The 244,194-nt window shown below is 38.4% G+C and overlaps 2 protein-coding genes and 1 non-coding gene across 10 annotated transcripts; all 3 read left to right on the top strand.

The window, feature by feature from the left end:
* Positions 1–6,346: 6,346 nt before the first annotated feature.
* On the top strand, positions 6,347–235,496 carry LOC105499461 (importin 11). 8 transcript variants are annotated; one of them, XM_011772017.3, is made up of 31 exons: positions 6,350–6,515; positions 16,554–16,616; positions 34,399–34,542; positions 37,822–37,922; positions 45,350–45,422; positions 47,471–47,674; positions 62,973–63,105; positions 66,094–66,152; positions 70,267–70,315; positions 72,522–72,592; positions 78,579–78,771; positions 79,490–79,642; positions 80,904–80,947; positions 82,947–83,037; positions 84,457–84,504; positions 85,249–85,354; positions 88,887–89,013; positions 98,232–98,265; positions 98,421–98,461; positions 99,785–99,901; positions 106,033–106,146; positions 123,083–123,198; positions 127,693–127,769; positions 133,924–134,003; positions 134,441–134,521; positions 144,202–144,297; positions 145,067–145,180; positions 156,713–156,834; positions 191,701–191,796; positions 202,324–202,408; positions 234,066–235,496. In XM_011772017.3, the coding sequence occupies exons 2-31, from the start codon at positions 16,575–16,577 to the stop codon at positions 234,228–234,230; spliced, it is 2,976 nt and encodes a 991-aa protein (XP_011770319.2). In that variant the 5' UTR covers positions 6,350–6,515; positions 16,554–16,574; the 3' UTR covers positions 234,231–235,496. The 8 variants fall into 8 exon arrangements, with proteins under 8 accessions (XP_011770323.2, XP_070954983.1, XP_011770322.2 ...); XM_011772019.3 differs by lacking the exon at positions 16,554–16,616 and having other exon boundaries at positions 6,349–6,515; XM_011772016.3 differs by lacking the exon at positions 98,232–98,265 and having other exon boundaries at positions 98,363–98,461; positions 234,066–235,343.
* LOC112423204 (U6 spliceosomal RNA) lies at positions 38,011–38,118 on the top strand. Its single transcript, XR_003013678.1, has one exon. It is a non-coding gene; the product is annotated as a U6 spliceosomal RNA (small nuclear RNA).
* LOC105499460 (leucine rich repeat containing 70) lies at positions 170,720–188,326 on the top strand. The gene is made up of 2 exons (XM_071098883.1): positions 170,720–175,845; positions 176,312–188,326. The coding sequence occupies exon 2, from the start codon at positions 176,350–176,352 to the stop codon at positions 178,216–178,218; it is 1,869 nt and encodes a 622-aa protein (XP_070954984.1). The 5' UTR covers positions 170,720–175,845; positions 176,312–176,349; the 3' UTR covers positions 178,219–188,326.
* Positions 235,497–244,194: the final 8,698 nt, after the last annotated feature.

Raw genomic sequence — 244,194 nt, 5'->3', positions numbered from 1 at the left:
TGCTTGAGCCTGGGAGGCAGAGATTGTGATAAGCTGAGGTTGTGCCACTGCACTCCAGTCTGGGCAACATAGTGAGACCCTGTCTCAAAAACAAAAACAAGGCCGGGCGCGGTGGCTCAAGCCTGTAATCCCAGCACTTTGGGAGGCCGAGGCGGGCGGATCACAAGGTCAGGAGATCGAGACCACAGTGAAACCCCGTCTCTACTAAAAATACAAAAAATTAGCCAGGCGCGGTGGCGGGCGCCTGTAGTCCCAGCTACTCAGGAGGCTGAGGCAGGAGAATGGCGGGAACCCGGGAGGCGGAGCTTGCAGTGAGCAGAGATCGGGCCACTGCACTCCAGCCTGGGCGACAGCGTGAGACTCCGTCTCAAAAAAAAAAAAAAAAAAAGCAAAAAAGAATGATCTAAATATTTTTAGATCATCATAAAGACTATGTTAGATTAATAAAATTAATTAAAGAAGATGATTATGGTCTCTGTTTAATACCAGCATAAGTGTAAACCTTGTCAGTGAATATTACATAATCTCAAAAACATTTGTCAGATAAGCGTTTCCATATCATTACCATTGTTAAAAGAGAAACTAAGGCACAGTAAAATCTTAAAGTGTTTATTTGAACAGGCAGTGATTCATGAATCGGTTTGGGACTCTGCTAAAGGGGCACCAAAGACAGGCTTTTATAGGGTGAATGTGGAAGTGTGGCAAATAAAATACACTGAGTTGGGTTTTGGTTTGCTTCTGTAGGAACCCAGGGTGCTGGAGCAGCCTCAGTCTAATGGCCTATTAATTATTTTAACACCATAAAATAATGTATATCATGTTGCAAAATAAAACTTTTAGAGGGATTCCAAATACAACAAAAACCAAATTATTAGGGTACATAGAATTCTATTTGTGGGTTAGAGTCTATTTTTATTTTTACTATTTGTTTATTTTTGAGACAGGGTCCTGCTCTGTCTCCCAGGCCGGAGTGCAGTGGCACAATCATGGCTGACTGCAACCTCCCTGTCCAGGACTCAAGCAATCCTCCCACCTCAGCCTCTAGAGTAGCTGAGACCACAGGTTCGCGCTACCATGCCCGGCTAATCTTAGTATTTTTTGTGGAGATGGCGTTTGCCTAGGCTGATCTTGAACTCTTGAGCTTAAGTGATCCTCCCACCTCAGCCTATGAAAGTGCTGAGATCAGAGGTGTGAGTCACCACACCTGGCTAGAGTCTATTTTCATATTGTATATTTATATTTAGGTACTTTTTATTTTAAACAATAGTATAAATAAAAATATTTTATTCTATGAAGTGGTGCATGCTCATAATCCCAGCTTCATTAAGGAGACTGAGATGGAAGGAACACTTGAGCCCAGGAATTTGAGACGAGCCAGAGCAGAGCAACATAGCCAGAGACCCTGTCTCTAAAAGCAAAAAAAAGAAAAAAGGCCCTTTTCCAAGTTATTACACACTCTTAATAATTAATATTGAAAACTGCTGCAGAAACTTTCACCTTATGAATGCATAAGCGTTTACTAAATCATTCCTATACCATTGTTCTTATAAAAATAGAGCCATACACGTTTTAGTTTTTACCTGAAAAATACTTTCAGTACTTTGAAGTGGTTCTCTAGTATAGATTTCCAAGCATGGAATTATTTACTCAAACTGCGTGAACATTTTAGTCTTTGAATATAAATTAACAAATTATTTTCTTTTTTATTTTTTGAGATAGAATCTTGCTCTGTTGCCCAGGCTGGAGTGCAGTGGCACGATCTCTGCTCACTGCAACCTCTGCCTCCCAGGTTCAAGCAATCCTCCTGCCTCAGACCCCTAGTAGCTGGGATTACAGGCACTGCCACCATGCCCGGCTAATTTTTGTATTTTTAGTAGAGGCAGGGTTTCCCCATATTGGCTAGGCTGGTCTCGAACTCCTGACCTCAAGTGATCCACCCACTCATCTTGAACTCCTGACCTCAGGTGTTAATGTTAATGAATTAATGTTAATGAACATAAACATTAATGAATGTTAATAAACATTAATGAATATAAACCTTAATGTTAATAAATATAAAGCTACATCAACATTTTTACCAGCTACCATATTCCATTGTATAAACATACCATAATTTATATAATCAGTCCTTATGGAAAGATATATTGTTTCACGTTTACTATAAACAAAAATGAATCTAGGAATTCTGTTAATTTATAAACATCCAATGAGCTGTATTATAATGTAGAGTTATCCAAGACTCAATTTTATGCAAGTTAAAATAATAAATGAAGGGTAGCAAATTAGAGAGCCTATAACTTTTGAGCATGTATTCTATTGCTGCTTCAGCGAAGTACCACAAACCTAATTAGTGCCTTACAACAAGATACTTTTATTAAATTTAGGGTTCTGGAGGTTAGAAGTCTAAAATTGTTTGCATGTCTGAGTTTCTTCTGGTGGCTGTAGAAGAGAATCAGTTTCCAAAACTTTCCCAGCTTCTATAGGCTTTCTGCATTCCTTGGCTCCTGGCCCTGGCATCCCTCTGACATCTATTATACCGGCGTATTTTCTTTGTCTTGGACACTCCAGCCTCCCACTTATAAAGACCCATCTGATTACATTGGACCTAGAGGATAATCCAGGATAATCTTCCCATAGTAAAATTATCCTGGATGATTTAATCACATTGGCAAAATCCCTTTTGCTCTGTAAAGTAACATATTCACAGGTTTTGGGGATTAGGACGTGGACATCTTTTATTCTACCTACCACAAAACAGAGATCTAAATTTGTTTAGAAATGGAGAACCTCGAGCCTCACCTCAGACCAAGATCCCCATGTGATGTGATTCTATGCACACTTAAAATTTGAGAAGTACTATCTTTTTTTTTTTTTCTGAGACAGAGTTTTGCTCTGTCGCCCCCAGGCTAGAGTGCAATGGCGTAATCTCGGCTCACTGCAACCTCCTTCTCCCGGGTTCAAACAATTCTCCTGCCTCAGCCTCCCGAGTAGCTGGGATTACAGGCATGCACCACCACGCCCAGCTAATTTTTGTATTTTTGGTAGAGATGAGGTTTCTCCATGTTGATCAGGCTGGCCTTGAACTCCTGACCTCAGGTGATCCGCCTGCCTCAGCCTTCCAAAGTGCTGGGATTACAGGTGTGAGCCACGTTTCCAGGCCTGAGAAGTACTATCTTTCAATAAAATCAGAAGATACAGTTAAGCAAAAAGAAAATAAAGCATGGTCACAATACCCATCCAACTAATGATAAACCCTCTTAGCATTTTGGCATTTATTTATTTCCAAAAGTGGGACATTCTGAACATAATGTTTTGCAATCCCCTTTTTTCACAATGCATTGTGAATGTGTAAACATGTCAACAAATACACTTCAAGATAATTTTATTTTAATTAATTAATTAATATATATATTTTTGAGAGAGAGTCTCCCTCTGCCGCCCAGGCTGGAGTGCAGTGGCATGATCTCAGCTCACTGCAACCTCTGTCTCCTGGGTTCAAGCAATTCTCCTGCCTCAGCCTCCCTAATAGTTGGGATTACAGGTGCCCGCCACCAAGCCTGGCTAATTTCTGTATTTTTAGTAGAGAGGAGGTTTCATTATGTTGGCCAGGCTGGTCTGGATCTCCTGACCTCCAGCAATCCACACGCCTCTGCCTCCCAAAGTGCTGGAATTACAGGCTTGAGACACTGCACCCGGCCTGTTTATTTATTCTTGAAGTGGAGTCTCGCTCTGTCGCTTAGGCTGGAGTGCAGTGGTGCGAACTCCGCTCACTGCAACCTCTGCTTCCCGGCCTCAAGCGATTCTTCTGTCTCAGCCTCCTGAGTAGCTGGAATTACAAGCACATGCCACCACTCCAGGCTAATTTTTTTTTTTTTTTTTTTTTTTTTGAGACGGAGTCTCGCTCTGTCGCCCAGGCTGGAGTGCAGTGGCCGCATCTCAGCTCACTGCAAGCTCCGCCTCCCGGGTCTATGCCATTCTCCTGCCTCAGCCTCCCGAGTAGCTGGGACTACAGGTGCCCGCCACCTCACCCGGCTAGTTTTTTGTATTTTTTAGTAGAGACGGGGTTTCACCGTATTTAGCCAGGCTGGTCTCGATCTCCTGACCTTGTGATCCGCCCGTCTCGGCCTCCCAAAGTGCTGGGATTACAGGCTTGAGCCACCGCGCCCGGCAATTTTTGTATTTTTAGTAGAGACGGGGTTTCACCATGTTGGCCAAGCTGGTCTCGAACTCCTGACCTTAGGTGACCCATCCGTCTTGATCTCCCAAAGTGCTGGGATTACAGGTGTGAGCCACTGTGCTCGACCTCAACATAATTTTAAATGGCCAATTTGTATTTTATTATATATGGATGTATTGTGATTTAATCATTCGTCTCATTGGTGATTGTTTAGGTAATTTTATCTTTTTACTTTAAAAAACAGCCCTTGTGTGATTGACATTCTCGGAATGCGGAGCTTGGTTCAAATCCTAACATGGCCTTTTACTAGCTGTTTAACGTTAGGTGGGCTAACGTTTGATTTCTCTGTGCTTCAGTTTCTTCATCTGTAAAGTGGACATAAAGAAAATACCTACCTCGTAAGGATCGTTCTGAGGATTAAAATAAATAATTCCCATAAAGATCTTAAAACTGTACCTGGGCCGGGCGCGGTGGCTCAAGCCTGTAATCCCAGCACTTTGGGAGGCCGAGGCGGGCGGATCACAAGGTCAGGAGATCGAGACCACAGTGAAACCCCGTCTCTACTAAAAATACAAAAAATTAGCCGGGCGCGGTGGCGGGCGCCTGTAGTCCCAGGTACTCAGGAGGCTGAGGCAGGAGAATGGCGGGAACCCGGGAGGCGGAGCTTGCAGTGAGCCGAGATCGAGCCATTGCACTCCAGCCTGGGCAACAGCGTGAGACTCCGTCTCAAAAAAAAAAAAAAAAAAAAAAAAAAAAAAAAAAACTGTACCTGGAATATTCTAAATGAGCAATAAAGGTTTTCTATTATTAATCTTTATGAACACTCTACTATTTCCTTACAACTTCTCTTATTATTATTATTGAGATGGAGTTTCATTCCTGTTGCCCAGGCTGAAGTGCGATGGCATGATCTCGCCTCACTGCAGCGTTTGCCCCCAGGATTCAAGTGATTCTCCTACCTCAGCCTCCCGAGTAGCTGGGATTACAGGCCTGCACCACCATGCCCAGCTAATTTTTTATATTTTTAGTAGAGACAGGGTTTCTCCATGTTGGTGAGGCTGGTCTTGAACTCCTGACCTAAGGTGATCTGCCTGCCTCGGCCTCCCAAAGTGCTGGGATTACAGGCGTGAGCCACTGCGCCTGGCCTTATTATTATTATTTTTAAGAAATTTGTAGTTGGTGTGTATTTTTAATTAATTTGTTTATTTTGAGATGGAGTCTCTTATTTATTTATTTATTTTGAGACAGATTCTTGCTCTGTTGCCCAGGCTGGAGTGCAGTGGAGCAATCTTGGCTCACTGCAACCTCTGCCTCCCGGGTTCAAGCGATTCCCCTGCCTCAGCCTCCCGAGTAGCTGGGATTACAGGCGTCCAGGCTAATTACTGTATTTTTCATAGAGATAAGGTTTCACCATGTTGGCCAGACTGGTCTCGAACTCCTGACTTCGTGATCCGCCCGCCTCGGCCTCCCAAAGGGCTGGGATTACAGGTGTGACCTACTGCGCCCACCCCATATTATTTTTGAAATGGGTGTGTGTGTGAACTCTCTATATGTCCCAGGCTTCGAACTCCTGGGCTCAAGTGATCCTCCTGCCTCAATATCTGGAGTAGCTGGGACTACAGGCACGCACCACTGCGCCTGAGTAAGTTCTCTTTTTGAGGATAAGAACATTTAGGTGACTATGCTAGCTTTTAGCAGAGGCAAGCAAAACTGGATTTATGTCCTTTTATATTTTTCCACTCTTTCTATTACTCAGGAGTAAACAGCAAGCAATTTGGGTAACTTAAAAAATAAACATTTGCGGGAGGGAGGGTGGACTGATGGGAGTAAGATTCTTTAAATAACTCTTCTCTGCTGTGACGGATCCGCAATTGATATCTAGAATAGAAAGCGTGAAATGGTTCTGATTGAAGCTTCAATCAACCCGGGAAACAATTGAGCTCCCTGGGAGTGGGGCATACCAGACCTATGGTTTCCATGGTGACAGAGCCGGCTAGTCCGGACTCCTGGCTCTTTATACTGCGCAAGCGCTCACACCTGATTTGGCTACCCCGCGCCTTTTGGTTCGAAGAGAAAGTCCCTCCTTCCCCTTCCCACCGTTCGCCTATCGCTCTCGCTCTTTGCTGGTCGCATGCGCGCTGGGCTCCTGTGACGTAGTTTTCGCGCGTCCGCGTCGTTTGGAACCGCGACGCTAAACATGGCGTGTTCCTAGAAGCCGCTTTCGGCATCAGTAGGCGGCGGCGTGGGGACTGGCAGCGTGGGCGCGGGATCAACCGACGCCACTTCGTGTTGGGAAGTGGGAGCGGGAGGGCCGGGCAATTCCCGACCGAACCAAACGGTGAGGCCCCGGCCCGAGAGCCACAGAGCGCGCGGGAGTGGAAGGGAGTGGGTTGGGCACCCGAGACCCGAGAGGCGAGGGAGGAAAGTGGGGCTACCGGGAGGTGAGGGATAACGGTAGCGAGGCAAGGGCGGCCTGCAGACTTGGCTGTTTGCGTAACCTTAGGAACCCCGGGAACTGGGGGCTGGCCGAGGAAGCCCGGGAGTGGGCAGCATGGTAGCGGAGCAATCAGGGTGCGAGCTGGGAGGGACAGTATGCTAGGCTAAGCAGAGCCGAGTGTACCCATCGTGGCCGCGGTTGCGGACCTGGGTGATGTATTTGCCCTTGGGGGATAGGTGGTGCAAAATTTGAGATAAAGTGGTTATCTCGATTATAAGACCGTTGTGCATTGTTACTGCGCACACGACCTTGTTGCTAATAGCAATAGTGTGATAGCTTTAAACGTTTGACCCTTACGTGCTTTTAATGAAAGAGGGAAGGTAGTTGTCCATTTGTAGAGAGGAGCTTCATGGAGAGGTATGGCCGCCAATTCTCAAGCTCAGCGACTCCTGCAGATTTGTATTTGGGGGTATTTGTGATTCAGCAAAACTACTTTTGCTCATTGCTTGTGTCATTGTTTCTTTATTATTTTGTGACATAGTGGTTAATGAGAGAAGTACTCCTATCTGAAAGTGATTTGACTAAATAGCAAGGACTGGTAAATAAACTACTAGTGCCAAGGTTGCAGTTGACATACCTCCTCCCCTCCGTAATTTAAACGAGCTCAGTTATAGTGCGGTAGTGCCCTTCAGATTTCGGTTATTCTTCAGAAGGAAGTAAGGAAGAGCAGTTTGCAGCCATAATGCTTTCCCCCCCTCGGATAGGAATTTTCCTCCTCCATTTTCACGTTATTTCAAACTTCTCTGTTCAGTAGAGAAGCATCAGATTAAGGGCAGGGTGACTCTTCTATAGGAGACATCCATTGCATGACACATTTTACATCTTTCATTACTGAGAAAAATTTCGGTGAAATTAGAAAAATTTTCATTTTCCCTTTTGGTTATGATAGGACTGGTATTTTCTCTGTTTCTGCAGTAACCTAGCACAGGGTATAGTAGAAACAATTATAGTAATGGTTTGTGGCCATATGTTATAGCCCCAGGGTAGGAGGGTGGTCTCTGCCCTAGTCGCACTTCCTAAGGCCAAAGAGAATTTTCACCACAAACACATTTGGCTGTGGTAATATGTTAGATGTTTTAAACAGATGTGTAAAGATTATCTGATCATTAATAGAAAAATCATCAGATTTTGTGATGTTTGAATATATTTACATATGGAATCAAACCAGAATGCAGCATGATCCTTGTAGGCATGTGGCTATTAAAATACACTGAAGATTTTTCCAGAAACAAAATTTTTTTTCCCAGCAATAAAAATATTCAAATTTTGAATAAAGTAATGTTTGATAATTTGGATTTTGACCTTTGTGTTATATATTTGTACCTATGTGTGTGTATGTATTTAACCTCACTTCTAATTTAGTGTTATTGATGGTAATATTTTTTCCTTTCTTTATCAGCTTCAAATAGGGACTTAATTTCAGAGCATTTAAGGAATGGCAAAACACATTTAGTGCAAGTGTGAGTCTGTAGTGTCTTTGGTTTGCCGACTGTCAGGCTGATTACAGATAAGTACAGTTATAAGCTTTGTAGAGCTTAAGTTGCATCAATGTTCTTTACCCTTGCTACTCAAATTGTGGTATATAGCATCACCTGGGAGTTTATTAGAAATGCATGATCTCAGGCTCAATCCAGAGCTGCTGAATCAAAATCTGCAATTTTAACAAGATCTCTAGATTAAAGGAATGTTCAATAAATCTTGAGATGCACTACTTTGGTTGGTAACAGTTGAAGAACACTGAAGTAATGCACAAACCTGTATAAAAATTTATGGCATCATTTATTTTAATCTGAGGTGATCTTACACTGATTATCCAGTCTGATGAAACTGAGGCCCAGAAAGGTAAACGCCTTGCAAAAGGTCACACATACCTAGATTTATAACCCAGATTCCAACTCATCCAGTGCTTTTCTTTTGCTGATTACTATCAGAGCTTGTTATATTAAAAATGAACTAAAATTCATGAATGACAGTTAGGTGTTCATTCAATAACTAACGTTTACTGGGTACTGGACAGGCAGCCCAACAATACTGTGTGTCCCTGCTACGTGCTCCTGTTTATCATGGTGGCTAATAACCCACCACCTTTCCTCTTTATTTTCTTTGAGATGGGGGTCTCACTGTTGCCTAGGCTGGAGTGCAGTGGTGTGATCTCTGCTCACTGCAACTTCTGCCTCTGGGGTTCAAACGGTTCTCCTGCTTCAGCCTCCAGAGTAGCTGGGATTACAGATGCTTGCCACCAAGCCTGGGTAATTTTTGTATTTTTGGTAGAGACAGGGTTTCACCATTTTGGCCAGACTGGTCTTGAACTCCTGACCTCCTTAAACTCCACCCACCTCGGCCTCCCAAAGTGCTGGGATTACAGGAGTGAGCCCGGCCTGCTCTTTACTCTTTTTTTTTTTTTTTTGAGTTGGAGTTTTGCTCTTTTTGCCTAGGCCGCAGTGCAGTGGTGCGATCTTAACTCACCGCAACCTCTGCCTCCCGGGTTCAAGTGATTCTCCTGCCTCAGCCTCCCGAGTAGCTGGGATTACTGGCATGTGCTACCGCGCCCAGCTAATTTTGTATTTTTTGTAGAGATAGGGTTTCTCCATGTTGGTCAGACTGGTCTTGAACTCTCGACCTCAGGTGATCACCCACCTTGGCCTCCCAAAGTGCTGGGATTACAGGCGTGAGCCAACACGCCTGGCCCCCTCTTTACTCTTTACTGGTTAAAGTTCCCTTCTGCTTCATAGAGGAAGTGAAATACATTGAGTGGAAACTTCATTGCTCTCTGTTCTGTTTCACTTGTGAACATGAAGACCTCTATCTGTCCATCTCTAATTATATTCTAATTTTTTTCTCTTTATGGGCAATATTTCCTTCATGTGTTTGCTAGGGCGGCCACAACAAAATACCTTATATTGGGTAGCCGAAACAAGAGAGTTTTTTTTTTCTCACAGTTCTGGAGGGTGGAAGTCCAAGATCAAGGTGCAGATAAGATTGGTTTCCTGTAAGACCTCCATCCTTGGCTTGCAGATGGCCACCTTCTTGCTGCCTTTTCTCATGGTCATCTTGTATGTACATGCACCTCTGCTGTCTCTTTTTCTTTTCTTTTCTGTTTTTTTTTTTTTTTTTTCAGATGGAGCCTCGCTGTTGTCTCCCAGGCTGGAGTGCAGTGGCCTGCTCTTAGCTCACTGCAGCATCTGCCTTCCTGGTTCAAGTGATTCTCCCGCCTCAGCCTCCTGAGTAGTTGGGATTATAGGCGCCCCCCATCACACCTGGCTAATTTTTATGTTTTTAGCAGAGACGGGTTTCACCATGTTGTCCAGGCTGGTCTCAAAGTCCTGACCTCAGGTGATCTGCCCGCCACAGCCTCCCAAAGTGCTGGGATTACAGACATGAACCCCTACACTGGCCTGTTGTGTCTTTTTCTTTCTTACTTTTTTTTTTGAGACGGAGTCTTGCTCTCTCGCCCAGGCTAGAGTGCAGTGGCCCGATCTCGGCTCGCTGCAAGCTGATCTCGGCTCACTGCAAGTTCCGCCTCCTGAGTTCATGCCATTCTCCTGCCTCAGCCTACCGAGTAGTTGGGACTACAGGTGCCCGCCACCTCGCCTGGCTAGTTTTTTGTATTTTTAGTAGTGACAGGGTTTCACTGTGTTAGCCAGGACGGTCTCAATCTCCTGACCTCGTGATCCGCCCGCCTCGGCCTCCCAAAGTGCTGGGATTACAGGCATGAGCCACCGCGCCCAGCCCCTGTCTCTTTTTCTTATAATGGCATCAGTTATATTGGTTTAGGGCTTTACCCTAACAACCTCATCTTATCTTAATCATCTCCTTAAAAACCTTATCTCCAAATACGGAGGGTTCAGGGGTTAGGGCTTCAACATGAATTTTTGAGGAACACAATTCAATTCATAACATTCAGTTATTCCTTTTTCAATTAGTACTGACTTAACAAGGATGTAAGCATAACCAAGTCTCTTACCTTTTTTTTTTTTGAGACAGAGTCTCACTCTGTTCCTCAGGCTTGAGTGCAGTGGTGCTATCTTGGCTCACTGCAATTTCTGCCTCCCAGGCTCAAGCAATCCTCCCACCTTATCCTCCCTGGTAGCTGGGACCATAGGTGAGGCACAGGCCACAATGTTTGGCTAATTTTTGAAATTTTTTTTTGTAGAGATGGGGTTTTGCCACATGGCCTAGGCTAGTCTCAAACTCCTGGGTTCAAGCGATCTGCTGGCCTTGGCCTTCTGAAGTATATTGAAATTATAGGGGTGAGCCACCATGCCTGGCCTCAAATCAAGCCTTATCTTCAATATACTTTCCTTACCTTAGATCCTTAGATTACTCTTCAGCTTTGTCTGTAATTATTTTTCTTAGTTTTTTTTTTTTTCCTTTTTTAAGAGAAGAGGTCTGTGTTACCTAGGCTAGCCTCAAACTTCAGGGCTCAAGTGATCCTGCCACTTTAATCTCATGAGTGGCTGGTACTACTTGTGTGTGCCTCCATGCCCAGCTTATTTCCTTTAAGTTTCTTGAAATAATTCTCTATATTCATTTTCTTCACCTCCTTATTACTTATTTTATTCTATTTTTTTTCAGTATTTTGAAGGCTGACAGTCCATAGCAGTCACTGAATTTGATGTAGTGGTGATCACCATTGATATTTTTGTTGCTAAATCTAATGGAATCTGTTTAATCATTTGCCATTTTAACTACTTGTTCATTCTTGAAATTTTCTTCTTATACTTCTGGGACACCATATTTTCCTTATTTCTGTCTTATGTTTTAGCCAGTGTTTCCTTGGTTATTTTTCTTTTTTCTCTGACCACTTTAGATGTTTCACTCTGAGACACTACCCTGCTCTCTTCTGAAAACCTTCAGATTAAAATCCAAACTACGTAGTGTAGGAAATAAGGACCTTAATGCACACTCTTCTTGAATGGTCTCATCCGTCGTGGCTTCAACTACTGCCTCTATTTTGATGACTCCCAAATCTCTGGCTTTTTAGCACCAGGTCTCTCTTCAACGCTGACATATGTAGTTGTCTTAAAATACTTGACATTCGTGTCAAAAAGTGTATTTCAACCTTCCTGAAGTTGTTTTCCTCCTATGAGCCATGCAGGCACCAATGAGTTGGAGAAGCCCCAAATCTTCATTCTTTCCCCTTATTAACTTATGTGTAACCCCCACCTCCAACTCTCCAACTATCTAATTATTTTATTTCCAACTCTCCAACTATCTATTTTTTTTTTTGAGATGGAGTTTCACTCTTGTTGACCAAGCTGGAGTGCAGTGGTGCGATCTCGGATCACTGCGACCTCCACCTTCCGGGTTCAAGTGATTCTTCTGCCTCAGCCTCCTGAGTAGCTGGGATTACAGGCATGCGCCACCACGCCTGGCTAATTTTGTATTTTTAGTAGAGACGGGGTTTCTCCAGGTTGGTCAGGCTGGTCTGAAACTCCTGGCCTCAGGTGATCCACCCGCCTCAGCCTCCTAAAGTATTGGGATTATAGGCATGAGCCACTGTACCCAACCAACACATATATAGTTTAAAATGTAAGTGTTTACAGTACAGTAAACTATTAACAATATAGTACTACAAACAGTATTCATATTGTTGATAGTATTATGCAGAAAAGTTAAGGATGTCGGGAACATAGAGATTCTGGGTTTAGGAGTGAGCCATTTTAGATTGGCACTTAGTGGACACCTCTTTAAATAGAGGACAACTTGAACAGAATGGAATGCTGTCAAAGAGCAAGGCATGCTTTTATCTAGAGACCAGAGCTTTCCAGCCAGAGGGAACAAATTGTACAAGGGAAGGATAAGCTACATTTTATACATCTTTCACTAAAGATGTTTGCATATTGTCTCCAAGTCTCTGTTACTGTAGATAACTAGGTTGTGCAGACAACCTAGTCCTTTGTCTCCTTATTCTTGTATGCCCATGCAGGAGTATCTGTGATTAGAGCACCAGGTGTGAAACTGCTGGGTCATAGAAGATACAGTCAGGAGTTGCTTAAGGCTGGGATACATCCTGAGAAATGGGTCATGAGGCAATTTTGTTGTTCGTTCTATGAACATCGTATGAACAAACCTAGATGGTACAGCCTATTATATACCTGGGCTATGTGGTATATAGCTTATTGCATCTAGGCTACAAGCCTGTACGGCATGTTACTGCACTGAATACTGTAAGCAGTTGCAGCAAAATGGTATTTGTGTGTTTAAACATATCTAAACTTAGAAAGGTACTGTAAAAATACAGTGTAGAAGATTTAAAAAAAAAATGGTGCATCTGTATAGGGCACTTACCTTGAATGGAGCTTGGAGGACTGGAAGTTGCTTTGGATGAATCAGTGAGTAAGTAGTGAGTGGAAGTGAAGGCCTAGGGCATTAGGGTACACTTAGGCTACACTAAATTTATTAATAAATTTTTTTCTTCAATAATCTTAGCTTATTGTAACTTAGTTTATAAACTAACTTTTTGTCTCTGTTGCAGTAACACTTAGCTTAAAACGCAAACACGTTGTGTAGCTCTGCATTGTTTAAAACAAAGACACAAACACACACATTAACGCAGGTACACACAAGTTCAGGATCATCAATATCTCTGTCTTCCACCTCCACATCTTGTCTCACTGGAAGGTCTTCAGGGGCAATAACATTCATGGAGCTGTCATCTATAATAGCAATGCCGCCTTCTGAATTATCTCCTGAAGGACCCGTCTGAGGCTGTTTTACAGTTAACTTTTTTTTTTTTTTAATAGGAGTAGTACATTGTAAAATTATGATAAGAAGTATAGTAGCAGGGCTTGGTGGCTCATGTCTATAATCCCAGGGTTTAGGGAAGCTGAGGTGGGAGGATTGCTTGAGGTCTGGGGTTTGAGACCAGCCTGGGCAACATAGCCAGACTCCATCTCTACAAAAAGTAAAAAAATTAGCATGGCATGATGGCTTATGCCTGTAGTCCCAAGTCTCCACTATTCAGGAGGCTGAGGTGGAACGACCACTTGAGCCCAAGAGTTCAAGATTGTAGTGAATTATAATGCCGGCATTGCTATCTACCTTGGGTGACAGAGATCCTAACTCTTAAAAAAAAAAAAAAAAGTAGGCCGGGTGTGGTGGCTCACACCTGTAATCTTAGCACTTTGGGAGGCCGAGGTGGGTGGATCACGAGGTCAGGAGTTTGAGACCAGGCTGGCCAACATGGTGAAACCCTGTTTCTACTAAAAAAATACAAAAATTAGCTGGGCGTGGTAGCATGCACCTATAATCCCAGCTACTTGGGAGTCTGAGGCAGGAGAATTGCTTGAACTCGGGCGGCGGAGGTTGCAGTGAACCAAGATTGCACCACTGCACTCCAGCGTGGGCAACAAGAGTGAAACTCCATCTCAAAAAAAAAAAAAAAAAAAGTGTAATGTGGTAAATGCATAAACCAGTAACATAGTTGTTTATTATCACTTTCAAGTATTATGTACTGTACCTAACTGCATGTGCTAGTGCAGTAGGTTAGTTTACACCAGCATCACCATTAATGTGTGAGTATTGTGATTTGCTATGACTTAGGATGGCTATAATGTCACTATGTGATAGGAACTTTTCAGCTCCGTTAAAATCTTATGGGATCACTGTCATATATATATGGTCCATATCTGACTGAAATTTTTTTTTTTTTTTTGAATCTCACTCCGTCTCCCAGGCTGGAGTGCAGTGGCACGATCTTGGCTCACTGCAGCCTTGACCTCCTGGGCTTAGGTGATTCTCCCATCTCAGCCTCCTGAGTAGCTGGGACTACAGGTGTGCCCCACCACGCCCAGCTAACTTTTTGTTTTTTTAGTAGTGATGGGGTTTCTCCATGTTGCCCAGGCTGGTCTCTAACTCCTGCACTCTAAGTGATCCGCCTGCCTCAGCCTTCCAAAATGTTGGATTACAGGCGTGAGCCACCTTTTTTTTTTTTTTTTTTTTTGAGACGGAGTCTCGCTCTGTCACCCAGGCTGGAGTGCAGTGGCCAGATCTCAGCTCACTGCAAGCTCCGCCTCCCGGGTTCCCGCCATTCTCCTGCCTCAGCCTCCCGAGTAGCTGGGACCACAGGCGCCGCCACCTCGCCCGGCTAATTTTTTTGTGTTTTTAGTAGAGACGGGGTTTCGCCGTGTTAGCCAGATGGTCTCAATCTCCTGACCTAGTGATCCGCCCGTCTCGGCCTCCCAAAGTGCTGGGATTACAGGCTTGAGCCACCGCGCCCGGCCAAGCCACCTTTTTTATGTGGTGTGTGACCCTCTGTGTGTCCTGGTCATAGAATACACAAAATATATACTCACACTTAATTTCTTTTAGAGACTGCTAGATAGCTCTCCAAAGTTGTATTAATGGATATTCCCAGTAGCAATGTGTAAGAGTTTCTGTTTCCATGCATTCTTGCCAGCATTGAATATTTTTGGACTTTGTAATTTTTGCTAGTCTGATGATCATAAAGTAGTTTTTCACTGTTTGGATTTTAAATCCCTGATAACCAGTGAGATAGCATCTCTTCTGATATTAATTAAACATTTAGCTCTTCCTTTCTATGTATTTTCTGCTTACACCCTTTGTTCACTTTTCTTGTATATTTGTCTTGTTGATTCATAAGGGTTCCTAGTATATTCTGTGTAATAAACCTTTGTTTGAGTTATGTATTAATAAAATTCTTCTCTTAATCTTCACCTTGTTAACCTTGTGTAGAGTATCTTCAATGACTCCATCAATTTCAGTCTTCATTTCTGATGTATAATTTATTAGGCAGATAGGTTATGAACTTGATGCATTTTTGTTCTTTCTCAAGTCTAAAGCTAAAAATTCCCAGTTAATTTAAGTTGACATATCAATGGACAGCACTGAACAGAAGTAAAAGTGTATAATCTTTAGGGAGTACTGGGTGGAGACAGGAAACTTGCATTTAAAGTTCTAGAAATGTCACTAATGAGCCTGCGACCTTAGAGAAGTCAGTTTATCTCCTTAACATCTTTTGGCCACAGTGTCTTGATCAATAAAACAAAATACTTAAACTATAGAACATTGATATGAGTGTCTCCAAGGTGATAGGAAAATTATGTTTATTTACTTGTTAACTTATATGGACTCACAACTGAGAGAAAACTTATTTTAATGATAAAATGTAGAATAGTGATTAACTGTGGGAGCATTACTTGGCATACAGCACATGCATATTTGAACAAACGGATTTTTATAAATACAATGACGCACTGAGCTCTTTATGGCAAGAATGAGATTCTTTTAAGATATAGCTTTATAGACAATGATGTCCTCAACCAGTAAATGGAAACTACCAATCAAAGATGTCTATATTTGGAGAGAGGACTGATGATCTCTTAACTCAGCAAAAAGTTTGCCTAACCGCTCGTTATAAATTATAGTCTGTTAAATTTAATCTAAGCTGTGTTCTCTCACTTCAGTGCCTTGCTCAAAATCAGTTTGATAGCTTTTCCTTCCTGTTTTTTCTTTTTGTATCAAAGAAGGAACTTTATTTATTTGTTTGTTTTTGAGATGGAATCTTGCTGTGTCACCCAGTCTGGAGTGCGGTGACACCATCTTGGCTCATTGCAACCTCCACCTCCTGGGTTCAAGCAATTCTCCTGCCTCAGCCTCCCTCGTAGCTGGGATTACAGGTGCCCGCCACCAAGCCCAGCTAATTTTTGTGTTTTTAGTAGAAATGGGGTTTCACCATGTTGGCCAGACTGGTCTCAAACTCCTGACCTCAGGTGATCCGCCTGCCTCGGCCTCCAAAAGTGCTGGGATTACAGGTGTAAGCCACCGCCCAGCCAGAGAAGGACCTTTAAAAGCAATAAGCGTAATTTATGCTGTTCCTTAGTGGGTTTTGTACAGACATGTATTTTTGTTTTTCAGCTAAGGAGACGTCAGAGGGTGATGGTGGCAGTAGTTGGTACCTCACAGCTGGGCACTGATCAGGTAGGGGTTGTCAATATTGTTTACGATAATGTATAACTTTTCCTATTAGTGGGAGATTAGTCATGGGGGACTCTTGTATATACCAAACAGGCAAGAGACTTACTGCAGTTTATCAGTGCCATTTTACTAAAAACTCCCAGTAAGACAAAAATACTCAAGTTTTTTAGACTAGTCTTCCTCTCACAGGTCTGCCTCCCCTGTGTATTGTCTTGTTACATACTTTGTACTTCACCCATTTATTATTTGTTTACCATTTATTTCTCTCCCCACTATAAGATATGCTTCACAAGGCTTGGGTTTTTTTTTGTCTTTTTAGTTAATCGATGTATCTCAAGTGCCTAGAATAGTATCTGGCATTTGTAGGTGTTCAGTATGTATTTATTGAATGAATAAATATAGAAAAGCCTAATGATAAATCAAGTAAATATCAGAAAGGGGATTAGAGAGCACAGGATTAGAAAAAAGGGTGTTAGATATTCCCAGTGAAAAGTATTATTAAATTTTGTTGGCTTGATATGCTCCATTTCAGTATAGGAATATACTGAATAGACTGTTCATACATTCATTCATTCATTTTTTTTTCCAGCCATTCAGCACACTATTTACTCTAGCAGTGTTTTTTATAGATATTTTTGTCTTTACTCTGATAAAATTTGTATTGAACCTCTTTCTCTCACCTTTTCTGTCTTCTTCTGAGAAATCATAATTTCTGTTACTGCTTTGTTTAGTTCATCATCCATTTACTGAACATCCTTCACACTGTGCTAGGTAATGGCATTTATAGATGAGTAAGACATCATTCTTTCCTTTAAACAGTTCATGATTTGGAGATGAGACAGAAGTAAACAAGCAAGTAAGTACAGTAATAGGAGTGTGTACTATGCAGAACAGTAGCATGGAGGAAGCAGTGCTTTCCTGTCTACAGCAGGTAAAGATTTCCAGAGGAGCTGATGTCTACCATGAACAGCAACTTTAGTGACATGTGCCCATTTGCGGCCATTTTAAAAAGCATACATAAAAGTAGACAGAATTGTATGATGAACCCCCATGTAGCCATCATCCAGCTTTAACAATGATCAATTTCATTTCATCTTACCTCCCATATACTTCTCTAGTTACATTGATAGAAGATCTAGAAGCTTGGTCAGATACAGATTTTTTTTTTTTTTGGCAAGCAGCCTTTCTTTTAAGATTTTGGTTTCTCAAAATAATAAACTGTTCATTTCTTTAAGTTTTCTAATATGCTCAGTTTCCTATTTTGATTATCGTAGAACTCTTCCCTGGTCTTCACAGAAATTAATTTTTTTCTTGTCTTTGGCATATTGTCTTTCTCTAATTTGCTTTTGATTCTGGGCAGTTTAACAATTTGCTTGTATTTCCTATCCATGATTCCCCAGTGATATATTTTCTGCCTCTTATTCTTCTCTTTGTAGACTTGGGCTGTATAGATCATGATTCTTTTTTTGAGACATGGTCTCACTCTGTTTGCCCAGACTGGTGTGCAGTGGTGTGAACATGGCTCATTGCAGCCTCAACCTCCTGGGCTCAAGTCATCCTCCTACCTCAGCTTCTTTTTGAGAAGTCTCGCTCTGTTTCCCAGGCTGGAGTGCAATGGCATGACCTTGGCTCACTGCAACCTCTGCCTCCTGCCACCTCAGCTTCTTGAGTAGCTGGGACCATAGGTGCATGCCACCACACCTGACTAAGGTATTTATTTTTATTTATTTTTTATTTTTTGTAGAGATGGGGTCTTGCCATGTTGCCCAGACTGCCAGGCTGGTCTTGAACTCCTAGGCTCAAGTAATTCTCCTGCCTCTGCCTCCCAAAGTGGTGGGATTACAGACGTGAGCCACTACACCCAATCTGAATATTTGTTCTTATCTGAAATGTGGAATGATGCAGTGAATCAGTAGGTGATTTTATTCCTCTCTTCCTGTCACTCTTGTCTGTTCTTGCTCTATGGTTTCTCAGTCTCCTTTATACTAGACATTGCCTTTATTATTATATTTTAAAAAATTGCTTCATATTTACCTTGACTAGAACTCAAAAACAAATTCATGTCTTTACCTCAAATTTTCTTTTGGTAGAGTGGTGCAATATTTATAGAAGTAGAAGCAGTGCTGTAAGGAAGTTCTTAGGTGTCCTATTTTGCCTCAAGGTGAGGTTTTCATTTTTATGTTTTGAATTTCATCTTCATTGCATTGCATTACTCTCTGGGCTCCTATTCATTTCTTTCCCTCAAGAGCTCAGCATTCTTTGCCCTATCCTCCTGAACCCTGTAATCCCTGTTACATTTCCAGATGGTTGTCTTGCTCAAATGGTCATTGAGAATTCTAAAGTTCCTCACTTCCCCCAACCCTCCTTGAGGGAAAAGGAACATACTCTTTGGAATGTGGTACTTCTTACCATCAGGTGGCAGGCACTGCACACTATTCAATTTATTTCATTTTGTTTTATTTTTTCGATATGGAGTTTCACTGTTGTTACCCAGGCTGAAGTACAATGGTGTGATCTCAGCTCACTGCAACCTCCGCCTCCTGGGTTCAGGCGATTCTCCTGCCTCAGCCTCTCGAGTAGCTGGGATTACAGGCGAGCGCCACCACGCCTGGCTAATTTTTGCATTTTCAGTAGAGACAGGGTTTCACCACGTTTGTCAGGCTGGTCTCGAACTCCTGACCTCGGTGATCTACCCGCCCCAGCCTCCTAAAGTGGTGGGATTACAGGTGTGAGCCACCATGCCTGGCCAGTTCAAATTATTTTTACAGCTTTAGGAATGATAGAAACAATAGTACATTATCTGGTAAAGAAACAAGTTGATGTGGGAACTGGTAAGGAGAAGACTTAGAAGTGAAAGTGAAGATAAAATTGCTAACAAATACAAATGTATTTTCCTTTTATGTGATGCAAGTGTACACAATATATAGAAGTGTATATAATAGGTGAAGCTTAATGGAAAGTAAATAATACATTAGACTGTTTTGGTTAGTTAGATTTTTCCAAGACTGTTTAAGCATTTTAAACTATCGTCTTTATAAACACCAAATAGTAAGAACATTAAGTACCTAATAGATACATGACTATTTGGAGCTATACTGCTATTTGAGAATAAACAAAACATAAAACCCCTGCTGTTTGATTGTAAAACGCAGAGTCCCCTGGGTGAGGAAAATTGACTCTTGGTAAATGCTGCCTTCACAAATCCAGATAATATGACAAAACTATTGCTTACCGGCTGGTCGTGGTGGCTCATGCCTGTAATCCCAGCACTTTGGGAGGCCAAGGCGGGTGGATCACCAGAATTCAGGAGTTTAAGACCAGCCTGGTCAACGTGATGAAACCCGATCTCTACTGAAAACACAAAAATTAGCTGGGTGGTGGGTACTTGTAATCCCAGCTACTTGGGAGGCTGAGGCAGGAGAATTGCTTGACCCCGGGAGGTGGAGCTCGCAATGAGCTCAGATCGTGCCATAGTATTCCAGCCTGTGCGACAAGAACGAGACTCTGTCTCAAAAAAAACAAGCAAACAAAAAAACTGTTGCTTACCTACTTGTGCTACTGAAGACTAGGTTTGTAAACTTTCTCTCCTGAACTTTCGTGAGAGTGCAGTTATTAACTATATTACCTACTTCTTGATATGTGCTTAACAAGAGAAATACATAATGATTTTCAGCTCTTCAGAAGTTGGGATGAATTTGGAGAAAGGAAGAGAAATAAAGCAAATATCTAATTCCTGTGGAAATTTAAGCAGATGTAAAATGAAAACTCTTGGCCTTAAAAAATGTATTTTTTCATTATTAAAGTGTGTCGACTATAAGAATGATAACCCCTGGAGCTTTCTTAACACAACTATTGTTTATGATTTGATGTATTTACTGCTTGTCTATTTGTAGGTGTTTGTATTTTGTATAGTGTTAAATATATATATTTTATATTGTAATTTTTATTTTATATATATATATTCCTCTAGTTACAAAACAGACTAAATTAAGAGTATTTTTAAGTTGTGATTGGCTTAAGCAGGTTTAAACTTGTAGTTCCAAATGCACTTCTTTTTTCTTTCTGTTTTTTTTTTTTTTTTTTTTTTTTTTGATACAGAGTTTTGCTCTTGTTGCCCAGGCTAGAACGCAATGGCGCGATCTCGGCTCACTGCAACTTCTGCCTCCCGGGTTCAAGCGATTCTCCTGCCTTAGCCTCCCTAGTAGCTGGGATTACAGGTGCCCACCACACCTGGCTCATTTTTTGTATTTTTAGTAGAGACAGAGTTTCGCCACATTGATCAGACAGGTCTCGAGCTCCTTGCCTCAGGTGATCCACATGCCTCGGCATGCCAAAGTGCTAGGATTACAGGTGTGAGCCACCACGCCCTCCAGATGCGTTTCTAACAAGCAGGAGTTTGCACGTTTTTTGAAAACTCCAAGCAGAAGTTTGTAGGTCTTTTGAAACTCTTGAGTAGGTTGCGCGTTTTTTCCTCCCAAACAAACCAGTTTTTGACAGTCTGCATGAAGTGTCATTGGGCAGGTGTTCCCAGCCCTCAGACCATGGACCAGTATCAGTCAGTCCATGGCCTGCTCCGGGCCACACTGGAGGAGGTGAGCAGTGGGTGGCGAGTGAGCATTACCTGAGGTCCACCTCCTGTCAGATCAGCAGCAGCATTAGATCCTCACAAAAGCGCAAACCCTGTTGTGAACTGCACATGCATAGGATCTAGGTTGCATACTACTTACGATAATCTCACTAATGCCTGATGATCTGCGGTGGAACAGTTTCCTCAAGAAATCTTCCTCCCCTGCCCTTTACCCCTCCCCCACTGCCCCACCCCTTCTATGGAAAAATTGTCTTCCATGAAACCAGTCCCTGGTACCAAAAATGTTGGGGACTGTTGTCATAGGGAATGCATCAGTAGCCCTGGTGGTTCTTTTAGCTGAAGGTATTTGGGAAATACATGGAAGCATCTTTAGTCAGTCTGTGTGAAGTGTTAATAACGTATAGTGCGCGGGGACAGAGAGGCTAAACAACCTGTAATGCATGCACAGAAAAGAATTTCTTGTCCAAACTGCCAAAGACTTCTGCTGAGAAACTGAAATGAATCCAGATGTTGTAATACACAGTAGCATCTTTGGAACCTCCTTGTCTTATGCCAAAAGTCTTAACATTCTTTCATCTTGCTTTAATTTCTTGATCTTTTTGGCCCTGAGTTAACATCAATTGTTGTTGAAACTATAGACACTTTTTTTTTTTTTTTTTAAAGAGACAGGGTCTCATTATGTTACCCAGGCTGATCTCGAACTCCTGAGCTCAAGTGATCCTCCCACCTTGGCCTCCTAAAGTGCGAGATTACAGGCATGAGCCACCACTCCTGGCCTATATAAGTCACATTTTATTTATTTATTTTTTCGAGATGGAGTCTCCCTCTGTCACCCAGGCTGGAGTGCCATGGCGCGATCTCAGCTCACTGCAACCTCCACCTCCCAGGTTCAAGGGATTCTACTGTCTCAGCCTCCTGAGTAGCTCGGATTGCAGATGCATGCCACCACGCCTGGCTCATTTTTGTATTGTTAGTGGAGACGGAGTTTCACCGTGTTGGTCAGACTGGTCTTGAACTCATGACCTCGTGATCCACCCGCCTCAATCTCCCAAAGTGCTGGGATTACAAGCGTGAGCCCCCGCCCCTGGCTATAAGTCACATTTTTAAAAAATTAAAAAAATTTTTTTTTTAGAGACAGAGTCTCACTTTGTCGCCTGGGCTAGAGTGCAGTGGCACAATTGTAGCTCACTGCAGGTCAGACTCCTGGGCTCCTCCACACTCAGCCTCCTGAGTAGCTAGCTGGGACTACAGGTTTGTGCCACTACTGCTGGCTGAATTTTTTGTTTTTTCTTTTTTGTAGAGTTGAGGTCTCACTATTTTACCCAGGCTGGCCTTGAACTCCTGGGCTGAAGCTGTCTTCCCACCTAAACTCCCAAAGTGCCGAGATTACGCTTGAGCCACTGCACATGGCAATCTCTTGTGGATTTTGACGTTTACATAGTCAAAGCACTTAAAAAAACCAGCTTATTGAGCTGTAATTTACAGTCCGTGTAATTCGCCCAGTGAAAAAAGTACAATTCAGTGGTTTTTAGTATATTCACAGAGTTGTGCAACCATCATTACAGTCAGTTTTAGAACATTTTCATCATCCCAAATAGCAGTTGCTCCACATTTTCCCCCAATCCCCTAGCCTAGGGAACGACTTACCTACTTTTTTTGTGTTATAAATTTGCCTGTTCTTCATATTTCATATAAATGGGAATCATGCAACTTGTGGTTTTATGTGACTGGCTTCTTCCACTTAGGGTGATATTTTCAAGGCTCATTCATGTTTTACTGTGTTACAGGATTTCATTCCTTTTTAACTGAAATAATACTTCATTGTATGGAAATACCACATTTTATTTTATTTATTTTAATTTAATTTTAGTTTTTGAGACAGAGTCTCACTGTGTGGCCCAGGCTGGAGTACAGTGGCATGATCTTGGCTCACTGCAACCTCCGCCTCCTGGGTTCCAGTGATTCTCATGCCTTAGCCTCCCGAGTAGCTGGAATTACAGGCACACATCACCACGCCTGGCTGATTTTCGTGTGTGGGTGTGGCTGTGTGTGTATATATATTTGTGTGTGTGTGTGTGTGTGTGTGTGTGTGTGTATATGTATGTATTTTTTTTTTTTTTTTTGAGACAGAGTCTCACTTTGTCGTCCAGGCTGCAGTGCAGTGGTGTGATCTCGGCTCACTGCAGTCTCTGCCTCCCGGGTTCAAGTGATTCTTCTGCCTCAGCCTTCTGAGTAGCTGGGAGTACAGGCACATGCCATCATGCCCAGCTAATTTTTTGTATTTTTAGTAGAGTTGGGGTTTCACCGTGTTAGCCAGGCTGGTCTCGATCTCCTGACCTCGTGATCCGCCTGCCTCAGCCTCCTGAAGTGCTAGGATTACAGGCATGAGCCACTGCACCTGGCCTGATTTTTATATTTTTAGTAGAGATGGGATTTCACCATGTTGGCCAAGCTGGTCTTGAACTCTGGACCTTAGGGGATCTGCCCACCTTGATCTCCCAAAGTGCTGGGATTATAGGTGTGAGTCACTGCACCTGGCTGAAATACGCATTTTATTTACCCATTCATCACATGATGGATATTTGAGTTGTCAGTTTTTGGCTACTATGAATAATGTTGCAGTGAATATCTGTGTACGAGTTTTTGTATGGACATACTCATTTCTCTTGAGTTTATGTCCAAAGGTAGAATTGTTATGTTATATGTTAGTCTGTGTTTAACATTTTAAGGACCTGCCGGACTTCCAAAGTGGCCACTTTACATTCGCACCAGCAATGCCTGAGGGTTGCAGTTTCTCCTTACTGATACCTCATTATCTTTTTTAAAAAAGCTGGACACCATTGATTGGATCATTATCTTTTTGATTATTGCAGTAGTAGTGCGTGTGATACCGTGTTTTTTTTTTTTAATTTAAAATTAAATGTTTTTTAATATAGATGGAGTTTTGTCATGTTGCCCAGGTTGGTCTTGAACTCCTGAGGCTCAAGCAGTCCGTCAGCGTAGGCCTCCAAAAGTGCTGGGATTATAGGCGTGAGCCACCTTGCCCAGCCTCATTGTGGTTTTGATTTGTGTTGCCATAATTGCTAATGATGTTGAGCATCTTTTCATATACTTATTGACCATTTTTGCATCTTCTTTAACCACCTTTTAAAATCCTTTGCCTATTTTTAAATTGGGTTATTTATCTTTTTATTATTGGGTTGTATAAAAGTTCTTTATGTATTCTGGATTCAATTCCCTTATCAGGTATATGGTTGGCAAGTATTTTCTCTCCTTCTGTGGGTTGTCTTCACTTTCGTGATAGCGTCATTTGGTGAAGTTTTAATTTTTATTTTTTTGAGATCTTGCTCTGTCACCCAGGCTGGAGTGCAGTGACACAATCATGGCTCACTGTAGCCTCAACCTCCTGGGCTCAAGTGATCCTCCTGCCTCAGCTTCCTGAGTAACTGGGACATTAAGTATGTGCCATCATGCCTGGCTAATTTAAAATTTTTGTAGCGACAGGTTCTTGCTGTGTTCACTAAACTGGTCATAAACACCTAGGCTCAAGTGATCCTCCTCTCTTCGCCTCCCAAAGTGTTGGGATTACAGGTGTGAGCCACTGCATCTGGCCAAAATCTTTTATTTAAAAAAAGAAGGCCGGGCGCGGTGGCTTACACCTGTAATTCCAGCACTTGGGGAGGCCAAGGTGGGTGGATCACGAGGTCGGGAGTTCGAAACCAGCCTGGCCAACATAGTGAAACCCCATCTCTATTAAAAATACAAAAATTAGCTAGACGTGGTGGTGCACCCCGTAGTCCCATCTACTCAGGAGGCTGAGGCAGGAGAATCACTTGAACCTGGGCGGCAGAGGTTGCAAGTGAGCTGAGATTGCGCCACTGTACTCCAGCCTGGGCAACAGAGTGAGACCCTGTCTCAAAAAAAAAAAAAAAAAAGTACAGTCAGCTCTCCATGCTTTTTTTTTTTCTTTTTTTTTTTTTTATACTTTAAGTTCTAGGGTACATGTGGATAACGTGCAGGTTTGTTACATATGTATACTCGTGCCATGTTGGCGTGCTGCACCCATCAACTCGTCATCACCCATCAACTCGTCATTTACATCAGGTATAACTCCCAATGCAATCCTTCCCCCCTCCCCCCTCCCCATGATAGGCCCCTGTGTATGATGTTCCCCTTCCCGAGTCCAAGTGATCTCATTGTTCAGTTCCCACCTATGAGTGAGAACATGTGTTGTTTGGTTTTCTGTTCTTGTGATAGTTTGCTGAGAATGATGGTTTCCAGCTGCATCCATGTCCCTTCAAAGGACACAAACTCATCCTTTTTTATGGCTGCATAGTATTCCATGGTGTATATGTGCTACATTTTCTTAATCCAGTCTGTCACTGATGGACATTTGGGTTGATTCCAAGTCTTTGCTATTGTGAATAGTGCCACAGTAAACATACGTGTGCATGTGTCTTTATAGCAGCATGATTTATAATCCTTTGGGTATATACCCAGTAATGGGATGGCTGGGTCATATGGTACTTCTAGTTCTAGATCCTTGAAGAATCGCCATACTGTTTTCCATAATGGTTGAACTAGTTTACAATCCCACCAGCAGTGTAAAAGTGTTTCTATTTCTCCACATCCTCTCCAGCACCTGTTGTTTCCTGACTTTTTAATGATTGCCATTCTAACTGGTGTGAGATGGTATCTCATTGTGGTTTTGATTTGCATTTCTCTGATGGCCAGTGATGAGCATTTTTTCATGTGTCTGTTGGCTGTATGAATGTCTTCTTTTGAGAACTATCTGTTTATATCCTTTGCCCACTTTTTGATGGGGTTGTTTGTTTTTTTCTTGTAAATTTGTTTGAGTTCTTTGTAGGTTCTGGATATTAGCCCTTTGTCAGATGAGTAGATTGCAAAAATTTTCTCCCATTCTGTAGGTTGCCTGTTCACTCTGATGGTAGTTTCTTTGCTGTGCAGAAGCTCTTTAGTTTAGTGAGATCCCATTTGTCAATTTTGGCTTTTGCTGCCGTTGCTTTTGGTGTTTTAGACATGAAGTCCTTGCCCATGCCTGTATCCTGAATGGTATTACCTAGGTTTTCTTCTAGGGTTTTTATGGTATTAGGTCTAACATTTAAGTCTCTAATTTGCAGGTTCTGCATATGCAGGTTTAACCAATGTCATGTTGAAAATATTCAAAAAGATTAACATAAATAGTAGAACAACAACAAAATACAGTATAGCAACTATTTACATAGCATTTATATTAGGTATTATAAGTAATCTAGAGGTGAGTTAAAGTATATGGAAGGATATGCATGTATTATATGAAAATACTACTATGTCATTTAATACAGGGGACCTGGGCATCCTTGGATTTTTGTATCTGCAGGTAGTCCTGGAACCAGTACCCCCTCATATACTGTGGGAGAACTGTATAGGCATTTACACACAGCTATAAAAGTCCGTCTAATCTACATCTCAGAAGTAGTAATCTACATCTCATTCTGACTACATCTCAGAAGTTTTGGTATACTGTGTCTCCATTTTCATTCATTTCAAAATATTTTCTCATTTCCCTGTGATTTATTTGAGTTGTTGGTTATATAGGAGCGACTTTTTTCATTTCCACATATTTGTGAAGTTTTTGTATATCTCTGTTATTGATTATGATCAGAGAACATATTTGTATGATTTCAGTTCTTTTAAATTTACTGAGGCTTGTTTTGTGGCCTAGCATATGGTCTGTCCTGGAGAATGTTCCATGTGTACTTGAGAAAAATATGTGTATTTTTCTTTTGTTGAGTGGAATATTCTGTAAATGTCTTTTGGGTCTTGTTTGTGAGTAATGTGGTTCTAGGTTTGTATTTCCTTGTTGATCTTCTTTTTAGTGTTCTGTTATTGGAAATGGAGTATTAAAGTCTCCAAATGTTATTGTAACTCAGAATCCCAGCTTTAAAATGCATTTAAAATTTTTTCCCTTCTTAATCTTTTTATTTTATTTTTTATTTTTTATTTTTATTTTTGAGACAGAATCTTCCTCTGTCACCCATGCTGGAGTGCAGTGGCACAATCTTATATCACTGCAGCCTTGACCTCCAGGGCTCAAGCAGTCCTCTCACCTCAGCCTCCCAAGTAGCTGGGACCACAGGCATGTGCCAGACACCACATCTGACTAATCTTTTGTATTTTTAGTAGAGGTGGGTTTTTGCCATATTACCGAGGCTGGTCTTGAACTCCTGAGCTCAGGCGAACTGCTCACCTCAGCCTCCCAACATGCTGGGATTACAGGTATGAGCCACCATGCCAGGCCCCTTAATCTCAGAAAGTAGTCTAGCAATGTATTTAATTTAATTTAATTTAATTATTTATTTTTATTTTTATTTTTGAGAGAGAGCCTTGCTTTGTCGCCAGGCTGGAGTGCAGTAGTGCATTCTTGGCTCACTGCAACCTCTGCCTCCCCGGTTCAAGCAATTCCCCTGCCTCAGCCTCCCAAGTAGCTGGGATTACAGGCATGCACCACCACGTCCAGCTAATTTTTTGAATTTTAGGAGAAATGGGGTTTCACCATGTTAGCCAGGCTGTTCTTGAACTCCTGACCTCAGGTGATTCTCCCACCTCAGCCTCCAAAAGTGCTGGGATTACAGGTGTGAGCCACGGGAGCCACTGTGCCTGACCTTATTTTGTATTTTGAGACAGTCTCCTCTGTCACCCAGGCTGCAATGCGGTGGTGCGCTTTCCCCACTGCAACTTCCACCACCTGGGTTCAAGTGATTCTTTTGCCTCAACCTCCTGAGGAGCTGGGACTACAGGCACATGGCACGGTATGCCTGGCTAATTTTTTCCATTTGTAGTAGAGATGGGGTTTGCTATGTTGGCTAGGCTGGTCTTGAACTCCTAGCCCCAAGTAATCCTCCCACCTCGACCTCCCAAAGTGCTGGCATTACAGGTGTGAGCTACCACATCTGGGCCTTACAGTATATTTTAAAACTCTTCATTTTCCTTCCTTTCCCACCAGGCATTCCTGTGTACAGTACTCATCTAACTGTGCACTTGCTTAGAAATTCCAGGAGTTTTTTTTTTGGAGACGAAGTCTTGCTCTGTCACCCAGGTGGGAGTGCAGTGGTGTGATCTCGGCTCACTGCAGTCTCCACCTCCTGAGTTCAAGCGATTTTTCCAGGGGCTAACTTTAAAACAAATCAGACATAGGGACTCAGCTGTGGAATTCTCCTGCTTAGGAAGAGTTACAGATGGTCTACCACCACCAGGCTGAAGTCAAGATGATGCCAGCTATACCACCAGCTTACTCAAGATAGCCATTAGCAAGGTGTGCAGAGCAGACGCAGTGGCTCACACCTGTATTCCCAGCACTTTGGGAGGCTGAGGTAGGTGAATTACTTGAGGCCAGGAGTTTGAAACCAGCCTGGCCATCATGCGAAACCCCAGCTCTATTAAAAATACAAAAGTTAGCCAGGCTTGGTGGCGCACACGTGTAATCGCAGCTACTTGGGTGGCTGAGGCACAAGAATCGCTTGAGCCCAGGAGGCAGAGGTTGCAGTGAGCTCAGATTGCGCCACTGCACTCCAGCCTGGGTTACAGAGCAAGACAGGGTGACATGTATGTGAGTCTTCTCACATACATATATGCATACATACATACATACATACGGCATGTGGACCTGTACCCTCCTGCACCTCTCCCGTGTGTTTCTTATACCAAGTTTTTCTTCTTAAACCCCTTCGCTCAGTGCAAAAAAACCAAAATGATTCCTCTGAGGCTTGAGCTGGGCTCTTTTCCCATTTACTAACATTTAAGTAAAAGCTGCTTTCCTTTTACCACACCATACTTTGACTTACCACACCATACTTTGACGGCCAAATTTGTGTTGGGTACTTTATTTATCCTGGTGTGGTACCTCTGCTCTTTGAGCAAGCTGTTGTGGGCATGATAGAGGCTCACTATTCTTTGCCTGCTGCCCTGTGGTGGAGCTTCTGACCCAGGAGTAGTACCTGGATGGAAGAAGAGAGCCCTGGACCTCTAGCTGTGTTTGCCTGGTATAGAACTTCTACAGCATATAGCTGGGGGTGTGTGAGAAATGCTGGCTGGCTGGCTGCCCATCCGGGGGAGAGACCATAGCCCTTGGCTGGGAGTTAGGGTGAGAGAAAGCCCCGTGTTCTTGGCTGTATGTCCCTGGAGTAGAGCTTCCTCACATTGTGGGGCAGGGCTGGGTTTGTGGCTAAAAAACCACAGATTCTTAACTGTTCCTATCAAGATTTAGTAGTATTTGTCACATAGATGTTTCTGTATTTGCTGTATGAGCTTAAGACATTTTCCAGAGACTTTGAGCCTTTTATAATTTTCACCAGTTAGGGTTGTATCCCTGAGGAGAGGGTCTGTGGAGCTACTCATGCCATCATTCCAAAAATATTCTTTCTCTTCTGATTCTTTTAAACTGGAAGTTAGTCCCAATCTTGATTAGATGAATGTTGACCACTTTTGATGTTTCAGAGGTGAGGCTGTGGGCTGCATATTTCATCATATCAGGAGGCACTTAAGGTCAAGTTGTGTTGCTCTTTTTGATAACTGAATTTATTCTCTTGGTTAAGCTGGTGACTGATGATGGATTTCTTTATTTTAAAGGTTTGTTTCTTCATTACAATTAGCAAGTAATCTGTGGAGTGATACTTGGACACACTGGGAACACATTCTGTTCCCCAACAACTGTTCTTTCATTTAATGGTTTTAACATGGGTTATTTACCCATGCCTGAATAAATTATTTCACTGTGGGAACCCTTTTTATTTTGAAACACTCTTCAGTTTTTACTCTAATTTTGAAACCTTTTTGTTTTTTTTTTTAGAGTCAGTCTACTTAATGTGTTGGCATTTAGTAGACTTGCTGAGGTTATTGTATGTGTGAAATGCCCTGAAACTAATGACAAACACAGATAATACAAATATTCTAAAGAAAATTGTTATGTATGGCTGAAATTAAAGTCACTGCAGGTCTGAGAAATCTGTTAGTGGCAGGCAAAGGTGCTGAGTTTTCTTTTGTTTGCTTGCTTCTTTTAATGAGCATTTTTATGTTTCCAACTACAGGCACATTTGTATACCTTTGGGCTTTGGGTTTTTACCCATTTAGATGAACCACTCATATTGGTTCTGTGTGGGAGATATACTCTGGATGCCAACTGGTATGGCAGAAACGTACCTTTCACAATTTGTTTTAACAATAAGAATAACTTGCGGCTGGGCGCGGTGGCTCACGCCTGTAATCCCAGCACTTTGGGAGGCTGAGGTGGGTGGATCATGAGGTCAGGAGATCGAGACCATCCTGGCTACCACGGTGAAACCCCTCTACTAAAAATATAAAAAAATTAGCTGGGCGTGGTGGCAGGCGCCTGTAGTCCCAGCTACTCGGTAGGCTGAGGCAGGAGAATGGTGTGAACCCGGGAGGCGGAGCTTGCAGTGAGCTGAGATCCGGCCACTGCACCCCAGCCTGGGCGACCCAGCGAGACTCCGTCTCAAAACAAACAAACAAACAAAAACAAAAACAAAAAAAGCATAGCTTCCTCTGCCTCTCTCCCCAGTAGCCCATAGATTTTGGGTAGACAACAGAGAGTGTTCTGATTCTTATCCTAACAACTACTGCAGTGTCTGGCACAAAATAGATGCCCCAAAACTGTATGAACTGAGCTCTTCCCCCTGAGACTGGATGGACTTCTTAGGAGCAAGCGCCAAAGCAAGGGGATAACCTGGATGGGGCAGGTACTGGAAGGAGGCAGGGATGGGAAACTCTAGCAGATTCCACTAGAACAGGAAAAATGATGAGGATAAGGATTGCTTTGCTGTGTGCGTTTATGTTCTTCACACAGTCTTTGCTCTAGGGAAAAATTGCTTTGAGGGTTGGTAGTAGTCAGTGATTTTTTTAGTAGTAGCCCAAAGCAAGGCCGTGACTTTTATTTTTATTTCTTTGGTGGAGGGGTGAGATGAGTATGAGTTCTGGTAGAGCTTTTCTCCATTCATATGTTGACATCAATATATTTATATTGTTCCTATCCTGTGTCTATTTTTATACCTATATGAAAAGTCTAGACATCTTATTTTGCCCCATTTGTTCCTGCCTTTTTCTCCAACTTCATTTTCTGCCACTTTCCCTGTTTCCCACTAAGTGTCAGTCATATTGGCCTTCTTAAGTTTGTTTCTGATCCCAAGGCCTTTTTTCTAGTTGTTTTCCCTATCTGAACTCTGCCTTCTGATCTTTGCATGGGTTTCTCTTGTCGTTCATGTCTGTCATAAATGTCACTTCTCAGAAGCTTTCCCTGAGTACCCAATCTAAAGTGACACACTCAGTTGCAGTCGATCTTTTTTTTGTTTGTGTTTTTGAGACAGGGTTTCACTGTTTCCCAGGCTGGAGTGCAGTGGCATGATCACAGCTCACTGTATCCAGGACCTCCCTGGGCTCAGGTGATCCTCCCACCTTAGCCTCCTTAGTAGCTGGGACTACAAGTGCACACTACCACACCTGGGTAATTTTTGTACTTTCTGTAGAGACGGGATTTTACTCTGTTGCCCAGGTGGGTCTTGACATCCTGGGCTCAGACGATCTGTCCGCCTCAGCCTCCCAAAGTACTGGGATTAACAGGTGTGAGCCACCACACCTGGCCATGAGATGTGCTTTAAGTGTAAAAGATACACAGGATTTTGAAGATTTAGTATTAAAAGTAAAATATCTCAATATATTTTAAAAATATTGGTTACATGTTGCAGTGAAAACATTTTGGATATATTGAGTCAAATACACTATTAGGCCTGGTGCAGTGGCTTACGCCTGTAATCCCAGAACTTCAGGAGGCCGAGGTGGGCAGATCATTTGAGGTCAGGAGTTTGAGACCACCCTGGCCAGTATGGCGAAACCCAGTTTCTACTAAAAATAAAAAAATTAGCTGGACGTGGTGGCTCACGCCTGTAATCGCAGCTACTTGGGAGGCTAAGGCAGGATAATTGCTTGAACCCGGGAGGCAGAGGTTGCAGTGAGCTGAGATTGCATCACTGCACTCTAGCCTAGGCAACAGAGTGAGACTCCGTCTCAAAAAAAAAAAAAATATATATATATGTGTGTGTGTGTGTGTGTGTGTGTGTGTGTGTATATAAATCAGAGTGGCTGTAGTAAAATACATATATAATATATTAAGATTAATTTTACATATTTCTTTTTACTACTTAACGTGGCTGCTAGAAAATATAAAATTAGGCCAGATGCTATGGCTCATGCCTGTAATCACAACACTTTGGGAGGGATTGCTTGAGCCTAGAAGTTCGAGACCAGCCGGAGCAACAAAGTGAGACCTTGTCTCTACAAAAAATATAAAAATAAAAAAAAATTAGCTGGGCCTGGTGGTACATGCCTGTGTTCCCAGTTACTTAGGAGGCTGAGGTGGAGGGATCACTTGAGGTCGAGGCTGCCGTGAGCAGTGATCACGTCACTGTATTACAGCCTGGGTGACAGAAATTTAAAATCTTAATCTGGGCTAGGCATGGTGGCTCACTCCTTTAATCCCAGCACTTTGGGAGGCCAAGGACCTGGCAGGCGGAGGTTGTAGTGAGCCGAGATCGTGCCAGTGCACTCCAGCCTGGGCAACAAAGCAAGACTCTATCTCAAAAAAAAAAAAAAAAAAATCTTAATCTGGCTAGGCATGGTGGCTCACGCCTGTAAGCCAGCACTTTGGGAGGCTGAGGCAGTTGGATCACCTCAGGTCAGGAGTTTGAGACCAACCTGGCCAACATGGTGAAACCCTGTCTCTACTAAAAATACAAAAATTAGCTGGGCTTGTTGGTGTGCACCTGTAATCCCAAATACCGGGGAGGCTGAGACCAGAGAATCACTTGAACCTGGGAGTTGGAGTGAGTTTGAGGTTGTGTGCTATTGCACTCCAGTTTGGGTGATAGAGTGAGACTCCGTCTCAAAAACTAAATCAAAATCAAATCAAATCTTAATGCAACTCTATTACTAACTATTGGTATTTTTCAGATTCTAGTTATTGGGCCCTTCTTAAGATGGTACAGTGAAATTTTTGTGGTTTTGATTAGCCCTGCTTTACTTACATAGGTTTTGAAATGGTTAATTTTCCCTAAAAGATAATCTAGGTCAGATTTCTTGTTGAATCAGCATTTGGGATCTTGCCATTTCACTGCAATTTAATTATAATTATTTTAACAAAGAAATCCATTTGCTTTGGCTATATTCTTTATAGGCTAATAACTTTCAGACTTTTACTGTTTGGAAAATTCTTCAGTCATAGAGTTAGCCATTATCACTAAGCTATATCATACAGTACAAAGCTATTCCCTGTCACCCCTGCACTGAGAACGATTTATTTTCTGTCAGCATTTTCAGCTTTCAGTTTTAATCCTTATGTTTTGTACGTGTATATTGTGAATAACTATACATACTTGCTAAGTATAGAAATGTGTATACAGTTTTGGGGGTGATTAGAAACAGAAGCCTGGAGAATTCAACAAATTCAAGAAATTGTGTGTTTGTTGAATGGCTTCAGCTACGTGGTATAGGATTAGATGACCCAGCCCTTAAGATCCTTTCTGACTTAGGTTTTAGATTTTTGTTTAATAGGTCAGTTTGGCTTTTTTCTCCATAGCATTTCATTTTGCGTGTTTCTTAAAATGATTTGGACGTGTACCACTGGTGGCATGTAAGATGATGTTGGAGAGTACTTTACAAATGAGTCAAAGCAACTCTTTCGGTTTTCTTTTGTTCCTTCTGATTTTATCAAGGATAAAGTTAGGTGCTACTTGCTACATGGTTTAATACTTTTATAACACTTATTAGTCTCCTTTTTAAAACGAAGACAGAAGGCATTATGCTTAGTCTTGGGCACATAATGGTACTTACTTAGAATTTAGAAACTTTGAAGTTTGTGTGTGTGTCCCCCCTCCCTCAATTTATTATCTTCCATTTATAGAACAATGAAAGAGAGTTTCCTTTAAGAATAAATTGATTTAAGCAAAAATAATTTGATTATGAATTTTAAGGAAGAGTGTGGATATACTTAGAAAAGATAGAAAGGCAGAACATGAAGGAGTAGATGAATAGGAGTAATTCAGTACATGAAAGCTTTTTGTCTCCATTTATTTTACTGTTAATTTTTTATTGTAATATACACATTCAAGTATGTTAACTTATCATTGCCAGGTTTCCATGGATCTCAATAGTGCCAGCACTGTTGTTCTTCAGGTCTTAACACAGGCCACCAGTCAGGATACTGCTGTGTTAAAACCAGCCGAGGAGCAGCTGAAGCAGTGGGAGACACAGCCAGGTTTCTATTCAGTGTTGCTGGTAAGTTGTTCTAAAATTGTTTGCTTTTCTTTTTAATAAAATGAGACAACATTAATTTGTTTTAAAAACCTAGTTTTATTGGTAGTTTAGTGAAATAGATTCAAATGTTTGGCTGCTGATGCCTTTGCCATTATTTTATTACTTTATGGCTTCTTAAGGGTGTTAAAGAAATATTTATTGATAAATATAAAAATAAGCAAGGTATGTGTAGCATCTGCTCAGAAGGCAAAACCGTGATGATTTTCAGTTTTAGTATGTTGAAAGTATCTACCATCAGGACTGGAGGTGGCACTCTTTCATGTTTTGTCTTTATCCCTACCCCAGGTAATTTATGTTGTCATAGTTGTTCAGGTCTCCACATTGCAGCATCAGTGTCAGGTGTACTGTGTATTTCACTTTAAAATGTTTTCTTTTCTCATCTAAAAATTTCCTTCTCTTGACACATCTGATGCTTTCTTGGGTGTAATAGGAAGTAGTATAATTAATTAACAATATGCGCTTTAAACAAACCTTTGTTGGAGTTTAAAGTTTTTGACTAATTAATCAAAATTATTTTCTCAATGCCAGAATGAAAGAAGTATTTTTGTGTTGAAGACCTTCCTTATACTTTTTTTCTAAGAAATTGAGAATTCTGATTAGTGTTTGAGGCTTAGCTTCTGGTCAGGGCAACAAAGCTCCCACTTGGGTTAAAAATTGACTCATTATTTGTGACCGGGTCATAGAATCAGAGCAAAATTGTTTATTATATCTTGCAAAATAAAATAAGTGGTAGTAGTTGTCATATATATTTTAACTTGTTGGCTAAAAAAGTTTGAGTTGTTTGTTAAATTGAAGAAGATATTGGTCGTGACTGTAAGGGAAATTGTTTAAAGTCAGACTTGTTATTCTGAATATAACAAAAAAGTTGGCTGTTTGGCTCAGTAACAGAATGGTAAAAAAAAAAAAATACTGATTTTAAAAGATAGTAAAGAAAACATCTTATTCTTTATGTAATCCTAGCACTTTGGGAGGCCAAGGCGGGTGGATCACCTGAGATCAGGCGTTCAAGATCAGCCTGGCCAACATGGCAAAACCCGTCTTGGCTAAAAATACAAAAATTAGCCGGACGTGGTGGCGCATCCCTGTAATCCCAGCTATTTGGGAGGTTGAGGAAGGAGAATTGATTGAACCTGGGAGGTGGAGGTTGCAGTGAGCCAAGATTGCGCCACTGCACTCCAGTCTGTGCAACGGGAGCGAGACTCCATCTCAAAAAAAACACAAAAACTTATAAATGTTTTTCTATAGCAAAGGACATACTTCCATGTCATTTTTGGCTTTGAGATTTTCCTATACAAGGTTTGAGAGGTCACCTCTGGGAATTTGAGTTATTTTTGGTCTGAGACATAGTATAATTATAACATTATTATTATTTGGATTAACATAATGAATACTTTTTTGGAGTAATGGTTAATTTTGAGTTGAGATTATTCACATCACATGTAGTTTTATCTGTCTTTTTTTTTTTTTTTTTTTGAGACAGAGTTTCACTCTTGTTGCCCAGGATGGAGTGCAATGGTGTGATCTCAGCTCGCTGCATCCTCTCCCTCCCGGGTTCAAGCGATTCTCCTGCCTCAGCCTCCCAAGTAGCTGGGATTACAGGCATGTGCCACCATGCCTGGCTAATTTTTGTATTTTTATAGAAACAGGGTTTCTCCATGTTGGTCAGGCTGGTCTCAAACTCTTGACCTCAGGTGATCTGCCCTTCTCGGCCTCCCAAAGTGTTGCTATTACAGGCGTGAGCCACTGTGCCCAGCTCCTTTTTTTTTTTTTTTTTGAGACAGAGTTTTGCTCTTGTTGCCCAGGCTGAGTGCAGTGGCGTGATCTCAGCTCACTGCAACCTCCGCCTCCTGGATTCAAACAACTCTCCTGCCTCAGTCTACTGAGTAGCTGGGATTACAGGTGTGCACCACCACGCCCAGCTAATTTTTTTGTATTTTTAGTAGAGACGGGGTTTCATCATGTTGGCCAGGCTGGTCTCGAACTCCTGACCTCAAGGTGATTCACCTGTCTCAGCCTCCCAAAGTGTATGGATTACAAGTGTGAACCACCACGCCCGGCCGCTTTGTGTCTCTTAAAAGTGTTCTGCTATCAAACTTTTTTTTTTTTTTTTTTGAGACAGGGTCTCGCTGTCACCAGGATGTTGTTGCGTAGTGGTGTGATCTCAGCTCACTGCAACGTCCACTTCCCTGGTTCAAGTGATTCTCCTGCCTTGGCCTCCTGAGTAGCTGGGATTAGAGGCATGCACCACCATGCCCAGCTAATTTTTGTATTTTTAGTAGAATTGGGGTTTCACCATGTTGGCCAGGATGGTCTCGATCTCGTGACCTCGTGATTCGCCTGCCTCAACCTCCCAAAGTGCTGGAATTACAGGCGTGAGCCACCATGCACAGCTTTATCAAGCTTATTTACAAGCATAGTTGTTTTGATAAGGAGGATACTATGAAATAGTTTTATTTCATAGCATGTATTAACAACCCTGGGGCCTTGATTGCTTAGAATCTTTGAATCTGTGCTGTAGTGGGCCTACTTTTTCTAATTTGGAAGTTATATATTTTATTGAATATGTGTGGGGCTATGGTTTTCATTTGAAAAATAATTAGGTTTGCTTTTTCTGAATTTAATTTTTTTACTAGCGGAATTTTCAAACACACCTAAAAGCAGAATAGTACAATTACTCTCTGCATGTCTGTTACTCAGCTTAAACAGTTAACATACAACTGAGCAGGTATACTTTCTTACATTAATTGTAGAACTGTATATACTTCATAAATGTGGATATGATATATGTAGTGATAGAATGTAAACAAATTTAATTAAAAGATCTGTCCAGGCCAGGCGTGGTGGTTCATGCCTATAATCCCAGCACTTTGGGAGGCCCAGGCGAGTGGATAACCTGAGGTCAGGAGGTTGAGACTAGCCTGGCCAACATGGTGAAACTCTGTCTTTACAAAAAAAAAAAAAAAAAAAAAAAAAACAAAGTATCAGCTGGGCTTGGTGGCAGGCACCTGTAACCCCAGCTACTTGGGAGGCGGAGGCAGGAGAATCGCTTGAACCTGGGAGGCGGAGGTTGCAGTGAGCCAAGATCGTGTCATTGCACTCCAGCCTGGGAGACAAGAGCCAAACTCTGTCTCAAAAAAAAAAAAAAAAAAAAAAAGACCTGTTCATACTTTATTATGGGTACATTAATTATAGTTTTTACTTATTCCATGCTAATTCTAATATTATGTTTTTTATTTATAGAATATTTTCACAAACCACACTTTGGATATAAATGTAAGGTGGCTTGCTGTACTGTATTTTAAACATGGAATTGATCGCTACTGGAGACGTGTAGCACCTCAGTAAGTTCCATCACTTCCTCTATTCCTTGGGTGTAATCCTTCCCAAATTCAGGAAGGTGTAAGAATGTACTTGTTTATGTAAAAAAATGTGTTAGCACTTCTGCAGCACATATAACTAAAATTGGAGCAATATAGAGATTAGCATGGTCTCTGTGCAAGGATGATTTGTGAAGTGTTTGATATTTAAAAAAATGCCAAAAAAGTGTTTACTGAATAAATGTTCTATTTAGTTAATGACAAATCAACAGCTATATTATTGTTTTCTTCATGGTTTTGGGTGTGTGTGTGTGAGTGTGTCATGTTGGCCCTCTGCTTGCAAGGATCATGCTGAGTGAGTCATGTTGAACAAAAGCCCTTATTTTTAGTCCTACGCATGTTAAAAGGCTGAGGCAGGAGGATTGCTTGAGCCCAGGAGTTTGAGACCAGCCTGGGCAACATGGAGAGATCCCATCTCAAGAAAAAAGAAACAGAAATGTAAGGTTAGGATTTGGGGAAAAAAGCCATTCAGAAGGAAATCCCGGGTCAACTCTGAACCAGCTGGGTGTAATTTCTGAGTCTTATGCATTCTTTCTCTGTGGTGGGCATGGATTAGTATACATTTGTAATCACATTAGTATTCAGTTATAACTGTTTTATGTACCTTGTTAACAGATTTCTCTTAGTAGTTAATTTTACATGTTATATAATCAGTGGAAAATCATTGTAGACATGACCCTGGGATTAGTTTGATACAAAATACGGTACTGAATTTTGCCTAAGAAGCATCATAATCTGTGTTTTCCAGTAGATGGCACTATAGCTCTGTAAATTCTTAAAGCCATAAGGCTTTTCTCAGTCTGAATACTTCAAAATGCATATAAAACATGTCCTTGAATAATATTGGGAACAAGAAGAATATTTTCAGGCTGCGCTTAGGATACTATATTAAGATTTAAAGCAAACATGTCTTCTTTTTTTTTTTTTTGAGACAGAGTCTTGCTCTGTCGCCCAGGTTAGAGTGCAATGGTGCGATCTCGGCTCACTGCAAGCTCCGCCTCCCGGGTTCACACCATTCTCCTGCCTCAGCCTTCCGAGTAGCTGGGGCTATAGGTGCCTGCCACAGCACCTGGCTAATTTTTTATATTTTTAGTAGCGCCGAGGTTTCACCATGTTAGCCAGGATGGTCTCGATCTCCTGACCTTGTGATCCGCCTGCCTCGACCTCCCAAAGTGCTGGGATTATAGGCGTGTGCCACTGTGCCTGGCCGGATTAATTCTTTAGATAGGATTAATTCATAATTTCGGGGAGAAATTTGGTAGGAGGTGATGAGAAAGTGTGCATTATTGGTTTATAGGCAGTGGCCCAGCAGCACTTTTCTACTGCTTTGTCCAATTAAATTTTGCATGTCTCTTAAGATTCATTTTGTTTTACTGGTTATATAAAGGATATAGTTATAAATGATTGTCTTGGCTGGTCACAGTGGCTCACTCCTGTAATCCCAGCACTTTAGGAGGTCGAGGTGGGCAGATCACTTGAGGTCACGAGTTTGAGACTAGCCTGGCCAACATGGTGAAACCCCACCCCTACTAAAAATACAAAAATTAGCCAGGTGTGGTGGTGGATGCCTGTAATCCCAGTTGCTGGGGAGGGTGACACAGGAGAATCACTTGAACCCAGGAGGTAGAGGTTGCAGTGAGCCGAGAACGTGCCACTGCACTCCAGCCTGGGCGACAGAGTGAGACTATATCTCAAAAGACAGACAGACGGAAAGAGAGAGAGAGAGACAGAGAGAGAGAGAGAGAGAGGTGTGTGTGTGTGTGTGTGTATATATATATATATATGAACATACTTAGAAATATATATATATAAAAAAATGATTATTTTGAAGGTAAAGTAAATTATTAAATATTTCAGGCTTCACTTTTACATAATGAATTAGAACCTGGACTTTTGCTTAAATTTAAAAAGTTATGAGAGAATTTATGCAGTATTTGATAGTTAAATCCCAAGCTGTCTCTTTTAGTATATATTGAGATAAAAGCTGAAAAGGAGATGAATGTATTTAGAAAGGGGGAGCATGGGTGGCAGATTAGTAATTGAACTTATAAACTTGAGACTTTTTAAAAATATGCTTGTTTCTGTACTTACCTGTTTCATTTTGTATAGATCCTACTCTTAACCGTTTTCACAGAATGAGAATTAACTAACAAGCTTGTTACCATTACCATATACATTGGAATTTATCTGGGTCCTAATTAATTAAATACTATCCAATTTCTGCTTGGAACATAGTTTGGATTCATCTAATGATAACATGCATAAAATTAAAGGTGGAATGTAAATTATTATTAGAGAATTGTTAAAGATGTGAATTTTCTTCAGGTTAATGGCTTATTTCTTTAATATATATACAATCCCTGACTTACGGTGGTTTGATTTAATGATTTTTTTTTTTTTTACTTCACTATGATGCAAAAGCAGTATGTATGTATTCAGTAGAAACTGTACTTCAAGTGCCCATACAACCATTCTGTTTTTCACTTTCAGTACAGTATTTTTCATTTTCAGTACAGTGTTCAATAAATTAACATGAGATATTTACTACTTTATTATAAAATAGGCTTTGTGTTGGATGCTTTTGCCCGGCCGTAGGCTAATGTAAGTGTTCTGAGCATGTTTGAGGTAGGTTAGGCTAAGATACGATGTTCAGTAGGTTAGATATAAAATAAATCTTTGACTTACAATATTTTTTATTTACTGTGGGTTTATCAGGAGGTAATCCCATCGTAAGTCAGGAGCATCTGTGTATTTTTTTGCATGATCTATTTTGATAGCTAGTCATTATTCACTTTTTGTTGTTGTTGTTGTTGTTGTTGAGATGGAGTCTCACTCTGTCGCCCAGGCTGGAGTGCAGTGGCACAATCTTGGCTCACTGCAAGCTCCGCCTCCTGGGTTCACGCCATTCTCCTGCCTCAGCCTCCTGAGTAGCTGGGACTACAGGCGCCCGCCACCACACCTGGCTAATTTTTTGTATTTTTAGTAGAGATGGCGTTTCACTGTGTTAGCCAGTATGGTCTCGATCTCCTGACCTCGTGATCCACCCGCCTCAGCCTCCGAAAGTGCTGGGATTACAGGCGTGAGCCACCACGCCTGGCCCATTATACACTTTTATTGTAGTTAGAGTTATGCAAACTGATGAACCTGGCTCCTTGGCATAGAAGAAAAGTTCAATTACAAGTGTAAAGCAAAATATTGTAGGAGAAAACATTATGTCGGGTTTGATAGTAGAAGGGAACTATTAAAGTTGGAAAGTATAGCACAATCATAAAAGGATTAGAGAGATATTTTTAATGACCTGAATGTTTATGTTAATCTTGTTTTCTCATTTATTAACTTTGAGTAAGTCATTAAGATTTTAAAATACTTTCTTTGAAGTGTAATATATAATATACTTTAAACAGTGCACAAGTAAAGGGTGTAGTTTGAATGTTTATAATGCAAAGACACCTGTGTAACTGCCACTTGGAGCTAGATAGAACACTTATAGCATTCTAGAAACTTTTACAGACATGTGCATTTTATTACCATTTATAGTCAGATGTGTGTTCAACTTTAGTAGATATTGTTAATTTTCTAGGCTGGTTGTATCAGATTGCACTGCCACAGCAACATACGAGTGTTAGTATTTGCTCTGCATTCTTATCTGCACTTGGTCTGATCTTTCATTTTAGTCTTTCTGGTGGGCTTGGTCATTTTAGTTTGCATTGTCTTTAATGATCAGTACTTTTTAAATGTACTTGTTGGTCATTGGGATATCCTCTATTGTGAAGGGTCTGTTATTTGAACGTTTAAAAAATTGGATTATCTTATTGATTTATGGGACTTTTATTTTGGATACAAGTCCTTTGTCAAATGTATGTATTACAAATATCTTCTAGGCTAGGTGCAGCTGCTCACGCCTGTAATCCCAGCACTTTGAGAGGCCTAGGCGGGCAGGTCACCTGAGGTCAGGAGTTCGAGACCAGCCTGGCCGACATGATGAAACTCCATGTCTACTAAAAATACAAAAACTAGCTGGACATAGTGGCGCACATCTGTAGTCCCAGCTACTGAACAGGCTGAGGCAGCAGAATCTCTCGAACCTGGGAGGCGGAGGTTGCAGTGAGCTGAGATCATGCCACTGTTTTCCAGCCTGGTCAACAGAGCGAGACTCTGTCTGCAAAAAAAAAAAAAAAAAATCAACTTTGTGACTTGCCTTTTCACTTTCTTCAGAAGCCCTTAATTTTAATGAAGTTTAATTTAATTACCTTTCTATGATTATTTCTTTTGGGTTGTAGTTTTTTTAATAATTTTTTTTTTTAAGAAGACAGGGTCTTATTCTGTTGCCCAGGCTAGAGTGCAGTGATGCAATCATAGCTCAGTGTAACCTCTAACTCCTGGGCTCAAGCCGTCCTGCTGCCTCAGCCTCCTGAGTAGCTGTGACTACAGGTGTGTGCCACCAGTGCCTAATTTTAAAACAGTTTTTGTAGAGATGGGGTCTTGCCGGGTTGCCCAGGCTAGTCTTGAACTCCTGACTGAAGTGACCCTCCCACCTTGGCCTTCCGAAATGCTGGAATTTACAGGTGTGAGCCAGTGCTCCCAGCCTATTTATGAATTTTTTGCTCAGCCGGTGGTCATGAAAATACTGTTTTCTACTGAAAGCTTTGTTTTCCCTTTCAATTTTAGTTGTATGATCTATCTGGAGTTTATTTTTGTACAAGGTGCTCATGTGAAGTAGGGACATGTGTTCTTTCTCCATTGCATCGTGATTGTACCCTTTCTTTTTTCTCTCTCTCTTTTTTTTTTTTTTTTTGAGACAGGGTCTTGCTCTGTCACCTAGACTGGAGTGCAGTGGTGCCATCATGGCTCACTGCAACCTTGACTTCACAGGCTCCAGTGATCCTCCCACTTCAGCCTCTGGAGTAGCTGGGACCACAGGTGCGTGCCACCATGCCTGGCTAATTTTTGTATTTTTGGTAGAGACAGGGTTTCACCAAGTTGATCAGGCTGGTCTCGAACTCCTGAGCTCAAGCAGTCCCAGTCTCTTGGCCTCCCAAAGTGTTGGGATTATAGGCATGAGCCACCATGCTCGGCTTTGGATTTGTTTTTTCATCCAATTTTATCATAAATGTCTTTTAATTTTAGTATTATGCCCATTTATACTTAATGTAATTACTAATATATTGGGATTAAATCTGCCCACACTTTGTTCTTTTTCTTTTTCTTTTCTTTTTTTGAGACAGAGTCTTGTTCTGTTGTCCAGGCTGGATGGAATACAGCGACACCATCTCAGCTCACTGCAGCCTCTGCCTCCCAGGTTCAAGCAGTTCTCATGCCTCAGCTTCCCGAGTAGCTGAGATTACAAGCATGCGCCACCATGCCCAGCTAAATTTTGTGTTTTTAGTAGAGACAGGGTTTCACTGTGTTGTCCAGGCTGGTCTTGAACTCCTGGCCTCAAGTGATCTTCCTGCCTCGGCCTTCCAGAGTGCAGGGCTTACAGGTGTAAGCTACTGTGTCCAGCCTCACACTTTGTTTTCTGTATGTCTTGATATCTGTTCCCTTTTTTTCTTTCTTGCTTTCCTTTGGATTACAGTAGTTCCTCCTTATCTGTAGGTGATAGGTTCCAAGACTCCCAGTGGATGCCTGAAACTGCAGATAGTCCTAAGTCCTGTATTTAGTAGGGTTTTTTTTTTTCAGTCTGATAACAAAGTAGCTACTAAATGTCTAGTGGGCAGGTAGCATGTACAGCATGGGTGTGCTTGACAAAGGAATAATTTACATCCCAGGCCAGACAGGGCAGGACAGCATGAGATTTCATCATGCTATTCAGGATGCTACGCTATTCAAAAATCTATGAATTTTCCATTCCATTCATTGAATCTACTTCATTGATGGTAGATTACTGGAACCATGGAAAGTAAAACTATGAATAAAGGAGGACAACTGTATTCAAGACAGTTTTTATTACTCAGTTTTACTCTAAAACATTTAGTATGTTTTCATTATTTAAGTGATTGTAACATGGACCCTTGATATCCTTGTATTAGTACCTTATCTTTTTTTTTGAGAGACAGGGTCTTGCTCTGTTGCCCAGGCTGGAATGCAGTGGCACAATCATAACTCACTGCAGCCTCCACCTCCTGGGCTCAAGAAAGCCTCCTATCTCAGCCTCCTAAGTACCTCAGACTACAGGTGTATACCGCCATGTTCTGCTAATCTTTTTTAGTTTTAATATTTTGTAGAAATGAGATCTTGCTATGTTGCCCAGGCTTATTTTGAACTCCTGGCCCCAAACAATTCTTCTATCTCAGCTTCCCATAGGATTGGGATTACAGGCATGAGCCACCATGGCTGGCGCTTTACTTTTTCTAGTTAATGCCAGAACCTTGTAGTAATATGTTAATTCTGTCTAATCCCTCCTGTTTTTAATGCTATTGTTGTTGTGTGCTTTAATTTAATTTAATTAATTTAATTCTGATACCCAGAATGGAAAACCTTAAAATGAGGCATTAAAATCTAATGTACATTTACTATTCAAAAAAATATTTAAGAGACAGGGTCTTGTTCTGTTGCCCAGGCTGGAGTGCAGTGGTGCAATCATCTCTCACTGCAGCCTTGACCTCTTGGGCTCGAGCCATCCTTCTGCATTGGCCTCCCCAAAGTGCTGGTATTACAGGCCTGAGCCACTGTGCCTGGCCTTCATTTTAAAATTAACAACACATTCATACGTATGTATTCAGTCTTACATAGTAGTGTTCTCCGTTTCCTGTCCAATACCTTTCTGTTTTCCTTTCTCATATGCAGTCGAAATTATTAGTATTGTGTTTATTCTTTTTGGAGATGTTTAAAATGAAAGGTTTAAGCTAGTTGATTTCTCATAAGTCGCCCATCCCAAATATTCTCTGATTCTGAATCTCTTGCCCCATAGAATAATCTCACACAGATTTTATGAAAGAACCCGATGAAATGGCAATATTTACTTGTATAGATTTTTTGTAGCCATCTTTTTGTTTTGTAGGCTATTTTTACATCAATAAAAGTGAACATCAAATATATTAATTACCTGGATTTGTCTTATTTACTCTTGCTTACTGTGTGGTGCTTCCCATTTATTCAATCGGGAAGGAATTTTATGCTTCCAACTTATCTGATGTGCCATTGTATGAGTAACAGAAGTAATCTTGTTCATTTCCCAGAACCAATCAGGGACAGTTGTTTAGAAGACTTTTTATTGTTAAAGTTCATAGTAGTGCTGATGTACAAGTAATGGAAATAATCCTTTTTATTTACAAAAACCAATCAGAGACACATGTTTGAAAGACTTTTTATTATTAAAATTTACAGTAGTGCTTACCTACATTTTTTATTAGGTGGCATTCTTTTGCATAATCAATTTTTTTTTTTTACAGTGCTCTGTCAGAGGAGGAGAAAACTACTCTGCGTGCAGGGCTTATCACCAACTTCAATGAACCAGTAAACCAGGTTAGTGAGAAAAATGAATGCTAATTTTTCTTTTAATTTCTTCTGCTTTTCCAAACTAATTTTATATTCTGGCATTAAAATGAAAAATAAATAAAAATATCACTATTACACTATTTTCATTTGTGATGTTTTTACTTTTTTTTACATTTTGAGATCTATTTGTAGCTTTGAGTAGTTTTGATTAGATTTGGTTATTAATTATTTAAAGCCCAGAAGTCATTTTAAGGTATATTTGTATACTTTCCAGCTTTCTCATTTTATGAGCCTGTATTTAAAGCAAATCTCTCTATATAGTCATGTGATGCCTACTGTTGTTTTGGGCAACAGTGGACTGCATATATAATCGTGGTCCCATAGGATTATAATGGAACTGAAAAGTTCTTCTCACCCATTGACATCATAGCTGTCCTAATACTGTAGTGCAATGTATTACTCATTAATTGGTGGTGATGTTGGTGTAAACAAACCTATTGCGCTGCTGCTAGTCTTACAATTACTATACATTCTGTGATATTCACACAACCACAGAATTGCCTAATGACACATTTCTCAGAATATATCTCTGTTGTTTAGTGATACATGGCTATATTTGTAGTCTTACTGCACAAGAATTAATTTTAATGATTGTAATTTTTAGATTATCTTCCCCCCCCGCCTTATTTTTTTATTTTTTTAGACAGAGTCTCGCTCTGTTGCCCAGGCTGGAGTGCAGTGGCGCAATCTCAGGTCACTGCAAGCTCCGCCTCCCAGGTTCACGCCTTTGTCCTGCCTGAGCCTCTGGAGTAGCTGGGACTACAGGTGCTTACCACCATGCCTGGCTAATTTTTTGTATTTTTAGTGGAGATGGGGTTTCATCGTGTTAGCCAGGATGGTCTCGATCTGACCTCGTGATCCGTCCGCCTCGACCACCCAAAGTGCTGGGAATATAGGCGTGAACCACTGTGCCTGGCCGGCCCCCACCACTTTTTTTAAAAAAAACTACAGAATGGCTTTAGGTTTTTTTCTATTGGTTGCATCCATCACATTTTCAATTCCTACTATTCTGTGGCAGCTAGATAGTAAATTATGTACAGTTTTATCTTTTTTTTATATATTGAGGTTTGTCTTCTAAGAATAAAATAAGTTTTGCTTATAGGTACAATAATTCTTAAGTTTTTTCGAGATAATACTTGGTTATGCTTGCTTTTTTAAATTGAGCTCTTAAAGCACAATTGTATTTGGCAATATTTCCAATACAATTTTATTTTGACCTGTTTAAATCATCTCAGTTCTTTGCTCTTTCTTTACAAAGGAGCTAAAGGATAATGGAGAAAAACAGAGTTACCTTTAATGGGGCAGGAGGTGATTAGGGAGGGGTTTGTGTTACTGATCGATGAACAACTGCCTAATTGTTCTTTCAGCTAGCATTTGGGAAACAATGGTGTGTAGAAATATCATTATTTAAATGCCCAATATTTGATGTTTCTTTCTACTTTTAGGTCAGGATTCTTAAACTTTGTGGTCACAGGATCTCATTATACTGCTAAAATGGAAGACCTAAAGGAGTTATATCTGTTGATATTTACTGTGTTATAAATTAAAACTGAGAAACTTAAAAATATTAGTGTAAAAAATTATATCATACTTGTCAACATAGCAGTTTTGGAAATGAGCAATAGTAGCTGTTTCCCAAACAATAAAAATTTAGTGAGAAAGGTGGCATTGGCATGCATTTTTAGGGTCTGGCTATTTAAAGGAAGACATCTAGGTTTTCATATCTGCTTCTTCATTTACTCTGTTGTGATACATGGTAGACGTTATATGAAGAAAACTTTGTTTCACACTGACAGGTAATTGGGTAAAGGAGGACCTCATAGGTCCCAGAAAGTGTCCTAGCTCTACCAGGGGTCCATGGGCCACACTTTGAGAACCACTGTTTAAGCAGTCATTCAGTGAAATTGTGTTCATTTTTGTCAAATGTATAATTAACAAGGTGATTTTTCACCAAGAATGCATTCCTTATCTATTGCCTTGATTCCATTTGTTTATTTCTCATTTTTTCCTTTTAGATTGCAACTCAGATTGCAGTGCTGATTGCAAAGGTTGCTAGATTGGATTGTCCCAGACAGTGGCCTGAACTAATTCCCACTCTTATAGAGTCTGTTAAAGTCCAGGATGATCTTCGACAGCACAGAGCATTACTTACCTTCTATCATGTTACCAAGACACTGGCATCTAAACGACTTGCTGCTGATAGAAAACTATTTTATGATGTAAGTGATTTCACATAGTTAAATTTGATTATGAAAATTGTGCGGCCGGGTGTGGTGGCTCACGCCTGTAATCCCAGCACTTTGGGAGGCCAAGGCGGGTGGATCTGGAGGTCAGGAGTTCAAGATCAGCCTGGCCAACATGGTGAAACCCTGTCTCTACTAAAAACTACAAAGATTAGCCAGGCGTGGTGGCACGTGCCTGTGGTTCCAGCTACTCGGGAGGCTGAGGCAGAAGGATCGCTTGAACCCGGGAGGTGGAGGTTGCAATGAGCTGCAACTGTGTCACTGCACTCCAGCCTGGGCGACAGGGTGAGACTTCTCATTTCACTCATTTCTCGTATCACTGCTGGGCAGTGATATGAATAAAAAGATCACTTAGTTGCCAGTGAGGAGGATTGGTTGTTGGATACAGTCTTAAGGTAAGGAGATCAGTTTGAGGTAAAGGAAGTACTTCAGATGAGATGATACATCTCTTAAATGAAGCTGTGGTAAAGAGAACAATTAGGTGGGCATAGAGTTGACATTTAGGAGTAGAATTGTTACGTCTGGGTAATTGAAGGATGTAGGGCAGATATAGGAAGGAGTTTGACATGAGTATGGGGTGACAGCCATTTATCAGGTTTTTTGCACCTTTTGTTTTTGGTTTTGGGTTCGTATGTGTGTGTGTTTTGAGACAGGGTTTTGTTCTGTTTTTGGTTTTGTGTGTGTGTGTGTGTGTGTTGAGACAGGGTTTTGTTCTGTCACCCAGGGTGTAGCACAGTGGCATGATCATGGCTCACTACAGGCTTGACCTCCTTGGCTCAAACCATCCTCCTACCTCAGCCTCACGAGTAGCTAGGACTACAGGTACACGCCAGATGGTTTTTTTATTTTGTAGAGATGAGGTCTCACTGTGTTACCCATGCTTTGAAATATTTTTAACAGTGTTCTTTGTTACCTTTTGTAATTGTAGAGAAATTAAAGGTATATAATTTTAAGTCTTATTATATGGTCACATGATAGGGCTCAAGAAACTATTTCAGGTGGGTTCTGAATCATGCTGCCCTCCAAAAAAGAAGAGGGTGACATGGTGTTTTGTAGAAAGATTTTTCTTTTGTCTTTCTTTTTCTCCTCTAAATGTACTTTAAATATTGCTCATGCTTTTCCCTAAATTAGCAGGCTTTTCCTTGGGAGCTTCCAGAGTTCCTTTTACTTCTGAATTTAGCATGTGGTCTTAAGCAGCTTTTCCCAGACCTCCTTCTGACTTCTGCGCTGGTCTGTATTTCACCGTCCATGATTAGAGATGCTTCATTCTTAAAAAAGGAGATAGCCTAGTCCTATTATGTGGAAAGGAATCAATGAAGAGTATGCAGCATGTAGAAGGGAAGGGATCTAATGGAAGGAGCCAAGTAAAGAGAGAGTTCTAGAAGAAAATACTGTCCTAGTCTTTTTATGTTGCCTTTATTCCTTCACAAAAAAATTGGCCAACTTTTTGTTCCTGAGGACTCTTATTTTGTCTTGGACTCACAGTGTAGAGCCTCTTCTTTGAGAATGGACTAGGGAAGAGGGTGGGAAGAGCAGTGTATAACCTTGAGCTGTCTTCCATGCCAAAAACATTCGTTTTCAGTCTGTTACACACAGACTGAGAGGTTTCTGAACCACACCTTTGGAATCCTCACTTTGAGGATACGGCTTGGCGATTTGCATTTTTAACAAGCTCCCCATAGGATTTTTATATACACCAAAGTTTATGTCAGACCACATTGTGTCCTTTTCATTTTTAACTCATTGGGTTTAATTAAATAGCCAGTCTCATGTTCGTCCGAGGATATTGTGTGTAAGAGAAATTATTTTTGATAGTTTAAGGTTGCTTTTCAAATCCTTTTCACTTTTCTTGATTTCTAACGAGGACTAAGTAAATGGACAGTTTACTTACTCAAGTCTTTCTATGAAATTGTTTTTCCTTTTCCTCTGTTCTATCCTCACCTCAAACCCTGCACTTCTAGGACTTACTTTTTTGTTGGGGAGAGTCTCAAAAATCAATTGTCTAGAAGATTCTTGGTTACAGTTACCTGTTATTAAAGGCTACCAGTCTATAGAAGTTTTAATTCCTATTTCAACTTTATCAAATTTTACTCTCCTAATATGTTGCCTTACAGGTACAGTTTATATTTAGTTGAGGCAATCTCCACAGATTGTAACTGTAGAGATAACCAGGGCCTTAAGCTGGATAGCTTGTGTGAGTTAGCTTCTTGCTTGTTTGTTTGTTTTTTTTTTTTTGTAGTATGAGGCTAGTTCTTCTCCATATAGAAAGAAGTATATGCTTAATTAGCATCTTGTAGTTGCTTTCAATATAGTAGTTATCACATTGTACTGAATTGTAATTGTTGACTTATTTTTCTCAGATTCACTACATTGTAGCTTTTATTCCTGTCATCCTACTGCATGGTCTGAAAGAGTACACATAATGATTGATGCTCAATAACTGTTAAGTGAATGAACAATAGAATAGGAGACTTCTTAGATGCCTCCTGGATTTCGGAGTGATATAGTGCCAAACTTCAAAAAGCAGGGTTTTTGAGAGATTAGTCAAAGCTAAAAATACCTGGAAAAAATTAAGATTAGCACTTTTTATTTTGGAATGGAGCAGCTGAACCTGGAGATAGGGACTATAGTAGGGACTTGTCTAACGCAGTTGAGGTACAAGATGTGTAGTTAATTGAAGATAGCATGTATGGGAAGACATTACTATAAAAAGCAATTTTGCTAGTTAATATAGCTGTGCCTATTATTTTGGTAATCCGAAGTATGGAAAATCTTCCTTTTAATAATAAAGGAAGATGCCAAGATGGTCCTCAAGTACCAAATTAGTTTCCTACATAAAAAAATGTAAGGGTCAGGCTCATGCCTGTAATCCCAGCACTTTGGGAGGCTGTGGCGGGCACATCACCTGAGATTGGGAGCTCGAGACCAGCCTGGGCAACATGGTGAAACCCCTGTCTCTACTAAAAATAAAAAAACTTAGCCGGGCATGGTGGTGCACGCCTGTAATCCCAGCTACTCAGGAGGCTGAGGCAGGAGAATCACTTGAACCCAGGTGGTGGATGCTGCAGTGAGCCGAGATTGCACCACTACACTCCAGCCTAGACGACAGAGAGAGACTGTCTCAAAAGGAAAAAAAAAAAATATAGTAAGCTCATGGTTGAGCTGGTTGCTATAGCAAAGTGTAGTGCACAGGGTACACTTAAAATGGCTACCTGCAGCTCAGTGTGTCTCAACAATTGTTATACCCTTTCCTCCTCTTTGTTAAAATAAGCTCTTTTGAGGGGTGGCAAATTACAAAATCAGCAGTTGAGAGCAAATTGTTTTGCAGTAACAAAATTGAGCTTGATTTGACACAAAAAGGAATCTTTTTTTTTGAGAGAGAGGGTCTCTGTCTTGGCTCACTACAACCTTTGCCTCCTAGCTTCAAGCAGTTCTTGTTCCTTAGCCTCCTGAGTAGCTAGGATTACAGACATACACCACCATGTCCAGCTAATTTTTGTATTTTTAGTAGAGACAGGGTTTTGTCATGTTGCCCAGGTTGGCCTCAAACTCCTAGCGTCAAGCGATCCATCTGTCTCAGCCTCCCAAAGTGCTGGGATTACAGGCATGAGCCACTGTGCCCGGCCAGGAATTCGTTTTCTGTTTTTTTGAGACAGTGTCTCGCTCTGTTGCCCAGACTGGAGTGCAGTGGCACGATCTTGGCTCACTGCAACCTCCACCTCCCAGGTTCAGCCCCACTAGTAGCTGGGTTTACAGGTACATGCCACCATGCCCAGCTAATTTTTGTATTTTTAGTAGAGATGGGGTTTTGCCATGTTGGCCAGGTCTCCAACTCCTGACCTCAGATGATCCACCTGCCTCCGCCTCCCAAAATGCTGGGATTACAGGCATGAGCCACTATGCCTGGCCAGGAATTCATTTTCTATAAAACAGTATGCCTTTACGTATAAACCTAAATATAGTAAAATGGACATTAACCACAGTTAAAATCCAAAGTCTCTAAAAATAAGGAAATTTAAGGTACAGGTAGCAATTGTAATTAAGTTGTGAGTATGTTAATAATGTCCCCAAATCACGATGTGTAACCCACAAAAGTATATGCTGCATAGCGAGTGGCACAAACATAGGTGTCTACAACCTTGACCTCCTAGGCTCAAGCAATCCTCCCACCTCAGCCTCTGAACTAGCTGGGACCACAGGTGCATATGACCATGCTCGGCCTGGATATTAGGGGTTAATCTTAAGTTTTTACTTCTGTCTAGCAGTCACTCAACAGTTATTGAATGCCTACTGTGTACAAGAGATATGTACAATATTGTGGGAGACAGAAGACAGAATTAGTAGTCTCTTGACAGTTCATGTGGAAGAACACAACCCCCCATTTAGTAAGCTATTAAAATCTCACATGGGGCCAGGTGCAGTGGCTCACGCCTGTAATCCTGGAACTTTAGGAGGCTGAGGCGGGCGGATCATGAGGTCAGGAGTGCAAGACCAGCCTGGCCAACATGGTGAAACCCCGTCTGTACTAAAAATACAAAAATTAGCCAGGTGCCTGTAATTCCAGCTACTCGGGAGCCTGAGGCAGGAGAATCGCTTCAACCTAGGAGGTGGAGGGAGGTTGCAGTGAGCCGAGATCACGCCACTGCACTCTAGCCTGGGCAACAGAGCAAGACTCTGTCTCAGGAAAAAAAAAATCTGCGTGGAAGAAAACAAAACTATATTGCATTGTTATTATGGTCATGTCTAAAACTTAGCCGAATTTTAAAAACTGAAAGGTTTATGATGAATAATGTTCTCATTAGGCTGGGCATGGTGACTAATCCCAGCACTTTGGAAAGCTGAGGTGGGAGGATCCTTGGGGCCAGGAGTTTGAGACCAGTCTAGGCAACATAGTGAGATCCTACCTCTAAAAAAAATAAAAAATTAGGCATGGTGGTGTATGTACGTCATCCTGGTTGCTTGGGAGGCTGAGGCGGGAGGATTACTTAAGCCTAGGAGTTTGAGGCTGTAGTGAGATATGATTGTGCTAGCCTATAAGACAGAGTTGGACCACGTGTCTAAAACATAATAATAACAGTGTTCCTGCTCAACAACACATGAAGTATTTGGATGATAAGGGTAAAAGAATGCTGTGTGGCAAGGCGAAGTCAAGTTACAATACTTCAGAAGGTCATCATGATGAATTATTATATTTTCTAAACAAAGGAGAACTGCATAGCTGCTTTGAGATGGGTTGGTTAGTGTAAGATAGATCACTCACCCTCATAGCAGAGACTTGCAGACGTACTCCTTGTAAACTTAAGACTTCGTGATGTGGTTCTTAGGGGAAATTTCCAAATAATTGAAATTATGAATGCTAAATTTGAGAATGCCAAGGCGCCACTTACATGATGTAGCTCCAGCCTTTAAGATATTTACAGTGCAGTAAAATTTATTTAAAAGATAAATGCCTTTGTGAGCAAGTCATCAAATAGGTTTAATAGATCTTATTTTCACTTTTGTTTTGTTGATTTTAATTGTACATTAATTGCCATGTTGATTCTGTTTCTTATCTCTTGCTCCGTGTAATTTTATAGTGGCTTTGTTTTCCCCCTGAGGATTGAGTCTTGCTCTTTCGCCCAGGTTGGAGTGCAGTGGTGCGATCTCAGCTCACTGCAACTTCTGCCCCCCATGTTTAAATGATTATCCTGCCTCAGCCTCCTGAATAGCTGGGATTACAGGCGCATGCTGCTATGCCTGGCTAATTTTTGTACTTTTAGTAGAGACAGGGTTTTGCCGTGTTGGCCAGGCTGGTCTCAAACTTCTGACCTCAAATGATCTGCCCACCTTGACCTCCTGAAGTGTTGGGATTATAAGCGTGAGCCCCTGCGCCCGGCCTATATTGGCTTAAGTACATTATTTAAAAAGTGACTCTCTTAAAGGGTCATTTGTGCTGTGAACCTGTGTGGGGATTTGAGCCTGTGCATGTGTGTGTCTCGGCTTACATTAATACCAAGGTTAAAAAGAACTTTTTGGTGGAAAGTTACTTTAGTGGAGGAGAGACTCAAGGTGACAGACTTGGTTCAAAAGAACAGAGCTGTGCACTGAACAGAAGAGATTTTGAATATAGCATGGTGCGTATTCTTCCTGTGTTGATTCATAAAGCCTCTTGTCTGAGCCCTAGTTAAGGGCCTGGAATAAGAATGAAAATTCCAAAACTATCCCCCAAATATCTCTAAGTTGCTTTTGAAACAGTACTGATTTATACCTTACCCATCCGTCTATTTATCTGACAAATATTTGGATTCTTACTGTATGTAATCACTTTATGGGATGCCTGAGATACAGCTGTGGAAAGATAGGGGCCCACCCAGGGAGGAGAGTAGTTTTACTTTTTTTTGTTCCTCCTGCTGACTGAGTTGATATTTTGGATACATGACAACAGTGTGTAGGCATTAAGTGGCTGAAGAGAGGCTTAAGGCTGTTGCCAGGATAAGAGACTTAGGGAACTGAAAGATGGGCCACAGCATCCCTCCTGGGCCTGAGCTATATCACTGGAAGGTTTGAAAACAAAATGAAAAGTAGATTTTACTTTAAAAAGCATGTAAGTAACAAATACTATAGGTCTTTAGGAATGTCCTTCATTGACAGTAAATAAATAAATATTAGTTGAGGCTGGGTGCGGTGACTCACGCCTGTAATCCCAGCACTTTGGGAGGCCGAGGCAGGCGGATCACAAGGTCAGGAGTTCGAGACCAGCCTGGCCAACATGGTGAAACCCCATCTCTACTAAAAGTACAAAAAACAGCTGGGTGTGGTGACGGGTGCCTGTAAGCCCAGCTACTTGGGAGGTTGAGGCAGGAGAATTGTTTGAACCTGGGAAGCGGAGGTTGCAGTGAGCCGAGATTGTGCCATTCGTCTTAATAAATAAATCCGTCTAAATAAATAAATAAATGAATATTAGTTGAGAGACATCAGCAGTTTGGCTGGAAATTGTTTTAGAGATAGATGTTGTACCTACCAAAGCTTCTGGCTTGATACGTTTTGGTAATATAATATACATTTATGTCATAGTTAAGTGGAAGCAAATTTATACTTAAGCCTCTTTTTTTTTTTCTTTTTTGAGGCTGAGTCTTGCTCCGTTGCCCAGGCTGGAGTGCAGTGGTGCAATCTCGGCTCACTGCAACCTCTGCCACTCGGATTCAGGCAATTCTTCTGCCTCAGCCTCCCAAGTAGCTGGGACTACTAGGGGCGCACCACCATGCCCAGCTGATTTTTGTATTTTTAGTAGAGACAGGGTTTTCACCATATTAGCCAGGCTGGTCACGAACTCCTGACCTTGTGATCTGCCGTCCTCGGCCTCCCAAAGTGCTGGGATTACAGGTGTGAACCACTGTGCCTGGCCTACTTAAGCCTTATTAACAAAAAAAACAATTATTACTAAAATAACCTTTTTAGTTATTAAGAATACAGGTGTTTTTAAAATTGAAAATAAATTTTAAAAACATGGAAAAGTAAAGAAAAATATTAACTGCCATATAACCATTACCTAGTCAACATTTTCCTGTTCTTGCTTTCTCACTTTTTTTGAGCTGTTTTAAAGGAATTTAAATATTTCATTTTTTTTACTAAATTCTTTAATATTTATCTGTGAAAAGATAGATTTATTTTTTAAGTATTTAACTTTTATCATCCTGAGGAAGTAAAAAGTGATTTAATATCATTTAATACTTTTATCCGGTTTTCTAGATTGTTCTCAAACACATTTTTACAAGTGGCTTGAGCCAGAAAAATGAATGAGGTGCATTTGACATGTCTTTTACAAATCTTTTAATTTTGAATACTATTGATTTCCTCCCTCTCCCCCATAAAAAATGCCACTGACTTGTTAAAAAAAAAACTAGATCAGTTGTCTTATAGGATGTCCCACCTTCTACATTTATTGATTATATACGTTCCTGATTAGGTTCAGGCTAAGCAGAGTTTGGCATCTGTAGCTCATGGGTAATATTTTTTGTCCCAGTATTAGTGATGAATTATTTAATACATGAACTTTGATGTAAAACTTTTTTGCTGCTAATATTTCTTAAGGGAAAATTATGAAGACAATTCGGAGGCTAAAAAAGTTTAAGAGTATTTGAAATGCTGAAATACTTAGTGTGTAATGGTTAGCTTTTGATACTTTGGAGTCAAGGCTTTGGGCTTCTCAGTTACAGCCACTAAGCAGTCAGTAGGTGGCACTGTTTCTTCTGGTTTAGAAATAGAAAATGTTAAGTATTTCATGAACTAGTACCTAACATGTTTCATTAAATAGTTTATTTGCATATTGTCTCACTGAATATTCCTTTCCCCCTCCACAGTTTTTAGAATCGCATGTAGAAAAAGTATTTTTATTTCTCCTACTTGTTTGCTTTATTACTTACTCTTTTCTAGCTGAGCCTTCTGTAAGCATGTATCAGTTGGTGTTTTCTGGAGCAGATAGGAGGTTATACAGGGCTTGTGAATATATTAGTTGGCAATGGTTACTTCCTGTGGTTTCTTCTTCATTCCTGATGTTTCTTCTTTCTTTAGCTCTCCCTGCTTTTACTGAAGGTAAAGGGCTGAAAAGTGTTAAAGAAAAACTTGTTTCAAACCCTTGTAAAGGATGATAAAACAGACTTTATTCAGATGGTGCTACTGTAGTGGGGTTTTGCGGTAGGGGAGAGAAATTGTGCTCAACTCTGAATACAAGGAAAAGTGGGAATTTATTGCCAAGGAGCAGGGGTGGAAAGGGTGGGCGATTGCAGGGGGGTTGTGGGGGTCGAGAGGATGGAAAATTACTAAAAAGAACCATCAGGGATGAGAGGGGGTTCTTGGCCAAACTGACCTAATAGGATTCTTGCTGAAAGCAACCTGATTAGATATTGATAATATCAGATGTCAAGGATAGGGGATTTTGGCTAAACCAACATAGCAAGATTTCTTGCTAAAATTGGGTGACGCAAAGAAACAGACGTTTTGGAAGTCTGAAAGTAGAAGCCTAGTTAGGACAAAGGTTCAGAAAAGCCTGACTAAAATTTGGTCAAGGGGAGGCTCTTTGTCGACAGATAGTGCTATTGCTTCTTCATTCCAGCCATTTGTGTATAGACCTTTAGTAGGCTACCTAGAAAGTCTTGAATTGGAACTTTAAGAGATGCCTAATGTCCTTAATTATCAGGTTTTTGTTTTTAAATTTCCATACTATTGTTTTTTGTTTTTTTTTTTTTTAAATTTCTGTCTCAAATACTACATGCCTTCATTTAGCAATACCTGCTGTGTGGCAGGCATCTTATGTGCTTTTCATATCTGTAGTCCTTAAAGTACGGGTTAAGTACTTCTTATCTGCAATGCTTGGGAACATAAATGTTTCGGATTTTTTTCAGATTTTGTAATATTTGCATTATACTTACGTTGAACATCTCAAATGTGAAAATCTGAAAATTGAAATACTTCAGTGATCATTTCCCTTGAGCATCGTGCTGACACTCAGAGTTAAGGATTTTGAAGCAAATACTTCAGGTTTTCAGATTTGAGATGTTTTAGCCTGTAGTTCTCTCATATTAAGTATTACTTTCTAGGAACAGAAAGAGGGAAGAATTAATAGATCAAGATCTAACTTTGCCACTAATACCTATAAATCTTATTTATTTTTGTGAGAAGTAGGAATGAAAATTTCAACATTGAAAGTTGCTTAAGGTCAAATAGGGTGGAATCTTTGACTACCTGAATTACTGAACTTTCTAACACATATTTTTAGAGTCGAATGATAAATAGAAAAGGAGATGATTTTATGGAACAGAATAGAATTTTATTTTAATGACTTTGATTCCACCATGATTAAATGCTTTCTTTTATTCAATCTTGTGACAGTAAGAACCTGTAGTATAGTATTCAGAGATGTTCTTTGGTATTTTTTGTTCTTTGTTTTGTAGGTGAGTGGGGAAGATTTTATGTGTAATATGTCTACTGTGATTTGCATTGTCTGTATGCAAGTGGTAGAATTCTGCAAAGAGATAATCTTCTGGTAACAGAAGTAATGCCTGAAAAAAATAAAACAGTTTTGCTCCTTTGCTACCATTATTAAAAAATACTGTTTTTATTTTTTACAGACAGGGTTTTGTCTCCCAAGCTAGAGTTCAATGGTACACTCATAGCTCACTGCAACCTTGAACTCCTGGGCTCAAGCAATCCTCCTGTCTCGGCCTCCTGAGTAGCTGGGATTACAGGCATGAGCCACTGTGCCCGGCCAATACAAAATACTTTTAAAAAATCTGACACAATTTCAAAATATGCTGGTTATGTAGGGTGGCAAATTCTCCCTTAATGTTTTCCTTCTTGAGTCTGTGCCATGTTTTATTTGGCTGACTTTTTTTTTTTTTTTTTTTCCAAGCTTAATCTTACTTTTAATTGAGGAACTAGGGAATAATTACTGTCACCATCTTTTTTTTTTTTTTTTTCCCAGCAAGTCTGGCATGTAGTGGTAGTGGAGGGTATTGAGAATTAGATAAAAGGTCTATGGGCCCGGTGCGGTGGCTCAAGCCTGTAATCCCAGCACTTTGGGAGGCCGAGACGGGCGGATCACGAGGTCAGGAGATCGAGACCATCCTGGCTAACACGGTGAAACCCCGTCTCTACTAAAAAATACAAAAAACTAGCCGGGCGCGGTGGCGGGTGCCTGTAGTCCCAACTACTCGGGAGGCTGAGGCAGGAGAATGGCGTGAACCCGGGAGGCGGAGCTTGCAGTGAGCTGAGATCTGGCCACTGCACACTGCACTCCAGCCTGGGCGGCAGAGCGAGACTCCGTCTCAAAAAAAAAAAAAAAAAAAAAAAGGTCTATGGATGTTATGACTAGTGAATGGGACTAGTTCTAATTTACACACGTATGTTGCTTATATGTATATGAATATATGTGTATATACAAGAAAAACATTCAATTTATTTTTAGAGACAGTGCCTCACTTTTGTCCTGACTGGAGTGCTGTGGTGTGATCATGGCTCACTGCAGCCCCGAACTCCTGGGTTCAAATGATCCTCCCACCTCAGTCTTGCAAGTAGCTGAGATTACAGTCATGCGCCACCATGTCTAGCTAATTTGTTAAGAAACATTTTGTAGAAACAGGGTCTCACTTTGTTGCCTAGGTGGTTCTTCAACTCCTGACCTCAAGTGATCCTTTTGCCTTTGCCTCCCAAAGTGCTGGGATTACAGTTGTCAGATACCATGCCCAGGGTGTACTTTATATTTTGATATCAAAAGGTTTAAACAGGGCCAAGCATGGTGGCTTATGCCTGTAATCCCAACACTTTGGGAGGCTGAGGCAGGAGGATCGTTTGAGCCCGGGAGTTTGAGACCAGGCGGGGCAATATAGTGAGACCCCATCTCTACAAAAAATAAAAATAAATATATAAATTAACCTGGTGTGGTGCACCCCTGTAGTCCCAGCTACTCGGGAGGCTGAGGTGAGGGGATTGCTTGAGCCCAGGAGATTGAGGCTGCAGCGAGCCGTGCTCACGCCACTGCACTCTAGCCTGGGCAACAGAGTGAGACTCTTTGTCTCAAAAAAAAAAAAAAGTTTAAACAGAACTTAATTATACCAAAAATGCTTATCTCTTTTATACAGTGCAGTTAATTGTTAGTTATTGTATTAGGAGACATTAGAGCATAGAAGATAATAATGCAGGTTTTGAGCACCTTCCTTGGATTCAAATCCCGTCTCTTCCTCTTACTGTGTTCTTTATTCTTGGGCAAGTTACTTAACTTTTCTATGCCTCACTTAATTTTCTTATTGTAAAAGGAGAGTAAATAATATCTACTTTTAGATTGTGATGATTAAATAAGTTAACACAGATAAAGTGCTGAGAGTACTGCCTAGTGCGTGCATAGTAAGGTTTAATAAATGTCTTATTCTGTAAATGCTGTAAATGTTATTTACCATTTATGTCATCATTATCTACATAATTACTTGTATACTGATAAACTGATATCCTGAACATACCTTTTATTTGTGTATGTGGTTTTATTTATTTATTTATTTATTTTATGATGGAGTCTCTGTTACGCAGACTGAGTGGTGTGATCTCAGCTCGCTGCAGCCTCCAACTCCTGGGTTCAAGCATTTCTCCTGCCTCAGCTTCCTGAGTAGCTGGGATTACAGGCAGGTGCCACCATGCCCAGCTAATTTTTGTATTTGTAATAGAGATGGGGTTTCACTATGTTGGCCAGGCTGGTCTCAAACTTCTGACCTCAGGTGATCCACCCGCCTCGGCTCCCCGAAGTGCTGGAATTTCAGGCATGAGCGACCGCACCTGGCCTATATGGGGTTTTTTTTTTGAAATGGAGTCTTGCCCTGTTGCCAGGCTGGAGTGCAGTGGCGATATCTCTGCTCACTGCAACTTCTGCCTTCCGGATTCTCCTGCCTCAGCCTCCCAAGTAGCTGGGACTACAGGTGTGCACCACCACGCCCAACTAATTTTTGTATTCTTAGTAGAGACGGGTTTCACCATGTTGGCCAGGGTGGTCTCAATCTTTTGACCTCGTGATCCACCTGCCTTAGCCTCCTAAAGTGCTGGGATTACAGGTATGAGCCACCGTGCCCAGCTGGTTATTTTTTGTTGTTTTTTTGAGACAGGGTCTCAGTTTGTCACCCAGATTGGAGAGCAGTGGTGCGGTCTCGGCTCACTGCAGCCTCCCTTCCTGGACTCAAGGCATCCTGGCATCCTCCCACCACAGCCCCTGAAGTAGCTGGAAGTACAGGTGCACCCCACCACGCCAGGTTAATTTTTTTGTATTTTTTGTAGAGACCGTGTTTCGCTGTGTTGCACAGGCTGGTCTTCTGACACCAAGTGATCACCTGCCTCAGCCTCCCAAAGCACTGAGATTACAGGCGTGAGCCGTCGCGCCTGCTCTGAGCATACCTTTTAAATGAGTTCAAGTGACTTCAGATAATACTGACACAAAAAATTTCAATATAAAGTCCTTTTAAACAATTTTAATATAATCTACAGAAGTTAATGTTAACAGGTAGTTTTAAGGAGATGCAAAGAAAGGCTATAAAATTATTCAAAATGTCATTTTGTAGTAAGCAAGATATCGGTTTAAAGCTTAATAGTTTTTTGGTCTTACTTGAAATTTGGGTATGGCACCCTTTGAGTTTTTGTTTTATTTGTTACAAAAAGACACAGTACAAAACAGATCTACAAATTATAGCCAAGGCTATAGATTTCATTTTTGGGGAGTTGAAATATTTGCTACAGTAAGAAATTTTACATTAGTTTAAAATTTAATTTTAGGTGTTTTGTAGAATTCTTAACCCTTTCTGCCTCTAAATCCTTCTGTTTGTATTCTTTCACTTTCTTCTGGCTGACAAAATATTTTAATGATGTATATGTTGGGAAAGTTTAGGATGTTGTATATTACACAGTAAGTATAATAAAATTTAGGACGATAGATGTTTTTTCAATTCTGGATATATATTTCAGTTTTTTATTTTCTGAAAGGACTTACTAAGAAAAATACGAATTCGTTTTATGGTTTACTGAAGTTATAAGTAAAGCATGCAAGTTTGTTGAAATAAATCTTTCTTCCCAGTTTTTAAATATTATTTCCCTTCTATCAGAGTGAATGTTTGCTTCTCTGCTACATTATTACTTCATGGGAAAATGTCACTTTCAAACTCTTTTTATGATACAGCAGTTTGTGTTGTAACACTATTGAGAGAACGATCACTAAAATATTTTGGCTATGATGAAACATTAGGATTCAGCAGTTTGATTTTACTCTTTGGAATACTGCATACATACTTGAGAATATGCTAAAGTAGCTTAATAAGTAGTCATTGTACCTGTTGTGAAGTATACACACAAGACAAGGAAGGGCTAAGGCATCCCTGACTGATATAGTTTGTAAAAATACAGTGAACCACTTTTAGATTCAGGCAGTTCATTGTTTAATTTGGATAGAGAAGGGAAGCACCTACAGGTGCAAGCTTCCTGTGGGCCTTGTCTCATACACCAGAAAGAATGACACAGAAACAATAGGAGATGGATGACTCTAATGTGACTTGTGGGATGCCTAATTGCTGAGAAGCCAATTCTAGACTATATAGCTCGGTAGTTTTATATTCTGCAGTATATTTTAAGGGGAGTAGGACAGAAAGCCTTATACCTCTTCAGAACCTGAGAGGTGATGAGAAACTGTCTCATGATAGCCTAAAGGACGAGATAAAGAGGCGAGTAGTAGATGGTCTTGTAAGTTTCTTACAAGCCTTCTATCCTCTTGTGTTCTGGGAGGATCACAGGATGTTTTTCCAAGACTCAGATTAGCTGAGGTTCAAGCCTTTGCTAAGCTTGTGTGTTCTGTGTGGATACATGCACAGTTGCCCCGGGGGATATTGGGAAGCTGTTTTAATGGCCCAGACCATTAAAAATACTTAATTAAACTAACATAAATGGAATTCGATTTTTTCATAAAAACATGATTTTAACAGGATTGCAGCTCTGGTTTCTGATGCCTGTTCTATAAATAGCATTTAATTAGTGAACAGGAGATGCTTATATCTTGAGTAAGAAAAAGTATTCCGAAGTATGCTGATGGTAACTAGTCATAAATACCTTTATCTAGTTTTAATTTAAAGTAAATAGCCATGTAGACTCAGCTGGATTGCTCTGAGAACTCCTGGAAAAAATTGAAGATATCACTGGAAGATGTTCTGCCTCAAAGTGTGAGGCAGAGATTAACTACATTCTTAATATGAGGGTCAGATTTTTAAATATCAGTACACTTTAGTAAAGCAACGGAGAAACCATGTGGTTGGTATGTTCCTGGCATTAAATGTGCAAAAGCCATATGGGTAGAACTGGCAGAACACGGAAGGCTTTCTCCTTTGTATATCTTCATATATTGATTTATCTGACATACTCAGTGACAGTCCATAAATCATTGTTTTAAACTGAGGTTGCAACCTATTAGTGGGGATAAAAAGAATAAAATTAGAATATATAAGGCTGCAATGCAGGATTTGATGAGGTATTAATATTGTTTTAAGAAACTAGTCTTTTAGGGGTGTGTCTGTGTGTGTTTAGCAGCCAGTGTAAGCTCTATGTGTTACTGTGCTTTGTGGCTAAAAAAGTATGAAACATTGCCACAAATACTCTTTGACTATTTCAGATCTCTCAGAAAATGTGTGCTTAGTTGTAAAACTAAAATATATTACTTTGTAGTTCTAATGTATTACTGAAATCTATAATACACTATGAATAAATTTGTTGCCTTTTTTTGCAGTTAGCTTCTGGAATTTATAATTTTGCCTGCTCTCTGTGGAATCACCACACAGACACATTCCTGCAACAAGTTTCTTCTGGCAATGAAGCTGTAATTCTGAGTTCACTAGAACGAACTCTGCTATCATTGAAAGGTACTGTTAAACTTGATATGTTCATTTTTGAAATGAGATACCTCAGAACAGTCACCAAATAGTTTCTTTATATGGGTTTTCTGTTCCCAATTTCACTGGAAAAATAAGAGATTAATTTCTCCCTGAAAGATAAGGGCTTATTTATGGTTTTGTGACAGTAGCTCTTCTTCTACGCCCTCTAATTTTTGAAAGCACATATGGTAAGTTGAAGTGGATAGTTAGATTCACATTATTCACATTATTGTGGCCTCATGGCTCTGAATATATTTTTTTCAAATGCTTCTAGTTTTTGTTTCTACTTTATTTTTCTCATTCTGGACCCCTACACTTATCATTGTCATGCCAACTTTCCTAAAATTTTTTCTCCAGGCTGGAATGAGCACCGTCTTTCATCCCTCCTTTCCCTGGCAAGGCAAGGCTCCATCTTTCATCTTAGTGCCTCACACTCACTTGGATTTCAGAAGGTGCTTGATGGGATGCCATCTTGACCTGCATCTTGGTATATGTTGCTTGCAGGCATTCCCTTAGCATAAATCTCCATCTCACTTTTCTTGAGCTGTTTATCTTGATGAATATATTCCCAGGTTCCTTTTCTTCTGAAACATACTCATTTGTCTCATTCTCTTACTGTTCTAGTCCCTCCTCTCTTTCTTCTTTCTGTTCTGGTTGCTAGTTGCTAAGACTGTGTTAGTTCTTTTTTTTTTTTTTTTTGGACAGACAGGGTCTTGCTCCCAGGTTGAAGTGCAGTGGCATAATCATAGCTCACTGCAACCTTGAACTCCTGGGCTCAAGTGATCCTCCCACTGCAGCTTCCTGAGTAACTGGGACTACAGGCACATGCCACTGCACCAGGCTGATTTTTACGTCTTTCTGGTCTTGAACTCCTAGCTTCAAGTGATCCTTCTGCCTTGACCTCCCAAAGTGATGGGATTACAGGGATGAGCACTGTGCCTGACCGAGTTTGTTTTTCTTAGTTTGATCTCAGACAGCATCAGTTTCTCTCTTACTCTAACTCAGTTTGCATTCTTTTTAGTTTTCCTTATAAGTTCTTTTATCATACTCATTCTGGTACCTTGGAATCCCATCGGTCTTGGCATTGCCTTAATGCATCACTTACTTTCACCAGACAATGGATGCACAAATCCCAAACTGTCAGCACATTTTGTGAAACCTGTGAAGAAATGTTTGAATGATTTTAAAGGACTGTTGAAAAATAAAATCCATTGTAGAAGTAGTTACAAAAGTGAGTGGAGATGGTTTTGTCAACATCCTTGAGGAGGAAATTACATACATTGGAGAGAAATGTTTACTCAGAAAGAATTAGAGAAACTGATATAAGGCTGTGTATACAAAACTGTGTGTATAGTAGTATATTTAATGATTAAGAAATTTTCAAGATTTCTTGTGATTATAGGGTTTTCTTGCCTTACTGATTTCAAATCCTAACTCCTGACGAAAAATATGTAGCTTTACTATATCTTTGCCTGCCTTAAGCTTTTTAATACCTCATCATCTAAAGGTCTTAGATTCACATTAACTTTCTAGAGACATCCTGCCCTGGAAAATTTTGTTGTGTAACTATATGTTTCTGTCCTGAAATGAAGAAATACTCCAGACTAGAATTTTTGTTTTGTGTAATCCCTATCTGAATTTACACTTAATGCATTTAGTATCTTTTAGACATGGATGCATTCATTATTTCATTTGACAAATCTGTAGGTGCTTGGCACTGGGGAGATAGACTTAATAAAATGATCCCACAAATATATTTAAAGTGACACCTGTGACAGAGGCCTTATGATATTATGATAACTGATAATATGATCAGAAACAATTTCCCTGAGAAAGTGATCTTTGAGCCGTAATCTTAAAGGATCAGTGGAAGTTAACTAGGTGATGAAGGGAGAAGGAAAGGATCCTCTTAGGTATTATGGCTCAAGGTCTTATGTTGAGAAAGCATATCCAGAATAAGGGACTCAATTTGAATTCTGTTTTCTCCTTATGAAAACGAGGAAAAGTTACTGCATCATTACTGAGTTGGATATAATTGATGATTTCAAACTGAAGTTCTTATAAACAGCTACATTCTAAACCTAATTTTAATACATTGCTTTCGACTTACAAACTGAAGGTCTAGTAGACAGCTACATTCTAAACCTAAATTTAATCCATTGCTTATAGACCTCATAAACACTATTTAAGGTGTAATTTTTTAGTATTGTAATAGCAGTGCTTATTTACTGAACTTTTAATTTTGTCTCTTACACTGTCACCATCCTTATTGTTGCTAAATAATTGCTATATTTTACATATACCATGGAATCCATCAATAACCCTATGAAGTAGGATTTGTTAACCACATTTTACAGATGAGGAAACTGAGATCTAGAAATGTTGCCCAAAGTAATATTATAGCTGTAGACAATGGAGCAAGGATTTAAATCTAGCTCTGCCTTCAAATCTATTATCCTGCTTATCTCTCTGTGTATATTAGTTTGTCAGTGTTACTCATGAAATGTCACAGTTGAGCAGTGTAGTTGATCCCAAATTTGGAAATAGGGTTTAATTTTTATATCCTTTTTAGGAGATAACTGTATTTCCATTAATATAGCCTAAAACTGAATGAAGTTTTTTGGTTACTGTTGAGTCATAGCTTAAAGTTTGTGAAACAGAAATAACTTTTCCAATTTCAGTTATTGCAGGTAAGAAGTACTAACAATTATATAAATTACACTAAATTTCTGAATCCAGTTTTAGAAACATGAGAAGTAACAATAAGTCAGAAGAACACTGCATTTGTGAGTCAGAAGAACTAGACTTTAGTTCCATTTTTCCCACTAATTTCCCAGCCAGATGACCAGGAGGTTAACTTTCTAACTCAGATTAACCTCCAAGCTTGATTACATTTTGTGATTCTGAATCTTTCTTGTGATTGTACTTTTCGTAGGATAAAATACGATTCAAGTAAAGCTTGCTTTTGCTTTTCAGTGCTGCGTAAGTTAACTGTTAATGGATTTGTGGAACCTCATAAGAATATGGAGGTGATGGTAAGTGATCAAAGAAATTTGCCGTGACTTTGGGAAAGTGGTATTTTCCTGAATGTTTGGAAGAGTGCTCTTTTTATTTGGCATTCAATTAGAAGAGTTTTTATTGAGTGACCATCTAGTTTTTTACCATTCTGACTTTTAGACTTCTGGTCTGTTTTCACTACATCAAAGTGGCTGTTGTGTGAAGGAGAGGAAATAGGCCCAGGATATTTCTCAAGGATACCATGGTACATTGAGAGTGTTAATTTGAATTTAAATTAAAATGAACTCCTGTGAATTTGAATGCCATTATAACATTACCAGGCACATTGTAGATAGTTATTTATATACTTAATATTTTCCTTTGTTTTTGTGTATTTAAAATAAATTTGTTTTTTTCTGCCTGCTCATAACATTAATACATGCTCTTTGCAATCAATTAAAAAATATATGAGAGAAAAACCTTGTCAATAAATTGATCATAAGTTGTGATGTATATTCATTGTCTGTAGATCCATCTTCTTTTTTCTATGCAAAAATATAGTTACCTTTTTTTTTTTTTTTTTTTGAGACAGAATTTCGCTCTGTCACCTAGGCTGGAGTGCGGTGATGCAGTCTTGGGTCTCTGCAGCCTCTGCCTCCTGGGTTTAAGCAGTTCTCCTGTCTCAGCCTCCCAAGTTGCTGGGATTACAGGCATGTGCCACCACGCCCAGCTAATTTTTGTATTTTTAGTAGAGACAGGGTTTCACCATTTCTGCCAGGCTGGTCTCGATCTCCTGGCCTCAAGTGGTCCGCCCTCTTTGGCCTCCCAAAGTGCTAGGATTACAGGCGTGGCTGTGCTTGGCCTAGTTGCATTTTTTTTTTTTTTAAATAGATGAAGTGGCCTTTTATTATATTTAGATCTGTGTTAGTATTCACAGTAAGTTTAGCTCAGGTAAAACATTGCTTTTTGTAAGTTGCTTTGGGGGTTGCTCAGGAGTTGAGAAAAAAACAAATCTAATTAGGTCTTTAGGTCTCCCCTACTAGATTTGACCAGAGCCATTAAAAAAATAGAATTTTTTGTATATTGATGAGATTTGATTGAAGTAATTGTTCTATTGTTAAAAGAGTTTAAAACCGATTAATATACATCATCGTAATATGATGGTTATTTCATTTTATGAAAATTGACATACTTTTTATTTAAGTTAAAAATTTCAGAAAAAGAAACTAAAAAATCGCTTATAATCGTACTCTTCAGAGATACTGCTGAAGTTTATAAATATCCTTGAAGACATTTTATGCATATTATTCTGGATAGACCTTCTCGCTCAATTTGATACAAATGGGATAATATTTACTTGTTGTTTCCTTACTTGCATTTTAAAAACAAACTAAGCATATTATAGATATTTTTCCCTTGTCAGTTGTATTGTTACATGTTATTTTTAAAATGATTGTATGGTACATTCATATGATTAGTGTCAGTAGACTAATTTTTTACAAAAAAGATATTAATATAGGATTCTTATAATGTACTTACACAGTTATCTGTTGATGGACATATAGGTTCTCAGTTTCTCATTTTCGATAAAAGATATGAAGTGAACATTTAGGTAACTGTTATGTGGTTTTCTAATCTCTTTAGGATAAATTCCTAGAATTGAAAATGTTGGGTTAAGCATATGCACCTCCACAGTATTGATACGTATTACCAAATTGCTGAAAGATATCAAGCCTCAATTTAAATCCAGATACACTTTAATTGCCATACTGCCAAAAAAGATGATCAAGAAACCAACTTGACAACTCCCTTTCAGTTCCCTCACTAGAATGTATAAATTCCATGAAGGCAGGGGCTTTGTTTTATTGACTGTGACTCGGAGCTTGGAACAGTCTTTTTTATATAGTAAATTCTCAATAGTTATTTGTTTAATGAATAAATCCTTTATGTTAGAAGCAATATGTCAAAAGCCTCAGGAATTATATGCAATATTACTCTCATTAACTAGAATATTATGTTTATCTTTTTTTAAATGAAAATGAGTTGATTTGATTTATATTCCTGTGAGGTGAAATAGTGGTTTACTTGGGCTATCATTGATACTTTGTGAGCGTTAGCTTTGCCTTAAGAGTCTTCTGTTTGCATAAATCATATGTCAACCTTTACTCAGTTATAAATGCCTCATTTTAGCAATTAAGGTATATCAATCAATTAGAGGATAAAATCTTAACAAATTAAAGACAACGTTTCAAATAATATAAAGATCTTTTTTTTTTTTTTTGAGACAGTCTCACTCTGTCACCCAGGCTGGAGTGCAATGGCGTGATCTTGGCTCGCTTCAACCTCTGCCTCCCAAGGTCAAGGAATTCTCCTGCCTCAGCCTCCTGAGTAGCTGGGATTACAGGCGCCTGTCACCACGCCCAGCTAAGTTTTTGTATTTTTAGTAGAGACAGGGTTTCTCCATGTTGGCCAGACTGGCCTCGAACTCCTGACCTCAGGTGATCCACCCGCCTCGGCCTCCCAAAGTGCTGGGATTAAAGGCGTGAGCCACTGCACCTGGCCTAAAAATCTTAAAAACAACAGAGAGCTTAAAAGATGCTAAAGAAACGATACATGACAGTGGTGAGATTCTGGGCTCTGAAGGCAGGCACCTTGATATGATGGCTTTTAAAATCGGTGGCATTTATAATTTTTTACTTTCTTTGGAGAATAGGACTATTGGACCCTTTTATAAATTTAAGAGACATGGGATCTCTTAGTGATCTTATTCTTTTATATTGAAACCTTTTGCTGTTTCATTGTTCTGTTGTTACTTTTTCATTATAAATTACTGTCAGCTATGCTTTAAAAAGACAGAAATTGTATGAAAATGGAAGATGATGCAGTAGTGAAGTTGTCATCCTGAAGTTTTCTTCTTTTTTTAATTGTGTTGCCAATTAAATTAATATAACACAATTAAATTGTATTAATTGTATTGCGTCCCGTTTCTGGAAAAGTATAAAGGAAGACTGGAAACATTCATTTTACTCTGCTTTTAGCTTTTATTTAATATAGTTGAGAATTCAGAATTTTACATTTTCTACCTGAAATGACAGAGAGGGAAGGAAATTGATAGAGGAAAAGGTTTACTAGTTTTTTGATGAGTCAGTGGACGGGTATTTAGAGTCTGAGAGCAGTACTCTTGACTCTCATGTTAACAATGAAATTGATTGTCTAAGTAAAATCTCAGACACTAAGTCTTCAGATAATAGTATCCTAGTTGAATTTTCTCAAACTCAAGAATTGATGAATGAACAATATATTTCTGAGGATAGAGAGGAATTGTGGCATTCTAGAGTTAATTATTTTCTAGGAAAGCCACCATCATCCAGTATTTCATGACAAAACGAGACCACCTCATTTGCTAATAGAGTGTATGACATCTTTTATGATGTTTGTATGCCAACATTTATTGATACAAAGATGTCTTCTATGTTTAAATTCTTATTAAAAATTTTAATTTTTTTCACTATTTTTATTTATTCCTGTTAATTATTCAAAACATATCTTAGAATATGTTTTCAAAAATAATGGTCCATTAGACCTAGCTGGTATATGTTGATGCCTATCTAATACTAGTATCTGAGGACCAATGTGTCATATACTTGGAGTTAGGAACTGTGGTGTAAATAATTGGTACCATGCATTCATTTTTTGAATACCTAATTATTGCCAAACAAAGTTCCAGGATTCTGGGATAAAGCAGTAAACAGAGCACAGTTCTGGCTCTCAAGGAGCTTATATTCTAATGTAAGGAGCCACATAATAAATGGACAAATGCAGTATTTCAAGGGATTTAAAGCCTGTGAAGAAAAATTAAAGCAAAGTAAGGAGAATAGAGAGTGTTTAGTGAAACAGGATGCTTAGAAAGTAATTTTTTATTTATTGCAAAGTGATTTATGTAACTAAATGAGGTATTGAAGAGGTGAAATACTATAGTTGTTTCCTTGTTTATAATAGTGAATTGTTTTTTGCTTAGCTAATTTTAACTTATTTTTCTTCAGCTAACTTTTTAAAGTGAGGTAATAGATTTGTTTTAGTATCCCTGAAAAAGGTACAAGGTAAATTTTTATAACAGTAAATTGAGATATTTCAAATAATATTCTTTTCTAGGGTTTTTTACATGGAATATTTGAACGTCTAAAACAGTTTCTGGAATGCAGTAAGTACTTTCATTGCAGTCCTTTTTACTGTAGAATTTTTATTCATTAATAGCTAGGATTCATGAGGGATTAATAGATACTTATTCTTTAATAGTTTCTGTTGCGCACTTGTAAATCTGGAGAAAGTGTCTCTTGTCAAATTGCCCCCCGAGTGAGCACTTGATAGCTGCAGAGATCCTATATGTAGCTAAAATGAGTATTTTGTATCAACTTTCTGAAGTTAAGTTAGAAGCTTAGCCTTTGTCTCATATACAGAAGTCCCTCCTTGGACTACAAACCAAGACCTACAGCGGATGCTTGAAACCACAGATAGTACCAAACCCTATGTGTACTATGCTTTTTCGAGCTAATATCCAAAGTGACTACTAAGTGATTAACAGGCAGGTAGTGTATATAGCTGGGGTTTGCTGGACAAAGGGAGGATTCTCGTCTGGGGCAGGACAGACTGGGCCAACTGGAGATTTATCACCATACTCAGAATGCTGCACAATTGAAAACTTAAGAATGGTTTATTTCTGGAATTTTCTATTTAATATTTTTGGATTGTGATTGACTGCAGGCACCTGATACTGGGGAAGGCAAAACTAAGAGGAGACTACTGCACTGGTAATGAGTGTAGAGGAATTTCCCTTGTTGCCAGGCTGGTCTCAAACTTCTGGGCTAAAGCGATTCGCCCACCTTCATCTCCCAAAGTGTTGGAATTACAGGTGTGAGCCACCTTGCCTGACCAAAACAGATTTTTAAAAAAAGATTTCCCTGAGGCCAGGCATGGTGACTCACGCCTGTAACACCAGCACTTTGGGATGCTGAGGCGAATGGATCGCTTGAGCCCAGGAGTTGGAGACCAGCCTGGGCAGCATGACAAAACCCTGTCTCTACAAAAAACATTAAAAAGTTAATCAGGCATGGTGGTGTGTGCCTGAAGTCCCAGCTACTCAAGAAGGATTGATTGAGCCTGGGAGGTCGAGGCTGTAGTGAGCAGTGATCTCACCACTACACTTCAACCTGGGTGACAGAACAAATGCCGTCTCAAGAAAAAAAAAAAAATCTATTTTGTGTTCGTTCCCCTTTCTATATTTCTTCTGTGGCTACCCCTTTCCAGGCAGATGTTCACAACAGTCATATGTATAACAAATATGACCTATAGACTATATGCCAAATCCTGTTTAGACTTCTTGTAGACTCTTTCACTTTTAGTATTTGCTGCATATCACTGTGATATAAATTTCCTTAACTGACAGTTTCATTTTGTAAATCCCTTGTTCATTAACCTCCACTGGCTTATCTTTAGCATCCTTTATTATTTACTATCCCATGTGAGAGACTATAGCATTTATATTTGTGTTGTATTTTACTGGTGGTCTGTTTGTTATCTTCTTCTTCCATGTGATTGTAAGCACCTTTATTTGGACATACACATGTGTGCACGCACAAATTGTGTGTATGTGTGTGTATGGGGATTTGCTATCCTGAGAAGATATCTTAGTCTACTCTCTTTTAAGGAGCTACTGATTGTTTTATGTTAGTTTCAATTTAGTAAAACATTGTTGAGCCTTTTGGCAGACACTGTTCTGGGTACTATGCATGCAAAGATGAATAGGAATGTTCATATTGTGTAAGTTACGTTTTCTAAAAATAGTCATTTTTCTCTGGCCATCCTTGTGGGCGTGGCAGAAGGAAGAATACAAACCCTTCCAGGAGAGAGTAAGACAAATGAACAAACAGAATATGAGGAGTATTATTAGAGAGCAGAGTAGCTGATGAGCTGGTGGACATTGTTCTGAATGTACAAAAAAAAATCACCCCAGGGAAATTATCAGAATCAATTTGTCAGAAGATACAGGAAAAATGATAATGAGTATGTTACTCCTTGAGTGCTTTATTTTACACATGTGTGTTGTACTTCAGCTGTGACATTTAGTTTTTAAATGTTATCCATGATTCGTTGCTAAAACGACTATTCTTTTACTATAAAAGTGAGTTCAGTTCATATATTAGGATTAATTTTGTATAATGTGGCACAGAGGGCTACTGTGTCATTCGGTGTAAATCTTGGTATTGCTTTTTAAATAATGAATTCATAATGCATAATATGCAAAAATAAAACCAGCAATATTATTTTTGTAAAAGTTTTGATGTTGTCTTGGTTGTGAACTTACAGAATATTATTAACTTCTACTAATATTTGAAATGTATTTTTAACAGGTAGAAGTATGGGTACAGATAATGTGTGTAGAGATAGACTGGAAAAGACCATCATTCTTTTTACTAAAGTGGTAAGTTTTTAAAAAACTTGTTTTCTCAAATACAATGCACATTCAAATTTAGAATGGAAAATGATATTTTTATAACTATTTTCCCTTTAGTGTAAGGAAACCTATGTTCTGACTCCTTATAGGAAAGCTAAAAATTGCTTTTATATGTACTTTAGAACACATATAATAATTAAATTTATATAACATGTCATAGTGTAAGTCACCTTGATACATAAAAAATCAATTCTAATATTAGAGTATTTGATTCTTCCAAAGCTCGTTATTCTTTGACCCACCGGAGAAAGTGGAGATGAAGATAGCAGTGCAGTTCAGCTAGAAGCAGATCAAATGTAGCAGACAGGAAGTCAGTATGTTCAGAATGACCATCAGACTATCTTCGTCCATACTAAGTATCTTTTGAGTGGAATTATAGGGGGTGCACTGTGGTAGGCAGTGTGTATAATTACATTTTTTAAAACATTAATTTTTATGAAATTTTGGGCTTGAAGGATTGGGAGAAGTGCAAAAATTGGGTTACAGCAGTTAGAAAGACCTAGCTTGGGGACTACTTGCAGTAAAATAGGTACTTGAAGATAGGTGGGAATACCTAAATCTGTAATCTGTTTCCCTTTTTAATTAAAGATTCGATAATAGGGGAGGGGTTGCTTATTCCCTGGGAGGGGAGAAAAGGAGCAGAAATGAGCTATTTTTTATCTTTGTGTTTTAGGTAGTAATTACCTTTAGTTTCAGTTGTCTTCATTTTTCTTGTTCCAAGTAGCCTCAACAACAGAAGTTCACCTAATCTTCCAAGATACAGTATCAAATTGACTCAGATTCTCTGTTAAAAAAACACAAAGCAAAGTAAAACAGGATGATGTGCTTAGTCAAAGAGGACTGTACAGTATGTATCACTGACACTTGCCTGCAGCTCTGCTACCTCACAGTCCCTACTCAGTATATCAATTACATAAGTAAATGTTAAAGAGCATTATGTGGATGATCTCTTTTAGAAAACACATTTATTTAGCTGTGGGATTTTTCAGTTCTTTCAGCTCTTTCTTAAGGTAATGACATGGATAGACGGTATCTGTAATTCTACTTTACATAACATGTTGGAAGCAATTTCATTTATGAGATTCATATATATGATCTCTAAGAATTTATTAAAGCTTTTTAAGTTAGAATATTTCAAAATAGGATGAAGTTACTATAAATAGAATTGAGTAACTTTGAGTCTTCATAACATCATCACTCAGCAACTATTACCAACATATGGCCACAGTCAGTCTTACTTTGTCTGTGTGCTTCTTTCCCCTCCCACCCTTGCTGGTTATTTTAAATAAAATCCCAGATGTTATCTAGCATTATCTGTAAATATTTGAGTGTGTGTCTTTAAGTGGTAGGGTTTTGTTTTGTTTTGTTTTGTGCGTGGGTGTGTTTTGAGATAGAGTCTTACTCTGTCACCCAGGCTGGAGTGCAGTGGTGTGATCTTGTCTCACTGCAACCTCTGCCTTGTGGGCCTAAGTGATCCTTCCACTTCAGCCTCCTAAGTAGCTGGGACTAGAGGCACCTGCCACCACGCCCAGCTAAATTTTTGTATTTTTGGTAAAGATAGGGTTTTGCCATGTTGCCCAGGCTGATTTCGAACTTCTGGGCCCAAGTGATCCACCCACCTCCACCTCCCAAAGTGCTGGGATTACAGGCGTGAGCACTACACCTGGCCTGTTTTATTTTTTTTAAATAGGATCTTAACACAATTATTATATTTAAAAAATAGTGAGAGCTTCTTAATGTCATTTAAATCTCTAGTCAGATTTTAGATATCTCTGATTGTCTCATGAATTCTTTATAGTTTGTTTGAATCAGTATTCAAGTTGCATTAGCTCCCTTTCCATCTGTTCCAAAGTTATTTCCTTGCTATTATTTCTTGAGGTAACAGGTAATTTTCTGTACTTTTTCATGTTTTGAATTTGATTGTTTCTATCTCCATATGCGTTTTTAAACATGTTCTTTAGTCTCCACAGTTCTCCTCCCATATTTCTTGTAAGTTGGTAGTTAGATGTAGAGGCTTAGTCACTTGCAGGCTTTTTTTGTGGGGATAGGGCAGGGATGGCAAGAATATGTTATAAGTATTGCTGTGTATTGTATGACATGCACACATGCAATATGGCACACAATGTCTGGTTGTCTCTTTTTTCTTTTTTTTTTTTAATTGTACTTTAAATTCTAGGGTACATGTGCACAATGTGCAGGTTTATTACATATGTATAATTGTGCCATGTTGATTGGCTGTACCCATTAACTCGTCATTTACATTAGGTGTTTCTCCTAATGCTATCCCTCCCCCATTCCCCCACCCCACGACAGGCCCGGGTGTGTGATGTTCACCACCCTGTGTCCAAGTTTTCTCATTGTTCGATTCCCACCTATGAGTGAGAATATGCGGTGTTTGGTTTTCTGTCCTTGCAATAGTTTGCTCAGAATGATGGTTTCCAGCTTCATCCATGTCCCTACAAAAGGACATGAACTCATCCTTTTTTGTGGTTGCATAGTATTCCATGGTGTATATGTGCCACATTTTCTTAATCCAGTCTATCACTGATGGACGTTTGGGTTGATTCCAAGTCTTTGCTATTGTGAATAGTGCCACAATAAACTTACGTATGCCTGTGTCTTTATAGTAGCATGATTTTATAATCCTTTGGGTATATCCCCAGTAATGGGATGGCTGGGTCAAATGGTATTTCTAGTTCTAGATCCTTGAGGAATTGCCACACTGTCTTCCACAATGGTTGAACTAGTTTATACTCGCACCAACAGTGTAAAAGTGTTCCTATTTCTCCACATCCTCTCCAGCACCTGTTGTTTCCTGACTTTTTAATGATTGCCATTCTAACTGGTGTGAGATGGTATCTCATTGTGGTTTTGATTTGCATTTCTCTAATGGTGAGTGATGATGAGCATTTTTTCATGTGTCTGTTGGCTGCATAAATGTCTTCTTTTGATAAGTGTCTGTTCATATCCTTTGCCCACTTTTTGATAGGGTTGGTTGATTTTTCCTTGTGAATTTCTTTAGGTTTTTTGTAGATTCTGGATATTAGCCTTTTGTCAGATGCATAGATTGTGAAAATTTTCTCCCATTCTGTAGGTTGCCCGTTCACTCTGATGGTAGTTTCTTTTGCTGTGCAGAAGCTCTTTAGTTTAATTAGATCTCATTTGTCAATTTTGGCTTTTGTTGCCATTGCTTTTGGTGTTTTAGTCATGAAGTCTTTGCCCATACCTGTGTCCTGAATGGTATTGCCTAGGTTTTCTTCTAGGGTTTTTATGGTTTTAGGTCTAACATTTAAGTCTTTAATCCATCTTGAATTAATTTTTGTGTAAGGTGTAAGGAAGGGATCCAATTTCAGCTTTCTACATATGGCTAGCCAGTTTTCCCAGCACCATTTGTTCAATAGGAATTCTTTCCCCATTTCTTGTTTTTGTCAGGTTTGTCAAAGATCAGATGGTTGTAGATGTGTGGTGTTATTTCTGAGGACTGTGTTCTGTTCCATTGGTCTATATCTCTGTTTTGGTACCAGTACCATGCTGTTTTGGTTACCGTAGCCTTGTAGTATAGTTTGAAGTCAGGTAGCGTGATGCCTCCAACTTTGTTCTTTTTGCTTAGGACTGTCTTGGCAATGCGAGCTCTTTTTGGGTTCCTTATGAACGTTGAAGTATTTTTTCCCAATTCTGTGATAAAGTCCTTGGTAGCTTGATGGGGATGGCATTGAATCTATAAATTACTTTGGGCAATATGGCCATTTTCATGATATTAATTCTTCCTATCCATGAGCATGGAATATTCTTCCATTTGTGTGTGTCCCCTTTGATTTCATTGAGCAGTGGTTTGTAGTTCTTGAAGAGGTCCTTCACATCCCTTGTAAGTTGGATTCCTAGGTATTTCATTCTCTTTGAAGCAATTGTGAATGAGAGTTCACTTATGATTTGGCTCTCTGTTTGTCAGTTATTGATATATAGGAATGCCTGTGATTTTTGCACTTATTTTTGTATCCTGAGATGTTGTTGAAGTTGCTAATCAGCTTAAGGAGATTTTGGGCTGAGATGATGGGGTTTTCTAAATATACAATCATGTCATCTGCAAACAGGGACAATTTGACTTCCTCTTTTCCTAGTTGAATACCATTTTTTTCTTTCTCCTGCCTGATTGTCATGGCCAGAACTTCCAACATTGTGTTGAATAGGAGTGGTGAGAGAGGACATCCCTGTCGTGTGCCAGTTTTCAAAGGGAATGCTTCCAGTTTTTGTCCGTTCAGTATGATATTGGCTGTGGGTTTGTCATAAATAGATTTTATTATTTTGAGATGTGTTCCATCAATACCTAGTTTATTGAGAGTTTTTAGCATGAGAGGCTGTTGAATTTTGTCGAAGGCCTTTTCTGCATCTTTTGAGATAATCATGTGGTTTTCATCTTTGGTTCAGTTTATGTGATGCACACGTTTATTGATTTGCGTATGTTGAACCAGCCTTGCATCCCAGGGATGAAGCCCACTTGATCATGGTGGATAAGCTTTTTGATGTGCTGCTGGATTCGGTTTGCTAGTATTTTATTGAGGATTTTCACATCGATATTCATCAGGGATATTGGTCTAAAATTCTTTTTTTTTGTTGTATCTCTGTGAGGCTTTGGTAACAGGATGATGCTGGCTTCATAAAAAGAGTTAGGGAGGATTCCCTCTTTTTCTATTGATTGGAATAGTTTCAGAAGGAATGGTACTAGCTCCTCTTTGTACCTATGATAGAATTCGACTGTGAATCTGTCAGGTTCGGGATTTTTTTTGGTTGGTAGGCTATTGATTATCACCTCAATTTCGGAGCCTGTTATTGGTCTATTCAGTGATTCAGCTTCTTACTGGTTTAGTCTTGGGAGGGTGTATGTGTCCAGGAATTTATGCATTTCTTCTAGATTTTCTAGTTTATATGCGTAGAGGTGTTTACAGTGTTCCCTGATGTTTGTATTTCTGTGGGATTGGTGGTGATATCCCCTTTATCATTTTTTATTTCATCTATTTGATTCTTCTGTCTTTCTTGTTTGTTAGTCTTGCTAGTGGTCTATCACTTTTGTTGATCTTTTCAAAAAAACCAGCTCCTGTATTCATTGATTTTTTTGAAAGGTTTTTTGTGTCCCTATCTCCTTCAGTTCTGCTCTGATCTTAGTTATTTCTTGCCTTCTTCTAGCTTTTGAATGTGTTTGCTCTTCTCTAGTTCTTTTAATTGTGATGTTAGGGTGTCGATTTTAGATCTTTCCTGCTTTCTCTTGTGTTCATTTAGTGCTGTAAATTTCCCTCGACACACTGCTTTAAATGTGTCCCAGAGATTCTGGTATGTTGTGTCTTTGTTTTCATTGGTTTCTTTTTCTATGGCTAAGATTGATGAGTGATCTATCAACTTTCCTTAGCAGCTTTTCTCCTATTTTAACAGCGTTGATCATCATTTGCCTAGATTCATTATTTGATCAGGAGTTACAAAATGATGGCATTCTAAGTCTGTTACTCCTTTTGCATTTATTAGCTGAAATTCTATAAGGAAGACGTCTGCCTCGTCAGCTATATGATACATTAAAATATAGTTCATATGGGAAAGGGAAGATAATATTTAAATTCTTTGTCTTAGTCTATTACTTTTAAAGGTCTATCTGTTGCATATTTAAGCATTTTGTATCATATTTACCCATTGTTATAAAATTAAGTATGAATTGGGTCTGTTTTGGTTTTTGTACTGAAAATAATAGAAAGTTCTTATTATGAGATATAATCTAACATAATCCACATTATATGATGTGCCTCAAGAAGGGTTATGATACATGTGAAAACTGAGTGAACGTGGACTCCACACTAAGGTTCAGACTGCTAAATGATTGTTAGTAAAGTTATAATTGAAGTGATTATATTTCAATATGAATTTGGGGAAAATACATTTTAGTTTTTATTTATTTTTATTTTTTTTACAGCTTTTAGACTTCTTGGATCAGCATCCCTTTTCATTTACTCCTCTAATCCAGAGATCACTGGAATTTTCTGTAAGCTATGTTTTTACAGAAGTTGGTGAAGGCGTTACATTTGAACGATTCATTGTCCAATGTATGAATCTTATTAAGATGATTGTCAAAAATTATGCTTATAAGCCATCCAAAAATTTTGAAGGTAATTGCTTTACTGACAGTTTAAAAGAATTATTTTAATCTTAAGTGTGAAATAATTGCTATATTTATATAATTAAAAAATTTTTATTTTAGTGTGAAAAATAAATTGTTGCTAGGACATGAAATAGAGGTGAGGATTATAGATTTTAATATGTTTATACTAGCTTTTAAAAACAATGTAGTACATTTAATAAGCCATTTTTTGTAGCACAAGTTGGTTGAAGCTTAGGGACTTTTAAGAATTAGGTACTATAGTCATCACTGCTGCTCATATTGCTGGGTGTATTCATTTGAACAAATAAGAGCTTTCTCTGACTTTATATAAAGGGTGGTTGTTTCTAGACATGTTAAATTGTTGTATTATTTGAAATTCATTCATATGTGTGTGTACCAAAGTGAATGAAGAAGTCTTGTTGGTAGGGAGAGAGAGAAACACACGCACACCCCCCATATCCTCTATATATGAGGAAGTCATTTCAATGTGGCGTGATAGTATTGCATGGTAATATACAAGCTGTAATGGTAAGACAGAAGCAGGATTGATGTGGGTATGTTGTAAGGAAAGAGTATCTTTGAGATTTGTTTATAATAAAAATGAAAATTTATGCACAAGTATAACTTTTTCCCTGAGAGTGTATTTTTTGTTTATTTAAATTACATAATCCAGTGTGGCTACAATGTTTGGCTATACAATTAACTTGGAAATTTCATTTTTCCAGATAGCAGCCCTGAAACTCTTGAAGCCCATAAGATTAAGATGGCATTCTTCACATATCCTACTTTGACAGAGATATGTAGAAGATTAGTCTCTCATTATTTTCTGTTAACTGAAGAAGAACTGACAATGTGGGAAGAAGACCCAGAAGGCTTTAGTAAGAATTAATTTCTTAGTGTTAGCATGACTTTTCTCCCCTTTCTATAAATATCTGTTTGAGTGATAGGTGTAATATTGTATTTTCATACAGCACTTTTGATCTGGAAATCTTGGTTTTTTAAAATTAACTTACTCTTTCTTTGTTATCCTTTAGAACAAATTGAGAAACAGAAAATGAATGACTTACACAAATATGATGTAGAATTTTTGTCCAGGAAAAGATGTTTTTAGTTTTTAGATTCCTTTACAAATATGTAGTTTCAAACAAAAATATAAAATTAACTCTCTCTTATCAGGTCAGTTTCTGTTTTGTGATTAATTCCATATTATTTTTTATTTGTAGAAATTCTTGCAAAGAAATTTGGAGGTTTTTGAATTGGTTTTTTTTTTTTTTTTGGACAGGACATCTTTGTCTCTGTTTGAATTTTAGTACTGGATAGATAAGTGGAATAAGTCCACTGGGACCCTTGCTGTAGAAAATCAAGGAATCATGTGTCTAATAAAGTACTTGTGTGTGAATTACTTATGCTATGGTGGGACATAGGCTAGATTTTAGCCTCCCTTTTCTCTTTGGTTGGATGCCCTTGCGTAGTTACACATGTTTCCTAATATTTTAAGAGTGCCCAAAATTTTTTGTAATACTTATTTTCACCATCCTTTTGGTTTTTAAAAATAATTTTAATACAGGATTGTACTGTACAACATGTCTTTTCTTGTTTTGTTTTTTTTTTTTGCTTTTTTCTGAAACATCTTGTTTCGATTTGCTCTCTTTATATAGTACATACAATATTGTAACATGAAGCATTGAGTCCCTAAATTTTTAAGAACCCTGAAGTATTTTACTTTAAATTTAAATATAAATACAAGAAATTTATGGAGAATGTGAGTAATCATTGTACCTAGTGAAACATGATTACTGTATTGAAATGAAATGATTCTCAGAATTGTAATGGTATTGGATCAGCTGATAGCAGATGCCCTGGAAATGACAAGTACTTTGAGCTTTTTTCCATAAAGCATTGTTGTCGAAAATGAGAATGCTTATGGATATAGTAAGCACTTAATAGACGACTGTGAGATTCACAGCTGTGATCTGTAGCATATAGTAACAAAACCTGTGTAAGGCCTGTGTTCCCAAGGATTTGCTCTTAATGTTATGTTTAGAACAGTTCACAGAAATATTATACTGATGTTATTCAGATCTTTGTTTTCCAAACCAAGATGTTGAAAATGTCATTATTACATATTTTTAATTGCAGCAGTGGAAGAAACAGGAGGAGATTCTTGGAAATATAGTTTGAGGGTAAGTATTAATTGCAAGAAAAATTGATAGGGGAAAGCTTAATCCTTCTAAAGCTCTTAGTAGAGAATGACACTCTATTAAAGATTCCAAACACTTGCTGGGCATGGTGGCTCACACTTTAATCCTAGCAGTTTGGGAAGCCAAGGTGGGAGGATTGCTTGAGCCCCGAAGTTCAAGACCAGCCTGGTAAACATAGTGAGACCCTGTCTCTGCGAAAAGTAAAAAAAGAAAAAAAAAATTAGACCAGAGTGGTGGCGCACACCTCTGGTCCCAACTATTCAGGAGTCTGAGGCAGGAGGATTGTTTGAGCCCAGGAGGTTGAGGCTGCAGTGTGCCATGGTCATGCCACTGCATTCCAGCCTGGATTACAAAGCAAAACCCTGTCTCTTTAAAAAAAAAGAAATTAAAGATTCCCAACATTAAGTCAGACAGATGAGAAACTGTTTATAAGAAACTAAGAACTATATTAATATTAAATTATGACACTTAATCTGAATTTTTTTCTTTTTGTTAACTTGGAGTTTGAAAATGAATTTTTTCTTCATCTTTCCCATTGCTTGGGAAATAATTGTCATTGCACAAACAGAAAATGTTTGTCAAAGTAAAAGCTGCCACTCTTAAGCTAGAATTTTTTCCTTCTATGTATTTCATTAGTAAAGTTTCTTTTGGTATGTTATTTCTCTTACCACTTAGTGTGATTCTCAGAGACCAACCCATTGCTTTCAGTTAGAGGATACTTTTACAGCACATTTATTAATATGACAAATGTTTTGCCATTACAGATGTGATGTTTGAGCTGTTATTTTTAAGATTTGTGCTTACATAATTTACAGAATTTGCTATTTGTTTTCTAAAAATATTATCTTTAATGTTTTTAGACTCGTAAACTTACAGTTTGTTAACCAGAGAGATTACTGATGATTTTAAAACTTTAAACAATTCCATTCCTTTAATTTTTAAAAGTTTCTCTTATGGAGAAGTTTAAACATACTAAAAAATAGAATAATATAATGAGCCCTTCATGATAACCTAGTTTATTAGTTATCAACTCATGGCTGCTTTAGCTTCCTGTAAACATCTTCCAATGTTGATGGTTTTGAAGTAGATATCTGAGATGACACATCCTCTGACCCTATTTCAGTGTGTATGTCTATAATGTTCCTTTTGAAACAGCACACTAAACCTTAAAAATTTAATTAAAAAATGTAAATATTGTGAACCATCTAGTGATTCCTTTTTTTTAATTTAAATAAAATAATTGTTAAAAAATTTTTTTGTGGGTACATAGTAGGTGTACATATTTATGGGGTACATGAGATGTTTTGATACCAGCATGCAATGTGAAGTGATTCAGTACTTTTTAGAACCAAATGAATCTTTGTTTTTAAATGTAGCTAACACTAATTTCTATTACTGCTTGTGTTTGTTAAGAGAAAGACTACTCTATTTGGCAAATTGGAGTTCCTGTTTTTGCTTATTATATCATTGCTAAGAAAATATGTAATAGCTGCTTGGGAGGCTGAAGCAGGGGAATCGCTTGAACTCAGGAGGTGGAGGTTGCAGTGAGCTGAGATCGTGCCACTGCACTCCAGCCTGGTGACAGAGTGAGACTCTGTCTCCAAAAAAAAAAAAAAATTCTTGGATAGTCAGCTATTTATAGTACTGAACTATAAACGAGTGGCTACAGAATGCTTTTTAAATTTAAGATATGATTAATTTAAAATGTACACTTTGCTTGCCATAGTTTTAGGTTTTTGAATGCGTAATGACAAATAATTGAAATAAGGAAATCAAGTTTCTCTTATTAATTATAATTCGATTTTGTTTTCCTTTGTGTTGGTTACAAAAAATGGTAATCTTACTTTTTTTTTAACAAATCAAAAGTTGGAAACATTTTCAGAGTTTTAGGATTTTAAGATTGAGTATTTGCTTTGTTATAGAATTAGTCAATATAGTATGCAACTGTTTTGATGGGAAATTTGTCTTTTTCCCTCTCCAGCCATGCACTGAAGTATTATTTATAGATATATTCCATGAATATAATCAGACTCTTACTCCTGTACTTCTAGAAATGATGCAAACACTTCAAGGTAAGTCATATTTTGTGAGTAACTTTGAGTTAATCTGTTTAACATTTAGTTAAGAAATAGTCTGAGTGCCTACAATGCATACGGTACTGTTTCCTGTGTCATACAATGAATATGAATTTGAGAAAAACAATTTTGAAACTTACTATCTTCCAAAGGGGTGGCACTTGAGATAGACCTTGAATTATAGTTTGGAAGATGATAAATTTTCCTGTAATAAATGCAGTAGAAGCAAAAGCAAAACAGTAGTCGTATTGCTTGCAGAAAGTCTATCTGGAGCATGTTCTTGAGAAATAGTGAGAAAAGGTTAAAATAGTAAGTGTTAGCCTCTCAGAATGGTAGCAATGGGAATGGAAAGAATTGATGATGGATTTGAGAGAAAATATTGATGTAAATTTTTGACACTTGATCCATTACACTTTATACACAAGTAATGAATTATCTGTCTCTTAACTAACATCGATTTATGATTTTTGTCTTTTCTGCTAGACTGTAAGTCCTAGGGGCATTGATCACGTCTGTTTTGTTTATACTTTATTCCCAGTGCTGGGCATATTCATTAACTATTGTTACTTGATTGACTTTTGGTAACTGATTGAATGTGCTAGGGAAGGAAAAGTGATCAAAGATGATCCTAAACTTTTGAGCTTTCATGACAAGGAAACGGTTACCTCATTAGAAGTGGTAGGAGATAGAGATGTACTTTTGAAGTGCATGTATATAAGGAACCTTGGGAAAACAAAAGAGGATCTTAAGGACAGAACCTGAGATTTTCACCTATAGGGATATGAGGAAGTAAAAGCCTTGTAAAAATGCCAGGTGTGGTGGTGTATCCTAGAGAAGAGCATGTTGTCAGAAGTGAGTGTTGGCCAGGCATGGTGATTCACGCCTGTAATTCCAGCACTTTGGGAGGCTGAGGTGGGCAGATCACTTGAGCCCAGGAGTTCCAGACCAGCCTGGACAACGTGGCAAAAACCTGTCTTTACAAAATTAGGAAAATTAGCTGGGCCTGGTGGTGAGTACCTGTAGTCCCAGCTATTCAGGAGGCTGAGGTGAGAGGATCATTTGAGCCCAGGAGTTGAGGCTGCAGTGAGCTGAGATCACTCCACTGTACTCCAGCCTGGGTGACAAAGCAAGACCTTGTCTCAAAAAAAAAAAAATTTTGTGGTATATAGCACATTAGCATTTTGTAGTGTATATTTTCTAGAATGTTGTTTGTCATAACATTTGGTTTTTGATCCTGTGTTCTCTAATGATAATCATAAAACTTAGACTTTCCCTTTGTACCTGTATCCATGTTTGATACCATGAAATGTGCTGTACTTAATTGAATTGGGAAACTAACAAATTGTGTTTAAATATAAATTTTTAAAAATCCAGTTTTATTTGCTTCTACTGATACCTGTTTTTTTTTTTTTTAAGGACCCACAAATGTGGAAGATATGAATGCACTGTTAATCAAAGATGCTGGTATGTTAAACTTAAGTGATTTAGAAGCATTTATTTATTCAGTAGATGGAGAGTCTGTTTTGTGGTAGATTTTATGCTGAGGGTGTTGAGATATAAGAGTAACTGAAATATGGGAACAATCTGATTGGGGAGATAACCAAGTAAAAAGATAATGCATAATGCATTATAATAATGCTATACAGGATAGTTAATGCTAAAGTAGGTGATGATCACCAGGTAGTTTGGTGTGTCTAAGGAAAGACTCCCAAAGAAGTGTAATGGGAGAACACAAGGATAAATAGGAGTTACATGTGCACGGAGGTGGTGGTGGAAAGAGGGTGGTGCATTCCAGGGAGAAGGAGCAAAAGATACAAAGACTTGAGGGAAAGAGGAGGAAGCACAGTTAGAATTTGAATTGTGACTATTTTGGTTTAACTGAAGCATTGGGGTTAAGGGTTGAGTTGAGACTGGAGAGAGTTAAGTAGGGACCAGGTCATAAAATATTACATCCATTTTAGAAGCAGCCATTATTTTATCATTTTTATAGTTGGACTTAAATATTTTAGAATGAATTGAATTTTCTGTTTGAAAGTAGTAAGGAATATTTAGGAAAAACGAAGTAAAATAATGTTTCTAAAATGTCTACTTAAATAATTACCCTAATTAACATATTGTGTGTTTCCCTGAATTAACATATGTTTCATACACTCATTTGCAGATCTGATATCTGAAACCTTTAATTTTTTTCTTAAATTTTCTTCTCAGTGTATAATGCTGTTGGATTAGCTGCTTATGAGCTCTTTGACAGTGTTGATTTTGATCAGTGGTTTAAAAACCAGCTTCTTCCAGAATTACAAGTCATTCACAATAGGCAAGTATAAAATTTTGTATTAATTATCCACTTACTTTTCCTTATTTATTCTATTAATGAAGACAGGAAGGTATTAAAATGGCTTACAATTTAAAAAATGTAATCGTATGAGTTAAGTAATGTCTTATGTGGAAAGGAATAAGAATTTTGACGTCTAGGAAGTATTTGACATATCAGGTAGTTTGTGAGAGAAAAGGAGGACTTTATGCAAAGATGAGGGAGGATTGAGGTCTCTGAGTTCAAGAAACTATGCCTAAGAAAAAGACAATTGGAAACTTAGCAAGAGGTATGCCTAATGTCAGAAGTAGCCTAATCAAAGTAACATCTGTGAAAGGTGCGTGTCTTGGGATCACATAATGCATACTGCAAGTCTCTGGGAAGACAGTAGAGTAGAATGTAGAGACATCATGGCAAAAGTATTCAAGTACACTTTAAGTTCTAGTTGAGGTACCTAATTAAATAGTACAGATTCATATTACATTTAGTACTATGAATGACGAAATAAATGAATTTAGTACATTTAATAGCACATTTGCCCAATGCTTTTTTTTTTGGAACAGTCTCATTCTGTCGCCCAGCCTAGAGTGCAGTGGTGCAGTCTCAGCTTACTGCAACCTCTACCTCCATGGTCCACGAGATTCTTATGCCTCAGTCTCCTGAGTGGCAGGAATTACAGGTGCACGCCACCACACCTGGCCAGCCCAATTCTTACATTTTAGATACATTTAAGCACTTGCCTACTTACTTAAATTTTAGGTGTAGAATACATAAAATGAAAGGAAAAACCTCTTTCATAGTTTATAAAATTATTTCTTAGTTTAAAATTGGATAATTTAAAAAAATTCTAAGGGGCGTTTTTCTTAGTTTGAAGGGTACACTTCTACTGATTCACTTCAGTATACCTGCGGCCTATCAGAATACCTAGCATGTAGTCATAGACAGACAGTTAATATTTGTTGACTAAACTAACGAACGTACAGAAGGTCACATTTAGAGCCACAGAATTTGTAGAGTTGGAGATACTCCAATTCTTGCCAGTAAGTAGCTGTTTATCTCTTCAGTTATTCAATCATTTATTCAGTTAACATATATTTTTAACACTTGGAATTTGCCATGTCCCATAGGCAGTGTTGAATAAAATAGACTCTGACTTAGTCTCAGGGAGCTAGTGAGCCTTTGATGGAGAGAGAACTTTCATTGGCGAGACAAATGTGCAGTTTAGTTGTCCTTGAACCCTAGAGGCTATTTAGTGTAAGATCCTCACTGTCCAGTACAGAAGCTCCCTACGTGTGGCTATTGAACACTTGAAATGTGCTTAGTACAACTGAGGAAACAACTTTCCAATTTTAATTAATTTAAATTTAAAAATTAAAGCCATGTAAAATATTTATTGATTACATGTTGAAATGATAATATTTTGGATATATTGGGATATGTAAAAATATTAATAAGGTTTTATTCATTTTTTTCCTCTTATAATGTGGATACTAAAAAGTTAAAATAACATACATGGCCTGCATTGTATTTCTAATGGACAAAGCTGATGTGGACCAGTGTTCTCAAACTTTAATGTACATAGGAGTCACCTGTTAATCTTGTTAAAGTTTAGGTTTTGACTTAGTAGGTCTGGGGCAGATCAGGCAATGCACACATTGAATAGCAAAGTGATCTATAATTTTACCTCTGTTTGGATGTGTCTGTGACTTTGGAATTTTACCTTTCTGAGTTTCATTCTGTTTATCTGGAACAGAGAGTCTAATATGGTCTTACTCCCAAAATCGATGGTTCTTTGGTGCTTTTACTTCACTCTACACAAGTTGTTACTTCTGCCTGTGTCACTTGGTTCAAACAGTTTCTGTCCCTTGAAATGACATTTTTTTACCCTTCAGCTCCAATACTGTTTATCTCAAAGACCTGCCCAGATTCCGTCTGTCTCTGCCCATTTCTTCTCTTCCTTTTCTAAAGTCCTAGTACACTACTTTGTGTTTTTTAATTTCTTTAGGTATGTTACACACTTCTTGGGGTCGGGAATACTTACATACATATTTTTGTGACTTTTATTTATTTATGTATTTAGTTTTTGAGATGGGATCTCACTTTGTCACCCAGGCTAGAGTGCAGTGGCATGAGGTTCACCCACTGCAATCTCTACTTCCCGGGCTCAAGTGATCCTCCCACCTCTGCCTCCTGAGCAGCTGGGACCATGGCGTGTGCCACCATGCCCAGCTGTTTTTTTGTAGTTTTGGTAGAGACAGAGTTTTATCATATTGGCCAGGCTGGTCTCAAACTCCTGCCTGAGCTCAAGCGATCTTCCCGCCTCAGCCTCCCAAAAGCTGGGATTACAGGTGTAAGCCACTGCGCCCGGCCCAGTTTTTGCAACTTTAATGAGCATTTTTTTCCCTATATGTTTGATCATCTTTTAGAATTGTGGTTTTTTTGGGGGTTGAAAAAAAGTGTTTCATTTATACCCAGAAATATTTATCATCTTGCCACTAAAATTTACATAATAAGGTACTTCATGAGTGAAATTCTTGGACACAAATGTTTTGAACTGCATGATTTTTCTCCTTACCCGAGCTTTCATTTCTTTTAGCAAAGATGATGAGAGAAAGAAGTGTATATGCATGCTACTGCAAATGTTTTGCAAATGTTAATATATGTTATTTTGGTAATCTGAGTCACATTCTGTTATTGTGTACCTCTTACAAAATTAGCTTAGTTGAAACCACAAAATTTATATGAATGTTTTATATAAGCCTAGAAGTTTCTTACATTGTTCTGAAAATAATCTTCATAGTATTAACAGAATTGGAGTAGAAAATTAAATACAGGAGCTTCTTTATTATTATTTTTGGGAAGCTTTCCAGTTTTAGAGTTTGGGGCATTGCCACTGTTTTTGGTTACTTGAGCTAAAAACAAATGGATTTGGTTTTTATGAAACATAGCTACATTGCGGTTCTTTAAGATAAAAGAATCAGGATTGCAACATATATGCCTAGGAAAAAATTTTTAAGTACTAAAAATTTTAATGATATTAATTTATTTAGATCAGGACTTCATTGTTAATATTTTGTACTGTGGTACATTTAGAAGTAGCTTTTAAGCTTTATTTTTTTTTGACAGAGCCTTGATCTGTCGCCTAGGCTGGAGTGCAGTGGCAGAATCTTGGCTTATTGCCAACCTCTGTCTCCTGGGTTTCAAGGGATTCTTGTATCTCAGCCTCCCAAGAAGCTGGGACCACAGGAGCATGCCACCATGCCCTGCTAATTTTTGTATTTTTAGTAGAAATGGGGTTTCACCATGTTGCCCAGACTGGTCTTCAGCTCCTGGCCTCAAGTGATTTGTCCTCCTGGGTGGCATACCAAAGTGCTGGGATTATAAGCGTGAGCCAGCACACCCGCTTTTAAGCTTTTATGTTAAAAATGCAGATTGCATTCTTACTACATTTTAGATTTAAATGATAAATTATACTAAATGAAATAGACCTCTTAAAATATTTAACATTTTAATTTGATGATTTTTTCCTGTTTAGGTATAAGCCATTGCGGCGCAGGGTGATTTGGCTCATCGGTCAGTGGATTTCTGTGAAATTCAAGTCTGACTTAAGACCCATGCTTTATGAAGCAATCTGTAACTTGCTTCAAGATCAAGATTTAGTGGTATGTTTCTTAAGTGCCTTAAAAGAGTTAGTTTTTAAAGTTTCACCTGTGCACATCATCAAGTTCACAACAGTTTATGTCTTTCTTTATAATGTTTATGACCTTTTACTGCACTAGCTATTCGTTGGTGAGCAGTTTGATTTGAGGGTAGAAAATCCTTTGATTATCGTTTGCCCTTCCCATTACTAGTCATTGAAAAAAAAAATTAAGCTCTACTGTTATAATTTATAATTTCTTAGTAAGAAAAAAAAAGGCAGTTTAAAAAATCCCTTTATAGCTTATATATTCTTTTTAAAATTCAGGATAGATGTTGGCATTGAAATAGCATCATAATTTATTTTATCTTTACTGTTGATTCTTTGTCCCTCATTTGTGAGAATTTTTTTTTAAGCCTTTGGAATTATTGGGCTCTTTTAAGGGATTTTTCTTTCTTTATGGTATTCATATATTATTGTTGATTTTGTGTGACTGAAAACTTTATAGTAAGCTCTTTGTTGCTTTTTTCCCCTTCAAAGCAGTAGGCTTGCTGCTTTATTATAAAATTACTGAAATAGTAGTAGTAATTTTACAGGCCTATGATTTTAAGAAGTTTAAATTGTAAAGAATAGTTTTCTTTCTTTTTTCCTACTGGTGCTTTACTATATGCCTGGGTGACTATATTAGTGACTTAATATATGTGTTCATTGTCTTTTCCTGATTTTCAATTTGTTTTAGGTAAAATTAAGTGATTTTTTTTTTCTCCCCTGAGTTGTGCTAAGATCTTTTTAAATCATTTCTTAGTCTCCCTCCCTTTACCCTGCCGAATCTTATTTTTAGTTTGAACCCACCTAGTTTTTGCCTTTCAGCACAGGCTTGGACTATACTTCTTTTTTTTTACATATGCTGACATAAAGAAAACTACATGTAGTGTTCACTAAAGGAAAACATAAATAGGTGAATTTGTTACAGAAACACAATACATTCCAAAGGCAAATAGAACTGATCTTTGGATTTTCTACCTAAGTATTATCTGCTTTGTGTAAATGATTTGAGAATTTAAGTACCATTCTGTAATTATTAAATACTAATTAAGTATGGGAAGTTACAAGAGAGCCTTGTGGTGTTTTACTGGGTTTACATTCTTAGAAATGTATTAGTATAACTTAGCTGCTTCTAAAATTTCTATTTGCTAAAATTAATTTTCTTTTGTAATAGCTTTAGAATAAACCATAAGATTTAAATTTTTGCTTTCCTAGTTGGAAATATTATTTGCTCTTCTGTCAGAGAGAAGATATTAAATGATTTATAGATGTGTTACAAAAGGGTTAAATTTCAATTAAGTTTTCTTTGGGAAATAGAGAAATTGCTGGGAGTTTTTCTTTTTTCTTTGTTTTGTTTTGTTTTGTTTTGTTTTAGGAGACTGAGTCTTTCTCTGTTGCCTAGGTTGCAGTGCAGTGGTACGATCACGGCTCATTATAGCCTCAATGTCCTGGGCTCAGCTGATCCTCCCACCTCAGCCTCCCAGGTATCTGGGACTATATGTGCAGCAACGCCTGGCTGATTTTTCTGTTTTTTGTAGAGATGGTGTTTCGCCACATTGCCCAGGCTGGTCTTGAACACCTGGACTGAAACAATCCACCCACCTCAGCCTCCCAAAGTGTTAGGATTATAGGCGTGAGCCACTGCACTGGGCCCAGAAATTGCTTGGGTCTTAGACTTGTTTTATAATGAGTCTATTAAAAAAGGAAAGAGAAAAATGAATTATTTCAGCCAGCGCCTTAAAAACAGAACATTAATTCTACCAGATACCAACAAGTGTAACTGGAGAGAAAGGGATTCATGGCCAGATAAGTTTGGAAAACTTTGAGATAAATATTCAAATGGGCCTCTTAGTAACACAACTGGTCAAAGCCTTTAAAAATGTACATTTGCGGTGTGCGTAGTGGCTCACGCCTGTAATCCCAGGACTTTGGGAGGCCGAAGCGGGCCAATCACGAGGTCAGGAGTTCAAGACCAGCCTGGCAAGCATGGTGAAACCCTGTCTCTACTAAAAATACAAAAATTAGCTGGGCCTGGTGGCACGCGCCTGTAGTCCCAGTTACTTGGGAGGCTGAGGCAGGAGAATCGCTTGAATCTGGGAGGCAAAGGTTGCAGTGAGCTGAGATCGCCCCACTACACTCCAGCCTGAGCGACAGAGAAAGACTGCGTCTCAAAAAAAAAAAAAAAAAAAAAAAAGTACATTTGCATTATGACTAGCCCACATGACTAATACATTAGTATTCACAGAATATACTTTGAGGAAATGTTGCTTTAGATTCAGCCTTTGCCCTTTATATCTTCTGGTGGCTACATCTCATGTTTACATGTTTTGCATTTGCTTTATACTGTCACTATTATTTTGCAAGGAATTGTTAAGAAGATTGTTTAGTAAGGCACCAAGTTAATGTTGTAAACCTTGGCCTTTTTTTAAAGTACATTTAAAGAATGTATAAGTCATACTGCTTTAATTTTCAGCCTTTGAGAAATGCTAGCTAATATAATGTGGGGAGATACCTTATACATGCATACATATACACAATAGTGTACAACCATATAGAGATATGTATGTGTATATATATGCAAACACACATTTATATATGTAAATGTATACACAAACATTGTGTATGTGTATACATATGTGTCACATGATTAAGTCAAATTGCTACACTGAGGAAAAGTTATAAATGAAAAAATATGTCACTCTATTTGCATTATATTTTCCTAGATCAGACAGTAATTTTATATTGTCACACAGCTATCAGAGGTAAGAGACGTTCTCTGCCCAGTGGCCTCTGATGTTATAAAATTTGTGAAGTCCTATGCTAACTGGAAAAGTTGCTTCCTCCAGTTGCTACACTGCTTCTGCTGTGTTACAAGTAGGTAGATCCTGATGAATCGAATTCCTCTCTGGCTTTCAGAATCTGCATTCTTTTTCCTAAGGGCTGCTTTTAAGGAGTCGGGATACATTTGATGCTGATTAACTACTGTTGTCCATGTGCTATTCTTTTGTTATTAGAAGGAGACTGACAGAGTAGAAGTAGCTGTTAATTTTCTTTTCTTTTTTTGGCTGCTCCATAGAAAGAGCAGGACTACCCCATAGGCAAGAATTTTGTAAATAAAAAATTCAGCAACTAACAGAAGAAGCACTTGTGTGGTCTTCACTCAGTTACCCATATTTTCATTTGTAATATTTCCCACATATATTTCAAATGTCTTTTTTAAGAAATAAAATATTACAAATGTAATCGAATTCTTCTGTCCCTTTCCGGTCTCTTTCTATTGTCTTTGTTAAGCAGAGGTTTTACATGTTAATAGATTTATTGATTGCTTTTTTTCTTTCTTGAGACAAGGTCTCACACTGTTGCCCAAGCTAGACTGCAGTGGCGAGATCACGACTCACTGCAGCCTCGACACCCCCATGGCTCAAGCATTTGTCCCACGTCAGCCTCTCGAGTTGCTAGGACTATAGGAGTGTACCACCATGCCTGGCTAATGTTTTGATTTTTTGTAGAGACGAGGTCTCACTGTGTTGTCTAGGCTGGTCTAGAATTCTGGGCTCAAGTTATCTTCCCACCTTGGCCTCCCAATGTGTTGAGATTACAGGCATTAGCCGCTGGGCCTGGAAATAAATCCTTTTTCTTCACTCTTGGTTTTTTATTCTGCCTCAAATTTATTTTTGAGTGTGATGTAAGGAAGTTTCCATCTTTCTCTTTTAAAAAATAAGAATAGCAACACTACAGTAATTCCTTGAATAATACATAGTTTTCTTAGTGGTCCATAGGGCTGTCTCTGTCATATCCCATGTTTACATGTGGACCTGTTTCTGGAATTTGTTCCGTTTCATTGGCCTACTTGTGTAAGTCTATTTGAATATTGGTTTTTTTTTTGTTTTTTTTCAAACAACAGCTTTTGTAGTAAGGCTTCACACCTGGTAGGAAATGCATTCTTGTAGCTTTCAATACCCACACATTTTTCATAGTTTATGAAAGATTAAATACTGTTTTCATTAGCCACGTTTTTTTGCATGTGATCCAGTGTTTGTACTTACTGTTAATTGACCACCGTTTTATACTTATTGTTTTGTTTTTTTTGTTTGTTTTTTTTTGTTTTTTTTTTTTTTTGAGACGGAGTCTCGCTCTGTCGCCCAGCCCAGGCTGGAGTGCAGTGGCGCGATCTCGGCTCACTGCAAGCTCCGCCTCCCGGGTTCACGCCATTCTCCTGCCTCAGCCTCCCGAGTAGCTGGGACTACAGGCGCCCACAACCGCGCCCGGCTAATTTTTTGTATTTTTAGTAGAGACGGGGTTTCACCGTGGTCTCGATCTCCTGACCTTGTGATCCGCCCGCCTCGGCCTCCCAAAGTGCTGGGATTACAGGCGTGAGCCACCGCGCCCGGCCTATACTTATTGTTAATAGACTATCTCTTTTGGAGCATATCAGTAGTTCCCAGTGCCATAATTTGAGAACTACTGACCTGGATTCTATACAATAGACCAAAACACCTTGTAAAAAAATATCTTTTACACTCTCCCTTCCTTTCCCTTTTATAACATATTAGTTAGTAGATGGAGTGCTTATGACAACTTTTAGGTTTTAGAACATTATTTCCATACTATAAACTAGCATTACTAAATTTTAGGTTAGAGGAACCTTCTTTTCCCAGGACTACAGATGATTCTTTAAACTGGGCTTCTTTAGGCTGTAGGGTTTCTGAATTAATTACATTTTTAAGTTTCAGAAATTCAAAAGAAGTTTTTAGGACATTTTGGCTGGTCACAGTGGCTCACGCCTGTAATCCCAGCACTTTGGGAGGTCAAAGTGGGTGGATCACCTGAGCCTGACCAACATGGAGAAACCCCATCTCCATTAAAGGTACAAAAATTAGCTGGGCGTGATGGTGGGTGATTGTAGTCCCAGCTACTCAGGAGGCTGAGGCAGGAGAATTGCTTGAATCTGGCAGGGGGAGGTTGCAGTGAGCCGAGATCAAACCACCACACTCCAGCCTGAGCAACAGAGCAAGATTCCATCTCAAAAGAAAAAAAAAAAAAAGAAAAAAATTTTTTAGAAAGTTTTTACTTTACCTTCAGTAAAATAAGCAGTAAATTACTAGAAAATAAGCATTAGGATAATCTTTCACTTTTGTGAAAGCCTATGTAAGATATAAACTGTGGTATAATCAGAAAGCCTGTAGTTTGAGGGTGTGGTGTGGTTACTTGTGAAGCAAAGAAATGGCCATCTTCATGGGCACGTTGACCACCAGCCAGCATAGACATATGGTCATGTGCTGTTGCATGACAGGGGTCTATTCCGAGAAATGTGTCCTTAGGCGATTTCCTCATTGTGGGGACATGACGAAGTGTGCTTTTACACAATCTGAGATAGTAGAGGCTATCTAGGCTGTGGGTACAAACCAGTGTAGCATGTTACTGTACTAAATACTTCAGGCAGTTGTAACATGATGGTAAGTATTGGTGTGTCTATACAGAAAAGGTACAGTAAGAACGTAGTATAAAAGATTAAAAAATACTACACCTCTATAGGGCGCTTAACTTGAATAGAGCTTGCAGGCTTGGAAGTTGCTCTGGGCGAGGCAGTGAATGAGTGATTAGTGAATGTGAAAGCCTAGAAAATCACTGCATACCACTGCAGACTGCATAAACATTGTACAGTTAGGCTACACTAAATATATTGGAAAATATTCTTTCTTCATCAATAAACTAACCACATCTTACTCTAACTTCTGTTTGTTTGTTTTTTTGAGACGAGTCTCACTCTGTCGTCCAGGCTGGAGTGCAGAGGCGCGATCTCGGCTCACTGCAAGCTCTGCCTCCTGTAACTTCTTTACTTTAAAAATTTTTTAAAGGTCTTGACTCCTTTGTAATAGCACTTAGCTTAAAATACACATACATTGTATATCTATGCAAAAATATTTTCTTTTTTTACATCCTCATTCTGTAAGCTTTTTTTATTTTACAATTTTTTCCACTTCTAATGATTTTTCTTAAAATCTAAATCAAAGACACAAACACATTAGCCTAGGCCTATGCAGGGTTAGGATCATCAATATCATTGTCTTCCACGTCCATATCTTGTCCCACTAGAAGGTCTTCTGGGGCATTAACATACATGCAGCTGTCATATCCTGTGTTAACAATACCTTCTTCTGAGCTGGGTGTGGTAGCTCACGCCTATAATCCAAGCACTTTGGAAGGCCAAGGCAGGCAAATTGCTTGAGCTCAGGAATTCAAGACCAGTTTGGGCAACATGGTGAAACCCTGTCTCTACAAAAAATACAAAAATTAGCCAGAGATGGTGGCATGTGCCTGTAGTCCCAGCTACTTGGGAGGCTGAGGTGGGAGGATTGCTTGAACCTAAGAGGTCAAGGCTGCTGTGAGCCATGATCATGGTTTGATTTTGTTCTACCCATTGCTTGAGAGTTGCTGCCAAATGCACAGAAGTTTCTGGCTCTGTTTACCTTTGTAGCAGTATTTGGAAGTACTGTTGACTGCATTTTCTTCTCATTCATTTCCCTGTTTCTCTCATGCTTTGGGGGATCTTTCCAATGTTTCTTATGTCTTGACGGCACTTGCTCTCCCAATTTGGAATTGCCTGTTATCTTTTCGTGAATTTTCTGAGGTTTCAGCTGGGGTAGGGTAGACTCACAGTAGAAATGTGTTAAGACTTTTCTACCAGTCTTCTAGCACACTCCCCAAGTCTTCATTCTGTAAATTCAAGTTTTGATTTTGTCCCCCCATTACTTGAGTTGCTGCCAAATTCATTCCATTTCTTTGTGGTAAGCACCTCTTATTTCTTTTAAAGCTCAGGAAGAGCTGACTTTTTTTCTTATGTTTATTTGTCATCATTTAAAATGCTCTTAACTTTCCTTAAAAGTCTGTGTTTTTTTATTTTCCCTTGTGATCTGGCTTTCTGTTCTTGCAATCAAACTGGAATGCAGGCAGGTCTTCTTAATTCATTTCACCTTTTTCTCTGCACATAATACTACACTGACTTCCCATCGTTAGGAAGGAAAACACATTGTTTTATTCAGGTGTCTTGTTTCATATACTTATTTGCATTAATGTTATGGCTTGGAGAGTGCATCTCTAGAATAAATGGTCCTTTTGTGGAGGAAAGTCGAGAGAATTAAGGGTTAGCGTGCTGGCAGTTTGATTTCCTTTCCTTTTTCCTTTTTCCGAATTGGAGTCTTGCTCTGTTGCCCAGGCTGGAGTGCAGTGGCACAATCAGCTTACGGCAGCCCTTGCCTCCCAGGTTCAAGCGATCCTTGTGCCTCAGCCTCCTGAGTAGCTGAGATTATAGGTGCATGCCACTATGCCCCGCTGATTTTTGTATTTTTTTAGTAGAGATGGGATTTCACCATGTCTACCAGTCTGGTCTCGAACTCCTGACCTCAAGTGATCCTCCCACCTCGGCCTCCCAAAGTGCTGGGATTATAGGTGTGAACCACCATGCTTAGCCTTGATTTCTTGTTTCTTTTTTGAGGGACTTTCATGTCTTGGTCTCTGTGAATTGTTAATATTGTATATTCACTCAATACTAAATACCAAAGATGTTTACACATAGTCCATGTCCTCAAGAGGATTGTCCTGTGCTTAATGTTTTCAAGTTAGCCATTTTTATCAGTAATTGTTTAATATCTAGTCTCCTCCTCCCCACATTGTAAGATCTATATGGGCATGGCTTACTCAGCTTTTTCTACAGCACCTAACACAGTGCCTGATGATAGTTCCTCGTTAAATAGTTTCTGATGCAATACCTGACCTGTCTTTTCATGGGGTCATTTTGTGATAGATCAAGTGGCAGCAAATTTGTTAAATCTGTTAAAAATCTGGAAATGTTCACATTGCCTTTGGAGACAGTGAATAAAAGGAAAAAGCAGGTGAAAAAACATCTGCACTGTAGGCTCTTGGAATCTGCGGATTTGGCAGTGTTTAACGTTTGGTGAAGGTGCCTAATTGCATCTCAAGACCTCAGAAGCTCCTGTAAAATGTTTTAAATGATTACTTTCTGAAAAATGACTGGAAAGAAAAAAACAGTTGCTATTAACAAGTAAGGAAAGTGTAACATCTAAGAAAGTAATGGTTCTCAGCTGGGAAATAAAAGTTTTAGATATGTTATCTCACAGATTAACATACAGAATTTAGTCTTGTCTTGAGCTCATGTTACTTTATGTGGAAACTAGGAATATCTTAGCCCATGCCAATTTTAGCTGATTTAAGTCCAAGATAACACTTGAAAGAGAACGAGATTATGTTGTAATATGATTTGCCCAGGTAACATGCTGGTACACATGGAAAATTTGTGAGGTCGGGAGCATATTGTAAACCTTTCTATATTTGTGAACTGTGGGATGTAGAAAATCTCAGAATAAGCCGGGCGCAGTGGCTCATGCCTGTAATCCCAGCACTTTGGGAGGCCAAGATGGGCGGATCCACGAGGTCAGGAGATCTAGACCATCCTGGCTAACATGGTGAAACCCTGTCTCTACTGAAAATACAAAAAAATTAGCCGGGCATGGTGGCGGGCGCCTGTAGTCCCAGCTACTTCGGAGGCTGAGGCAGGAGAATGGTGTGAACCCGGGAGGCGGAGCTTGCAGTGAGCCGAGATCGCGCCACTGCACTCCAGCCTGGGCGACAGAGCGAGACTCCGTCTCAAAACAACAACAACAACAACAACAAAAAACAACAACAACAACAGAAAATCTCAGAATATTTTGGGGATATTTCAAAGATTTACTGTGGTTGAGGTTACAGGTGGAAATTTGCTTGTGTTCTTTCTCCTCCCCGACTCCTTCCTTCCTTGTCTCCTTTTGCACCTTTCACTTACACATCCTCCAGTTTGCCCAACCCCGCCCTGGTTTCCTGCTTCCTTCTTCCTCGATCCCATGCCCTCCACATACTTTACGGCAAATTATTTTCCTTCCTGGAGGGACCCACTGCGTTAAAGGCTTGTTAAGTAAATTATGAGAAACTGAGAAGAATAGGAATAAATATTACTTTACCTTTTCTTTTTATTCCTTGCTTTGGATAAGGAGAGTATCCTTGTATTTCTGAATATTTACATAGTCTGTGTCTCTAATAATAAGAAGAGTACAGAAAGTGATTTGGAATAAAATTTTTTATTTGATATTAATGATGTTTAGTCATTCTAAAATAATTAAAAACTCATGATATACTTTCTTTTAGGTCCGTATTGAAACAGCTACAACTTTGAAGTTAAATATCCTTCTGAAAATGTAAAAATACTTGATTGCAAAGAACTTTAACACTTTTAAGTTATTTATTTTGTGAAATTAATTTATGTATCCTTGTTTTAGATACAGATTTATTTTGATAGAACTTATGTATTCTCAATATTCCTTAACTGCGCTTCACCTGTTGATGATTTTGAATTTAGAACAGATCAGTTTCTACCGGTAAGAATATACATTTCTAGGTATTTTTTTAAAAAACCATTTCTGCTTATGTCTTTGAATACTATTTTATACATGAAATTATCTGTGTGTTACTTATTAAAGTTGAATTTAAAAGTATGCTGTATTGGATTATTTTGGAGGACATAATTTTTATTTGTAAACTGTTTTGGTAACTTTTATTGGTAACAGTTCACTTATATTCTGCTTACTTTTGTTTAGCAATTTTATCATCTATGTTGAAGTTGGTTGCCAGACTTTTTTTTTCCAAAATGGAAAATCATTTAGTATCTTCATTTTATGTGTGTCTGTTAATTTTACTCCTTAGATTATTTGTCTGTGTTATTTGCGTGTGTATATCTGTATCCTATCCTACACACTAGACTGTAAATTACTTGATGAGCAGAATACCAAGTTCTATTCATCTTTTTAGTCTTTACCCAACCCCCAGGACCTAGCATGGTGTTTTCCCATAACTGGTACTCAGTAAGCACTTGTTAAACGTATCAGTAACATTGGGGTGTTAGTGTTTGTTCTTAAGAGGACTGGCTGAGAAGAAAGTTACGTGATAAAATGTACTACTTTTGGTGAGGGGGATAGATAGGGAAGCTTGTAAAGCAGTGATCTTGCTTTAATAAAGTAATCACTATAGACATTTTTGGATGAAAGAAATGTGTTGCAGAAGTGAGCCATATATCTGAAAGAACAAATTCTTGCTTTATGTAAGTGTGATTTGTTAGTTTATAACGTAATTTTCATAATATAGGAGTTCACAACCAGACATAGGGTATTTGTTTTTGATTTCCCAATAAGAACTATTCTGCCATTTTTAGAATAACAAGTTATATCTATAAAATACATATCTTCATACAATGTATGTTAAGGGCCTCATCAGCTGGCATGTGAGTGCAATAATGTCTTTTTGCTGTAATGAGTAGGTCTTGCAAAACAAAATATTCTGTGATTGGCAGCAGGCATATATGGAAGAACAGTGACAAGGCACTATTAATAGTTTAGTTAACAGTATAAAATTTAAACAGACATAGCTTAGACAATATTCCTCTAAACGTTATTCGGTTTGTGGATGAGTTAAATTCTGAAATGGACACATTCAGCAGCAAGGAAGAAAGAAAACACTTTGTAAAACAATATGTAAAATACTGGCAGCTTAAACAATTTCAGGTTGTTTAGGTAATGCCAAGCTTTTGGCTTTCTGTTTATTTGACTTACTGCTTTGATATTATGATTTATTTCTTTCTTCTGTTCATATGAATGTCTTTCATTTCTGTTCTAAACCTTTTTTATTTTATTTCTTTTTGCCTGCAGTATTTGGAAACCATGTTCACACTACTTTTTCAGTTACTGCAACAAGTTACAGAATGTGACACAAAGATGCACGTTTTGCATGTCCTTTCTTGTGTGATCGAAAGAGTCAACATGCAGGTAATTATATTGTAAAACATGAAAATAAATGAGAGGTGGGTAGAATATATGTAGAATTCATTAATATCCTTGACTACATTGTTTAAGAGTTAAAACATTAATTGAAATGCTTCTAACTTATAGACTGTGGTTTCAGTTATGTATTATTCAAAATTGACATTTATATTCAATTTAAAAAAATACCCTAAGAAAATTAAAATACGAAAAAAAATTGGATCAGCAGTGTAGTGGTGTTCATAAAGCAGAATTTTACATATTTTAGAAGATCCAACCAGTGTAAAATTCCGTGTTTGAGGGCATAGCCTCAAGTGTCCATCAGCAAGAGTTCTGGGAAGTCTGTTATTTTTACCTTAAAAATTAAGTATTTTTTGTAGTCTGGTCTGCATTATATTTACATTTGGCTTAATGTAAAAATGAGGTGTAACGCTCTTAACGGTTTAGTTATTCAGCTTCCCCTGTCACTCTGAATCTTTGTGGAAATTGTTAATCCGGATAACCACACTATAATTATCCTTGTGACTTCCTATATTCTAGTTCACCATTGCATATCCTTGTTTGGAAAGCACTGAAGCAAATCTGTGATTTGCATTGTATTAGGAAAGATAATTGATTTGGATTTCACAGACTTAGAGTTTATTCTTGGATCTGCTGTTAGTGAATTGTGACACCATGAGCAGATTTATTAATTCTAAAGCAATTGATGAGAATAGCTCTTAATTATTGAGTCATGACAACATACTGACGTATGTGCTACATGCTTTGCATATATTTCTCATTTAGTTCTCACAAAAAACTTGAGGTAGGCGTTAGAATTTATTGTCTCAAACAATATGAGACTTGAAGGAACTTCTCAAAGTTCACATATTTTAATGGCACTGCCAGTACTTTAAGCATAATGCGACTCCTGTGGTAGGGTTGAGTCACTGTTAATCATTTGAAACAGATCTGGGTACTGGCGTCTAAAAGTAGTAGTATCTTGCATGATTCTTAGTACTTGGTGTTCTTAATACATTAATCACATTAATTCATTTGATAGTGTTTTTTAAACAACATTGATCACCCAGAGTTTCTTGCAATTGTTTTAAGAAATCATTTTAAGTCCTTGTGTCTGCTATTTAGTTTGGGCAAAGTCTTTAACCTTGTGTCCTCATGTATAAAATGGTAAAGATAATTCTGAACTCACTTAACTTAGGATTTCATGAGCATGAAATTATTATACATCTCCAATATGCTTCAGAGTACTATAAATTGCAATAAATTGTTTAAAAAGTTGATTATAAAAACAAGATTTGGCCATTTCCTGTAATTTTATTTAGAAATATATGGCGGATGGAAATTTCTTAAATAAAACTTTTTTTTTTAAATAGAAATGAATCTTCTTTCCTTTGTCTCCCCAAACTTCGAATTAAAACTTTTTCTCCAAAAGTTTGTTATTCTTTTGGCTTATAAATTAATGCTTTTGTGTTTCTGTCTATACTCATCTTTTGGAACACAAATAGCCTAAGCAGCTTACGTGCCTATATCATGAGAAAGTAATAATAAGATATAGTTATTCAATAGAGTTTTTGTTTTTCAAAACTCATTCATACTAAATAGGAAATGGTTAAAAAATATTTTCAGTTGTCTGATTCTTTAACTTTTTTTCTACCTTAACCTTTGATCAACCCTATCATTTTTATCTTTGTTACATATATCCCTTAACTCTCTTTCATATGCCAAATTTGATGTTTGTCCATGAGGCAGCAAATTTTTTAAAAATGTTAACAAATTTTATCTTTTTTGAGATGAAGTCTCGCTCTGTCATGTCAGGCTGGAGTGCAGTGGCGCATCTCAGCTGACTGCACCCTCCGCCCTGATCCTCTGGGTTCAAGTGATTGTTGTCCTCAGCCTCCTGAGTAGTAGCTTGGATTACAGGCGTGCCATGATGCCTGGCTAATTTTTTTTTGTATTTTTAGTAGAGGTGGGGTTTTGCCAATTTGGGCTGGTCTCAAACTCCTGGGCTCAAGGGATGCACCGCCTTGGCCTTCCAAAGTCCTGGGATTACAGATGAGAGCCACTGCAGCCAGCCAGAATTATGTTTTTGATATTAGGCAGCAAACATTTTGAGCCATCTTACAATAGTGCTTTCTTCTTTTTCTTCCTTCTTCCTTCTTTCTTCTTTCTTCTTTCTTCTTTCTTCCTTCTTCTTTCTTTCTTCTTCCTACTTCTTCTTCTTCTTTTTTTTTTTTTAATTATACTTTAAGTTCCAGGGTACATGTGCACAAAGTGCAGGTTTGTTACATAAGTATACATGTGCCATGTTGGTTTGCTGCACCCATCATGTCGACAGTTACATAGGTATTTCTCCTAATGCTATCCCTCCCCCAGGCTCCCACCCCCCCATCCCCACAGGCCCTAGCGTGTGATGTTCCCCACCCTGTGTCCGTGTATTCTCATTGTTCCACTCCCACCTATGAGTGAGAACATGTGGTGTTTGGTTTTCTGTCCTTGTGATAGTTTGCTGAGAATGATGGTAATGATAGACTGGATTAAGAAAACGTGGCATATATACACCATGGAACACTATGCAGCCATAGAAAAGGTTGAGCTCATGTCCTTTGCAGGGACATGGATGAAGCTGGATACAATAGTGCTTTGTGACGCATACAGTTTAATTTTGAAGTTTCAGTAAAGTCACCGTCTTTGTACCATAATGTACAATTAGTTGAATGTTGTCTTTACTTTTTGATAAAGTAGTTGAAAACTTACAAGTCACTTTTCTAGTGCAGAGATCTTATAAATATGTAGTCAAAATAAATATGTAATCATCAGGGGTGGTATCAGGTGGTCTTTGGGCCTGTGCATTTCTGAAGTGAAAGAACAAAATTAAAGGAACTCTGTGAAATATAAAATACTCTGTTGAAAATTTTATCTAAAAGATGAGGTGTCTTTAGGAACTTAGGGTAATTTTTTTAACCCCAATGATAGAGCCCTCATTAAAGCATTTATTAGATTGTCACCTATTTGATTTTCATGTTTTCAGTGATATTAATTTAAGTGGAGCTTTACCTATATATGAATTAACTCATAAGGCTATAATACTCAAAGTGCTTCCCCCACACCCCGAATTCTTTGGTAAGAACACTTAACATGAGATCCATCCTCTTAACAAAATTATAAGTGTAGAATATATTATTGTTGACTTTTGGTACAACATTCTATAACAACCCTAAAGCTTATTCATCTTTTTTACCTGAAACTTTATGCCTTCCCCTTAGTCCCTGGCGATCACCATTCCACTCTTTGATTCTATTAATTCGACTATTTTAGATACCTCATACAAGTAGACTGGCAGTGTTTTTCATTCTGTAGTTTGTTGGATTTAGCATATTGTTTGCAAGGTTTATTGTCCCATATTGCAGAATTTCCTTTTAAGTCTGCATAGTTTGTATATGCAATTGCATATATAATATGATATATTCTTTATCCATTCATCTGTTGGTGGATGTTTAGGCTCCTTCCACATGTTAGCTACTGTGCATAGTGCTACAATAAACATGGTAGTGCTAATAATTTCTTTGGGATCCTGATTTCAGTTCTTTTGAATAAATGCCCAGAAATGGGATTGCTGGATAAAATGGTAGTTATAGTTTTCATTTTTTTTGGAAGCTCCATGCTACTTTCCACAGTGGCTGTAACATTTTGCATTCCTAGCACCAGTGTACAAAGGTACCAGTTTCTCCACACCGTTGCCAACACTTGTGTTATCTTTTATTTTTGTTTTATAGTAGCCACCCTGACAGGCATGAAGTGATAGCTCATTGTGGTTTTGACTTGCATTTCCCTAATGACTGCAATAACTTTCGTAGTTCTATGTGATTTTTAAAATGTTATGCAAATAATTGAAATTGTCCTTCCCTTAAAATCCTTGTATTATAATCTTATTCAGAATTTTATATGGACAGTATTTTTTCTTTCACCTCTTTTCATTGAAAAATCTCAAACCTACAAAAAAGTTATAAAAATAGATCAACACTCATATACCCTTCACTTCATTAGTAAGTTTCATCACTTACTAATATTTTACCACATTTGCTTTCTTTTTATCTATCCACATGTACAGATTGTTGTTGTAAAACTGTTTCAGTTTTAGTTGCAGACATCATGGTACTCTCCAGAATATTAGACCTCTCCTTCTTAAGAGATGTATGCTCCATTTCCTACATTATCATAACCGTGATTAGACTCAGGAAACTTAACACTGATGCAATATTATTATCTAATATCAAATTTATATAAATGAATATCAGTATTCAAATTTCCTTAGTTGCCCTATATAGCTAGCCTACCACCCCACTGGAATATGTTTGGCTCTCATGTCCTTGCTCTGTTATTTTTAATGCCCAGTCTTTTTCTCTTTCCTTTTATATCTTTCGCAGCACTCTGTGATTGATTTTTTTTGTTTGTTTTTGTTTTCTGAGATGGAGTCTTGCTTTGTCACCCAAGCTAGAATGCAGTGGGCCTCTCTTGGCTCACTGCAGCCTCCGCCTCCCAGATTCAAGTGATTCTCCTGCCTCAGCAGGAATAGCTGGGATTACAGGTGCACACCACTGTGCCTGGCTAATTTTTGTATTTTTAGTTGAGACGAGGTTTCACCATGTTGGCCAGGCTGATCTTGAACTCCTGACCTCAAGCGATCTGTCCTCCTTGGCCTCCCAAAATGCTGAGCATGAACCTCTCTGCCTAGCCTCTATGATTGATATTTGAAATTCTAATTTTGTAGCATTAATTTTAATTTAGAACATTGTATATTCTGATGACAGCCAAGATTGGAATATAAATATTTTATGGCTTTTAAATGTAACTGGGTACTTTGGTTTTATTATCCCATTTGTAATTTATAGTATGTATTTCTTTTCTGCAATTTCTGGGAAAGTATACTCCCTATTTAAAACCAACACTGCCTCATTTTCCTTACCATTAGATTGTGTTGTCATATGCTTATTTTTAGTTGAGTATGAATGAGTTAGATACTTTGAAATCTGTTTTTACTCATTAATTGGCCTGCTTTTATGAGCTCATTGGAGTGATCTTTGAGATAGAACACTTAGCAATGTTGAGTACATGTTCCAGAAATATTATTATAGTCAAATTTTGAAAATAAGGTATTACATGATAAATATGTTCCAATAAGGTAATACCTATCTTAATATTTATTCACTTATATCTTACTGAGATGTTTGGGCAAATATTTAACTTCTTGTTTTTCTGCATTCCCCACCAACGCTTCCACCACCAGCAAATTCTGTAGTTGTTTGGCTACCCTTTTAGAGTATTTTACTAGCATAATAAAGAAACTCATGCTTTCTGGGAACATTTTAAATTTTAATGCGTGATATTCAAGTAGATAGTAGTGAAGCTATGAAGGTCTAGTGTTTTTATTTCATCCCCAAGGATACTCTTATAGCAATTTCAAATACTGGAGCTGAAACGCTGTCCAGCATCATTGTAGATCCATTTTATTTTTCAAGAAACTACTGTTAGACTGAGCTGTGCTTCAGGGTAAAATTTAAAATCTGATTAACTTAATCCATGGCGAGCTTATCAGTTTTATCCTTTGAAAATGTTTTTTTCCTCTTGTGTTTCCACTGTACCTTGTATACACCTTCATCATTACACTTCTCCTTTTTCATTTTAAGGGTTTGTCTGGCTCTCTTTGTATCCTTTTCTTTCCAGAGCCTTGTGTTCAGGGCCTGAAACTTGGAAGATATTTGTAGAATGAATGAATAAATGCTGACTTTTTAAAAAACAATAGTGTAATTTCCAATTTGTTAAGCTGTTTTATTAAAAAGAAGCAAGATATAACGGCATTTTCTGTTAACCTCTAAATAATTTTTTTTATATTCATAAGCGTTGTTTCATTCAGTACACTTGATAGTTGTTTAAAATTATTTTAAAATATTTACTATGGAGCCCTGGGCCTTTATGTAATGTCTAATTTTATTTCTTAAGGATGTAAGCTTAATACATTACATCTAATAAATATTAAATATGTGTTGCCTGGGACTTAATAGTGCTCTCAGTGTTTTTCAAAGTAAATTGCCTTCTTTACTAATAAAATTTTGTTGTTTCCTCTACTTATATTGTAATAGATACGACCATATGTGGGATGTTTGGTACAATATTTGCCCCTCCTTTGGAAGCAGAGTGAAGAACACAATATGTTGAGATGTGCTATTTTGACAACACTTATTCATCTTGTTCAGGTAAGTCACTTCTCCACAGAGTTTTTTTAGTTTAGTGGTTTTTTAAAAAAATTCTTTTAAACATTTAAAAATTGTTTTTATGTGATTTATGTTAATAGTAGTGAAAAACCTCACATACCATTTACTTTTTCCATGTGTGATCTAAACAGATTTAAAAACAACTTTTGCATGCTTATTTTGGACTTTTTTTTGAGGATGTGAAAAATATTACTCACTTTTAAAGAAGATGTCGTCTCCAGTAATGATAGACTCATGGTTCATGCAGTCCATGGCACCATGCATGCAGTTTCCTTGGTGGTCAGGGCTTTTCTGCTTAAACATACTTTATGTTTTCACTCTTTTTCCTTGATTTAAAATAAAAAATTTCCCTATTATAACTTGGGAAGGCAGGAAACCAGGTGAGTTGCTTTTGAGGGGAGACAAGTGAATTGGATTTCAGAGATTTTGACTTTTGAAGTGTTGGGATGTGGTAGCAGATAGAGAGGAACCTGAAACTTAGAGCTGGACTATAGTTCTCATTCGAACTGTTACAGTGAATCGTAGTCTCGTGAGAGTATGGAGAGGGAAGAGCTCAAGGCCATGAGTTAGAATATATATGTGGGGATGCTCAAGTGATTTTACTGACTTCACCCACAAGTTTGAGAAATTTTCCAGTGGGGGAGAAATCAGAAGTACCCCTAAATTCAGAAGTACTACTCTAAAGCTTTCTAAAATTAGTTTAGAAAAAAACAAACTTTTCTCAGAAGCTTTGATACTTTTTTGAGTTTGAGCTCATTCTTTCCATAAATGCTTTCTTTTTTATTTTCTTTTTCTTTTTGAGACGGAGTCTCGCGCTGTCTCCCAGGCTGGAGCACAGTGGCGTGATCTTGGCTCACTGCAACCTCCGCCTCCTGGGTTCAAGCAAGTCTCCTGTCTCAGCCTCCCAAGTAGCTGGGATTACAGGCGCACGCCACCGTGCCTGGTTAATTTTTGTATTTTTAGTAGAGATGGTGTTTCACCATGTTGGCCAGGCTGATCTCAAACTCCTGACCTCAAGTGATCCGCCCACCTCAGGCTCCCAAAGTGCTAGGATTATAGTCGTGAGCCACCATGCCCGACCCCTCCATAAATGTTTATGGATGACTTTTAGTTACAGATTCCTGTCTAAGGCAGTTTCAGATAAATAGTAATGCAAAATATTTTTAATGCACATTTCCCTATTTGTTTTTTCTGTGGTAAAATACACATAACATAAAATTTACCGTTTTAACCACTTTTAAGTGTGCGGTGAAGTGGTGTTAAATACATTCATAATGTTCAATTATCACTACCATCCATCTCTGTAACTCTTTTTATGTTGTGAAACTGAAGCTGTGCCATTAAACAATAACTCCACAGCTCCATCACTAAAGCACTTTAAAAAAATAAGTGGCCTATGATTACCTTATAAAGATTATGTCCATTTTATAGAAGAGGATACAGACTAAGAGAAGGTTACTGACTAGCTTGTGAATGCATTTATAAGTAATAGAAAAATGAGTGACCCCAGACATTTTGTATTATAACAGCCATCTCTGCCATTTTTTTGTTTTTGTTTTTGTTTTTTTTTTGAGACAGAGTTTCGCTCTTGTTGCCCAGGCTGGCGTGCAATGGCATGATCTTGGCTCACCGCAACCTCTACCTCCTGGGTTCAGGCAATTCTCCTGCCTCAACCTCCTGAGTAGCTGAGATTATAGGCATGCGCCACCACGCCTGGCTAATTTTTGTATTTTTAGTAGAAATGGGGTTTCTCCATGTTGGTCAGGGTGGTCTCGAACTAATGACCTCAGGTGATCTGCCTGCCCTGGCCTCCCAAGGTGCTGGGATTACAGGCGTGACCCACCTCTCCTGGCCTCCAAAATGTATTTTTTTTTTTTTTTTGAGACGGAGTCTCGCTCTGTCGCCCAGGCTGGAGTGCAGTGGCCGGATCTCAGCTCACTGCAAGCTCCACTTCCCAGGTTTATAGCATTCTCCTGCCTCAGCCTCCCAAGTAGCTGGGACCACAGGCGCCTGCCACCACACCCGGCTAGTTTTTTTGTATTTTTTAGTGGAGACGGGTTTCACCGGGTTAGCCAGGGTGGTCTCGATCTCCTGACCTCGTGATCCGCCCATCTCGGCCTCCCAAAGTGCTGGGATTACAGGCTTGAGCCACCGCACCCGGCCTCCAAAATGTATTTTTAAGCTCAACTTGGGAGTTTTGTGAGGGACATGTGACAAAACACCAGATTTTATGTCTCCTCAGGCAGTGTTACTTCAAGTTGTCTCAGGAAGTCAGTAACTCTTGTGGAATGTTAGGCCTATTTTCATTAATCATAACATTTAAGTACCCTGTATATTTATAGAGGCCAAGAGTGCAAGGTTCAACCAAGTAGTATTCTATCCTTCTTGGAGAAAGCATGTAACATTTAATACCAAAATTGAGACTGTAGCTTAAAATATATTTTTCAGCCATTTGGGAAGATTATACTAAAGTTTATCGGTTGGCCAGGCACTGTGGCTTACACCTGTAATCCCAGCATTTTTGGGAGGCCGAAGTGGGCAATTAGCTGAGGTCAGGAGTTCAAGACCAGCCTGGCCAACATAGTTAAACCCTGTGCCTACTACAAATACAAAAATTAGGCTGGGCACAGTGGCTCACGCCTGTAATCCCAGCATTTTAGGAGGCCAAGGCGAGTGGATCATGAGGTCAGGAGATTGATACAATCCTGGCCAACGTGGTGAAACCCCGTCTCTACCAAAAATATAAAACTTAGCCAGGTGTGGTGGCACATGCCTGTAGTCCCAACTACTCGGGAGGTTGAGGCAGGAGAATCGCTTGAACCCGAGAGGCGGAGGCTGCAGTGAGCTGAGATCGCGCCACTGTACTCCAGCCTGGGTGACGGAGCAAGACTCCGTCCCCCCCCCCCCCCAAAAAAAAACCCAAAAATTAACTGGGTGTGGTGGCACACACTTGTAGTCCCAGCTGTTTGGGAGAGCCAGGTGGGAGAATTGCTTGAACCCGGGAGGAGGAGGTTGCAGTGAGCCGAGATTGTGCCACTGCACTCTAGCCTGGGTGACAGAGTGAGACCCTGTCTCAAAAATAAAAAAAAATTTACTGGTAAATTTCCTTTCTTGCAAAATACTGCTATCTTTTGGCTTTTGACACATAACAGACATTAGTGTGAGTTTCTGTATGTTTTTGTTTTAGTTTTTTTAAACCTGGAAATCCAGATTCTAGTAGTCTTTGAAGAGAGTGGTCACTGGGTGAAAATAAACTTTCTAGTCTGCATAGTTGAACTTAGAGGAAGTAGGTATTCGTTCATACACTAAACATTTATTGAGAACCTGCAATGTGCAATACAGGGTAATAGGCACTGGGCTACAGAACAGAAATGAATAGAATGGGATCTCTGTGTGGGTGACTGTCTAGGGAAATACTGAATAAGTGTGTTAATTGCCCTTTTAGCAATTAAGAACATTTTGCTATTGGGGGTACATGGCCAATTCCCTGTGTCACACGGAGGGTGAGGTGGGGCACATTAGGGAAGGCCTCCTGACAGAGGTGTTACTCAAATTGTGGTGTTGTTAAATAGTGTTAAACAAGAAGTGTTATTTAGATGGTGGTTTAGCAATGAGAGTGATAAAGGTATTTTAGACATATGAACCGGCATGTGTAAAACTCCGTTAGCATTAGAGAATGTAGTGCAATTAATTTTTTTAAGGTTCATATACTGATCAGTTTTAATGTTGATAGATAAAGGAGTTAGTTCTTAAAGATTTTTCAAATGATAACTATCAGTACCCTGCTCCGCCTCCTCATTTCCTTTTTGGTGGAAGAGTCCACTGTCAACTCTTAAAGCCAGATCGTAGGTTTCTCAGTCTTTCTCACTGTAACATATTGTTTATTACTGATTTAAGCATTGTAGCCATTATTTCTTGACTTCCCTGCATAGAAGATGAAAATGTAATTCTTTTGTACCCCTGTGTCCTTCCTATTCTACCATCCTCCCAGTATACTTGATGGTATAAAGACTGTTGAAGGCATGTATCATGTCATGATTAATTTTATTTCTTATACATAGTGTTTCCAACCTCCACCCTTGTATTAATAATTTTGTTTGCTTAGTGTTCTGAGAAAGTACCGTAAACTTGGTGGCTTAAAACAATATGTATTTATTAGTTCATAGTTCTGTAAGTTAGAAACCTGGGCATGCCATGTCTGAATTCTCTGATTAGAGTTTAGTGGACTGAAATTGAGGTGACTGCCAGAATAAGTTCTTAGCTGGAGGCTTTGGGGAAGAATCTGTTTCCATACTCATTCAGCTTGTTGGCAGAATTTAGTTTGTTGATTTGTAGGACTAAGGTCCCAGTTTACTTGCCAGCTGTCATCTAGAGTCCCCTCTCGTTCCCAAGTCCAGCCACATTCTTTGACACATAGCCACTTTCATGTTCAAAGTCAGTGGAGACATTCTCAAATGTCAAATCCCCTGAGGGTTTTAATCTGTGACCTCCCTTTATGCCACTAGCTAGAGAATACTCTCTTTTAAAGGGCTCTTGTGAGTAGGTCAGGCACACCTGGATAATTTTCCTATGTAAGGTCAGTTGATTTGGGACTTTAATTACAACTGTAAATTATTTCTTCACAGTAGTACCTAGATTAGTGTTTGAATAACTAGGAAATGATGTGTGTACAGTAGTGGCCAAGAACCTAAGTGATCATCTTAGATTTCTGCTTAGTACACTTAGTTGTCTATGCAGTTGAACCTACTCTTTTCACTTGTTATCTGCACATTTCCTCAGTGATGTTTTGTTACTTTCATCATCTTGAAGGGACATGACTTTTTTTTTTTTTTTTACACTTTAAATTCTAGGGTACATGTGCACAACGTGCAGGATTGTTACATATGTATACGTGTGCCATGTTGTTGTGCTGCACCCATTAACTCATCATTTACATGAGGTATTTCTCCTAATGTTATCCCTCCCCGCTTCCCCCACCCCATGACAGGCCCCAGTATGTGATGTTCCCCACCCTGTGTCCAAGTTTTCTCATTGTTCAGTTCCCACCTATGAGTGAGAACATGCAGTGTTTGGTTTTCTGTCCTTGTGATAGTTTGCTCAGAATAATGGTTTCCAGTTTCATCCTTGTCCCTACAAAAGGACATGAACTCATCCTTTTTAATGGCCGCATAGTATTCCATGGTGTATATGTGCCACATTTTCTTAATCCAGTCTATCATTGATGGACATTTGGGTTGGTTCCAAGTCTTTGCTATTGTGAATAGTGCCGCCATAAACATACGTGTGCATGTGTCTTTATAGCAGCATGATTTATAATCCTTTGGGTATATCCCCAGTAATGGGATGGCTGGGTCAAATGGTATTTCTAGTTCTAGATCCTTGAGGAATTGCCACACTGTCTTCCACAATGGTTGAACTAGTTTATACTCCACCAACAGTGTAAAAGCGTTCCTATTTCTCCACATCCTCTCCAGCACCTGTTGTTTCCTGACTTTTTAATGATCTCCATTCTAACTGGTTTGAGATGGGAGATGCGACAGATTCTTCTATGCTCTAGTTTGAACTGGTTTTTCTTAGGCTTTTGCACAGCTGTTGTAACTGGATTTTCTTTTACTGCCTGTCCTTTCTGTGGGATGTCTGTTTTCTGTGCATCATATCTTTTCTCGTTTTACGTTCTTTTTCTGATGGCAGCCATGAATGGCAGTGGCATTTCACAAAAATACATAGAAGGTAAATTTGTTTTTTGAGATACTGCATGTGTGAAAATACCTTCATTCTACTTTCAAACTGATTCGTAGTTTGGCTGATATAAAAGTCTAGGTTTCCTCCTCAAAATTTTGGGGAGTTTTTTTTTCTTTGTCTTAAGACTTCCAAAATCGCTCTGGGGACCCTGGAGCCATTCTAATTCTTGATTCTTGAATGTATCACCCCTCCTTCACTTTTCTGGCAACTTGTATGATCATCTCTGTGTTCCTGTTTTCAGTTTCATCATGTGTCTTTTCATCTCATTGTTCTGGATACTTGGTGTACATTTCAAGCTGGAAACTCATCTTCTTGAATTATAGATGACTCCATTGTATCTTATTTCTTCCTCTTCGTGTTTTTCTTCTCTTACTTTCTGAACTTTTTGTTACTTACATGATCGATATTCTGAACAAGTCGTCTGATTTTCTTTTTTTCCTGCTTTTTCTTCTCTTTGTCCTTCTGTTCTACTTTCTAGGGAATTTTCTCAATTTTATCTTTCAGCCTTTTTATTGAGTTTTTCTTTTCTGCTGACATTTTTTAATGCCTGTGGGTTCTTTTGTGTTTTGCTGAATAATTCTTTTGTACAACATTTTGTTTTTGTTTTATGAATGCAGTGTTTTCTTTTGTTTTTTTAAAGAGATAAAAATGTTTTAATTTCAACTGTAAAAGACAAAGATCATTAGATTGCATTTTCTCTACAAGTTTCAAACCTGTTTGTAAAACCACAGGAATTTTAACCCCTAAAGGGTAAGAGAAAGACCAAAAAATAACAACCACAGGACAATTTTTGTATCAGTACTAATATAAAGCAACAAATTATTCTTTAAATAAAAATCCGTGTGTATTTTGTTTCTTTTTCTTTTTTTTTTTAAATTATACTTTAAATTCTAGGATACATGTGCATAACGTACAGGTTTGTTACATATGTATACTTGTGTCATGTTGGTGTGCTGTACCCATCAACTCATCCTTTACATCAGGTATAACTCCCAATGCAATACCTCCCCCCTCCCCCCTCCCCATAATAGGCCCTGGTGTGTGATGTTCTCCTTCCCGAGTCTAGGTGATCTCATTGTTCAGTTCCCATTTATGAATGAGAACATGCGGTGTTTGGTTTTCTGTTCTTGCGATAGTTTGCTGAGAATGATGGGTACCAGCTGCATCCATGTCCCTACAAAGGACACAAACTCATCCTTTTTTTTGGCTGCAAATCTATGGTGTATATGTGCAACATTTTCTTAATCCAGTCTGTCACTGATGGACATTTGGGTTGCTTCCAAGTCTTTGCTATTGTGAATAGTGCCACAATGAACATACATGTGCATGTGTCTTTATAGCAGCATGATTTATAATCCTTTGGGTATATCCCCAGTAATGGGATGGCTGGGCCATATGGTACTTCTAGTTCTAGATCCTTGAAGAATCGCCATACTGTTTTCCAGAATGGTTGAACTCGTTTGCAATCCCACCAACAGTGTAAAAGCGTTCCTATTTCTCCACATCCTCTCCAGCACCTGTTGTTTCCTGACTTTTTAAGGATTGCCATTCTAACTGGTGTGAGATGGTATCTCATTGTGGTTTTGATTTGCATTTCTCTGATGGCCAGTGATGCTGAGCATTTTTTCATGTGTCTGTTGGCTGTATGAATGTCTTCTTTTGAGAAATGTCTGTTCATATCCCTTGCCCACTTTTTGATGGGGTTGTTTGTTTTTTTCTTGTAAATTTGTTTGAGTTCTTTGTAGGTTCTGGATATTAGCCCTTTGTCAGATGAGTAGATTGCAAAAATTTTCTCCAATGCTGTAGGTTGCCTGTTCACTCTAGTGGTAGTTTCTTTTGCTGTGCAAAAGCTCTTTAGTTTAATTAGATCCCATTTGTCAATTTTGGCTTTTGTTGCCATTGCTTTTGGTGTTTTAGACATGAAGTCTTGCCCATGCCTATGTCCTGAATGGTATTACCTAGGTTTTCTTCTAGGGCTTTTATGGTATTAGGTCTAACATTTAAGTCTCTAATCCATCTTGAATTAATTTTCGTATAAGGAGTAAGGAAAGGATCCAGTTTCAGCTTTCTACTTATGGCCAGCCAGTTTTCCCAGTACCATTTATTAAATAGGGAATCCTTTCCCATTTCTTGTTTTTCTCAGGTTTGTCAAAGATCCGATGGCTGTAGATGTGTGGTATTATTTCTGAGGACTCTGTTCTGTTCCATTGGTCTACATCTCTGTTTTGGTACCAGTACCATGCTGTTTTGGTTACTGTAGCCTTGTAGTATAGTTTGAAGTCAGGTAGCGTGATGCCTCCAGCTTTGTTCTTTTGACTTAGGATTGTCTTGGCAGTGCGGGCTCTTTTTTTGGTTCCATATAAACTTTAAAGCAGTTTTTCCCAATTCTGTGAAGACAGTCATTGGCAGCTTAATGGGGATGGCATTGAATCTATAAATTACCTTGGGCAGTGTGTCCATTTTCACAATATTGATTCTTCCTATCCATGAGCATGGTATGTTCTTCCATTTGTTTGTGTCCTCTTTTATTTCACTGAGCAGTGGTTTGTAGTTCTCCTTGAAGAGGTGCTTTACATCCCTTGTAAGTTGGATTCCTAGGTATTTTATTCTCTTTGAAGCAATTGTGAATGGAAGTTCATTCCTGATTTGGCTCTCTGTTTGTCTGTTACTGGTGTGTAAGAATGCTTGTGATTTTTGCATGTTGATTTTGTATCCTGAGACTTCGCTGAAGTTGCTTATCAGCTTAAGGAGATTTGGGGCTGAGACAGTGGGGTTTTCTATATGTATACAATCACGTCGTCTGCAAACAGGGACAATTTGACTTCTTCTTTTCCTAACTGAATACCCTTGATTTCTTTCTCTTTCCTGATTGCCCTAGCCAGAACTTCCAACACTATGTTGAATAGGAGTGGTGAGAGGGCATCCCTGTCTTAGGCCAGTTTTCAAAGGGAATGCTTCCAGTTTTTGTCCATTCAGTATGATATTGGCTGTGGGTTTGTCATAAATAGCTCTTATTATTTTGAGATACATTCCATCAATACCGAATTTATTGAGAATTTTTAGCATGAAGGGCTGTTGAATTTTGTCAAAGACCTTTTCTGCATCTATTGCATGTGATTTTTGTCTTTGGTTCTGTTTATATGCTGGATTACGTTTATTGATTTGCGTGTGTTGAACCAGCCTTGCATCCCAGGGATGAAGCCCACTTGATCATGGTGGATAAGCTTTTTGATGTGCTGCTGGATTCGGTTTGCCAGTATTTTATTGAGGATTTTTACATCGATGTTCATCAGGGATATTGGTCTAAAATTCTCTTTTTTTTGTTGTGTCTCTGCCAGGCTTTGGTATCAGCATGATGTTGGCATCATAAAAAGAGTTAGGGAGGATTCCCTCTTTTACTATTGATTGGAATAGTTTCAGAAGGAATGGTACCAGCTCCTGCTTGTACCTCTGGTAGAATTCAGCTGTGAATCCATCTGGTCCTGGACTTTTTTTGGTTGGTAGGCTATTAATTATTGCCTCAATTTCAGAGCCTGCTATTGGTCTATTCAGGGATTCAACTTCTTCCTGGTTTAGTCTTGGGAGAGAGTAGGTGTCCAGGAAATTATCCATTTCTTCTAGATTTTCTAGTTTATTTGAGTAGAGGTGTTTATAGTATTCTCTGATGGTAGTTTGTATTTCTGTGGGGTCGGTGGTGATATCCCCTTTATCATTTTTTATTGAGTCTATTTGATTCTCCTATCTTCTTTATTAGTCTTGCTAGCGGTCTATCAATTTTGTTGGTCCTTTCAAAAAACCAGCTCCTGGATTCATTGATTTTTTTTGGAGGATTTTTTGTCTCTATCTCCTTCAGTTCTGCTCTGATCTTAGTTATTTCTTGCCTTCTGCTAGCTTTTGAATGTGTTTGCTCTTGCTTCTCTAGTTCTTTTAATTGTGATGTTAAAGTGTCAATTTTAGATCTTTCCAGCTTTCTCTTGTGGGCATTTAGTGCTATAAATTTCCCTCTACACACTGCTTTAAATGTGTCCCAGAGATTCTGGTATGTTGTATCTTTGTTCTCATTGGTTTCAAAGAACATCTTTATTTCTGCCTTCATTTCGTTATGTACCCAGTAGTCATTCAGGAGCAGGGTGTTCAGTTTCCATGTAGTTGAGCGGTTTTGATTGAGTTTCTTCGTCCTGAGTTCTAGTTTGATTGCACTGTGGTCTGAGAGACAATTTGTTATAATTTCTGTGCTTTTACATTTGCTGAGGAGTGCTTTACTTCCAATTATGTGGTCAATTTTGGAATAAGTGTGATGTGGTGCTGAGAAGAATGTATATTCTGTTGATTTGGGGTGGAGAGTTCTGTCGATGTCTATTAGGTCCACTTGGTGCAGAGTTGAGTTCAATTCCTGGATATCCTTGTTAACTTTCTGTCTTGTTGATCTGTCTAATGTTGACAGTGGAGTGTTGAAGTCTCCCATTATTATTGTATGGGAGTCTAAGTCTCTTTGTAAGTCTCTAAGGACTTGTTTTGTGAATCTGGGTGCTTCTGTATTGGGTTCATATATATTTAGGATAGTTAGCTCTTCCCGATGAATTGATCCCTTTACCATTATGTAATGGCCTTCTTTGTCTCTTTTGATCTTTGATGGTTTAAAGTCTGTTTTATCAGAGACTAGGATTGCAACCCCTGCTTTTTTATGTTCTCCATTTGCTTGGTAGATCTTCTTCCATCCCTTTATTTTGAGCCTGTGTGTGTCTCTGCTGTGAGGTGGGTCTCCTGAATACAGCAAACTAATGGGTCTTGACTCTTTATCCAGTTTGCCAGTGTGTGTCTTTTAATTGGGCCATTTAGTCCATTTACATTTAAGGTTAATATTGTTATGTGTGAACTTGATCCTGTCATTATGATATTAACTGGTTATTTTGCTCGTTAGTTGATGAAGTTTCTTCCTAGCATCGATGGTCTTTACATTTTGGCATGTTTTTGCAATGGCTGGTACCGGTTGTTCCTTCCATGTTTAGTGCTTCCTTCAGGGTCTCTTGTAAGGCAGGCCTGGTGGTGACAAAATGTCTAAGCATTTGCTTATCTGTAAAGGATTTTATTTCTTCTTCACTTATGAAATTTATTTTGGCTGGATATGAAATTCTGGGTTGAAAATTCTTTTCTTTAAGAATGTTGAATATTGACCCTCACTCTCTTCTGGCTTGTAGAGTTTCTGCCGAGGGATCTGTTGTTAGTCTGATGGGCTTCCCTTTGTGGTTAACCCAGCCTTTCTCTCTGGCTGCCCTTAACAGTTTTTCCTTGATTTCAACTTTGGTGAATCTGACAGTTATGTGTCTTGGAGTTGTTCTTCTCAAGGAGTATCTTTGTGGCATTTTCTGTATTTCCTGAATTTGAATGTTGGCCTGCCTTACAGGGTTGGGGAAGTTCTCCTGGATGATATCCTGAAGAGTGTTTTCCAACTTGGTTCCATTTTCCCCCTCACTTTCAGGCACCCCAATCAGACATAGATTTGGTCTTTTCACATAATCCCATACTTCTTGAAGGCTTTGTTCATTTCTTTTTCCTCTTTTTTTTTTTTTTTTTAAGACTTCTCTTCTCACTTCGTTTCATTCATTTGATCCTCAGTCGCTGATACTCTTTCTTCCAGTTGATTGAGTCGGTTACTGAAGCTTTGCGTTTGTCACGTATTTCTCATGTCATGGTTTTTATCTCTGTCAGTTTGTTTATGGCCTTCTCTGCATTGATTATTCTAGTTATCCATTCTTCCATTCTTTTTTCAAGATTTTTAGTTTCTTTGCATTGGGTACGTAATTCCTCTTTTAGCTCTGAGAAGTTTGATGGACTGAAGCCTTCTTCTCTCAACTTGTCAAAGTCATTCTCCGTCCAGCTTTGATCCGTTGCTGGCGATGAGCTGCATTCCTTTGGAGGGGGAGATGTGCTCTTATTTTTTGAATTTCCAGCTTTTCTTCCCTGCTTTTTCCCCATCTTTGTGGTTTTATCTGCCTTTGGTCTTTGATAATGGTGACGTACTGATGGGGTTTTGGTGTGGGTGTCCTTCCTGTTTGTTAGTATTCCTTCTAACAGTCAGGACTCTCAGCTGTAGATCTGTTGGAGATTGCTTGAGGTCCACTCCAGACCCTGTTTGCCTGTGTATCAGCAGCAGAGGCTGCAGAAGATAGAATATTGCTGAACAGCGAGTGTACCTGTCTGATTCTTGCTTTGGAAGCTTCGTCTCAGGGGTATACCCCACTGTGTGAGGTGTGGGGTGTCGGTCTGCCCCTAGTGGGGGATGTCTCCCAGTTAAGCTACTGAGGGGTCAGGGACCCACTTGAGCAGGCAGTCTGTTCGTTCTCAGATCTCAGCCTCCGTGTTGGGAGATCCACTGCTCTCTTCAAAGCTGTCAGACAGGGTCGTTTGCATCTGCAGAGGTTTCTGCTGCTTTTTTGTTTGTTTAGCTGTGCCCTGACCCCAGAGGTGGAGTCTACAGAGACAGGCAGGCCTCCTTGAGCTGCTGTGGGCTCCACCCAGTTTGAGCTCCCCAGTGGCTTTGTTTACCTACTTAAGCCTCAGCAATGGTGGGCGCCCCTCCCCCAGCCTGGCTGCTGCCTTGCCCTTAGATCGCAGACTGCTGTGCTAGCAATGAGGGAGGCTTTGCGGGCGTGGGACCCTCCCGGCCAGGTGTGGGATATAATCTCCAGGTGTGCCATTTACTAAGACCCTTGGTAAAGCGCAGTATTGGGGTGGGAGTTACCCGATTTTCCAGGTGTTGTATGTGTCAGTTCCCCTGGCTAGGAAAAGGGATTCCCTTCCCCCTTGCGCTTCCCAGGTGAGGCGATGCCTCGCCCTGCTTCAGCTCTGGCTGGTCAGGCTGCAGCAGCTGACCATCCCCGATTGTCCAGCACTCCCTAGTGAGATGAACCTGGTACCTCAGTTGAAAATGCGGAAATCACCCGTCTTCTGTGTCGTTGGCGCTGGGAGCTGGAGACTGGAGCTGTGCCTATTTGGCCATCTTGCTCCGCCCCATCACAGTGTTTTCTTTAATGCAGTGTTTTAATTACCAAAGATATTAATGATACATTTTTCTAAGCTTTCATCTCTGCCTGGTCTCTGTTTCTTTTAAGGTGCTGTTTTCGTATTTAGTTAGTTTTTTTGTTTTCCCTTTTTCATATCAAACATTTTAATCATATCTCTTGATCCTTGGTTGCCTTCTCTTATTTACTTACTTTCTATTATGAGAAGTTTGAAGCATATACAAAAAAGGAAGAAAAGTGTAATGAATCCTGAAGCATCACCCAACTTCAAGATCAGCATTTTGTCTGTATGAATTTAGGAATGGACACTAAAAAGCTGAGTAGAAGGATTGTGTGTGTGGTGTGCTGGGGAGGCTTGCTGATTATGGTGGTTTTTTTTCTTGAGACAGGATCTCACTCTGTTGCCCAGGCTGGAGTGCAGTGGTGTGATCTCTGCTCACCGCAATCTCTGCCTCCAGAGTTCAAGTGATCCTCCTGCCTCAGCCTCCCTAGTAGCTGGGGCTATAGGCGTGCACCACCATGCCTGGCTAATTTTTGTTTATTTAGTGGAGACAGTGTTTCATACTGTTGGCCAGTCTAGTCTCAAACACCTGACCTCAGCTGGTCTGCCCGCCTTGACCTCCCAAAGTGCTGGGATCACAGGCATGAGCCACTGCTCCCGGCCATAATTGTGTGTTTTTCTTTTAGAATGATCTCGTTAGGTTTTGTAGGAGAATGTTTTTGGGTTAATTTTTTAAGGTCTTTCCTCAGTGAAAGACCCCTCAGTCTCCTGCCTGTTACATGCTGATATAATCTTCCTGTTTTATGTCATATCCCTGTTCTTGATTACGTGGTATCTCCTTGTCTTGAAACCATCTGTTTTATCTTAGCAGAAAATAAATAGCTAGTTTTATGCTGGTTCAGAGGAGGGTCAGTTAGTTTTCTGCTTATGTATCTGGATGAGGTCTTGGCATCAAACTGCTTTCTAAACATTTTCTAGAAGTCCTCTTATTATTAATAGTTCCTTTTCACTGTCCTCCAATCCTCTGTCCCCCAGATGCATGCATGCATGTGCACATGCACTTGTGCACACACACCCCTCAAAATACCTGGTGCCATTAGTTCCTCAGTCTTTTTTCTGTAGTGTAAATCAGGTAGTTTGTCTTTTCCTGCCGCCCCTGCTAGATTTTAGTTTTGGTTTCTTCGTTAGCTAAATCAGTTAGCACTTGTCTTTTTTCCCAGCTTCCAAAGTGAATTACTTTTATCTTTTCTTATGCTGTCTTTGTATTTCTGTTTTTAGTTCTTTAAAAAAAGGGAAAATCCTTCTATATCCTTTTAGTTGGCTTTGGGAAAGAACAGTAGTAAATGCATGTGTTGAAACTGTTCATCCGTTAGCTGTTAACGTAGTGATTTCTAACACTGCTTTATTTGGTGTAGCAGGAACATAGAGTATAGAGCTTGTGTAGGGGGAACTGGTCAGGAAGGCTAAGTGAACATCTCTTGAAGGTCAGAGGAAGAAATGTTATTTTTATTTTAGAAAAGTAGTCAGGGCACCACTGAGGTCACTAGTTCGGAAGAGGGTAAAACTAAGGTCAAATAGACTAATTAGGAGACTGTTAATCAGAAAAAAGATGATAAGAACCTGAATTATGGAGAGAAGGGGAAAGATTTGAAAAATATTTAGGAGATATTTCTTCTTTGAAGAAGAAGAAGAACCAGGAGGTAGTTATGATATAATTTATCACTAGGTAATTAGTGATTCATGTCACTTGAGTTAGGAAATACAGGAAGAAGAACTGTATTTTAGGAAGACAATGAGTTGGTTCAGTATTAGAGGTTGAGATGACGTTCTAGCTGATAATGTGCTGTAGTTAGTTGATTATCTGGAGTTCAGAGAGTTGTTTCAGAGATGATAGATTTGTGTATCATCAATGTGTTCATGGGACATGAGAAGAGAGCCAAGGATACTACCCTGAGAATGGTCAGTATTTGGAGGGTGCTGTTTTTTGTTTTTTTGGTTTTTTTTTAAATGTTTCTTTTGTGGAAGTAATTATAGATTCACGGGACGTTTCAAGGATTGTATAGAGAAATCCCATGTATCCTTCACCGAATTTCTCCTTACATCTTATGTAATTATAGTAGAATATTAATTCTCCTCTCCTTAATTATTCCTGGTAGTTCTCTTATTTTAATAACTGATGAATTTATTTTTGAACTTTCAGAGTATTGTAGGCAATGTCTTGTAGTTACTGTGGACCCAAAGGGTGCTTACATTTACTTAAAGCTGCATATCAGGGATTGGACACATTCTTTAGCCACTAGAATTATAAGGTACTGAATCTCTTCAGGTGTTGATTAAGACAGTGTGTGTGTTTAGCAGTTGCTTACTTTAGTTTTGCTAATGATAGCATATTTTGAATATTGGAATACAGACTTAAGTAAGTAGATAAATTTTCCAAGGAAATTTTAAGTCAACTTTATAATCAAAATGAACTTGACTTTTTTTTTTTTTCTTAATATTCTTTCTTTTTTGTTTCATGAAAGATTGAGCTATGTAGAGTGACATTGAAGTGAGTTTTAAGGCCCACTGTGTACTACTCTGTTAAATAATGGTATTTTCATAATTCTCTTCCTTTGGAAAACTCTTTAATAAAGTCTTCCAAGTGGTTTTTCATGATAAAAAGGGCCAAAATTGTATTTAACATAAGTTCTGGAGATTTAATATACAGTGCAGTGACTATAGTTAAAAAATAATGTATTGTACACTGGAGATTTGCAGGTAAAATCCCAACAATTGAACTTAGTAGTGTATGTCATCAAAAGGGGCATACATGTATGCTATGTGGCCTTATAATTTGCTTTGAATTATATTGACATTTGAATTACTTCTTAGGTGAGGAGGTATTTGGTAATTTATTTGGTTTCCTGTTTGTGTTCATCAAATTATAGATATTATGTTTTACAGATTGACGTTTTACCCCTTTGTTTTCTTCCAAAATACTTACTGTGTAATACATTGAATCAACCTCCCTAAGACAGTAATTCAGCAAACTAGAATTTTATATCAAAACTTACCTTCTTCTTCCATCTTTGTGTTCTTGATTCATTAAAAATATTATCAAAAATTCTTTAATACGTTGAAAAGATAACAGAAAACTCCTTTGCCATCATCCCAACATCATCCTTTTTCCTTTCCTGTATCTAAGAAGCAGTAAGTTTTTTTCTGTTTGCGTCCAGAAACATTTTTGTGTATACCATATACAGATACCTAGATATTTTAAAAAATTCTTTGACACGTGGAATTGTTATACACACTTCTGCACCTTTTAAATTTGTTTGAAAATTTAAAATTCTGTGTCAAATCCTCCCATCCTTTTGTGTGTGTGTGTGTGTGTGTGTGTGTGTGTGTGTGTGTGTGTGTGTGAGGTGAGGGGATGGACAGATTGTCGCTCTGTCGTGTAGTTTGGAGTGCAGTGATGGGATCATAGCTCACTGACTGCAGCCTTGAACTCTAGGGCTCAAGTGATCCTCCTGCCTCAGTCTCCTGAGTAGCTGGGACTACAAGCTGGCAACACCATGCTTGGCTAACTTTTAAATATTTTTCAAGAACAGAGTCTTGCCATGTTGCCCAGGCTGGTCTCCAACTCCTGGCCTCAAGCAGTCCTCCCACCTTGGCCTCCCAGTGAGTTGGGATGACAGGTGTGAGCCATGGCGTTCAGCCCCTAAAATCTTTTTTAATGGCTTTTCAATATTCTTGAATCTGAAGTTCCATAATTTAATTACTTTACCGACGAACATTTAGGGTAGGTTCGTTTTAGATTATTTAGGTGAAAGCATCTATAGAATTTAAAATTCCAAGGTTAATATGTCATCTGTAGTGACAGGGAGAGGAAAATAGATATTTCTTATATGTGCAATCTCTTAAAATTAACAGATGTATGTAGCCTTGGCATATACATTTTTTTAACTGCCAATAGGCAATTGAATAGTATTTTTTAATTTTTCCTTTCCAATTATAAACAGAACTAACTTTGTTTTACTATTGCTTGACCTTCCTAAAAATATGATTCATTTTTTTAAATTGGTTTTAGGGCTTTTTATATGATAGGTAATTTTTTGGTGGGGGATGGGACATTAGAGTGTCTTATTGTAAGTTTTATTTATACTTCCCATAGGGATTAGGAGCAGACAGCAAGAACCTGTACCCTTTCCTGCTCCCAGTTATTCAACTGAGTACAGATGTTTCCCAGCCTCCACATGTTTATCTTCTGGAAGATGGTTTAGAATTATGGTAAGAGGAAAAACTTAATACCATGGATCTTATTTTATTCGTGACCTTTCCTACTCTCATGCCAATGAAGTTAAGGTCATGTAATAGGGCTTTGAAAACAAAAAGTGTAAACTCTGTTTCTTCAAACTGGGCCATATATCTCCTTTTTTTTGACAGCTGTCACTCAGTGTAGGATTACAGTAGACAAAGTTAAAGGTGGACATTTCAGTAGGAACTCAACTGCATTTCATCTTTTGGAATTTGTCATGTAAAATGGGGTCATGGTAACTTTTCCAAAAAGTTATTGACTTATAATATCCAGTCTGTTAAATGAGATGTTTGGGGGATATTAAGGTCCTCTTACTACTTAACCAAGCATTGAGATATTATACCTCAGCTCCAAATGCTAATGCTACTTACAGTCTTAACTTATTGTTTTACTGAGGAAATTAGTAGTATGCATTATTAAGAGGTTAAAAAAAATGACCTGCTTCTGTGGCAGCTCAGTGCTGCAAAGGCTTATTGACTGCCCATGGTGTGTAAGCAGCTGTGCTAGAAAATCCTTTTGCTTTATTAAGCTCACTGTACTGTTGGCAACAGTTTTTTCCAGAGACAATCTTTCAGTAATACATGAAAAGTTTCAAAATCCCGTTATGTAAATTGATAGTGCAGTTAAAGAAAGCAAATCATAGAGATCAACCATAAAAGAAATGAACATTTGTTTCTCTTCATCCCTGCCTCCCTCCCTTTGGAACTTGCTTCCTTCCTTCTATTGTTTTTCTTAGATGTCTAGAATTTAACAGTTTTGGTTCTTAGAAGTTACCTTTGATGCAAATTATAAATAATGATCTATATCAGGATATGAGATGAATGACTTTAAAACTTTACTGAGTAGATACTTATTAATTTGTGGTTTGCGTTCCTCAGAAAGGTATTGTTCAAACTGAAATGGCATCTATATGGTTTGGTTGTAAATTAGCCTGTTGTTGAAATATTTTATATTCAAACATTTTGTATAAGGATGGATTACTTTAGATCAGAGGTTGGCAAACTTGTACTGGACAGGACCAGATATTAAATATTTTAGGCTTTCTAAGTGACACAGTCTTTGTTGCAACTATTCGACTCTACTGTCAGTGTCAAAACCGTCATAGACAATACATAAACAAGTAGGTATGGCTGTGCACCAGTTAAACATCATTTATAGAAATAAGTACGTGGGTGGATTTAGCCCATGAACTGTAGTTTGCCAACCTCTGCCCTAGATTGTAAGATAAAATATTAATTCCTGGCAGATAAATAATTTTTGTAAACATGTAGATACTATATGATATTGAATGTTAGAAAAAAATCCAATATTAAAGAGATTAGACTCAGAGTTATCAGTATTGCTGACAATATATCAATGTGTTTATTAAAGGTGTAGATATTTTCAAGGGATTACATTAAAAAGTAGTAGTAAAAATGCACTGCTTTGTTAATGGAAATGTTTTTTCCTAGCCTTTAGTTACTTGCTAATGCAAATAAAATATTAGGAGAAAAAATTTTTAATTACCTAATTTGTTAATAGTTGAGTTTCTTTAAAGAGAAAAAATTCATGAAGAAACTCCTTCTTCATGAATTTTTCTTGATGGGTTAGAGTTTATATTTGAAATCAGGCAAACATAGGCACCATTCCCAGTGATATTACTGCATTTTATATGTAATTTGAGTAAGTTAATCATCATTGGTGAACCACAGTTTCCTTGTCTGTAAAATGAAGAGTAATTCCTACCCTTACATGATTGTTGTGAATATCAGATAATGTTTGCTGAAGTGGTTGGCACTTTGGATATGGCATTCAATGCTTGAAAATAATTCAAGATTGCCTAGGAAGCAAAGGACAGATAGAGAACATTCTGCCCAGGGCAGAATTCTAATGAACTTGTAACATTTTGAGGACACGAGGAGCCATCTACAAAGACAGAGAAGAGCTATGTACTTATATAGTAGGAAAACCAAGCCAAGAGAGGATAACATTTCCTAGAAGAGGGGAGAGTGGTCAACTTTGTCAAATGTTGCTGATTTTCCTAGTAAGATTGGTATAGAGATGTGGATTTGGCCACATGAAGATGTTAGGAGGGTTTTCACCGGAGTGGTAAGAACATAAATTAGAATTGGAATAGACTGAAGAATGAATTGAAGGTAAGTCCGTACAGACTATACACACTGATAACTTGTTTGAGAGCTTGTACTATTAAGAGGAGCATAGAAATGGGGCAACAGCTGGGTAGTGTGGGAAATGTTAAGATCTAGAGGAATGGGTGAGGCTGGATTGAGAGAGTGGGATAAGTAAAGGAAGCAAAAAGTGGTGGGATTCAGAGCTCAAGTGCAGGGGTTGAATTTTAGTAGCAGCTGGGATACTTCATCCATTTTAACTGGAGGCAGAAGGTGGTTTTCCAAATTTTGTAGTGTAATGAGATAGGAAGGTGTTCCATCCAATAGCTTCTATTTTCTCGACAAAATATGAAGCATTGTCATTAGTGGGGAGTAATGGGCTGAATTAGGAGTTTGTACAAGATATGAGAGGTCTATAGGTGAGAGAAAGTATGAAGTAGTTATCTTAGAGAATGGGAATTTGAATTTATTAGGGATGAAACCAGTACCACTCGATGTTTGGGGTCACGAATATAAAGTGAAACTCTCAGACTGATTATGTGATTTATCTCCGACTATGGCTTTTTATTTTCCTCTTGCTCCATCTCACTAGAGATTTGTCAGTTACTAGTCTTTTCAAAAACAACCTTTGGCCTTGGTTCTCTTTGTTGTATATCTGTTTCCTATTTATTAATATCTGTTCTTATGTTTATTATCTTATTCTGCTTGCTTTAGGTTTATGGGCTTGTTGTCATCTGATCTCCTTTCTAAGAAAATCAGCTTATCAACTCTTAGCCTTTCTTCTATCATAATATAAACATTTAATACAATAAATTATTTTTATACAGAATTTGAACAAAAGACCTTGAAATTTTTTTTTTTTTTTCTAAGATAATTGGATGAGGTAGTAATGAATACTGGTAAGCAGTCAACAGTATCAGCTATATCTTGTTAAATGTAATATGATCATTTTTAAAAACGAAACAAATTTGATTGCTTTTTGTCATTTACTCAAAAGATCATATCTTTCTCTTAAGAAAAAAGCCTTTCTTTTAAAAGAACTTTGACTTCCTAGGATAAACTTGACCTGGTGGGGAATTCTACTATTAATGCATATTATAAACATTTTTCTAATACTTTATCTAATTTTATTTTTTCCTCTGTTAATGAGCTGGATCTGTGATCTACATTTTGTGATTCTTCTTGATTTTATATCAGTGCTATGTTTAACAATTTAAAAATGGTTTTCATTGCACTGGAATGATTTTTGTGATATGTACCAATCTATTCTTTATACATTTGAACAATTAATTAATAAAAGGAACTGGAAATAGACCAATGTTGGGGGCCACGGGTTCTTTATAGTTATGATAGCATCATCAGGTTATTCCTTAGTTTTTAGTTTTTATAGCCAATATTAGATTTTGAATAGGCTTTCCCCTCCTTTCGTCGCTGCTGTTTTGACAATCAAAACAATCCTTATTTTGAGGGTTGGGGGATGTGAACAGATGGACCAACCACACACTTCTGGGATAACCCATCATGGATATATATTATGTCATGGATTCTGATCAGATTAGTTTGTAATTGGCCTTTGTTACACTAAACCTTCCGTGTATACGTATTATATTACGGATTGTTTCATAACTGCTAATGCGGTCAGATTGGCTTGTAATTGCCTTTATTGTACTAAGTTCATATTTGTTAAGCATTTAGCATAAGTTTTACTAATTTATTAGCCTAGTTTCCCATCGAAGAACACATTAATTACATGTGGCAGAGGGACATATCAAGAAAATCAGAACAACAAATTAACTTTTTTACCTGTTTGACCAATTTGTAATAGTTATGCTTTTGGTTTATTGTTATAATTTCATTATTATGGATACTTTAGTATATACAGTTGTGTCTTTCTATCAACAGGAGATTGGTTCCAGGACTACCACATATACAAAAAATCATGCATACTCCAGTCCCGCAGTCAGCCCTGCGGAACCTGTGTATATGTGTATGTGAAAAGTCAACCCTCCATGTACTTTGGTTTTTCATCCTGTGAATACTGTATTTTTAACCTTGCATTTGGTCGAAAAAGTCTGGATATAAGTGGACCCACTCAGTGTAAAGCTGTGTTGTGCAAGGGTCAACTGTAGTTATTTTCCTTACTACTTTTGCTGTGTATGTAGAAATACTACATAATTTGTAGACAGGTTTTTATTTTGAGACATTTGGTTAATTCTTTCTTAGAAAGATAATTTTTATAACTTACTGATTATACACTTACCTTTCTTCATTGAAATGAGACGTTTTAAAATATTTAAGTCATATGTTAATGGCTTTAATGGGCGTGGAAAGTGTTAATCATCTGCTTTTCCTTTCTAGGTTAGTAACTTTGGAAAACAGCCCATGTATCACACCAGAGTTGCTGCGTATATTTCAGAATATGTCACCACTTCTTGGTATGTGTTAAAGCATAAACTTACTAATGTTTTTTAATGCAACCATAATTTGAAGGCATTGAAACAAATTTTTTTTATATATATATATATAAAAGTTCAACTTTTAGTTTAGATTCAGGGGATATATGTACAGGTTTGTTACATGGATATATTGCATGATGTTGGGGTTTGGGGTCCAGTTGATTCTGTCATCCAGTTAGTGAACATAGTACCTAATAGTTTTTCAACCTTTGAGTTCCTCCCTCTGCCTTCTAGTAGTTCACAGTATCTATTTTTGCCATGATCATGTCCATGAGTACTCAGTGTTTAGCTTCCATTTATAAATGAGAATATACATACTTTCCATTTTTATTTAATCCCTGATATTGACAAATAAGTCAATTGGTGGTGTTTGTTTTGTTTTGAGACAAGGTCTTGCTCTGTTGCCCAGGCTGTAGTGCAGTGGCATGGCATCTACTGCAGCTTCAAACTCCTGGACTGAAGCAACTCCTGTAGCTTCCTGAGTAGCTAGAGCTACAGGCACACACCACCACATCTGGCTATTTTTTTTTGGAGATGGAGTTTTGCTCTTGTTGCGCTGGCTGGAGTGTAATGGCGTGATCTCGCCTCATGGCAGCCTCCACCTCCCGGGTTCAAACTGTTCTCCTGCCTCAGCCTCCTGAGTAGCTGTGATTACAGGCATACATCACCACACACAGCTAATTTTTGTATTTTAGTAGAGACGGGGTTTCACCATGTTGGCCAGGCTGGCCTTGAACTCGTGACCTGGTGATCTGCCTGCCTTGGCCTCCCAAAGTGCTGGGATTGTCAGAGGCAAAAAATGTCCCTGAGGTATAATGAATGACACACTGGAAAAATAGACTCACTCTTTGAAAATACCAGCAAATGTGGACTAAAAACAATTATAACTGATTAAAAAATCATTTTCTTGCCTTATTTGTTGCATGAACATGGTGGTTAGATAATGTGATTAGTTCTTCACATTTTCTCCTAAATTTTTTGTTACTCTTTTCAAATAACAATCAAGGTAACCATTTATTTTCCAATAAAGAGCCATTTGCTGTTTGTTATCTAGAGTCCCCATAAAAGGAAAAACTTACCAAAGATGAAGTCAGTGGCAATAGGTGTTGATCTACTAGGAAAAATTTTTTCTTTCAGTCATCGTAGAGAAAGAGAATAGGGTTCTTTGGTGAAGGCCTTTTTAATTCTGTTCTACCTAACTTTGAGACTACATACCATCCTGCTTTAAGCAATCCACAGGCTTCTTTATATTTGACCTAGGATTAGACACCTCAGCCAGACCTTTTACCAGCTTTGTCATGAACAACATTCAGCTGCTTCCACATATGTGTGATTTCACACATTGGTATCTTTTCACTGTTTTCCACTTCAAATTCAGCATGCTTAGTCTCCACAATGCTCAGTTCTCTAAGAGTGGTGGGAGAGGCATTGGTAATCAAGAATAAGAGATTTAAATAGAAAGCATATGACTTACTTTACTATTACTGTATGACACTATTTTTAGTGTAGCTTTAGTTAAGTGCTCTAGTGTAGTGGTTTTTTGTTGTTGTTGGTGGTGGTGGTGGTGGTGGTAGTGGTGGGGTTTTTTTGTTTGTTTGTTTGTTTTTGGTTTGTTTGCTTTGTGTGTGTGTGTTTTTTTTTGTTTTTGAGACAGAGGCTTGCTCTGTCACCCAGGCTGGAGTGCGGTGGCTCAATCTCAGCTCAGTGCAACCTCCGCCTCCCAGGTTCAAGCAGTTCTCCTGCCTCAGCCTTCCCGAGTTGCTGGGACTACAGGCATGCGCCACCATGCCCAGCTAATTTTTGTATTTTTAGTAGTGAAAGGGTTTCACCATGTTGCCCAGGCTGCTCTCAAACCCCTGGCCTAATGTGATCCGCCTGCCTCGGCATCCCAGTGTGGTGGGATTACAGGCTTGAGCCACCTCTAGTGTAGTTTTAACGATAGAAATCTTTGTAGTTGATGCATGTTTCTTACCAAATCAGTAAGGAGTTTTATGTGTTTGGAATAATACCTGGCACAGAGTAAGCATTATCTAAATGTTTTGCTAGTATGTTTAGTACTATTACTATCACTATTAATATTACTCCTATTTTAAAATTATCCTACCATTGACTGGCTCTTCAGGATTTGTTACTTTATTGAATCAAGAACTAATGAAATTTCAACCTTTTGATAACGGATATTCAGTTTAAACTTTTTTAATTTTTAAAGATTTAAAAAGTTCTATTTTATAAAGTTTCGATAAATATAGGTGATGTGGATGCTATTGAATTGTTTTCTACTTTTATTGTTCAAACTGGTATGTGTATTTACATCAATAGTGAATAAATTCTGTTTACATTTGTTCATGTTTATTAGTACATCTTGACCTCAGTATTGCTTTTATTTTTGTTTGAGTTTGACATACAGCTTTTTGCCCCTTCCTTCCTTCTTTTCTTTTCTTTTCCTTTCCTTTCCTTTCCTTTCCCCTTTCCCCTTTCCTTTCCTTTCCCCTTTCCTTTCCTTTCCCCTTTCCTTTCCTTTCCTTTCCTTTCCTTTCCTTTCCTTTCCTCTCCTCTCCTCTCCTCTCCTCTCCTCTCCTCTCCTCTCCTCTCCTCTCCTCTCCTCTCCTCTCCTCTCCTCTCCTCTCCTCTCCTCTCCTCTCCTCTCCTCTCCTTTCCTTTTTCCTTTTTCCTTTCCTTTTTCCTTTCCTTTTTCCTTTCCTTTCCTTTCTTTCGTTTCACTCTTGTTGCCCAGGCTGGAGTGCGATGGTGTGATCTGTCTCCCAGGTTCAAGAGATTCTCCTGCCTCAGCCTTCCTAGTAGCTGGGATTACAGGCATGTGCCACCACCCTGGCTAATTTTTTGTGTTTTTAGTAGAGGGGGGGTTTCTCCATGTTGGTCAGGCTGGTCTTGAACTCCCGACCTCAGGTGATCCACCCGCCTCGGCCTCCCAAAGTACTGGGATTACAGGCATGAGCCAGTGTGCCCAGCCGTACATTCTTTCATATAAGTTTAAACATTTATTTTTAAATACAACCAGAATATTTAATCTTTTAAGAGTATAAACCAAAGTGAATACTGTTTTTGTATCAGTTAAATTCTCTTATCAGAACAATGCTTTTAAACTATCTATTTAATGAGTATGCTAGGTATTATATTTTTCTAAGCAGAAATTAAGCCACTGGGCTAGTTGCAGTGGCTCATGCCTATAATCAGGTAGTTTGCTTGAGGGCAGGAGTTTGAGACCAGTCTGGGTGACATAGCAAGACCTCATGTCTATAGGAAATAAAAGTTAGACGGCCTTGGTGGCCCATGCTTGTGGTTCTAGCTGCTCAGGAGGCTGAAGCGAGAGGATCAAGGCTGCAGTGGCTGCAATGAGCCGTTATTCTGCTCTTAGATTCCAGCTTGGGCAACAGAGCAAGACACTTTCTCTTAAAAAAAAAAAAGAAAGAAAGAAAGGCACTGGCAGAAAGTTTCCTACTTTAAAACATATAAAGCCAACATTATAGAACACTTTAAGATGTTTAAGTTAATGGTTTTTTTAGGATGTGTTAAGTATGAATATATTCAAGGCTAAGATTCATTTTACGTCCTTTTTCCTACATGTAAATAGAATCTGGTAAATTTTAAGCAGAACCAGAGGCTGTAACTAGAAGTAATTCTATTAATTTAGTTCTAATGGCTTTTTTTCTTTAAATCTATGTTATGGTGTTAATTTACTTAGTATTCTCATTACTTAAAAGATCAGCATGTGACTGGCTCTTGTCCTAGTTATTATGAATGCAACACTGATGTTCCTTTAAGTGTAAACTTTTTCAGCTGGTAACTTTCTGTCAAATTTGGAAAGGATGAAGTAGATTTCTCTAGATTCTGTATGACATAATTTAATAATTCACTCCCTGTCCTCCTTACAGAAATTTAAAGGAATATATAAAATATAAAATAAAAATTAGGTATAGGAGCAGAATTATAAATAAAAGCAAATAGGAGTAGATTATAAAATAAAATCACACTAACGATATGAATCATATATGCCCAGTGCATAACTAAATACTTAGATAGGTTATATACAGGTTTACCTTAGAGCTCTGTAGCGGTCTGTGAAAAGAAAAACTAGTCACTTAAATCAGGGATTTTCAGTCTTGGCTCTGTTGACATTTGGGTCAGGTAATTTCTTTGTTGTGGGAAACTTTCCTGTGTATTGAAGGATGCTTAATAGTGTCCTCAGCTTCTACCTGCTTGATGATAGCGATGACAAAAATGTTTCTAGACATTACCAAATGTCCTGTAGGGGACAAAATGGCCCCTGGCTGCGAACCATAGACATAAATTACTCAGTATCTGGAAGTAAATATATATCTATTGCATGATTGAAGTATAACTTCTTGGTATTAGGACTAGACAACTTTTCTTCAGAGTCTCACTAGGGACTTGTGGATGTAATGAACAGTGTCCAGTACCTTAAAACAGATAAATTTGTTAATGTTAGAGCTATCTGTAATATCAGTATTTATTTATTTGATGATGATAACATGTCCAAGAAAAGTTTGTCAGTGCCATCCTGGGCATGACAGAGGCATGGAAGGCGGTGTGAAGTGACCTAATTTGTATAGAATGGTCCAGCAATAGTTTTTAATTATCTGTAGGAAGAGATGGGCTCTTTTCTTTTTATATCAAGTCTTCTAAAATGTTGGGGTTTTTTAAACATTGATTTTGATAAAATTATACTTGGCAATGATTTCAAAATTATATTCCCTGATATGCCTGGAATGAAGCCATTCTCAGTTCTCTCTTAAATATAGACCCTTGGCCCTACTTTTCATGGCAATGGCCAGACAGTCTGCTATTCATTGTTGGTCTACAAAACAAGTATGCACAATTGCAGGCTTTCTCTCCTTGAGGAGAAAAGGATAATGTGAATTTTTCATAATGATAGCTTTATCTAATATAAAGGACCCCTTTATCCTGAGATTTTTATCTTGTGTTGTAAAAAGATACTTAGATGACAGCTTTTGTTTTTTTTTATGTCTTTTAGATGAGTAACTAGTAATAAGTTTATCATTTCCTGTCCCCTTCTTATCCTCATTTTTTAAAACTGTCAAATCCTAAAGTTTAGGAACTAATGCCTTCAAAGACATTTTGAGACAGGGTAGGATTGTCATTGTTTTGTGAAAATAAATGGAAAATTCACATCTGAATAGAATGTCTTCTTTCATTAGGATATGATAGATAAGAACACAGGGACTTATCTTTTGCCAGAAATGGAGAAAAAACAATTTCTTATTGTGAGTGAATATAATTTCTAAAATACTTGCAGCAAAGAATGGCAGGTTTTAGGCATCGATGGTATTTTGGGGTCATATTTTAATCTGTATAATTTTACACATACAGCCTATATTCTCTTTTATATTATTAAGTAGTGAAACGTAAAATAGCACAGTGTCAACCTTTGATCATATTCAGTTTTAGCAAATAGTTTCTACTCTGCACTTGCAAAGGAATAGCTAAAAAGAGTATCCTTTTCTGATAAAAGCTGAAAGATTGAAAATATCTAAACTTAATATAATTTTTTTGGAGGGTGATCAGGACTCTGTTGAGAAGTCATATAGCATATTTAGTGCAAGTGCAGTAACACTCAGTAAATGTTCACTGAGTGAACCCATTTAAGCAGATGTCAAAATATGATGGTAAAATGATTCAGTTTCATGTAGTTTGCCATGCTAGCAGTAAAAATTTATTTTGAAATGAAAGGTTGGGTCAAATGGTTAGGTAGTTTTTTTCTGAAAGAAAAAAACATGGGGAGCTTGGCTTTTTTATGAATGTTTCACCTAGTGAAAAGCAAATAAGATAGCATTAAGCTTTGCGTTGATACCAGTATTCATTCATTCATTCATTCATTCATTCATTGAGACAGGGTCTCACCCTTTTGCCCACCCTAGAGTTCAGTGACATGATCATTGCTAACTGTACCCTTTAAGTCCTAGTGATGTCAGTTTTTAGATATCTATAGATACTAGTAGTCTGAATAGTGCTCAGAAGAGGTTTCTAGAATATGCGAATTAGTTTTAAATAACCATGAATCACTTCATTTAAACTAATTTTGAGCAGTGAATTAATTTGTTTTTTGTTTGTTTGACATTTATTGTTTTGGCAGAACTAAGTTCAGAAAATCTTAGAACTTGTTTTAAGATCATCAATGGTTATATCTTTTTATCATCAACGGAATTTTTACAGGTATGTTGGAGTAGTTTTGCATTATATGAAATTATATAATTATTATTTTGATTATTTCTTATTTGAAATCGGGGGTGCCTTTTCAAACTTTTAAGATTGGTCTTATTTTAAGGCAGAGAAACATTGACTGTGAGCATTTCCCATTGCAGGGCAGATGTGCTGCATGTAATTCCTTTCTTATTTAATGCAGAAAATGTGCTATGTTAACAAATTTTTATATTCCTATAAAAATCAATGTTTCGATAATCTATATTTTTTATTTGGCATAGTCTTTTTTCTTTAACTTTTCCTAGGAGTTCCAATTGAAATTTGATATGCTTAGACCATTATTAGTGTATAATTCTGAAGTGCATTATAATGAATCCCAAATGAAATTTTATGCCTTTTTGATATTACAGATATGTTCTTACATATATTGACTTTTAATTGAATTTCAGACATATGCAGTAGGTCTATGCCAGTCGTTTTGTGAACTTTTAAAGGAAATTACTACAGAAGGTCAAGTTCAGGTGCTCAAGGTATTGTAATCATTTTAAATGAATATATTTGTGAATTTTTCATTTATATTTTATGATTGGGTGTGGACTTCCATTTGGGTGTGGATGGTTCACAAGAAGGACAAGAGTTGATATAGTTCTAGACAGGCTATTTTAGCAGTTTTCAGTTGGTTTAATACCTGTGGACCAGAGGTCTCAAATCTGAAGGTTCATACACTTTCAACAGGCAACAGATCAACTGGACATCTTACGAAAATTCAATTCTGGATTTCTAACAAGGTCTGAACTGATTGGGATGTTGCCTATCTTGAGACCTCACTTTGGGTAGTAAGGATTTAAAAACTCTTGCAAATTATGCAGTGATGTAATATCTGATACTTCTCATTCTTTCATTTTGTTAGTCTGCTGTTGGGACAAAGTTTTCACTTTATAATTTGGTGGCTTTAATTTAAGTTAGCTATCAAAATTAGAGTACCATGTTTGTTGAGATTGTGTAACTATGAACCAACAGTCTCTAAGTTATATATTATCTTTATCTATTATACCTGTCTTAAAGATATAAATAGTATTCAATGTATGCATTTACATATAAACAAATGTATGTAGAAATATATTAAAATATCTTTATGTATGGACTTTGAGAGAAGGTATAGCTGTTAAAAGTACCCCTATTTGGGTACATGTATGTATACATACATGTCAAACCTGCACGTTGTACGCATGTATCCTAGAACCTAAACTATAATGAAATAAATAAATAAATATAAAATTGATTCAAAATAAAAAGAAAAGTACCCCTATTTTTAGTGTTGAGTTTCTCAGCTATGTTCTAAGATATGAGAACTGAATTTATATCACAACAAAGTAGCATTATGGTGTGAAAATCGTGGCATTGCATTAGAGCCTAAAAATGATTTCACTTCCTCCCAGTGAAATGAAAGAGGTTATCCAAAGAGGTTTGCTGTAAAAAGTACACTTAAGTAATCACAATAACTGTAAGCAAGGATCCAAAGTGTACTTTAGGATCTAATTGGGTAAAAGTTTGCGCAGATAAGGAAGTCTTACTTCATAATAACTGATATGGTTAGGCTTTGTGTCCACACCCAAATCACCCTATGATCAAGGGGATTGTAGGCATTACCACCCCCTGATTAGTTATCTCTACCTGGTCTCCCAAGTCAAGGGAATCCTGGGGATGGTTTCCCCCATGCTGTTCTCATGATAGCGAGTCCTCACGAGATCTGATTGTTTTATAAGGGCCTCCTTCCGCTTCGCTCAGCACTTCTTCCTGCCATCCCCTGAAGAAGCTGCCTCGCTTCCCTTTCACCTTCTGCCTTGATTGTAAGTTTCCTGAGGCCTCCCCAGCTATGCTGAACTGTGACTCAATTAAACCTTTTTCCTTTATAAATTACCCAGTCTCAGGCAGTTCTTTATAGCAGTATGAAAATTGACTCATACATTAACCAGTAAGATACCATCTAGATTTGCATAAGCACAGTCTATGACGTTTGCACAACAGTGAAATCGCCTGATGACACATTTCTCAGAACATATCCCTGTTGATAAGTGGCGCATGACTGTGTTTTTATTCACTGTCACAACTCTGCTAGCATGAATCAGGCTAATATAGTGTTAAGTACTGCAGAGAAGTGAACAAGAATAAAGAGAAAGAAGATGCCATTAGGATTGTATATTGAGCATGGGGTTTACATTTTAAAACCAAAATTTATAAACGTATTTTTGCGTCTGTAAATTGGAAGGGTCATCTGCCAGATTACTGAAGTATTAAATTATAGATTGATGAGAAAAAGAAGGCGCTTAAGGAGGTTAGTAAGGACTGTATTAGTTTCCTAGGGATGCTGTAACAAAATACCACAACCTTGGTGGCTTAAAACAAGAGTTTCTTTATAATATTTATATTAATTATATAATTAAAAAATCAGTGTTTGTGGGGCCATGCTCTTTCTGAAGGGTCCAGGGGGAGAATCTGTTCCAAGCCTTTCTCTTACCTTCTGGTGATTGCAGTCAGTCTTTTGCATTCCTTAGTTTGTGAATATGTAATCCAGCCATCTGTGCTTCCGCTGTCACATAATGTTCTCCTGGTATCTGTCTACGTCTCTGTTTTGTTTTTGTTGTTGCAGGGACAAAAGTCATAATTGATTAAGGGCATTCCCTAATATCTTCATCTTACCTTGATTACATCTGGAATATGGCAAAACTCTTTGACTTTAATTTTGTAGTTTATTAGTTTCTTTTTTAGAGCCAGGGGTTTACTAAAGGGTGAGAATATAAACCACTGTTACCAAGAATCATGTGGGCTCTAAAGGATTTGTAATAACAGTAATCTGCATGTGGCTTGTTGAGACTGTGGATACTTGAGGCCTGGTTTATTGCACTAGTCTATTAATCCACATTTATTATTAATTTCAAAGTATTCTCCTAGCTCCAGAGCTTACAAGTAACATCAAACATGTTGCTTACTAAAATGCTTTTGTGAATTTTTATTGCATTTATGCCTTTACTAAACTGACAGAGTGGCAATAGATTAAGGAACTCAGTCTTACACAATCTCAGCTTTAGCTTTTGCTTTGGCGATAAATTCTTCTCTGGAGGTAAGAGGAAATAAGGAATTAACACGTTGGACTTACTATTTGAGGAAAGAGTGATTGGTGGTGTGTGAGTGATTAAAACAAGTGAAAATTGCCATGTCATTTTAATATTATCTTTACAGATATTTTTCTGTATGTATGCCTGTTTTAACCTTTCTCCTCTATTATACTGAGCTTCTCCATTATCCAAAGTTCAGTAAATGTGTGCTCTGTTTGCTCTGAATACATATATAGTAAGTGACTTGAAAGACGAGAATCCGTAATTTTTATGTTGAAGATGTGCATCCAGTATAAATGCCATCTTGCCTATACTGAGGATCCATTTGGAATTCTCTCCTTGACCAGCCCCTTGATTTGCATATGCTACCCTGCTACTTTTATGGCTCTTGAGTATACTTTGGCCTTCATTTTCCTCATTTATTAGATGAGGAATGATACTAAATGATTTTTATTTTGTAAGTATGCAGTACCTGAAGTTTTCCATGTTAAATTATAATATATGTATTCTAAGTGATTAAGAAAAGGTGATTTCTCACATTTAAGCACCTGCCAGACTAAATTTGAATTGACTTCACCCCCATCCCCCTCTTTTGGCTTTTCTGCAACAATATTATTAACGTAATTGTTGAAAGACAACTTGTGAACTATTTGGAATGGCCATTGTGATTCTACTTGTTTTTATTATACTCTTACCAAATTATTAGAGGAAGCGTAGCATAGCAGATAAGACTACCCACTGAAGGGAGACTCCCAGGGTTAGAACATTGGCTTTGCTACTTCACAGCTATGTGATGTGGACAGATTACTCTTTGTTCCTCATTTTCCATCTGTAACATGGGGATGATAACTTTACCTACTTCCTAGGATAGATGTGAGGAATATTTGAGCTTATATTTATAAACAGTTACAACAATGCCTAGCATATAATAAGTGAATATAAGAGTTGGCTGTTTTTATGTAATATATAGCTGTCTCATTATTTAGTCTTTCTATGGGGGGAAATAGACTACTACAATTTTAGGGAAAATAATTTGCTAAGATCAAATTAGAGAAACCAAGTTGTTTTACTTTATCCTTTGACCATTTATTGGAAATAAATGCTTAATACATTTATTAAATTTACTTTTAAAACTAAGCACGTGGTTTACACAATGATGTGTATTATCAGCAAGAACTGCATATTTCCGCTGGCTCTTTAAAATAATTAGTAATTATAGTTTGGTTGCTGGGTGCGGTGGCTCATGCCTGTAATCCCAGCACTTTGGGAGGCTGACGTGAGTGGATTACCTGACGTTGGAAGTTTGAGACCAGCCCGACCAACATAGACAAACCCTGTCTTTACTAAAAATACAAAATTAGCCGGGCACGGTGGCGCATGCCTGTAATCCCAGCTACTTGGGAGGCTGAGGCAGGAGAATCACTTGAACCTGGGAGGCAGAAGTTGCGGTGAGCCGAGGTGGTGCCATTGCACTTCAGCTTGGGCAACAAAAGCAAAACTCCATCTCAAAAAAGAAAAAAAAAATTATTTTTACCGGGTGCGGTGGCTCACGCCTGTAATCCCAGCACTTTGGGAGGCTGAGGTAGGCAGTTGATCTCAGGAGTTTGAGACTAGCCTGAGCAACACGGTGAGGCCTGTCTTTACAAAAATTACAAAAATTAGCTGAGCATGGTGGTGTGTGCCTGTAATCCTAGCTACTCAGGAGGCTGAAGTGGGAGGATCTCTTGAGCCCAGGGGTTGGAGGCTGCAGTGAGCCGAGACTGTGCCACTATACTCCAGCCTGGACAATAGAGTGAGACCCCGTTTAAAAAAATAAAAAGAAGAAGAAAATTAATTGTATTTTATTTATTTATTTTGGCTGCTCAGAATAACACAATCTTTTTAAACTTTTTTATTATTGAAAATTCCAAACTAACTTACTACATATCAAAAATCTGTAGTCAAATACATAGTCATTAATTTTGTAACATTTAATACAAATTACAAATTAAGGCAATTTCTCCGTAAGTATGCCAACAGTAGATTATTATTAGGATACAAACACTTGAATTAAGAAATTTGGAGTCAGAGATGGTGGTGTGTGCCTTTAATCCTATCTACTTCAGAGGCTGAGGTTATAAGATTACTTAAGCTGAGGAGTTCGATTCCAGCCTTCCGTGCAACATGACAAGACAGCATCTCTCTTTTTTCCTTTCTTTCTTTCTTTCTTTTTTTTTTTAAGGCAGAGTTTCGCTTTTGCTGCCCAGGCTGGAGTGCAATGGTGTGATCTCAGCTCACCGCAACCTCAAAAAAAGAAAAAGAATGAAAAACTGAGAATCTGATAATATGTGTTTAAGATGGTATTTTTGTACAAATATTGCTATAGCTCAGTCTGTATGTTTGGTTTAAAAATCTTAGAAACTAGATTTTATTATTTAATAAATGGATGTTAAATACTAAAAATATATTCATTATCATGAATAAATTGTATTTTTATGTTAAGGACTATTTTAGGAAAATAGTGCTTTCATTTTACTGCTATATTTGAAGACTGGGCAAACTCTCAAAATTTTTGGCATTTTCCTGTTCTTAGAATTCTAGTATAACAATAACAATAGTTTTTAATATTAGCTCATTTTCATTTTTAGTATCTCTCAGATACCATTTCTTAATATAGTATGCTATATAACATTTTAAATATATTTTTTACTAAATGCCAGTTATACTAATTTCTGACAGTATCTGCAAGTAACTTCTTTGTTCTTTGAAGCAGAAAATTACAATGTTAGGAAAATTGGATAGAGAGCCCAGTATGGTATGCCTGCTTTTGGAGCAAATGGTATAGAGCAAAGAATAGAATTTACTTTATTTTGTGACTCAACATGTTATCTAGAGAAATACAATTATATGATAAAATACTCTAAATTGTTAACATTTCTTTAATTTGAAATTTGTCAATATTATAGCCATACTACTCTGACTTTGAATTCTCATTCTGGTCGTGGTCGTATTAAGCAATGTCAAGCCAAGTTTCTTTTTTTCACTGTGATTAGACGTAAGATGACACAAATATTTTTAAGGTATAACTTATTCTGTAATAATAGTAGCTCATACTAGCACTTAACACGTGCTACACATTCTAAGCATACAAAACATAGATTTTATTTAATCCTTACATAAACATATGATGATAGTACTGCTCTTTTCCCCAGTCTTACAGATGAGAAATTAAATCACAAAGTGGTGAATAATTTTTTCAAGACTGACAGTTAGCATTGGAACCATAATATAACATAGGCGTTTTGACTTTAGGATCTATGCGTTTAATCACTTTGTATACAGTGTAAGCGTAAGTCAAGTAAATTGTTAAATCCTGCATTTTTCACTAAAGTTTTAAGAACACAATCTGTTGCAGGTATATTTTGAAAGGGAATGGGTTTAAAGTGCAAAAGTTCTTTTTGTAATAACAAAATGTTGTCAAAAAACAATTAGTAATGGGTAATTGGATGATTGAAGTACCACATCTTGTTAGGTATACAGTGGAGTACTGTGCATTCCATTAAAAAGAAATGAAGAAAATCTCTATATGAGTTTGAGAATATAAACAAGGAGCGGTGTCTCTAGTTTTCTTCTGTTTAAAAAGTGGAAGAAGGCAGTGGAAGAATAAACCAGGTAATTAAAGTAGCTATCTAGCAAAAAGAGGAGGAGAGGGTGAAACTAGATCTGTCAAGATGTATATCTGTTTTATATTTTAGAGTTTGGAACCATGTAGAGGTAAAGTATGATTTAGGGGGAAAAAATTACTGAAGATACAAAACAGACTGAAACATTTGAATCTAACTGTTATGATGTTGGTGGCATAGTTATTTGAGAAGAATATTTCAAGTCATTTTAATACATAGTATTTCACATGTATATCCCTGGTGGGATGTAATGTTACAACAAAAAAATGTTTGTAATTGCATTCAATAGTGTTATCGTCATCAGTAATATTGGTATTGTTATTTTGAAACTCGTATATGAATAGTAGAAAGAAATAAGGTTATAGGACCTGGCATTTTTCAGTGTAAGAGAAAAAATATAGGACCATTTCGTATGGGTTTCCCACGGGCACCTCAAATTCAGTATATCAGAATGGAATGTCATTATTATTATTGACACCACAATTGTATCCATTTGACCAAACAGGAAAACTAGAAGCAGTGAAAGACTTTTTCACCTTTGGTCCACTGTTCAGCTTTTCTGTATGTTGCCAGTTCTAATTCTGAATTTTCTCTTGATTCTGTCCCATACCCTCTGCACCCAAGTCTGATAATGATATTTTTCTTTCAGAAACTTCTCTAGCTATGGTTCCTGACCTTTTAGACCACAAAAACTCTATTTTATCCCTGAAATATTTGTGTATACGACTATGTTATTTATTTACTCAATCAGATACTGCTTTATGTGGGGATTATTTAATCCTTACATTAATTCTCAATATCCCCTTGCCACAACCCCCTGCTCCCCGCTGCCAAATAAAACTATAAAGATTCCTGTGGATTGGGGCCAGCCACAGCTCTGTATTATTACTATAAATTCTCTTCAAACCGTTTTCTTTTTAAAATTTTAATCAGAATTTTATATGACATAGTTTAGAGTCAACTAGACAGATGTATAATGTTTCTTAAAGAAAAACACTGTAGTCAGCTGTCTTTCTGCCATTTTTCCTTGCTTAGAGACAACCACTTTTATTGTTTGGAGCCAATTGATTCTTTTGTATCTATGATCAGATCTGGAAATAACACCCCTGTGTTATTCCTTCATGAGTTGTTAATTGTAGGCAGTATGTATTGATACCGCCTTTGCACTTCCTCTGTGCCTTCGTCCTCCAAGTAATCAAAATTCAGTGTTTACATCATGATTCCTATATTTCCTATTCAAAGCTGAGACATGTAGTCAGCTGTGTTTACTTCTCCTTTTCTGTACAATCTTTTGTATTCCCTGGAAGTAATACTTACCCTTTTTTTTTGGTATAATTTTTTTTATGTTCACTGAACTGTCTGACAGATGTCCAATATGTTCAGACACATCAAGGATTCTGTTACTTTAATTTTCTTGGGGAAGTCTCTTCAGAGCCATGCTGACTCCCACCTTGGGGCTCCTTCTTTTCCAAGTTTGTAGCTGCTGCTTCTTGTTCCTATTCTGAAATTTTAGAATGAGGCGCCGTGATGTAAGTTTATTTAAATGCATTCTGTTGGGCACTGATGAGCTCTTTTAGTCTGGAAGCAATCTCTTTTAGAGTCTTTATAGAAAATACACTGTCTTTGTTCTCCTGGATTGGGCATCAGTTGTCCAGATACTACAGAGTTGAAAATATGTAGCACTCTGTTTCTTAGACAGACTTTCAACCAGTCTTATTTTCTTTCTTTTTATTTTTAGCTTCCCCTTTCTCCTTCTGAAAAGTGTAAGGTTCTGCTACTTTCTGTGTTTTTTGGAGTAGAGAAAGTGGGGGAAGTTACATGAAGTAAATCTGGTTGCTTCTCAGCTTTCTCCTTTGACACCTTGGGATTCAGCTTTCTCCGACTTAATGAGTCAGTTTCCTCTTGAATTTCTTCTTTCTTGCTTTCAGTGTATGTTTCTCATTCCTCTTGTCCTTTTAAAATTATGTTCCCCCTCTTAAAATTTTTTTTCTATAATTTTAGTAGGGTTTGAGATGGGAGTGAAATTATACATGTATTTAATAATGAGCAGGTGGCCTTACTTTCTACTCACAGATAAATACTGTCTGGTGATATCTGCCTCTATGACTCTCTCAATCTACTAGCTTATCTGTATATTTTCCATGTTAATCTTTTTTTCCCAGATCTAGTTTTGGTGTTTTTTCCCCCAAAAAATAAACTTTATTGAGATAAAATTTTATTGTTTCAAATTTTATCTTCTCTTGCTTTTAATCAGGAATTGATATCTTGTGAACCTGTATCTCTTAGTAGTAGCATATATAGTGCTTACCCCACAGTAAAGTCTTTATATTTTTAATCTTTTATTTGGACATTACCTTCACTTCTTGCTCAAAATTAGAGCAGCAGCAAATGTTATCAACCATGGATGCTACTTGCTTACCTTGGGACTGTTTTGAAATGCTTGGAAGTATTCTTGATGGTCATAATTTTTGGAGTACACTGTTGGCACACAGTAAGCAGACACTGGAAGATGCTAAATCTCCCTCAATGCATGGGATGACTATGCACAGTAAATGGTTCTCTTCATTCAAAATGTCAGTAGTCAATCTTGAGAATCATTGATAGAAGTCATAAGGGAAACTTGGCTCTACCCTGAGGCTATTCCTTGCCCACAACCCTCTCAGATGGTATCTGTTTCCTTCCCCACCTCGCAAGCACTTGGGCTGGAAGTGTGGGGTAAATGTCCTTTTTGGTCCTTTTTGCTGTTTCCTGACCACTGCATTCTTCTCCTCCTAAAACTTAAAACAACAATAAACAAAAAGCCTCCACCCTGCTTTGAATTTCATGCTTACCCATTTTTGTTATAGAAGAAACATCTCACTCATATCAAAATAATTTCTATGTTGTTTTCACATGTAACAATCAATACTCATGACTAACAGTGTAATTATTAATGAAATATGATTTCTAATTTAATAAATATGCAGTATATATGCCACATGCCTTTTTCCTCCAATTTATTGATTGACTTAAATGTGGATTTATTTCTGGGCAGTGAGTATAGGTGTTACTAACTTCCTGTTTAGCTATCAAAAAGCCAATATTTTAAAAATGCCTTTTGCTGCCTCTATTAGTGCATCATTTTTAAGGGTTATTTGTTTAAATTGCAAGGGTAAGAATTACATTAACTGCATGTGATACCTATGTTATTACAATGTGATTAAATACAGTTGTATGCAAGATATATAGCTGTGTGTAAATATATACTTCATATCAAACTGCAATTTTAAAATGGATTACCTTGTAAAAGTGTGTCTGGTGTCGGAATATTGCGTACTCTGCATTCTTAAATTTGGTCTGTGATATTTATTTTAGTGTATTGTTTCCTTACATGTGTTTTTCATAAAGGAATGACTTTCAGTATTATCACCAATGTTTCTTTCTGGGTTTTAGGTTGTAGAAAATGCCCTTAAAGTGAACCCAATATTAGGTCCGCAAATGTTTCAACCGATTTTACCCTATGTTTTCAAGGGTATTATAGAAGGGGAGGTAAGATTTTTCTTTAAGTTCCAAAGGTAGTATTAGACTATAGGATTCTAATTTTAATTACTCTATTAGATGCAGAAGGAAAACTTTTCTTGTCATTTGGATCATATTAAATTACGTTAAATTTTCAGGGCAGTTAGACGCCTTTGTCTTTTCCTGTTCCACACAGGGAAGCATAGATTTTCTTTGACATGTCTCTTTCAAACATATGCATGTATGTTCACACAAAAGTCATTTGAAGTACAGGAATGGTGAATGGCTTAATTCCAATGCTTGACTACTAAGAATATGAGGGGGACAGGATAGTGTTAATGCTGGTATAGACTGAATATGTTAAACCACTGGTTATTTTCTAAGAACAGCTCTCTTAAATAGATCCATAGACCTGTGTGTGTTATGAGTATTTAAAGTAATACAGTGTTGGGAGGCGGAGATTGCAATGAGCCGAGATCATACCACTGCACTCCTGCCTGGGTGACAGAGTGAACTCCATCTCAAAAAAAAAAAAAAAAAAGTAATATATGAAATTGGTAAATATTGTTTCTTTCTCTTTATTGGACATATATATATATATATATGTATAGATAGATGATGCATATAATTCATACATGTATTTAGTAAGTTAGAACTCAGGCAATATTGACAGTTCATTCTAAAGAGAAGTAATATGGAGAATGTTATTTTATATCCATGTTGCTTGTTACTGTGTCAGTGATTGTTTATACTTGTACTATAACACAATTTTACGAGTTTTTTTTTTTTAATTGTACAGAGGTATCCTGTAGTGATGTCCACGTATCTTGGAGTTATGGGTCGAGTTCTACTACAAAACACTAGTTTTTTTTCTTCACTACTTAATGAGATGGCCCATAAATTTAATCAGGAGGTAAGAATCAATGTACTTAAATTTAAGGAAGTCTTTATCTAAATATAAATTAGAAATAGTTTGATGAAATAATGAGTCTTTGTAAAAGTCGCTTTATAATATTTAGACCTTTACATTTTAAATCTTTATGCTATATCAATAATTTGGGATAGAAAAAGGAATCTGTAAGTGGCAGTTGAAACTTACAAATTTTTGTCCTCGCTCAAAATAGGTGATTTTATTCTGCTTAGCCATAGAATATAATGTTGGTTTGTTTATAGCTGCTGTTTTTCTTCACTGATACAGAATCTGAAAACGGGTATTTTGCATGGAGTGATGTAACATCTTTGTATTATTTCTTTAGTTAACTTATTTTTAATGTCACAGATTGAGAGAATTTCTGTTCTGATTATTGTGGAAATGACCTTTTTAGCAAAGGTTTACTTTTAAAAATTGTGACTGATACCTATTACCAGAGTAAGTTTGGAATGGGTTTTTCAGTGAGGTGATTTAAGACTATATATATGATAATTCAAATAAGATTATGCTGTAAGTCATTAATCCGTTTATTAAGATTTATATGATATAGAAGATAGGGTATACTTGACCAGTATATCTACATTGGAGACAATTTTTAAAATCTTTTGGTTTATGGCTGAAAACAAATACAGCTATTTCTAATATAAGGAAATCCAGAATAAGGAAGTACAAATTTTTAAATATATGTAGCTTTTCTAGAATTAGACTAATCAGAGATCCCCACCTTTGTTTTGATAAATAAATAGGGTATATTTTTTATTAGCTTATTAATTTTAATTGAAATGGGATAATACATATTTTTTAGTTCTTTTTTTTTTTTTTTTTTTTTAATTTTTAGTAGAGATGAGGTCTTGCTGTGTCGTCCAAGCTGTTCTCAAATTTCTGAGCTCAAGTGATCTTCCCACCTTGGTCACCCAAAGTGCTGAGATTACCGGATAACTAAAAATATTTAAGAACATAAGAGAGAAAATTAAAATGATCCAGAGGAAACATCAGAATGCCATTACTATGTATTCATTTTCTTGTTTCCATGAGGGGCCTGGTCATGTTTCCAACATTTCTTGAAGTATGTGTCCTTCTTTCCTTGCATTAGTTCATGAAGATTCAATCTGAGGTCACAATGAGTAAATATTTAATCACCAAAGTTACAGATTAATCTCTTAAATTTTTTTAATTGACACATAATAGTTGTAGACATTTATGGAGTACATAGTGATATTTCTATACATACAGTGTATAGTGATCAAATCAGGGTAATTGACATATCTATTACCCCAAACACTTACTATTTCTCTGTATTGGGAACATACAACAGCCTCCTCCTCACTATTTGAAACTATATATTACTGTTAACTGTAGTCATCTTGCAGTGCTATATAGAACACTAGAACTTATTCCTCCTATCTACCTGTGATTTTTTTTATCTTTTAACCAATCTCTCTCTCTCTCTCCCCACTTTCCCCTTACCTTTCCCAGTCTCTAGTAACCACTGTTCTACTGTCTACTTCTTTGAGGTCATATTTTTTAGCTTCTACATGAGAAGTGAGAACATGCAGTATTTATCTTTCTGTTCCTGGCTTATTTCACTTAACATAATGCTCTCTAGCCTCACCCATGTTGCCACAAATGACAGGAATTCATTCTTTTTTGAGATCAAATAGTATTCGTGTGTGTGTGTGTGTGAGCTGTTTTCCGTATCCATTCATCTGTAGATGGGTGCCTAGGTTAATTCCATATCTTGGCTATTCTGAACAGTGCTGTAATAAAGATGAGGGAACAGGTGTCTTTTCAATACAATTCTTTTGGAGATATATATATCCAGTAGTGAGATTGCTGGATCATACAAGAGTTCAATTTGTAGTTTTTTGAGGAAACTCATGATGTTCTCCATAATGGCTATACTAGTTTACATTCCCACCAGTAGTGCCTAAGTTCCCTTTGCTCTACATCCTTTCTAGCATTTGTTATTTTTTGCCTTTTTCATAATAGCCATTCTAACTAGAGTGAGATGATATCTCATTGTGGTTGTGATTTGCACTTCCCTGATGACTATTGATGTTGATCCTTTTTTTGTTTTGTTTTTGAGACAGAGTCTCACTCTGTCACCTAGGCTAGAGTGCAGTGGCACGATCTCGGCTCACTGCAACCTCTGCCTCCCAGGTTCAAGCGATTCTCTTGCCTCAGCCTCCCAAGTAGGTGAGATTACAGACACCCACCACCCTGCCTGGCTATGGGGTTTCACCATGTTGGCCGGACTGGTATCGAACTCCTGACCTCAGGGGATCTGCCCGCCTCGGCTGCCCAAAGTGCTGGGATTACGGGCATGAGTCACTGCGCCTGGCTGATGTTGACCATTTTTTCATGTACCTGTTGACCATCTGTATTTCTTTGTTTGAGAGCTCTTTATTCAAATAATTGTTCTACTTTTAAAATGGATTATTATTTTTATTTAGCTGTTGGTTGAGTTCTTTGTGTATTTCGGAAAGTAATCCTTTGTTGGATGTATAATTTGCAACTATTTTCTCCCATTCTGTGAGATGTCCTTTTACTCTGTTGTTTGTTGCTTTTGCCGTATGGAAGCTTTTTAGTTTGATAGAATCCCGTTTGTCTGTTTTTCTTTTTGTTGCCTATTTTTTTGAGGTTTTATTCATAAAATCTTTTCTCTGACCAGTGTCCTGATGTGTTTTCCCTGTTTTCTTCTAGTAATTTTATATTTGTGGGTCTCACATTTTAAGTCTTTAGTTCATTTAAAGTTGACTTATGTATATCACCAGAGATAGGGGTCTAGTTTCATTCTTCTGCATATGGATATCCAGTTTTTCTAGCACTGTGGTTGAAGTAACTGTTCTTTCTCCATGAATATTCATGCTACCTTTTTCTAAAATCAGTTGGCTGTGAATGTATGGATTTACTTCTGGGTTCTCTGTTCTGTTGGTCTATGTGTGTTTTTATGCTGGTACCATGCTATTTTGGTTACTATATTTGTAGTATATATATTGTATTTGTTATACACACACACGCACACACACTTTTTTTTTTTTTTTTTTGGGAGATGGAGTCTAGCTCTGTGGCCCAGGCTGGAGTGCAGTAGCAGAATCTTGGCTCACTGCAACCACCGCTTCCCAGGCTCAAGCAATTTTCCTGACTCAGCCTCCCCAGTAACTGGGCTTATAGGCACATGCCACCATGTCTGGCTACTTTTTGTATTTTAGTAGAGACGAGGTTTCACCATTTTGGCCAGACTGATCTCGAACCCCTGACCTCAAGTGATCTACCCGCTCTGGACTCCCAAAGTGCTGGGATTACAGGACTGAGCCACTGCACCTGGCTTATGTAGTATATTTTGAAATATGGTGATGTGATGCCTCTAGTTTTGTTCTTTTTCTCAGCGTTGCTTTGGCTATTTGGGATTTTTTTATGGTCCCATACGAATTTTTTTTTTTTCTATTTCTTTGAAGGATATAATTGGTATTTTGATAGCGAATGCATTGAATCTGCAGATTACTTTCGGTGGCATGGTCATTTTAACAGTATTCATTTCACCAGTTCATGAACATGGTATGTCTTTTTTTTTTTTTTTTAACTTTTTTATGTTTTTAAATTTTAAAAATTTGCTGTGTTATTTAAAAATTTTTAGAGACTGAGTCTTACTCTATCATCCAGGCTAGAATGCATGGCACAATCATAGCTCACTGCAACCTCAAACTCTTAGACTCAGGTGATCCTTTCACCTTAGCTTCCCAAGTAAATGTGACTACAGATGCGTGCCACCACACCTGGCAATTTTTTTTTTTTTTTTTTGAGACGGAGTCTTCCTCTGTCGCCCATGCTGGAGTGCAGTGGTGTAGTCTCGGCTCACTGCAAGCCCCACCTCCCAGGTTCACATCATTTTCCTGCCTCAGCCTCCCGAGTAGCTGGGACTACAGGCGCCAGCCACCCCGTCCGGCTAATTTTTTGTATTTTTAGTAGAGATGGCGTTTCACCGTGTTAGCCAGGATGGTCTTGATCTCCTGACCTTGTGATCTGCCCGCCTTGGCCTCCCAAAGTGCTGGGATTACAGGCATGAGCCACTGCAACCGGCCCTACACCTGGCTAATATTTAAAATTTTTTGTAGACATACAGCCTTGCATGTTGCCTAGGCTAGACTTGAACTCCTGGTCTCAAGAGATACTCCTGCCCCTGCCTCACAAAGCACTGGGATTACTGGCATAAGCCACTGTGTCCAGCCACCTTCAGTTTTCTTCTATCTAGTTTTTAATTAAGGAAAAAAAAATGTCATATGAGTCCATATCAACATTTGATCTGATTAAATACAAATGCAATCCAGTGAGATATTAAGTCAGTTAAATGTAATTTAACATTAATATATTTCTTTGGGGTGCTGTTAGCTTTAAAATATTATATCATAATGCAAAAAAAAAATTTACATCTTATTGAGTAATTAAAATGGCTTAGCTTTTGACAGGCATGATGGCAGGCACCTGTAATCCCAGCTCCTTGGGGGACTGAGGCAGGAGAATCGCTTGAACCTGGGAGGCAGAAGTTGCAGTGAGCTGAGATCGCACCACTGCTCTCGAGTTTGGGAGACAGAGCAAGACTGTCTCAAAAATAAGTAAATACATAAAAATAAATAAAATGGCTTAGCTTTGCTTATCATGTAATTAAAGTATCATGTGAGGACTACTCCAGTTACTGCTTGGTAACTTTGAAAGCAAACACATTTTAAGGTTTCAGTGGCCAGGTGTGGTGGCTCATGCCTTGTAATCACAGTGCCTTGAGAAGTCTAGGTGAGAGGATTAAGCCAGGAGCTTAAGACCAGGCTGGGTAACAAAGCGAGACTCCATCTCTACAAAAACTAAAAAAAATTAGAGCCCCGGAATTTGAGGCTGCGTTTAGCTATGATCACTGCACTCCAGACTGGGCAGCAGAACAGGATTCTGTCTCTAAAAAAAAGTTTAAATAGTTTTTTAAAACAAAAAAATTTAAAATGAGAAGTTTTTTAAAAAATGAAGTTTCAGCGATTTTGGTATCATTACCAAAACAACCTACTTTGTATTACTTTTCATTGTCCTTTCCTGCAATTTCCTTTCATCTTCTTTCCATCCTCCTTTATCTTTCCTTTCCTTGCTCTCCTAGTCTTGGATACTCCTTCCACTCCCCCACCCCCAGATTCCTACTGTAATTGGTTTTGATTGTTTGTTTTGTGGCTTTTTTGTAGCTTGTGATTATTTTACAAAACTTCTACTTGATGAGGGCTCAGTATTCTTGTTAGATTTATTCACATGTCCAGCCCTTTCTAAAATCCCTTGGTGCATGAGGATCCTGTCCCCTTGAATATCTTGGGCTTTCGCCTCAGTCACCTAGATCTCATTTGAATTCTTGGCCTCACTTGTGGGTGCCCCTCAATGTGTTATCTAAACATTATTGTCAGTGTCTCTATATCCTTGATAACAACTCTGAGACGGTCATGAGCCCTGTTTTTGTCTGTTTGTTTGTTTGTTTGTTTGTTCTTTGAGACGGAGTTTCAGTCTTGTTGCCCAGGCTGGAGTGCAATGGCACCATCTTGGCTCACTGCAACCTCCGCTTCCCAGGTTCAAGCGATTCTCCTGCCTCAGCCTCCCAAGTAGCTGGGATTACAGGTGCACGCCACCATGCCCGCCTAATTTTGTATTTTTAGTAGAGACAAGGTTTCTCCATGTTGGTCAGGCTGGTCTTGAACTCCCGACTTCAGGTGATCCATCCACCTCAGCCTCCCAAAGTGCTGGGATTACAGGGGTGGGCCACCTTGCCTGGCATGAGCTCTTTCTTGCTTAGGAACTTAAAATATACCCATGGTCTCTCACTTCCCATTGACATATCATTTGTTTTTACAGTACATCAGTAATAGAAATGTAAGGGAAATACTGTCATGCCTCCATCTATAGGCTAGTGGGCTAATCCAGATCTTACAATGCCTATTTGTCCCTCTTTTTCTTCCCAATTCTATATTGTTTTTATATCCACACTTCATTGTGCTGGTACCTAGAATACATTCCTTTCCAGAATGCTGTGTTCTTATTCTGGATTAGACATTTGGTCTTCTGGATTGGACAGCTGGTTTGATATTTGTCATGTTACACTGATGAGGTTTGACTGGTTCGTATGTTTCCTGCATTGTCCATACTCAAACTGTGGCTGAAAAGAACTCTTAGCCCTCTCTTCTCTGCCTTCTATTTTTTTGTTTGTTTTTTCATTTGTTGGGCTAGAATTATAGTAAGTCACCTAGAACTTTATACCAAGGCTCAACGTACTGTGGTTTTAGAAATCTGTTCTGAATCTCTGTTAAACTAATTATAAATTCTGCAGCCCAGAACTGATATTCAGCTGATAGGTGTCAATGTGGTCATACCAGTTGTTAAAATATTGACATAAATCCTGCAAATTAGCAAACAGGGTAAAAAGTGGCTTTGATAAGTGTTACAATTAATGGTAAAATTTTACTATAAAAATTGAGCAGTCCTTTTAAATATTGTAAACACATGTTTTGAATCTGCAGGAGTACAGTGAAGAAATTTTTATCAATAATAAACTATCAATAATCTGCAGTTTAGGACATCTTCTGGTATATTTAACAATTTTAAAAGTCTTCAATAACTGCTGTAAATATAGGATTCAGTGCAAACTAAAATTGGTATTTATTCCTGGAATAAAGAAACTTTTACTATTTCAACAAAAATATAGTGGCTTACTATTGCTAGTAATATAAAGTTTGGGAGCAAAGATGCTTAAGAATTATTAGGAGTTGAAGGGTCTAAATTATATTTTATCAGAATGTCCGTTATTTCCTATTAAAATTCCACTGGCAAAAGTAAAGAATTTTTGCAACAATCAGGGAAAAAAGTAAAGGACCATAATGAATTGACAATAGACAGTTGTGTTTGATTTTTTAACTGTCAAAATGAACAAAAAGCATTTAAATACTATCAGCATTTTCTCAATACCATTTACTATGTAGTTTTAATAGAATATTTGAAGGGATAAAATATTTAATAAAAATACCAGAAAATTATTAGTATGAGAGTATTATTACATTCTAGATTTGTTTCTGACATCTTAGAAAACTTGTGTAGGCATACTTGATATTGTGAGTTTGGTTACAGACTACCACAATAAAGTGAGTATCTTCATAACATAAGTCATACAAATTTTTTGGTTTTCCAATGCATATAGTTATAATTACACTATACTGTAGTATATTAATAGTGTGCAATGGTATTATGTCTAAAGTAACAATGTATGTACCTTAATTAAAAATAATTTATTGCTAGAAAATTCTAGTGATCTCAGCCTTCAGTGAATGTTTTTGCTGGTAGATGGTCTTGCCTTGATAGTGATGACTGCTGGCTGATCAGGGTGGTGGTTGCTGTAGGTGTGGGCTGCTGTCACAGTTTCTTAAAATAAGACAAATGAAGTTTGCTGCATCAATTGACTCTTCCCTTCACGAATGAGAGGATTGACTCCAGTTTTGACAAAAATTCTACTAGAGACTAAATGGTCCTCAGAGAGCAAGAAAAGGAAAAATAAAAGAGGATGGAAGGAAGTTGCAGGCAAAGGATAAAGAACAGTAGGTTGTTTTGGTAGTGATAACAGAATCACTGAAACTTCATTTTTTTTAATGATGACGATGGACTATTTGGTCCTCAGTAGAAATTCTGTCACAATTGGAGTCAATCCTCCCAGATTCTGCTGCTACTTTATTAAGTTTATGTAATATTCTAAATCATTCGTTGTTATTTTAGCAGTGTTCACAGCATCTTCACCAGGAGTAGATTCCATCTTAAGAAACCACTCTTTGTTTTTGTTTTTTGCTCATCCATAAGAAACAATTCGTCATGGCTGGGCGTGGTAGCTCACACCTGTAATCCCAGCATTTTGGGAGGCCGAGGTGGTGGATCACCTGAGGTCCGGAACTTGAGACCAGCCTGGCCAATATGGTGAAACCCTGTCTCTACTAAAAATACAAAATTAGCCAGGCATAGTAGCACATGCCTGTAATCCTAGCTACTTGGGAGGCTCAGGCAGGAGAATTGCTTGAATCCGGGAGGCGGAGGTTGCAGTGAGCTGAGATCCCGCCATTGCACTTCAGCCTGGGCAACAAGACTGAAACTCTGTCTCAAAAAAAAAAAAAAAAAGAGAGAGAAAAGCAACTCCTAATCTGTTCAAGCTTTATCATGAAATTGTAAAACTTTAGTCACATCTTGAGGTTTCACTTCTAACTGCAGTTTTCACTATTTCCCCCATATCTGCAATTATTTCTCCAACAAAGTCTTGAACTCCTCAAAATCATCCATCAGAGTTGGAATCAAGTTATTCCAAACTCCTGTTAATGTTGATGTTTTGACCTCCTCCCATGGGTCACAGATGTTCTTAATAGCACCTGGAACGGTGAATTCTTTCCAGAAGGTTTTCAATTGACTTTGCGTAGATCCATCTGAGAAATCACTCCCTATGGTAGCTATAGCGTTATGAAATGTATTTCTGAAATAATAAGACTGAAGTTTGAAATGACTTCCTGATCTGTGAGTTGCAGAATAGATGTTGTGTCAGCAGGCATACAAACAACAACATTAATCTCCTGTACATCTCCATCAGAGCTCTTGGGTGACCAGGTTCATTGTCAGTGAACAGTAATATTTTGAAAGAAATCTTTTTTTTTTTGAGCCATAGGTCTCAAAAGTGGGCTTAAAATAGCAGCAAACCATGCTGTAAGCAGATATGCTGTCATCTAGGATTTGTTGTTCCATTTAGAGAGCTCGGGCAGAGTAGGTACAGAGTAATTCTTAAGGGATTTAAGATTTTTAGAATGGTAAATAAACATTGGTTTGAACTGAAAGTCACCAGCTACATTATCTCCTAATAAGAAAGTCAGTCTGTGGACACGTTGATGCTTTGAACCCAGTCCCTGACTTCTCCTCCCTAGGTGTGAAAGTCCTGGATTGCATCTTCTTCCAGTAGAAGGCTGTTTCATTTACATGGAAAACTTGTTGTTTAGTGTAACCACTTTCCTCAGAGATCTTAGCAAGATCTGAATAACTTGCTGCAGTTTCCACATCAACACTTGTTGCTTCGCCTTCCACTTTTATCTTATGGAGGTGGCTTTTGTTGTTGTTGTTGTTGTTGAGACGGAGTCTGGCTCTGTCACCCAGGCTGGAGTGCAGTCACACGGTCTCGGCTCACTGCAGCCTCCGCCTCCCGGGTTCAAGCAATTCTCTGCCTCAGCCTCTCAAGTAGCGGGGATTATAGGCGCCCACCACCACGCCTGGCTAATTTTTGTATTTTTAGTAGAGATGGGGTTTTACCATCTTGACTAGGCTGGTCTTGAACTCCTGACCTTGTGATCCACCTGCCTTGGCTTCCCAAAGTGCTGGGATTTCAGGCGTGAGCCACTGCACCCAGCTGGCTTCTTTTATTAAACCTCATGAACCATCCTCTGCTGTCTTCACACTTTTTTTCTGCAGCTTTCTCCCCTCATTCAACCTTCATAGAATTAAAGAGAATTAGAGCCTTGTTTTGGATTAGGCTTTGGCTTATGAGAATGTTGTGACTGATTTGATCCTCTATGCAGACTAATGGAACTTTCTCCATGTCAGCAGTAAGGCTGTTTTGCTTTTTTATCATTTATATGTGCACTGATGTAGCACTTCTAATTTTCTTCAAGAACTTTTCCTTTGGATTAACAGCCTGTTTGCATCAAGAGGCCTTTCAGCCTATCTCAGCTTTTGACATGTCTTTCTCACCAAGCTGAATCATTTCTAGCTTTTGGTTTAAAGTGAGAGATGTGTGACTACCTTTAACTTGAACACTTAGAGGACATGGTAGGATTATTAATTGGCCTAATTTTTTTTGCAGGGGGTGGATGGAGTCTCATTGTGTCACCCAGGCTGGATGGAGTGCAGTGTTGCGATCTCGGCTCACTGCAACCTCCGCCTTCCAGGTTCAAGAGATTCTCCTGCCTTAGCCTCCCAAGTAGCTGGGACTACAGGTGCATGCCACCACGCCCAGCTAATTTTTGTATTTTTAGTAGAGACAGGGTTTCACCATGTTGGCCAGGATGATCTCGATCTCTTGACGTCATGATCTGCCCACCTCATCCCCCCAAAGTGCTGGGATTACAGGCGTGAGCCACCACGCCTGGCTGATGTAGTTTCAATCTATGTGATCAGTACGCTTGATGGCATTTTACCTCATAGATCCTATAGAGACAGAACCAGTAGAGTGTGTGTTTGCAAAAGGGCCATGTATTCAAAATGGCTCTTAAACGCTGAAGGGCCCTAGAAAGCAGAGAACAAGGTAGACTAGTGCAGTTTGTCAGCAAAGGATGTTTTACTGGGAGAACTGAGAGCAGAAGGCGGCAGCAAGATAGGTAGATATTCGCACTGCTACTTCCAGACCCTCAGGTTTATTATATTTTATAGGGAATTGGTGTATGTGCTCCAGAATATGCAAGAATGCCATGTGCAGCATAGCCTATAATGAGTGTAGTAAAGTCAAGATTGCTTTGTCCTTACACTAGGGACAGTAAATAAAGCAGAAATCAGGAGGCCTTCCCAGGACTAGGGCTAATCAGAAGCCATCATATTGCATTAGCATTCAAGATGGAGTCATTTTTGTCTCCACAGTTAGATTAAAGAATTGACGTACATAATTGTGGGGCTGGTAAGTCTGAATTTTATATAGCAGGCTGGAAACTCAGGCAGGATTTCTGTTACAGTCTTGAGGCAAAATTTCTTCTTTCCTGGGCATACTGTTTTTGCTCTTAGGATTTTCAATGAATTGGTTGAAGCCCACTCACATTATCTAGGGCATTCTCCTTTATTTAGCATCAACTCATTGTAAATGTTAATCACATCTATATAATACTGTCACAGCAACATCTAGCCTAGTGTTGGATCAAACTACTGAGCACCTTAGCCCAGCAGAGTTTATACATAAAATTAGCCATCACGTTCTGTATTTTGTTGATTTGTTTTAGCATCATTTTTAGTGTAGCACGCAAATGTCTTAGGAAATAATTGATTTGTTTTCCTTTGAAACTCTGCAGTTTGAGGTTGCAACTTGTCCTCCCCTCTGAGAGTAGCAGCAAATTAGTCTAGCAAATTAGAGAACATTCAACAATAATCATCCAGTTGAATAAACTATAAGTACAAGTTGACAATTTTGAAAAATGCGTTTATTTTTTCGTTGTACCTGATTGGCAGTGATTTATTAAATGATATTACTAAAATCACTCATGGGCTACTTACATGTTTTGAATAAGTCTACTTAGCTCTCAGGATTAATTAGAGTCAGTTTCTGGTTATGCTCAAATTATCAGTTTCCAGCTCATGACTTACCCCCAGTTCAGGTATTCCAGTTCTGTGGTTTACTGTAATTGAATTTTAACCATGACTTATGAGGCTTTAGCCTTTAAAAGTATTTACCCACAAGTAAAACATATTTTAGGTATTTTGAGATGCCTCCTCCTCTTGTTTCAGATGGACCAGCTTTTGGGAAATATGATTGAAATGTGGGTCGATCGAATGGACAACATTACCCAGCCTGAAAGAAGGAAACTTTCAGCTTTGGCTTTGCTCTCTCTTCTGCCATCTGATAATAGGTGAGGAAATGTTTTCTTAAAATTTGTTTCTTTCAAGCATCAAAATGTAAACACTATTTTTGGCCATCAGTATGGCTGTGTGTTGCTAGGCAGTGGTACTTTTTTCTATATGGATGTGAATTTTGTTAGCTGATGATGACGTGGTAAGTGTTGGTCCAGATCCAGAAAGCACTTAGTGAGATAGGTACTCTTGGGACTGTGGGTGCTCTAGTTTATTTTGGTTATATTCATTTTACAAATTTATTTCATTCTTGTCTGAATTTCCATTTTTTATAATAACTATGTTTTATTAGACTAATCTTCAGTCCTCTTTTTACATAGACATATTAAATATCTAACATTTCAAAGTCAATAGCACTTCATAAAGTGTGTTATAAAGTATGTTAATTGAAGAGTATTATTAGTTTTGTTTTCTTTTTATTTTGGATTATTTATAAGGAAGTTTGCAAGTTGTTTTTTTCTTCTAAAAATTCTCACTCCCATAAAGCAAATACAAAATGCTTTGGTTTGGTCATTTAAAGAAGAATATATTGCTTCGTTTCAATTCCTATTTTGCGGAGTTTGGCATGAAATACTTTTAAAAATACTTTGACAGTCAGTACTTAGTTCTCATTCACACTGTGTAGATTTTTTAAAGTGATGGCAGGTATATAAATAACATAGAGCTTGATTGGTGAATCTTCCTCATTACATTTTTCTGGACAACTGCACATGGATGCGGTATGGGACATTGTTTATACTTTTGGCTTAGTCAGCCTGATTGAGTTTCATATCATTGTACACACCTGGAGTCCCCTTCTTTTTCATAGCAAATTTTTGAAATTTTAGTGCATGGTCAGCACATTTCTTTTTTTTTTTTTTGAGACGGAGTCTCCCTGTGTCACCCAGGCTGGAGTGCAGTGGCGCGATCTCGGCTCACTGCAAGCTCCGCCTCCCAGGTTCACGCCATTCTCCTGCCTCAGCCTCCGAGTAGCTGGGACTACAGGCGCCCGCCACCACGCCCGGCTAGTTTTTTGTATTTTTAGTAGAGACGGGGTTTCACCATGTTAGCCAGGATGGTCTCGATCTCCTGACTTTGTGATCCACCCGCCTCGGCCTCCCAAAGTACTGGGATTACAGGCTTGAGCCACCGCGCCCGGCCATGTCAGCACATTTCTTGAAACCCACTTCATGGATGCACTTATGAATGTTTATTCTCAGGTCACCACCTTGTTAATGGCGTGACAGCCCTTTTTGCTGCCCTTCTGTATCAAAGCCATTATGCTGGGCCCCTATTTTTTTGTACTTTTAATTCTAAAGGCTTAAAAGCAGGTCTCAGGGCCTGATGTTGTGTTAAAAGAATAATGGTACTACATTAGATCTTTATGTCTTACAGCAGCAATCCCCAGCCTTTTTGGCACCAGGGACCTGTTTTGTGGAAGAAAATTTTTCCATGATCTGGGGGAGGGGAAGGGAATGTTTTCGGGATGAAGCTATTCCACCTCAAATCATCAGGCATTAGATTCTCATAAGCAGTGTGCAACCTACATCCTACATCCCTCACATGCACCGTTCACAATAGGGTTACCACTCCTATGAGAATCTAATGCTGCCACTGATCAGACAGGAGGCGGAGCTCCGACGGTAATGCTTGCTTTTCCTCTGCTCACTTCCTCCTATGCAGCTTGGCTCCTAACAGACCATGGACTGATACCACTCCATGGTCCAGGGGTTGCGGAACCCTGTCTTAGGGAATTTTTAGAGCATATACATCCTAGTGATAAATTAGTGATGTAAGTCCAGTTTTAGAAATCCTTATTTGTTCTTTATGTATTATTTACTTCTACTATGGTAATTTGTATTAAGGATATATATAATTATTTTGTCTCAACATCATAACAATAGATAATACTTACCAAATGCCATATACTTTCCTAAGTGCTTTATGTTGATAATTTAATTCTTAAAACAGCCTGATGAGGTATAGACATGATTATCCCTTCTCACAGAGCAAACAATTACTTAAAAATGTTAAGTAACATTTGTAAGGTAAGAGATCTAGCATTTGGCATGGTATAAGCCAGTTTGAATCTGGACTACTTCACACCAGGAATGCCTCTTTTAACCACCAGATGATATTGCTCCCCAGCTGGACACGCACAAGGTGAACAGATTTCCTCGCTATGAAATGGTGTGGCATGTTACTTATTTTTGATAAATAAGCCAAATTTAAGCTACCTACATTTTAACTCATTAGTGTTTCTCTCAGTGGAAAAAAAGTGGCATGAAAATTATTGAAGTTTTTAATATTGAAATGTTAAAGAACATAGTCTTTGGTAGTAGTCAGCACTCTAAATGTTTGTTAGATACATTAATGAATGAAAAAAAATGAGTTAATAAGACATGTTAGAGTTTTCTCCAAGATAAAGTACTGAGATTATTGAAAGAAAGCTAGAAACGGTGGAGGTTAAGTTTAGAAAGATATCTAATTGTATCAGAAAAATTTGTTTTACATTTTTAGTGAGAATACTGTTTGCTTCAACATATAATATTATGTAAGTGTGTGGTTGTTCAGAACTATTTTTCACATGTAAGTTGTGGAAATTTAATATAGGTTGAGTATCCTTAATCCAAAATGTTTCAGATTTTGGATTTTTGGGATTTTGAAATATTTGCATATATGCAACAAGATATTTTGGGGATGGAACTCAAGTCTAAATGTGAAATTTATTTATATTCCATATACACCTCATATAGTCTGAAGATAATTTTATACAGTATTTTAAATAATTTTGTATATGAAACAAAGTACTTGTATGAAATTTTCCACTTGTAGCAGTATTCTGGCACTCAAAAAAATCTCAGATTTGGGCCATTTCAGATTTTTGGATTAGGGATGCTCAATCTATAGTTGGGCATCTGTAAGAAAAATTAATACTTAGACTGGGACTTAAGTCAACTTATATAAATTGAGGGATAGGACTTTATTAAGACTTGAATTTCTCTTAAACACTGGAATTTTAAATTTAAAAGTTGTGAGGTGCCTTGTGATGGAAGATCAGATACAATTTTTGTTTTTAAAATGAAATACAAATCTGATGGGCACTAGCAAACTCACGTCATTTTTAAGGGTACTGAGAAAGTCTTGAATAATGTGGTACTAGAATTTTAAAGAATAATGATTTAACTTCATAATATCCTTAATAGACTAGTGATGAAACGTTGATACAGAAAATCTGTATCAACCTGTAACAATCTGAAAAAAAAAAAAGAAAACACCTTTATTGCACTAGAAATTTGGCACATAGTAATTGGCTTGTGACTTAGGAAGATTTAGTCACATGCTCTAGTGGAACGTGCTGATATTCAAGTCAGCAGTATTATTGTTTCCTATTTGTAACCTTTCTTCTAGTTAACTACATAGTTGTTGGAGTTTGGGGAGATTTTTCCTCTTTTGCATCCCCAATGATGATTTCTTCTTTTTCTACCTAATAGTAATTTCCTATTCTTGTGTTTCTTTTAGATTTTGCAGCATACCATTTCCTTTTCCCAAAATAAGGCATGTCTAAAGTATGATTTTGATGATTTTAAAAGTCAGGCTAAATTGGGAAATGTCATTTTTTCCTCCTTTTATTATGATGGCATTTGGGTCCAGATGATTATTTTTTATGGGAGGGTGTCCTGTGCATTGTAGGATGTTTAGCATCATCCGTGGCCACTACCTACCAGATGCCAGTAGCACTCTCCCCTTCCTCCCCCACTCAAGTCACGACAATTGAAAATATCATCAGACATTGCCATTAGATATTCCTGGGGACAAATTGCCCCCAGTTTAGAACCACGACCCTAAAGAATGACCATTTGGGAAATGGTTAAACTCTTTTACTCTAATCCACTACTTTTGGCTAAGAAATTTGGTGAAGACTACAGACTTTAGGGCCACACTCAAATCCCAGGGCCACCAGTCACTTGCTAATGACCATGGTCAAGTTACTCAACTCCCTGTGTCTGTTTCCTTGTTCTTAAAATGGGGGTACTAATAGTATCTTTCTAATGAGGTTGTTGTAAGGATTAAGATTGAGTTTATATATGTAAGGTCAAACTGTCTACATAGATGGAATTAACTGTCCTTATTTCATCCTCTTCTTTTTCTCATCCATGTAATGCAGTACCTAATTCTAAAAGATGATTTGAATGGGAAAGATGGGTTTTTGCATCTGAAATACATAGTAAGTTTTGTATTAAGAAAATGGACCTAAAGAAATAACCAAATTCAGGCCAGGCTCAGTGGGCTCGTGCCTGTAATCCCAGCACTTTTGGAGGCCGAGGCAGGCAGATCACTTGAGGTCATGACTTTGAGACCAGCCTGGGCCAACATGGTGAAACCCTATATTTACTAAAAATACAAAGATTAGCTAGGTGTGGTGTCACATGCTTATAATTCTAGCTACTCAGGAGGCTGAGGCAGGAGAATTGCTTGAACCCGGGAGGCAGAGGTTGCAGTGAGCCAGTATGCGCCACTGCACTCCAGCCTGGGCAACAGAGTGAGACTTTCTCAAGGAAAACACAATAAAACTGATGACAACTTTAATTTTGATTTTGAAGAAAAGAAACTAACACCAAACACTCTTCACATCATTCCCCCACATTTTGATATTTTGATGTCTCAGTTTACATCTTTTTTATATTGCCATTTCTTTTTTTTTTTTTTGAGACGGAGTCTCACTCTGTCGCCCAGTCTGGAGTGCAGTGGCCTGATCTCAGCTCACTGCAAGCTCCGCCTTCCGGGTTCATGCCATTCTCCTGCCTCAGCCTCCCGAGTAGCTGGGACTACAGGCACCCGCCACCTCGCCCGGCTAGTTTTTTGTATTTTTTTAGTAGAGACGGGGTTTCACCGTGTTAGCCAGGATGGTCTCGATCTCCTGATCTCGTGATCCGCCCGTCTCAGCCTCCCAAAGTGCTGAGATTACAGGCTTGAGCCACCGCACCCGGCCGCCATTTCTTTTTTTTTTTTTTTTAATTTATTTTTTATTATTATTATACTTTAAGTTCCAGGGTACATGTGCATAACGTGCAGGTTTGTTACATATGTATACTTGTGCCATGTTGGTGTGCTGCACCCATCAACTCGTCAGCACCCATCAACTCGTCATTTACATCAGGTATAACTCCCGATGCAATCCCTCCCCCCTCCCCCCTCCCCATGATAGGCCCCCGTGTGTGATGTTCCCCTTCCCGAGTCCAAGTGATCTCATTGTTCAGTTCCCACCTATGAGTGAGAACATGCGGTGTTTGATTTTCTGTTCTTGTGACAGTTTGCTAAGAATGTTTCCAGCGTCATCCACGGCCGCCATTTCTTAACAAATTATTGATTTTTCTTTTTTCTTACTTTAATTTCCTGGATACAAGTACAGAACGTGTAGGTTTCAGCCCATCATCTAGGTTTTAAGCTCTGCATACTAGCTATTTGTCCTAAAGCTCAATCTCCCCTCGCCCCCCACCCCCACAAACTGGCCTGCGTGTGTGGTGTTCCCCTCCTTGTGTCCATGTGTTCTCATTGTTCAACTCCCACTTATGAGTGAGAGCACGCAGTGCTTGGTTTTCTGTTCCTGCGTTAATTGCTGAGGACGATGGCTCCCAGCTTCATCCATGTCCCTCCAAAGACATGATCTCATTCCTTTTTATGGCTGCATAGTATTCCATGGTGTATATGTACCACATTTTCTTTATCCAGTCTGTCATTGATGGGCATTTGGGTTGGCTCCCATGTTTTTGCTATTGTAAATAGTGCTGCAAGAAACAAACATATGCATGTGTCTTTATAGTAGAATGATTTGTATTGCTTTTGGTATATACCCAGTAACGGGATTGCTGGGTCAAATGGTATATCTGGTTCTAAATCCTTGAGGAATTGCCACACTGTCTTCCACAATCATTGAACTAATTTACATTCCCACCAACAGTGTAAAAGCGTTCCTATTTCTCCTCAGCCTCTCCAGCATCTATAGTTTCTTGACTTTAATTGCCGTTCTGACTGGCATGAGATGGTATCTCATTGTGGTTCTGATTTGCATTTCTCTAATGATCAGTGATGATGAGCTTTTTTTCATATGTTTATTGGGTGCATAAATGTTATTTTTCTTATTAATAGTTTTGTTTTGGCTAGGCACAGTGGCTCATGCCTGTAATCTCAGCACTTTGGGAGGCCGAGGCAGGCAGATCACTTAAAGCCAGGAGTTCGAGACCAGCCTGGGCAACATGGCAAAACACCATCTCTACTGAAAAACAATTCAGAAAATTAACTGGGTGTGTTGGTGCATGCCTATAATCCCAGCTACTCCGGAGGTTGAGGCGCAAGAATCACTTGAATCCGGGAGGCAGAGGTTACAGTAAGCCGAAATCGTACCCCTGCGCTCCAGCCTGGGTGACAGAGCAAGACTCTTGTCTCAAAAAGAAAAAAAGAGTTTTGTCTTTGTCTTTATAATTCATAAAGATATGAGTGATATACTTGCCACAATTAGAGTATTATTTTGAATTTTTGTCTGTGTAGTTTAAAAAGAATTTTTTTTTTTTTTTTTTTTTTTTTTTTTTAGTGGCAGGGTCTAGCTTCTATTGTTCAGGCAGGCCTTGATCTCCTGGGCGTGAGTAATCCTTCCAACTCAGCCTCCTGAGTAGCTGGGACTGCAGGCATGGACCACCATAGCTGTGTAGTTAACCTTTACCAGAGAATTTTATCCATCCAGATGTTTTCTTGTTACATTTTACCACTGTTAGCAGTTTTTGTAAGACAGGCCTGTGGTGATGAATTCCCTCAGCTTTTATCTGTCTAAGAAGGTCTCTATCTGTTCTTCATGTTTGGAGTATGTTTCTGCTGGTTACAGTATTCTTGGTTGCCCCTTTCTTTCCTTCAGTACTTTGAATATGTCGACCCCTCCTGACCTAGAAGATTTTCACTGAAAGGTCTGCTGCCAGATGTGTTGGAGCCCCCTTATATGTTACTGGTTTTATTGCTGCTTTTAGGATCCACTCTTTGTGACCTTTGAGAATTAAATTATTATATATATGTCTTGGAATCATCTTATGTGGGTTGAATCTCCTTGGTGGTCTTTGACCCTCTTGTCCCTGAATATTTATATCTTCCTCTGGATTTGGAAAATTTTGTATTACTATTATTTTTTTACTATTTCTGCCCCTTGCTCTCTCCCTCTTGAAGGTCAGTGACTCTTACATTTGCTTTTTTTTTTTTTTTTTTTTTTTAAGGTGGAGTTTCACTCTTGTTGCCCAGGCTGCAGTGCAATGGCACGATCTCAGCCCACTGCAACCTCTGCCACCTGGGTTCGAGCAATTATTCTGCCTCAGCCTCCCGGGTAGCTAGGATTACAGTGATGTACCACCACACCCAGCTAATTTTGTATTTTTAGTAGAGATGGGGTTTTGCCATGTTGGTCAGGCTGGTCTTGAACTCCTGACCTAAGGTGATCCACCCACCTCAGCCTCCCAAAGTGCTGGGATTATAGGTGTTAGCTACTGCACCTGGCTACATTTGGTCTTTTGATGCTGTCCTATAGATCTCATAAGCCTTATTCATTTCTTTTCAGTTTTTCTCCTCCTTTGATTGCGTTTTCTTTCTTTTTCTCTTTTGACTGATTGATTGATTGAGACAGGGTCTTACTCTGTTGCCCAGGCTGAAGTGCAGTGGCACGATCATGGCTCACTGCACCCTCAACCTCCTGGGGTCAAGCGATCCTCCTTCCTCAGTCTCCCAGTTAGCTGGGAGTACAGGTGCATACCACCACACCTGGCTAATTTTTGTATTTTTTGTAGAGATGGGGTTTTGCCATGTTGCCCAGTCTGGTCAGACCCGTGAGCTCAAGCTATCCACCCACCTCAGCCTCCCAAAGTGCTGGGATTACAGATGTGAGCCACCACACCCAGGCTGACTGTATTTTCAAATATTCTGTCTTCTACCTTACTGATTTTTTTCTTCTGCTTGATCAGTTTTGCTGTTGAGATCTTCTAATGTATTTTTCAGTTTGTCCGTTGTTTTTTCACCCCCAGTATTTCCGTTTGATTTTTTAAAAAATAAAAATGCAAAAAATTAGCAGGGTGTGGTGTTGCACATGTGTAATCCCAGCTACTTGGGAGGCTGAGGCAGGAGACTCACTTGAACCCAGGAGGCAGAGGTTGCAGTGATCCAAGATCGTGCTGCTGCACTTCAACCTGAGCGACAGGGTGAGACTCTGTCTCCCAAAAAAAAAAAAAAAAATCAATATATTTGTTAAATTTTTTGGTAAGTTTCTGAACTGATTTTCTGTGTTTTCTTGAAATTTGTTGAGCTTCCTTTTGAATTCTTTGAAGGATTGCACATCTCCATCTTTTCAGGATGGATCTTTCATCTTTTCAGGATAGATAGTCTGATAAATATGAAATGAGGTCATATTTAGCTGAATGTTCTTGATGACTTGTAGAGGTATGTCAGTATCTGAGCCTTAAAGAATTAGGTATTTTTCCATCTTCACAGCCTCGCCTTGTTTGTACCTGTCCTTCTTCAGAGGGTCTTCAGGAATTCAGAAGGGACTGACTGTTCACTTCCCTAAGCCTGTGGACACTGCAGCCATTTCAGCACTAGAGAATGCCCTAAGGCCAGGTGTGCAGTTCACCAGCCTGAGGGACTTGAGAATTCCTGGGGTTCCCAGGCAAAGGTCTTTGCTTACTTTTCTCTCCCCTCGTTTGCGAGGAGTTTCTCTTTGTGCTGTACTGTTTGGAGTTGGACCCAGTACTGTGATTTATTGTGGGTAGTGGGGAGGGGAGAGGGGTTCTGGTAGTAGCTTTCAAGGCGAAGCTGTTGGCATACTTCCTTGTCTCACCCAAGCACACAGCTTCTCTCTCTGCCGTGTACTGCCTGGAGTTGTGGTAGGAGTGGTGTAGGCAGTGAAAGACTGTTCTTTCTTCCCCTTTCAATTTGCCCTTTCTTGTTTTATGCTAAAACCAGGTACTATGATCTCTCACCTGGTTTCTTTAGCTCTTGTGAAGGTATTTTCTCATTTGGATAGTTCTGCAGATTATTCTGCAACTTGGTGTTCCAGTGGAGGAATGCAAGGAATTGGTCATTGGAGGGTTCTGTTTTGCCATATTGCTCTGCCTCTTCTCTGAGTACTTGCTCTTATTGTTGATGTTTTTACTCAAAATACAACCGGAGCTGATTTCTAACTTAGTTTCTATTATCTGATTATACAGTAATTTGTGGAAAGGGGCAGTGAAGTAACAAGGGAAGGGTTCTTTACAATTTTTATTTTGCCAGGGTTGGTCGTAAAAGAAACAGTCTTCATGGAGTGTATTGAATGATGACTAATTCCCTTTCTTGCTTGTTATGCAAGGAAAATAGAGACATGAATAAAATTACTTATATAAGTTTCAGGACCTCAGATGTTAAATTCTGCTCCCTTACCACTCTTTGAATATATGGTTTACAAAGGGGCTGATCCTTTGAAGATCAAAAGAATCTTTACATTATGTATGTTTTCCTTCTTTGTATATAATCTAATGCAATTTGTAGTAATTATTGGTTCTGATTATTTCAGTTCAACTAGGAAAAAAAAAACCCTTTGATGCAGCTTTTAATGTTTTTATTTTTTGTATAAGCTATGCATATGTATCTTTTGGCTCTTGTGAGTTTGGGGACTGGTTTTCCAGCATAATTTAAGTAAGATATCTATGTTTGAATTGGCTAATAATTATAAGCTGGATTTTGTTAGCTTTAATCTAGCAGAAGCTGGAGGATGTAGACAGGTGTCAGAACAGTTGATACTACAATTGGATGCTCACTCCTTTCATCTGTCTACAAAGCAATTTCATTGAAAAAGAAAGTAAATGATTAATTCCTTGGCTTGCTGATTTTTCATTGAAGGGTATAATCATTTATAAAACTTTTTTTTTTAGCTTCTGAAAGTTCTTTGAAAACCAGATATTCCCCTCTCCACTCCCCCCAAAAAAGTGCCACACTTTTTGAAGTATTTTGAGGTGTTTCTATCTTCCTACATTAGGATATGAATGGAAATAGTCTATTTTGGTTTTCATTTTTAATACAAATTTACTTTACCCTTGAAACATACATTAGAACTAAAAGTCACCTGTTCCTCTTCTGATATCAACCTTATGACACTAATACAATAGCAATGTTTTAAAGATGCTATTATGTGGTAAGTCACCATACTGTGCACTGAGGACCCATTATACTTCACCTTTAGGATAGATGATTGTTCATTGCACTCTGGTATCTTAGAACAACAATTTGTGTCTTCTATCTCCTGTCCTGACTACTTAGGAAAGTTTCTGAATGCTTGTGAATTTGGGACTGCGTTCTCAATGCTTTCCTCATATCTGGGAACCGTGACCTGTTTGCAAATTAGATAAAGGTTTCTGGCAAACTGTTTTCATATGTAACAGTCATATTATAGACAGACACTGGGTGCCGTTAGCTAATCACTGACCATTCTATGAGAAGCTTCTTCTAAACATACCACCAGAGAAAAACTAAACTGTTATCAAATGGGATTATTTTGATGTTTCAGGACCTCAAACTGCTTTACAATGAGAATAAGAGATGTTTCGCAGTGAGAGTGAGGTATTGGGTCCAGAGCTCAAAGTAGTTGACATGATACAGAAAAATAATTGTACACAGAATAACTAGCTCCAACAAGGATAACACTAGAAAAAGTATTCAGAGGAGTAAAATGATGAGTCTCATGTGCTTTCTAGTTTTACCCATGTAGATGATGCATGTGTATGTCACAAGTGGTTCCTTCGTAGCCTGAGGAACATCTTTTTTATTTTGTTTTATTTTATTTGCAGATTCTTTTCCTTGAGCTTCTGTTTTTATTCTATCCAGAGTACCAGAGAGAAAAATATGCATTATAATGGGAAGGGAAGCTAGATTAACTTCAGATGCCTGTTGTGCATACTGTTTGTGTGACGTTGGACCAGTTTTCTATCATTTTCAGTTTTCTCATATTTCAAATGGAAGCAGTGATAACAGCTAGCGCCTAGGGCTTATTATGATAAATTGGAGAATGTGTATATAATGCCTACTAAAATGCTTAATGAATATGACCACTCAGTAAATCATTGTGTCTACTGTTAATTTGACCAACTGTGTGATGGTACTAGTTTATCCAGTAGGTAGATTTCTTTCTTTTGAAACTTTCCCATGTTCATCTAGTTTATGTGTGAAGAAACTGATAACAAGAAGTAAATAATAACTAATAGAACACATCATTTATGATAGCCTTTATACAATACATTTTTTACACACATTTCAGTTGATTCTTCCAATAGCCCTATGGGTATGGACATTATTAAACTTTTTTTTGTTTTTTAGATGGAGTCTTGCTCTGTTACCCAGGCTGGAGTGCAGTGGCGTAATCTTGGCTCACTGCAAGCTCGGCCTCCCGGGTTCACATCATTCTTCTGCCTCAGCCTCCCGAGTAGCTGGGACTACAGGCATGTGCCACCACGCCCAGCTAATTTTTTGTATTTTTAGTAGAGATGGGGTTTCACCATGTTAGCCAGTATGGTCTCGATCTCCTGACCTTGTGTTCCACCCGCCTCAGCCTCCAAAGTGCTGGAATTACAGGCGTGAGCCACCGTGCCCGGCCTTATTTATTTATTTATTTAAAAAAAAAATTTTTTTTTGGATACAGTCTCGCTCTGTCGCCCAGGCGGGCGGGCGTACAGTGGCACAATCTCAGCTCAGTGCAACCTCCACCTCCCAGGTTCAAGTTATTCTCCTGCCCCGGTCTCCCCAGTAGCTGGGCTCACAGGCGCACACCACCACTCCCAGCTCATTTTTGTATTTTTAGTAGAGATAGGGTTTCACCATGTTGGCCAGGCTGGTTTTCAACTCCTGACCTCAGGTGATCCACCCACCTCAGCCTCCCAAAGTGCTGAGATTATAGATATAAGCCACCGTGCCCAGCCTTATTAAACCTTTTAAATGTGTAATCAAGACTAATAAAGGCTAATTACCCACCCAAAGTCAAGCACCAAACTGAAATTCAAATCCAGTCTGTCTTACTCTTAATGTCTACTCTGCCAGACTGTTGAGTACCTCAAGTACTGTTTGAGGTATTGAGTACCTCAGGCTATTGAGTAGTCAAGTACTGTTTTGTCTAATTTTCCTATTCCACAATCTGGTTTTACTATTTCTGAGTCATTTTTGTTAGACTGATTAGAAAATGAGATCATATTCCTAGATATTTCATTATTAAAGTAAGGTACTTCTTCCAACCACTTAAAACCACATATCTCGTTTTTATTTAAGTTGTTCATAAAAGGGACAACAAATCATTCTTTCTGTCCTCTATCTAGAAATCCAGTGCATTTATTAAGAAACTATGTATTGAGATTCTCCACTGCGTTATAGATACTTATCCGGAAGAGATGACATAGAAAATACATTGGAAGTATTATTTGGTGTTTAGAACTCTAAAATTCTAGCTTATTCACAGGACACAGTATCTTTAAACTATAATATCTTGATTTTATAGTACACAGTAATTATATATATATATTTTTTGTTTATTTGTTTATTTTTTTTAGGCTTTGAGGCAGGGTCTTACTCTGGTTGCCCAGGCTGGAGTGCAATGGCATGATCTCGGCTCACTTCAGCCTTGACCTCCTGAGCTTAAGTGATTCTCCCACCTCAGCCTCCCAAGTAGCTGGGACTACAGGATTGCACTACCACACCGGCTAGTTTTTTGTGTTTTTAGTAGAGATGGGGTTTCGCCATGTTGCTCAGGCTGGTCTTGAACGCCTGCACTCAAGCAGTCTGCCTGCCTGGGCCTCCTAATATGCTGGGATTGCAGGTGTGAGCCACTGTGTCAGGCCTTTCACGTTCTTTCATAGTTATGAAGTTTGATCACTGCACATTGTTCATTTTTTAAGTTTCATTTTCTCAAGTTCCATTTGTTAAGAAAAACTCCTATCGTACATTACATAAGAACAAAATTTTATATATGGAAATGTGGTAGGATCTTCTAGGGGTATAAAGCTTTGCTATTTATTTATTTATTTATTTATTTATTTATTTATTTATTTATTGAGACTGAGTCTCGCACTGTCACCCAGGCTGGAGTGCAGTGGCACGGTCTTGGCTCATTACAAGCTCTGCCTCGCGGGTTCACGCCATTCTCCTGCCTCAGCCTCCCGAGTAGCTGGGACTACAGGTGCCTGCCACCACGCCTGGCTACTTTAAAGCTTTACTCTTAATTTCTCTATGTCTCATTTTTTTTATCCATTGTATGAGGGTAATCAGAGTACCCTACCTTATAGGGCTCCTGTGAGAATTAAAAAGAGATAATACTTGAAAAATGTTGAGAACACACTCTGGGTCATAGAAGCACTCTATCAATAAATAGATCTGATCCAGCAGTAGCAAAAGGAGTTAATCCTATATTCTGTTTATCTTAATTTCTCTGCTTCATTAACCTTTCTGTGTACTCCTTTTTAAAGTTGTGAGTTAGATTTTCTATAGGGAATTTTTCTGAATTACTGAGTAGCTGTATTATACTACATAGTAGAAATAAGTTTGATCTGTGAGCAGATCAATGAATTATGAGCATTGGTTATTGGAGTGAGAAAGAGCTGCTGATGCTTCTTTAGCAGGTCAAAATAATGGAGATTAAATGGTAGAGGGTCTGTCAAATCCAAGCTATAAGATGCTTGAAAGGCCAGCTGTGAAAAGGTTAGCAGTTTGGATGCCAAGAAGCAGTTAACCAATTTCCAATTACCAAAAGAGGCGTGATTCTGGAATTATTTTTCACACGGTTGTCAATTTGACTAGTCTCATGCCTGACATAGATAGTATTGTGTGGAGCCTTGATGGCCTTGCAGTGGTTATATAGGTTATATATATATCTCACAGCCGTATTGGGTGGTCTTCAGCACTGGTGGCTTAACATTGAGAGTTCCCTTAGGGGTTATTTAGGTTAATCTTTATCTGGTAATAAACTTTCCTTCTACAGCATCTCTGATGGGGATGTTCATTCAGCTTCTGTTTGGATACTTGGCTAATAAAAAGTCCCTGCTCCTTAAGGCAGCCCATTTTATTGTAGGACTTCTAGCTGTTTGTCATGTAAGTATTATCCTCAGAATACAAACTGTGACTCCCAAATCTGTGCTTTTAACTCCATATGCTAGTTTCTATATTCAATACAGTCTTCATTCATGTAACTTCATCCATTTTATAATATTGTCTGTTGAGGCAAGAAAATAATTTCACAAAGGTTATTATATAGTTATTGGAAGAGACTTAGCTCTCTCATGGCCTTATTAAATAATCTGTTAGGCTAATTACTCCCTCCTCTCTTCTTCTGGGGTGTGTGTGCGTGTGTGTGTTTTTAAAACTATAGGGATTTTAGGTATTATGATAAACTAGAAATTGTAATATAAATACAAAATAAGAACCATCAAAATGGAAGGAATTTGCAGAAAAGAGAAATTCTAATATAGCTCAGATCTGAAGTATAATCTGCTGAGATTAGTCTCTCAGCAAAACCGAGAAGGTGGTAGATAAGGTCAGAGGAGAGATTAGTGTTCCAAAGGTTTCAGGTGGAGCCAGGGAAAAGAGGAGATATTTTGAATTCTAATCCATCTCTGCTAGCTTGGAACAGCCCTTCTGTTTAATAGTTCTGCTTTCTGTGCTTTGCAGTGTAAAACTATGCCAATATACAACAAACAAATTGATCATCATATAGTGGCAATGAGAATGGTACCTAACATTGTCCATAGAAATAGAATATTGCTTCTCAAAATGACTGGGTAACAGAACAGATATCAAGAAGTTAAAAATGTTTTTCTAAAGTCATGCTGAGGGGATGATTAATAATGTTCCTTGAAAGTGTCCCAGTGACAGTACATCCTTAGGAAGCATCAGTTTGCTTTTAAACCCCTGTAGTCACAGGCATAGTTGAAATTTTATGCTTCTCATGCATAAAGCACATAAAGTTTATTTTTTATTTTCATAGATTTGCAGTTAAAAATTTCTTACTTTTCTTGTTGACAATTGAGCAAATAGAGATATTCATAGTTTTGCCATGTTATAGGAGCACAATATTTGTTTCTGTTTTTATTATAAAGCATACATTAGAAACTTAGAAATGATGACATATCTTGGCAGTAATGTGCATGGACAAATTTTACATGAATATCATAGCTAATGTCATGATATTTTCATTTGGATATTATTTCAAACTTAGAAAAACACTGCAAGAACAGTAAAGAACACCCATATGACCTTTACCCAGAATCACCTATTGTTAACTTTTGTCCCAATTTGTTGTGTGATACACATTTTCTGTCAGATAACTAGATAGGTGTTTTATATTCTGAACCATTTCTGTGTAAGTTGCATTTGTCATGGTCTTTTACTTCTCAGTACTTACAGTCTAGGACCAATTATTGCTTTAGCTCTTGTGTTTTTGTAGTCTCTTTTACTCTGTCATGTAATTTCCTCAGTCTTTTATTTTTCTCTTATAAAATTTTTAAATAATCCACTCATTATAATCTCTCTCCATCTTTCCAATTGCCTCTCTGTTTTTGTCCTCCATCCATCCTCTCCGCAACTCCCCCAACAGAATAGAATGTTCCTCATTTGTGATTTGATATTTTCTTATGGTTCGATTTATGTATGCATCTCCCATTAGAATATTCCATAAATGATGTGTCCCTCTTGGACTATCACAGGCAAAGTCACATGGTGCTCATCTGTCTCTCACTGATGATGTTAATGCTGATCAAGGTGTTATCTGATTTCTCCATTGTGTATAGTTACTATGTTTTTTTTTCCTGCAACTGATAAGAGGTCTATATTGAGATATACTGCCCCTCATTAAAATGTATCTCCTACATTGAGCAAAATAATTTTCAAATTGTTTGCTAATTTTTTTTTTCTAAGAGCACAAGTCCACTTTATTTACTTTTCATTAGTTTAAATCCTTAAGGGGTTACAGCATCTATGTCCAAAGCAGAAGGATCGCTTTGGAATTTGGCAAAAACCATGCCAGTGTTTCCTTGGGCCCAAGTTACCTTTCTCTAGAATACTCTGGTTTTGTTTGGTTTGCTGCCAGGAATCACTGTGTTCTCTGCTTTGTATACGTAAGCACATTTATTGCCCAAATAGAATTCAGTTTCATCTCGGGCATAAACACCTTCAGTTTTAAGAAGATCTGTGTGCTCCCTTTGGTTTCAGAGACCCTGCTTATAGCAGCAAAAATGACTTTGGATGACAGCCTTCCAGAAATATTTGCCTTTTGGAAGTCATGTTCCAAGCAGGCCTCGACAGGCTTCATGATAGCAGAAAGAGCTGGATTATTTTTTAATTGCAAATCGCATTTCACATTTTCATTCTCTTGATTTTAGGTCCATCAGTAACTTTTAAAGTCCATAAAATCAGTAACTGCTGTTATTATAAGCCATTCTTTATATGTAAACCAATCTTGATTGGTTTATATATAGATGCTATATATCTAAATACATATAGGCTGGGCACAGTGGCTCACACCTATCATCCCAGCACTTTGGGAGGCCAAGGTGGGAGGATTACTTGAGCCTATTAATTCAAGACCAGCCTGAGCAAAATGGCAAGACCCCGTCTCTACAAAAATAAGAAAAATGCCAGGCATGGTGGCAAGCACCTGCAATCCTACCTTCTCAGGAGGCTGAGGGAAGAGGGTCACTTGAGACTGGGAGGTCGATGCTGTGGTGAGCTGTGTTCACATTGTTGCACTCTAGCCTAGCCGACAGGGCAAGACTGTGTCTCAAAAGAATACATGCATACATACAGATGATGTCTGTTTAAAAGATGCTAATGGAACAATTGCTCTGTTATTTATACATTCTTGTTTTAGTATGGGCAGAATCTGAATGGAAAAGAGAATAGTTGTGTATTGATACCAGAAACATGAGATGATCTGAAGACAAAGGAAGTGTAAAAGAAGGTTTCAGCAACAAGAATGAGAGGAAAACAGCTCAATGAGTCAATTTCCTGGAAAGAAATAGAAGGCTAATTTAAGAGGCTGAGCGTAGTGTTCAGTAATAGTTGTAGTGAACATTAGTAATCAGAAAAGGGTAATGAGGAATCGTTGTTAATCAGTTGTCTCTAAGAACAGCAACTCCTAAATGAACAGAAAGACTAAACTTTCTTTTGCTGGAGATTGAATTTTTTTTTTAAGCATTCAACCTGAGAGTTACAGTGTACTATTTATATTTAATCGTTTTGTTTCAGTCAGTTTAGTTTCCTTCAGTTTTTAGAATGTGAGAAGTGAGATTTTATTTTGTCATTTTTCCTTAATACAATTTCCTAAAAATTTTACCTTTGCATCCTAATAAGTATTGTAGCTGCTTTGGATATTTTTTGGCATAGAGAACAAAATTAATTCATACTCTGGTTATATTACTTTGTGGGTTTTTTCTCTTTAATTTTATTTTGATTTCAAAGGACCCTTTCTCTCAATTTTTCCTAACTCTTTAAGTTGTATGATGCAATTGAAAAATCCATGGGACAAGCCTCATATCACTTGTGTGTTATTGGAAGTACTAAACAAAATGGACCTGAGAAACCTAGCTCCTCCCTCAGGTTCATGTCATTTCTGTCAGTTGTTTTGTTTTCCATTTTTAATGCATAAGATCGCAATAACAATAGCCAGCCATAAAGGATAGGTATAAGAATCATAAATCATTTTGATAAAGATCTGCTATCCAGTATGCATTGTTGAATTTTTAGTCATAGAAAGATAATGCTAGGTATTATTTCAGGTATCTAATATGGACATAATTCATATTATTATCTAAAGTAATTGTTGTCGATGTGAAATGAATTCATCTTCAGGCAAATTCTAATCCTTGGGAATGTAACTGCTTTAATAACAAAGGAGAGTTGTATAAAATTATATAACTTGATATTTTAGGAATATTATCAGGGTGTTAGGAATATTAATAAAAGTCAGAATTAGAAAGCTTAAGCAACTAACTTAAAGTTAGTTAATGAAAGAAAGTTAATGACTGAACAATATATAATATAAATAATTTATATCTGATTCTTTAAATTCTTGAAAAACTAGATTTTAAAATTCTCAATTTTCATTCTAAAAGATTCAAACTAATACAGATATATATAGGGCAAAACATCACCTCTTTTACTCTCCCCAACTTTTCTTGCAAAGATAACCTATGTCAGTAATTTGGTATGCAGCTTCTTACCATCTTATAATCCAACTCTACCAATTAGTGCCTTATTAGTAATTAGTACCTTACTACCAATTAGTACCTTAACATTTTAAATAGTACTCAGTATTTTTTGCAACCAAAAATATTTTGAAAATTTTGAAAAGAGCACTGGAGGATAATATAACAACATTTATGTTCATTCTAAATTTTTCCCCTATTTTTATTAAAGGAATAAAGCATAAAGTTGAAGTCTTCAATGTGTATTTAAAACAACATAAATATTTTGTTCATTAAAAAGTTTACAAAAAATTTTATTACTCTATATACATCTTATTTCAACTAGCCTTTTCCATTCAGTAGCTATGTTGTTGATAGCTAGAGTCTGTTGATAGATATTTGGGTTCTGAATAACTAACGTTTTCAAGTATCCTTTAAAAACTATTATTTTACATTATAGGAGATATTTTGATGTGTATATTAGGAAAACTCTAACTGCATTCTGAAAAAACAAGTTCCTGAGATTTCCGTTCAGCAATACTTTTGAAACACAGATAAAATTACTTCCTGTCTCTTAGCTTCCTGAATCCATGGCAACCTCTGTTTTACACATTGACTGTAAAGGAACCAATGTGAAGAGTGGTGTTTCCTGAGCAAACGGTGACTTAAAAAAAAAAAAAAAAAAAAAGTGGTGGGGTGGAGGTCAGCAATGCCACAGAACAAAATGGAGTTTAGAAATGTCGTTCTTCAGATTTAAAAAGAAAACCTTTACTGAATCAGCTGAGTGTTAATAATACGAATTTCCTTTTCTTGGTAAGATTGTTTACTTAAATATGAACTTTTAGCTGACATGAAAAATAGTTTTGTAAGAAACTAATTTAGAGTTTAATTGTTCTGTAGTGAATTTGTATTTTCATAAATTATAATGTTATTTGATACTAGACTTTATGTTGTTAAAGGGACATATTAAATTCAAAGATTCTCATTCCTACATCATTTGTCACCTATGTTGTAATCAATTGTAATTTTTAAGTTAACTTAGCAAATGTTTCATTAATCTGAACTATTTTGTCAAGTAATGGGTTAATGGCCTGATCACGTTAATAATTCTAGAAAGTATTCCATACTCATTATTTTATGCTATTAGCATGGTATGATTTATGATAGTATTATTGGCTGATCCTAATTAAAATAGAATACAGAAGTTATAGTATTATAAAAAAAAAAATTCGTGTGATGAAGTTTTGATGATTTAAAGCTTTACCTTCTCTTTTTATAGCCAATTCTGATCTGAACAGAAAAACCAAGAACAGGGATATGTGTGGATTACAGTTTTCTCTGCCTTGCCTACGACTATTTCTGGTTGTTACCTGTTATCTTTTATTATTACTCCACAAGGAAATACTTGGATGTTCGTCTGTTTGTCAGCTCTGCACTGGGAGACAAATTAACTGCCGTAACTTAGGCCTTTCGAGTATTCCTAAGAATTTTCCTGAAAGTACAGTTTTTCTGTATCTGACTGGGAATAATATATCTTATATAAATGAAAGTGAATTCACAAGACTTCATTCTCTTGTAGCATTGTATTTGGATAATTCTAACATTCTGTATGTGTATCCAAAAGCCTTTGTTCAATTGAGGCATCTATATTTTCTATTTCTAAATAATAATTTCATAAAACGCTTAGATCCTGGAATATTTAAGGGACTTTTAAATCTTCGTAATTTATATTTACAGTCTAATCAGGTATCTTTTGTTCCAAGAGGAGTATTTAATGATCTAGTTTCAGTTCAGTACTTAAATCTACAAAGGAATCGCCTCACTGTCCTTGGAAGTGGTACCTTTGTTGGTATGGTTGCTCTTCGGATACTTGACTTATCAAACAATAACATTTTGAGGATATCAGAATCAGCCTTTCAACATCTTGAAAACCTTGCTTGTTTGTATTTAGAAAGTAATAATTTAACAAAAGTACCATCTAATGCCTTTGAAGTGCTTAAAAGTCTTAGAAGACTTTCTTTGTCTCGTAATCCTATTGAAGCAATACAGCCCTTTGCATTTAAAGGACTTGTCAATTTGGAATACCTCCTCCTGAAAAATTCAAGAATTAGAAATGTTACTAGGGATGGGTTTAGTGGAATTAATAATCTTAAACATTTGATCTTAAGTCATAATGATTTAGAGAATTTAAATTCTGACACATTTAGTTTGTTAAAGAATTTAGTTTACCTTAAATTAGATAGAAACAGAATAATTAGCATTGATAATGATACATTTGAAAATATGGGAGCATCTTTGAAGATCCTTAATCTGTCATTTAATAATCTTACAGACTTGCATCCAAGGGTCCTTAAGCCATTGTCTTCACTGATTCATCTTCAGGCAAATTCTAATCCTTGGGAATGTAACTGCAAACTTTTGGGCCTTCGAGACTGGCTAGCATCTTCAGCCATTACTCTAAACATCTATTGTCAGAATCCCCCATCCATGCGTGGCAGAGCATTACGTTATATTAACATTACAAGTTGTGTTACGTCTTCAATAAATGTATCCAGAACTTGGGCTGTTGTAAAATCTCCTCATATTCGTCACAAGACTACTGCGCTAATGATGGCCTGGCATAAAGTTACCACAAATGGCAATCCTCTGGAAAATACTGAGACTGAGAACATTACTTTCTGGGAACAAATTCCTACTTCACCTGCTGGTAGATTTTTTCAAGAGAATGCCTTTGGTAATCCATTAGAGACTACAGCAGTGTTACCTGTACAAATACAACTGACTACTTCTGTTACCTTGAACTTGGAAAAAAACAGTGCTCTACCGATTGATGCTGCTTCAGTGTCAGGGAAAACATCTCTAATTTGTACACAAGAAGTTGAGAAGTTGAATGAGGCTTTTGACATTTTGCTAGCTTTTTTCATCTTAGCTTGTGTTTTAATCATTTTTTTGATCTACAAAGTTGTTCAGTTTAAACAAAAACTAAAGGCATCAGAAAACTCAAGGGAAAATAGACTTGAATACTACAGCTTTTATCAGTCAGCAAGGTATAATGTCACTGCCTCAATTTGTAACACTTCCCCAAATTCTCTAGAAAGTCCTGGCTTGGAGCAGATTCGAATTCATAAACAAATTGTTCCTGAAAATGAGGCACAGGTCATTCTTTTTGAACATTCTGCTTTATAACTCAACTAAATATTGTCTATAAGAAACTTCAGTGCCGTGGACATGATTTAAACTGAAACCTCCTTTTAGAATTATATACTTTACATGGAAATATAATGAATTATATGAGGTTAGCATTATTAAAATGTTTTTAATAATTTGTGAACAGTGTATTCATTTAGCACATATTTTCTTTGATATGTACTGTATTAAGTAATAATAGCTACCATTTCTGTGTATCAAGCACTGTGCCAAATATTTCACATTTCACATTTAATCTGTGAATAGTCTTGAAAGGTGGTACTATTTATACTTTACAGGTGAGGAAACTTAGAGTTTAAGTAACTTTCCCAAATTCTCACAGCTTGTTACACTGTTTGGGCCTCTCTGACGAGCTCATGCTTTCAGTTTTATGCTATATTGCTGCTGTGGTTCTAGGATTGTAATACAAAAAAAAAGACATGGTTCTTATTCTAGGTGGAGCTTGAAATTTAGAGGAGGAGATACGTGGTTACTGCACAATACGATGATAAGTACTGTACTTAGAGATGCTGTTGAGTATAACATTTGTGGAGGTGAGAGATGGCTTTATGGAGGAAGTGACATCAAAACTGGATCATGAAGAATAACTAGAAATTAGCCCAGTGAAGAGAGCTGAGTAACACTGTGTCAGAGGGGTTAACAGAAGAAAAAATGCTGCTTTTCAGGAACTAAAATTCAGTACAGCTGGTGTTGTGAATGATGGTGTGCGATTTAAAGCCTGAAAGATCAGGTGATGAAAGCTCTGTAGTTGTATGCTTTATCTTGAGGGCAACAGAGAGCCATTGAAGGATTTTTAAGCAGTAGAGTGAAATGATTAGATTTACCCTTTAGAAATTTGCCTTTTTCTGGAAGTAACAGTAAAACTGGAGCCAGAATTAGTTGAGTAGGAATCTGAATTACTAATCCAGGGGAAAGATGCTAGAGGCCTGGGCCAGGATACTGGCAAAAAGGATGGATGGATCAGGAGGTACTTTGAAAGTAAAATGAACTGCCTTGGTGATTGGTTGAGGGGTGGCAGGGGAGGGAGGAGTCAAAGATGTTAGGTTTTTGGCTGAGGCAGTTTTGTGCTGTATTCACTAAGCTAAGGAATGAAAAGGAGTGGGGCAAAATAATGAGTTCAGTTTTAGACAGATTGAATCTGAGGTTCTTATTAGATCTCCAAGTGGAAATATATAGCATGCAGAAATTCAGAAGTGAGGTCTTATAGTAAAGGCCAATAATTCTTAAACTTTCATCTATCCAGTACACTGGAAGTGTATGATACACCCTTTACAGTAACAATAACCATTTGGGCGATAGGTAAGTGGGGAAGAATAAGACCTTGTAGAAGTTGAGAGAGTCCCTAGGAGATGTTAGTGCCCTTAATTAAGAATCTTTAATATAGATGGTAATTGAAGTCATAGAAGTAATGTAGTGTTTTTCTTTATTAGCATGAATTTGTACTTGCGTAGCCCTCTGCAGAATATTAGGGATTGTAGTAAGCGCCCATGCCCATTGGTTCATTAATAGTGACCTGAACCACAAATATGTATTTAAAATTTTTTCTTAAGCATTGTATCTTTCATGTTTGTGTCTCTTCTTCCTTTTCCCCAAAATTTGTTTTTTTAAATTACTAAAAAATACAATCCTTATGAAATTAACCTGGAACATGTTATCTGGGAGTATTTAAACCAAATGATAATTATCAAGTTCATATTGTAAAATGAAAATAATTATAATAAATTGCAATACTGTTTATTCTACCAAAATACAGTGGTTCTCAAACTCAGAATCGCCTGGTAGCCTTATAAAAACACAGTTTGCTACCCCGACTCCTTCCTGTATCCCTCCCAGAGTTTTTTCTTTTTTAAAAAATTGTTACTGATAATATTTGTACATATTTGTGTGGTATGTGTGGTATGTTGTTACATGTATAGAATATGTAATGATCACGTCTCAGGGTGTTGGGGGTATCTATCACCTCAACTGTTTAACTTTTCTATGTGTTGGGAACATTACAAGGCCTCTCTTCTAGCTATTTTGAAATATATAATATATTGTTGTTAACCATAGCTATTCTACTTTGCTGTTGAACATTAGAACTTATTCCTTCTATCTGACTGTATTTTTGTACCCATTAGCCAACTTCTTTTCATCTTCTTCGCTGCCACACACACACACACACACACACACACACACACACACACAACCTTCCCAGCCTCTGGTGTCTGTCATTCTGTTCACTACCTCCATGAGATCAGCTTTTTTTAGCTCCCACATATGAGTAAGAATATGTTACAGTTGTCTTTTGTACCTGGCTTATTTCACTTAACATAATAACCTCTAGTTCTATCTTTGCTGCTGCAAATGACAATATTTCATTCTTTTTTATGGCCTGATAGTATTCCACTGTGTACATGTACCACAGTTTTCTTTATCCATTTGTCAATTGATGAGCACTTAGGTTGGTTGCTGATCTTTGCTATTGTGAATAGTGCTGTAATAAACATGGGAGTGCAGGTCTCCATACTGATTTCTTTTTCTTTGGATAAATGCCCAGTAGTGGGATTGCTGGGTCAGATGGTAGTTACAATTTTAGTTTTTTGAGAAATTCCCATACTATTTTACATAGTGGCTGTACTAATTTACATTCCCACCAATAGTATATAAGAGATCCCATTTCTCTGCATCTTCACCAGCATCTGTTATTTTTTGTCTTTTTATTACTGGCCATTCTAATCGTGCTAAGATGATATCTCATTGTGGTTTTCATTTTCATTTCAAATGCAATTAGTGATTAGTGATGTTGAAGATTTTTCATATACCCCTGGGCCATTTGTATGTCTTCCTTTGAGAAATGTCTATTCCTTTGCCCACTTTTTAATGGGATTATTTTGTGGATTTTTTGTTTATTTGTTTGCTGTTGAGTTATTTGACCTCCTTGTATATTCTGGATATTAGGGTCTTGTTAGATGAATATTTTGCAAATGTTTTCTCCCATTCAGTGTATTTTCTGTTCACTCTTGTTTCCTTTGCCATCCAGAAGCCTTTTCACTTAATATAGTTCTAGTTGTCTATTTTTGTTTTTATTGCCTGTGCTTTTGAGGTCTTGGCTATAAAATCTTTGCCTAGACCACTGTCCAGAAGTGTTTTCCTTGTGTTTTGTTGTAGTAGCTTTATAGTTTTAGATATTATTTTTAAGTCTTTAATCCATCTTGACTTGATTTGTATACAGTGAGAAATAGGAGTCCAGTTTCATTCTTCTGCATATGGATATCCAAGCCAGAGTTCTTGATTCAGCGGGTCTGGAATAGAGCCTGTGAGTTTTCAGTTTAACAAGTGTGCTGATGCTGTTGGTCTGGGACCATACAATGAGAACCACTGCGTTAATATATTTGAGAGAAAATCAGAGAGGAGCTGAAGAGTAGTTTTAAGATTTATTAGCAATTGCATAAATAAAGCCCCACCAACCCCAAAGAGTTTTCCAACAATGGTTTGCTTTTCCCTGCTTAGCTGAATGCTTTTTCAGGGATTGTAATTTCAGCAGTAAATGCGAATATGTTTAAATAAATGTTATTTTTTCTAAGTAATTTGTTTTGTTATGGAAGAGCGATCTTTTTGTTCACCTCGAGAGACATTTTTAATAATGAATTTTTTTCTTTGTTGTATCCTCCCAACTCCTAGAAATCCAATTATGTTTTTTTCTTTAATTACTGAAAGTACTTGTTCATTGGGAAAAAATTTAAACGGTGTAGAAATACATAAGGTAAGCTGAAAATTTCTCCATGGCCCAGTTCCGTACCACAGTACTAAACCATACCCTCTTAAAGATGTTCACAAGCAACACAGCTGGCTATGTGAAGTTCAGAAAAATTTATATAACAAAGTATTTTTATCTTAAAATTCCTAAATTCAAAGAAGACAATTCAGAAGATCTATCCAAATTTTTGCTTTTTGAAAATATAGCTTCTAATTAATTTAGACTCAAGTGGAAATCAAATTATATTAATACCGATTTATATATGGAGCTGTAGTTCTACACAGTGGTATTCATTAAATGTTCATTTCAGTCTTTGTCAGCTATTTCCTTTTAAAAAAACTTCTTTTTTTACTAATCAAAAGAGAGCTGGAGTAAATAGCTACTCCCTTTTAAAATATTAGCCAGCTTATATTTCACTGTTGTTTGATAGTTGTGCAGTAAGAAAACTTATTTAAGATATAATTGAAGTGTTACAGGCATAATAGTTTTCTTGGGTACAATTTCTGTATTTCATTGTTTCACATTTTGAGCAGCCCTAAGTGAAAACCAAATGATATTCTAAATTAATATAGCTAAGGAAGCTCACCTTTCTTAAGATTTCTGTATTTCTCTACCATTTACTATAGGTTCTTATCTCTACCATTTATTAAAAGTTCTTGATTAAAGCACTCTAATTTAGTGTGACTGTGTTTGAGGAAGAACAGAATCCATTTTTTCCATTGAGTATTACAAATTGTGATTAAAGTTTCAGGGCATAACAAAAGTAATTTGTTTTCCCCTCATAACAAATGGCAAATATTAGAAATCAATAGTATTTATTTATAAACTATAAAAGTGTATGACTTTTAAATTTATAATTCCAATGTGGAATTTTAAAAACATATCTCTCATTTCTGGGATATAAAACTGAGAACTTACTCTCAACCTCTTCCTGTCAGTGAAGTAGATATATTTGGTGTCAAGCTATTGATGAGGGCTTCAGTGGTGTTGGGACAGAGACTTCAATAGTAGTGATCAGGAGATAGGAGAGGCTGGGCACGGCAGTTCATACCAGTGATCCCAGCACTTTTGGAAGGCTGAGGTAGGTGGATCACTTGAGTTCAGGAATTCGAGACCAGCCTGGGCAATATGGTGAAACTTCATCTCTACCAAAAATACCAAAAATAAAAATAAAAAATAAATCTGGGTGTGGTGGCCTGTGCCCATAGTCCTAGCTACTTAGGCTGAGGTGTGAGGATTGCTTGAGCCCAGCGGGAGGAGGTTGCAGTGAGCCGTGATTATGCCACTGCACTCCAGCCCGGGTGACAGAGCAAAACTCAAAACAAAAAAGGGAATAGCACATCACAGGGGAAGAAGGGGAAGGCTGGTAAAGAAGACTAACATGTTCCATGGTCCTCTGGAAGTGAGAGATGCCAGTGTTTGATAGCTAGAAGCTAAGTGGTCAGGAGAGTAAGGATGGACATTATGGGAGAGTGAGGACATTACGTAGAACTTAAGTAGTGGGGAAAGAGGATCTGTGGATACCTCTTTGTTGTCCCTAAACCTTTTACTGTTAGTGGCGTCCTGTACTTTCTCATACATGGAGTTCCAGGGTTACTTTGTTGATCTACTCTGCCTCATGGCTTTCTGGGCCTTTTGAGTAACCATTGGACAGATTTTTGTTATCTTTTCTGTTGCTTTGTGTATTTTGTTTTTAGGAATTCTCCAAGTAGTAGTAGAATTTATCCAGATCCCCCCATACCAGTGTTAATGCATGTCAAATATTTTCCCTGTAAACACTTTTTAAAACTGTTATTGATAAATAAATCACATACAGAAGTAGACACACCTGTATAACTACCACTGAAGTCAACAAATAGAACGTTCAGATGTAACACATACGTGGACATTTCTTGAACCTCTAGGCATTATATAAACATTTAAGTTTTAAGCTTTGAGGTGAAGGAGGACCAGCATGTAATTAGGACATTTGTACTCAATTAGCTTACCTGCACAGCAACAAATAACAGTTAAATCTCCAATATTTGTTCTTAGGCAGTGTTTAAAAAAAAACAAAAAGTAGGAGAAGAAAGCCTAGGGAACCTTTTCCAAGCTTCTGACAAACAGTTTTAATGCTAGGCCTTCCTGCCAAGTTGATCCCACATGAACTTTTCCTGTTGAGACCTATTCTTTTTTGTTATACAAGTCAAACTCCTTTACTGGTCCTGTTATTGATCTCTGAACTAGAAAAATATATGTTTGGACTTAAAGTATGATGTACTCCTTTAAGAGGAAGGAGAGTGGGGTATGTGAAGCAAAACAGGCTGTTGTGTTTACCATTAGACTTTATCTAGACCTTCTCATTTCTCATTAAAATTTATATTTGACTTTTCTCTTGCTGGACTTACCTATGAACCCTTTTAAGCTAGTGGAGAGAGATATGAATCAGTTTTCTCAAATTGTTATCTCCTTCTTAATGATTTCACGGTTATGGAAGCAATAGTAACAAGGTAATAGGCATTTTTTTTTTCTATACTAGTGCTGTACTGTCTGAAGCATAGTTTTTTGTTCTTCTTTTTAAGTGCCCTCTACCACTGGTCATCACTTTGCTGAAGCTGGTAAGCTTCTGTGGCCGCACACTTTTAATGTGGGAAGCCTGGTAGGTTAAAAGAGAAATGTTGGAGAAAGCAGTATGAGAGAGAAGAATGTATAGTATACCTGCTGCTGGCCCAGATGTGCCTTGTTTCATTGCTTCTGACTCAATTCCGAGACATCTTGTGATAGATGACATTTTAATTTAGTAGAAAGTAGTTTTCTTATCCTGAATAATGTGGAGACCATATATATATATATGTTGTCTTCCTTTTGTCTCCATTTCTTCCCATGTCTGTGGAGTTTTCACTACATGCACATAAACCCTAGCCTGTTGTTAGTTTGTATCTTTGACTTTGGGCAACCTTATTGCTTTTTTCCATATGTTTTCTATGATACACAAGTTAATACATCATTTATATTTTTGTCTGAGGCTCTGAGGAGCAAAAGTTTTTATGTTGTACTGCAGTTTCCTCAAGCTTTGGCTTTCAAAACTCCCTTATCCTCAGGTACCTGCTTCTCATCTATGAAGGCATCCTTAAACACCATCGTCTAGAATTAGGACCATACCTGCAGTGTTGTTGTTGTAGTTATAGTCTTATTATAATGCTACTGACCAGGTAAATCCAGGCTATACAATTCCTAGCAGATGGAAAGCCCCTGTGAAAGCCTGGAAACTAGAAAGTGTTAATCAAAGAGAGCCCATGAAGGTGGAGAACAATGTGAGGCTAAATAAGGTCAGAGAGCTGAGCAGGAACCAGGTCATATATAGGGCTGAGTAAACTAGGATTAAGGGTTTGGATTTTTAAGTGTAATGGAAAGTTGTTGAAAGGTATTAACTTTTGCTTTAAAGCAAGAAAAAGATAGTAGGTTTTGTAAAAGCATTCTAGTGTGCTGTATAGAGAATGGATTAGAGGAAGTCAAGAGTGGAAGTTTCCTCTTTTGGGAAGGTAGGCAATAGTTTAAACTCTAAACTCGAGACAGATTGGCTTGTTGCACAGTGTTAATAGTAGGAATATAGAGGAGTAGAAACAAGGAAAAAATTCAGAGATAAATTTGACAGAATTTGTTGATAAATTGAGTAAATGGAAGGGTAAATTGGAAGGGTAAATGAGAAGAAAGGTCAAAACTGAATGCCTGGTTTCTAGCATGAGTCACTGGGTTGATAGAGATGCTTTTTACTCAGATAAGGAAAACAGGAAGAGAGCCTGGTTTTGATTTTCCGTTTTGTTTTTGGTTTCCTTGTTTTTGTTGGGGAGGCATTCATAAGTTTGGTATTGGATCTCTTAATTTTGAGATGATTGTGAGAGTGCCAAGAGTGGATGAGAAAGATGCCGATGTACTTAGGGTTCCAGAGCTTAGAGAAAGGTCATTGAGCATAAAGTTTTTCGGTCAACTGTAATACCTTATTATAAAACTGTAACAAAATAGTAACTATGTGTTTATATGAAGTTGTTAGTTTAATTACACATTTTTGTTTTGTTTTTGTTTTTGTTTTGAGACGGAATCTTGCTCTGTGTGGGGTGCAGTGGCTCGATCTCAGCTCACTGCAAATTCTGCCTCCCAGGTTCATGCCATTCTCCTGCCTCAGCCTCTCGAGTAGTACAGGCGCCCGCCACCATGCCCGGCTAATTTTTTGTATTTTTAGTAGAGACAGGGTATCACCGTGTTAGCCAGGATGGTCTCGATCTCTTGACCTCGTGATCCACCCGCCTCGGCCTCCCAAAGTGTTGGGACTACAGGCGTGAGCTGCCACGCCCGGGCACACATATGTACTTTTAAATGTGAAATTTTGCTTCAGAACTATTTTTTTCTTTTATTCTTGGTACAATTTTATTCAAATGCTTCTTGCAGACTTTGACATTGTGTCTTCATCATTATCAGTCAAAATTCCCCTTTGATCATGTAACACTGTTTTCCAGAGCATGTTATCTTCATTTTGTTCTGAGCTGTGTGGCATGCAAGACTTTTCCAGGAATTTAATCCCAAGCTACAATTACCTTTTCAGATAACTTCGGTAACATGAACAGAGTTGGCCTTTTTGATTTGTTCTTAAAATATATCTTCATCACCTGAGGTCGGGAGTTCGAGACCAGCCTGACCAACATGAGGAAACCCCGTCTCTGCTAAAAATACAAAATTAGCTGAGCGTAGTGGCACATGCCTGTAATCCCAGCTACTCAGGAGGCTGAGGCAGGAGAATCATTTGAATCCGGGAGGTGGAGATTGTGGTGAGCTGAGATCACACCATTGCACTCCAGCCTGGGCAACAAGAGTGAAACTCAGTCTCAAAAAAAAAAAAAAAAAAAAAATGTATCTTCATGATTACCTTGTAATTATGTGTTGTATAGCTTTATTTTCATCAGTTTCCAATATCTACAATGGTGCTAGCTCCATAATTACCAGTTCTCTGATAAATTTCTTTATATCACTTAAAAAAAAAAAAAACAATTCTGTGAAGTGACTTTTTAAGTAACTACTCAATCTTTTATTCAGCTGAATTTTTTTAAATTTTTTTCCAGACAGTTCTGTACCAGTCCTTGATCATCTCCTTTCCGTGGAAGCTTAGTATGTCTTCATTGGGCATTGTTTTTTATAGCAAAATCACACAGGATGGCACTTTCTTCTTATGCCATTAAATATAGATCATTTTAGTTATTTCTTGTAGTCTTAAAGATAATGGTTTTGTTGGAGGAGGGTGGTGCTGCTGTGTGTGTGTGTGCACTCAAAAAATGAAAAGAAAAAACACGTAATCAGGGGAGTGGTTTAGTATATAAAAGCCTTTGTAAGGATCATTATGGAATGCAAAAAAAAGTCAACTTTCACTTTAAGATAGTGAATTTCAACTGTGGTTTTTTAGCTTATTTTCTTGCCAGTATTTTTCCGGGGAGCTAGATTTATTAATATACTTTTCCGTGACCATGCAGAGAATTACTGTGTAGAAAGGATGTATGTTTCCATTTAAATGACAAAAGTATTTGCAGGCTACATCCTGGGAAATATCTACAGGGGAAAACTTTTCTTTTTTTTTAACTAGGTAATGGGTTTATTATATTTTTATATTTTTTAAGTGAATAAATATTTTTAAAGTATTTTCTTAGTTTTCTAATATAAAAATATTGAGGTATGATACATTTTTTAAAAGGTTCTTTGGCATCTTCAACAATTTTTAAGAGTGTAAAAGGATACTGAGATGAAAAAATGTAAGAGATTTAGAGACTGTTAACCCCCTCATTGTTCAAATGAGAAACGGTGATGATGCTGACATTTAAGTAGTGCTCTGGCACATGGGGCAGGCCTTGTTATAAGCACTTTACTTGTGGGTACTATTATTCCTTCATGTTACTGATAAGGCAAGTGAAGCACAGAGAGGTTAAATTGACTTGCCCAAGACCATGTAGCTAGTCACTGGTGGAGCCACAATTCGAGGCTCTGATGCTGACCACAGTTTTCTGCCACTTTCATGAGGTCTGGAAGGGGTCAGAAGGCCCCTGCCATCTGGTTACTTCACCAGCTCTCTGTTCTCTAGCAATTTCACAGTCACTATGCAGGAGTCACCGAGGCCTCGAATCTGCTTTGCAGTCTTCATCCCAGATTCTGCCACCCTGAATGTTTTCAAGCATGGCCTTACAGTTGGCCTTACAAGGCCTTGATGTTTTTCAAATCTGTGTGCACTTCCACTTCAACCACACATTCCTCCCTTGTGATCATGCTCAAAACTCTAATGTCCTGTCTTATTGTAACTTCACATTTTCCAGTTTTCTTACTCTCTACCACTAAACTTTTTTTTTTTTTTTTTTTTTTTCAATGTACAGTGTCTTGCTTTGTCACCCATGCTGGAGTGTAGTGGTGCCATCATGGTTCACTGCAATCTTGAACTCTTGGCCTCAAACGGTCATCTTCATATCTCAGCTGGTACTGAGTAGCTGGGACTACAGGCGTGCACTACTGCCCCCAGCTAATTTTCTTCTTTTTTTGAAGAGACGGGTCTCACTTTGTTGCCTAGACTAGTCTTGAACTCCTGGCTTTAACTGACTCTTCCACCTCAGCCTCCCAAAGTGCTGGAATTACAGTCGTGAGCCGCCATGCCTGGCGTAAACCTTGATGTTTGCACTTGATGTTACGGGTTTTTCTTTTGTTTGTTTTTTCCACTTTTAACCCTATTTTCTACCTGACCCAACAGGTGCCCTGTGGTCAACTCAGACTTCTCATTAATACCCTCAGCTCTTTAAACCCCTCATCCTCAAACTCTACTAGCTTTTCAAGCTTCCAAGCCTGAATTGCCTGACTCAGTTTCTCCCTATGTGTATCTGCTTGGGGTGTAAAATATAGCAACTAAAAATGATAGAAGTGTACAGATTGAGGCTGTTACAAATCTAGGGCATTTAACTGCAGTTGGACCTCAGTGCCATTGAGCAATGTTTTTGTCTTTGGTCAAGACCCTCTATTATAAACATTGACCACTTGGCTCCAACTGCTTATCCACATGCCTAATACATAACCTCACCTTCTAATTCACAGAAGGAGGATAATTCAAAATGCATGAACTTCCGCTTTCCACTGTGAGCCTCCAAGGGAGTCTGTACATCTGTGTCCTGCTGCCTTATGTACGAAGATATCCTTTGTGTTCAGCCCTGCCTCTGTTAGGATCTCACTTCATCCCATCTCTGGGATCCTGCTCCTTCACCCACCCCTTTGGCACCTGCACTTTCAGCTGCTCAGCCTCTACTAGTCCATTTCCCTCAGCCAAAAACACTCCTTCAACCCTGCACTCCCTCTGGTTATTACCCTATTGTTTCCGTCCCTGGACAAGCTGCTTGAAAGAATGGTCACTCCCCTTCCTCAGCTAGAACCTGATTTATCTGATTACTTGACTTTTGGTGCTGTTGGTCACCCTCTCTTCTTCAGGGATACCACTTTCATCATCTTCCTTCTCATGTCTTTGCTCTTTTTGTATCCCCTGTTGGATTGAGCAAAGTCACCAACCTAGTCAAGTCACTCACCCAAGATGAAACCCAACAGTCATCCTAGACTCTTTCCTCCCATTTATCTTCCATAGCCAATTAGTTGCCAAATCCTGTGATGTTTACCCATTAAACATCTGTCAAACCTACCCCTTTCTCTTTATTCCCGTGGCCACCAAACCATTTCAGGCTGCTACCATCTCTTCTGATGTGGAGTGATCTTGGCTCCTCACCAACCATCATACTCCTTTATGTGGTTCTTTTTACTGCCTTGGGCAATAATGATGCTGAAGGGCCCCCCCAGAGAAGAAGTCTATACCAGAAAACAAGAGTGACCAGAAGAGGCTAAGCTCACAGAAGCTAAAGCAGCAGAGTCTTCAGGAAGGGAGACCAGTGGTGTCCACCCAGCAGAGATATCTCATGAGATATACTGAAGTGTGGCCCCTAGATTGCAAAAATGAATGTCATCTGCCCGTGGAGTAGTAGGGTCGAAAGCTGCATTGCGGTAGGCTGACGGGAGTCCTGGGAAGCCTAGAAAGTGAGAGTAGCTAGAGATGACTTCTTCCAAAAGATGAGCTTTGAGCTCTATAGAAGCAGTTTCTCAGCACAGTAAGGTTGAAGTCGTCTCCAGTCAAGCCTGGAGCACTGCCCTCTGAGTTTGGTCAGTATAAGGTTCTGGATTTCAGTCTTGGCTGTAGCTATTAGCAGCTGTGGGGACACTCCACCATCTCAGTCTTTATTGCTTGCCAATTGTAGCTGCTTTCAGCTAAGTTTATTCCTTGCTCAGGGGCTGTTCCAATTGTCAGCTCTTCCTCCTCTGGTAGGGAAAGTGGAAAACTATTCTTTTAATGTTACCACTGTTGTAGTCTCTACTGTTGTAGAAATTCTGGAGTAAGACTAATAAATCAGGGCTTGTTTCTTCCTTCGACTATTTCGATAAATTGTTGTTCTTTGCTTAACCCTGTTGAATGACCTAAGCAGATAAATACAGTTAAGGGGATATTTTATCTGGTTCTGGGTTTTAGTGCCTAAAAACTTGTTTAGTCTCTTAAATTACCCTAACTTGACTTAAACTTCCTGTATTTAAAATATAGTAATGCAAGAGTGACTTTAATTATTAATTAGGTACCATGTATAAATAGCATAATTATGGTCTGGTTGGATCTGAGAAAATTCTAAGGTGATTAAGGTTGTGATTCATTTCTGTCTTGTGATTGCTATTATGAAAAAGTGTTACATCATCAATTTTAGCTTATGTAACTATTTTGAAAAGTTAATTGAAAATTTAGTCTGTGTTACTGCCTGCTTGGACTTTATAAAAAGTCTATAAAATCTGCACGTTTATAGATTTACCCCCTAAATCTATAAAAATTAAAAAACACATACTACAATTTTTTTTAAGATTTCATTGCGATTTAATTTGAATTTGCCTAATGCCTAATGATTTTGAACATCCTTTTAGGATGCTCACATGCCATCTGTATATCTTCTTTGGTGAAATGTCTGTTCACGTTTTTGCCTTTTTTTAAAAAAATGTTTTTGTTCTGTTTCTTTTAAGAGACAGGTCTCTCTGTTGTTGTCCAGGCTGGAAAGCAGTGGCTGTTGCCAAGTGTGATCATAGTGCACTGCAGTCTTGAACTCCTGGCCTCAAGAGATTCTCCTGCCTCAGCCTCCCAAGTAGCTAGGACTACAGGCTTGCACCACAGCACCTGATGCCTATTTTAAATTGAAATTGTTTTTCATCTTAATGTGTTTTCAGAGTTCTTTTTACATCCTAGGTTCAAGTCCATTACCAGATATTTGTTTTACAAATATTTCTTCCAGATATGGCATGTCTTTCTTCTTCACAGTGTCATTAGAAGAGCAGAAATTTTTACTTGTCTGTACTCAATGTCTTTATCTTTGTAGTTATAAAAGTAACATAAGACTGTTATAAATCCAAGAATATTAAAATATTCCTTTACTATCGAATCTCTCCATCTAGTATTTAAACATACTAATTAGTGAAAAAGAATTTTGTAGTGTTATAGGCAAAGATAAACTTTTTGTTATAAGAAAATAGATTTTGAAAGTTTCTTTTGTATTTCAGAACTGGAATTTCTCTTCATGTTCAAGAGGATATTTCAGGGGGAAAAAAAACCTGTTCTAGTACTCCAGTTAACCTGTTTTGCTTTTCTTTTATTTTAGTGTTATCCAAGATAAATTCTGTGGGATTATAAATATTTCAGTGGAAGGCCTGCATGATGTCATGACAGAAGATCCTGAAACAGGAACTTATAAAGAGTAGGTGCATTATTTAATTAATCATAATTGGATTTGGAGGATAATTAAATACATGCTGCATGATTTTTTTCACCATCACTCTTTAAGCACAGTATGAAAGTTTTATAATTTCTCTTTTATACAGAAACGTTTTAATTTGTTATTTTGCTTATAGTATTTATTGTTTGATCTTAGTATCAGCTTATTTGTTTATTTATTGAGATGGAGTTTCGCTCTTATGGCCCAGCCTGGAGTGCAATGGCATGATCTCAGCTCACTGCAACCTCTGCCTCCCAGGTTCAAGTGATTCTCCTGCCTTAGCTTCCTGAGTAGCTGGGATTACAGGCGTGCATCACCACACCTGGCTAATTTTTCTATTTTTAGTAGAGACTGGGTTTCTCCTTGTTGGTCAGGGTGGTCTTGAACTCCCAACCTCAGGTGATCTGCCTGCCTCGGCCTCCCAGAGTGCTGGGATTACAGACATGAGCCACCATGCCCAGCTGGTATCAGCTTTATTATGTTACAGCGACAACCTGAATTGAGCTGCTTTGATTTAATCGTTGTTTGATGATTAAGTTTTTAAAATTTCAAATATATTTTAGCATATAAGTTTTTTTTCCTGGTATGTTCTGAGCATGCTCTTTTTTTCAGCTTTGCTGTTTATAAAGCCATCTCTAGCAAATGGGAAAGATTGTCACTTGAATCAAATTTTGTTGAAAAATATGGATAGCAGATATATGTTGTTGAATCTTATTAAACATATTAACAAAATGTGTCTGATACGTCACTTAGCTTTTGAGAACACTGGTGTTTGTATGAAGTGGAAATATCAAATTTTTTGAGACTACAAACCAAAAACAAGAAAGCATTCAATGTAGGCAGGTTTTTTTCTTTTTAAGTTAACGTAAGGGTTTGTGGTTGTATTAGTCCATTCTCACGCTGCTATAAAGAACTGCCTGAGACTGGGTAATTTATAGAGGAAAGAGTTTTAATTTAACTCAAGTTTTGCAGGACTGGGGAGGCCTCAGGAAACCTACAGTCATGGCAGAAGGGGAAGCAAACATGTCCTTTTTCACATGGTGGCTGGAAGGACAAGTGCTGAGCAAAAGGGGAAAGGCACCTTATAAAACCATCTGATCTCATGAGAGCTTACTCACAAGCACAAGAACAGCATGAGGGTAACCGCCCCCATGATTCAGTTACCTCCAACTGGGTCCCTCCCATGACATGTGGGGATGACGGGAACTACAGTTCAAGATGAGATTTGGGTAGGACACAGCCAAACGATATCCATTGATATGACTGCACATGACTGTAAATTGTATACATAATATGTAACAAAGTTTACAACTATATGTGAAACATTTAGGATATGATCAGATGTTCCTTGTCCTCTTTGGAGTATATGGTTTAGTTGAAGGGAGGACATGGCTGATAGCACAGTTAAAATACTAGTAATGAATACAGATGGTTATATCTTGTTTTGTGCAGGGAATACCAAACAGTACAATTCTGGATTTTGCTTTAATAATAAGTCAGGGAAAGAAAAAGGCACTATGTGTTATAGTCTTCAGGGAAGGAAGTAGAACAAAATTATAACGTGTTTTAACTGGAAGAGGTGAGAGTCTGAAAGTTACTAGAAAATTTAGAAATTATTTTGTGCAGTCTCATGGCATTAAAAATCAGGATATTAAGGCTCTGAAAAGTTGGCCGGTCACAATGGCTCCTGCCTGTAATCCCAGCACTTTGGGAGCTGAGGCAGGCAGATTGTTTGAGGTCTGGAGTTCGAGATCAGCCTGGCCAACATGGGGAAACCGTTATCTCTACTAAAAATAACAACAACGAAAGAAGTGGAGTGACACAGCAGATTTGTGGAAGAGTCAAGATGAGTCAAGGTGTCCATGTGCCAAGCTCAGCCATGAAGAGGAAGTTTTGGTTTGGAAGAGGGAATATGTTGGAAGTAAGGAAAACAAACCAGTTTTAGGATCCCAGCTAAAAAGGCCTAGACTTGATCAAACGTTAGTATTGATGAGTAGCTGGAACATATCTGACCACTTGTTTCTTTTATCCGCAGAATTGTTTGGTGATTTCTTTTTACTCTGGGTGGTACTTTGCATATAGAAACACAGTTGAGAAATAAATTACCAAGAGATACACTTTTCTGTCTCTGTTTCTACGAGTGGTTAGACTAGATCTCTGTTAAAATAATCTTCCTACTTTGTAATTCTGTGAATTACATAGAGTTCTATAAATTACAGTCCATGAGACTCTAAGGTATAAATAAACTTTCAGAAATGCCTGCGTGAGAAACATAAAGTACATACTTATGTAGCTAACTTAGATTTCAGCTTCCCCTTCCTATTTATTTAAACAGTTTATTCAAAAAAGTTAATTTTTCTGGTTCTGTTGAATTCTTATTATAGTCTGTCAACTGAGTGAATTGGAAAAAAAAAAAGGAAGATAACTCTATTTCCTTCACCTCCATCAGTAGTGTATTAGGGTTCTCCAGAGAAACAGAATCAAGAGGAGACAAAATATGTATATATATAAAGAAATTGATTGTAAGGAATTGGCTCTCATGATTATGGAGGCTGAGGAGTCCAAAATCTACAGTCGGCAAGCTTGAGACCCACAAGAGCCCATGGTATAAGTCTGAAGTATAAATCTGATCATGTCCCTCCAGTGTGGAAATCACCAGTGGACCTCCATTGTGTACAGAATACAGTCCACAATTGTTTGTATTTCATTAAGATTACTTAACTAGTTGGGCTCTGAAGGTGGAAGAAGTAGTGTCCCAGCTTGAAGCAGCCAGAGGATGAAATCTTCCTCATCTAGTCCGAGTTTTATTCAGGCTTTCAGTGGATTGGCTGAGGTCCGCCCACATGGGGAGGGCAAACTGCTTTACTCAGTTTATAGATTCAAATGCTAATTTCATCCGGAAACAGCCTCACTGATACACCCAGAGTAATGTTTAACCAGATTGCTGGGCACTCAGTATCTCAGTCAAGTTGATGCAAAATTAGCCATCACACTAAGAAAGCCTTGTTGACAGATCATCTTTGTATTCAAACTGTTTACACCAGGCACTGTGCAGTGTGAGGAAGCAACTGAGTCTCTGACGTGAAAGAGCCCACAACCTAGAAGGGGAGACAGGGACAAATGGAGCAATACCAGGTGTAAGAGAGAAAGGAGTCCAGGGAAACTGAGAATCATTCCTAACGATATGTAGTGGATTGGAGCCAACTAGTTAAGTAACCTTTGTGAAATACAAAGAATTGTGGTCTGTATTCTGTAGTCAATGGAGGTCTACTGGTAATTTTCACCCTGGAGGGACATGATCAGATTTATACTTAGAAAGGTCACCTTAATGCATTGTGGAGGACGACAGAGGGGGTAAATGCTGGTGAGTGGTCTCAGACCAGTGGAACAACCTGGGATGCATGTTAGAAATGCAGATTCTCCTTCCTTGGTACAGACTCATAATATCAGAATCTTTTGGGGGTCACACAGTAGAATCTGCATTGCAAACAGGAACTGTGATGGTTCATATACACTGTAAAAATTGAGAACCTACTGCTGTGGAAGTGGGAAAACCATTTAGGTAGCTGTTAAAGTAGTCTTATCTTGGTGAGCAGTGATGACGTGAATTTGAGATAGATTTTGGAGGAAGGATTAGCAGGAAATGGGGACAGGTAGGTATGGCTAGAGAGTGTTGAAAGGTGTTTACAGTTTGGGTGACGTGACGTACACATGCATATACAATTTTTAAAAATAGTTGTGCTTATACCTGTAGCCTGTGCTTATTTTTATACCTTGATTCGTCCTCATAATATATTGAACAGGCATTTTAAAATTTAAAAAACATTTTGTGCGGAAAAAATGGAAATGGGCTTTTATTTTCCCTTCTAATGATCCCTCTTTTTTTAAAGTTAGAAAAGTTTATCTTCCAAGATAGATAGTCAACAGTTGCCTGTTAATGCTGATACTGGTATTTCTTCAGGGTTGTACAGAAAATGCATTCTTTTGGAAGAAAGAAGAATTCCATTTTGAGAGTTGATGAATCTGTTTATTTGTTGGGGTGGTGTTGGTGGGTTTGTGGTTTGGTTGGTTTTTTGTTTGTATTATTTTTTTGGCTAGAGTTTTTATTAAGCCAAGAAAATATGCTAATGAGGCTAGAGATTTGACTTGTTTGCTTTCTGCTTGTATAGTTAGAGTGTTTCTCTTTTTTTTTTTTTTTTTTTTTTGAGACGGAGTCTTGGAGTGCAGTGGCGCGATCTCGGCTCACTACAAGCTCCGCCTCCCGGGTTTACGCCATTCTCCTGCCTCAGCGTCCCGAGTAGCTGGGACTACAGGCGCCCACCACCTCGCCTGGCTAGTTTTTTGTATTTTTTTTAGTAGAGATGGGGTTTCACTGTGTTAGCCAGGATGGTTTCGATCTCTTGACCTCGTGATCCGCCCGTCTCGGCCTCCCAAAGTGCTGGGATTACAGGCTTGAGCCACCGCGCCCAGCCGAGTGTTTCTCTTTTATTTCCTTAAATAATATTTTTGTTGAAAGGAATATTGGGAAATGAAATTGACAATCCGTTGCCAAGATTTGGGAAGTAAAAAGGAAGAAAGAATTTAGCGGCCCCACGTGGTGGCTCACACCTGTATTCCTAGCACTTTAGGAGGCTGAGACAGTAGGATCGCTTGAGCGCAGGAGTTGGAGACCAGCCCTGGCAACATAGTGAGACCCTGTGTCTTTAAAAAGAAAAAAAAAAAAAAAACTAAAAATCAGCCAGGCACACGCCTTTAGTCCCAGCAGCTGCTTGGGAGGCTGAGATGGGAAGATTGCTTGAGCCTGAGATGTTGAGGCTGCAGTGAGCAGTGATTGCACCACTACACTCCAGTTTGAGTGGCAGAGCAAGACCCTGTCTCTAAAAAAATAAATAAATAAATAAATAAATAAATAAATAAATAAATAAATAAATAAAATCTAGCCAGCATTCTAAGAAGCCTAGAGGCACTAAAATTTGATTAGAAAATGACTCATAAATTGTGGTTTTTATAGCTAATAATCTTATTTGAAACTATTCTATATTCTGTAGTCAGTGGAACTCCCCTGGTGATTTCCACACTGGAGGGACATAATCAGATTTATACTTAGAAAGGTCACTTTGGTCCATTGTGGAGGAAGACTGGCAGTGTAGATGTTGGTGAGTGGTCTCAGACCAGTAGAACAACCTGGGATTCTAAAAGTTAAAATTAGGCTTTTAAAAGGACTTTTTTCTCCTTCACTCAATACATTGACCCACTGGACCGCTCTTCAGAATGGAATGGAGAATACTAGAAGAAACATTGGTTCTGGAATTCTGACATCTGTATGTTACCTTAACTTGTGTAGATCCTAGTGACCTCCTTAGGAAGTCTCTCTCGCTTCAGTTTCCACCCTCTGATCCATTCTGCCCCACTTAAAAGCCAGATTTCTTACAGGATCAAGTTAATGGGGCTCTATTCTGTGCTGACTCAGTCGCCAGCTTTTTCTCTTGCCCCCCTGGGTTCTTCATCATTCTGCAAACATGCCATACACTTTTACACTCATGGCTTGACTAATATTTCTGCTTCTTGGTGTGTCAAGCCCTTATCCTCTTTAGCAAAAATCTACCTCTAAAATTGCATTCCAGACTTATAGAAAGAATTTATTCCATCTTTCTCTGTTTCTTCATGGCACTTTGTCTTTACTGCTAATATACAATATTTAGTTGCTTATATTCAGTCTAGTGACTGTAAGAGGATTTGAGACAGCGCATAAGAAAGTGCATGCTCATCATAACAGGAAACTATTAACATAGATTGAAGGGATTTAAATAAAAAACCTTGATTGGGGAAACCTGTGGCATCAGGCTATAAAACTTAGCGATATGCTTTCTAATTACCAGGATAAAAAAAGAAACATTAGGAATTACATGGCTCTTATTTTCAAGTAGAAGGAAGTAGGTTTATCAGGTGTTAAACTTAAGACAAATCAATTTAACAGAGTTTGATTGAGCAAAGAATCCTTCACAAATTGGGCAGCCCCCAGAACCAGAATTGGTTCACAGTGTCTTCAGCACTGTACCTGGTCAGACAATATTTATGAGCAGAAAAGGGAAAGTGAGGTACAGAAAAGGGAAATGGGGTACAGAAACAGCTGGATTGGTTACAGCTCAGCATTTGCCTTATTTGAACATGGGTTCAACAGTTGGCCACCTATGATTGGCTAAAACTCTGATTGGTACAATAATAGGTTACAATCTCTTTACACTTCCAGTTAGGTTACACTTTACTATGTACAAAGAGACGTTCAGGCTGAACTTAAAATATGTGAGGAAGAAGCTTTAGGCTAAATGTAATTTAACACAGGAGAGGGAGATTCATATTTCTTCTCATTGGGGTATCATGCCCTGAGCCCAGAAATGCATTTTATTTATTTATTTATTTATTTATTTATTTATATTTGAGACGGAGTCTCTGTCACCCAGGCTGGAGTACGGTGGCTGCAGCCTCCACCTCCCGGATTCAAGTGATTTTCCTGCCTCAGCCTCCCAAGGAGCTGGGACTACAAGCACATGCCACCACGCCTGGCTAATGGCTAATTTTTTTAGTAGAGACGGGGTTTGGGGATTCACTGTGTTAGCCAAGATGATCTCGATCTCCTGACCTCTTGATCCACCCGCCTTGGCCTCCCAAAGTGCTGGGATTACAGGCATGAGCCACCGCACCTGGCTGAAATGCATTTTTAATTAGTATTTATATAAGTGACTATAAAAGGACTGCTTGTTTTAACAATAAAGAATTAGTTGTTTCTGATACCCTAACAACTGTAGGTAAGTGACTCCGGGATTAGCTGACTGTGGCCTTAGCAACATCATCAAAGCCCCAGGTTTTTTCTACTCCGTCCCCTCAGCGCATTAACCTCATCTGCAGGCTAGCATCCCTCATCAATAAAAAGTAGTTCTAGGCATTACAGTTCATGACAATGCCACTGACACATAAGTAATCTTCTTCCTTATGTCTTTTTTCAGATCGAGGCAATCCTTATCTGGAAATCATTGCAGTAGATGTCTTCTTATGTCTAATTGGCCAGAATTCCTTAAACATGCCCCTGCTGAAAGTAGTCATTGACCAGGGGGATGGGATCTTCATTACTGATTATTGAACTACTGGCATTGGGGGTCTGGGATCAACTTTTTCTGAAATAGTGGTAGCATGGAAGAAGAGGAAAACTGGACAGATTCAGGGTTCAGTTAGGAAAGAGGCTGATTATATAGACAAGCAGAGTGTCCACTACAGAGCCCAACTGAATAGTGTCAGTTTTGTCTTATGTGAAACAACCCATAAATTGTTTCTTCTCTTTTTTTTTTTTTTTTTTTTAATATGGAATCTCGCTTCGTTGCCCAGCCTGGAGTGATCTCGGTTCACTGCAACCTCTGCCTACCAGGTTCCAGCAATTCTCTCATCTCAGCCTCCCTAGTAGCTGGGATTACAGGCACGTGCCACCACGCCTAGCTAATTTTTGTATTTTTAGTAGAAATGGGTTTCACCATGTTGGCCAGGCTGGCCTTAAACTCCTGACCTCAAGTGATTTGCTCGCCACGGCCTCCCAAAGTGCTGGGATTAGAGGCGTGAGCCACTGCACTCGGCCTGTAAATCATTTCTTATATAAACCTAGCTGAAAGTCAGTTACATAGCAGTTAAAAAAAAAATCATTATTAAACAATTTATTGGAGGCCAGAGGTAAAAAAATATATATAAATAGGAAGCATATTGGTGGTTTGGCCTAACATAGGACTGGGGTTAACAGAGTGTGTGCCCCTCACAACTTCCTCAGCAACGTTAGCATCAACATTATGGAGGAAATGATGAGAAAGCATCACAGAGGAACTTGTGAGAAATGCAGATTCTCAGGCTCCATCAAAATCTACTGAATTAGACACTATGGGAGTGGGGCCCAACTGTGCTTTTAACAAGGCCCTTCAGCTGGTTGAGCTGAAAGCTCAAGTTTGAGAATTGCTGATATTGGACATTAAGAAAATGACTTGAATACTTGGCCTTTGTTCCAGCTATCCCTCCTGTGCACACAGATGGGCTCCAGGTAGAGTGGAACTAAGCTTTTTTTAGACAGTTGCACTTATTCTGTTCAGGTGCCAGAATAAAGGCAATTTTAAAGCACCCAAATTTGATACCCTGAAGTAGTGAAAAATTCATTTAGACAACAAAAATTTTGAGGAAAAATACTGTTTATCAGTGCTCAATGAATGTTTGTAAATTCAGCTTTTTCTCATCTGTAAAATGGCTGAATTACTTAGGGCAGAGTTTGTATAAATTAAATGAAAGGTATTATTACTACAAGTACCTTTAAACCCGGAAATGACTTAAAAGGTTTCACTTTTTTCATGCTAACACCTGTTGGTTCTGTTTAGCTGGTTGAAGTTTCTTCTTGAGAAAGATTCTTACTTAGCAGGCTGGAGTGCCTGGATCTATTCGGTGATTTCTGCCTTGAGTTTAGAATGGAGGAGTGGCCACTTATATTCATGTTAGTCATTCCTATTTTAAACTGTTGGGTTTACTATTTTTATTAGTATATTACTGCATGCACAGTCTACACACTTTAGTTTATTAGACATCTATTAATTCTTACATGTCTTTTATGTAAAGCATGATTGTCTATCTTTAATCTTTGTCAACAAAATGAGATTTGACTTTTAATTGGAAATTTTTCTGCAGGACAGTTTTAACTTTGGGCTTTTCAGCCTCCCAAAGTACTAAGATTACAGGTGTGCACCGCTGTTCTGTCTTAGGGTGATAAATCTTTTAATTTAGGGAAGGCAGAACAGAGCATTCACTATATGAGTAAGTTAACAGATTTTGGAAAGCAATGGAAGAATTTGATGCAAAATAAAGCATGCTTTCGTGCAGATCCATAGTCATTGCAGTTAGAATTCAAGTTTGCAACAGACATAAATTGACTAGTGTAAAGGAACCCCATATTATTCAGTTCTAAAATACAAAGTGGGATGTAGACCTTTTTAAGACATTTCACTTTATTAAATAGCTTTTGGGTTGATAGAATAGTGTAATTTTCTCACTTTGTGTCGGAGTCCATTGGCCAGCTACTTGTGCTACACTGTATTATATCATGGCAGACAAAAGCATTGCAGCCCCAGGTCAAGGGCATGCAGTGAGTTAGGAATTGAGTTCCTGCCATTTTTCAGGACTTCTTATTTCTAGCCTGAGGTTCTTTTTGATCCCACCGGTGGGCACTAACTGAATCAGAGGCAGTCACTCCAAACATTGCTTTTTTAATGATAGGAAATAGAAACAAAAGGCACTTGTTTCCACTGCAAGAATGAGCCTGATCAAGTTTTCTGGTATCAGCACCTGTGTTAGTTCTCTGTGAAAAGCTATTTACACAGCTGAGTCAGGAATTGTCCTTCACCTGTACTTGCTACAAAGCAACAGAACCCAAACTTTCTTTGCCACTGTTTATTCGTTAAGAACTTATGATCATGCTGGGCGCGGTGGCTCACGCCTGTAATCCCAGCACTTTGGGAGGCCAAGGTGGGCGGATCACGAGGACAGGAGATCGAGACCATCCTGGCTAACACGGTGAAACCCCGTCTCTACTAAAAATACAGAAAATTAGCCGGGCATGGTGGCGGGCGCCTGTGGTCCCAGCTACTCGGGAGTCTGAGGCAGGAGAATGGTGTGAACCCAGGAGGCGGAGCTTGCAGTGAGCCGAGATCATGCCACTGCACTCCAGCCTGGGTAAGAGCGAGACTCCATCTCGGGGTAAAAAAAAAAAAAAAAAAGAACTTATGATCGTGTTGATAAATTACTGAATTCTCCTGTTACAAGTTAGGAAACTGTGGGGTTTGTTCCATCAGTTTGATTCACTAGACTGTTGATTTCTGGTCTCCCTAGAACCATTGTTGACTGAACAGGAAACTGTTTCTGTTATCTCTGCTAATAGTAAAGAGCACGGTGCAGATATTCAAAATAAATGATGTGTAACTACCCAGAAAGTACAAGTGCTATCAGGGACAGATTCCTCATAGCACAGTAATGTCATTTGGAACACAAGGTAGATTGTTACATAATTAATATGTTTGTGATATCTAAATTATTGCATGTTTAAAATTCTGTAGATGTGAAAATTTTGGGGAAGAAGAAGTATATTTTAAGAGTTTATGTCATTTTTTAATAACATATAAAGGGTATGCATGCATTACTTTGTCAGCTGATGTTTCATTGTTTCAGAAGTTGCGTGTAAATAAATTACTATCTGAAATGCCCAAGTAAAATGCTGTAAAATGTTCTAGTGTGGCCCTTTTTATAGTGACATATCTTTTCATAATTCAAAAATTTTGTTAAATTTTAAATCTAAATTGTCTAGTCTTTTTCTCACATTTTGGTGTGAGAAACTAAGAACATAGAATTATTCACGTTCTTAGTGATTTTAAGGGCTTATTTTTAAGTGTATTATAGATATTTTTTATTTAAAACATGTTTTTTAAAAAATTATTATAGCTGTATGTTGATGTCTCATCTTGAGGAACCAAAAGTAACAGAAGATGAAGAACCACCCACAGAACAAGATAAGAGGAAAAAGATGGTAAGTTATAAAAGTAGCTTCTAAAAATGAAGAACCATATATTATCATTTTCTGTAGGTTCAGAAATGTCTGTTTGTCCATCCAGCTATATATCTATCCATCTATCCCATGTTACAAAATTAATGTAAAGTGTACCCTAAAACAGATACGTTTTATTCCTAGTACAGAAAGTTAAGGATAATTTTCCATCTGAAATAACTGTTGCTTGTCTTACTGCAGAGCAGATGATTTAGTGTTTTACTTGTGGAAAGTTTGTGACCTGCAAACCTTATTTAAGTGGAAATGTGTGTTCTTCTGTTTTGAGGAGATGTGCTGAAATTTCCTTGCATTGCCTATTGTTTTATAGATCTTCACATGAACTTTTGCTGACCTGCATCATAGGCTTTTATAAAAATGCCCTTAAATTAACCACAACTAGTAAAAACCACTAATTCTCACCAGAGCAATCTGATAGGGGAAAAGAACAAAAAAATAGGAAATACCTAAAATATCTTGCCTTTTAAAATTATATATAATCTTGAATGTTTAAATATTTATTTTGACCGTGAATATAAAATAGGTACATAGGAAACTTTTTCCCCTTTTCTTTTGGAATCTTTTCTTGTCTTCTGGCCTCATCATTTAACTAACTTTATTATACCTTCTTTCCTCATTTGCAAAATGAAAACAATTGTATCTGCCTCATAGATAGAATAAATAAATATTTAAAATGGTTATGGATACCTAGTAATTACTCTGTGTTAGCTATCGTTTTAATCTGATCATTGTATTTACACCTTGCATTACAGCACGTTAGCCTTCAATGGCTTCATCCTTAGCTTATAGCTAACATCGCACTGCTCTTAGAGCATGTGCAATGCTCTTCTTTTAAACTGTTTGAATTTAACTCATTTTACTTTGCTTTACGCTAGGTATCATCTCCCTAGCACATAGTATAGAGAACAGGACAACATCCAGGGATTCTTAAGACCTGAATTCTAGTCCTTGTTGTACTATTACTTGTAACCTTGAGCAAGTCACCTTGTCTTTGTAGATCCGTTTTGCCTCATCTGTGAAAAGTGGCAGAAATTGGATTAGCAAATTTCCAGGGCCTGTGAACTGAAAAATTACTGTTAAAACTCTTAATGTCATTCCTTTTCTTCCCCCAAAACAATGTTTATACATGTAATAAGTCCTCATTTAACATCACTGATAGTTTCTTGGAAACTGTAACTTTAAACAGAACAACATATAATGAAACCAGTTGTACCATGGGCTAATCTAAACAAGAAGCTCCTACAGCATATTTCTGGTCACAAAAAACATCACCAAACTTCTAAATGAAGATCCAAAACACTTCTAATATTTAACATTGAAGTAAGTGTGAGCTGTACATACATTTAAGAAATATTAATAAAAACAAGTTAAATTATTTTCCCCCTTTTTTGGGGAATCAGTGAGTGATGATGGTTGTGGTGGTAAGTTAAATCAAGGAATAAATGTTTGCAAAGTGAAAATTGTAAGGAGCACCTCCTACTACCTTGCAGTTCAAAAACAAAAAGAACAAATCTGGCGAGCTTGCTGAAAGCTTTCATACAGCAGCATTTATATGCATTTGTATGACCATAATTTGTATTCATTCATTCCTTCATTTTTCCAACCCACTTATTCTGCTTTAGGGTAGTGGGTAGCTGGAGCCTATCCTAGCAGCTAAGAGTGCAAGACGGGAACCAGTCCTGGATAGGACACCATTTCCTGACAGGGTGCACTTGCACACACTCACACTCACTCAGATGGGAACAATTTAAACACGCCAGTTTACCTAATGTGCACATCTTTGGGATGTGGGAGGAAACTGGAGTACCCAGAGAAAAGCCACACAGACGTGGAGAGAACATGCAAACTCCACACAGACAGTGGCCCCAGCCCGAATCTATTTGTTTTTCTTATCAAAGTTATAATGAAATGATGTTAGCAAGGACCTGCTGCACAGTCATGCACTGCTCAACAACACAACATTTCGGTCAACAGCAGACTGCATACCGTAGTGGTCCGATAAGATTATGATACCATATTTTTACTGTACCTTTTATGTGTTTTGATGTGTTTAGATACATAGATACCACTTTGTTATAGTTGCCTACGGTATTCGCTACAGTAACGTGCCGTACAGATTTGTTGCCTAGGAGCACTAGGTTATACCATATAGCCTAGGTGTGTAGTAGGCTGTACCATCTAGATTCCTGTAAGCACACTCCATGATGTTTACACAGGGAACTTGCCTAACCATGCGTTTCTCAGAACATATCCTCATCTTTAAGCAATGTATGACTATATTCCTTTGAAATTAAACTGTTGTGTGGTTTTTTGTTTTGTTTTGTTTTTTGTTTTGCAATGGAGTCTCGCTCTGTCTCCCAGGCTGGAGTGCAGTGGTATGATCTCGGCTCACTGCAACCTCCGCCTCCCAGGTTCAAGCAATTCTTGTGCGTCAGCCTCCCAAGTAGCTGGGACTACAGGTGGTGGATACACACCGTTACATTTATTAAGACCCATAGAATAGACTACAGGTGCGTGCCACCATTGTCGGCTAATTTTTTTGTTTTTTTAGTAGGCACGGGGTTTGCCATGTTGGCCAAGCTGGTCTCGAACTCCTGACCTCAGGTGATCTGCCCACCTTGCCTCCCAAAGTGCTGGGATTCCAGGTGTGAGCCACCATCCCTCACCTATGTGGGATCTTAAATACATGGAAAGTATTTTTTTTTTCACCTACAGTAATAATAACCTTTAAGTATAGGCTAACATTTGTCTTTCTGCCACTCACACCCCCACTTTGTCATTCTAATTATATGTAGTATTGGTTTATAGAACAACCATTATTTTTTTAAGTGACTGATTTTATTTGAAGTTATTTACTGCAGTAGGTATTTAATATAGATTTATATTGTCATCTCTAGTAAGATTTCTAGTACCTTGGTCTTGCTCTTGGATACCCACTGCTCTTGGATATGCTGAGGATACCACAGCAGTTTTTGACTGAAGCTCGGATTGTGTATTGTAACATTTAATAAATCTAATTATGAATTCATGCTAATTTTCCAACAACTTTAAACAAATAAAATTTGTTTCCCTTGTCTCTTAGAATTATAAGTTAATGTATTTTTTCAGTAATTATGTCATTCTTGAACTGTGTTGTCTATAACGTTAGACATTTTTTGAGAACTATCCAGTGATATCTTGGTTGTTTTTTCAAAGGGAAAGAGTAAGTATTTGCTGGCAAATGGTTATGAATTATTCTTTACAAAAAAAAAATTAACAACAAAGGTTTTTCTCATTTTAAAATGAAATTATTTACTAGGAAGAAAAACACAGCTGCTTAGTTCCAAGGTCACATAAATGAAAATTTGATTGGCTTACTGTCATTGTTGTCTTAAAGTAGTCCCTAAAATGTGGTGTCTGTGTTTCAGCAGCTGCTTTGGTAGAGAATAGCAGTAGTGATTGTAGTTCAGAAAGGCAGATGATTAATATTATATGAAATGTGCCAAATAATTTTCCATAGGTTTCTGAGAATTCTCTATGTTTTATTTCAAATAAGGATGAAATTTACACTCAGGAAAGCTATTAAGCTGTCCAGACTTTTGATCTCCCTTTTCATTCAGCCTCTGTCTCTACCTTTGATTGCAGTGAAATAATACTTACAGTAGCAAATGCAGCTCAAGCATTTCATTTAATATATGTTTCCTTTCTGTCCAGTATATTATTATAGTAGAATAATTCATGACCTTTACTATAAAGACTTGAGCTAATATATTAATATCTTAAGTTTTTTGTAATTTTTTGAAACCTGATTTATAGTCACTTATAAGTTGTAATTTCAAAATTCTAGTTTTGAGCACTTTAATGCTTTCTCGCAACTCTATGATACCAGCTAACAAAGTATTATTATTATTATGTATGTATGTATTTATTTATTTTTTAAGATAGTCTTGCTCTGTTGTCCACGCTGGAGTGCAGTGGGTGCAAACATGGTTTCCTCAGCCTCGACTTCCTGGGCTCAAAGAACCCTCCTGTCTCAGCTTCCTGTGTAGCTGAGACCACATGTGCATGCCACTACACTAATTTTTACATGTTTTATAGAGACAGGGTACCACTTTGTTGCTTAGGTTGGTCTCAAACTCTTAGGCTCAAGAGATCCTCCCTTGTCAGCCTCCCAAAGTGCTGGGATTACAGGTATGAACCACTCCACCCTCCCTATTTTTTCATATTTATTATTACTTGTTCTCTCTTTTTTTTTTTAATGGGCAAATGAAAACTGTATGGATCTGTGGTATACAACATGGTGTTTTAAAATATGTGTATATTGCAGAATGGCTGAATCAAGCTAATGAGCAAATCTGTTACCAGTTGAGCTCATTCAGAACGAGAAGAGTTGGGCCAGGCGTGGTAGCTTATGCCAGTAATCCCAGCACTTTGGGAGGCCGAGGTGGGCAGATCTCTTGAACCTAGGAGTTCAAGACCAGCCTGGGCAACATAGCTGAATCCCACCTCTAAAAAAAAAAAATAGCTGGGCGTGGTGGCTTGCACCTGTAGTCCCAGCTACTTGGGAGGCTGAGGTGGGAGGATTGCTTGAACCTGGGAGACGGAGGTTGCAGTGAGCCAAAATCATGCCACTGCTACTCCAGCCTGGGCAACAGAACAAGACCCTGTCTCAAAAAAGAAAAAAAGGAAAGGAAAACCCTTATGTCTCATTACAAACCACTGAAGTTGAAATGTTGTGCAGGGCCGAGCACGGTGGCTCACATCTGTAATCCCAGCACTTTGGGAGGCCGAGGCAGGCAGATCAATAGGTCAGGGGATCGAGACCACCCTGGCTAACATGGTGAAACCCTGTCTCTACTAAAAATACAAAAAAATTAGCTGGGCGTGGTGGCATGCTCCTGTAGTCCCAGCTGCTGGGGAGGCTGAGGCAGGAGAATCGCGTGAACCTGGGAGGTGGAGCTTGCAGTGAGCCGAGGTCGTGCCACTGCACTCCAGCCTGGGTAACAGAGCAAGACTCAGTCTGGAAAAAAAAAAAAAATATTGTGTACATTATCATTTGAATGTGTTTTGAATTGGACCATATATATGGCAAACATAATATGCAGCTTTACTTAGCTTTTTAATGCAACCATGTATATGTAGACTGCGGCTCTGGCAAGCTTTGGCATCGTAGTCTTCTGCCTAGGCTCTAGCATATGTAAGTAAACTATATGTTAGGTTGAGTTGCATTTTATTTCATAAATTTATAAGTACATCCTAAGTTTCATGCCAAATAAAACAAATCCTGAGCATGGCTTTTGTACTGTCTTAGTGATTACGGTTTCTCTACTGCTCTTGGCAAGTATCACACCGGATCAAGGATGGACAGGAGTGCTGCACTGTGAGGATGAAATTGTCCTGCTATCAGAGCCTACACATAGCCAACATTTTTCTCTTAGAGCACAGAGACATAGCCCTCATTTCCCCCTCCCTGCTTTCCCCTCGTTTACTCATCAACTCTCTGAAAACTTTTATTTTATCGAACTTTTGGATCTAGAAGGTTTCTTTAGACTTGCACTTATTAGAATTTAGAATACGTCGTCAGAAGGAAAGTGACACTGTTACGAATTGAAAACATTTCATGAGGTTTTCTGCAAATCTTTATTCCAAATATAATGTCAACAGGGCACCCTGTGGTAGTGGCTTGGGGTGGGAGTGGCTTGGGGTGGCTTGGGGTCAAGTTTAAAAACCTGACCACTGAAAACCAGTAGATTGATTCTTTTGCCTTCTTCCATTTGCTTCTAGAAAACCTCAACAGAATTACTATAAAAATAGAATTGTATTAGTACTGATAAGGTACTGTGATGTTCTTAATTAAATATCAGTAATTTTTAAATGTATGCATAAAATACATTTTCCTTTTGCAAATAATAATATGAGAATAATTCATCATCATATTGGTGGCTTCAGAACTACCCTTTGAGAATCCTTACCTTATAGCATTCAGTAATCAAGATAAATTATAGCATTGTTGAAAATACTTTTGTATTCAGCTTACATGCACTGCCACTGAGGTTATGAGTTGAGAGCTTTTTTTTTTTTCTCAACTTGCACAGTTAACATCTATCGCTTCTATTGTCATGCCACATCTCTTTTTTTGTTTTTTATTTTTTGTTTTTGGAGAGTCTTATTCTGTCACCCAGGCTGGTGTGCAGTGGTGCTATCTCAGCTCACTGCAACCTCTGCCTCAGCCTCCCAAGTAGCTGGGATTAAAGGTGTGCACCACCACTGCCAGCTAATTTTTGTATTTTTAGGTTAGAGATGGGGTTTCACCATGTTGGCCAGGCTGGTCCTGAACTCCTGGCCTCAAGTGATCCACCCGCCTTGGCCTCCCAAAGTGCTGGGATTATTCAGGCATGAGCCACCACTCCTGGCCTCTCTTGCCACATCTTGACCCCAAACCTTGAACTCCAACATTTCTCTCTCCTCATGGTCTCTTCTTCCTTACTAAGCATTCCTTTTCTTTTGGTAGATCTATTTTGAACTTTTTCTGGAGCCCTACAATTTTTCCTTACTTTGTCCTCTTAAATCCTAGACTCCCGCATTCTTTACTGTTTTTACCTTTGTATAAGCTATATCCCTCACCCTCTCTATTTCAGACTTACTGGATCTGGGGGCCTGGGAACCAGGCATACATATTTTCTAAAAGCTTCACATGTTCTTTTGGTGTACAACCAGGGTTGAAAACCATTAGAGTAAGAATTAAACCCCTTGACACTCTTTTAAGAAAGACCTCTGCAGTCTGCCTCCTTTTAAACCTTGTCCTGTATTCTCATTCTGTCTCCTTCACTGGCTAAACCAAGTGACTTGTCTCCACACGTTATGTGGTTTCTGCCTCTATTACATGCTAGTCCTCCATCTGGAATAGCCCTTTTGTCCCTTTTCTCTCCACTGAGCTTTTGCATTTGCCTTTTTAATTCCCATATATGCCGTGTCCACCACATAGACACAACCTCCCCCACTGTCCACATCCTGTGCCACAGTGTTACATTTGTTACAGCTGATGAACCTACATTGACACATCACCAAAAATGCGTAGTTTATGTTAGGGCTCACTCTCGTATTGTACATTCTGTGGGTCTTAATAAAAGTATAACGGTGTATATCCACCATTGTAGTATCATATGTAAGAGTTTCACTGCCTTCAAAATCCTCTGTGTTCTGCCTATTCATCCCTCCCTCCCCTGAACCCCTGGTGTTTTTACTGTCTCCATCGTTTTGTCTTTTCTGGAATGTTATTTAGTAGGACTCAAACACTATGTAGCCTCATATGATTTTTAGTCAGAAAGTCAGCAGAGTGTGATGTTGCAGCTAATGCATGTTGCCACTAGTCTACTGGCTCACCATGTTGGTGTGGGGAAGCAGCTGGAAGTGCAGCAACTCCACATCCTGCCACATCCTCTCTAGTTTCTCTTACTTCAGAGCCAGGCACATGCCTAGTTTCATAATGAAGACATTGGCTTCTCTTAGAAGATATCTCATCAGCAAAGTTGAAGACTTGTAAGTGATGAGAGGCTGAAGGGTGTTCCCATCTGTTCATATAGGTTCTACTATTTCTTGCAGTTTCACTTTGCCCTGTCCCTTGGGCCATATGACTTCAGGCTGTAGCATCACCAGCACAAAAAGAAACAGCTTTCCATGGACTAGACGTTTTACTGGCTCTCACAATCATGGAAGATCAAATCCCTCTAATAAAGCCCATGTATATGATTGATAGAAGCTTCCCAGTGCCTAACAGCTTGTGCGATGTATCTCAGGTGCTCAGCAGTGTTTACTGAATGGATAAATGACTGGATGAACCGATGAATGAATGAGAGACACAGTCCCTACCCTCAAGGAATCCTAGACCAGTGTGGAGACAGAACTGAGATGTAGGGCTGACAACACAATTGTGTCATTTTGACATCTCTAGTGGAGCAGTCTGGAGAAGAGCTGGGCCTGCCCCTAGGCCTACCTGTCACCAGTGTCTCCCTGGTTTGGGTTTATGCTGGGTGAGGTGATGGGCACTTCATTAGACTGCCATGTTAGTTGGTGTCACCAGGGATCTGGGAGCACGTGACTGCAAAGCTTGCTCCTGAAAATGAGGTTCTAACTGTTGTGTGTCCAGCTGCTGCAGCAAATATGAAGTCAACTCATAGTTACATGTGTGGGTCTGCTGTGGCACCTGCTCCTGGGACCACATTGGATGTGGCCATTGGTGATACTGTAATTGTAGCAGTTCCATTTAGGGAAGCACTGCCTAGCTCTCAGGAGGGAATAACAGCAGTCATGGGTGAGGCAACACCAGTTGTTGGCATCCACCGGCTGCCCCTGGCCCACCAAGCCACAGTGGCCGCAATAGATTAGGTACTTGTAATATTACTGGATACTTTTTATGGTACTGTTTGAGTGAATAAAAGCATAGGCTTGAATGCTTTATAGTCGTTAACATAGAGGTACTCATATGTTAGTGTTAGACTCATGTCACTTTATTGCTTGCCATCTGATTCTTTTTTTTCCTTCAAAAATTACTGAAATAATTTTGTTTTTTTCTTTATCCTTTGGCACATGATGATCTTTACAAAGTTTGTAGATAGATAATGGGAAAAAGCCAGCTATATATTGAATAACAGTTTGAAGAATAGTGAATACAAATTATTGCTTCTCACTTTGCAATGAGAAAGCAATTTTACTATGAATTTTTATCCATGTCTGTCTTTTGGTTGTCACTAATTTGTTGTCACTTGTATGTTGGTTATCACTTATCACATATATTTGCACCAAATCTGGTTACCATAAGGCCCAGTTTATAAAAATGTGTACAAATCCTCACATTCCATTCTTTTAAGACTTAACAAAATTAACAATATTAAAAGTGTTTCTCTGTTTACTGTTAGTTAAATAATCAAATAATCAAGTGATAATAATCAAATGATCAAGTAATCAAATAATCCTACCTGCTACCATAGCACAACTAAATACATAATGGCAATAGAACTAGCATCTTCAAAATGAATTTTTTTTTCTTTTGTATTCATTCCACATACATTTTTGAATGCTTAACATGTGAAAACCATTGATCTTTATAATCAGTACTTCCTCTAAGAACCTATCTTCTAGGGTATTTTGATCAATAGTACATACATAGTATTTTAAAGTGTTAGATATCATTAGCTTATTACCAGGCCAGTTTCTTAAAATGGAAAGATGTACTTGTTTTTATCTATCCTTTGCTCACATTCTACCTGCTTCTCTAAGTTTGATTAACTGACTATTGTACTGCTGTTGATACATCCTTATTTTCATTTCTAGATGATACTGAAACATACAAAAAGCCATTCTAGGACATATAACTTTACCTATAAATATTTCAAAATTGTCAATCAAACATAGCTTTCCTTATAAATGAGGCCCACAAGCTCAATGTTAAACTTGTCTCAAGTCTTAGAAGTACACTGTGGCCATGGGTAATTCAGGTCCTAAAAACTGCAGAGTTGAAAGTGACATTAAAACAATCCAAGAAGATAGGAAATAATAAATTGAAATAATCCAACTGCGATTCAGTAAAGATACAAATTGATAGCCAGGCATCCCCCTAAGGTAGCAGTTCTTCCTGTGATAGAGCTAAAATGTTAATCAAAAAATAGTTTCAGATTATAGAGGTTAAGATCCTTCATAGAAGGCTACATAATGGTAATCAAAAACACTGGAAAAGAAAATTCCCTTGAAAATGCCTTTGGAACTAAATAAAGTGATGATTGTGTTGGTTATTTTTTTAGCTGAGATTTCAAATTAATTGCCTGCTGACGTCAGTGTTGTTCTTGAGTATTGCATAGCAGACATCCTCACTATATCTCCCTTATTTACTTGAATTGTTACTAAAAGCCTTAATCATCATGAGTTCAGTAACTTTGCCCGTGTTCACTTGGAAACATAGGCAACGTGGTATTGGCTCAAGGTAAATAAAATGTTCAGGTTTGTAAATGAAGAATGTGGTCTCATTTGGGAGAACTTATTTTAGTAACTTAGGTAACATGCCAGGGTACATTAGACTGTCTTCATGGCAGTTTTTCCTATTTCCTGTTTTTCTCTTCTGCTGCTTTTTCTCAATAATTATTGAGTAATACTTACGGTCTTTTAATATAAGGGACTTGTCTTTCAAGGGAAGAAAAATTTAACTTTTTGAAGAATTGTTCTGCATGTGGAAGTTGCCATTTTGAAGAAATTGTTTTTTCATTATGAAAGTAACCTGTACTAATTTTAAAACCACAAAATGAATGTTATGGTGTGAAATAACATTCCCCTGGGTAACCTTTACTAACATTATGTGATAAGTCCTTCCAAATATTTTATTTACATACATAAAATATATGATGTGTGTATTTTAAATGTTAAAATTATGTTACATTCTGTTCTGCTGCTTAATTTTTCTTAAATGAAGAACTGCATAATTCAGTGAACCAGTATTTTCCAAATGATCAGTGAGTACATGTTAAAAAATCATTCAAAGGTAAAGATTTATTCAGAGAGTAAGGCCAGTGCATTATAATGGGACAGAGAATGGGGGTCTATTGATATGGTTTCAGATTTCTTTTAAGAAACTACTATTTGTGAGTTTCAGTGTAGTTTCAAAGAAGAATATCCACAACGGTCAGCAAAGGCTGTTAAATACTACTACATTTTCCAGCTGCATATCTGAGAAAGACTGGATTTTCTTTACTTTAACTAAAACACATAATGCAACAGATTGAATGCAGAAACAGGAGAATCCAGCGTTCATTTAAGCCACACATTAGATTTCCAAGTGTGTAAAGCAGTGCCATTTTTCTCACTAAAGAGATATTTTTATTTTGAAAAATAGTTATTTATAAAAATTATATTGACATGTAATGGATTTATTGATATTTTTAAGTGAGTTGATAAATATTTTTGAATTTTCTAATTTCTGATCCAGTAAATATTGATTGATTTAACCCATATAAGCAAACACTTCTTGAGATCATCAATAACTTTTAAATGTAAAAATATTAAGGGCCTTGAGGCCAAAATGAGAAACTCTACTCTTGAAAGACATTGAGACTGTTTCCATTTTTCAGTTATTATAAGCAGTGCTTCAGTAAACAACATCATGTGCCTGTCTTTGTGCACTTCTAAAAGTTTGTAGGAAAAATTCTTAGAAGTAGATATGCTGGGCCAAAGGATATGTGTTTTTGAAATAGTGATAGATTTTACCAAATTGACAATTTATGTGCCCAGCAGTGATTCATGAGTCATCCTACATTCTGATCAATGGGATAAGTAGAAAACAGTGTATTGTTGTTTAATGTACTTTTTCTTAATTATGAGTGAGACTAAGAATTTTTTAGATGTTTATAGCTGATTGATTTTTTTTGTTTGATGAATGGCTTGTTCATATCTCCCTCTCACACACAATTTTTTACTGGACATTTTGTTTGATTATCTGCTTCTGAATAAGAGTCCCATGGTAGATTTTATTTCCCAAGAATAGCCATAATAATATCTCCTATTCCACATGCTCCTTTTTTTTTTTTTTTTTTTTTTTTTTTTTTGAGGCAGGATCTCATTTTCTCACCCAGTCTGGAGTGCAGTGGTGTGATCTGGTTCATTGCAACCTCTATCTAATGGTCCCAAGCCATCCTCCCACCTCAGCCCTCCAAGTAGCAGGGACTCCAAGTGCACACCACCGTGCCTGGCTAATTTTCATATTTTTTGTAGAGAAGAGCTTTTGCCGTGTTGCCCAGGCTGGTCTTGAACTCCTGAGCTCAAGTACACTGGGATTACAGGTATGAGCCACAATGCCTGGCACACATGCTCTTCTGTAAAATGTGATTTTGACATTCTTCCTCATTAGCAGGTTGGGTCTATATTCCTTCCCTTTGAAATTGGGCACATTTGCTGATAGTTTATGACTCCCCAAGTCTCGATTATAAGATATAGCTTCCACCTGGTTCTCTAGGGACACTTGTACTTGGAAACCAGCCACCATACTATAAAGAAGCCCATAAATCCATAAGAAGTAGGCCTCATTTTCCCCAGCTGAGGTCCCAGTTGACAGCTGGCATTAACTACTGAACTCATGAATCAGTGACCCTTAAGATAATTCCAGGCTGGGCATGGTGGCTTACACCTGTAATCTCAGCACTTTAGGAGGCCAAGGCGGGCAGATCATGAGGTCAGGAGATCAGATCATCCTGGCTAACATGGTGAAACCCCATCTCTACTAAAAATACAAAAAATTAACCGGGCATGGTGGCGGGCGCCTGTAGTCCCAGCTACTCAGGAGGCTGAGGCGGGAGAATGGTGTGAACCCAGGACGGGAAGCGGAGCTTGCAGTGAGCCAAGATTGTGCCACTGCACTCCACCCTGGGTGACAGAGCAAGACTCCATCTCAAAAAAAAAAAAAAGAAGGGCCTGTGCTACCCCGAGCCTTCAAGTCTTCTCCGTATATATCCTAGCCACTTTAATTTTTACATGAAACCTTGCAAGGTGAAATTACCTATGACAGACTTTAAAACAGTTGTGCAGTTTTATCTTTATTTTCTTTTTCATGTGCATTGTGTGTGAACATCATATTAATAAATCATCTGATATCCCTTGGAATAAAGTACTTTAAAATAAAACACATAGAAAAGGAAAGCTTTTGTTATATAAACTATTCAGATGTTATTTATGACTTTCTTTGAACTTAACAAGAGTTGATTGCATCCCCACAACTGTCTTACTGAGCTGGAAGAAACCTGATGAGTTTCTTAACCTTATTTCAAAATGGCTTTATGTCATTGTGTGAATTAAGTTGAGGTAACTTTTACATACAAACAAAGAAGAGGAAGGATCTTTGTTTAATAGTGGCTCTCAACTGGGTACTATGTTGCCCTGCTCCTTGCCCTTCCCTGCCAGCATTGTTGTTACAGGACAGGAAAGTGCTACTGGCAGTAATGAGTGGGAGCCAAGGCTGTTGCTCAAGTTCTGCAGGACTTAGAACTGAAATGGGAGAGTTTCCTGACGCCCCTCACAGGATATGCAACAGAGGTGTGACTTATCCACAAGTGCTCAAACCCCTTGCGGGAGGGGGAGCATGCAGACAGGTAGGTGCAGGAGCCAGGGCAAGTACCCCTGGGCTCTGACCCTATGACAACATCCAAGTTTGGTAGTCTGCAACTCCTAAAACCCAAGTGTGTGTGTGTTACAGTCCACTTTTAGCTTTGCTGTCTGCAGGCAGCTTGAGCGTTAACCTGCTCAGTGCCCTCTTAGTACCCAGGACCTTGTCTGGCATCCAGGAAGAATCAGCTCACACACAGACTTGAAGATGGTGAATGTGGGGGTTTTATTGAGTGGTGGAGGTGGCTCTCAGATGTATGGGGTAGGTACTGAGACCAGCTTGGTCTGGGAGACCCTAACCCAGCGGTGCTAGAGGAATTAAAGACACACACAGAAATATAGAGGTGTGAAGTGGGAAATCAGGGGTCTCACAGCCTTCAGAGCTGAGAGCCCCAACAGAGATGTACCCACATATTTATTAACAGCAAACCAGTCATTAGCATTGTTTCTGTAGATATTAAATAAACTAAAAGTATCCCTTATGGGAAACGAAAGGATGGGCCGAATTAAAGGAATAGATTGGGCCTGGTTCACTGCAGCAGGAACACGCCCTTAAGACACAGATCCATCATGCTAATTGTGACTTAACAATGCCTTTAAGCAGTTTTGCACCCTGGGCGGGCCAGGTGTTCCTTGCCCTCAATCCCGTAAACCCCCAACCTTCCAGCTTGGGCGTTAGGGCCATTATGGACATGTTACAGTGCTGCAGAGATTTTATTTATGGCCAGTCTTGGGGCCAGTTTATGGCCAGACTTTGGGGGGCTTGCTCCCAACATGTCTCCCTTCTTTGATTTGCAAAGATATAAAAGGGCAGCTTTGTCACACGTGAGCTACTTCTTGCGGGAGTCAGGATCCACATCTGCAGACTATACAAAGACAACATAGATTAAAAGCATGATCGTCGTTGAAACCACAGAGCTTCCAGGTGTTTTTATCCATTTTTAATGAGTTACTAGCTGCTAATTTGTCTGCAGCTCCTTTAAGCACTCCAGTTCCTGGCATTAGGGTCAGGTGTGCCTGGGATGCTTTAAATATTTGTTTGTTTTAATTTTGCTGTATTCAAAACCAAGTTTGTAGAGTGTCCTTCTAGATGCTTTTTTATTCTTTCCCAAATTTTGATCTTATTAAGAGCATTTAATAGTTTCCACAAATCCTTATGTTAAGCTTCTAGAGCGGTCCATATCATTTGAGGTTGAGGTGCCACTATACCGTCACGGTTCCAGATAACAGGAATTTTTGCCATACTTCTTATCATTTCTTCCATCTGACCATTTTGTTCAGATCAGCTGAACGTAGTGTGGCCCTGGCACGCAGACTGAGAGGTGCAATTCAAGCTAAACATCCCCTTAGAGGACCAATTAATAATGATTCCATAGGAATCGTTGTACAGCACCTTTGCCTGTTCTGCAGTGCAATCTTCCTAAACAAGTACGTTCATTTTTTCTAACTGGGTCCAATCCTGTTGACAAATAGGTTTTTGAGGGCGGTACGTCTCAATTATAGGAGCAGATTTATTATGGTAAATACTGAGATCAGAAAGCATGTATAACTGTGTCAGAGTGATTGCATCCAGGCATTATTGCCAGCCAAGATTGATAAATATACGCAATAAGTATAATTGTTCTCTGTGTCAGCCCTTATTGAAGGAATACTCACAGCAGTGGTGATAACCGCTATCATAGCTACCATTAAATTATTCATTGTGACTGGTTGTCCTGCTTTCCTCAGGTTTTCTTCTGCCATCTGTGACAGCTTCTTGATCTGTCCCCAGATGGGTGGCTGTGTTCGACAGGTGTTGTTCGTGACAGTTGGGGTCCTCCTCAGCATCAGCCTCAACATGGCTGCAACCAGGGGGTCCTCGGGATGCTCCCGGAATCTCCTCCTCGACATCTGGCTCATGATAAGGTTTCAGGTGTCTTGATGGTATCCAAATTGGCTGTTGATTTTGGCCTGGAGAAATACAAGCATAACCTCTACCCCAAGTTATTATTTTACCTATTTATTAACTTTTTGTTATTAGATCTTTTCACCAAATAATGCTAGATTCAATTGTGTATGGGCTGCCCTGTAATCCCTATTTCTCCTCCTTTTTTTGTTTTTGTCATCAATTGATCTTGTGTATGAAATCATAACTGAGCATTTTCAATTAACTGTGGAGTGAACCACGTATGAAGAATCAGAAATCACATTAATAGGCATATCAAAAGCAGTCAATACCTCAATTACAGCTACAAGCTCCGTTTTTTGAGCTGAAGTATAGGGCGTCTGGAAAACTTTACTTTTTGAACCTAAATAAGAAGCTTTACCATTACTAGACCCGTCTGTAAAAACATTCTCAACACCTTCAGTTGGTTTAAATTTAGTTATTTTAGGGAGAATCCAGTTAGTTAATTTCAAAAACTGAAACAGCTTCGTTTTAGGAAAATGATTATTGAGAATACCCACAAAGTCAGCTAAATGAGTTTGCCAAGTAAGACTGTTTATAAAGGCTTGCTGTATTTGTGCCTTCGTGAGAGGGACAATAATTTTTCCAGGATCATATCCATGTAATTTAACAATGCGAGTTCTCCCAATCCCTATCATAGTAGCGATTTGATCTAAATAAGGAGTTAGAGTCTGTGAATTAGTATGTGGAAGAAAAAGCCACTCTACTAAGTCCTGTTCTTGGACAGTAACACCACTAGGTGAATGCTGAGTTGAAAAAATTAGCAAATCTAGAGTCTTCTCTGGATCTATTTATCTGAGCTTTATGGACTTGCTTTTCAATCAGTTGTAACTCTGCCTCAGCCTGTTTTGTTAATTGCCTAGGGCTAGTGAGACTAGGATTTCTTTTAAGGATAGAAAACAGATTACTTATGGCATAGGTAGAAATGCCTAGAGCAGGTCATATCCAGTGAATATCCCCTAGTAATTTTTGAAAATAATTTAATATTTTTAATTTATCCCTACATGTGTTTACTTTCTGTGGTGCAATAGTGTCATTTGCTAAGGTCCCCAAGTAGGAGTAAGGAGAAGTAATCTGAATTTTGTCAGGGGCTATCATTAAACCAGCACAAGAAATGGAATTTTACAAGTGATCATAACATTGGAATAATATTTCTCGAGTGGGGGCAGCACAAAGTATATCATCCATATAGTGAATAATGTAACACTGTGAAAATTTTTTACGAGTAGGTTCAATTGCTTGCCCCACATATGTCTGGCAAATGGTAGGTCTGTTTAACATGCCCTGTAGCAACACTTTCCAGTGATAACACTTAGCAGGCTGCAGGTTGTTTACTGCAGGAATTGTAAATGCAAACTGTTCATAGTCTTGCTCAGCTAAAGGGATAGTAAAGAAACAGTCTTTTAAATCTATGACTATTAAAGGCCATTTTTTCGGAATTGTAGCAGGAGAAGGCAATCCTGGCTGTAATGCTCCCATAGGTTGTATAACTGAATTGATGGCTCTTAAGTCAGTTAACATTCTCCGTTTACCTGATTTTTTCTTAATTATGAAAGCTGGAGAATTCCAAGGAGAAAATGTTGGAGCTACGTGCCCATTTTCTAATTGTTCAGCAACTAATTTCTCTAAAGCCTCCAGTTTTTCTTTACTTAGTGGCCGTTGTTCTATCCAAATTGGCTTATCTGTTAACCATTTTAAAGGTATAGGTTCTGGAGGCTTAACAATGGCCGCCATCAAAAATTTTTTCCTAATCTTTGGTGGGAACTTTGTTTTTCCACTTGAAGTGGTTCTTTCAAACCTTGCAAATTTTTTTTCTAGTCCCATACCAGGGACATACCCATTTCATATATCATATATTGACTTTGAGGGCTATATAATTGTTCTGGAATTAGAACTTGTGCTCCCCATTGTTGTAATAAATCTCTTGCCCATAAATTTATAGGTACAGAAGTTATAATTGGTTGAATAGTCCCAAGTTGTCCATCAGGCCCTTCACAATGCAGAATGTAACTACTTTGATATACTTCATTGGCTTTACCAACTCCAACCATGTTATATTGAGCAGGTTGAATTGGCCACGTGGACGGCCAGTAGTGTAGAGAAATGATTGAAATGTCTGCCCGTGTATCTGCCAAACCTTTAAATTTCTTTCTTTGAATAGTTATTTCACAGGTAGGATGCTTATCGGTAATTTGATTTACCCAGTAAGCTGTTTTGCCTTGTTTATTTGTGCTTCTAAATCCTCCTGTTCATTTAATTTCACTTTTTCCCATTCGCACATATGGCAGAATCAGTAGCTGTGCTATGCGCTCTCGTGGCTCTACTATTCAAGGAACAGAAGTAGATACAACAATTTGAATTTCCCCATTATAAGCTGAATCAATGACTCCTGAATGTATTTGTATGCCTTTTAAACTTAAACTAGACTTTCCTAAAAGTAATCCTGTTGTCCCTGCTGGCAAGGGTCCACAGATTCCTGTTGGTACGTTTTGCGGGGGTTCCCCAGGCAGAAGGCCCACAGCTTTTGTGCAGCATAAATCTGCTGCGGCACTACTGGCCGTGGCGGGGGACAGACATTGTACAGGGGTGAGGGAATGGCCTGAGCTAGAAATGCCCCGGTTTAGAACAGGGCCCAGGACGGACCCCTCATGGCATTTCCTGAAATCGGGTTCCCTTCTTTATCAAACTTAGAGTGACGCTGACTAGCCTAGTGTTTTCCTTTTTTACATTTTGGACATATTTCAGGCTCAACAGTTTTCTTTTTTCCCCTATCTGGCAGCCTGACTCACTGATTTTTTCTACCTTCTTTTTTAGTATGACCATGCTTCCCACAGTTAAAACAAGCTCCAGGAAATTGAGTATTTCCTTTATCCACTCTCAGTCCTGCCATTGCCTGTGCCAACAAGGTAGCTTTATGCAGATTACCTCCGATACCATCACAGACCTTGATATAATCAACTAAATGTGTTTTCCCTCTAATAGGTTGCAGAGCAGCCTGGCAGTCGGGATTAACATTGTCGAAAGCTAATAACTGCAACACTATATCCTGAGCAGCAGAATCTGCAATAATCTTAAGAGACTCCTGTAACTGAGCTGTAAAATCAACATGTGGTTCTCTGGGTCCCTGTTTTATAGCACTGAAGGAAGGGTATTGTTCTCCACCTGAAGTGATTTTTTTCCCCAAACCCTAATGCACACTCCTCTAAGCTGTTCTATGGCATCATCCTCCATGACCAGTTGTGCATCTAAACCAGTCCAGCCGCCAACCCCCAAAAGTTGGTGTGCAGTTATATTAATTTGAGGTTGGGCCTGGGCATTGCGAGCAGCCTGAATGGAAGCTTCGTCTGCCCACCAAGTTTTAAATTGTAAGAACCAAGCAGGAGTTAGACAAGCTCGAGTAAGAACATCCCAGTCAGTAGGAATCATCCGACTGGAAACAATAATGTTCTTTTAACAGTCCCATTACAAAAGGAGAACCTGGTCTGTACTGATTTATTGCTTGTTTTAATTCTTTGAGTAATTTAAAAGGAAAAGGCTCAAATGTAGCTATAATACTTCCCTCTTGATCTGGGGGGTGTATTCTAACAGGGAACTGCCAAGCCTCTAAATCACTTTCTTGTCTAGCTTGCTGAATTCCTACCTGAATAGAACTAAGAGCGGGCCGGGCGCGGTGGCTCAAGCCTGTAATCCCAGCACTTTGGGAGGCCGAGGCGGGTGGATCACGAGGTCAGGAGATCGAGACTATCCTGGCTAACATGGTGAAACCCCGTCTCTACTAAAAATACAAAAAACTAGCCGGGTGTGGTGGCGGGCACCTGTAGTCCCAGCTACTTGGGAGGCTGAGGCGGCAGAATGGCGTGAACCCGGGAGGTGGAGCTTGCAGTGAGCCGAGATCACGCCACTGCACTCCAGCCTGGGAGACACAGCGAGACTCCGTCTCAAAAAAAAAAAAAAGAACTAAGAGCGGTCACTCAAGGCGCTGCTCAAGCAGTCACTGGGACAACTACTTTTCGCCAAGTGTCCTCCAGAAAAGAAAGATTTGGGGGGTCATCTTCTTCAAAATAATGAGGAGGGAGTGCAGAAGTGTAGGGATGAACCTCTCCTTCCCTTGCCGCTTTAGCTGTAGTTGGCAAATAAACATGCTCTGTAACCTCTTCTGTTACTTTACTATACTCTTGTTCCTCCTCGTTATCAGTGTGAAAAAGTTCCAAGGCTGGAATGAACCAGACCCCAAACCTGTCCCATTGTTACCCTGATGCTTCCAAGCTCCCCTTCTTACTCACCACGGGGATTGCTTTGAGAGTACTCGGGTGTCCTCCAGCTAGTTTTCCATTCCAGCCATCACTTGGCGATCCTTCCACCTGGATTCAAGCCCCCACGAATGGACACCACTTGCTGAGACCAGCTCGGTCGGGGAGACCCTAACCCAGCGGCGCTAGAGGAATTAAAGACACACACACAGAAATACAGAGGTGTGAAGTGGGTAATCAGGGGTCTCACAGCCTTCAGAGCTGAGAGCCTCGAACAGAGATTTACCCACATATTTATTAACAGCAAACCAGTCATTAGCACTGTTTCTATAGATATTAAATTAACTAATAGTATCCCTTATGGGAAAGGAAGGGAGGGGCTTGGTTCACTGCAGTAGGAACACACCCTTAAGACACAGATCGCTTATGCTAATTGTTTGTGGCTTAACAATGCCTTTAAGCGGTTTTCCGCCCTGTGCAGGCCAGGTGGATTGGGGTTTATATAGGTACAGGATAGCGGGGTGTAGTGGGCCATGTGGAAACTTTTGGGCATGAAAACAGGAGTGCCTGTTCCCATTTAGGGCGTCCAGTTTCCAGGCTTGAGGGTGGGGGCCTTTGCTGGGAAACCGCCCTCTTCTACCCAGTATTTCCCTGTTTCCTGTCTGTATCAGAACAACCCCCCCTTAAAAAGAATTATCTACCCAATGTTTGATGGTGCCACGTTTGAGAAACCCTGAATTTAAGCCACTCATGTTTTGTTGGTATAGTTTTGTTTGAGTTTAGATTTTGCAAGTATAATTATCTTGTTTCACTGAGCAGCGGGTAATTGTAGGAGTACCATTCAAGAAGTATTTATTAGGTGCATACCACATGCCAAAATAGCAAATGGCTTATAGAGGGCCTTGTATGCCATAACTGTAGCAGGCAGAATAATCTCTCTCATCCCCCAAGGATGTGCATGTCCTAATCCCTGGAACCTGTGAATATGTTTCATGTATCAAAGAACAAAATTTCAACAAAGTGAGTTTCAAAGATTTAATTAGTTTTTATTAGTGATTCATGAATCAGGCAGCATCCAGTCAGCAAAATAGATAGGCGCTCTGAGGAGGTGGTGGAAGAGTTGGTTTTTGTAAGGGAACTTGAGCAGGGACAAGTAAACAGCATAGTACAAACAGTGGATTGGTTAACATTTGGTTACTTTCCTTGGATGGGCTAAGGGAAAGGGTGCTTCATTATCATGCTATCTCAGGTTTACTGGGCCCCTTTCGATTGGTTACTGTGAATCCCATTTTTAGAAAACTGGTCTGTTTTGAAATTTAGTTTGATTACATGGCATCTAGCACAAGTGACTCCATTCTGGTTATTTCACACATGACAAAATGGAATTTGCTGATCAAAGATAGGTACATTTGGATTATCTTGATAGGTACATGTGTCATGACAGGTCATTAAAAGTGGAAGATGGGTGGAAGGGAAGGGGGTGGCAGTGGTGCAGAACAGAGAGGAGGAGGAGCCAGAACAGAAAACAGAGAGAACATATTTCTGTTACTGAGGCCCAAGGACAGCTAACTGGCTATGTGGATGTATCTATTTAATGGCATCATTATTCACTGAGTGGAAGCAGTTAATCTGTAGGTAGCCAAATGTTGATGGGCGGGGTGGGCAGGAGGAGAAAGTTGAGATCCTGTAGTAGGAAAATGCCAGGAAGTTTTCTTAGATGTGGCTAAGCACAATCTCAAATATTTTCTTGCCAAAAGTTTTCTACTGTTTCTGAAAATTCCTCAGTAAATCAAAATATAAACAAATAACTTTTAGAAATATGTATACATCTGATCTGTGATAATAAAAACCAGTGAGATGGCTGGGTACAGTGGCTCACACCTGTAATCTCAGCACTTTGAGAGGCCGAGGCGGGTGGATCACTTGAGACCAGCCTGGCTAACATGGCGTGACCCCATCTATACTAAAAACACAAAAATCAGCTGGGCGTGTGCCATGCCCCTGTAGTCCCTGCTACTCAGGAGACTGAGGCACGAGAATCGCTTGAACCTGGGAGGCAGAGGTTGCAGTGAGCCAAGGTTGCGCCACTGCACTCCAGCCTTGGCCACAGAGTGAGACTCTGACTCGGACAAAAAAAAAAAAAAAAAATCAGTGACAGAACAGGATCTGCTTTAGAAAAATTAGCTTCATAGTCAAACTTGGTTTATTAAACAATTTTGCTCTGTCACCAGATGGTCAAGATGGAAAGTTTTTAGCCCCTTATTCATCTCCATCACATTTTATCATTTTTATAAATTATTGATATACCATTTGATGAAATCAAATTTTTGAAAGAGATTGAGGACACTGACTGACTCATTATTAAACTTTCTTGCCTTTAAAGGTTCTCATTCAACATTTCCTCTTTGTAGCACCTGCACTTTTCAGTCCTTCACCTGATAGCTTGACCTTGTTGAGCATTTTTACCAAGAGACTTGAGATTCTCCTAAGATTTGCTCAGTGATCTTGCTTCTTGGAACCACAAAGGCAATTGGAACAATAAGGAGCTATAAGGGAGCAGCTGTGTCCTATAGATGTTCATACTTGTTCAGATTTCTCAGTCCCTGTAATAAAAGTGTAGATGGAAATAAATGATATTCAGAAAACTCAGCATATCCATGACATTTAGATTTCAAATAGAAATCTCATCTGATTTTTCCTCCACAGTTTACCTTCTTTCCATTCTCTGAATCACCTGGTGTCCACATACAATAGGAACAATGTATTAATTCACATGTTTGGTTTTATAGTATATTCTCTCCCATAGTGGACAAACAGGAATATTAATTATATTTCTGAGAGGGAAGTAATAGAACTAAAGGCATTGCTGGATAGTGGCGCTTTTAGATCTCTAGCAGTCTGTTATTTTCTAATTTTGTAACATTGATGTGCATAGCACACCCCTAAATATTCTGTTACACTTTATTATGTAGTCATTTTACTTTAGTGACAATAAGATGAATGGAAAGAAAACAATTCCCTATTATTTAATTTAGTTATATATTAAAGTTGATTTTTTTTTAATGTAAAGAGATCACCCCATCGCTAGAAATTGAATAGAGATAGTCCTAAATTGCACTGCCAAAATTGACTTACAAGTAGAAATGCTTTTATAAAACATATAAGAAATTATCTCAAAAAGCAACATACTTTTTTATAGGATTCTGAAAATACATGTAAAATTGTAACATTTTTATTGGTACAAAATTTATCTTATTTTCCTACACATTTTCTTTTTTTTTTGATAGCAAGTCTTCCCCACAGCCTTCTGTATAAACTGATGCTAAGCATAGCGTATGGTAGTCTTGTGAGCCTATGTTTAGTTGAACTTAAGATGATCTAGTATGTGTATAGTGACAGATCTGAATAATATCAGGAAACTTAATATCTATATATATAAATATTCGTGAAACATTTACAAAAACTGAGCACATTCTAGGCTAACAAAGAAAATCCCTAATTTCTCAGAGTAGAAATAGTACAGGTTAAATTATCTGACCACATTAAAGTAAAACCAGATATTACACAAAGGTTGAGAGAAATATTGGTTTCATAAAGTTTTTTAAACAGTATTTTAAAGGGGAAGCTTGAAATTTTGAAGTAGATGATATACAGCTTTGAGATTGTTACACATAAAAACGTGTGAACACAATTATTCCTAGCCTTAAGTAATTTTATTATTATACAAGAAAAAATGAAAATAAATGAACTCTACTGATGTCAAGATGTGAAAAAAAGGAAAAATAGAAGACATTATAAAAAATCAGCCTTTGAAAAAATAGAAGACAATAATTTTAAAAATTAGAAGGCAGAAAAGTACTAAAATTGATGAATAAGTATTGTTTGCCTGTTTTTCTTTTTAAAATGCCCACAAAGTAGATAAACCTGGCCAATTTAATCAAGGGGTAGAAGAATAAACATAAAATATTAGGAATAAGAAGGCATATAGTATGGCTTCAGGTATTATACATGCGAGTCTAGGCTAATCAATGGAAAAATCTTTTCAGAACAGTTTTCCCCCATATTAATTTTGCAAAAAGAAAAATCACTTAGAACCAGATAGAAATAGATTTATAACCATGGAAGAAGCATTTTTAATTGCCTTCTTGCCCGCAAAAGTCCCTCCTCTCAAATGTTTCTTGCTTGCTCGTTGCAAGTGGTTTTAACAGAATGTACTATCAGTCTTTTTTTTAATGTAGTTTAATTCATTTAATATTACTAATGACAGGCCAGGCTGGGTGGCTCATGCCTGTAATGGCAGCATTTTGGGAGGCCAAGACAGACAGGTGGATCACTTGAGGTCAGGAGTTCAGACCAGCCTGGCCAACATGGTGAAACCCTGGTTCTACAGAAAACGCAAAAATTAGCCAGGCATGGTATTGCATGCCTGTAATCCCAGCCTCTTGAATGGCTGAGGCAGAAGAATTGATTGAACCCAGGAGGCAGAGGCTGTAGTGAGCCGAGATCGCACCACTGCACTCCAGCCTGGGAGACAGAGTGAGACCCTGTTTGTAAAATGAAAAAGTACTAATGACATTCTTCTAGCAACAGCTTGTCTTTCCACCCTTTTTCTTCTTTTGTTCTTCCCTCCCTCCCTCCCTTCCTTTCTTTGTATCCAGTTTTAAGGAATACATCATTCTATGCTAGTTCAGCTATTCTAGAACCTAGAAAAAAGAATAAAACAGAAAAGTGTAGATGGCTTTTTAAAATAAAAATAGATACAGAAATGTAAATTACTATCAGCAAATTTAATCTAACATTAAATTTAGCATTTATTCCTGGTAAAATTTCTTACTGAAATAGGAATAGAATATTATGTCTTTACCATGCTAAAATATCTATTTGAAACTGTGCACAAACATACCACTGGATAGTGAATATTCTAAATGCCAGGAAATGCTGTCTTCTATAACAGACCTCTGGAATCTCAAAGTAATAGTTTATTGCCCAGGAAAAACATAAGAGAGGGAGGAGCAGGAGTGGGTCTTGAAATCTGAAGTCTTTGAGGGATGATCCTGTCAACAAAGAGTCATACTCTGTAAAATATTTAAAGAGATTTATTCTAAGCCAAATATGAGTTACCATGGCCTGTGACACAGCCCTCAGGAGATCTGAGAACATGTGCCCAAGGTGGTTGGGGTACATCTTGGTTTTATACATTTTAGGGAGACATGAGACTTCAATCAAATACATTTAAGAAATACAGGGCTGGGCAAGGTGGCTCACGCCTGTAATCCCAGCACTTTGGGAGGCAGAGGAGGGCGGGTCATGAGGTCAGGAGATCAAGACCATCCTGGCTAACACGGTGAAACCCTGTCTCTCTTAAAAATATAAAAAATTAGCCGGGTGAGGTGGCGGGCGCCTGTAGTCCCAGCTACTTGGGAGGTTGAAGCAGGAGAATGGTGTGAACCTGGGAGGCGGAGCTTGCAGTGAGCCGAGATTGCGCCACTGCACTCCAGCCTGGATGACAGAGCAAGACTCTGTCTAAAAAAAGAAATAGATTGGTTTGGTCCAGAAAGGTGAGACAAAATGTGGAGGCAGGAGGCTTCCAGATTATTGGTAGATTTTTTTCTGGTTGACGGTTGAGTTTTTCTGAAGACCTGGGGTCAATAGAAAGGAAATGTCTGGGTTGTGGATACCAAAGTTTTCTCATGCAGATGAAGCCTCCAGGTAGTAGGCTTCAAAGAGAATAAATTATAAATATCTCTTGTCAGACTTAATGTCTGTGTTGATTCTAATACTGGAGAGGTATAATGAGGCACATCTGCTTACCATCATGGCCTGAAGTAGTCTTTCAGGTTAAATTTTAAGAGTGTCCTGGCCAAAGAGGAAGTTCATTCAAATGGATGGTGGGTGGCGGGGGGTGGGGGCTTATAATTTTATTTTTGGTTTGCAATCCAGACTTATTGAAATGCATGGCTTTAACACATGGCTCTGTCTAGCTGGAAAACTGTGAAAAAGAATGAGTAGGAGTGGTTTAAGAGTTAGGTTGAATAATGGCACTTATCATTTCTGCTCACATTCCATTGGCTGGGAAATGTGGTCTGTGTGGCCTAGGAAGAAGAGTAAAAGAGTTTGATGATGATGATGATACAATAGTCCGTTATACAGAGTTTCTATCCGATGTAATGAGAAGAGAGTGGATGTAAGTTTTAAGTTTTGGCAAAGAAGAGACGAAATTCAGAAGTCATTGTAATGATAATATTGTAGTAAAAACCAAGTTATTGTCACATGACCAGGAAGGATTAGGCTCGCAGACATTTTGAAGGGCGAGGGGGAACAGAATTTATTGGGCAAAATGGAAAAAAACTCAGCAAAGTGACAGGGGTACCTGTTAACAGGCCCCCATCTCACAGATTGAATCCCAGGATACCTACCACACAGGAACAGGACAGGCCAGGCTCCTCCCCCTGCAAACGGGGCATAAATTTCCCAAGACTCCACCCAGTCCTCCCAGGGGGCAGGCCGGTTGGAGGTTCTCCCAGGCCTGCAGTCCTGTTTTTCAGCCTTCAGGCTGTTTTAGGCTTGAAGGCGAGGTTTCAGCAGGAAGGAGAGTGGGGCCTTGGCTGCCCCCTGTCTCTGTCAGTAATTTAAGCCAGAAAAGTCCAAGAAGATCAACAGATCAACTATGAAGAGAATTTAATAAGTGATAATTATATGTAAATGTATGTTGCTGTTATATGCTAGCAATAACTAGTTAGGAAAAGCAGGCTAAATGAACGTCCTTTACAAATTTGAATCTTATTTACCCTGTGATTTGAGGAATCCTTTGGAATTCAGGAAATAAAAACGAAACTCAGAAGCACACTAAACTTTTGGACAGTGGAGGAGTCAAACAATGATTAAAAAAAAAAAAGTCATCAGCATTTCCTAGTATGCACACAGTAAAGTAAAACTCCCTCAAAATTGCCTCAGTGAGACTAAAAGAGAAAGGAAACCTGAAAGGTTTCTGGCATGTAAGTAATGGTAAATGGGTTTGAGTTTAAAGAGCTTATAATTAGTAGCTGAAGGGTTTTTGTTTTGTTTTTTTTCAAGTGTTACGTGTTTTATTTAGCGTGTTGTCTGTATTCTTTTATGTTAATGCATATAGAAATACCTGTAGATGTTTTATTGTGTTTACTTGAGAGGTTAGGCCTCAAAACTCTTGGCCCACATTTTTCTGTAGCAATGTTTCTTATTTTTGGATGTATATCACAATCACTTGTGGAGCTTTTAAATATTCTAGAACTTGAAACTACTTAAAATCAGAATCACTAGGGGTAGGACTTAGACATCAGCATTTTTTAAAGTTCCCCGAATGATTCCCTTATGCTGCCAAGTGAAGAACTATTGTATAAAGATTTGTTGTGACATTGCTGAGGCTTCCCTTTCCTCCTTTATTCTTATTATTAATTTTAAATGAAATTATATATGTGAATGGCCTACCCTGTACCTAGCAGAAGCCTTGCTTGTGATTGGAGTTTAGTAAATGTGGATGTTGTATTTTGATTCCCATTTAATTGCTCTGAAGATCATTGCATACCGAAACGTGAAGAAATAAGCAGATGTTCTGTTGCTCAGATCTAGGCTTGAAATAATTACTTTGTCTGATTCCTTAAGTTGTGCATTGCTCTCAAGTTTACTCTCAGAGATTTAAAGCACATTGCAATAAAGGCATACTAGAGTAAGAATGCCCAAGTAATAGTGGTCAAGGACTAATAGAAAGAAAAATAATTATGTCAGGAAACCTAGATTATAAGGTAATTGCTAAATTAGAATTTTAATTTGTTTACTGAGACATGTATGTATATATGTATGTATGTACTGCCATTTTTATCTCATGAAGTCTAGGTCCCAGTGTTTCTAGACATAGCAATGTAAAATGTTCCTTTACTTACAAGCTGATCATTTAGAAATTGTATTCCAAGCTTCTCAAAGGACAGATTGGATTTCACAGTGGGTATAATTTGATGATTGAGTTTGTATTGCTGCGCCCTATTGATTAAGTTTGTTCTGGTTGGTATCTGCCGGACTCATACTCTTCATTAAGCCACAAAGTTAGGAGAGTTTACATCCAACAGATCTTAGAAACTTAGTTATTTTAGATATATTTCAGACAGTTACCTGCAGCAAAACAATTAGAAGTCAGAAAAGAAGGGAATTTTGAAACCAAAGATATTTTAATTAAACTAAGGAATTTTTGAAGACCACATGGTTAAATACATTGTTGTAGATAAATTTTCCTTTAAGATTTTTTTGTTCTGTTATATACCTAGTGTATTTGTGTGTCATCTACCAAGTTTCATGGAAAGGAAGCCTGAATATATTATTATTATTAAAAAATGTTCCGTTTCTAAGTGAGAAAAATTAAATTCAAAGTTAGCAATTATTTAGTATTTTCCTAGGATGGAAAACACTTTAGCAAAATTCAGTAGGAAATTGTTACCAGAAAGGGGTCCTGATCCAGATCCCATGAGAGGGCTCTTGGATCTCACGCAAGAAAGAATTAGGGTTGAGTCCACAGAGTGAAGTGAAATGAAAGCAAGCTTATTAAGAAAGTAAAGGAATAAAGAATGGCTACTCCGTAGGCAGAGCAGCCCCAAAGGCTGCTTGCTTGCTTGCTTTCCCTTCCTTCTTCCTTCCTTCCTCCCTCCCTCCCTCCCTCCCTCCCTTCCTTCCTTCCTTCCTCTCTTTCCCTCTTTCTCTCTTTTCTCTCTTTCTCTCTTTCTCTCTTTCTCTCTCTCTCTCTCTCTCTTTTTTCTTTTTTCTTTTTTTTAGACAGAGTTTTGCTGTTGTTGCCCAGGCTAGAGTGCAAGTGGCACAATCTCGGCTCACTGCAGCCTCCACCTCCCGAGTAGCTGGGATTACAGGCATGCGCCACCTATGGCCCCCTAATTTTTTGTATTTTTTTGGTAGAGACAGGGTTTCATTGTATCATGTGGGCCAGGCCAGTCTCAAACTCCTAACCTCAGGTGATCCACCTGCCTTGGCCTCCCAAAGTGCAGGGATTACAGGCATGAGCCACCATGCCTGGCCTTTTATGGGTATTTCTTGATTATATGCTAAACAAAGGATGGATTGTTCATGAGATTTTTGGGGAAGGGGTAGTCAATTCTTGGAACTGTGGGTTCCTCCCCCTCTCCCCCCCCTTTTTCTTTTTGTTTTGAAAAAACGGAGTTTTGCTCATGTTACCCAGGCTGGAGTGCAATGACATGATCTAGGCTCACTGCAACCTCCGCCTCCTGGGTTCAAGCGATTCTCCTGCTTCAGTCTCCCAAGTAGCTGGGATTACAGGCATGCTCCACCACACCCAGCTAATTTTGTATTTTTAGTAGAGATGGGGTTTCTCCGTGTTGGTCAGGCTGGTCTTGAACTCCTGACCTCAGTTGATCTGCCCTCTTCAGCCTCCCAAAGTGCTGGGATTACAGGCGTGAGCCATGGCACCCAGCCAGTACCTCCCCTTTTTAGACTATATAGGGTAACTTCTGGACATTGCCATGGCATTTGTAAATCGTCATGGTGCTGGTGGGATTGTCTTTTAGCATGCTAATGCATTATAATTAGCATGTAATGAGGAGTGAAGATGACCACAGGTCACTTTTGTGGCCATCTTGGTTTTGGGAAGTTTTAGTCAGCTTCTTTACCACAACCTGTCTTATCAGCTAGGTCTTTATGTCTCATATCTTGTGCTGAACTCCTATCTCATCCTGTGGCTTAGAATGTCTAACATCCTGGGAATGCAGCCCAGTAGGTCTCCGCCTTATTTTCTCCAGCCCCTATTCAAGATGGAGTTGCAGGCCAGGCGCTGTGGCTCAGGCCTATAATCCCAGCACTTTGGGAGGCCGAGGCGGGCGGATCATGAGGTCAGGAGATCGAGACCATCCTGGCTAACACAGTGAAACCCCATCTCTAATAAAAATAAAAACAAATTAGTCATCTGTGGTGGTGGGCACCTGTAGTCCCAGCTACTCCTGAGACAGGAGAATGGCGTGAACCCGGGAGGCAGAGCTTGAGGTGAGCCGAGATTGTGCCACTGCACTCCAGCCTGGGCAACAGAGAGAGAGAGAGAGACTCCATCCCCAAAAAAAAAAAAGATGGAGTTGCACTGGTTCAAAGGCCTCTGACAAAATAACTTTACGGTAAGTAGTTTTTGAAAAATTATAATTGGACATATAGGCTTAAAAAGTGAATAATGACATGCCACATAACTTAAGGAAAATGAAAGATTTTGCTTCACTAAATTCTTGCTGGGTGAAATATCTTATTAATGTAGTGAAATATAATGGAAAACTTTGTTTCAAGGGATAGAAATCTCAAAGAACAAGAAATTTGTAAGTAGCCCCACAGAAACTAAAATCTTGAACCACTTTAGAATACTACTTCATGGGTTGAAGCATATGTCAAAAGGCTATCATTACCAACAGAGGGAACTGATACGCACTTCAACTAGAACCATTCTGTCTTAGAGTAATAATTTTAAAATTAAGCAATACTGAGCCACTTGCTCATTAAAATCCGATGTGTGGACTTTTGAAGTGAATCTGGCTATTAACACTTCATTTATCTGGTGTTACCCCAGAGTCAGGAATTCTGGGTAATTATCTCTTGCTAATAACTGAAGCCTCTGAAGATTCCTAATTTTAAATTACCCATTTCAATGGAAATATTTCTTGAATGATCACATACTTTCTTAGAAGGCAAGAGCATGTGGAAGTAATGGAAAGAGAACAAAACCAGGAATTTTCCAATCTGTATTCTAGTTCTGATGAAGTCATTAACTTGAGAATAACTAACCTTGAATGTCATTCAGAGCTTGGAGACGTCAGCTTTTATCTCAAAATTGAACACAGGCCTAGCTGTTTAGAAATTGTATGATTAGACACTTGTATAAGCTAAGACATAAGATGAGATGTCAGTTGTAGAGCGGTTTGTCCTTATACCAAATGGCCACAGAGGTGTATGCTTTTCTAATTGCTGAGTCCATTTTTTAGAATAATCTTCTTAATTTGGAATAATTTTAGGTTTACAGAAAAGTAACAAAAATAGTACAAAGGGTTCTCATGTGCCTCTCACCCAGTTTCTCCTAATGTTAACATTGTATGTTATATTTTTCTTCTTCTTCTTTTTTTTTTTTTTTTTTTTTTGAGACGGAATCTTGCTCTGTCGCTCTGTCGCCCAGGCTGGAGTGCAATGGCGCGATCTCAGCTCACTGCAACCTCCACATCCCAGATTTAGGCGATTCTTCTGCTTCAGCCTCCCAGGTAGCTGGGACTACAGGCATGCACCACCACGCCAGGCTAATTTTTGTATTTTTGGTAGAGACGGGGTTTCACCATATTGGCAGGCTGTTCTCAAACTCCTGACCTTATGATCTGCCCACCTCAGCCTCCTAAAGTGCTGGGATTACAGGCATGAGCCACCGGGCCCAGCCCTGCATTTTTCAGATATACATGGTACATTTATCGAAACTAAGAAACCAACATCGGTGCATTATTATTAACTAAACTCCAGACTTTTATTTAGATTTTACCAGTTTTTCTGGTAACACTCTTAGTTCCAGGATTCAACTCCAGACTTTTATTTAGATTTTACCAGTTTTTCTGGTAACACTCTTAGTTCCAGGATTCATTGCACTTAGCCTGGGTCCAGGTGTGTTTTATGTATATGTATGTATGTGCATGCCACAGGGATAGAAGAAGCCAAAATATTTTCCTTTATCATTGTTATCTTTAGGGAGTAGACTTATGGGTTATTTTTCATGAAATTATACTTCTTTTGTTTTCCAAATATCCCAGTGGGAGACGAGGAATCCCTTTTTTTTTTCCAGCCAGAAGCATATACAGGAATTTAAATAGTATTGCAATCCAGGGTAGGGCAAACCCTGTCTCCTCTCTGGATCCTGAGGGCATCACTAGGTTGCCACAGTGGCCTACCCTATCTTCCTAAGGAGAATGCTGGACAATTGTATTTAATGTTCTTCAGCATGTTCTGTTTCTTTTAGAATGCTTTCTACTAGGCTTTGATGCTTTATATGAGTGAGTCCCCCAGCTCTTCAGAAATGGCTAATCAGAAAACATGTTCAGGGGGCCCTAGGGAACTGAAGTTAGACTAATTGAATGAAATTTTCTTTGACAGATTTTTCCACTGTGAGACTATTACAGAATCTGTGTAAGAAGAGAGGCAGAAGCAATTTTGTTACTGTGGAAGAGATTACAAAGAACTTGTAAATTGCAGGTAGGAGAGACTTGTTTTGCTTTTTTGACACAGTCTTGCTCCTCTCTGTATCCCACAGCTGGCCCTGAAGGACCCTGTTCATATGGTGTCACTGCAGCAGTTCATCTACGAGAAGCTCAAGGCACAGCAGGAGATGCTAGGAGAACAAGGTTTCCAGTCCCTCATGGAAACGGTGGACACGGAGATTGTCACCCAGCTACAGGAATTTTTGCAAGGATTCTAAGAGCACATGACATGTGGCTGCCTCGCCTTTCAGAAACAAGCTGAGTAACCTAGCCTGCCGTTTGTATGTAAGAGCCTGCTGAGATGAAGAAATCACTTCATGAAAATAAGCAAAGACCACACATTTTTTTTACTACAAAATGTAAAGGATAAATGTAAATCCTGCATAACTAAAATCACAAACCTATTCCTCAAAAGAATTTAATTTTATATTTATGAGGGGGCCCTTTACTAAAAAGTACATGTAAAAGTACATTTGATGACAATAGCTGCTTAGTTTCCTGTTAAGAGAAGAAACTTTATCTTTTAATTATGTGCTCTTAACATTTGAAGATAAGAGTTAATGCCCGAGATGTTTTTCTGCAACCAAAATTCATTAAATTTGGCTGCCTTATCCTTTTTTTAAGCTAATGAAACTACAGGTTTGAAAACTGACAAAGCTGTTCAGATGATGCTATTAAAGAAATGTGTGTACTAAACAAAAATGTATAATAGTGACAAATACACATTACCAAGCTTATCTTGCAAGGGAGTTATTTTCATCTAACATAGAAAGTGTGTTTCATCAGACAAATGCTTTTATTTTCATTCTAATAATTTGATACAGAAATTAGTAAAGGCATTTTTTTTCTTTTTTTTTTTTTCCCAGTAAATACGTTGAGTCTACAAATGTACATTTGTAAGGCCTGTAAAAGTGAACGTGTGAGACTGCAGTACCACATGGGAGACCTCTAGTTATGGTTTGGTCCTAGTTCCTTTGTTACTCCTGTGAGCACCAAGAAGAACTGGGCGACTCCCAGTCCCACCTGTGCTGTGACAGTCCCACGTGGCTATGACAGACTGTTCAGTACTTACCCTTCTCAGGTTCCTCAGTGCAGGGTTGCATCAGGGCCTCAATAATAGGGGTATACCTGGGAGGATCCAGCAGTAATCCCCAGGGTACCAGGATTACTAGTATTCTGATGGAACTAGTCTTCCTTCCTTATTCCTCCAACATGCAGTACATAAAAAGGGGAAAAGGAGGAAAAAAAAGCCTTACTTTGTTTTACTTGCCATTGATTGTAAGGAAACTTTAAAGCATTTTTTAGGAAATACTCAAAAGCAAGGTTGTAAAATGTTTTATCTTTCTATAGAAAGTTGGGTACAGTATGTAACTGCGGGAAACCCACTGCCCCTTTGTAAGCTGTGGAACCCAAAATGTATGGGGATATTTGATGTTTTCAGAAAGAGGAGGAAAATATGGTCCAAATTAAATTTTCCAAAGATACCTCACCTTGGACTGATTTGTCTGACTACTTTTCTTGCTCCCCCCAAAAAATGAGTTCTTAAAAATTGCCCAATGACTTAGAAAGGGAGTTTTCTTTTATACTCTAGCTTGGATTCTGTGCTAGTAGGTATCAGTACTGCAGGTAGCAAATCCTAGTTACCCTTTTAATTTATCTTCATTTAAAGACAAAAAGCTCCTTTCAAGTGATATTTCTTTATCAGTATTACTAAGTCCTCAAGACTGATCCAAGAATTTCTTTTTGTTGACTTAATTATTTTCATTTGAAACACTAACCCATTAGTGTTATCAGAAATTCTCAAACATGCTCATTTTTTAGTTAAAGTACTCATCCTTCCAATTCCTGACAGATTTCATTATAGTGCCATCGCAAATATTACTGAAATAGCTACCTTGCAAAAGAAGTAAAAAGCTTATCTCAGGGAAAGAGTTTGCTTCATTTTTTAAACTCGTAAGTTTAAATAGGCTTGATAAATAGCTCAGAAAAATAATTCATGTATCTTGAATTTTTAAGTGCTCAATTAAGACATAAAATGTAATTATTGGTTTACAGAATTCTATTCATTAACAGAACTATATAACAAATATATTAAGTTTAAGACAAACAACTCAACCAGGCCTCTGGCCTCTGGTTGAACTGTGGCTCCTGAAACAAGGTAATGATCATTTATACTCCAAAAACATTCCTTTTCTATTTATTTTCTATTCCAAAGACTTCTCCCAACCCTCTCACAAAGGCCCATGTGACTAACAATGACATTTTAAAGCTTCCTTATGAGTTGGTCCCTCCTCTCTCTCCTACTAGTCATTTTAGAGAATCCACATTATTGCATACACTTTTTAAAAAGATACAGTTTTTCTTGAAAAATCCTCACTTTAATCTTTATTTTACCCATTTCTTTATTCAGTTAGTATTTATTGAGTTACTGTTTCATGCCATAATGCTATGCTACATTCTGAGATGAGAACAGAGTATCCACCTTTGTGAAATTTCACAGTTGATTAGGAACACAGACTTGCCGACATGCTATAAGAAAATAGGGGTTCTGATGGAAGGGCACATTCTAAAGCAGTTGGCCTGCAGGTGAAGGAGATTGTGTATGAAATAAAATGATGCTGTCACTGAATAATTTGATAGTTATTTAAAAACTGCTCTATAATGGCATGGTTTGGTGAGGCTACTTAAGCGTCAATGGCACTATACTGGAACTGGGCAACTCCCTGACTCCAGACTCGCATCAATTTGGAGTCACTCTTAACATACAAAATCATCAGGTTTTGAAAATGTTGGATCTTTGTAGCCTCACGACTAATTTATAATTCCATGAATTAAAATATAAGGCTCACCTACTAAGGGTTGTTGTCTTTTCTACTTCTCCAAGTCATAAACCTGAAGTGCATAGAAATTTAAAAGTTGAAGAGCTAATGAAGATAACATGCATGTCATGAAAACCAAAATACTTTCTTCTCCTAACTTTAGAAAAGAAAAAAATCTGCAGAAGCATGAAGAAAATAGTGTAAATGAACCCCAGTATACCCATCATCTAGATTTACCAAACTTGACATTTTGCCATATTTACTCTCTTTATATATGTGTGTCTGTATATAAATATACTTACATATACACACATGTACTTTCACTAACCATTTGAAAGTACAAACACTACAGAAGTTTATTATTATCAACCTTTATCTCCAAATACTTTAGCAGACATCTGAGGATGCCATTCCTCTACATATCCACTAATGCCATTATACACCTAAGAAAATTCTCAATAATGCAATAACATCTAATAGTTCATATTCCAATTTTCCCTACTGCCACACAGATGTCCTTTATGTGGCATGTAATAAAAGACATACAAAAACCATGTGTTTTTTCATCCAGAATCCTCTCACTTATTTTAGACAGGGTATCACCCTGTCACCCAGGCTGGAATGCAGTGACTTGATCTCGGCTTGCTGCAGCCTCCACCTCCCTGGCTCAGGTGATCCTCCCACCTCAGTCTCCCAGGCAGCTGGGACTACAGGCACTTGCCACCATGTGGGGCTAATTTTTGTATATTTTTGTAGAGACGGAGTTTCACCATATTGCCCAGACTGGTCTCGAACTCCTGGGCTCAAGTGGCCCGCCTTGGCCTCCCAAAGTGCTGGGATTACAGGCCTCAGCCACCAGACCCAGCTCCATTTAATATTTATACATTGCATTTGGCTGCTTAATTTTTCAATCTAGAATTGGGATTTTTTTTTTTTTTTTTTTTTTCAGATGGAGCCTTGCTTTGTCGCCCAGGCTAGAGTGAAGTGGTGCAATCTCGGCTCACTGCAAGCTCCACCTCCCGGGTTCACACCATTCTCCTGCCTCAGCCTCCCAAGTAGCTGGGACTACAGGCGCCCACCACCATGCCCAGCTAATTTTTTTTTGTTTTTTTTTTAGTAGAGACGGGGTTTCACTGTGTTAGCCAGGATGATCTTGATCTCCTGACCTCATGATCCGCCTGCCTCGGCTTCCCAAAGTGCTGGGATTACAGGCGTGAGCCACCACTCCCAGCCTGGGGATTTTTATTGTAAGGGTTACAGCAGAAAATCTGGATATGAGACTGAGCAGACCTGCAAGTGAGCTTTCAGTTTCTCTCAATTGCTTTAACCTGAAGTGAGATCAGCATCTCATTTCAAAAGGGGCAGGTCATTTCCACAGTGCTTTCTAGGGCAGCCCCAAAGTGACTTTTTCTTCTTTTTGTAATGAACACTGCAATTTGAGCAAGAGTCTAGAAGAGCAAAACTTTTTGATTGACGGAAAGTTGTAGCTCATAAAAGTGCTCACTGAGCTCAGAAATGTATTGACAGCCAGGGGAGGAAAGTCTACTGACAGATCTGGAGGTAATCACAAATTAAAGAAGTGCTCTATTTAGGTAAGGGAGGCAGTTTGATTATTTCTTTTTTGAATTGAAAGGCACATGGCCTGGACTATCTCTGGCAGTGAAATCAATACCATGAAATGGCCTTTTCCTTTCAGCCTTGTCTGTTCTTTACTTAAAGCACAATGCATTGAGGAATGCTGAGCCAGGTGAGGAAATTCATCGTTTTAACCAACTAACGGCCACTCACAATTTGGAAGTATGGAAACCCAAATTTACTGAAATAATAAATTAGGGACTTGGCTATTTTAGAAAGCTCTTCTTTCAAAAGGTTCTTTGTTATAGTTACCATTTGGACTAAAGGAACAAGGTAGACTTTTAGTTAACCTTTTTTTTTTTTAATCTAATAATAATATTGCAGAGCAGGAATGGAATCAGGGAGATGATCTATTCTTAACTAGTCATTTCATAGATGAGGAAATGGACCGGAAAGATAAGGCCAACAGCCCTGGGTCCTTGGTGTCTCCTTCAATATACTTTATTTATTTTATTATTTTATTTTCCAAGATGGAGTTTTTGCTCTGTCACCTAGGCTGGAGTGCAATGCCACAATCTCAGCTCACTGCAACCTCCACCTCCTGGGTTCAAGCGATTCTCCTGCCTCAGCCCCCGAAGTAGCTGGGATTACAGGCATGCACCATCAAGCCTGGCTAATTTTGTATTTTTAATAGAGACAGGGTTTTGCAGTGTTGGCCAGGCTGGTCTCGAACTCCTGACCTCGGGTGATCTGCCAGCCTTGGCCTCCCAAAGTGCTGGGATTACAGGCGTGAGCCACTGTGGCCGGCCGCTTTATTTATTATTATTATTATTATTATTATTATTATTATTACTGAGACAGAGTCTTACTCTGTCTCCCAGGCTGGAGTTCAGTGGTGCGATCTCAGCTCACTGCAACCTCCGCCACCCAGGTTCAAGGGATTCTCCTGCCTCAGCCTCATGAGTAGATGGGACTACAGGTGTGCACCAACAGGTCTGGCTAATTTTTTGTATTTTTAATAGAGATGGGGTTTCACCATGTTGACCATGCTGGCTAGTTCATTTGGCTAGTTTGGGAGTTCCGCCTGCCTCAACCTCTCAAAGTGCTGGGATTACAGGCCACTGCACCCAGCCTACTTCAAGATACTTTAAATTATACTTCCTTTTAATAAATGTTAATGGTTCCCTAAATTTATAATACACATTTTAATCTACATCTGTCTTCAAATAACACTTCATGTGTAGTGCAGATACCTTATAACAGAGTAGTCCCAATTCATCTCTCCCAACCCCTATGAAGCTGCTGTCTCTCATTTCACTTATTCACGGGTTATAATCATCCAGTACATGATTCCTGTTGTTCAGCAGTTATCCTTCAGTTCAAGTAAGAATTTTCAAAATGAAAGATTTGGTTTTGCCTTTATTTCTTCTCTGACAGTCGTCCTTTCCTTATAGAGATCCAAGTCTGACCTATATCATTTTCCTTCTAATATTGTTTGCATGGCAGGTCTGATGGCAATGAATTCCCTGTCTTTGTCTGAGAAAGTCCTTTTCCTTAACTTTTGAAGGGTACTTTTAGTAGATATAAGATTCCAGATTTTTCTTCTTTCGGACCTTTATTTCACTTCACACATTTCTTGCTTGCATGGTTTCTGATGAGACGTCCACCATAATTCTTATCCATGTTCTTCTATAGGCTAAAAAAAAAAAAAGAAAGATTAAAAATCTGCCTCTGCCTTCTTTATCTCTCTTAATTTTTGGTTTCCTACAGCAGGGGTCCCCCAACCCCCAGGCTGCAGACCTGTACCAGTCAGTGGCCCATTAGGAACCAGGCCACATAGCAGGAGGTAAACAGCGATCATTACTGCCTGAGTTCCGTCTCCTGTCAGATCAGCAGCAGCGTTTGATTTTCACAGGAGCTTGAACCCTATTGTGAAGTGTGCATGTGAGGGATCTAGGCTGTATGCTCCTTATGAGAATCTAACCGATTATCTGAGGTGGAACAGTTTCATCCCAAAACCATCTCCCCGCCACCATGGAAGTACTGTCTTCCACGAAACTGGTCCCTCATGCCAAAAATGTTGGGGACTGCAGTTCTACAGTATAAATCTGATATGCCTAGGTGTAGTTTGTTTGTTTGTTTGTTTTATTTTGTTTCTTTTACACTGTTTTTTGGTTTCTAGCATTAGATTCTTTACCAGAATTTCCATCTCTCTGCTTACATTACCCATCTGTTTCTTGCATGTTGCCTACTTTTCCTATTTGAGCCCTTAACAATGATTTTTGAATTCCCTGTTGCTTGCTTGATCTGTGTTCTTTTTTTTTTCTTTTTCTTTTTTGAGACGGAGTCTCGCCCTGTTGCCCAGGCTGGAGTGCAGTGGCCTGATCTCAGCTCACTGTAACCTCTGCCTCCCGGGTTCAAGAGTTTCTCCTGCGTCAGCCTCCCGAGCAGCTGGGATTACAGGTGCCCGCCACCACGCCTGGCTAATTTTTGTATTTTTAGTAGAGACGGGGTTTCACCGTGTTGGCCAGACTGGTCTCAAACTCCTGACCTCGTGATCCTCCCACCTTGGCCTCCCAAAGTGCTGGGATTACAGGCATGATCCACCGTGCCCAGCCCTTGATCTATGTTCTTATTTGCTTTTTAGCATGCCTTGTAATTTTTGTTGAAAGTTGGACATGTATTGGGTAATAGGCACTGAGATAAATAGGCATCTAGTATGAGGATTCGTGTTCATTTGGCTAGGAGTTGGGCTTTGTTTAGCTCTGTTGGTGTGGTGGTAAGGCACGAGGGAGAGAAGTGTTCTCAATCTTACGATTAAATCTTAAGTCTCTTAGTGGGCCTGAGTCTCTGGCCTGGGACCTTCACTTGTGCTTCTTTTTGGAAAGCTTTCCTGTCCCCCTCAGGTGAGACAGGAAGAGGAGAAATGGCTAGACTGAGAGGAGTACTTTTCCCCATGGCTCTAGGACAAGCCTAAAGCCTGGTTAAGTGTTTCCCCCAAGGAGTTTATTTTCTTTTATCATTTTTATTTCATTATGAAGAAAGCTCTGGACATATTTCATAAGAATTGCTCTTCCCCTCCTGCAAGAACTATGCTGGCATCTTTCTCTGATCTTCACAATGAGAAACTGGTGGGATTCCTAGAGGTCATGTTCACAAAACCAAGAGGCTTTCCCCAAGACTGTGTTCCCGGAAGTGAGCCTACCAGTTTAGAGATCCAGCACTTCTGCTCCAGGTAAGTTGATCTCAGCTTTGTCTCTGGATTTGCTGGAGACAGTTTGCAAAACCTGGAGACAGTTTGCCCTATAAATCAGTTCTCCCATGAGTCCGAGTCATTGGTTTGCAGTTTGTCCAGCTTTTTCTTGTAAAAACAGGAGTGACAACTTCCAAGCTTTTTATATGTTCAAACTCAAACAGGAAGTCCAACCTCTCCATGTGGCCTTCCATTATATAAATAACCTAACCTGAGCATTGGTAGAGGGAAAATTCCTCCAAAGACTTTCTGTTTCTGAAATAATTTACAAAGAGCAGTCGAAAAACATAAGCAAGAAAAACTTTCTGAGTAAATTACATGGTCAGTTGCTTTTTAATAACATTTTTTTCTCATTATAAAAGCAACACATGCTGATGGTAAACAGTTGAAAATACAATGAGGTGTGTTGAAGGAAATGTAAATTGCCTGCAATCTTACTAAGAGATAACCAGTTAACATTTTGCCGTATTTTATTTTTCTTGACTATGTATAGCTAGAAACACATACTTTAAAATTGGAACCATTACTAGTGTCCTTTTATTAGCCTGTTGTCTTTTTCTTACCTGAATGTAATATTTAACCATTTTCCCATGTCAGTTAAATATTCTTTAGAAATATGTTTGTAGCATCTGCATAAAAATGTGTTATAAGGGTGTGTCATTATTTAACTATTATCTGTTTGACAATAATACCACAACGACCATACTTGTGCATCAATTCTTGTGTACCGCTCTTAAATTTTTCTTAAAACTACTGGAAACAATTGCTAGGTAAAGAGTTATCAATATTAAGAACATATTAATATTCCAGGGCTTTTTATATAGGCCAACTGTGTTTGGGGTGGTAAAGGTCTTCTTGAGAGAGGTGCCCTAAGAGGTGTTTTTTTATTTTTGAGATGAAGTCTCGCTATGTCGCCCAGGCTGGAGTGCAGTGGCACGATCTTGGCTCACTGCAACCTCCGCCTCCCGAGTTCATGCCATTCGCCTGTCTCAGCCTCCTGAGTAGCTGGGACTACAGGCACCTGCCACCACCACGCCCGGCTAATTTTTTTTTTCTTTTTTTTTTTTTTTTTTCGTATTTTTAGTAGAGATGGGGTTTCACTGTGTTAGCCAGGATGGTCTCGATCTCCTGACCTTGTGATCTGCCCGCCTTGGCCTCCCAAAGTGCTGGGATTACAGGCGTGAGCCACCGCGCCCGGCCTCCTAAGAGGTGCTTTAAGAGTCCAGCATCACATAGGACTCATCTTCCTCTCACCTGCATTTGACACCAGTGGGATGCTTCCTCTGACCACACCTTTTGTTGAGCACAGCATATTTTGTGACATTTGAGTATCATATTATGAGAAATAGTACAGAGGAAATAATGTGAGCTTTATAATCAGCAACCTGGGTGCTGTGGTCAGAATGTTTGTATCCCCCTGAAAACTCATATATTGAAATCCTTACTTCCAAGGTGATGAGGGTGGGAGGTGGTTAGGTCATGGGGGTGGAGCCCTCATGAATGGGATTAGTGTCATTCTAAAAGAGGCCTTAGGGAGACCCCCCACCCCTCCCACCATGTGAGAACACAACAAGAAGGGGCCATCTGTGAGGATGTGTGAGCCCTCACCAGACACTGAACCTGCAGGTGCCTTGACCTTGGACTTCCCAGCCTCCAGAACTGTGAGACATAAATTTCTGTTGTTTTTTTATAAAAATCATCCAGTTTATGGTATTTTGTTATATAGTAGCCTGAAAAGACTAAGATACTGGGGCGAGTCTTTAATTATCTACAACTTAAGTAACTTAATTTTCTTGAGTTGCTTCAATCTTCTCATTTATGAAATGAGGATAATAGCTTTCTTTCCAGGGGTAGTTGTGAAAATTAAGTCATTCATTCAACTTTCATTGAATAAATGTTATTGAGTGCTTACATGTAACAGGCATTATGCTGAGTGCTGAGGATACAATGATAAACAAAAGCAGAGAAGACTATTTTGTTTTGCGCTTTCTGTCCACCACAGGAGACATCCATCAAATAAGCCTGCAAATAAGTGTAAAAGTGGAATGGTGACCTGGAGCACTAGGAGCACCTGCTAGGCAGATCTGACCTTAGGGAGTTAGAGAAGGGTAGGCAGCTCTGTGGAGGTGATGATGGGGTGGGGAGATGTGAAGGACGAGGAGATGACTGGGTATGGGGCTAAGACACTGAGTCTTCTAGTCAGAGGGAACAACATACAGAAAGGACTCTAAGAACCACAGAAAGAAGAGGAAGTATGCAAAGGCAACAAAAATGGATTTGCAATTTAAAGCCAGACTCTTGACTGCAACAGGTGGGGATGGTGGTGTGGGAGGAGATGGGGAATGACCACAGGCTGGTCAGTTTAGAAGCTATTATAAATCCAGGTGGTAATGGTCAGAATGGAAATAAATGAATTTAACAAGTAATCTCAGTAGGAATTGATGAAGTTAGTGAGACAAATCTCTGGTTTGTGGCCTTGCCCGGCAGCATCATGGCTCAGCACAGCCACAGAGGTTATGTTTGGCAGATAATGCT

The sequence above is a fragment of the Macaca nemestrina genome, chromosome 6 (assembly GCF_043159975.1).
Source record: "Macaca nemestrina isolate mMacNem1 chromosome 6, mMacNem.hap1, whole genome shotgun sequence".
Classification (NCBI taxonomy): Eukaryota; Metazoa; Chordata; class Mammalia; order Primates; family Cercopithecidae; genus Macaca; species Macaca nemestrina.
This window is presented reverse-complemented; position numbering and strand designations above follow the sequence as displayed.

What these genes read in the sequence shown, in the direction of transcription:
- LOC105499460 (XM_071098883.1), top strand. Translation starts at nt 176,350, where the DNA reads ATGTGTGGATTACAGTTTTCTCTGCCTTGCCTACGACTATTTCTGGTT.
- LOC105499461 (XM_011772016.3), top strand. Translation starts at nt 16,575, where the DNA reads ATGGTGGCAGTAGTTGGTACCTCACAGCTGGGCACTGATCAG. An exon ending in AGAAGACCCAGAAGGCTTTA is followed by an intron (nt 79,643 to 80,903) that starts GTAAGAATTAAT and finishes TTTTAATTGCAG; the next exon opens with CAGTGGAAGAAACAGGAGGA. An exon ending in AATGATGCAAACACTTCAAG is followed by an intron (nt 83,038 to 84,456) that starts GTAAGTCATATT and finishes TTTTTTTTTAAG; the next exon opens with GACCCACAAATGTGGAAGAT.